The following is a 237651-nucleotide window of genomic DNA, read 5'->3' on the forward strand; positions in this document are numbered from 1 at the left end:
TTTTGAGAATAGTCTGGATTTTACAGGAAAAAGTCACAATTTTGCCTCGTAAAGTCAAAGTATATATTGAAAACAAAAGCTGTAATATTAGGAGTCAGTGACAGAATATCATGAGAATTGATGTAATTTTACCAAAAAAATGTATCTTACGGGAGGAGTTTTAATACGTTCACAAAGCTGTTACTTTTCACATAAATAAAGTTCAAATATTACAATAGTAAAGTTGGGATTTTACATGAGTAAAGTCATAAAATTACGAGAATAAGTAATAATGATAATAAATAATAATTTCAATAAAGTCAAAATAGAATGTGAATGGGAGAAATGTCAGGACTGCTGGCAGTCCAGTCTAGTACGCACGCTCTTTAACTTTGCTGTTGTAACTCGTGCAGAACGTGGCTTGGCGTTGTCTTGCTGAAATAAGCAGGGGCATCCCTGAAAAAGACGTTGCTTGGATGGCAGCATATGTGTCAGGGTTATTCTGTAAATCTAAAGATACTTGCACCACATAGAGACTGGACACAAAGGACACAACCTGAGTCAGGACTTATCTTTTGCAAAAGGGGGAAGCAGTCGGACTCTCAGCTCACCAAAGTTGCCCAACGTTTCCTTCCCCCGTTGCTCCTTTTATTACAGCTCGAGTAGGTGGTATCACATTCCATGACCTTTTATGGACTTGGTTGTTATCCAGATGTGGTCGTTGTCTGGATGTGTGGGGATGTGCATTGTAGTATTTTTCCAACTTACTCTTGTTTCCAGTGTACAAGGGTGCTGTCATCTTAATGCAGTTACAGTATACATTTTTTCCATCAATATGTTGCTCCAAGGCGGCACGGTGGCCGACTGATTAGAGCGTCAGCCTCACAGTTCTGAGGACCCGGGTTCAATCCCCGGCCCCGCCTGTGTGGAGTTTGCATGTACTCCCCGTGCCTGTGTGGGTTTTCTCTGGGCACTCCAGTTTCCTCCCACATCGCAAAAACATGCATTGATTGGAGACTGTAAATTGCCCGTAGGCGTGACTGTAAGTGCGAATGGTTGTTTGTTTGTATGTGCCCTGCGATTGGCTGGCAACCAGTTCAGGGTGTACCCCGCCTCCTGCCCGATGACAGCTGGGATAGGCTCCAGCAAGCCCGCGACCTTGTGAGGAGAAGCGGCTCAGAAAATGGATGGATTGATGGATGTTGCTCCAAAACCTGTATGTACCTTACAGCAGTGGTCCCCAACCACCAGTCCCTGGACCGGTACCAGGCCGTGAGGCATTTGTTATCAGGGCGCGGTGAAAGAATGACCAATATATATAATTTCTGTGGTATTGCAATTCGCATGTCCAAGTGTTTATTTTTGAAAATTGACCTGATCTTCTCCGCCGCAACAGATCCGCGTCTCAAATGAAACGTCGAGACTGCACAGAACGCTTCCGTTTCCGGTCCCAGCCGGCTCGAAACGCTTCCGTTTCCGGTCCGAGCGGGCTGGCTAACGGCTGCAGAGCTCAAAGAACGAAATCATTGCATAAACTAATTCAGCTCCTTACGTTTACTGAAAATATTTGTTCTTTTGAATGAAACGTTCGTGAACGAAACAACACTATATCAGGAGTCCTACTTAAAGTACGGGTTTATCGCAACAGTTAACTCTCACGCACCAAGTCCACGCAGATACAGTCGTAGGTGGCTGCTCGACACAGCCAGAACTACTTTTACGGAGTTAAAAGTCTACTCTCATTGAGGAGCTACGGAACTGCAGTCTGGTCTGGGAGTGCAGTCTGGTCTGGTCTGGGAGATGCCACCACAGCCGGGCCGTGAGAAAAATGCCGACTCCTAACTGGTCCGCGGTGCAAAGAAGGTTGGGGATCACTGCCTTACAGGATTAATGGTGCTTTCACAGATGTGCAATAATAATAATATCACTGGAAAGAAAGTGTAATTTTCAGAGTACAACATTGAGATATTCCACTAAAAAGTTGTAATTTTTTTATTTCATATTACAAGAATAAAAAATTGATATTTTACAAGGATTTATTCAAAATAACACTTTAATCTGTTTAATAATCTGTATATAAATGACATAAAATTACAAAAGTCCAAATATTACCAGGATTTTCTATTTAACTGATTTGACGAGATAAAATTTTCCTGTCGTAAAAATGAAGTTCTAATATTACTAGTATTAGAATCTTAATTCTTGGTGTAAAAAATTGGAATTTGTAATGCCCCCCTACTCATTGACCCCCTGCCCTGCATCGTGTGTGTGCGTTCGTGTGTTTGTGTGTGGCGTGAGCCGTAGGCGGAGCCGTGCATTCACCTGAAGAAAGGCGTCTTTGTCCGCCTCGACCTTATAAAGCAGCTCAGACTTGTCTTGCAAAAGTTACGTAAACATGCGGGCCCAGGTTCTTGTTCTTGTGGTGGCGGCGTGGGTGTACGCGTGCCACGCTCAAAGCAACAACAGCGTCAACGACGCCAACAAGCAGCAGCAGCGTAGCATCTGGGACGAGCCCATCCGCTTCAGCACCAAGAGCAAGGACGCGTGCACCATGGTGGTGTCGGGCGCCTCCGACTACACCCGGCTGCGCGTCTCCTGCAAGGGGACCGCGCTGCCGGGTCGCTCGTACCACTGCGACTTCCAGGGCAAGCCCAACCTGTGCCGGGCCTACAGCCTCAACCCACGGCACTACTTCACGCAGATCATGTGGGAGCTGCGCAAACTGAGCCACGCCTGCCAGGGCGCCAAGCTGTACCGGCCACCCATGTGCAAGAGGCACCCCGACGAGGTCCAGATGAGCCTCCTGTCCGCCTGGCCCCGAGCCGCCAAGCCCGCCGCCACTCAGAAGCCGCAGAAGCCTCAAACGCCCGCCAAGCCCCAGGCGGGAAAAGCCGTCCCGGCCCCGACTAGGAAGACCGCCCCCAAGCCGGGCAAGACCACCGTGCGGCCCCCGATGGAGCTCCCCGAGTCCAAAGCGGCCCGCATCGCCACCGAGTACTGCTGGAAGAGCTTCCACGGCATCTGCACGTACATCATCGGGTGGTTCAAGAACTGACACGGACGGGTGAGTGACAAACGCGTAACTTCGCATTTTTCTTTTACTGAGCCCTTGTTGCTAGGCAGAATTCACCGGGTTCATTTAGAACTTGCCCCTATGGCCAAGTCAAAAACACAAAACAAAACAAAACAAAAAACAGAGCCGCTGAATAGAATAAATTAAACAGAAACTAAGGGAATACCTTAACCAAAACTAATTATGTCCTTATTTGTATTACATATTTTATTATAAATAATTAGTTTTAATGATCATGTGTTTGTTTTACACAATAATTCAACATATAATTGTTTTAACCTTATAAAGCAGCTCAGACTTGTCTTGCAAAAGTTACGTAAACATGCGGGCCCAGGTTTATATTTTTAAAATTACTTATTTACATTATATTATTTAATCAGTAAAAAAAATGTCATTTGTTGCCTTTATTTTTTACACATAAATATTGCAAATCAAGCACTACATATTTAATATAATTTTATTATATATAAATTCATGTTTTTAATACTTATGTTTTATGTGTCTGTCTGTATGTATATATATATATATATATATATATATATACTTGTATTTTTAATATTTGTATTTTATATTTAAAAAATACACATTATTTAATCAAGGCATTTTTTTCATTTGTTTCATTTATTTTTTACACGAATATTGCAAATCAAGCACTACATATTTAATATAATTTTCTTATATATAAATTCATGTTTTTAATACTTATGTTTTATGTGTCAGTGTGTATGTGTATATGTATATATATATATATATATATATATATTTTTTTTTTTTTTTTTTTTTTTGGGGGGGTGATGCACAACAATATGAAAACATTTTTATTAATGGAAAGATTTTTATTTTAGTTATCTAACAGAAATTTCACCAGTGAATCACTGGTCTGTGTTAAATACTAGAGAAAAACAGCAGCGTTTGGAAGACTTAAAAACTCATCATCATCAATGGCTGAACAAAATACGAGTAAAATCATATATAGACATAAATCGAATGCAGTACTTATTGATACAAGAAAATTGTTAGTTGGAAAATGTAGAATTTATTTATCCCGCTGCTGTTGTTTCAGGTGGGAGACACCACTGATGGACTTGTCAGATGACATCATGATTCACAACTGAGCATCACTGTAGTGAGCGACCACAAAAAATGGAAGGAGAATAAAACCCAAGAGTGCTAAGTTTTCATCCAGCCATGTGCTGTTTTGCCTTCTTTTTCTTTTCTTTTTTTTTTTAAACCTTTCAAGCAGTTTCCAATCATGCACCGTGTTCAAAGAACTCCTTGTTCCCCACACGTCAACAACATGTCTGCTGACTGGGCCAGGAAGCTGTTAACATTCACACAGCGAAACTACTACACACTAGTCACTATTCAGCTGGAAACATGCACACACAGAGGTGGCCTGTGTGTTACACAGACTGGCCTACTGACCTGGAACCAATCTGTTATTGTTAGAACATGAGTAGAGATGTGAGGTACAGTGGATATAAGAAGTTTACACACCCCTGTCCAAATGCCAGGTTTTTGTGAATTTGAAAACCAAACAAAACGAGACCAAGGTGACTCATTTCAAACTTATTCCTCCGGTAATGTAGCTTTTAACCTGTACAACTCAATTGATGTTTTTTTTTTAATCTTTTCAAGAGTAGAAATAAAAATAAACAGGAAAATGAATGAATGAATGGAATCATGTGGTTGCACAAGTGTGTACACACTTATAACTGGGGACGTGACTGTGTTTAGAATCCAGCAATCACATCCAAACTCATATTAAATGGGAGCCAGCACACACCTGCCACCATTTCAAGTGCCTTTGATTAACCCCAAATAAAGTTCAGATGTTTTAGTAGGCTTGTACTGTCCTTGGACTGGTTTATATAGCACTTCTCCTCATTAGGGTTGCGGTATACTGGAGCCTATTAGCTAACTTCTCGCAAAAAAAGTGGTGTTCACCTTGGACCGGTCACCAGTCTATCATGTATAAATCTACTCCGATGCAATACAATACCATCCATCCATCGCAATTATCCTCAATAGGATCCCATCTTACTTAGAGAAGCAAGGTACACTGTGGACTGGTTGCCAGCCAATCACAGGGCACATACAGACAAAGACACTCACATTCACACCTATGGAAAATTTTGAGTCTTCAATGAGTCTTAATTGAACCTCAAATGCATGTTTTGGGGATGTGGGAGCTAGCCGGAGTACCTCAAGAATCAATCCCAGAACCTCTCGACTTTGAGGGAGAGGTGCTGACCACGAGGTCACCTTACTGTGACTCACCTTTTCATATCTGCTCCATATTTTGAGACATATCTGGACAAGTTTGAGCATATGTGACGAAACAGTTGGCACATGTAAGGGAGCAGCTTCCGGCCACTCAGGAGTCATAGTGGACATGTCTAAGAAGAGAAACAATTGTCATATTAGGCCCCGAGCGTGATGACTGATTTGCCTTCTGGGGGTCCTCAACATGCCTGAAAACTTGCCAATTGTTGCATAGTGTGTGTCTCCTGGTAAAAGTTTATGTATTTTAGCGGCCCCCAACTTGACCCCCAACAAAACTCACTCAGAGCGCCCCAACGTCAGTTTCACCCACCGTTCAACACAAAACTGAGTGTACAAGTCTATCATAACAGGACGCATTGCCAAAATTGAACAGCAAGTTGTCCTGTTTGGTCTGAAGCAGCCATTTCGCAGGTCAATTTCAGAAAAAGAAAGGGGGGAAAAAAAGACCAAATTTAACCAATCAACACGAAATTGGGTGGAGATGTCTATCATAACAGGCCACATAAAAAAGACTCAAGGACCCGTTGATGAAATTGAAGAGGAAGTTTTTGATTCTGGTCTGAAGCAGCAATTTTGTGGGCAAATAGCATCAAAAAAGAGCCTGGAAAGTCTGAAAAAAATAGTTCCCGACACCAGTTACACCGATCAACACGAAACTGGACAATATGTCTAAGCAGGGTTCCAACACAAGTATGGAAAGTATCGAAACGTATGGGATTTGATTTCATGAATTTCCAGGTCTGTAAGAGTATGGGAAATGGAAACTATTATATGGAAAAATATTCATTCTAAGACTGTTAGCACAGCTCAATATTTTTTTTCATTTGTTTAATTTATTTTTTGCACAAATATTGCAAATCAAGCACTACAGAGTTGACATAATTTTATTATATATAAATTCATGTTTTTAATACTTCAGTTGCGTGCGTGTGTGTATATATATATATATATATATATATATATATATATATATATATACACACACACACACACGCACACAGTGTATGTTGATTTCAAAACAGCGGTTAGGGTTTCAAAACAGGGTTAGGGTTTCAAATTAGGGTTTCATAACTGATTTAGGGTTTCAAAATAGGGTTAGGATTTCAAATTAGGGCTTCAAAACAGGGTTAGGCTTTCCAATTAGGGTTTCAAAACAGGGTTAGGGTTTCAAATTAGGGTTTCAAAACAGGGTTATAGTTTCAAATTAGAATTTCAAAACAGGGTTAGGGTTTCAAATCACGGTTTCAAAACAATTTAGGGTTTCAAATTAGGGTTTCAAAACAGGGTTAGGGTTTCAAATCAGGGTTTCAAAACAGGGTTAGGGTTTCACATTCGGGTTTCAAAACAGGGTTAGGGTTTCAAAGTAGAATTTCAAAACAGGGTTAGGGTTTCAAATCAGGGATTCGAAACAGTTTAGGATTTCAAATGAGGGTTTCAAAACAGGGTTAGGTTTTCAAATTAGAGTTTCAAAACGATTAAAGTTTCAAAGTAGGGTTTTAAAACAGGGTTACAACGAATCCTAACCAAATTATGGTTTCAAAACGATTAAGGTTTCAAAGTAGTGTTTTAAAACAGGGTTAGGGTTTCAAAGTCTGGTTTGAAAACAGGGTTAGGGTTTCAAATTTTGGTTTCAAAACAGGGTTAGGGTTTCAAATTGGGGTTTCAAAACAGGGTTAGGGTTTCAATGTAGAATTTCAGAACAGGGTTAGGGTTTCAAATGAGGGTTTCGAAATAGGGTTCGGGTTTGAAATGAGTGTTTCAAAACAGGGTTAGGGTTTCAAATCAGGGTTTCACAACAGGGTTAGGGTATCAAATTAGGGTTTCAAAACAGGGTTAGGGTTTCAAATCAGGTTTTGAAACAGGGATAGGGTTTCAAAGTGTGGTTTTAAAACAGGTTTAGGGTTTCAAATTAGGGTTTCAAAACAGGGTTAGTGTTTCAAATTGGGGTTTAAAGATCGTTTTAGAGTTTAAAATTTGGGTTTCAAAGCAGGGTTAGGGTTTCAAATTAGGGTTTCAAAACAGGGTTTGGGTTTCAAAGCAGAATTTCCGAACAGGTTTAGGGGTTCAAATTAGGGTGTCAAAACAGGGTTGGGGTTTCAAATTAGGGTTTTAAAAACAGGGTTAGGGTTTTCAATTAGGGTTAGTGTTTCAAAACAGGGCTACAATTTAAAAGTATGGTTTAAAAACAGGGTTAGGATTTCAAATCAATGTTTCGTAACAGGGTTAGGGTTTCAAATTAAGGTTTAGAGAGAGTTTTAGGATTTCAAATTAGGGTTTCAAAACTAGGTTAGGATTTCAAAGTAGAATTTCAAAACAGGGTTAGGGTTTCAAATCAGGATTTCGAAACACGGTAAGGGTTTCAAAGTCTGGTTTCAAAGCAAGGTTAGGGTTTCAAATTAGGGTTTCAAAGCAGGGTTATGGTTTCAAATCAGGGTTAGGGTTTCAAATTCGGGTTTCAAAACAGGGTTAGGGTTTCAAATTTGGGTTTCAAAACAGGGTTAGGGTTTCAAATCAGGATTTCAAAACAAGGTTAGGGTTTCAAAGTGTGGTTTCAAAATAGGGTTAGGCTTTCAAAGTAGGGTTTCATAATATGGTTAGAGTTTCAAATTAGGATTTTAAGAGAGATTAAGGTTTCAAATTATGCTTTCAAAACAGTGCTAGCGTTCCAAATTAGGGTTTCCATACAGGGTTAGGGTTTAAATCTGTCATAATAAACACTGATTCCATTGTTATCAATGTGGACAGGAAAATCTGTTTGCTGGAGTACTGAATGGCATTTTCATTCCCTCTGAAAGTTTTGTGATTGTAATGAGTTTTCATTGTCAAGCCCTCGGGATATTGTTTAAGTTTAACTTTCTATTTTGACTACAAAACATCCATCCATCCATTTTCTGAGCCGCTTCTCCTCACAAGGTCGCGGGCTTGCTGGAGCCTATCCCAGCTGTCATCGGGCAGGAGGCGGGGTACACCCTGAACTGGTTGCCAGCCAATCGCAGGGCACATACAAACAGACAACCATCCGCACTCACATTCACACCTACGGGCAATTTAGAGTCTTCAATCAACCTACCACGCATGTTTTTGGGATGTGGGAGGAAACCGGAGTGCCCGGAGAAAACCCACGCAGGCACGGGGAGAACATGCCAACTCCACACAGGCGGGGCCGGGGATTGAACCCGGGTCCTCAGAACTGTGAGGCTGACGCTCTAACCAGTCGTCCACCATGCCGCCGTATCAAGGACCTATGCCAAAAATTGAACAGGACGTCGATCATTTTGGGTCAATCCCAATTTTCATATATTGACGAACTCCTACTGTGGAATTTGCTCAAATGAGTCCCAATCACAAAGGCATCCTTCACAGATTGGTAACGCTAAACGCTTCTGCTTGTTGTTAGGCAGAATTCACTCGGAATTATCATTAGTGGCCTAATGGCTGATGGGAAAAGAAAAGAAAAAGGATGATGTGGTAGTTTGTGGGCTTCCTCAAATAGTAGATGAAGAATCATTGAATTAAATGTTCTACATAATGTTGAAGGGTCCTTTTATTTTATTTTAATCCAGTACAGTACATTTGCTTGGTACAGTTCAGTTGTATTTAACTTTAAGCACAACACATTTAATCTTTTAGAACTGTTCATTTTCAAACATTTATTTAGATACGCTTTTTATTTATGTGCAATACATTTTAATTCAATCCTTATTTAAGTGTAGTTTATTATTTTACTTTTTTCAAAAATGATCAATCTTCTAAGGGCTGTGTAAATGTTCAAACTGGTGATGGTAATTTTGTGTATAACATGTACACACATTTAGGAAAACACTGTGAAAACGTACACGGTTTGAAATTATTTATTGATACACTCATAATACATAATACAGAGTGATTTCACTCTGTATTAAGTATGAAATAGATATTGGACAGAAGAAAGAAACTAGAAACTCACTTTGCAGCACGGTCAGGAAGAAGGTGCACAGGCTGGCCCAGGAGCTGCTGCAGTACTTGTTCATGGTGCCCCTGTAAGGCAATTTACATCACCTTTGGCAAAACCACAGAAAAATATCTACTAAAGATTGGATTTGAAAAATTAACTTCCTCACCTTCGATGCTTCTGCGGGGCTTCGTGTCAACTATCAATTCGGGAAATGTCAGAAATATGTAATGCGTGTACTTACCGTGTATAAAACGAGGACATGTTTTACACCATCTGAAGCGATGTACACTTGGTACCCTTTTTTGTTTTGGGTGGGGGGCGGCTACCCCAAAAACGCTTATTGCCGATTCCTGGCTGCTTATTCCAGAATTTTCGGGGTTAAAAAATATGCATAATATAGATTTTGTGCACATTAAGCCTTTTCCTCATTAAGCAACGTTAAGCTTATCGTCTACAGTGAGCGCCTAAGGAGGGCACAAGGCTTAACGTGCGCAGCATCTGTAATATTGGAGTTATCGGATTGCTATTTTAAGAGGTTGAAGTGGAACTGTGTAGAGTTGTCCACATACTGTAAATTTAGGTTTTTATATCATAATTATTTAATTTTCTTGACATTTTTATTTATTAAATTTTATTTCATTTTATTTGCTCATACATGTTGTCATAAATATTACAATATGTACTTTTGCCAGTACTATTGTTCTATGGTAAGCAGTGAGCACCATTAAAAATGACCAAAAACAATCATATTTTTTGATTGCCCGTTTTTATTTTATATAACCGCCCCCTAAATGTTAGGAAAGTCCCAACAATGTCCATTTTCAAAACTCATCTTAAAACCCATTTTTATTCTTTCAACTCAGCATGAGGCTGCACTGTTTTAGTGTTTTTATTAACGTTATTATTAACATTGTTTTCATTTGCTCTAACTGTTTTTATATTTTTTTCTTATACAGTATAATGTACAGCACTTGGTGTGCAGCATTGGTTGTTTTAAACTACTCTATAGAAAAAGTTGAGTTATTAAAAAAAAAAAAAAAAAACATTTATGATTTTTTTTAAAACTTTTAACACATTTATCTTTATTGACTTTTTAATTTATTTGGTGGTGTATATTTATTTTATTTGCCCAAACCTTTACACATTGTTGCCCTTTTGTCAATACTATTGTTCCATACTTGATGTTCATATTGCCATCTAAAGACAAATCACCCAACAAGAAGGCCAACGCAAAATATTTAATTGTACTTCATCAATTGAAAAGTTTATTATTGAGTCATGTGTCAAACAAGTGCAAACACATAGAAATAGAATCATTCGTAAAATTAGCGGACCATTGTTAAAAAGCAGATTGAACGAGAAAGTGAAACGTTAGCTACCTTTCAAAGATCGGCTATTAAGAGTTTAAAAAGCACCCGACGGCTCGTCTGTCGGCAACGTTTATGCGGTGAGTAACTTCCAACGAGCTCGGTCGTCTCCCAAAACCACTGGAGGTAGGCGTCGGGTTAGCCACTGTTGCTGTGGTTACGCGTCATCCCCGCCGCAGAGAAGGAGTAAAGCCTTGCGGTAGTCGCCGCTAGTGTCGCTCTACAGAATCAAGAGAACAAACAAAAACACGCAAAGTTTGAGAACAATGTCAGCCTCCATTATTTCTCAAAAAGAATCACTTTACTAGTACTTTCGAGTTCAATTTTCAAGCTGTTGTTCATTTTATTAAGATAAATAAAATAAAAACATCAAATAATACTATTATTTATGTCAAATAATAATGACTATTCTCATGATCAAATTAAACTGTGTAGTATTTATTTCTCCCTTATTTCATTCATAATTGTGACTGGTATTTCCAAGAAGTTCTTTAAACATAGAATAAATGTATGCTATACAAATATGTTGTTATTATTATTATCAAACAGTCAAAGTATTCAAATATTAAAGTTGTAACATAACAGGAAAAAAAAAAAGTCTTATAGAAATGAACTTGCAATATTACAAGAATGAAGTCAAATATTAAAAGAGTGAATTCATAATTTTACAGGAAAAAAATAATTTATTTTACAAGAATGAAATCAGACGTTTACTAAAAAGGCAAAATATTTTTTAAAAACTCATAATTCTATGAGAAAAAAAGTTTTATATCCCAAGAATATAGTTGTAAGTTTAGATCGTTAGGGAGATAAGACAAAGTATTAAAGTAATATAATATAAATAATAATAATAATAATATAAAGAAAAAGTAAAAACATTTAAAGAATAAAACTTTTTTTTTTTTTTTAAGTGGTAATTTTTTTTTAACATAAAGTCAATATTAAAACAATTCAGTCCAAATATTAAAAGAATTGAAGTTAAAATCTTAGAAGAAAAAAAATTGTGGTATTAAAGAATATAATGGATATATTACATCAAGCCATGTCAAGAATTAAGTCATAATTTTACAAGAAAACAGTATAGTAGTATTAAACAATAAGATGGTGATATTACAAGAAGAAGAAGTGGCGTTAATGTGTGTACCATGATCATGGAATGGAGCGAGCAGGCAAACATCCTCCTCAACTCAGCTCGGATGTCCAACAAGTCCACCTCGCTGCGACTGGCCATCACACGGATCACAGTGTTGTCGTCAGTTCCAACACCCTGAAAAAAACAACAACATACAAACATTGTTCATATCTAAATCTTCTATTACTACATTCATCCACCCATCTGTCTATCCATCCGTTATCCATCGTTCATCGTACCTTCATTGCGTAGTACAGAGTCTCAGCAAAATAGGCCGGGACGCTCCTGGCACACTTCACTATTGAGGGAAAGACGGAGAAAACCGTTTAGATTTTACACTAATACATTCAGAATTGTATAAGAATAATATCAGAATTTTTACGTGAACAAATGGAGTTATTCTACAAGAAAAAGTCAGGAAAAAAAGTCTAAACACTGCAAGAGTAGTGTTAATTCTACTGCAATAAAATATTTACTAGAATAAAGTAATTTTTTTTTTTTTACAAGACTGTCACTACGGTAAATCAAAATACTCATAGTTTTACCCCCCCCCCCCAAAAAAAGCATAAATACTAAAGGATAAAAGCTGTGACTTCCAAAGAAAACAATTGTAAGTTTACAAGAATAAAGTCATATGAGAAAAATGTAGTAATATTACAAAATAAATTCAGAATTTTACAAAAAAAGTCAAATTATATTATTATAAATAACATATATCACTATATATTATGTATTATTATAATACTGTATATGCAAGGCAAAGTGGTAATTTTAGAAAATGTAATTTTATTACAAGGATAAAGTCATAATTTTAGAAGAAACACATTTTTTTTATTACAAGAAGAAAATTTTAATTTTACACAACTTTACAAACATTACAAAAAATATTTATTCTTTTGAGAAAAAAATAAAAATATTAAAAGGATCTTGGAGAAGTCCCTATTTTAGAAATAAAGTCAGACTTTTTTGGAAAAAAAGCCTAAAAATATTAGAATGACATCATTATTTTCCAAGGAAAAAGTGATAACTGTATGACGAAAAAAAGTCTAAATATTAAAAAAATGAAGTCCTATTTCTAAGGTTCCGAATTTTAGGATAAAATTAAAAACATTAGAATAATGAAGTCCTAATTCTACAAGAATAACATGAAACTATTGAAAGAATCAAGTCATAATTGTACAAGGGGAAGCAAAGAAAAAAAACTAATATTACAAGAAAAAAGTCATAATATCTCAAGAATAATCTCAAAATATTGAAAGGACAAAGTTGTAATTTTATGAGAAAAAAAGTGAAAACATTAAGAGAATGAAGTCATAATTTAATAATAATAATAATAATTGTTATAAACGAATGGTCATCATTTTAGAAGAAAAATCTAAATATGATAAAAATTGTCATAATTTTACAAGAAATAAGAAAAAGTAAAGTGTTGATCTTGTGTTTGCCCTTACCGACGGCGAGCAGAAGCTCTCTGAGGCTTCCGGATGTCTCCCTCCTGATGCTCTCCTCCATCTCGTAGCCCGACAGCTTCATGTAGGCGTCAAACACTGAAAAGCACAAAACCCAGAAAGTGAGCTGATCAATGTTGCGACTGCTCCTCATGTTGGTTCTCCCATGCACAAACCTTTCCTGAGGTGCTCGGCGCTGCGGTTTCCCAGGATGGTGACAAAGGTCTGCTCGTCGGTGCCGAACTTGTTCTCGCCGGCCTTGAAGAGGACCTACGACAACGATGACGACGAGCACTTGTCAGAGTACTTTACTTTAAATGTACCGTACTTTTTACTTTTACTTGAGTACTTATGTGAAGAAGGATCCATACTTTTACTCCGTTACAATGATCGACATGCCGTTCGCTACTTTTATTTATCCATTCTTGCGCGTGCGTGTCTATTTTTATAAATCATCTTCGACTTCCGCATATGATGCCCGTTGCACCAATCACTAATGTCATTTGACTCCAATGAATGCATGTTTTTTGGGATGCGGGAGGAAACCGGAGTGCCCGGAGAAAACCCACGCAGGCACGGGGAGAACATGCAAACTCCACACAGGCGGGGCCGGGGATTGAACCCCGGTCCTCAGAACTGTGAGGCAGACACTCTAACCAGTCGTCCACCGTGCCGCCCTCCCATATATTATCTGATTTTTTTAAAAATCAGAAGTTACTCACAAGTTACTCTTTACTTGAGTAGTTTTTTTCATTAAGAACTTTCTTACTCCATCCATCCTATCCATTTTCTGAGCCGCTTCTCCCTACTAAGGTCGCGGACGTGCTGGAGCCTATCCCAGCTGTCATCGGGCAGGAGGCGGGGTACACCCTGAACTGGTTGCCAGCCAATCGCAGGGCACATACAAACAAACAACAATTCACACTCACATTCACACCTATGGGCAATTTAGAGTCTCCAATGAATGCATGCTTTTTGGGATGTGGGAGGAAACCGGAGTGCCCGGAGAAAACCCACGCAGGCACGGGGAGAACATGCAAACTCCAAACAGGCGGGGCCGGGGATTGAACCCGGGTCGTGCCGCCACTTTCTTACTCTTACTCACGTAAATATTTAGATGACTACTTTTTACTTGTATAAGTACTCTTACTTGAGTACAATATTTGGCTACTCTACCCACCTCTGCAACTAACTAGCTAGCCAGCTAACTAACAGTAAATAGGTATCTAACTAACTAGCTAGCCAAATAACTTAAATGCTGCCACTGTGCTTTAGTTCTGTAGTTAGCTAGTTAGTTAGCAACCAATTTCTGACTGTTATAGTTTGTTTGCAGTTAGCAAGCAATAGTTCACTAGCTAGCTAGGTAACTAAACACAATTAAAGAGACTTTATTAGGTAGGTAATTCATGTTAGTCAGCTCGCTAACTAATTAGTTATCTAGTGGATTAGTTAGCAAACAGCCACTTATTTAGCAAACCGCTAGCTACTTTACTGACCACAATCCAAGTCTGCTAGTTAGCTGGCTAGCTAGTTAGTTAATTTGTGATTACTTGGAACTAACTAGAGGGGCTTAGTTGACCTGAATGCTCCTCTTGCTTTATCTAGGTGCCCAGACATGCCATTGCATGTCCAACCCTACATTTTGAAACCATTTCTTTCACTTTTTTGTCTTGGTTTAATCAAGGCAGTTCATGTTTGAATGTTTGTTTGGATCATTGCTTTAACAAATGATTGTATTAAAGATTTAATGATGACATTTTGTCATATTCTAAGGACTTACCCCAGCATCAGCCTGGATGTTTGCCTCCTGGATGCCAGTCTGCCTGTTGGCCTGTGTGGACAACATTCAGAGATGAGAATGTAAACCTGCACTATTCACTCCTTGAACAGCTGAATAATACATGAATACCAATACAGCACTACTAATGGAAGACCATTTCCATGGGTCAAAATTCAAATGGATCCCAGGAGATAAAACAGGTAGATAGTAGGAGATGTTGTTGACCTGGAGCAGGATGACCAGGAGCCGTTTGAAGTGACCTGAGGTGTCGCCTGACACGTCCTCCTCCAGGTCGTCATCGTACTCTGGGCAAAATATGAAAACATTTTTAAAATCCACAACTGTCATATTCCATTACAAGCAAAAACTATAATTCCACAGAGCGCTTTTTGTTTCTTTATTTTCCACTTTCATTTTTAGTTTCAAGGTTTTTTTTTTTCCACTTCTCTTTACTGCGGAGTTACTGTTGGCTCAGAACTTTGTGAGTCTGGAAAATAGTTTAGTCATTTACAAAAGAGTATTGGCACCACACCGTAATAAAGTCGTCATAAGAAAGAAAGAAAAAGACAAAAAAAGAAGAAGAGGAAGATTTTATGTGGAAAAAGTAATAATTTAAAAACAGTCATATTTTGCCTGTATTCTTGTGAGAGTCGTCATTTTACGAAAAGCGAAAATCTTCTCATAAAGTCCAAACCTTTTTTGCAAAAACGAGAGTCGCATTTTTTCTCAACATAGTCATATTATTACAAGCAAAAAACCTTCTTCCTCATAAAATCAGATCATTTTGTGGGGAAAAAAAGGACATTTGGAATCTTATCATACATTTCAAGAAAAAAAACAATAAAGTTACAGAAAGTGGCGGAGTGTTACAATAAAACATTTTATAAAAAAAAAAAAAAATGCAGCTTTGGTCACAATTTTGCATGTAAAAGTCAATTTTAAAGATGAAAAATCATATAATCTTTTGAGACTGATAATTTTACATAAACCGAGAAAAAAAATGATTTTTTTTTCATAAAGTCTGACTTTTCTACAAAAATAAAACTAACATTTGCATTTTTTTCATATTTTCAAGCAGAACTTTTTTAAATTGTGTAATTGAAGTTTTTGCAAAAAAAAGTCAGAATTTTTAGGAGCGTATTTTTTTGGGGGAAAAAAGTCATGATATATGAGAAAGTTATATTAGTTTGTTAAGAGAATAAAGTCTTACTATTATGAGAAAAAAAATCTCAAGAAAATAATGCAAATTTGCAATTTTACAAAAAAAAAAGGCAGACTTTAAGAAAATCACATTTCAAAGACAAAGTGGAATTTAAAAAAGAAATAGTCACATTCCAAAGTGCTTTCAACAAATTGGGATATATCCCTGCCGCGGATAACGATAAATCATATTGACGCACCCTTGAAAGAGATTAATAATTGCCTGGCGGCAAAACACTGATTATGTTAAACGAAGCGCTTCAACTCACTCTAACATAGTTCCTTGGCACCAAAATGCTACGAGATGAGCACAAAAACATGTGACGTCGGATTTCCGCGATAGACGAGAAGACAATTTCTAGCAAAAAAATAAATAAATCTGTGATCAAGTTTGGGAACAGTGCATGTGTTAAAAGAAGGGTTACCTTGTCGATAGGCAGCTACGATGTCCTTCACCTGATGAGCGGTCCTAGACGCTAGTATCTCCACCAGCACCTTCTCGTCGGTGCCTGCCCCCTAGTGATCAAAGAGCGAATTCTCACAATCGCACTCAAAATATTAGCTCGACTATTAAAAATTCTAACGTCATAAAGATGCCCAAAGGTAGGCGGTCATGACCTTCTCTCCTGGCCTAACCACTATCAGACACACTGACCCACATTTACAACCTAAATTCAAATATTTGTTCCATGAAATGTTAATAATTTATTCCCAACAGGTTATTCTTATTTTGTGTGTTGAATTGTCATTTGTCCAATTAGATTCCAGCCTCTGTGTGTTGCCATGTCACTCTAATCTGCCCAGGGCTTTCAGAATCAGTAGTGCTGGTCGATGTACAGTAATTAACTATATTAACAATGGGGCTGTTCTTTTAACCAAGCACATTTCAAATTCACCTCACACTAATGTCAGCATTTTTCCGTCCTCTGGTTGGTCAGAGCAAAACCGATTATAGCCAACTTCGACTAGCAAAACGACACACATTAATATATTCAAAAATCTGCATCTCTGGTGAGTATCACGTATTTTATCTAAATGTATGTTTTTCTTCTGTTATTACCTAAATATTGATTCCGAACTTCTCCAGATGATGTGCGTGGCACAGTTTTGCCCATCCGTGTAGCTAAACAAGATTATTATTACGAAACGTTCTCAGTATGACGCATCTCAGGTGTACACCACTGCAAACTGTGTTTGACTGTATATTAACTTACCTTGACGGCATTGCGGAGTGACATGACATCATAGGCAAGGGGCGGAGTCATCAGGGCCACGATGAGAGTCTCAAATTTACCCCCAAGCTCCCCCTTCAGGTCTTGTGTCAGATCCTGAAAAGGAGACGTATGATAGGTAAGTGACTTTTGCTTGTATACAAATTGTTGGCTCTCCTGAGTACCTGCCCAACAATTAAAGGTGCCGTATTTTACCAAACCAACTTTTTCTAGTATTTGGCATGTAATATTGGCTCTATGGTGCCTCAGTAAATGTGAAATATGATTTAAAATCGTCCATGCTTTCCTGAGTTCCAGACGTTTTTCTGCCAAGAGGCCTGAAATCAGGTCATTTGTATTTCTCGAGCTTATAAACGTCACCAGCGAAGATCTCCACCTACCTCTCCGCTCTGAGCCAGTGCTGTCAACATAACAAACACGTGTGCTCTCACAAGTGGGTCTTCTGCACAGAGGCAACCAATCAGAGGAAAGGCCAAATATGGACAAATTTGATACAAAACTGGGTCAAACTGAAGTAACTGTTAGCGGGGCCTTTTTCTGGACACTCGTATGACAAAAGTTTTTGAAATAAAATTAACACTTTTATACTAAGTCCATGTTAGAGAGTCACTCTATGGTGGTCTAGCCACAATATGGGACCTTTAAGTGTGAAATGGTTGATGAAATGATTTTTTTTTTTTAAATAAGAAAAAGTCACGATTTTACAACAATAATAGTTTAATCTAACAAGAACACTGTCACAATATTTAGAAAAAGGCACACATTTTAGTTATTCTTGATCATAAGGGTATTTTGACGAAAACATGTCACATAAATGTTACTAAAACACGTGGGAACTGTTTTCAATTGTCGACAAAATGCATAGCGTCTCCTTTAAAACCCCTCAAGCGGCGAGGTCCCGCGACGTCATCTCACCTTTCCGAAGAGAGTCTTGTAGACGGCGATGATCCGCTGACGCTGGGCATTGCTGCGGGATGTCAGCAGCTGCAAGATGGCTTCCTCGTCTGTGCCTGGGGGGACCACAAAGAACGCTTATGACACAACATCACATCTTTTAGAACGCATCAGAATGTATTCACATAATCTGTCGGCCTAACTCGTTGGCTGAATTCCAGCATGCTGTACAAATGTGGTTGTATGACTTTAATAATTTGCTTAATACTAAATTGAACTTATTTCTTGGTCTGATTATTGACTCCCCCCACAAAAGAACGGAAAATAACGGAAAAGCGTTTATGCGCATATTTGTTTGCTCATGTGTGATGTCGCTTCAGTTTGTCCTAGCGTGTTTTTTAGGCTACTATACCAGCTAACATTATTGATGAGCCTCATGTAAAGGTGGTTTGTTTGAGGTGAATAATTTAACTACTAAATACAGTCGTTCCCCGGTGTTTGCGATTCTCGAGAATTCACCTAAGTTTTTTTTTAACCTAATCTCCATTGTTTGCTGAAAAAACGTACCTATTCATTGTTTTTGTGCTCTTTCCAAAACACCCTAAATTGCCTTGTCTAATAGAAAAGTAGTACTTTGGTGCCATGTTGAGGCATCTTGGTGCCAAGGAATTGTGTTGAAGACAGGGGAGCAACTTCTATTCGACACGTCCTGAGTAACAGAAAAGTAGTGCTTTGGTGCATACGCTTCATCCTCTGCAAAAAAATTACTAATATTACTACAGCTTACTGAGTCACAATAGTTGTGAAATGATTCTTCGTTTGTCTGCATGACTGTACTATACTTCCCCCGGTGGCCAAGTCATGCACACTAGAATAAATTAATCATGATGCACAAACTGTTTCATTCGATTTTAATTACGGTGTGTTATTGTTATATGTTCTTATGAAGTAAACTATTAGAGTGTGCTATTTTCCCTTTTAAAAAACAAATTACAGAAATTGTTGTCGTCGTTTTGTGGGAGGCTTCATTTCAATGAAGAAAGATAAATTGAGATTCAAGTGTTTAGAGTTACGAGCGTGGTCACAGAATGAATTGAACTCGTATCTCAAGGCACCACTGTAGTTTCATGTTTATGTTGTTACACACCCTATGTGTTGTGTGTAGAATTTTGAGGGGGGGGGGAAATGAATGTATTCCATTTTGGAATACGGTTACTGTAAAATAAAATGCGGAAAAAGCGAAGCGCTGTGAATACTTTCCAGGTGCCCTTTATGGTATAACAACAGGCCTGTCCTGTCTCTTGCAGCCGCTCCTTATATTTACTGTATTATCTCAGACGTGTAATTACAGCACGTGTTTGCTGGTCTGCCTCTGAAGTTTCACTCGTGTTTGACTGTCTAGTGCAAACACCGCCGCAAGCACAGTTTGTGGTCAGGTGACGCGTCAGGGGGCATGTATGGAATAGGAATAGGAATATTCTTACCCAGGCCTTTCATGGCCTTGTACAGGACCTCGGCGTCGGCGTCGGCGTTGAAGTTGGCGCTGGCTTTGACGGTTCCTCTGCTGGCCTGCAACAACAACAACAGGATCAGCCTCCTACAAAGTAGGAAGTTGTAATATATGACTGTGTATACCCTGGAGAGGTGCATCATACTGAAAGCTGTTTCTAAAACGGTGGCTGGCTTATTGAGCAACAACTTCAAGTTATGGCTGCTGAGAAAATATTATAAATCAATTGTTTTGACTGTTACAGTAAATTTCACAAAAATGAGACTTCTTTTTCATCTCTTGATTTATTCTTGTGAAAAATGAAGGTAGACATTTTCATATATAGTTATGTTCTCTACATTTTCAATGACATTCTATAATAACACAAAACGTTTTAGTTCCTTTTAGTTAGTTACTGTAGTTTTCCATTAAAGAATCAGGGATCTGGGGAGGAACAATTTATTTTCTATATTAATTCAGATTATCATAAATATTTACTGTCTACTTTAAATAATTTTACATTTAAAAATTTGACTTAGTTTGTATTTTTTTTTTTACAATTGTAATAAATAAAAGATTATACTGTATGAATACTGTATTCTAAAATAGCTACAATTTGTTTTACATTACATTTATGTATATTTCATTTGTACTTAGTAATTTATGATACAATAGTTGTAATATTATTTTTTTAAAATTACCCTATTATACTTAGTGATTTTTTGCTGGCTTGCTTAATTTGAACAAAGAAAAAGAACACCAAAATGATATACAGTATAAAAAAAGAAAAAGGAAAAACACACTTATAAATACAAGTGTATACAGTATATATTCAGGCTCCTTGTTACATTCAGATATATATAGTATATTTTATATTTAGAGTCATAATATTTGTAATAAATACTCCACCAAAATATAAAAATATGATACTGTAGTATAATGGTGTATAATGCAATATTGCGCTACATTTGGTTTGTATTATTTATGTATAGTCAATATCATTATTTATTATTCAGTATATTTGTAACAGAGATTACAGAATCAGTCAATGAAATGAAAACACATCATCCGTGTACACATAATGACTCGCAGATGTGCGCCTCGCATTCCTCTGTTGGTCACTCGCTCAATAGTTTACACAAAACGGCTCTTGTTTGACGACGAAGTCACCGTTCTATCACTTGATTATGGCTAACTGGGTGTAAGAATGTGCAGGCGAAAGGCAAACTCATCAATACGCCGCGAGACAAAGCTGCTGCGATAAGAACAGAATGCCGGGGCTTGCGTTCACGCCCTCACATTGAATGATTAAACGGCCGCGTGGCTTCTCATTCCAAAGGGTGCGAGATGTTTGGGAAGTAAAACCGCAGGAATGGCACAGCAAAAACTGCCAAATCATGTGGAAGGCCAACGACAAAAAACAAGCGGCCGTTTTGTGTTTTCCAGCCAGGAGGAATTCCCAAAATGTTCATGTGCTTCTCTTGATAAACACGCTGAGTAGCAGCAGCACAAGTTGAAATCTAATCAACGTCTACGTGCCTCTCCGGACAAAGAACGCCGATATTTGGACAAGAACACATTGGACATCGATCTGGAATGTTTCAGCGAGTGAGTCACGGCATCAGCCTTTGCCAAACTTGAGGGGTTTTGACCGCGACAAGTTTTGATTGGCTCGCAAAAAAGATGATGCGCTCCACTCCGAAAGTATCGGAACAGTGCTTGCAATGGCAACAATTTTCTATCTTCTCTCAGTCTTGTCTGACTTGCACGACGGTCGGACTTCGAATAGATTTAAATGTAATCATTGCAGGCAAAAAGCCCCCAAAATCTGATTTCATTCTTTGAATAATCAATTTCGCCGCTCAGTCATGTGTGCTGATACTATCCCAGCTGACTTTTTGGCGAGAGAAGCGAGGTACCACCTGGACTGGACGCCAATCAATCACTTATAAAACTCCATTGCGATATGATACCATCCATCCGTCCATCTTCTATAGCACTTCGGGGGTCGTTGATGAGCTGGAGATTCTCCCATCTGATTTTGGGCGAGAGAAGCGGGCAACACGCGTGGCCTGATCGCAGGTCACACATAGCCAAACAAACATTTACATTCACATTCACACCTACTTTAAATTGTCCTTAGGTGTGAACGTGAGTGTGAATGTTTGTTTGTTACATAAGCACGGGGACTGGGAGAACATGAAGAAGCAAACCATGAACCTCAGAAATGTGAGGCAGATGTGCGCGCCACTCCTTTTATTTATACTCTATCCCGTTGCCTTGGATACAGTACAAGGGCTCGCCGCAGACAGCAACCGCTCCATTTGAAAGACGACATAACGGCTCCACCCTGACTTTGAGGGGCACTGATGATTATCCTTTAAGAGGGAGGGTGGCTGGTGTCCTCTGACTGAAAAAGGGTGTTTTAAAACAAACGTCCAGACCGACAGACCCCACCCAAATGAGAAAGAGCCGACTTGAGTCACACAAACCAAGCTCCTCCCAACAGAAAAAAAGAAGCTTATTTTATTGCCATACGTTACTTCATCAGCCTTGAACTAGTGACCTTTTCACCCCTTGATGCCAGAGTCAACTAAGGTGTCAAAGGTGGCCAGCCTTTTTCCTAACGGGGACCTCCGAGGACCAATTTGCTTCCAAATTTCAAACAAATGTTTATTTTGTAATTTTTAATGATATATTATGAGCATTTATGGATATGTGGGGGCTTTTTTTTTTTTTTTTTTTTTTTTTTTTAAGAATTGCAGTACATACAGGATTAAATGTCCTGGTGGGCCACGTGCACAGGTTATACTCATCCCTGCTTTTAAGGCAGGGATGAGTATGAATAATACTATAATTGAGCTACATAAATGCTCTTTTAGCTCCACTAATTTACAGTTACAGTAAACTGGTAAGTTGATGAGTGTCGAATGGGTGTTTATATAGTACTAAGTGTGACAGTAAAAAAGGGGGAAAAAAAAAAAGGCGCTCAAGTGTTATGTAATTCGGCTTAAAGTGGGCGTTGTTTTGGGAAGTCGATGGTTTTTTTCCTTCTTCTTACTATCATGAGTCCAACATTTGCATATATAACGGATCTCGCTCCTTTCACACTATGATGACCTATTTCCAAACTATACAGTGCTGAATTTAGTTTTTAATGTGAAGCGTTGAGAAAGAAAACGCAGGAAAGTGACTCACCATGTTGACAGGAGTTGGTTTCCTTTTTTTCCCCCTACAAGAATAAATTCTGTCAAAGGGACAAAAAAAAAATAAAAAATAAAATTAGAAAAAATTAGACCTAAGCAACCAACCCCCAAAGTTGAAGCCCGACCAGGTCACAGTGTCAACTTTCCGAGTGGTTCCCGTCGAACCGAAGATGAGTACCGACTTACCGCAGAGCTGCAGCTGTCCCACCCGGTGAGTGCACGGAGAGAAGCGGCGAGGCGAAGCAAGAGAGGACTAGAAGGACGGACAGCCTCAAGTCCGCTCGGAAAAACTCTTGTGGGCGTGTGAGTGTGTGGACGCGCCACACCCCGGTGAGCGCAAAGCACCATGGGAGATGTGGCTTTCCTCGAGCTTTTGCCCAGCAGTAGACGCCAATGAGGAAGCGAAACAACTGAAAATAAAGCAGCAATCTCTGCTTTTTGTTGTTGTTGTTGTTGCTGGTTTGGGATTGCTAACTTGTCTCCTTGAGTAGGGGAAGCCTACGTACCCACTGCAACAAAATGGCGACACTACTTGGTGGTGTTTTTAATGAAAACAATGGTAACACCTTCAGTCCAGCCACTTGCGCAAACTATAACTAATAAAACTATACTATTGTTGCTTACTGGTGTGAGAAATATTCTTAATTTCATTTTACTGCTACACAGTCAACTAGCACGTTATGAATACTAAAACCTGACAAATTAGTTCTCAAGATAGCAAATCAGTATAGTGAAATCGCTCGGATTCTACCCAAAAAAATTACTGGAGTAAAAAATGGAGTCCATGCCGCCGAGTGAAAAATCCACCATATAAAATTAGATATGTATGGTTTAAAAATGGCGGCACGGTGGACGACTGGTTAGAGCAGTCAGCCTCACAGTTCTGAGGACTTGGGTTCAATCCCCGGCCCCGCCTGTGTGGAGTTTGCATGTTCTCCCCGTGCCTGCGTGGGTTTTCTCCGGGCACTCCGGTTTCCTCCCACATCCCAAAAACATGCATTAATTGGAGACTCTAAATTGCCCGTAGGCGTGACTGTGAGTGCGAATGGTTGTCTGTTTGTATGTGCCATGCGATTGGCTGGCAACCAGTTCAGGGCTGTACCCCGCCTCCTGCCCGATGACAGCTGGGATAGGCTCCAGCACGCCCGCGACCCTCGTGAGGAGAAGCGGCTCAGAAAATGGATGGATGGATGGATGGTTTAAAAATCTGCAATACAGTGGAACTGCAGAAAGTTAATTGCGAGATGGCGAGGAACGACTATTATTATTTTAGTTTATTTTCTCACATTCACTTGTAACATGCAGTGAAATGCACCACGATTCACCTTTTTGTGTCTGTGCAATAGGAATGTGATTGCACTAGTGCCCTCTTACGCACTCTAGCTCTGCAACAGTTCAACAACCATAACCATAGATCATCATTTATTGAGCAGGCAGAATTAATGCAACATTTGTTCGGCTTCCTCGGCATACGGTGGAGTCCAATTCCACAGCCTCCTCGTTATCATTAATAACTAATGGAAGGAGGAGGATTTCCTTTCAGGTTTATTGTCTTGGCAGGGCTTGTACGGAAAGAGGAATTAGTCTGACATAACTGTCTCCTCTTGGGACAGCTGGCATATACAGGAAATGATTGATCTAAATTGTAATTCCATCTGAAATTGACGGAATGCCAAAGAAAGAAGTGAAGTTTGGTTAAAACATCAAAGCAATATATGTATTTACAGTCTTGTTCGATATTTTGCAAATAGCACGTCTACAAAACAACATCACAAAACTCTGCGTTGACACTTCTGTGTTAACCAGGCACACCTCATCCTATGGCTATGAGCAGTATAGCGTCCCATTATACCATGAAATTAGGAATGCAGTGCTTTTTTTCTCCGTTCATAAACTTGGACTACGAACGCCAAAGTTATACGAAGACAACGTGTAACCCAAAGGAACATGGAACGCCAAATGTTGAAAATAAGCATTCGAGACAAAAAAAGATGCAGTTGGATAAGACAGAAGATAGCTTCCATTTTCTTTCAAGCCATGTTGTGATTGCTTTTGATTGGTACGTTACACTTTTGGCATCTCACCATTTTACCCAAAATGGTATATTTCCCCACTTTCTTCTTTCTTCTTAACATCACATTAAATGAAATAAATTGTAAAGTTATCAAATCAATCAGTGACGGCCACTGTCGAGATAGGAACGGCCATTTGGGGTGAGCCCACCCCTCTGGAATTCTACCGAATGGTACAACCGCGTCTTATAAATACCACCGAATTTAGCGTGGCTGGAAAATATTAAAAGTCATCACGAGTAAAACGTCGATCAACATTACCAACATGGAGTGGACTCCGATGGAAATCAACCCTGAGGTGAATTAAAATAACCGCGACCACCATTAGTTGAGTCGTTCAAGGCGACGGTGGAATAATGTGGAGTTTTTGTGTCTTCTGCTTACAGGTGCTGAACAAGGTGGGTGGGTAAAGTTTAAAAAAAAAAAAAGCCTTTGATGCTGAGTCACTGTGTTTAAATATCCGGTAAGTTTTGCCAAGAGCGGTCAAGACGTCGTTCATCGATGGTACAATTCAAATACGCCACTTTTGTGGTGTGGAAATGGTTGAAAACGTCGTTTAAACAATAACATTTAAAAAGTCAGAATCTACAGCATCCTCGTGGCACCGTTAGCGTCTCGGCTAATGATGGGTGTGGTCTGTCTGGCCCTGCAGTAGCATCTCCCCACTAGCCAGCTAATCTCGCCTCTGCATGTTTATTCAACTTTATTTTTGTTCGTGCTTTTCAACAGTTGATGACTAAAGTCGGCGTGGGCGAGAGCTGGCATTTCGTGGACGTCCTCGGCTTCGAGGCCGAGCAGCTATCCGCCGTCCCGAAGCCGTGCTGTGCCCTGATGCTGCTCTTCCCCATCACACAAGAGGTAATTTAGGGACGCAATGACTGACTTTGGGGGAGGGGGAGTTTTTTTCTGTGGGGGGTGGGGATGGGGGGGGGGGGGGGGTTATGGTGATAACAATGTTTGGGTGTGGCAGTGATCCATCTAGTCCACATACCTCTGGGGTGTGGTGATGCTGAGTTTGCAGGGTTGGCGGATGCTGATTGTAACAGAGATGAGTCATCAGTTAATGTAGGGACCAAGCCTGGACAAGAATAATGGATCCCACCCCCCCTCCCCCCAATGTTTTGTTAATATACCCCAAAGTATTATCCCCGAAACACTTCATCAGCATTTCAAATACAACTACATTAAACCTCACCCAAGAGTGGCAATAAACGTATACATTTAAAAATTCTATCTGACACAAGCCACCATACGGGGCTCTCATCTCGAGTTTGCACTCGTAAGTCAAAACAAGAAAATCATCCAAATGACTGCTCGTATCTTGAAAACCTAATATGGTCACTCATCTCAAGGCACCACGATTTTATTTCTGAAAGGAAAATCGGCGCATGGGTATGAGCTTTGAATATTTAGAAAAAAATAGCATGCAGACATCATGCAGCCAGACTATTTGAGGCTTTAATTTTGGACTATTTATATTATGCTGCTGGCAATGCCTGTATCTGGAATACACACCTAATTTTGTCTGGCAAGAACTAATAAATTGACCCGCCGCTGGCAAAAAAAAGAAAAAATGGTAATATGTACATTAAAGTAAAGTTTGTCATGAAACTGTTACATTTAAAAACAGTGTATTGAAGTAATGTTTTTACAAAAAAAGTTAAGTGTATACTGTATATTTTTTTTTTTTTTTTTTTTTTTTTTTTTTGTGGTAAAATATTTTATAAAGGACAGTTGACAGAGGTATTAATTCAACAATACTGTATTATTATTGAGTTAGTAGACCTGCACTGAATGATAGTCATTCAAACCTGAGCACGTTTTATTTTATTGTTTTAACTCATTGGTTATAGATTTTGCATGTCATGTGCTGCGTGTGGATTTTTATTTATTTAACTAATAAAATTTTGTGTGCGTGTCTCAGCATGACTCTTTCAGACAACAGCAGGCAGATAAAGTGGTGCAGAGCTCGGACGCCTACTTCCTGAAGCAGACGGCGACCAATTCCTGCGGCACAATCGCTCTGCTGCACGCGCTGGCAAACAACCAAAGCAAACTGACCTTCGGTAACATGCTGTATTTAACGCTAACAAAAACTGATCAGGTTTACCATGTGTGTGACCCAATTGCTGACGAAAATGAGGCAACTGTTGTAAATCAGCAAACACTTAAATGATTGGAGTTTTTATTTTATTTTTTAAAAAGTGTTTTTGGTTTTAGAGAGTGCTTCTGTGTTGAAGAAGTTTCTGGATGAAACTGCCAAGATGTCTGCTGATGACCGTGCCAAACATCTGGACAAGAACCAGGTGATTATAGTATTGGAACGAAGCTTGTAGGTATGCATACGGCCAATTTCAACCTTTTTTTTATTTAAAAAAAAAATCAATTTCAGTAAGTTTTACTTTTCATGTGTAGTCCATTTTACAGTTGTACTGAATTTAAGTACAATAAATTCTCTTTAACTGGTTCTTAAAATTAAGTAAAAATATGTTCATGCACAATACATTTAAATGGAATCATTCTTTTTTCCAATTATATTTAAGTGCAGTGTTAATGTTTAAATTGTGCATGATGTAGTGGCTTACAATATTATTTAATACACTTTTTCGGAATAAAACATTCTGGTTTCTGATGAGCACTTGTGCCTACTACTACGTACTGTATTTTAATGTTGGTCATGATGGTGGTGGTGCTTGGAGAGCTAAATATTGTATGCACTTGGTATAAAAAGTTCAAATCTGTACATGATTGCACATGTACATGCGGTTAATGCCCACTTGGGGGTGCAACAGACCACACCGTTCCACCTTGTTTCCAGATTATTCTGGGGTCCAAACATTTTATTAATTTTAATATTGGCCTCAATTTGTGTAATTGTAAGCCGTTGTTTTTAATGGAAATATTCTTTGTTCAGGCAATCCATGAGGCTCACAATGAGGTTGCTGCACAGGGACAATGTAGGGTAAGTTGACTTTATCACAGTCCAAAGGGGTTATGTTTTTATTTTTTATCAGTTACAGAAATGTTAGATGAATGAGAATGAATGAATTTTCAAAATCCCTGCAGCCAGAAGCAGATAAGGTCAACTTCCACTTTATTGCCTTTGTCAACGTGAATGGACAGCTCCTTGAATTTGGTAAGGAAAATATGACTTTAAATGATTGTCAATGAAGTTTTGACTGTCTCATTTGCTATTAAGATGGGAAGATGAATGGCCCCCTAAACCATGGAACCACCAAAGATGAGACCCTCCTAACGGTATGTAAGTTCAATTTCTCCCAAAAGAACAATCATAAGGGGGAAAATGCAATAATTAAAACTGCACAATCATCACAGGTAAAACACAACAATGACCGGGAAGAGTAAGCCACAAGATAAAGGCCCAATGGCAAAAAAATTCAGTCAAACATCGTTGTCAGCAAGCTTAATGCAAAATGGAAAGTAAAAAGGTTTTAAGCTATTTACAAAAAAATCCAAATAGTCAAACGCCTCAGATTTTCAGTCAAATGTAAATACTTTGTGTTACCTTAGTCCGCCATAAAAGCAAACAAATTATATTTGTTTTAAGCAAAACAAGACATATTTTTTTCCCATTTTCTGACATGTTTCAGATCAAACACTATGCATGGAGTCATTCCCAAACTTTTGAGGGCTGTGGCCCAATTTGAAATCCTGAGGCCCACCAACAACCTTGAAACACGACTCTGATCAACATAATGCGATCAGGGTCATTAATTCCCAAATACTGTACAGTTTTCATAACCATGTTCCAGGAATAAGTGCAATACTATGTGCATTCTGTACAGTCCGTAGAAACATATGATGGTGTGCGCGCCATAGGTGATGCATTCAAGAGCAGCGTGGGAATGCATTAATGATGTGTGAAATAGGAATTTGTTTTAATGGCTGTAAAAGTTTGTGTATGAGAGATAAATTAGAGGGAGATATATTCTGGGTTGCAACTGCCTGATTTGCCTGCCCTGTTATGGCGCCTCTGACTCATTGCACAGCTCATATGCTGCCTGACCTGCTCTCATTCAAAAACTTGCTAAATCAAACTCATAACTTTGATTCCTTAACTAGGTTAATCCAAACTCATTTTTTTTGAAGGTCAGTTTTACATAACATTTTATCTTTTAAAGGCCACAGAAAGGCTTTCACACACAAGAACATGCAAAGAAATGAATACATTGACAAAAGGGCACATTGGGCATCAAGGGGAAAGGGGCAGGTGACTGTATCTCAAAACTAAGTCAGGTCACTTGTAGATGAGGTACCACTGTACTTCAATTCCCCTTAACATTAATAACCTCTTTGTTTTTCTCCCATCAATTCATGTCAAGGATGCTGCCAAAGTGTGCCGAGGATTTGTGGAGCGAGGACACGGCGAAGTACGCTTCTCCGCCGTGGCTCTGTGTCGTGCTTAAATTCCCTACCGGGACAAAATGTAGACAACAAAAAAACATTTATCTGCATTTTCCAGGCACTGTTAAGCAAGTATTGTTTTCACTAAACACACAAATGTAGGTTATACACCTCTTCTTGTGAACTATTAGCACAACTGTTGAAAATGTGCTGAAACTGTGTTCCCCTTAGATGTGAACAAACAAATCCCACTGCTGTTTTATTTTATTTTATTTTATTTTTTGCACAAGTGCTTTTTGGACTGTTTAGATGACTTGCTGCTAATTGGTTGAGATCTGATGTTCCTCACAGCCTAAATGTAGCTTTAAGAATGTTTGTTCACATGATGGACTCTATGACTCATTTGAAGAGTGCAATTGAGCTGATTAGTTTGCTTTACTTTGCACAGTTAGAATTGTGTGTGTGTGTTGCAGTGTTCTTCGCACTGTTGGTGTGGCTGTTACTGACACAAATAAAGTGCTTTTGATGTGATGGCGGTCCAAGTGATTACACAAATTAACACACACTGTTAAAATTGTATGAAACTGTATCTGTAGATCCTACATTTTCCAAAAATAAGGCATAAGGATTATCCATATAACGACACCTAATTCTTGAATCTGCTGTTAAAAGGTCTTAAGTCTACAGTACTATAATACATTCTTAGGTTATCACTAGGTTTGTTTTTGTGACCTCTTTTCACAGTTTTAAAAAAACAAAAACAAAATTCACCTAGTGTTATACAAATGTAATAAAGTTGTTTTTTAAAACTTGTACCACTGGAAACGTCCAACCTCTAAAATCATTTTGCTACCCGGTGTTCATCCTCCATTAACCAGGAAGTAGCCTGCTAGCTGACAAACCTGAAAGCGAAGCTCTATGAACTCTGTTCACTTTTGATAGTTCAGCCTTGGTGGAGGTCTGTGGTAGTGTGCGTTACTTGATGGCCTTCCGTTTACAAACGGTATTATCATTATGGCGTTGCTAAAACAATACCAATGGTGGTGTAAGACTTCCCCACAGTCCTGTACAAGATTGGGCTCGAAGGTGAGCGCCTGCTGGCCACGTTTGCACCCATGGGGCCTGGGCGGGCACAACCCGAAAGGGTAACATGGTTCCTCTTCCCATGGGCTCACCACCGGTGGGAGGGGCCATAGGGTTTGGGTGCAGTGCGAACTGGGCGGCGGCCGAAGGCAGGGATGTTGGCGGTCCGATCCAAGGCGACAGAAGATGGCTCTTGGGATGTTGAATGTCACCTTTCCGGCAGGGAAGGAGCCCGAGCTGGTGTGTGAGGTCAAGAAGTTCTGACTAGACATAGGCAGGCTTACCTCCAAAGACAGCTAGGGCTCTGGTGCCAGTCTTCTCAAGAGGGGTTGGACTTTCTTCCACTCTGGAGTTGCCCATGGCGAGAGGCGCCGAGCAGGTGTGGGTATACTTATTGCTCCCCGGCTCGGAGCCTTTACATTGGGGTTCACCCTGGTGAACGAGAGGGTAGCCTCCCTCATGTGGGGGGGGGGGTGGGTCCTGGCTGTTGTTTGTGCCTATGCACCAAACAGGAGTTCAGAATACCCACCCTTTTTGGAGTCCTTGGAGGGGGTGTTGGACAGCGCTCCCGCTGGGTACTCCATCGTTCTGCTGGGGGACATCAATGCTCACGTGGGCAATGACAGTAAAACCTGGAAGGGCGTGATTGGGAGGAACGGCCCTTCGGATCAGAACCTGAGCGGAGTTCTGTTATAGGACTTCTGTGCTCATCACAGATTGTCCGTAATGAACAGCATGTTCAAGCATTAGGGTGTGCACCAGGACAACCTAGGCCGCAGTTCGATGATTGACTTTGTGGTCGTGTCATCGGACTTGCGGCAGCATGTCTTGGACACTCTGGTGAAGAGGGGGCAGAGCTGTCAACTGATCACCACCTGGTGGTGTGTTGGCGCCGAAGGTGGGCAAAGATGCCGGTCCGACCTGGGAGGCCCAAATGTATTGTGAGGGTCTGCTGGTAACGTCTGACAGAATCCCCTGACAGAAGAAGTTTTAACTTCCACCTCCAACGGAACTGCTCACGTTCCGGGGGGAGGGGGAGAGCATTGAGTCCGAGTGGACCATGTTCCGCGCCTTCATTGCTGAGGTGGCCAAGCGGGGCTGTGGTCGTTGGGTGGTCGGTGAGTGTTGCTGCGGCAACCCCTGAACCTGTAGGTGGACACCAGCGGTGAGAGATGCCCTCAAGCTGAAGGAGTATTATCGGGCATTTTTGGCCTGTGGGACTCCTGATGCAGCTGATGAGTACCGGCTGGCCAAGCGGAATGCAGCTTTGGTGGTCGCTGAGGCGTGGGAGGAGTTTGGTGTGGCCATGGAGAACGACTTCCAGACATCTTTGAGGAAATTCTGGTCCAACATCCCGAGTCTTAGAAGAGGGAAGCAGTGCAACATCAACATTGTGTATAGTGGGGATGGGGTGCTGCTGACTGATACGCCTTCCCATGAGGAAGCAGAGTCTGGGATCTCTGAGGCGGTCTTGTGTCTTGGGGCGGTCTCTTGTGTCTTGGGTTGAGGTCACCAAGGTGGTTAAAAACCTCCTCGGTTGCAAGGCGGTGGCTGACATTTGCCCGAAGTTCCTAAATGCTCTGGATGGTTTGGGGACTGTCCTGGTTGACACACCTCTGCAAGATTGCGTGGACGTCGGGGACAGTGCCTCCATGCCGTTATTCAATCAGACACACTGAACATTTCCATTATCAAGAGTCTTGTATCGTGGCATTCACATTTTTTCATGATCACCAAATGCTTTTTATTGTAAATACAAAATATTTGTAAAAAAAAAAAAAAAAAAACCTAAAAACTACTGATATAGTAGACTTAACTTTGCATTTCCCCCCCTCCCAATTTGTTCATTACAATTTGAATAATTGTAAATGTATAGAAGGTGGATACATTTTATTTAGATTAATTGTAGATATGTAGAAGATGGATGATGTTTTCAAATTTAATTTTACACACATTTCAACTTTTCTTAACCTCAACTATGCAATTGACTTGGCCCGTCTGTCCTTTTTACACACACACACACGCACGCACACACACACTCATCGGGCAGATTCCTGCGTGCGCGTCCCCGCCTTCTCGAGCGCGCTCCCGCAGCCGTGTCGGCGGAGGACAGCGTCCACCACGCGCGCGCACGTCTTCTGCGTAGAACAAGCATTATTATTATTTTTTTTATTAGGGCGGCTTCGTGGTGGGTCGTTGCGGGAGACTACCGGTTACAGAGTACCGTCCACGCGTGGCGCAAAATAGCACTACCGGGAGCCGCATCACAACACTCGGCGAGTTCCCACCACCGAGGGTCCCACACACGGATAGGCCTATCCGGCGATGGCCAGCCCGCCTGCAGGTCGCGACGTCCGGTCGGCGGAGGCGAGCCGCCCGGAGCCCGCCTGCTTGGAGGCGCAGAAATGGATCGAGGTAAGCGGACTCGTGGCTGGGGGAGTGGATATAAATAAATACCCACTGTCACCTGTTCCGTGGGGAGGCTGAGTGTATGTGTCGGGTTTCGACACGAAAAGTTGTCCTCCTGTTACCTAGTGTGAACGACTCCCACGCGGATTAAACCGAGTCGTGTCGTTTTTTCTCTTTTTTTTTTTTCTCCAAAACTGCGTGTATATTCCACGCCAGGAGCAGAAACGCCCCCTTAGTCCACGGTGGTTGCCATGGTGATGAAACCGGGCCAACGTTCACGCACCAGCAGCATTCGATGATGATGAGATTATCATGTGCATCATCTGCTCTTATTCTTGGTACTGGAAATATTACTGGAAGTATTCTTGGTACTGGAAATATATATATATATATATATATATATATATATATATATATATATATATATAGTATTTATAATAAAGCTGAGTGCTGTATCATGATTGCAACAGCAGTTATATGACCTATAGATATGTTTGGACTATTATGTATGCTAGTCTCTCATGCTTTATCTATTGTCTTAATCTGTGATGTCTGGAAGATGCCAACACTGACAATCTCATCTAAATTTTGGATACATTTCTCTGGTGATACCGGTATGGAACCGTACTCAATGTGCAGGGTTTAAACATGCCAGAAAGTGCATTGTTTTGGTTTGAGCTGGAAAAGTTTGAAGAAAATTGAATACTGGTGGAGAGTGCACCTTGGCAAACTTGTTAGGGTATTTAGTGGTAGTGAGATGGCAAGAGCGCTGCAATCAACACATTGCTAGTTTGACCAGTGAACTCGTTGGACTTCCTAGACTGCAATGGATAAATGATATCACCACATGGGCTCAGGAACACTTCAGAAAACCATCCATTTTCTGAGCCGCTTCTCCTCATTAGGGTCGCGGGCGCGCTGGAGCCTATCCCAGCTGTCATCGGGCAGGAGGCGGGGTACACCCTGAACTGGTTGCCAGCCAATCTCAGGACACATAGAAACAAACAAGCATTTGCACTCACGTTCAGACCTACGGGCAATTTAGAGTCTTTAATTAACCTGCATGCATGTTTTGGGGATGTGGGAGGAAACCGGAGTGCCCGGAGAAAACCCACGCAGGCACGGGGAAAACATGCAAACTCCACACAGGCGGAAACCGGGGATTGAACCCCGGTCCTCAGAATTGTGAGGCAGAGGCTCAAACCAGTCGGTCACTGTGCCGCTTCAGAAAACCAATGTCAGTAATTACAGTTCGACGCTACATCCGTAAGTGCAACTTGAAACTCTACTATGCAAAGCAAAAGCCATTTATCAACAACACCCAGAAACGCAGCCGGCTTCTCTGGGCCCGAGCTCTTCTAAGATGGACTTATGCAAAGTGGTAAAGTGTTCTGTAGTCCGACAAGTCCCCATTTCAAATTGTTTTTGGAAATTGTCCTCCGGGCCAAAGAGGAAAAGATCCATCCGGACTGTTATGGATGCAAAGTTCAAAAGCCAGCATCTGTGATGGTATGGGGCTGTGTTAGTGCCAATGGCATGGTTAACTTACACATCTTTGAAGGCACCATTAATGCTGAAAGGTACATACAGGTTTTGAAGAAACATATGCCGCCATCCAAGCAACGTCTTTTACACGGACGCCCCTGCTTATTTCAGCAAGACAATGCCAATCCAAATCCTGCATGTGTTAAAACAGCGTGGCTTCGTCGTAAAAGAGTGCGGGTACTAGACTGGCCTGGCTGCAGTCCAGACCTGTCTCCCATTGAAAATGTGTGGTGCACATCAATTGATGTCAAAGGGGCAGGCTGGATTGTATGTTTGACACACTTGCTCTACAGGACTGTCGTCCGTTCTGAGTCAGCTCGCTGAAAATGGAAAGAACAGCAGACAACTGTGATGTGAAGAGTTCTCAAATGAACACTTTGACCATTCGACTTCCGAACTCAGCTAGGGCAACCATCTTGGTCAGGGATTTACTAATCTCTGCAGAATATTTTGGGGGTACGACAAAGAGCTAGACCCCTAAAACGTTGAATAATGGCTGAAAATGGTCATGGTCGAGTTCTGAAATGAACACATATCATTGGCAGTTAAACTGCAGCAACGTCGTACATTTTTGTCAGATATTCAGTCAAATTTGCATAATTGTTTTTTACTTTGATAAAGCGCTAGATCCTGGAGAATTTGAAGAACAGTAAAAAAAAATGACACAAGTAACATTCTGAAATTAATGTTAGTTGTTGGCTGTTTGATTTCTGAATTTGGCTTTGTCGGTCATCTTGGACATATATTCATTCAAATGTACAGGAACGTTCTTTGGTATGGAAAAGAGCTACAGATGATCCCAATAAATATGCAGAATAGCCACAACTGTGAAAGCTAGAGTGCCACGTGTTGTGGTATCTTAACCTCTGAACTCACCTACGTCGGCCAACTTGGTGAAGCATTCATTAGAATTTTAGATTTTGGTTTGTTCTGGTAAAGACATACTGTAGATCACAGAAGATTTGAGGAACAGCCAAAACTGTTACGCGTGAACTGCTGAAAGTGAATGCATGTTGGTGACGTTTAACCCTTAGAACGCGGCTACATCAGCCATCTTTGTCAGGTACTCTATTTCGCAAGCATGGTTACTGTACATTAGTGAAGAGGCGGTCCAGTGAAGTGAATGGGGTCCCGCTGTGGTCCTTTGTTGTCTTCTGCTGTGGAATTGTGCAGGTTTATTTTCAGCGCGGTCAGGCTGTTTCTATTTGCAGTGCTCCTGTTTTTTTACAGTCTCACAGGTGGCAGTGACTCAGTGTATGGGCCATGTAACGGTATTCTAAATTTGTGTGCGTGCGTGTGTGAGTGTGTATGTGCCTGCGTGTGTGTGTGTGTGACACACACTCCTTGGACAGGCCCACGTTGAGTGACAGCAGTCGGTATGGCAACAGGGTATGGGCAGACGCTCAGGTGTCACTCTTTTTTCCAAAAGGGACAGTGTGGCACCATGTGATTCACCCCCACCAGGAATTAGGCCCAACAATCCTAAACATAGCCATCGGATGCAGTTCCACTCCAGTCCTGTAGGTGGCGTTGAAGCATATTACAAAGTAAGTGATTAGGGCTACGCACCCTGAGTTTTTTCACCATGGCTCCATCTGCTGGATTTCTTGTGTCAATGGTTCCAATGTAAGTGGACCATTAGAGCGACCATTAAAATTAATTGATCTTTAACTTGAAATTGTGGTAATTGTCTAAATCACAAATTTTTGTCATGGGCCACATCGTAGTTACGACGTCCCCCGGAGGGCCACTACGACTGTGAACCCATGTAGGGCGGCTGTGGATCAGTTGGTAGAGCTGATTGTCCAGTGACCGAAGTGTCGCCTGTTTGAATCTCGGTGTCGACTGTCCGCATGTCGGACAGTATCTTGACTGAACCGTAATTTGCTCCTAGTGGGTCTCCCAGCGCCCATCGGTGTATGAATATGTGTGTGAATGGGTGAATGTGAGGCTTTGGGAAGTGTTTTGGGCACTGTGATGGTGTAGATAAAGTGCCTAAAGATGTGCAGACAATTTACCATATTAATTAATTTTCACCTCATATAATTACATGCAGTATCCACAGCAAATTGATGAATAACCAGTTTTAAAATCAGAAGCCTATAAACAAATTGTTTTAAACTATTACATTTCTTTTCAAAGCGGGATTGGTAACAAAAAAATGCTCGCAATATGTCAACATTATTACACTAGAACACAATTAGCAATTTTGATTTGCTTTCACAGGCCATATAAAATGATGTGGTGGGCTGCATCTGGCCCCCGGGCCACCAGTTTGACACCTGTGGTCTAAATTGTCCATCCGTATTAATGTAAGTGCGAATGTTTGTTTGTCTATACGTGCCCTGCGATTGGCTGCCGACCAGTCCAGGGTGTGTCCTGCGTCTCGCCAGAAGTCGGCTGGGATTGGCCTCTAATGAGGAAAAGCACTATAGAACATGGATAATATTTCTTGCCTAGGTTTTTGTGTATTTTGTCTATTTTTTCTTTAATCCGGTGGCATGGCTCAGTTGGTAGAGTGTGGATTTGATTCTCAGACCATGTTGAAGTGTCCTTGAGCAAAATACTGAACCCGCCACTTGCTCCTGATGCTGCGTCATCAGTAGGTGAATGAGGAGACAGTGTTAAAGCACTTTGAGTACCTTGAAGGTAAAAAAGCGCTATACCACCGATAGCCTATTGGCATTTAATCTAGCTACTGCAACTTGTTTTTTGAGGTATGTTTTGCATATTTTTTTTTCAAATGAACAAAAAAATTTTTTTGCATAGGATTATCTTTATTTACACTAAAACAAATCTTTGTATAGTATTTTGTGCAGTTATGTTTTTTTCAACTGAACAAATTAAAACGATTTTGTTTAATATTTTGTAGTTTTCTTTTACCAACTGGTATTTCATTTTGTGGATTTAAAATTGGCTCGCTAGTTTTTCTGTAGTGTTTTGAGTGGCTGTTTTTTTTTTAAAAACTAACTGAAGAACATTTCTGTTGTATTTTGCGTAATTTTGTGTGGTATTTTATGTAGTTGTTTTAAAATGAACTGCTGCTGTGTTGTGTGTTTTTGATTTTTTTTTAAATTTACAATAGCTAGTTATTATGTAGTGGTTTGTGTATTTTATAAATGTGTGTGGTATTTAGCATAGTTTTAACTAGTTTTCCATGTAGTAGAATTTCTTATGCAGTTTTGTAATTTCTTTTAAAGAAACTAATTTATGTAGTTCTATAAACTAGTCATTGCGTTTTGTATTATTATTATTTTTTAAAGTCTGGGTAGTATGTAGTCTTGCAGTTTTTAACTAATTGTTTATTGTGAAGTTTTGTAAAAAAAAAAATCAACTGAATATCGAGATTTTGTCTAGTATGTTGCGTAGTTTAAAAAAAGAACAATGTACTTTTTTCATATTTTGCTCAATTTTAGTAAACTAACTAGTCTTTGTGTGCTATTTTAGATTTATTGTCTTCAGGCTAACTAGTTAAGTTTTATTTTCTGTCATTTTATAGTTTAAAAAAAAAACAAAACTAGTTTTTGCATAGTGTTTGGTGTAGTTTTGCAGTTTTTTTTGTTGTTGTTACAGTATTTGCATAGTTTCATAAAGACACTCTCCTTTGACAGCGTAAACTCATTTGGAAAATGTTGACTGACTGACTGTGTGTATGGGGGGGCCCCTATAAATCCCTGTAATGCCACACACACAGACGCGGCAAACGTGTGCGCCAGATGTCGCGGCCGTCCTCGGCGGCAGATTAACCGAGTCCCAGACATAACGCGCCGTCTGCGCTCTCTCTGCATCCACACAACACATCACAACACAACACAGCAACGCACAGTGAGTGAATCTATGTGAAAGAAGCGTCACGTACTCACATTGGCCTGAGGCAAAGGCTTCTGAGGGGCTTTTAATGTCATGTTGACCTCACGTAGCGTTTGGCACGCGGTGTTACCCTGTCGTTTGATTTACGGAACCGCTACGGTCCAAGACCTTAGTTGAGTTCAAATGATGAAATTAATTTTTTTGGAGGGGACGGAGGGGGATTTTTTGTTACATTACATGAAGTGGTCGGAGTGGCAACGTAGTGAGTCTCCAGCGTCAACATACACAAGTTGCCACTTTTCAGCAAAACTAAAGTTAAACTATTTTTATGGTTTTGACAATTTACAGGGGGTAGCGACAGTTAGGAATGTTATCAAATGATTTATTATTATATTTAAAAAAAAAATAAAAGCTAAGACTAGCAACGTGACAAGTGGCTGCCATATTTGTGGAATTTTCTAAAAAACATGGAATGAACACTTCAAATGCCTCTAAAATCCTCTATGATAAATAAAGGGGGGAAAACTATTGATTAACAAAGAACATCACTTGTTTCAGTTCAGTTGAATTTTAATTATATAGCTATTCTACTACCCACACTGCTCTTCTCACGAATAATGTTCCATTTGCGCTTTTTAAGTGGAATTTTTAGTGCAAGTGACACTGTTTGAAACATCACGGTAATTTTGACGCGTCGTCTTGGTAAATATTTTTTACTGAGAACTTGTCAGCTAATCGGAGAAGGGGTTCCCTGAGTAGCAAATGAAACAAAAGGGTGATGTTTAGAAATAATGAAGTTAAACTGATTTCTTCTGATTTGAAGGTGTTTTTTCACCAAATTTTCTATAAACAATGTCACACAAAAACGTTGCCCAAAAAGGCAAATATCCCCCCCCCCCCCAAAAAAAATAAAAAATTTCTCTGGAACCTTTCCCTTCCCTGGAAATCTTGATGTGTTGCACTCATTCCAACAAACCTCAGCATTTTCACAGTCAGACATTTTTGGGTTATCTTATCATGTTGATATTATCCATCCATCCATTTTCTAAGCCGCTTATCCTCACAAGGGTCACGGGAGTGCTGGAGCCTATTGTCGATATTATATTTTAATAATTTGTGTTTTGTGCACCTATACCTAATTCATGACCACAATCAAACATTTATTTTATTTCTGTCAAACTCTGTGTAAAAGCTTTTCCCTTGTTTTTTTTTCTTTTCTCAATTTCATTGACATTGAGTCATGCCATTCACCAATCAATCAATCAAACAATAAATTAATCAATTAATCAATCATCTCCCCACTTTAGCTACCCTACTACTACCTTTTTTTGTGCTACCCTTGACCAAATTTCTTACAAAGGAATCTAAAGAAGTTGCGTACCACATTAAACTGAACCAGTGTTTGGTGCAAATGGGGACAGTGTGTATGTGTGTGTGTGTGTGTGTGTGTTCCCGCGTAATATAGCCGTCGAGTGAGCGTTCACGGAAAGCCACAAAAACCAAGCGAAAGGTCTCGAGGGTATTTCAGCTCCAGTCGCCGAAATCCGAGCCCCTGCGGTCCTCGTGGCGAATGACTTTGCTGTGACGTGGTGAGTGGCAGCAGCAGCTATCATTTAAACCCATGGCACGTGTGCGTGTGTGCGTGTGCGTGTGTGTAAAGGCTAATGTCAAAAGTAGGCCAAAGTAGCATTTACTTGTGTCTTGTGTGCCGCTGTAACGCACAAAGCGACAAACTGTGAAGCAGCAGATTATGTGTTATTGCGCTGTATTATTATTATCATCAATCCATCCCTCCATTTTCTATGGCGATTGGCCTCATTTGGGTTGAGGGTGAGCTGGAGTCTATCCCTTCTTATTTTGGGGCAAGAGAAGTGGGGTACACCCTGCACTGGTCGCCAGCCAATTGCAGGGCACAAAGACAAACAAGGTCACATTCACACCTATGGACAATTTTGTCTTCAATGAACCTAACATGCGTGTTTTGGGAATTTGGGAAGAAGCAGGATTACTCGGAGAAAACCAGATTCGAACCTAGAACCTCTCAACTGCGAGGCAGACTTGCGAACCACTATTTCACCGTGCTGCCTATGAGCGCCCGTTTCAGTCCTGGGAATTAAATGCACTGTCACGCTTGCCGGGTTGAAAATTTGTGCTGACGCAAGTGTTCCTGTGTTGAGTGAGGATTAGCTGCAGTTTTCTCATCAGCAATGACAACAAAGGGATTATTTCTCTCATCCAGATACAGTGTAGATTTGAGGTTTAAATCTCGCACGAAAGCTTCATTCATCAGAATGGACGGCTGCCGACAAATACATTTTTGAGCCGGCTCTCGGATGGGATCTCGTTGGATTTTTGTTCAGGTGTACCGCTCACTTCACAAAACAAGCATTGCGGAGGTGCCTCGAAGTACGAGTTTAATTTGTTCCTTGACCACGGTCGTAAGTCAAACCACTCGTATTTCAAATCATCTTTTCTCATTGAAATGAATGGAAATGCCATTAATCAGTTCCAGTTTAACCCCCCACCCAAAAAAACATTTTTATGTGGATTTTAATGTGGAAAAATAACACTCCATAATATTGTACTTTATAAAAACAAGCAGTAATGACATAATTCAATTTAAAACAAACTGTTTTTGTCAGATTGCATTAATTAAATGCTGCTCTTTCTGGTGTGCCCACTTTTGCCACCTGGGGTCAGACAGACAGATATACTGACATACTGTTCATTGAGGCGTTAGTATGAGTTCTAGGCAATCCGTGCCACTTTGCAGCAGCCAATCATATTGCAACGGGGTGTGTCCTGCCTAGAACCCAACTAGGATTCGGAATAACATCGCAACTCCTCTCCGATCTTATCAGTATGTCACTAATATGTCATTTTACACAGAGCATAAAGAGTATGTGACTGTGACTACTGTTATAATGTCTTTCTACAAGTTCTCGCTGAACTATTTGTATGAAATTCATTGCTTCAATGGTTAAAGCACCACAACATGGATGCTAATTAGTGTTAGCATTTAGCTCGTGGGGCCTTTCTTTAGGCAGTTTTGCGTTTTTACGTTTCCCGACTTTAACAGACGAATGTTGCTAACAGAGCACATCTTTTGAATTTTTCTTCCCCACCCCATGCCCTCACTTTGTTCCCCTGCATCCTACAAAACACAACACAACTAGACAAAAGTACACACCGAGTAGTTCGACTCTTGTCTTTTTTTTGGACGACTAAATAATGCATGAGCATGCTGTAAATGTTTCAAAAGCCCAGAGTCAAACCAACCCGAGCAGATGGGAGCGGGACAAGCGAGCAGAATCATGCCAGACAGGAAAAGAAGAGACGAGAATGGAGTTGCCAATGGGAAACATCTGGAAGTCTTATATAAGGGTGGAGGGGGGGGGACGACAATAGGTCATATTTTTATGATTTGGACACATACACTTACTGCTGTTTGACGCCGGTACACACATGCATCACGTTAAAAAGACGGGCTGAGAGTAATGTAATAAATCAACAAAGTGAGCAAGAATACTGAGGGGAAGGTGAAAGGATGCAGCACAGTTGAGATGATATGGAAAAAAGTATTGGTATGCGTGGTCACATGGGAAGTGAAAATGGAAGAAAATGACTGGTTGGTGACTCCGTTTGACTCTTTTTATATACAACCCCAATTCCAATGAAGTTGGGACGTTGTGTTAAACATAAATAAAAACAGAATACAATGATTTGCAAATCATGTTCAACCTATATTTAATTGACTACACTACAAAGACAAGATATTTAATGTTCAAACTCCATCCATCATTCCATTTGCTGAATCCTCACTTGGGTCGTGGGCGTGCTGGAGCCTATCCCAGCTATCATCGGGCAGGAGGCGGGGTACACCCTGAACTGGTTGCCAGCCAATCGCAGAATGTTCAAACTGATAAACTTTATTGTTTTTAGCAAATAATCATTAACTTAGAATTTTATGGCTGCAACACGTTCCAAAAAAGCTGGGACAGCGTCATGTTTACCACTATGTTACATCACCTTTTCTTTTAACAACATTCAATAAATGTTTGGGAACTGAAGACACTAATTGTTGAAGCTTTGTAGGTGGAATTCTTTCCCATTCTTGCTTGATGGACAGCTTCAACTGTTCAGCAGTCCGGGGTCTCCGTTGTCGTATTTTACGCTTCATAATGCGCCACACATTTTCAATGGCAGACATGCATGCAGGCCAGTCTAGTACCTGCACTCTTTTACTACGAAGCCACGCTGTTGTAACACGTCCAGAATGTGGTTAAGCATTGTCTTGCTGAAATAAGCTGAGGCGTCCATGAAAAAGACGTTGCTTGGATGGCAGCATATGTTTCTCCAAAACCTGTATGTACCTTTCAGCATTAATGGTGCCTTCACAGATGTGTAAGTTACCCATGCCATTGGCACTAACACAGCCCCATACCATCATAGATGCGGGCTTTTGAACGTTGCGTCCATAACACCCCGAATGGTTCTTTTCCTCTATGCACCGGAACACGACGTCCACAATTTCCAAAAACAATTTCAAATGTGGACTTGTCGGACCACAGAACACTTTACCACTCTGCATCACTCAATCTTAGAAGAGCTCGGGCCCAGAGAAGCCGGCGGCGTTTCTGGGTGTTGTTGATAAATGGCTTTTGCTTTGCATAGTAGAGTTTCAAGTTGCACTTACGGATGTAGCGCCGAACTGTATTTACTGACATTGGTTTTCTGAAGTGTACCTGAGCCCATGTGGTGATATCCTTTACACATTGATGTCGGTTTTTGATGCAGTGCCGCCTGAGGGATCGAAAGTCACGTGCATTCAATGTTGGTTTTCGGCCTTGCCGCTTAACATGCAGTGATTTCTCCAAATTCTCTGAACCTTATGATGATATTATTGACCGTAGATGATGAAATCCCTAAATTCCTTGCCATTGTACGTTGAGGAACATTGTCGTTAAACTGTTTGACTATTTTCTCACGCACTTGTTCACAAAGAGGTGAACCTCACCCCATCTTTACTTGTGAATGACTGAGCAATTCAGGGAACCTCCTTTTATACCCAATTGTGGCACCCACCTGTTCCCAATCAGCCTGTTCACCTGTGGGATGTTCCAAACAGGTGTTTGATGAGCATTCCTCAACTTTCTCAGTCTTTTTTGCCACATGTCCCATCTTTTTTGGAACGTGTTGCAGACATAAAACTCTTAAGTTAATGATTATTTGCTAAAACAATAAAGTTTATCTGTTTGAACATTAAATATCTTGTCTTTGTAGTGTATTCAATTAAATATAGATTGAACATGATTTGAAAATCATTGTATTCTGTTTTTATTGATGTTGAACACAAAGTCCCAACTTCATTGGAATTGGGGTTGTAAATAAGCGAGCTACCATGAGAAGTAAAACACATTAGGTAATATATATACAATTAAAGGTGTAATTTAAAAAAAGAGTATGTGTAATGAAAAAAGTCATTATACATACACACATGCACACACACACACACACACACACACACACACACACAAATGGGCCAAAGATAAATGAAAAGGAAAAGAGGTTTGACTGATTCCTGCTCACATGTGATAATCCAGATTAGAACAGATTACAGTTAGGATAGATATGAAAGTGCTGATTGTGTGGGTGTCTATGTAATGTGTTTGTGTGATGGTGATTTTTAACTGGCGCAGGAGAAGGAGAAAACGGTAAACACTGAAAAACGCATAATCGATAAAACACTCAACATTTGATAACAAGTGGCGATCGATTTATAGGTTGTTTTTTTAATGGGATTTTAATGGGATCGCTGAATCTCTGTGACTGTTCTGAACTCCTGTTTCCAGTCAGTATTGTACCCAAGGAGTTGTAATTCCACTCTATCAAACAAATTCTACAAAGTTGGACGTCTTATATCTTGTGAGATGAACTATTGGTATTGAAGGGATCTACAGTAGTCCCTAACCCTGATTGATTAATTCATTCAATGGTTAATTCATTGATATAGAGGTGTGTCTATCTACAGGATATCTACTTATAGATAATTAGGCTACAACAAGAACGAAATCTTAACATGAGGAGAATAACTGTGTAATATTAGGAGTAAAAAGATGGTAATGGTAAGTATATAAAGTTGTCATGTTACAAGAATATAATCATAACATTTTATATTTTGATGATTCGGCCAACATGAGAAAAAAATCTTAATAGGAGAAGACGTAATATTACAAGAAAAGAGTCGTTATATCACACGAATAAAGTAGTGGTGTTTTGAAATAAGTTGTAATGATAGAAGAAAATGTGAGAAGTCAGAATAGAGGAAAAAATATGTATTATTACAAGAAAAAAGTCAAAATTATATGAGGGAAAAAAAAAAAATATTGTAATTTAAATAAAAGGCGTAATTTCGTGAATACATTTTTATTTGCATAAGACTTGTAGAAAAATGTGAGAAAAAGTCGTTGCAATATGAAAATAAAGTTTTAACATACAAATAAAGTTGTAAAATTACATGAATAAACTCACAATGTTACGAGATAAAAGTGGCTAAAATTAATGACCGATATATATTTTTTTAATATATGATTTTTAGTGGAATGGGGCAATAGTACAATAGTGAATATTCTAAACTCCTTGTTCCATGAGTTGTGTCCCAATACTTTTGATCCACATTGCATATTCCCTGACCTTGCCAGGCGGTCACAGGGAAGAGCTTTGGAGACAAGGACTTCCGCAGTGCGTTGGAGAACGGCATCCTGTTATGCGAGTAAGACTGATGACATCACTCGGATGACACACGTGACACACATTCATCAACCCCCTTGGTAACGTCAGCTAAATCTGTGCCCCTCCCCCTTGTCCACCCAGGCTTCTGAGTACAATCAGACCAGGCCTGGTCAAGAAGATCAACAGACTGCCCACCCCCATCGCCGGCTTGGTAAAGAGACACCCTCAAGCGTTAGGCTACTCACTAATGAAGGCGATTATAAAAATAAATAAATAAATAAAAGACAAGAATGAATAAAACCACTTTCAGCTGTAGATATCCTACGCTGAATGTTTGGAATATTTCAAACTCCCCTGTTGCACAGCGAAACTGTTCCAGCACAAAAGGGATACAGATCCACCATTCTGCAAAGCCATGCAGCTGAACAGGACAGGTTAAAAAAAACAAAAACAAAGGAATATGATAAACAATAATAATAATAATTAAAAAAACTGTGTAACGTTATTGGTAAAACGTAATCAAGTTAAAGGAATAAAATATTATTACGTGAGAAAGTTAGAACGTTGTGAAAACATACATTGTAAAGTTGTGTCCTAAAATTGTGAGAATAAAGTTGGAAAGTTGCTGGAATTAAGTCATCATAATACCATCATCAAATGTGGTTATAAAAATGTTAACAAAGATTTAATATTATGTGAATAAACTCCGAATACAAAAAAATGGTAAAGTTACGAGAATATAGTTCCCAAATTATGAGGGAGGAAAGTCATAACGTTACAGAATATAACATAATTAAAATAGGAGAATAAATGTATAATCTTATGTGACTAAACTCCCAATACGAGAAAAAAGTCAGAACGTTACAAGAGCAAAAGTCATATTACGTTAAAAACGTTTAATATTGTTAGAAAAAAAATTACGAGAATAAAGTTGCCAAATGACAAAGCAGTCGTAATGTTACAAGAAATAGGCTCTCATGGTAAGAGAATAAAATTGTAATATTAACATAATGAGGGAAAAAGAAGTCTGAATATTATAAGAGTAGTCATGTTTATTGAGGAAAAAAAATTGCTGATAATAAAGTCGTAAAGTTGTGAAACTAAAGTTGTTAAATTGCGAGAATTTGTGACGTTGCCAGAATAAAGTCATAATGTTATCAGTAAAATGTCGGAACGTTACTGAATAATATGTTAAAAAATTTGAATATTGGAATATTTTAAGAATAAACTCCAAATACAAATGGTTTAAAATATTATTAGAAAAAAAGTTACAAGAATAAAGTTGCCATATGAGAAATAAGTCGTAATGTGACAATAAATAGGTTCTAATGGTAAGACAATAAAATCATCCATCCATTTTCTGAGCCGCTTCTCCTCACTAGGGTCACGGGCGCGCTGGAGCCTATCCCAGCTGTCATCGGGCAGGAGGCGGGGTACACCCTGAACTGGTTGCCAGCCAATCACAAACAAACAACCATTCGCACTCACAGTCATGCCTACGGGCAAATTAGAGTCTCCAATTAATGCATGTTTTGGGGATGTGGGAGGAAACCGGAGTGCCCGGAGAAAACCCACACAGGCACGGGGAGAACATGCAAACTCCACACAGGCGGGGCCGGGGATTGAACCCGGGTCCTCAGAACTGTGAGTTGTAGATAACAAAGTCATGAAGTTATAGGAATATATTTGTAATACTATAAGCCAAAAGTAAAGTTACGGAAGAAAAAAAATCATACTACAAGAAAATAAAGCCATAATGTTGTGAGTCTTTAAGTCACAAGAAAAACAGTAATGCAGTCATGTTACAAGAAGGAAAAGTCGTAATGTTATAAAGTTACAAGAAGAAAGTTCCCGAATGAGAAAAGTTGAAATGTTACAACATAAAATTGGGAATATTACAAGCAAGAAAAGTCAGAATATCGTGAGAAAAAAATCGTAGTGCCAACGTTGTAAAAAAAAAAATAATTAAATAAAATACAGTTGTAATACAGTATTACAAAAGCAAATAATATTACATGTCGTAAAGTTACGTGACACTTACAGTATACAGTATATTTTATGTTTTCTGTTTGACATCACAGCATGTGCTATCATCTGCTTTTGGAGACCTCCAAACCTTACCTCCACCCAGCGTAAAACTCTGAGGTTATATCTTGTTTGTTTTTTATGAAAAAAGCAACATGTTTGTCCTCCTCTAGGACAACCTGTCGGTCTTCCTGCGGGCCTGCGAGGAACTCGGCCTGAATGGCTCGCAGCTGTTTGACCCGGGAGACCTCCAGGACACCTCCATCCGAGCAAACCTCAAGTATTTACGCATTTATACTTATTAATCATATATACAGTACATAATAATCATGTACAACAATCTTCTCTCTCAATAGGGACTCTGACTGCAGCCGCAAACTAAAAAATGTGAGTTTTATTTTTTTTTTCCCTCACTGTAACCATTAAAGTAACTCCAATTCGAATCCCCGGGTTGCGTCTTACAGGTTCTGAACACCGTGTTCTGGCTAGGCAAAGCGGCCAGCGGTTGCACTTCCTACAGCGGACCCACACTCGACCTCAAGGAATTTGAGGGGCTGCTGGCAAACATGAAGGTGGTGAGTGGGGGATGGACTTGGTTTGATTGACAGAGAGTAGCGAGAGAAGGAGTGCGGGGGGTTGTTTTTGTTGTTGTCACACCAGGAAGATACTTCACTGATCTGATTCAACGGAACTTATACATTTTAATTTATACTTCATACTGAAAATACATTTTTGACCAGAAATCAAACTCAATTTGAATAAAATCGAGTTGTTTGACCGATTGATCATTTTAAAGTTGTAAAGTTGCCAGAATCTGGTGTTAAAGTTTCAAAAACAGTCTAAATTGTGGTGCCTTGTAATTTGTTTAGTACCACGCTCGTAACTCAAAGCACTTGTATCTCAAATCTTCTTTCCCCGTTGAATTGAATGGGAATACCATTTATCTGTTCCAACGGCACAATAACCACAAACAAAAGTTTTTGAAATGCTTTTTTAATCAGAAAAATAGCACTCGACATTATTGTACTTTATATAAAAAATATACAGTAATGACATAATTACAGTCATGCCACCCCAGAGATGGCAATATTTTTAGCCATGACGGTGTTTTTTTTATTATATATATAAAATTACAAGAATTGAGGTGTTCATGAAGTGGAAAAAAAATCATAAAGCTACAAGAATAAAATTGTAATGTCATGAGAAAAAAAGTTGTGAAGTTACAAGAATGATGGAATGTTCAGAGAACCACCAAGTCTTAAGAGTACTGGAATAAAGCTGAACTATTATGAGGAAAACACACACAAAAAACAAAAACTACAATTGAAAGTGCAACAAGAATTAAGTCGTGAAGTTACCGGAAAAGAATTCCCAAGTTTACAAGAAAAAGTTGTCAAGTTACGAGAATAAAATAAGTTCTCTGTTCTTGACTTTGGGCTTTCAGTTGTGCAAATCCTTAGCCTCATAACATATTTGCTAATATTTAAACCTAATGTATCAATATACTGTATAATAATAAAAAAAATACCACTGTGCTTGCTAAAAAAAATTTTTTTTTCTTGTTTTCCCAAAACTTTCAAATATGACCTAAACAGCTATGCTATTAACCTAACAAAATGAACAATTTGTTCCACACCATTTTTTCACTTTGGTTCATACAAATGGACAGACAGTGCTAAGCATACAATTGTTGAGGAAACAAATGCAAGGCTCCTTTTCTATACTTACTGCTTGCATTGTCTTTTGGCCTGTTCCTGCGTGTGTAGGACAGTGAGGAGGCGGCTGACGGCTCACAGAAGCGCAGAGTTCGAGACAGCGGCTACGATTGCTGGGATTCGGAGCGCAGCGACTCGCTCTCGCCACCCAGGCACACTCGAGACAACTCTTTAGACAGGTCAGACAACCGCTGTTGTGTGTGGACAATGTCATGATAACAATACAACAACCAAAGGAACTGGAAGCAGTAAAACAGTACTCCCCTGTGGCCAAACAATAAAATGCTCTTCTTTTTTTTTTGCAGCCATTTTTTATTTCCCAGTTTTATTGAACGCAACATTTTCAGTACGATACACTGTACGCTAGCCAGCTACCTAGTGTTCACTCATTAGCTACAATCAAAGTTAGTGAGTTAGTTAGGTAGGTGATCTGTTAGTTTGCCATTAGTGACCTAGTTAGCTAACCACAATCAACATTAGTTATGTTGGCATGTAGATTAACATTATTACTTAGTTAGCTGTCTAACTACTTAGTTTGTTAGTTGATGGACCCTAACTAACCAGCTTGGTAACTAGTCAGAGAGTTAAATGGTTAGTTTGTCACTTAGCATGCAAACACTAGCTAGGCAGTTAGCTAACTATCTGCAATCAAAGTCGGTCAGTCAGCCAGTTAGTTAGATAGATAGCTATATACTATTGACTAACTAACTAACTAACCATTATCAACGTCAGAGAGATGGTTGGTTAAGTTGCATTTGATAACATTTTTCATAGTGAGACATGCAAAACAGGTTGTAAACTATTCAATACAGATACAGTTAAATCTTCTTGTCAGGGGTCTTAAATGCAGCATGTAAGAAAACTGACTTTCGTCTCAAGCTAACTCACAAAGGGGGTCCTTCTTCTTCTTCTACACATTTGTAGCTTGATTGTGAAGTTCAACAGTATGACTGTAGTAACATTAAGAGCCATTCATTCATGTTGTTAATAGTGTTTTGTTTAATTGACAGTCTGGACTCGGTTGGCTCGCGTTCGCAGCACAGTCCTTCTCCCGATGTGGCCAACCAAGGCACCACGGAAGGTTTGTTCGCACTACAAATATTAAAATGAATCATAACATATGACTGCTGACGTGTCCATCATCTTCCATTATTAGATTAAAGCATGTTGAATGGGGGGTTTAACCTTGTTGTGTCATGTGGACAGTTGAGTGTGTGTGTGTGTGTGTGTGTGTTCAGGAAGGTGAGACAAACAGGATAAAAGTCTGACAGCTAGTTGGGTAGTCAGTTGGTTAGCAAACCTTTGCTAGTTATTTAGATAAATAACTGAAGTTCAACTCATTTAACTAGTTATTTACTTATCTAACAGGTTAGTTAGTGGACAGTAGTTAGCTAAGCTAAAATCATAGTTGGTTGGGTAGGTAGGTAGGTAGGTTGTTAGTTTTCTGTCATTGAGTTATTTGGTTATCTAGTTTGCTATTAGTCAGCTCTCTAGCTAACTTGTATCATAGTTTGTTAGTCAGTTATTTAGGTAGGTTAATGTAATTATGTCAGGTAGGTAGCCAGCCAGCCAGGTAGCTGGTTAGTTAATTAGATAGTCAGCTATCTAAGTGCAATACATTTAATTAGTGAGCTGGGAAGGTTCTTTGCCGTTAGCTGGCTTAGTTAGTTAGTTGGTTGGTTGGTTAATTAGGTAGTGAGTTAGTTAGTTAGTTAGTTTAGTTTGTTAATTTGTTGGTTAGTTATCAGTCCACCCTGAAATCAAAATGGCACATATGTCTATTCAGTAAGTGTCAGGTCTTCCTCTGTAAACCAGGAAGTAGTGAACCTGCTAGCTAACGAACAGCTGAACATTGTTGACTCTCTGTCCTTGAACGCTCTGATGGCCTTAACATCAGGAAGAGCTGGAGACCTGGTAGCGGACGGCAGCAGGAGCCTTGACGTGCAGAAGGACGACATGTCGGCCCGGCGTGCGGCCAGTGGCGAGGCGCGCACCCCTGTTGTCTTCAACCAGTTCCTGCCCAGTCGGAGCAACGCTGGCTCTTACGTTCTGAACACGAGGCGCAGACCTCATGCTGAGGACAGAGAGCAGCGCAGGTAATGACACTTTTTAAAAAATATATATTTACAAATCGACCAACCCTCCCTGACGTCACACCAAACAGTCCTGCCGAGGGCAAAAAGACCCCAAAGAGCGTCACTTGGGCGCCTGACCATCAGGGCGAAAGGGATATATGTGAGCAGACGAGGCTACAGAGGTTGGAGAAGGCGGGCATCAAAGTGCTGCCTGCTGCCCTTCGCTACGGAAGGTTAGCGGTTGAAGTGTTGTGCTGGGACCTTGTCCACTAACTTATGATTTGTTGTGCAACTCATGCTGCTGGTGCAGAAAGATTAGTTGATTTATCTGATTAGTTAATTGACGGGTGCTGTGTTGTTGTTGTTGGCCAACAACTAACTGCTTGAGAAGTGCTGACTTGTTGTTTGTGGTAGCGGTGGCCATTCATAAGAAATACTGCATCAATCATCCCAAGGATCAAAGACCACAATCAAACTCAGTTAATCAGTTTGTTAACTAACCATAATCAAATTCAGATAATCACTTAGTCACTTAGCTAACCACAATCTAATTCAGTTAACTGGTCAATTAGTTAACAAAACAATCTATGAATCAGTTAGTTAGTCAGTCAGTTAGTTGATTAGTTAGTTAGCTAATGTTTCCTTGCTAGTCAGCTCACCACAATCAAACTCAGTTAATCAGTTAACTAACCATAACCAAATTAAGTTGATCAGTTAATCACTCAGCTAACCGCAATCTAATTCAGTTAATTGGTTTGTTAGTTAACGAAAACATCTATTAATCAGTGAGTGAGTGAGTGAGTGAGTAAGTTTTCAAAATCTAATTCAGTCCATTGTTTAGGGGTTAGAATTAGGTAACTCAATCAAATATAGTTTAAAGCTTGCTTACTTTCTAGCTATTTAGCAACCACAATCAAATTAATTACTCAGTTTTTTAATCACAATTCCAATTCAGTTAATTAGTTAGTTAACTAACCACCGTAAAGTATAGTTAGTTAGTTTGCTGCCACATCAGTAAAATATTGTTACTTTGCTGTTGGTGAGCTAGTTAGTTGGTTAGTTCAGTCGGTAGACTGCCATTTCCTAATTAGATAACCACAACCATATGTTGTTAGTTAGTGTGTTCATTAACATATTATGTAGTTAGCTGGCTAGTTTATTCATGAACACTATCCAACTATCTAGTTAGCTAACTTACTACCTAACCTTAGTTGTCTGTTACTTTGTTGCTTAATGCTATTAGTTAGCTGGCTAATTTGTTAGTTAGCTAGTTAGTTACCTAGTTAGTGAACACTTGCTGGCTATCTAGCCAGCTAACTAGTATAAAATAATGTCAGTCAGTTAGTTCGTCTGATTTAGGTAGTATTCTAGTTTGTTAACATGATGAACAGCATTCATGTTTGGGAAAATGGATGGAGGTTTTTTGTTATCACCATCCATAATTTGAGATTAGGTTTCCTTGGAGGAGGTCTTCGTTTTGGTTTTCAAGTCATCTGGGTGGACTAATGGTTTTATGGGCCAGATTAAATCCATGCATGTCGCTAACGCTTGGCATTACGGAACGTCACTGCAGACCTATCTGCATTCCTGACATGACTTTTTGCCATCCCGTCTTCAACTCAGCCCTTCCTCCTCCTCCACCTCGCCCACCCCGGAGAGACCAGCTTCTCCCAATATCATCCTTCGACGCGACAATGACTTTTTTAACTCGCACAAATCCGCTTGGGACTCGTCCTCGGACGGTGAGGGTGAGGCGGAGGGCCAGAAGGTACCGGACGTTCGAAAAGATGACCTGGCCTCTCGACGGGCTCCTCGGGGCCCCGCGGTGCCCAGGATGCATCAGTTTGTCATGGCCACACCACTGCTCGAGTGCAGCAGCAAAGACCAGGAACGCTGGGAAGGCATCAGGCGAGCCTTGCATAAAACACTGAAGGGCAAGGACACCAGGTTAGACCGTCCACTCTGTGTGTTGTATGTGTGTGTGTGTGTGTGTGTGCACGTGTGCGTGCGTGTGTTTTTTCCCCACCACTGTTGCGCTCACTCTTCTGTCCCGACAATTGGACAGCCAGCTTGATCAAATCCCTGACATCATTACTCGCCAAAGAGAAGGCAAGGATGAGGAGGAGGACTGTGAGGAGCAATCCGAGGATGCGGGATCGGTTAAAGTGACACCCGACAAGCGGACGGACGACCTGGCTCTCAGACGAGCTCAGAGTAGGCCAAGCCCCCTCCTCCGGGACGGACCAATGAGCTTGTCGTCGGCCGCTATGAGTCAAGCCGATGTGCAGAAGTGGGAGAGGCTCAGGATGAGTGAACCCAGGTGCCCCCCGAACACACACACAGGGAATCATCAATATATGTGTGTGTGTGTTGGGATGGCAGGCAATGTTTTCGTCACAATTTTAAGTCATATGAGTGTAAAAATATGTTAACCACTTTTAATAGTTAAAAAGTAACACAGTCTGGACTTAAAGGCATAATGGGAAGTCTGTGAAGCTCTCTTTTATTTTAATATGAGTTATTATCACACGTATAAAAAGAAGTTAAACACTGTTAATGGTAAAAAATGTACCACCAAAAAAAAAAACATAATTTCTAAATCATTGTTCCGATAGGAAACAAGTGAAATAAATTACAGACAATGTTTTAAGTCACATTTTAGGATTTGCAACTGTAAATAAAACACGAGTAACAGTAAAGCTTTAAAGCAATAAAAAAATCTGTCTTAACTCAAAAGAGTTATTGTATGACATTTAATCGTGTCGTCTTATTTTTAACATTCTTACGAAGTGGATGAAGACGCTAACACCCATGTAAAAACAACAAAACAATCTAGCTTAACTTTGATAAGTGACAACGGATGCAAATCTTGCTGCTTTGATGTCCGAAGTTTGCACAACTTTAGAGGTTCCATTGTAGCCTTCTGTAGGTTTAATATATTGGAGTTTGCATGTTCTCCCCGTGCCTGCGTGGGTTTTCTCCGGGCACTCCGGTTTCCTCCCACATCCCAAAAACATGCATGGTAGGTGATTGGCTGGCAACCAGTTCAGGGTGTACCCCGCCTCCTGCCCGATGATAGCTGGGATAGGCTCCAGCACGCCCGCGACCCTAGTGACGAGAAGCGTCTCAGAAAATGGATGGATGAATAGTAAATAAGACAACTGCTACACTAAGGAGCCATAAATATAAATATTTAAAAGTACGCCCCCTAGTGGTTGATTGGTTCCCCTTGAAATCAGCTTTAAATCTCCTTTAGTTCCCACTCGCTTGGCTCCTTTTCACCACATTATTTATTCTCCTCATTATTGTGCACTTCATTGCCATCTGACAGGCTATGAAAGGGCAGGGAATGTGCCGACCCTTAGTGTGTCTATGTGTTTCATTGTGTGTGTGTGTGTGTCATTGTACGTGTGTCATTGTGTGTGTGTGTGCTATAGAGGAAAAAAGAGGTGATTGTTGGCTGTGTGCTGATGCTTTTGTTTTTTGTCATAGTGATGCTGATGTCATTAGATCGCACAAAGGAGGTTTTGTGCGCCTGAACATCACATGGAGAAAATGGCTGACATGCGAACATATAGCAAGATACCACATTTGTACTCAAGTTCTTAAACTCAATCAGGAATTTACCTCCTATTCTGTAATCCAGTAGACAGGTAGCTACTATTAAAAATTAGAATGGCAAAAATGCTAACATGCTAATCACTGCTATGCTAACATATAGCAAGAGGAACCTGAGTACAAAAAACACTAAAGTCTGCCGCACATGGAGCGACTTGGCCGAAACCAATTGAACTCATGCGCAGTGTGCATAGTTCAGCTAGTTTTCATGAGAATGACTAAAATGCTTACAGTTGTAATGCTAACTTGGCCTGCAACCTGAGTATTATAAGAAAGTATGATAGTGGATGGATAAGGATTTTAGATCCTGCCCTGTAGATGCATCGTAATACATTTGAGAGTGGCTAAAATACTAACATTTTAACAGTTGCTATGCTAATTTACAGCATGACAGCATCCTGAGTACAAAAAGTGCCATGACAGCTTGATTAGGATTTTTCATCCTGCCCTGTAGTTATCTGGGTACTATAATAAATTAAAATGGCTATAATGCTCTCAGTTGCTATACTAACATATAGCAAGCTAGCAATAGTACAAAAAGTGTTATGGTGGCCCGATTAGGATCTTACACCTGCTCTGTTGTCAGGTTCTATTACAGATGAAAATGGCTAACATGCATGCTAACAGTTGCTAAGCTAACACATCTCAAGATAGTGGCCTACTCTACTTTCTTTTGATTCATTTGGAGTTGCTCATTCACTTCTCCGCTATGTGTGCGTCTGTGTGTGTGTATTTATGTATGTATGTATGTATGTGTGCGTGCCTGTAGCGAGCCTGGACCCGTCCCCGTGTGTCAGGCTTGTCGGGAGAAAACGTACGCCAGTGGTGAACGGGGTCTCAGCAAATCGGTGAGGTTCGGGGGCGTGACCGAGATGGGGCAGCCAATGGGCGTGCCCGAGTCGGGGTTGCTAGGACGACTCGTCTCCCAGGCGACGGTCGCCGTGCCGACCATTGGCCTGGGCTCCCTGCTCTCAGAGCGGGAAGGCAGGTACAAACATGGCCGCTTGCACTGGTTTAGACTGGGGCCGATGACATAGTAGTTGTCTTATTAGAGTGCTCGTTAGCAGACTTTGTATTTGGCTTGTCAAGGATGCAACTATCTACATTTTTCCTGTTTGTTTTTTGCTTTGTAAGGGAGAAAAGCATGTTATGTCCCTCGTTTTTACAGCTGATATGATGAGAAAGTGGTAATATAATAATAATAATAATAATAATAATAATAATAATAATAACAATAGCTACAAATAAAAACATATTGGCAAAAATGAGAAATATTCCCATGGAAATATTTAATTTGCAAAAGATTTATTGGAAGTTGGGCTGGCCGATAGATCTGTTTCAACTTTGCCCTCCCTCCAAATTTGTTACAATGCTAAAACCTAGGTTGCTAATGTAGGCCTATAGGATGCTAACAATACGCGTGGACCCATAAGGTTATTTCTGGATTTAGGTCTTATGCCTATATGGACATGTGCTACAGTGCTGAAGCCTGCTGAGGTAGAATAGGACTGCTGACAATTGCTGTGCTAATGTGTAATAAGACAGCAACCTGATTACAAAAAGTGCTAAAGCAGATCAGTGATATTACATCGTACCTATGTGGTCTGATAATGAGTCAGATCATGAGAATGGCTAAAATGCTAATATGATAACACTCGCTATGCTAAAAGATACACAGTACTATTTCAAAAAATTTCAAATTACCAAACCACAAACATGTTAACAGCTGATATGCTAACATATCGCAAAAGAGCAACCCAAGTACAAAAAGCAGTCAGGTAGTTTGGTTAGGATTTTACATTGCGGCCTTCTGTTTCAAATGAAAATTGCTGAAATGCTAACATGCTAACTGTTCCAATGCTAACTTCTAGCAAGAGAATACAAATAGTGCTACGGCACATAAATAAGGATTTCACATTATGCACTGTAATTGGGTACTATTTAAAAGAAGAATGGGTGGAATGCTAACACGCTAACATTTGCTGTGCTAACATGTAGCAAGACAGCAACTTGAGTAGAAAAAGTGCTAAGATCGCAGTTTTTATAAGGTGCCCATTTGGTCATATTACTACAGTATTTTGAATATAATTGCCAAAATGCTAACAACGCCAGCATACAGTAAGATAGTAACCTGAATACAAAAGGTTCCAAGGCGGATCAATTTTCACATCCTGCCTGAAAGTCGCTTACTATTACAAATAAAAATTGCTAACATGCTAACAGTTGTGATGCTCATACTGTATATAGCAAGATGATAACCTGAATACAAAAACTGATAAAGCAAGCTGTAGTCGTGTAATATTAGCAATGAGAATGGCTAAAATGTTAACATGCTAACAGTTGCGTGCCTAACATATCGCATGATATTTGAACACAAACAAGCGCTAAGGCAGTTCTATTTGGATTTTAAATCCTACTTAGTACTTGGGTTTTATTAATCATGAGAACTGCTAAGATGTTAACATGGTAACAAGTGCAATGCTAACATATCGCATGATAGCAACCTTAGTACAAAAGAGCCCAAAGAGAATTTATTAACATGCTAACGGTTACAATGCTAACATATCGCAAGATATTACCTGAGTATAAAAATGCGCCGAGGCAGTTCTATTGGGAGTTTACATCCTGCTCTGTAGTCAGGAACGATTACTTATAAGAATTTCTCAAATGTAAACATGTTAACAGTTGCGATGCTAACATATAGATAAGATAGCAACCTGAAGACTGTGACTATTGCAATTGCATGCACAATTGTAACTATACGGCATCAGCACGAGCCAGTTTTTGAGCTTTATGTGATACCCTTACAGCCTCGCAGATGGAGGGCTACCCAATCAAGCTACCTCCAACGGCTCATGTGGCTCTCTGGAGGCTCCTCGCTCTCTGGCCAAGCTGGACGCTTGTCTGGCTCAGTGTGAGAGCAGTTTGAAGGAGGAGGAGAAAGAGGAGGAGAAGGAGGAGGAGGAAGAAGAGGGGAGGATACCAGACATTCGGAAAGATGACATGATGGCGAGGCGAACGGGAGCTTTCCAGAAGCAAAGCATTTCTTCGGGATCTTACAACCGCTTCTTGCCTTTGCCCACCTCAAAGTACAAGGTCCAGGTGACTGTTCCGAGCACCAAGGAAGTGGACAGGAACAAGAACATCAGGTGGGGATGTTCAGATGTGTCAACTAACCAGCCCCTCGGTGTGGAATTCAAACATCTCACTGGAGTTTTTGTCACAGAGCGGCAGAAGGGAAAGATCTCATTGAAAGTAACCCTCGCTCTCATATTGAGAGTGAACATGTTGATGATGATGATGATGTTGATGATGAGGTAGACGAACCTCTTCCCAACCCGGAGAAGGACGACATGATGGCTCGCAGGACGGGATGTCTCCAAAAATCTAGTGTGACCTTCAGGCAGTTTCTACCTGTGCCGGGTGTGCTTAAAAACAATAGCATCCAAAGTTGTGGAAACAAGCAGGCACCTAAGTGTGTGGAAAAGATGGCGAAGCGAAAGGTACCTTTTGGGGTTTGCTGTTGGAACTCGTGTCAGAGTGACTAACAAAGCATCAAGGAGATGACTTGGACTCTGTCTTATAAAATCTCCCTTTACAAAGAAAAAATGCTCACTTTTGATTTGAAGATGTTTCACAAAGGTTACAATGATGCGCAGCAAATTTTATTCCCACGAATTTGCAGATGATAGGGACCCCAAATTCCGAAAATCTGGAAATAATTGATGCTCATTATAATTGCCATGAAAAAACACACACAAAAAACGCCTAACTGCGAATACTCGGAGGTCTGCTCTATTTATTTTATTTTATTTTCCATCCATCCATTTTCTATGTGAATAGTTAGTTGTCTGTCTATATGTGCTCTGTGATTGACTGGCGACCAGACCAGGGTGTACCCCACCTCTCGCTCAAAGACAGGTGGGATTGGTTCCATCTTATTTATTAATATTCAGTAAAATAATATTAAAATGTTGAAAAATGTTTTGCTACGGTAGCATGATCCAGAATTGGTTAAAATTGTATTTTATTTTATTTGGTTAGACGTTAAGGGAATTTTCAGAAAATGTGGCGGTATGTTCTACAACCACATAATAGTTTTATTTACATGAATGAAAATTTGGGGAGAATTTTTTATAACATTAGCATGACCCGTCGCAACATTTAATTTAATTCCATATCATTTAAAACCAGTTGAATTTAAAGTTGATAATTTCAAACCAGGATGCAGTAATTCTAGGATAATTTTAGTGGACAAGCCTACTTTTTATAATATTCCAAATGCATCATTTTGTAAAAAAAAAAAAAAAAAAAAATATCTGTATATTGTTACATTTCATTAGATTTCACAACAGTGCACCCCTAAATATATGCGGGTTGGCATTCACAGATTCACCTATTCCCTAATTTTCTCGGAAACCCAAGCTTGTTTGCGGTATTTTGTTCTCAATGAGGTTTTTTTTTCACCCGATCCTCTGCTTATTTATGTTTTCTTAGGTGAAAAAATTGTGGGGAAAAAATAAATCATGGCAATTATAATGAGCGTCAGTTATTCACAGATTATCGCTAGGCCAGTGACCCACCAGATCCTTTAGGGGTGGATGTGTATGGCCTTGTGTGTCATAATTTGTCAATCAGCAAGTTAGTTAGTTGTGTGTGTAATAATTGTGTGTCTGATACATCTTTTGTACTGGATGTCATTGTATGGCTTAGGTGTACCTAATATTGTGCCCAGCAAATGCAGCGTCGCCGTGGTTTGGCACTAGCATGTTTGTCTGAGGTGTGATGTGCGTGCATTCACGTCGTTGGTGGACGCCCTAGCTTGGAGTTGATGCCTTTGTCTTGCTCGGTGATCAGCAGTGGCGTCCAATCTCCCGAAATCCCGCCCAGGAAGTGCGAAGGGCCAGAAGGGGAAGTGGACGTGCAAAAAGACAAGACAGCAGATGTGACAAATGTGACCCCTTCCCTACTCCGGCTGGATGATGTCGTCCCGCTGAGTTGGGAGGCAGGGTTAGGAAAGGCCAGTAAGAAAATGGAGAAAGCACCGAGGAAGAAAGCCTCCTGTGTGGCGGACGATGATCTGCCACCAGTGATGTGAGAGGGCCTCCCAATTTTTTTCTGCGCGTGTCTTTTTCTACCATTGAAGAAAGTGTTGAATTTCATTTTCGTGCCCGAAATGTTTGGCCTGGTCGGACCCTCATACTCCCGTCTTTTTCACTGTATTTTGTCCTTCCAGGATGAACCGCAGAGTCGCTTTTATGTCTGGGGACCCCGAGTAAGTTTGTCAACGCGGATCTGGACGACTTTATGCATGCTAACAATAACATCAGTACTTTTTCATACAGTTCAACCTCTGACGTCACTTTTTAAGAGTTTTCTTCCCCATTTGGACATCATGGAAATATTGTTGAAATAGTCAAACTGTCACACTTATAAAACCTTTATTAACCGAATTAGGCCGTTTTAAATCACATTTTAACAGTCATACAAGTGTAAAAGGAAGCTAACCATTGTTGACACTAGTGAAAAACACTAAAAATATTAACTTTAATTATGAATAATCATGGGATAGTGCTCAGGAGAGTCAGTGATGCCCTTAAATGTGTGAAAAGAAAAAAACAATGAAAGACTCAGTTTTAACTTAAATGACGAAAAACAAGCAAAACAAAAAACGATAAAACACTCACTTTTAACTTAAATGACAAAAAATGTAAAAGCGATAAAACGCTCAGTTTTAACTTTAATAATGTAAAACTTTTTAAAACACTAAAACACTCAGTTTTAACTTTAATGAAGAAAAATGTAAAGCAATGATAAAACACTCTGTTTTAACTTTAATAATACAAATTGGAAAAAAAAAACAATGATAGAAAACAAAATTATGGTGTTGCGCCCTAATTTATGGTGTTGCGCATAATTTTTTTTACATTGTTAAGTGTCACACAAAAGTAAAAATAAGAGGTAAAACACTCAGTTTTAACTTTAATGACAAAAAACGTAAAGAATGATAGAACACTTAATTTTAATGAAAAAATTAAAAGACACTCAATTTTACCTAATGACAAAAAAGGTAAAAAATGATAACGACATTGTTGCCCCCAACTAATCGCATTATTTTACTTTCTTAAGTTAACCACTGTAGGTAATAAAACGTAAATAAATATATACACCATTAAAAAAAAGTATCAACTTAAATGCTGAATAACGACTTGAGGTTTCACTGTATTATGGTCCCTTAAGCAAACATGCTTCCAACTGTTTGCTTTTTCCATTCATTGCTAACGTTTTTATAATTGTCATTTTTTTCTTTTTGTATTTAATACAAATTTTCTCATCGTGCTCCATTAATACACTCTTGATGTTTGCGGTTTTGTTGTTTCTTTTGCTCCACGATTCATTTATTGCTTGCCTTGTCTTAACACTTGTGTAGTGGTGGCCACTGGCCAGTACTAGGTGTTTTAAAAAAAAAAAGAGTGGGCTTTCCCGTTTAGGAGTGCAAGCATGAGCGACATGGTGGACCAGGACGAAGCTGGACACTTGCCGCCGCCGCTCAGCCTGTCACGTTACGAGCGGATGCACGAGCAGTACAACAACTTCCAAGATGAGGATGACCAGTGGCAAAGTGTAAGAGAACCGGTTTAATATTACACCTTTTATACATTTTTTTGAAAAACATACTGTTGAAAATCTTACTAGTTATTTAATTGTCATTTTTTTTTAAAAATCGAACTTTTTTTTCATAACTAGTTGTGGAAAAATAGCAGCCAAATGCCATCGAGATCAGATTTTTATTAATGCTATTTAAAAAGACATCTTGTGGCCCTGCAGACACTTACACATTTGTTTTGATAAACAAAACGATTTGATGAAATATTTGGACATTTTCACTCTTATTAGGAGTTTTTTTCATCACCCATCTAAAAAATTATCGAATGATATATTTATATATTTAGCCATGACTGTATAAAATAAACATACAGTAACACTATTTTTCCCGGACTGTCTCACAAAAAAATCAGACTAAACCTTTCTTGTTTTAGGTCAGTTAGGATTACCAAAATTATTTCTATTTGCTAAAGGCCAGAATAACAAAATAATGTTTTTTTTAGAGCAATATATACATACTGTACATATGTAATAGACAATACAGTCATGGCTAAAAACATTGACACCCCTGGGGTGCCAATGTTTTTGAGCATGGCTTTAATAAACATTTTTTTTTGGGTCATATCTTGACAACGCGGCGACACGGTGGACGACTGGTTAGAGCGTCTGCCTCACAGTTCTGATGACCAGGGTTCAATCCCCGGCCCCGCCTGTGTGGAGCTTGCATGTTCTCCCCGTGCCTGCATGGGTTTTCTATGGGTACTCCGGTTTCCTCCCACATCCCAAAAACATGCATGGTTGGTTAATTGAAGACTCTAAATTGCCCGTAGGTGTGAATGTGAGTGCGGATGGTTGTTTGTTTGTATGTGCCCTGCGACCAGTTCAGGGTGTACCCCGCCTCCTGCCCAATAATAGCTGGGTTAGGCTCCAGCACTCCTGCAACCCTAGTGAGGATAAGCGGCTCGGAAAATGGATGGATGGATGGATTTTGACAACGCATTCATGCTACAGGACTTGGCCCGTTGGAAGAACCGCCGCCGCTGTGCCTCACAGGAGCTGATCAAGAAGGAAGAGGAGAGGAAGAGGATGGAGAGGATGAATGGGGAGGGAGGAGACAAGAGGAAGAGCATCAAGACCTACAAGGAGATTGTGGAGGAAAAGTAAGCATTGCATCGGGGGGAAAGTTCTTACTTTTTTAGGCTCTCAGACTCCTTTTCCACCGCTAAGTGTGTTACTGTCCAATATTATACTCCATTGTCTCCTCTTTTCTGCGGCTGTGCCCTCAGTCTCCTCTCAGCTAAAACTAAAGAAGTAAACAGAAAAGTATTTACAATCTGTTTCTCAGATTGTAACATTTGAAGAGACACGACGCAAAATGACCAAATTAAATACGCATGCTAAATGTTACCTAACGCTGTTGCGGTATTAGACTCCACAGTGTCCACTTTGCTGTAGCGGTGCCCTCAGTCTCCTGTCAGATAAAGGCTATCACAATTTAGATTGTAACACTTGATGATACACAAATAAAAATTACCAAATTTGACACACACTCAATGTTGCCTAATCCTGTTGCTGTGCGATATTAGGCTCCACAGTCTCCACTTTTTTGTAGTGTGGCCTTTCGTCTCCTCTTGGATTAAACTAAATGAGTAAATACAGGATACTGTCACTATGAGATTGTAATATTTGAGGATAAGCGGGTAAAAATGAAAAAAAAAAAATAAACACACCAGATTCGACTCCATAGTCTCCACTTTGCCGCAGCGGTGTTGTCTCCTCACAGATAAAGCTTGTCTCTTAAAAGAAGTAAATAAGTAGTAAACACAGGAAAAAGGGTTTCCTGTATTTATTTTTGTATTTACTTCTTTTAAGGAGACATGCTTTCTTCATGAGAATGTCTCGTTCCCAGTGATGCGTTCAGTGCCGTCTGTTTTTTTGCAGATTCCTGTGGAATTGGTGAGTTCCTCAGTGGAAACTCTGAATGTTTTGAGCGTCTGAAATGAAAAACCCCTCAAAGAATTTGGACTTTTACGACTTGACGGCTCTGAAAACATACATCTTTTTGTTCCCAGGGAGCGGCGAGAGGCACAGCTGTGTGAGGCGTACCGTAATGCGGCGTCGCCAGAGGAAGCGGCCGGGGTTCTGCAACGTTACGCTCTCCGATTCACCATCAGCGATGCCACGCTGGACTTCTTAAAGTTACCCCGCTCCACCGCAAACCCCGACGCGACCCTAAACCAGGCCATCCACAAGCACAAAACCGTTCATGATGACTCTGAGCCAGAATCAACACAGCAGAAGACATGTGAAGACTTACACAGGGGGGTGAAAAAGTAGGTATACATGTTTTACTATGAAATAAACAACATATTTTTTTCACAATTAGAATAATATATAAAAAATATTCAGCAAAATCTCTTATGTGGTCAAATTGCCAGCCTTGAGCATTTACGCATTCCTGTACTGTAGTGTCTAAACTCAAGCCAATTTCAACACCAAGGTTTTTTTTTGTGTGCACAGACTTGAGGTATTGCCTTACCTGGTTAAATAAGGGTTAAATAAAAAAATAAAATAATAATAATAATACAAGTGCTATATGGTGGGAGGGAACTCGGTACACTAAAAAAAAGGAGCAAATACTGAGCAATTCATCAAAAAAGAGGCTTCAAGCTGTTTATTGCCACTCTCAGTTGAAGTTTATTGTCAAACCAAACATAAAACAAAGACAATTACTCATTGTGTATTTAAAACAGCCAAACAACTGTCTAAATGTTGCGTTATGGACAGAACACAAATAGGTTCATGAATGAACAAAGCCCCAGCAGTCTGAATTACACTGCACTCACGCCTGATCAGACAAAAAAACTTTAATACTTTGTAAAAGCAAAGAACTGAGGTTACTTCATCTTCTAAAACTTTTTCAAACCTCTTCAAGCCATGGGTAATGCAATAAATGAAACGATGAGCCGACTAAGCAGCGTAATATGTGGAAATTAATACGCACGCAAACGCACCTCTGTGGCAGACCAATTACTTCTGCACCAAAGCATTACAGTGATCTATTATTCACAAAACAGGCTTATTCAAATGTATCTATTTTTACTCATCATTGTGTAAAAAACATCCATTCACGCCACTCGCCTCCTCCAGAGATCCACTGGCTTCAGACAGCACACCTCCTCAATCTTCTAGTAAACCGGAACCAGCGACCAAAGTGGATGCAAAACCCCAACCTAAACCTCCAAAACCCAAACCTGCCCCGCCTCACTCAGCAAAGCCTGCACTCACGCTTCCCTCGCCGCCACCACCACATTCCCGACCCGTACCCCTGTTGGCTGCCAAGCCCTACTGCCAGCCACGCAGCTCACATGGAATCAAGGTGAGGAAATATCATGTTCTTGGGTCTCTTGAAAGGCACTGTACTGTATGTAAATTTAAGTTATATTGTTATTGTTATTGGCGGCACGGTGGAAGACTGGTTAGAGCGTCATCCCCGGTCCCGCCTGTGTGGAGTTTGCATGTTCTCCCCGTGCCTGCGTGGGTTTTTTCCGGGCACTCCGGTTTCCTCCCATATCCCAAAAACATGCATTAATTGGAGACTCTAAATTGCCCGTAGGTGTGAATGTGAGTGTGAATGGTTGTTTGTTTGTATGTGCCCTGCGATAGGCTGGAAACCAGTTTAGGGTGTACCCTGCCTCCTGCCCGTTGACAGCTGGCATAGGCTCCAGCACGCCTGCGACCCTAGTGAGGAGAAGCGGCTCAGAAAATGGATGGATGGATGTTATTATTATTATTATATATTACATCCCAAGAAAGCTATATTACTAATACACAAACGACATAACTCAGTCTTGATTTTTTATATATATTTTTTAATATAAAACTTATACAAACGTAAAGAATAAATACAACTAAAGAATGGATGAGTAAATAAATAAGCAACAGCAAGTTTATTTGTAGAGCTATGTAAATTTACAAGATAATTTACAGATAAAATAATTCCATAAAACATAAAAAAATAATCATTGTCCATAGGTGCGACCCTTGTGAGAATAAGCAGTTCGGTAAATGGATAAAACTGAAACTCAGCCTCACTGTGTGTAGTCCTAACTCTGTGCATCATAAGAAGACCACTACCTGTGGTTCTCAGAGTTCGAGAAGGTTCATATGGCTCTAACACAGGGGTGTCAAACTCATTTTTGTCGCGGGCCACATTGTAGATACGATTTTCCTTAGAGGGCCATAAAACCATATCAATGTTTAATCGCCTCATGATAATATTACACACAGACAACAAATTGATGGATAACTAGTTTTGAAATTAGAAGTCAAGGATAATGGTTTGTTCAACTATTTTTCAAGTAACTGTAAAAGGGGTTTGGAGGCAAAACATGCTTATAATAGTTCATTACTATTTATTACATATGAATATTATTCAAAAATTTTGAACAGATTTTGGCAAGAATCATGGAAGTTGACACACATGATTTGCTTTCGCAGGCCACAAAAAATGATGTGCCGGGCCGGATCTGGCCCCAGGCCTTGATTTTGACACCTGTTTTAGATGGTAAAATGCTATTGTTTTTATTTTTTAATGTGGCTGTTAAAATTCAGGTCTGAGTCCAATTGTACCGCTAGGTTTCTAACTTTGACCAGTGATACGTAGATCTGAGTGTCAGCTGCATAGGTGTGGTAAGACACGTTATAGCTGTGTATTAGCTGGCCTAATGGAAGAATGTACAGTTTGAACAATAGGGTTCCCAGGATTGACCCCTGGGGAGGTCCACAGGTCATAGCCATTTGGTCTGAGACACAATTAAGAAATTCAACAAATTTGTTAATTGTTAATCCTTTAGATAGGACTTGAACCAGTTTAGAGCAGTACCAGAGATTATCAACCAGTGTTCTAACCCTATGTAATAAATTCACACGGTCAACTGCATCAAAGGCAGCGCTTAGGTCCAGTAGAACTAAGACTGAGACTGTGTTCAGTCAGATATCATTTGTCACCTTGATCAAAGGTGCCTCAGTGTTGTGGTGTGGCCAAACATAGCCACTTCTCAGCCATGTTTGTGTGTGTATCACATTAAGATGGACGGTCTAGTGCGTGTGAATGGCGACACAGACAATTCGCCACTGCATTCGCCGTCAGAGAAAGACAACTTGGTCACACAGGCGGAGATGGAGGCCTCCTCTCTGCCAGAGATACGGGACTGGTCGCCTCCTCCCCATGCTGCGACGTCCTCCTCGTCTTCGTCATCCGTCTCGTCTTCCTCGTCATCCACCATCAGCTCGCTCTTCAGCGGGAGGAACTGTATCACCAAGACCACCATCGTCACTGAACTCACTCAGACGTTGGTGGAGCCACACGGCCTGGAGAACAACAGCCACAGCCAGGTAACAACACTTAATCATGGAAACCTCTGGAAGTTAGAGCTGGGCGATTATGGAAAAAGTGATGATCAGGATTATTTTGATTGATATTGAAATTACAAATTAATAAACATGATTATTCATTGATTTCAAAACTTAGTATTTATTTAACTACCAAAACACAACTTTAAATATAACTTAATAGAGAAAAAAGAAAATAAATTAGTAACAAATAAAATAATAATATATTATACAACCCTAATTCCAATAAAGTTGGGACTTTGTGTTCAAAATAAGTAAAAACAGAATACAATGATTTGCAAATCATGTTCAACCTATATTTAATTGAATACACTACAAAAACAAGATATTTAATGTTCAAACAAAAAATGGAGCAAATAATCATTAACTTAGAATTTTATGGCTGCAACACATTCCAAAAAAGCTGGGACAGGTGGTAAAAAAGACTGAGAAAGTTGAGGAATGCTCATCAAACACCTGTTTGGAACATCCCACAGGTGAACAGGCTAATTGGGAACAGGTGGGTGCCATGATTGGGTATAAAAGGAACTTCTCTGAATTGCTCAGTCATTCACAAGCAAAGATGGGGCGATGTTCACCTCTTTGTGAACAAGTACGTGAGAAAATAGTCAAACAGATTAAGTACAATGTCCCTCAACGTACAATTGCAAGGAATGTAGGGATTTCATCATCTACGGTCCATAATATCATCAAAAGGTTCAGAGAATCTGGAGAAATCACTGCATATAAGCGGCAAGGCCGAAAACCAACATTGAATGCACGTGACCTTTGATCCCTCAGGCGGCACTACATCAAAAACCGACATCAATGTGTAAAGGATAACACCACATGGGTTCAGGAACACTTCAGAAAACCAATGTCAGTAAAAACAGTTCGGCGCTACATCCGTAAGTACAACTTGAAACTCTACTATGCAAAGCAAAAGCCATTTATCAACAACACCCAGAAACGCCACCGGCTTATCTGGGCCCGAGCTCATCTAAGATGGACTGATGTAAAGTGGAAGAGTGTTCTGTGGTCCGATGAGTCCACATTTCAAATTGTTTTTGGAAATTGTGGACGTCGTGTCCTCCGGGCCAAGGAGGAAAAGAACCATCCGGACTGTTAGGGACGCAAATTTCAAAAGCCAGCATCTGTGATGGTATGGGGCTGGTGTTCGTGCCAATGGCATGGGTAACTTACACATCTGTGAAGGCACCATTAATGCTGAAACGTACATACAGGTTTTGGATAAACATATGCTGCCATCCAAGCAACGTCTTTTTCATGGACACCCCCGCTTATTTCAGCAAGACAATGCTTAACCACATTCTGCACGTGCTACAACAGCGTGGCTTCGTAGTAAAAGAGTCCGGGTACTAGACTGACCTGCCTGCAGTCCAGACCTGTCTCCCATTGAAAATGTGTGGCGCATTATGAAGCGTAAAATACGACAACGGAGACCCCGGACTGCTGAACAGCTGAAGCTGTACATCAAGCAAGAATGGGAAAGAATTCCACCTACAAAGCTTCAACAATTAGTGTCCTCAGTTCCCAAACGTTTATTGAACAAAAGGTGATGTAACACAGTGGTAAACATGACCCTGTCCCAGGTTTTTTCGAATGTGTTGCAGCCATAAAATTCTAATTATGTCAAATTGTAGATTTTTATGAAGTACAATATTATGGAGTGCTATTTTTCCTCATTAAAATACAGATTTCAACAATGTTTTTTTTTTTTGGGGGGGGGGGGGCTGGAACAGAATAATGCCATTTCCATTCATTTCAATGGGCAAAAAAATTATTTGAGTTTTTAATTACTAGTGAGGTTACGGAATAATTAAACTCGTATCTCAAGGAACCACTGCATACACATTGTGTATGTTCAATCACATACACACATAATGTTAGCATCCATCTGTCCATCCAAACACAGTATAAAGAACTTTTGACTTTCAGGTGAATGGAAGTACGTCTGTTGAGAAAGCAGCGGAGGAACAACAGTCTCAGCCAGCGTCATCATCGACCTCAATAACCAGCATACAAGAACATTGTCCCAGTGTCACAGGTACAACTCGGTAGTGTGAAATAATTCTGGGATTGAGGGGTTTTCCTTATCATTCATTCATTCCCAGATTTCAAGCTCACGTGTGTGTTTATCATCCACAGAATGCCAAGAGGAGAGCAGCATGAGCGTGAGTACTCTCATCAGCTTGTTTTCTTTCCTTCTGCTTTTCCTTCACCCTTCAATTGGACCTCATGTTTACCCCTCGTCTCCACTTGTCCTCTGACCTTTCCTCTTTTTCTGTCCTTTTGCTGTCTCGACATTGTGTGTGTGTGTGTGTATGTGTGTGTGGGGAATGGGGGTAGATTGAGACCCCCATGTTGAACTTGGCTAAGCGTGTTAATCACTGGGTCTGGGACCCAAATGAGGAGCGTAAGCGTGTGGAAAGGTGGCAACAGGAGCAGGAGCGCCTCCTACAGGTACACCGGTAGTAATGCTCGTGTGTGTGTGTTTTGTGTTTGTTGCCATGGTTACTACCTGATTGTTTACCATGATACAAGATTGTGTTTACACTCATGGTGTTACAAGTGTATGTTAAGTGGGTGAGAACCCAACACAGACAACACTAATTTCATATTTTTATTAACAAAAGGCGCACGTATGAACATGGAAAAAAGAGGAAAACGAAAGAACAACAAGGCAAACGTAAAATTACAATGGGCCAAGGGCGTCGTGTGATTAGCAAAAAATAAAACAAAAATAACTGAAAATCACTCTGGAGGCCGGACAATAACACAGAGGAGTACAATAAGAAAAACACGGAAATCAACAATAGACAGAATAGCGAAAGTACTTCCAAGCAGATGTGTTCACAACACAACAAAGTACTGGTTTTACTAATGGGCAGGAAAACACGGAGAGATGAAATACAGCGATGGCAGCAAGCAAAAGCAATAATCCGACGACTCCTTTCCAACACCGCAGGGTTTTTAACTGCCCTTGATTGACATTGCCTGCCGGTGCGTGACAGGAGGCCACACCCACCAGCGATCTCCTAGGCAACTGAAAAAAAACAATGCACCACTGAACAGGAACATAACACATGAGACACTTTATTAGGTACAGCTATCCATCCATTTTCTGTAGTGCTTGTGCTATCTCGGTGGCAGGTGAGCAGGAGCCTGTTACAGCGAAATGTTGGCAAGAGAAGCGGGGTACGCCCTGGACTGGTGGTCACCAATTGCATATAAAGCTACCATGATGCAATGTGATACCGGCCATCCCTTTTTTTTATATCGCTTGTCCTCAATAAAGTTGCAGCGAACTGGAGCCTATCCCAGCTTACTTTTGGCGACACAAATGGGGTACACCATGGTCTGGTTGCCAGCCAATAGCAGGGCACACACAGACAAGCAAGCATTCACACTCACATTCACACCTACGGAAAATGTAGGGTTTTTTTTGGAATGTACCGGAGTACCTGCAGAAAATCCACACAGGCATGTGATGAACGTGACGATTGAAACCCAGAACCTCTTAAATGTGAGGCACATTTGCAAACCACTACCTACCGTGATCCAAATCATGTGAAATGAATTCACAAAACCTTCACCAACATTAAACACGATTACACAAATATTTTTTCACAAGGCCGATTCAGACATTTCTGTATAAAAATCATTTAGCTTCTTTCTTATGTAATATTCATAAGATTGCACTATTCACGAAAATAGTCAAATAGCTTGCCTGTTTGAATTGAACTATTGAAATAAACTATTTTACCACATTCTAATTTATTCCCATGCACCTGTTACAGTATGTATTGTATGTATGTTTTTTTTTTCATTTGTTAGTTTTTTAGTGTGGTAACTGTGAAGTTTTGCTTCTTAAAGGAGCAGTACAATAAGGAACAGGAGAAGCTGAAGAAGGAGTGGGAGAAAGCTCAACTGGAGGTACAGGAGGAAGAACGCAAGCACAACGAAGAGGTACGCCCACGTGGAGAAAACCTCCCGACGACGTTAGGGTCCTCGTTATGGCAAGCCATTTGAGCAATCATTCCACAGCCTACTAGTGCACCGAATCGGTAGTGTACTCGTATGCTCTTTGTCCTCACTAGTAAGACAATTCGATGCGGTAATAGAACGACGAGGGCACACTCGTAGAATGACTCTCTTACTGCAATGTTTTTTTTCCAAAACTGCCTTCCACTACTGTATGACACATCTATGCACTAGTAGAATGAATAGGGTACACCTGTATAACGACTTTGTCTTAATATTAAAAAAAAATTCCACGACTGTATGACAAATCTGCGTACTAGTAGAATGACTAGGGCACACTTGTAGAACGACTTTTTCTTATTAGTGAAATTTTTCACACTACTGTATGACATTTCTGCATAGTAGTAGAATGACTAGAGCGCACTAGTGGAATGACTGTCTTACTAGGGAGATTTTTTTCCACCACTGCCTTCCGCTACTGTATGAAATTTCAGCGCATTAGTAGAACTAGGGCATACTAGTGAAATGAGTGTCTTACCAGTGACATTTATCCCACAACAGTATGAAATTTCTGCGCACTAGTAGAATGACTAGGGCACACTAGCAGAACGACTTTGTCTTACTAGTAAAAAAATTTCCACTAATGTTTGACATTTCCCAGATTAGCCCAGTAAGTCTCAAGACTTGTGAAATATAAATAAAATAAGAAAATAAGATACAATAAGACAAGTTAGAAAATATTTTTTTACAAAAAATTGCACTTATGAATGTGTGCAAAGTGCAAATGCAGCAGGGATTTGGATGCAGCAAATAATAATAATAATTTCAAAAAGAAACACCTACTAAGACATGTAGACCTCAGCGCACTAGTAGGATATCAAATAAATGCTCAAACATCTTTCTATACTTACAATTTTGTCTTTCTTCGCTCCTCAAGGAGAGGAAGATCTTGGAGGAGACTGTAGCGCCCCTCAAACCCTGCGTGGGGACCGCGTCGCCACCTCCTGGAGACAAAGAAACCGTCAGCCACCTTGTACCCTTGCAGCAGAATGGCCACAAAGACACTAGAGGAAGTGAAGAGCAGCATGCGTCCAAGCTGCACTTCTTCCAAGGTAAGAGACTTCAACACACCGATTGTTATGTTTACCAACAAGTTTCCCTAATTGCTGTAACATTCCTACGTCAAAAGAATAAAACATTTCCCTTTACACGTCTTGCTCTTTCTTTTGGAATAAAAATAATAATAATAAAAAAGGCCAAAGAAAAAACAAAACAATTTAATGACGGCTATATAGGTTGCGCTATAATTTGTGGCGCTTTCTTTTAGATGCCGTCTATGATACCGAGCCAGCTAAGAAGTCTGAATTGTGGAAGACGGCCTCTCTGGGCCGGAACACTCAACCGAACCAACCACATGGCGTCAAAAGGTATCTTTAAACTGTTTAGTACATACTTACACAATCATTAAAACTGATTATATGAGTTGAGAACCAGAGTGGGCTAACTCAATTTTTGTCATTTTGAAGTGCAGTAGTGAATAGAAAACAAACATACAGAATGTTTCACATGGATACTGGTCAAAATCAATGTTTAGTTCCAATTTTGACATGCAGCCTTGGTGCCTTGAGATACAAGTTTAATTTGATCCGTGATAAAATTTGTAACGCAAAACACTCATATCTCAAATCACCTTTTTCCATTGAAATGAACGGAAATGCCATTAATCCGTTCCAGCCTTCCCGACCCCAAAGAAATGTTGTAATGTGTGTGTCATCTTATGCAGAGAATAAAGAGTATATGGCTGTGAGTACTGTTATATTGTCTTTCTACATGTTGCTGTTGATTTGTGTTCAGTCTTTTGCTTAAATGGTTAAAGCACCGCAACATAGATGCTAATTACCATTAACATTAATCTTTTTTTAAGCAGTTGTTTGTCTGTTTTAAATACACAAAGTGTAATTCAGTATGTTTTATGTTTGGTTTGACACCAAACCTCAACTGAGAGTGGCATTAAGCAGCTTGAATTATTGATAGATTTGACGGCTGTTTGGATTTAGACCACTGTTGCATTAAACTTAAACTCAGTCTCCTGCAAAATGACAAAAATAGAGTTAGCACAATCTAGTTCTCAGTGGCTCATACTGTATTTGGGTTGGGGCAACAGGTGCGATTCCCATGATGGTATTGCCGGAACACAGCAGCCGTCCTCACCTTTGCCTCCGTCGCCCAGCAGGTAAGAAAACAAACGCATGTATAAAATGTGATATATTATCAGGTATATAAAGTACAAGGTAGGCCAAAAGTACACACTTTCAGTTTTTTTATTTGGTTACATTTACACGTATTTATTACAATTACATTTATTAAATGTGTTGCATAGGTGCATTAGCAGGAAGAGGCAATGCTCAGGTTGTTCTCAGCCTCTGGGAAAAGGAGCGGCAATGATCATCGAAACGCTCGGTCTGTTCTTCCACATGCAGTGTTTCAAGGTACGAAAAACAATATATACATATATATCATCACTTTCCTAAAAAAATTGGCCAAAGTAATTTTTTTGACAAAAGTGATTCTTTTTTGCCTAAATCATCTCTCCATGATGCTGCCCACCGCTGCTAAAATTGCCCACATGCTCAGTTGAACAGATCATGTAATTCTACCCCTGCAATGACATTACAGTGAACCCCTGCTATATTCGCGAGGGGAGCCGTACCGCGAATATTGAAAATCTGCAGATACAGTAATTGGTGCCCCTCAACCCCCGAAGGGGTTTGTATATATGTATAGATCTCACAAGAGGGCGGCACAGCACTTAAAACAGAGCACATCATAAAGCATCAACTCCATGCATGTACACAATCATGAACCCATGGTACAGAAACGACTGTATTCAGTAGTTAAATTATTCAACACAGCCAAACAACCTTCACATGAGGCTCATCAATAGTATTAGCTAGGATACTAACCTAGATACCATGCTAGCACAAACTAATGCGACATCACGCATGGGAAAACAAATATGCGCATTAGCACTTTACACAAACAGTACTAAGTCATTAAACTCGCCTTTTGGCATTTACACACAATAATAAATGTTAGCGAATACAGGCAAATTGTAACAACAAAGCACACTACACGGGTTATTAGTATACCTGCATTGGGAGAGTAGAAACATACTTTCGGTTTCACTTTCGACGTGGGCGAGGGGCATTTAAGGGCCGCCAGTAAAACAGAATATCTCCAACCCAGACGAAAAAACCCATCCATCCATTTTCTGAGCCGCTTATCCTCACTAGGGTCGCAGGCATGCTGGAGCCTATCCCAGCTGTCATCGGGCAGGAGGCGGGGTACACCCTGAACTGGTTGCCATCCAATCGCAGGGCACATTCAAACAGACAACCATTCGCACTCACACCTACGGGCAATTTAGAGTCTCCAATTTATGCATGTTTTTTGGGATGTGGGAGGAAACCGGAGTGCCCGGAGAAAACCCACGCAGGCACGGGGAGAACATGCAAACTCCACACAGGCGGGGCCGGGGATTGAACCCGGGTCCTCAGAACTGTGAGGCTGACGCTCTAACCAGTCGTCCATCGTCCCGCCCGAAAAAACCCAATCAATGAAATAAACATAACAACAAGTTTCCACTAAATAGGGCCAAAGTAATACTTTTATTGCTTTAGCCTGAACTCAAAACCAGCAAATGAGATTTTCAGCAAATAACGGAGGATAGGTTATTAAAAAATATGTGAATACACAAATCCATGTGGGTTCAATGTATTAATAAATATAATATATTCTGTATTTTGTTTATTTGTTTTGTTTTCTGAAAATAACCCCCCCCCCAAAAAAAATAATAACAACTTTGGCCATTATTTTAGAAAGGTGACAATACATACTGTATATAATATTCATGATATTTAACCGTTCAGTGAATGTGTGTTCAGTGTGGTCTGTGTGAGGGGCAGCTGGGCGACGCCACCACCGGAACGGATGTGAGGATCCGTAATGGACTGCTGAGCTGTCACCACTGCTACGTCGCATCTAGAAGTGAGAATGTTTACGAGACTTCACATCTGGCCACCATTACTTGTGAAAATGAAAGTATTGCAACCAGTTCAGGGTTCTACCCCACCTCTCGTAGTTTTTGAAAGTAAAAATCTAAAAATAAAAATTAAAAAAAACTTTAAATGGTACCACAGATCACACTATTTATCATTTTAAAATTTTGAATTTCAGAAGAAATCACACTTTAAAAAAAAAAAAAAAGAAGTCTGTCAAAAATGTTATTAATGGTACATGTTATGACACTATTTTTAAATTTATTAATATTTTGAAAAGTTAATGTCATTTTTTTTACATTTTACGATACTTTTTTAAAACTTTTACATTTTACTTCACATTTTATTATTATTATTATTGTTATTATTATTTTATAAAGAAAATAGAAAAGTTAGAAATGTCACACATTTAATTTTTTTAAATATTAAATATTTTTACAATTTTACAAGATATTGTATTACACTTCTTTAGTTTAAAAAAAATTAAGTAAAAAATGTTTAATGTTCCAAGCTATCAAAATGTTAAAAAAATGACACTGAAAATCACATTGAAAATGTTTCATTAAAATGTATCCATCCATCCATCCATCCATTTTCAACACCGCTTATCCTGGTTAGGGTCATGGGGCGCTGGAGCCTATCCCAGCTGACTTCGGGCAAAAGGCAGACTACACCCTGAACTGGTTGCCAGTCAGTCGCAGGGCACATATAGACACGGACAACAATTCACACTCACGTTCACATCGTCACTGAGTGGGAACTGAACCCGCGCTCCTCGCACCAAAGTCAGGCAACTGTACCACTACACCATCAGTGACCCATTCAAATGTAAAACGTGTTAAAAAGATATCACACTACTTTTTTAATTTTTAAAATCTTAAATTTTACAAAGATTATTATTAAATATACCAATGTTAAATGTTAAACTGTGACGTATAATGCAGTTTGTATATATACACTGTCAATAATAATTCATACATTTTTGGGCAATTTCACCACAGAAGGGCACCAGTGATAGCACTGGTACACAGAAAATTATTTTACTAAGCAGATGGTAACGTCTATATAGTATACTCTACAGTGGATATAAAAAGTCTCCAGACCCGTGTCCAAATGCCCGGCTTTTGTGACACATTTAAAAATGACACCAAGATAAAAAATTAAAGATAAATACAATTAATCCAGCTAATAATGTGACCTATATCCTGTACAGTTCAGTTTAAAAAAAGTACATACATTTTTCAGGAAGGGAAGTTTGGTTGCACAAGTGTACACACCCTCTTATAGCCGGGGATGTGGCTGCATTCAGAATTAACCAGTCAGATTCAAACTCTTGTGAAATGGGAGTCGATACACACTTGCCACCATTTAAAGTGCCTCTGATGAACCCCAAAAAAAGTTCAGATGTTCTAATGGGCTTAAAATATTGTCTGTACAGTTAATTAAGGTGCGTTCACAATTTGATGTAACTGCTGCTTTATGTTTTTGTTTGCAGGCCGAGGACAGCCCACCACATTATGATGATCTGAAAAACCCTCGACAACCAACCCTCATATAACTTTACTCAAATATCTAAATGGACCCCACGTGATCTAAACATACATACACAGTGTGTTTTTGTAAGCATGACCAGTGTATTTATGACTAGACAAGCACAATACATCAACTGGAATAATAATACAGTGAACCCCCGTTTATGCACAATAAATGACCCACAAATATGTCAAAATCTGCAATATAGCAAATCAGTTAAAAAAAAACAATTAAAAATACCTCTCTCACTTACTTTAAATAGATTTATTTTTAAAACACTCCAAACGGGCATATAAAACAAAAGATAAGTAATTAAATAATGCACCAATTTGGCAAGTCGTAAAGAATTCTTCACAAAACAGGCTCCAAGCTGCTTATTGCCGTTCCCATACTGTCAAACTAAATATTAAACAAAGAGAATTACACGTGTATTTTAAACAACAATATAGGTCTGCCTTATGAAAGTCTGCTTACTTTAAAGCTAACATATGAAAAAGGCTATTTTCATGTTAACGGTTAGGATCCATAGTTACTGTTAGAAACCTCTAAAAGATATTTGCAAACAAACAGTGGAAACTACACATTTACACAGATCATATAGAAATACTGACACGTATATATTCTTTGTCCTGAACAAAAAATAATATATTACAGCGTTTTACTGAGTCACTCGCAGCGGTAGTCGAAGATTCTTCTTCTTTGTTTGAGTTTGCATGACTGTATTATAAAGTACTGCCTCCTGGTGGCCAAGGCGGCCACACCACATTGATTTGGATTGCAGCATTAAATCACGATGCTAACGGTTTAATTAATTCATTACATTCTATTTAATTATGTCATTACTGCATGTTTTTATAAAGTACAAAATTATAGAGTACTATTTTCCTTAACAAAGTATCTCAAGGCACCACTGTAAAAAAAACCTATAAAACTTTTAAAATCTGACATATTGCGTTGGTGCGAAATATGAACCGCTATATAGCGGGGGTTCACGGTACATCAACTGAAGTAATATACAGTATATGCTACAAGACTATAACACTCCTCTCTTATACTGTAGGTATCGCGACCATTTTAATGCCTTACCTTCTCCTTTTTCTTCTTTGTTTTTACACTTTTGCATGAACATAAGTTATTGCAAGTATGAGTCTGACATGCAGTTCTCCAGCATTTAAGTTTGTTGTACATCTTTATCCACTTTGCATGTTGGCTTTGAACCTTTTGTTTCCCCTTTGAGCTATTTCAACCAGTGCCTTAATTCAGTGTGCGTGTGTGTGGGACTATTACACATGGACCTCTAAATGTGTGTGTGTGTGTGTGTGTCTTTGTGCGTTTGTATGAAGTGACATGAAGTACAATTCCATACCAGCAAGTAAAATGAGTGGATTAGCTTCTTCCGCATCCTTCTCTCTTATAGAGCTTAAACCAATGACACGTACGTAATAACTGCTGCTTCCCTCTTGATTATTTTTAGCGGCATTTCAAAACATCCCTTCAAGACAAGTGTTGCCTTTGTCCATCTCAGACTTCTCGTTTCTTCTGTAACGACGACTGCTCTCCTCGCTGTCTTTTATAGCCACTGTATGTTTGTCAATACAACTGTCTAAAATAGCTGGTGTCGTTTGTATTTGTTTTAATTTGTTTTTAAATGGATTTTATGGTTTTATTTCATTTTTTAAATCAATAATATAAACATGAATCAAATATAGTCCATACGCATTTAACAGATAACTATACAAGAAAACAAATTGGTATAAAAAAAACACACAAAAAAACTAATACAGAAAAATTACACAAAAATAATAACATTTTTGGACAAGGAACCATTATTTCATTTCACTGACATCAGGAAGAATCCTATCCCTTTTCAGGGAAAAACAAAACAAAACACCATGTTTTTTGAGACATTAACATTGCATTTTCAATGAGAGCAAGCCATTTTCAAATTTCAACACTAGCGATTGGTCAATATTTAAAAATAAATGACTCACATGGGGCCTGACCAATAGTATCGATTTGTGAAAAATATGAACTTGACCAGATGTAGATTGCAGTTTTCCACCCGACACCAACGATTCATTATATTTTATTCAAAGGTCACTTTAAACTGTATACAAATGATATAAAATATAATGTATATTTATATTAAATAATAGTAAAATAATGTACGCTTAAGTCATTTCAGAAAAATGTTTTATTAATAGAACGTGGAAAATAAAAAAAATAATAAAAAAAGTGAGCCCTTTAAAACCCATTTATAGGACAAGGAAACATTTCGTTACCAGTATTCACTTTAACCATTCGTATTGACAAAAATATGAATATATTTCAACCAGAATAATTGTATATAATTTATAATTATTAATAAATTATATATATATATATGTATACACACAGACTATATATATATACGTGTATGTGAATGTGAATGTGTATATGTGTATGTGTGCGTGTGTGTAATTTATGTGTCATGTGTTTTACCTTGGATGAACTAGTTCTGTTGACATTATGATGTACGAATTATAATTGAGTATTTAAATGTATTTTTAGATATACAGTATACGATTCTTCTGGAGAAATTACAAGGCTGAAGATGGATTTTGGCACGTAATTTTTGGTTAATGACACATATAGCGGAAGTGCTGTGACGTAATGAGTCACGTGACAAACACCGACAAGTCCCACATTTTGGTAGGTACCCGCAGTAACCCGAACCGTCGCAAATAATGTGTGTAATGTGTAATATGTGGCTAAATGCGGTTAATACCGACGGAGCAAGAATTCACGTTAGCGCACAATCATAACAATCGAATGCTAGTAGGCGGGTTGATTCATTTATTTTTCCGCCTTGTTGGTCACGTGGTCATGACGTACCCGAGTCGTCGTACTGGAGCCTGGAAGCACCAAAATAGCATAGCGTGCTTTTCACACCAATTGTTAAACATTTGTAATGTTTCGTCCCTCTTTCGAAAACAGCCAACATTTGACACGGAATGGAGTCAGAGGGAACCTATTATGCTGTACGTACCCGACATTTTAAAAAAATCAATTGGTCGTCTCTTTGTATGTAGTCGCGTATGGCCTTAGCCAAAGAAGCTAACATGGGCAAAAGCAGGTTGCAATATCTTATGTCTATAAACTGTTTCGTTTGAAATTATTATAATACTGCTGTAAATGACTGACACGTCACATTTCTACTTATTTATATTTAATGAGTCAAAAATGCTGCCTTTACAACGATATTACCACTCACTTTTGCTATTACAGAGGTATTTGACTGACAGTCTGCTAGTTATTGACTGCTAAATTAATAAACTACGCTTATAGACTAAAGTTGGTGTTTCAGCTACACAAAAGAAGCTAAATAAAAGTTGTGCACCATTGTAAACTACAGGCCCAAGGGAGTTTCAGACCCGCGGTCGCCACAGGCACGAAGGACCATGGAGGACACCAACAAACAAACAAATATACAAACAAATAAATAAATAAAATAAAACAAAACAACGTTGGATAAGAAAAGATATAATTTACGAAGTGACTGACATCAACAAAGCCTGCTTCAAGGTCAGATGACAAAGATGTTATGGGGTTAGTTAAAATTCATATTTGCATTGTTTATATGTTATGTAATACATGCACGTAACTTCCAGCAAGTTTCCAACCATAGTTTAGCTAAATATGAGGTTTTTATGACGCATATTGAGTCCTCCCTTAAATGAGACTTCAAGTAGGTGCCCCCATTTGACAGATTCCTGTATCCCCACGTGTTGTTGCAGGGGTTTCCAGCTGTGTCGTTGATCAGGACCTATAATCCGCAGACTGTCCCGTTGCGGCAGCTCTGCTACAACCTCAGTCATAAGCATATTCTTGAATTCATACCGCTAATACATCTCATGGTTTGTTCAGTGTATTAATACTGGTGGTAATGGTTGGTCTTTAGCTTTTGCCATATAACTTGTTGAAAAATAGTACAGTGAACCCCCACTATTTGTGGTAGATATGACCGAGCCCTACCTTGAAGAGCGAAAATTCACGAGCAATTGATGCCCCTCAAATTAAAAGGGTTTGTAATTGCCTATAGATGCCACAAGATGACGGCAAAGGGCAACTTTTTTTTAAAAATGAAGCTCATGACGCACTCCATACTTTCCCTGGCACCAAGGTGTCACCAGATGGTTTCAACGCAGTACTGTTTTATTATTACTGTGGACTCACAAAAAGATCAAATAGGTGAATTTTTCAGCTAATAACACAGAAAAATCAGCAAATTTGCAAATGCCAGACCACAAATATGAAGGGGTTTACTGTACATGAATCCTTCGCCTATTCGTGTTTCTCTATTTGTGAATACACCTATTTGTGGGTTTTTGGTGTTGAGCCTATTGCTGAAAAACTTACCTATTCTCATTTTTGTGCCCTTTCTTTGAGGTGCCATAAGATGGTACCAAAGCTCTGTCTAAATAGGAATTGGTCTTAAGGAAGTATGTTGAAGTGATATATCTTGACTGAGAGACAGTCAAGGACAGTGTCGCGGAGGAGCTGAGTTTAGCCTGTGTTGTTAGCGGATGTGTCTTCGCTGGATGTGCATGTATATGTGCACTTCCGGTGCATTTTTTTCAAAATCTTATCATCTGTTAGCCATTTATTTTAAGGACAATGTAAAAGGTGTTAGAAATGACATTTAAGTGTTTTAGGAACATACTTTGTGTTATATCCATCCATCCATCCATCCATTTTCTGAGCCGCTTCTCCTCACTAGGGTCGCAGGCGTGCTGGAGCCTATGCTTTTTACAAAATCCTTTTAGGGGTACTAAATTATTAACGTTTTTTTAATTATTTGTGTCAGGGCAAGGTTCCTATCCCCCATGGATAGGGTATTAACAGGACTGTAAACTGGCTTTAGGTATCAACACAGTTCACTGAAGTAATACTGTACGATATGAAATCAAGTGTTGTAGAAGTGAAGTAATTCTTGTCTGCTGTGTTTGTAGCAGGCAGGGTCTTCGGTGGACATGACGCGCAGCGAGGAGGAGTCCCTGGTGGACGGGCCGCTCATTTCAGCTGACGCCCTCCACGCCGCCATCAGGAGAGAGTTCCGCACCGTGCCCACCGCCTGCCACGCCGTTCTGCTGTCTCTGCTACATGTATGTACACGCACACACACTCGCGTCCCTGTAGCTATTTTTGCCAAGTCAAAATTTCATGTTCCATTGGCACAACATTTTGCTGAAACAAAGTAATAAATTCGTCATTTTATTGTTTTTTTCATCATTTTATACTGTGTACAATTGAGTGAAGGATTTTGAGGCAAGCTATTTTTGCCAAGTCAAACATTCCTGTACTATTGCCAGATAACTCTACACACACACAAATACTACAGTGTGTGTGTGTTTGTGTCTTTTGGCTTGATTAAAAATTAAGTTTTGCAAAAACAATTAATTTTCTTTATTCGCTTCTTATTATGCTTTATGTTTTTATACAATATGGTGGTATCTCAACTTACGAGTGACCCGACCTTACGAGTTTCCACAGATATGAACTGTTGCTCGGCTGATTTATTTATTTATTTTTCCCTTTGCTTCGTGAGCAAAAAATTTAGACACAAGTGCTAGACGGTGGCAGCGAACCTCATAAAAAGCAGCAGTTTGGCTGCCAGTGAACACATTTTCTGTAAAACTAATCACAGAGAATTACACATTGTGCATTTAACCAAACCATACAACTTTGGCCTAAAATCCACTAGCGTAATGCTAACACAATAAGGGAAACTGCCTTAGACGGGATAAAACTAAAATAGCATCAAAATCGTGGAAGTTATAAACCTTGAAACAACTTATACTTTTTTTAAACACAAGCAGTAACAACACATACAGACAGCGCATACAACAGTACTTACTGGTATATATTCTTTATCCACTGTGAAAAACGACTCATATTTTTGCCGCTTAGTTGCAACAGTAGTCTGTGTTTCATCATCAAATCAATACGTAGTATGTCTGCGTGCATTATACAGCCCCCCCCCAAGGCACACACACTAGACTTAATGCCTATGGAATTAAAGCTTGAAATCATGATGCACAAGCTGTTTAATAATTTTTAAAATAATGTATTTGTTTTTACTGTATGCTTTCAGAAAGTGCAATACTGTAGATTGATATTTATTTAAAAACATGTTACAAAAACTGCTGTAGTTTTTTTTGGGGGGGGGCTGGAACTTCTCAGTAGCATTTCAGCTCGTCTCCTCTGTCTTCCAGGTGGTTTACGTGGCCCTGTCTGTGTGCATGGCTGTGATGTGCGTGTTGAAGCTCGGCCAGGAGGAGGTATGTGCCAGCATCCTGGGCCCCGTGCGGGGTGACAGCGCGGTGGTCTTCGGCAAGGCGGTCCTGTGGGTTCTGGTTCTGGTGTTCACCTGCTGCGCACAGCACCACCACAGCCGGACCCGCAGCAGAGGCTACCTACGTTTCTACAGAAGGACCAGCAGACTCAAGCAGCTGCCTCTCGCGGTGCACTCCACAGGTAGAAAGAAGCCCGCGGTGTCACGTGGTAGACACTAGGTGGAGTTCATTATGTGCTAAGTGTAAAAAAAAAAAACATTTGCACGCAGGGAATGTGACGCTGTTGGTCGTCATGGCAGCACGACTATCAGCCACTCTGCACACCTACATACTGATCAGTGTCTTGGCCTTGGAGCTACTTGTGGCATTGCCCTGCCTCATCTGTTACACAGGTAATAAGGAGATTGCTTTAATGATCAAAACAACAAACAATTGAGGTACTTGATTTATTTAAAAAAAAAAAAATTGAGATCAACACTGTTTGTGCTGAAGAAAATCTAAATTCAGAGATACGTTTTTTGCAATAAAAAAAAAAAAATCAAACTGGAGTTACAGTGGTACTTGAGAATACGAGTGACTTGAATTACGGAGTTTTCGTAATATGAACAATCAGCCAGACGATTTTTGCTTTGACTCGTGAGAGCAAAATTGAGATACGAGTGCTATATGGTGGCAGTGAACTATTAAACGATTTATCAAAAAGCTTAAGATGTTTATTGCCACTCACAGTTTAAGTTTACTATCAAACTACACACACAAAAAAAGAATTACACGTGTATTTGAAATAGCCACATAGCTCTGCCTTCCGAGAGTCCGTTTAGCGTAATGCTAACATTGTGTATATGGAAAACCCATTTACATGCTAATGGCTACCATTGGTAGTTGCGGTTTTAGAAATCTTTAAGCGATGGATATTTGAACACAAACGGTGGAGGAACATATGTAGACAGAGTATATAACAATACTCACAAGCACATATTCTTTGTCCTATATAAAAAAAAATAATACTAATATTACATTTTGCTTACAATACAGTCATGTGTCTGCATGACTGTATTGTACTATACTATCTCCCGGTGGCAAAGGCGGGCACAACACATTGAATGGGATTGCCGCATTAAATCACAATCCACGAACCGTTTAATTCTTTACATTGTATTTAATTGTTATTACTCCATGTTTTTATAAAGTACAATATATAGATTATAGAATGTTATTTTTTCTTATTTAAAAACAAACATATTTTTTGTTTTTTTGGGTGGACCTGGAATAGATTATTGACATTGCCATTCATTTCAATGGGCAAAGATGATTTGAGATATGAGTATATGAGTGTTTTGAGTTACAACTGTGTTCACGGAACAAATTCAACTCTTATTTGAAGCCACCACTGGCAAACATTTCAAGATATGTCCTTAAAAAACAAAATGTATTGATACACACTTTTTGTGATTAAGATTTACATTTAGAATTGCATGCTTTCTTCGTGGTCAGAAAAACTATAATATATAAAAAAAATATATAAAATATTAATATTAAAAAATATATTTTTTTCGGATTAAAAAAACACACTCAAACTCATAATTTGGAGGTACATGCTTTTTGTGAGCTGGCATCTGCCTCACAGTTCTGAGGACAGGGGTTCAAATCCTGCCTGTGTGGAGTTTGCATGTTCTCCCTGTGCATGGGTGGGTTTTCTCCAGGCACTCCGGTTTCCTCCCACATCCCAAAAACATGCATAGTAGGTTAATTGACAACTCTAAATTACCCGTAGGTGTGAATGTGAGTGCGAATGCTTGTTTGTTTGTATTTGCCCTGCGATTGGCTGGCAACCATTTCAGGGTGTACCCCGCCTCCTGCCCGATGATAGCTGGGATAGGCTCCAGCACGCCCGCGACCCTAGTGAGGATAAGCGGCTCAGAAAATGGATGAATGGATGGTTTTTGTGATGAAGTTAGAGGCGCATGTGTTTTTGTAATTTAAAACATTTTTTAGAAGCAGTACATGCGTTTTGCTCTTTTAAAAATACAGATACCTGCTGTCTGATTTAAAAAAATAAATAAAATAAAAAATAAATTTAAAAAAAATCTAAATTTGGATATGCATGCTTTTTATGATTTAAAAAATGAAAAGGTTGGAGAAACATGCTTTTTATAATTCAAAAAAATTAAAAGGTTGGAGAAACATGCTTTTTATAACTAAAAAAATGAAAAGGTTGGAGAAAAATATGTTTTTCTTGTGGTACAAAAAAAACCCTTAAAACTTGGAGATGCTTGTGTCTCATGAAACCCCGCCTCAAATTTTAGACATACAGTGAACCCTCATAGTTGTAGTTTGGCTTTCACAAATGTACATATTCTCTGATTTATGGGCGAAAACTCTCTTCCGTTAACAATCAAACATTTGTGTTTACGATCTATGAGGTACGCTTGTGGTTTAAAATACTGTGGTTGTAATTTTTGGGCAAAATGATAGTATTTCATAAGCAGCACATGGAGAGACACCGTGTGTTAGATTTCATTGCTCACAAACACACACACACGCACACACACAACCCCCCACACTATGAGAGAGGGCATTGGCATGACAATAGTCGCCCTGCCCTTTTCAAACTCGACAGCATGACAATCAAGCATTCTGCTTCGTCTTCCGTCCATCCCGCCACTGAGCTGCTGATTTTTCACTTTGGATCACGCACGCACGCACGCACACCATGCTTGCCGTTATATGAGGTACGCGGAGTCATCCATCCCAACCATTGTCCCGTGCATGCACTTCCTTGGAAAAGCAACCCTCGTGTTTTCATCACTGTGTCTCTTCTCGGACAAAATTTTATTTTCAACTGTAATGACTCATGTATAATTATTACTTCCATTTTAAAAAGCAATTAAAACTGTCATATTTTCAGATGAAATAAGAAATAATGTCATATGTTTCCCAATGAGCTCTTTTTTAACCTGAAAATGCTCTAAAAATATTTGTTACTTCAATCTGGGAACCTTTTGAGCTTCCAACCATACAACAATTAATCAATCTGTGAGTCTAAATACTGCATTTCATATCCAGTGTTTTCTAAAGGCTTCGTGTGTGTGTGTGTGTGTGTGTGTGTGTGTGTGTGTGTGTGTGAAGGAAGACTGCAGTTACCAAGTGTCTGATAGGATATTGATCAGGTAGATTGTAAGAATGAAAGGAAATCCATATTAAAGGGGTGTTTGGGCCGCCACGGGGCAGAGATGGACAGATACCTCCACACAGAAACACACAGGTGCCGATAAGGAATTAGGGTTTAGCCTAGCCACAGGCTGGCTAGCCCTCGGCTGCTCCGCCCGCACACACAAACACACACACAGACACACACACACACACACACATTGTCCCAGTGTTTACAGTGTTTGTAGAGGAGGTCAATCTTTACCACATTCCAGCATGGATCAGTGTAGTCAGCCGTGACACAGAGCGAAGCGTGGGGGGGAATCACCAATCACACACTTATAGTCATGAAAAAAAAAATAATTAGACCAACCTTGTTTCTTCACTTTCTTTTTCATTTTAAATGTCTGGTACAACTACAGGTACATTGTTCGGACAACTATAATGATGACAACAAAAATAGCTCATAGTAGTTTAATTTAAGAGCTGATATCGAGCCATTTTCCATGTTTTTTTTTTTTTATAATAACAAAAGTCACTGGGAATACAATTAAGCTTAAGCATGTGAAATAGGACATGAGGTAAAATTGAATCAACAACATTTTTGTATTCATTGTATTCTTCAGGTATATACCTTTTAGTGGTACCAGTTGTTATTAAAATGAACAAGGGTGTTCTAATATTTTTTTTCCATGACTGTATACACACACATGCACAAATTGTATAAATGAATTGTATAACCTGTACAACTAACAATAATTTGAACGGACGATTAAATTGGTTGATTATTTTTCGATTAATTGATGAATTGAAAATTTAAAAAATATTAAATTTCCATCCCTTTATTGAAAAATCCAGTGCATGAACATCCCAGTGCTCTTAAAGGAATACATTATGATTATAAATACAAAATAAAAATGTTGAGGTCATGTAGCTTTAGAGTAGCCTTGGACCAGCACACAAAACATACAAGTGTATGCTATACAACAATATCTGCTAAAAATATTGTTTTTGTCATCCTCTGTCACTCTTTGGCTCCTCAGTCACAACAGCCACATCAAGATTTTGAGACATGCCTGTAACCTTACCACTATCTCTCCATGAAACTAGTAACAAAACAATCACATTTCTCACTCTTGACATCTTATGCATTCCATTTATATCTTAGTAATGATACATTAAATTGATGAAAGCATACTAAGTAGTAAAACCACTCGATTTCAAAATACACCTCGTATCTCATCATGCTCCTCTTTTTCTGAATTCAAGGAGTCAGTCAAGTTCAGATAACTCTTCATTATATCTATATAATATCTATATATATATAGATCTATATATCTATCTTTACCAAATATTCAAGGAAGTATTTGAGTTTATACACTCCAAAAACATATGTTCCAATTCTATAAAAAAATAAATCATCAATAAAAAAAATGGTGACATATAATACTTTACATATGAAAAATTTACACATTTTGTTGATTTATATATTGTACAGCACTACACTGCGTTTCCATGGATATCCATTTGGTGGCAAATTCCAATTCCCATAGGTTAAGTCAAGGAACCCCTGTATCTCTATTGCATCCTGCTGATGTCACTGATCCATTAACGGGGCTTTTCCACTGCAGGAACGTTTGAAGGAAATTCCCTAGCGACCCTGATAGGGAAAAACTACCAGGGTACGAAAGGTTCCCTCTGGATTATTTAGTTCCTCGCGGCGGTTAGGGTCTTCCTAGAGCGACCAGGAACTCTTTGAGAGGGCGGGCTGTGCTGACGAACGTTAATTGGTTGACAGACCGTTGTAGACGCCATTACTGGATGCAGCCTGACTCTGCAGTTTATCAATTGTCAGGTGTCGTCTTGGTCTTGTGATGTCAAAACGTAAGCCCCACTTAAATACCAATTCTAATTGAACCAGGAAATGTTATGGTCCATTCGTGAATCAGTGACATTAGCAGGTTGCAACAGAGATACAGAAAGATTTGAGGAGTCACAGAAAGGGATAGAAGTGGATGTCCTTGGAAATTTTCATGGATGAAACTCTCATTGAGAATTTAGCCATTGTTAGAACTTCAGCTTCTTTGCTAGAGAGGAACAAGTTGTGCAAAAAGTACTGAAACATCGAATGGTTGAACAAGTTTGGAAAAGGTCAAATAGGTTCACCAGTAAAGGTTATAGTGCATTTTTGCTTCATCTGGAAATTTCACACAAAAATACAATATCCCTAACCTTTTCTGTGAGTAGTGTACACAGCCACACACACATACATGGATGGTGAAGCTGATGTGGAGTTCATGGAGGGGGGGAAAGTTCTCTGAGGAGCCGAAGATAGGGAGAGCCTGCAGCCATGAAGTCCGTACTACAGGAAGGCCTCGTTCTACTTCGCTTTGAAGTGCGTGCTCGCCTGTGAGTGTGTGTTTGAGGTCTCTTCTCTACGTTTCTGGCCTCTCATTTGAACATGAATGCGGCCCACGCGCTCCACGCACATCAAAGCCACGCCTCGGCCTTCAAAGGCTCGATCGCTCATGCATCTGCGCTGCAAAAGCACTGCGGGGCGCGTGGTGGCTAGAGCATTTAACACAAACACGAGGGTGTACCTCTGCGTGCCAGTTGACGGCTAGCACAAGCTAGGCTAATGTAGCAGTCTACATCGTCGCTCCTTCTTGGTGAGAGGCACAAATTGCTAATGTTAGCTGCTAGCATTGGAGTTGGTGTGTTTGGTACGCAAATGCTAGCAGCTAATGTAGCCATCTACATCTTCACTCAGCACTGTCTGTCAAACAGTACAGATGATAACCAAAAGAAAAGACTAGAACTAACCGCGCCACGGGGAAGCGTTACACGTATCTCTACCCTGGCAGTCATTCAGCAGCTAGCTCAAAAACCTAATGTAGCAGCCTCTACATGTTTACTTAAATTTTTTTTGTGGATGAAAATGCGCAACAGCAGTTGGTCTGAAAGTCCAATCAAGCTGTGGAGTCTTTTGTGCTTACTTCTACCACCATCTACCACCATCCTTCCATCCGAAAAAGTTGACTGAAATGTTCTGCTAATCTCACTATTAGTATTTACACCGTTTGCGCCAAGATTGCGTTGTCATGCACAATGTTTACTCTTTCACATCGCGTTTGTTCACAATGTTTGTCCTAAGGACAGTGTTAATGTCCACAGTTAGGGATCCAACCCTCAGAACAAAATGGTATCACTATCCAAATGCTTCTGAAGTTGGACAATTTGAGCAAAATTTGCCTCTAAAGTCCCCTTAAATGTAAAGTGATTGTGACTTTGCGAGCATTTAAAGAATTAATTCCAAGTGTTTTGTTTTTCTTTGGCTTTTTTGCTGGTTTTTGAAAATTGTGATGATCAGTTCAATATAGCTAAAGCTGCACATAAAGTAAAAAAATAAGCACAGAATGTGGTTTTGTGAAGAGAGCAGAGAGATTACTACTGTCTTCACTCGTCATTATCAAAGTCAAGGTTAAGAACGTTTTGTTGTCTTGTGACGCTGAAATAACCACTTTCAACCAAAATGGCAGAGTCCTGTCTCTTTTCTGTGTTTTTTAAATACTTTTTGCAGGTATACTCAGGATAAACACCCCTACCCAGTTTTACGTCGCTCATTAAAACTGGCTTCGGGGCCTGAATTAAAAAAATAAAATAAAATAAACAATTCTGGCGGGGACGACTGAGCCACTTTAAACCAAAATGGCAAACTTGCTGTGTCTTTTCATACATGGTCTATTCATGATGGATGAAATCCAATTTTATGTTGCTCAGTAAAACTAGCTTAAGGGGCTGAATTTCTTTAAAATTTGGGAGTGCATAATGGAGCCGAAATGGCCACTTTAAACCAAAATTGTAGACTTTCTGTGTCTCTCCAGACATATGTTCTTGAGACTTTTGAGGAGCTAGTCACGATAGATGTGCCTACCAAGTTTCATGTTGTTACATAAAACATGACTTAAGGGACTAAATTCTATTCTAACTTTTTGAAGGCGCTAATGAGCCATATTTGCCACTTTAAACCAAATTGACAGACTTCCTGTGTCTTTCTTAACATGTGTTCTTGAGACTTTTTTGAGGAGCTAGTCACGATAGATGGCAGACTTATTTTGTCTTTTCGAGTATGGGTTCTTGAGACATTTTTGTTGGTCTCCTCATGATTTATATGGCTGGTAAATTTGATGTAGCTAAGTGAAACTGGTTTAAGCGGCTGAATTAAGAAAAAAAAAAAAAATCAAGTCATTTCAGTCGTTTGGTCAAGGGAGTTCAGTCTTGTATCGGACTTCTGCCCGGAAGTATCCAACGTATTGTCATGTCTCCTACGCTTTAAATATTTCTCGCGTGCTTTGATGGGTCACAGCCCCACGTCATCTGCGAACCCGCTTGCAGGGTGGGCCCGGCATTGAAGTGCCATTAGCCTTTAGCACCTCAGCTGCCTCGCCATAATCACCTGGAAATGTCCGCCCTTCTCCACGGCTGATTGCCGCTCCTCAGATCTCTGACCCAGGCCCGGTCTGAGCACTGTCTGTCTTGTCTGTGCACTCACTTGTGAGAGAGAGAGAGCGTGTGAGTGTGTGTGTGTGTGTGTGTGAGTGAGAGAGAGAGAGAGAGAGAGCCTCTGACAAGAATGTGTGAAATGCGGCACCCCACTTCCACTGCTCCTTCCCAGCCTTCCATCCATGCATCCATCCATCACCGTCATCATGACCGTTTCATCATTTAGTCAGGATGATGTCATCAAATTACCCAACTAAAAGACACTGCAGTCGGTATTTTAGCAAGTGAATGTGAACAGCAGAAAGAATAGTCAGCAGCATTATAAGTAGCAAAGAACTACCTGTATCAAATAATAGCGGTTAAGCGTGGCTGACAACGTGACATGAAACAGGGTAAACAATACTATGTGAACAAGAACACAAACAGCAAGAAATTTGGCAGCATTGAATGTAGAAAAAAAAACTTCATCTCAATAGCAGTTCAGAATTAAGTAAACAGCAGTGGATTACATGAATACATAATCTATGAACACTATACTCTGTGTACATTATAATATGTGCAGATGTGAATGTGAAAAAGCAAAAGTAGCAATAGTGGCATTGTATGTGATGACTATAAATGGATTAACAGTACTATTTCTGTACATACAGTTAGGAATGAAACCATCTGTAATATTGTTGATTGTATACAGTAGTTGCATACAATGTAGTTGTACTGCATTCTGCTACACATTACAGAACAGTACATTCATATTTGGGATATATTCATAAATCCAGAGTACAGAACAACAGTGTGGCATACTCCAAATATTACTCCTATCAGGATGCAGCAGCATTTATTGGCAAACCCCCCCCCCAATAAAATACAAAAATAAATTTGATAAAATTGTATTTATTTACTAGTCATTTTATTGAAGGTGCGTCATTCCACCAACAAATGGTCAGTAAATGCCTCAGCAGCATCAAACAAACTATTGTGTTGCGCTTTGTTAAATGGTTCTCACATACCGCTTGTATTTACACACACACACACACACACTCGTATTTAGGGCCTAATTATGCGGGAATGCTCAGTATTTCTTTGGCTTGTGTGTCGATGCTGCGATGGAGCAAAGCAAAGGTTGCGCTCTTTAGAATCTCCTTGACAATTTCCTCTGACTAATGATGCTCGAGCCTTATCAATACTGGGCCCGCTACCTCCTGATAACACTAGCACCATTCATTCTCATATTTAAAGACCCTGTTATTTGAATTCAAAGATGCATGTTTGAAGATGATTGCTGAAAAAGCGCAAAGACTGAGGACTATTTAGTATTCAGTTGTGGAGCTGCAGCGTTAAACTGTGTTTCACCATTACAGTTTTTATTAATTTTTTTGGCAGGGTGGGACTAAAACGGCACTCATTGACACAATTGGGCGACCGGCATGAGTCCCTCCTCACCCACTGTACAGTTTATTTTCTACCACGACAGCGTGTAGTTTAGAGGTGCAGCAAATAATTAATTAATTGACAACTAATTGACTATCAAATTAATTGACTATTTTATTAACCGATAAATCTTTGAGAGACATTGTAAGCTTAAAATTGTCCAACTCCTCGGATTTTCAGCCTCTCGACACTAAATAAAGCCCATAATGACCCAAAACCAATTTTTGACTTTGTCTGGTTGGGGTAATGCTAGCAGGTTTCACTAAACAGTACAGTTTGGTTCACCTACGTTCGGTACGATACTGTGAAAGAGAGAGGAATTTATGATGCTTTATGAAAAAACAAAGAAACAGGCTTCTGGAACTTTCAAATGCACAGTGTTCCTCCTAAAGTTCCTAATTCCTTGATAAAGACTACAGCCTTCCCCTTCTACATCGCAGTATATTGTTTATATTGTTGCACGTCTTTTGGAATTGGATCTAGTCATACGGTATGTCTGTAACCCAGAAACACGCCAGTCCAATTCTCTGCCTGCATTGCACCACAGCACCAGTAAACAACAGCGGCCAATTCTGGAACTAACAGACTTTGTCAACAGCATTTAAGTGGCAAATGGAAACTATTTTTGACACAATTTTCAGTCCCCACGGTCCGTTTTATCGATGCTCAACTGTACTTACATACTGTCATGCCCTGACATGTGGGAAAGGAGAGCCACAGTCGCAGAGTCACTTTTCAGCCATTTTTCGAATGCCGGGAGAACAGTGAAACACACTAACACAATGAGCACACACATTCAGGGCCTGCTGTTGGCCCTAGCGCATGGTCAGACACCCACAAGCAGACTCGCCCATGTCGCACGCAACCCCACCAGGCCCTGCCTCTTAAATGCACACACAGACAGTGCAATACAATACAATGCAGTATCTTCTATACTTTTGACTTTTTGTGTTCAAATACATTTACAATATGTTGGAAAGTTTTTTTAATAAGATAAAATGTGTTTAAAGTGTGAAGGAGGGGTAAAATATATGTTTGAAATTATATAATCTGGAGATTTTCACCTATTTCCACGTGGTTTACTGTAACCCAATTATTTGATTTTGTGACATACTCCCTTATATTCTGCCTCCTCCTGCGGCAACCACCCCTATGGTCCACCCCCCCGAGTAAAGGTGTATGTTTAGGGCGTGAGAGTTAGAGCTCTAAGTGCAGGATATGGCGGCCCATAAGAGCTAAGTGCGGGTTATAATGGCCTGTGTATTTGTGGTTAGACGGGGGCTAGGGAATGGAAGCCTGTGTTTAAAAAAATAATAATAATAATAAATAAATAAAAAACTGTGCTCGCTGTGCACTTTCCCACCTGCGTCGTTATGCCAGCTAGGAAACTCTCACTCTTTGGTTATGTCTCTGTGTCTCGTAGTGACAAAATGCAGACGACAATTTTAGGACTTGGGACTTTCTCAGCTAAAAAATGTAAGACTTGACTTGACTATGACTTGGTTTTCATGAGACACGACTCGATTTGGGACCCCATGACCTGTCAAGTGTTGCCTGTTTGAAACTCTTACAAGATAGCGATGAACTTCATCAATCACTATGAAAGCCACAAATACAGGTAAGATGCATCTAATTTAAAATTTAAGATTAATGCGGGTAAAGTAATAGACAATATGGAGATTGTTTTTTTGTTGATTAAAAATATGTTAGTATAATGCAAGTACAGATACTGAGTATAACTGGCTAATAAATACACAGTGGTGGCTAACAGTTAGCATCGATAGTCGCGGTATTAGAAGCAACGGATATTTGAACACAAACGGCGGAGCAACACGTGCACAGATAATAGAAAAATACTCACTAGCATATATTTTTTATTCTCTCCCAAAAATGGCTACTATTACTGCATCTTACTGAGTCACTTACAGTAGTAGTACTGTAGAAGAAGTCTGTTTTTCTTAGTGTCTGCATTACTGTACAGTACATGCTGCCTCCTGATGGCCAAGGCAGGCACACCAGAAGGAGCAGCACAATGAGTTGGATTGCAGCATTAAATCATGAAGCACAACTTTCTTAATTCTTTGCATTCTATTTAATTATATTATTACTCTGTTTTTAAAAAGTACATTATTAAAGAGTGGTATTTTTCCTTCTACATTTTTTGGGGGGGTTAAAACAGATTAATGACATTCCCATTCATTTCAATGGGGAAAGATTATTTGAGGTTTGAGTGTTTTGAGAAGCCTTGACTTGATTAACCCAAGCAATGATTTGACTTGACTTTCTTGATTTGTGCCACAGTAACTTGGGACTTACTTGAAACGTGAAGGCTAGGACTTGAGACTTCCTCGTGACTTACACATATGTGATTTACCCCCGCCAAAGACAAAATGGTTACAGTGACAAAATGAACTCCGCTTTCTCTTTCCACAGTCAAAGTGATGATCTTCAATGCGGAGCGAGCCCCGCCCGACGTCAGCCAGGAAGAACACTTGCACAACTTCAGTGTTGCGAGCCTGCCCATGGAGACGGGATTCAGGTAGGACACCCCCCCCCCCCTCCTCCCTCCACACACACACAAACACACTACATTATTGACGCTGTAAAAACACTCCCCGCCATGCTTGTTTAACGCAAAAGTTAACAGTGCCGCTAACAATGCTAAAAGCTTCCCCCCCCAAGCATGTGATTGCACACAGCAAAAAGAGACTAAAAGGTACTCGGTTCTTTTACTGCCGCAGTAGTCCTGCCGATAGCTGTAGCTATTGGTACTTGTAGCTCCTTAAACTAAAAGGTTCAAGTCTGATGTATATCCACTGTTCAATAACCACCTAAAGTTCCAGGAACTTTTAGTTCCTGGTACTTGTCATTACTGGAATGAAAAACATTCAAATCATATATGTACAGAGCTAGAGACCCCAACCCAAATATATCTGGACTGCCCTTCGGGAGGGTCTTCTGTCAGCACCGATAAATTACCCAAGAGCTACATTTCGATAATCGTTCTGTCATAGTTTAGTTAGTGTAGTTGCTGTCCTAACACACAACGGTCATTCAAAACATCTGTTCCTAATATGGAAATTCACTTTCATTTCCACCTAAAGGTCCAGGAACCTTTAGCTCTCACATACTTGGAACTGAAACGGTTCAAATCTGGTTTGTCCAGAGCTGTAAACCTGCCACTTCAAAAATCCCTGGACCTCTTTAAAGTACTACGCCCCAAGCACAGTTTCTTTCAGCCCTGATTATTTACACAAAACAAAATTTAAACAGTAGTTCCCTTAGTCTAAACAAACAATGGTCCTCCATAAGATCCAGCGCAAAGTTCCTGCAGTCGAAATACGAAAGGTGCATACACACCCAAAGTTCCAGGATCTTGGAATTTGTAGTTTCAGGAACTACAAATATCAATAACTAAAAGTTCCTGGAACCTTCGGTGGAAGGAAATGTGGCTACAGGGTGTCCAAATGTTTCTGGACCCCTTGAAAGTACTATCCACCTCGGTCCCAATAAATGACCCCAAAACTAAATTTAGACAATAGTTCCTACAGTTCAAACACACAACGGTGCAATTTAGTTTTTTGTTGTTGTTTTTTTTTTAACAACAATACTTAACTATATTTAGATTTTCATATCTACCTGTGGATGAAATAGTGATTTGTGCAGTCCCAAAATGCACGGCACCGATGTACATTGCATGACGAGTACAGTCAGTGAATGGGCGTGAGCCACCCTCTCAAAATATCCACACTCTCTTCTTTATATAAAGCAAATAGGACTAGTTAAGTTAGCTGGCTGTGAATGTGGCAAAGTACAGATTCAAACTCGGAGCTTGTTCAAGACATTCCTTACGGGAGGGATTGTTAATCTTAACAGGCACAAAACGTGCACAGTACGGTAAAATGGCTTGATCGATTTAAATAGATAAAACTCAAAATATTTCGAGTGAAAAGAAAAAAGTTTTGATTTCATCGTATTTATTTGTGAAATTTATACTGGCCCAAAGGCCAGCGTTTGTAAGGTATGTGGTGGCCCGACGCAGTGCCATAGTGGGCCAGGGCCATTGGGTACCGTTTATGTCGGACCCTGGGGCTGGGTTGGTACTTTCGAGTACTTTGGGTGGAGTTGCGACTAAAGGTCCTAGATCCGGGGTAAGGTTCCTGCCCTGTATGTGTTTCAGAGAGGTGTCCTACCTGGAGGAGGTGGTGGAGAAGCAGGCAGACCTGATCGAGTACCTGAAGCAGCACAACAGCTTACTGAGCAGGAGGCTGCTAAACCTCACCGCTCAACACTGAATACCATCATCACCATTCTAGACCCCCACTAAAACGATGTGGGGGTGGGGTGGGGGTGGTAGTTGCACTGAAAATGGCGGACATTTTAAGAGGCGTCGCGGCTCACAGATCACAGGTGAGGAGGGGGGACGTCAGGGGTAGTTTATCACCGAGCATCCCAAGAAAGCTCCTACTGCTGCCTTTTTTTAAGGAGCCTTTGAACAAAATGTAAATAACGGTGTCGTAGCCAAAGACCACTTTATTGTATATCAATGTGTGCTTAAAATGCTAATAAATGTTTACCCCTCTGTTTTTTTTTTTTTTTTTTTTTTTTTTTTTTTACTGCTTTAACCATGTGACCCTCAGCCCTGCAGGTGAAACGAATATTTTGGCCAGGGGTGTCCAAACACTTTCCTCTGAGAGCCGTATATATAGTGCTATTTTTTTATTTTTTATTTTTTTTAAAAGATCGAGCGCTGTTGGTGGCAGTGAACTCATCTCAACTCTCTTCACAATAAGTAGCAAATTTTTTGCAAATAGTGACGATTTCATCAAAAAAAGAGACTTCAAGCTGTTTAATGGCACTCTCAGTAGAAGTTGTCAAACTAAACATAAAACAAGGAACAACACCTTGTGTATTTAAAACAGCAAAATAAAGGCCCTGCTAGCTTGATGCTGATACTAATTAGCATCTATTTTGCAGTGCTTTAATGAATTGAGCACAAATCGTTCAACATTTACACAGACAATATAACAGAGCAATATTAGTGCCGTACTGAGGACAAGGAGAGTTGTGACAACTGCGTTCAGAAGCATTCACTCATTCCCCACTCCCTATTCACTATATATGGATTTTTAGTGATTAACTAGATGTTTAAAATAAATACATTTTAACAAACCTCAGGAAAAAAATATTCATCCAACCAGTGGAACTCAATCACAGTCAATGGCACTGAACATTGACAAAGACATAATGCCCAAGTTGCAAAAGCAGTTATTTAGCAACATGGTGAGAACCTTTGACCTGAGGTATGTGCTTTCAAGTTGAAAAGACCATAAGAGAAGTGTTTAAAAAGGGAAAATAATAAAGCAAATCCCAGAAGAGGTTCGGGTTTGGTTCCTCTCCCCCAAAAAATGTTTTTTTTTTTTAATCAGTGAATAGGTGAATCTGCGGGTGCCGTACTGCGAGTATGCAGGGGTCCACTGTATATATGCCTGCGTATTCGCAATTCACTGAATTTTGGGGGGGAACCTATCCCCTGTAATTCACAGTATCCCCCCCTACACACACACACACTTTTTTTATTCACATATTTATTTGGGAGGGGATTGAAAAAACATTTATTTTCAGTCAATTGTCCCCAGTTTTGCTATTGGTGGTCTGGCCCAGTCTCTATCCCCCGTGAATAGCAGTAGTCCACTGTATATTGTATATTAAATATTTATATCAGTTATGTTATCTGTTGGATTTGTAGTATTTTGCACCATAGCGTGCCAAGTTTGAATTTTTTATTTTGACCTCTGTACAAACATTTTCTTAAAATTACATATCTTTGTTTTTAACTGTTTTCCCCCTCAATCAACTAAGGGACTTTTTCCTCAATCCACAAAGGCACTGAATAACCCATTAAGAAATACTTATCTAACTTATTTTTATACTGTGATATATCCCATTCCTGTGAAGGGATTAACATCATACCGTGATATGAATTGTAGGCTATATCGCCCAGCCCTCGATGACGCACACAATGACAAATAAACAGAAAAAACACTTAAACATTTGTTTTAATTAAAAGGAATAAAATGTATTGAATAAACATTTGAAGTGCATACAATGCATAATACAGTATATATATGTACAGATTTGTCAGAAACATAGGTACAAGCCGCTCTTTGGTCCACAGCTTGTGAAGTCCAGCACCTTTTTCAAGCACTGCCTGCTCGGGTTTTTACTTTCTTACTGACTGTATTTTTGTTTTGCTCTTTGGCTTATTGATGACTCAAGGTGCTAGGAAATTTCAGAGATAGTCTTTTGCTGGCTATTATTATCATCATGAGTCTATGGTCCGCCATGTTGGGCCCACACATGCGAGGTAGCTGTACCGTATTCCTTTTCATCCCTGCGTGTCGAACCTGCAACGGAAAATAACAGTGGTTGGATTGTGAGCCCCAAGTGACAACAAGGGAGGTAAACTCTAGTTCAGGGTGTTCGACTGTGCCTGTCCCGACATAAACATGGGGCTCGGGCATTCCTGCACCGCTTTTAATCCTTCTTCCGCGTCGTTAGCCAGATTTATGGCGACCAGGAGTCCCGCGTACCTCTGCCACTAATCACACACACCTACTTAAGTGCCACCTGCAGCCTCTGGTACCCGCAAGAGGGGGCGGGGGGGGGGGGAACTACTTCAAGTTAAATGAAAGCGGAAAGCAGCAATGAAGGGGCCCTCACACCTCCTTTCTCAAGGCCAGCCCTCGAAATGATCATCAAACTTTGACACCGTGCTCTGCCCACGAAAGCATGGCAAGTTAGCGTGGCCCATCTGTCTCAGATAGCTGTTTACGATTGGGTTCATTTGAATTTCCTATTAAAAATGTGTCAATGTCCTGGAATTTGTCCAAAACTGGCAGCTTCAAATTACAATGGCTGACTTCCTGTTCAGTTGCAGGCATGAGTCCTTGAGACTTTTTCAAATGTCCTGTTATGATAGAGCTGCCCACCCAGTTTCAAGTCAGTTGGTTGTACTAGTGTCTGGGCTAATTTTGTATTTCTTTTTACTTTCCAGGGGTGCTAGACTATGACTACTACGACGACCCATGCCCAAAATTCAAAAGAAAGCCACATTATTTGGTTTGAAGGAGCCATTTTGAGGATGAATGCTACGAAAATGTGGCCTCGAAAGTTAGAAAAAATGAGCCCCCCGTCACCAGCTTCACCAATCGACACAAAATTGGGTGGACATGTCGATCATAACAGAATGCACAAAAAAAGTCCCAAAGACCAATGCCTAAAATTGAGCAGGAAGTTGGACATTTTGGTTTGAAGCAGCCAAAATAATCGGGAAGTCTAAAAAAAAAAATTCACCCCTGTCACCAGTTCCACCAATGGACCCGAAATTGGGGGATTACATCTATCATAATCGGACATATTAAAAGGTCTCAAGGACCCCTGCCCAAAACGGAATCAATCGGAAATGTTGATTTGAAGCAGCCAATCGGAGGGAGAATTATATGGAAAAAAAACTATCCCCCCCGTGACCAGTTTGACCGGTCGCATGAACTTGGGTGGACATGTCTGTCATAACAGGACACACAAAAAAGGACCCATGCCCCAGATTGAACAGGAAGTTGTCACTTTTGCTTTAAAGCAGCCATTTTGGGCAAATTCTTTCGCTCCAGCTAGGGGATTTAATTAAATGAGTAGTTTTGCCACCCATGGCCTCCTTAAAAACACCACAAGTCCTTACCGGTCTCCTCAGGGGAAGGGGACTCTGGAGTGCAGAGGCAGGCAGCGTCTGTACAGGCAAAAGTGTCTGTGGTACTTTTTCCTCAGATTTAGGAAATCTGCAAGAGAAAACAGTTGCTTTGGAGTTTTAAATGTTCTCTATTATTACTTTATGTATCGTATATGAGTCATTTTCATATAATTTGATCAATAACAGTAAAGACATACCCCACTGAATTTCATTTTGAAAAATCACTTAATTTTACTGATATGAGTACTGTGTTTATTATTGGCAGTTTTTAGAATTTGAAAGGTAATAATTGTCTCTAAGAAAACAATGTTCAAAAGTAAAAAAAAATTCACACTTTTTATGCCAAAATGTCTTTACCGTTATGTCTCTGAAATGAAATTTTCTGAAGCTGCTAATTACATTTTTCCAAACACATGATTTTTCTCATATTTTTTAATACTCCTTTTCAATGGAAACTAAGACAAATGGATCTCAGTGTCACAAGAGTGCCTTTTTTTTTTGTTTTTTGTTTTTTGGTTGGTTTACAAATGGTCCTGGACAGATCCGTCACTCAAGCTGTCTTTACCGTTAATGCCACTGAAGAGAGCCACATTATGCTGCTGCAATACACCAGAGGGATCTGTGACCAGAAGCGCCAGGAAGATGTCTTTACCGTTTTTACGATTGTATAAATACAAGAGCGTTATGGGTTTAATGAGTAGTTCGGAGCATTTATGCACTTTTATCCGCAGAGTTTGAAGGCCAACACATGACAATTTTGCAACTTGCTATGAATCCGTTTACGTCTTGACCGTTATCCAAGAAGTGCATTTCAGTGGGCTACCAGCATTTGCTCTGTCAATGGGTTCTCTCAACAAAGCAGTGGCAAAATTTAAGTTATCATTGTTTGTGATATTTTTTTTCTCTCCACCATACAAAGTCTAAGAAATCTTGTTGTTCGGATTACATTTGTGTTGGACTGCCATCAAATTAGTGCATGACACAAATAACCCCAGATGACTTCACCGTGGGCTTCAGTGTGTACAACTTCACCTCTCCCCTTATCGAATAATGTGGAACACAACCACCAAACGCGTGACTATTTCCGAACGTCCCTAATAAATTCACTGAGGTCCCGCCGTTCACAGGCTGCCGGACAAACCCAGGAAGAGCATAAAAAGTGCCAGATGACTTTATGACTCTCCCTTCCCTTACTCCCTTCCTCCCTACTCCTCCTCCTCCTCCTCCCCCTCCCCCATCCCCGGACAGAGGGAGAACCCCACGCCTCGAGGCATACGCATCTTTAGATTCCCCTCCCGTGTCAGTTTGTTTCATAAAAGATCGGGGGCGTATTTGCATAGCATTTTTAACGCCGGGATCAACAAAAGCGCCGGACAATGGCGGCCCGCCGAGTGTGTGATCCCCCGGCGGCGCTCAATCTGATGAGGATCATCAAGCCTCCAAGCTCCCACTATATGCAACTCACCTGTTGCGGTGCAGCTAAGTGTGTAATTAAAGCCAATCGTTAAAAAATAAACGACTGCAAAATGGCCACACACGCACAGTTTTTAGCTTCTCAAGCGGCGTAGTCTCCGATTTACGACGTTTTGTGGCGGAAGTTGAACGCATCGACCGGTTGAAGACGCTCGAAAACGACGTTCACTTTTATCGTCTATTTTTTTTTAGTTAATCACATTTACAAAACATTTACCCCTTAATCAATTCTGACATTTAAGATGCAACAAAAGTGCTCGTGGAGGATTGACGGTCTTTTTTTTAAAAAAACACCCAACCACTCCTAACAAAAAATATTGACATTTATGTATTATAATATAACACTTTTTGTATTTCAGATACATGAAAGTTACTTTACGTTTATCAGTTTAAGTTTTACCCACGCTTGACTTTCTTACTGACGACAAACGCGAATGCATCAAACGTCATTATCACAAATAACCATTTAAACCTACGTTGTTAATTATCTACCATTATTGTATTTGACTTCCATATTCATACTAATTCGAAGTATTATTTTTGAAAGACGTCCACCAATTTTTATTGTAACTCACAGTATTGCATTACTTACGACGTTGGCGGTAGAAAGCGAACGCAACAATCATCAGTTACGATTATAGGCCGTCACTACTTTTAACTGAAATACACACTTAACCAGCCAACAAAGTAGCTATTTAAAACTAAGTATCTCCCAGAATACATATTTGAAGTTGATATTTTTTATGATTAAGCTGCGTGATATCTGTTAAATACGTCCATCATATTCGTTGTATTAGTGGGTTGTATAATTTACAAAATTGGCGGTAAGCATTGAACGCATCAATCTTCAGTAGCGATGCTTGGCGGTGGTAACTCAAGATATACTCTTAAACGTCAAACAAATAACGATTTAAACATGCCTATCAACGATAATAGTAGCTTTAAATCTGTTTTGATATTTAACCATGTATTATTTATCATAATTTAGTTTTTTTCCTCTCTCTGAATGTTTATATTTACGACGTTGGTGGTAGGAACCTAACGCATCAAACATTTGGAGAAATTCAGCCAGGTTTCTCAAGGTAAAAGGACGGACTTTTAAATAATTAAAATTGGATTTACGCGTCATATTCCAACCGGGAGTTCATATTTTTAGCGATGGTATTAGTACCTGTTTTGGTCTGTTTTTTTTTTAACGTTAATTTTATTGTAAAATGTACTTTTAGCTAACGCCGGGCCCGGATATTTCCAGTTCAATCAGGATTCGGGGAGTTGTGTGGCTTCTTCTTCTTCTCCTTCTTACTTGGCCTGGCGATGGAGGCTGGCTCTACCACCGCCACTAGGGTGGCTAACAGGAGCAGTAGCAGCAACGTGAGCAGGTAGAGCAGGTTGAAGGTCCTCATCTTTGGGCTTGGAAGTCCTGGTTCCAACGCTTACTTGTTGTTTTCTGACCAGAAAGAGAAGACACTGCCGGGGTTGGCAATCCTGGAGAAGCCTCCTTAAAATGGAAGCTGTCCCTGGAGAGTGTCCACTGTGTTTTCCAGTGACTTGAGAGCTAAGTGACCAAGGTACTTCTCCCCCCAACCTCCTTTATACTGGCTTTCCAATAGCCCCCCCTCGACTTCAACTCCTACACGCACACACACACACACAAACGCTCACAAGCATGGCACATATTGACCCCACATGTAGAGGGTAATTCAAATGACAGGAAGCCCCCCACCCGACCCTGCAACTGTCCCCTTGAACACACACACACACACACTCACTCCATTTGTGTTGGGCGGATTGATCCAAATATCGATAATATCGATACCAAGTCAGGATTGGTATCGGATCGATACTCATGTGAAGCTATCGATAAAGTAGTTTTAGTTTCACTCGTGAAAGCAATACTTCGGTTTCATCAAACAGGCGACGCCGTACTCGCCGTTTCTGTCTCAGCATGGAGCAGGCGCAATTTGCTCCTTCTCCCCACATCTTGTGTTTCGATGTTGTGCCGGCTCATGAATTTTAAAGTGACGCTGTCCATTTCTTACTTTAACCAATTGAAAAAGTATAAATTATGATGCGAACTTGATGCAATACATTAATTCCATTGAAATATTCCATCCATTTTCTGAGCCGCTTCTCGTCACTAGGGTCGCGGGCGTGCTCATCGGGCAGGAGGCCGGCCGGGTACACCCCGAACTGGTTGCATTTAAATGTTATTTAAATTAATACATTAACTGAAATTTTTTAAGAAAAAAAAATCCAGACATGAAAATGAATGGGAAATTTTTTTTTGTTGCTGTTCTATTGTTTCAGATTATTATTATTTTTTTTTTATAATAAAGTATTTTTTCTTCATCTACCTTAATTATCGAAAAGTATCTGTACCAGTATCGGCGATACTGGCCCTGTATTTAGTTGGTATGGGATCGATATATAAATTTGCAGTATCGCACACCACTGGACTCCATGTGTGTGATTGATATACAGTACAGTGACTCCACACTAAAAATGTGCAAATGGAAACCCCTGACTAAAATGTGTATAATGGCCTATATTAGTAGTGTAATCTAGGGATGCACCAATCCCCAATTTATTTTCTGACCAATACCAGTAGTAGTATTCACTCCTGAGTACTCACTTATACCGATACAGACTACCAATACCACTAGTACTTTCGATGGATAGTTTCTATTAACACAATGGCAGATAATTGTAAACAGACCTTTCTTCCTTTCTGACCTACATGATGATTCGCCTATGTGTCAAGCCAACACAGTGTAGTGCCAACTATTGGCGAGGAGGACTTACTCAATGTCAGGTATTTATTTATTTATTTATTTTTGCCTGAAGAATTGGTGGCTGATATTGGCAGAACCTCCAGAGTATCTTGAAATAAGTACTGACACCTATACCTGGTATCAGTACTTGTCCATCCCTCCATTTGAGTAAATGCCGATTCCAAGTACCGATCTAGTGGTGCCTTGAGAGATAAATTTATTTCGTTCTGTGATCACGCTCATAACTCAAAACACCCGTGTTACAAATAATTTTCCCCTGTTGAAATGAATGGAAATGCCACTTATCCGTTCCAGCCTCCTGCCCCCCAAAAAACTAAAATTTGTGTTTTTGTATGAGGAAAAATAAACCTGTATTAATGTTGTACATTATTAAAAAAAACAAAAACACATTTAAATTGAATGCAGAGCATTAAACAGTTTTGTGCATCAGGATTTAATGCTACAATTCAATTAATTGTGCTGCTCCTTCTGGGCACCATGAGGCAGTATAACTGTACAGTCATGCAAACACAAACACAGAAGAACAGACATCTTCTACAGTACTACTACTGTCAGTGACTCAGTAAGCTGTTGTAATGTTAGTCATTTTTTTGAGAAAAGACTAATGCTTCTACCACTACTCAGTAATTTGTTGTAATATTGGTCATTTTTTGTAGATAATAAAGAACATATGCCTTTGAGTATTGTTCTATTGTCTGTCGTGTGGTTTCCATAATTTGTGTTCAAATATCTGTTGCCTAAAGGGTTGTAAAACAGTAACTATGGCATTTTCCATTTACTGTAATTTCCCGTGTATAATGCGCGCACCCCCCCCCCCCCCCCCAGAAAAAAAATAATGTGGTTTTCTATCATTTTTAGCCGAATATCTGTTGATTAAAGGGTTGTAAAACTGCATCTATCAATTCTAACCATTAGCATCTCAACGGGATTTTCCATTATATCTTAGCATTAAGCTATCGGGCCGGTCTTGATGCAACATAGTTTTGTTGTTTTAGATACACAGCATGTCATTTAGTTTGTTTTACATTTAGTTTAACAAAAAACTTCAACTGGGAGTGGCGTTCAACAGCTTGAAGCCTCTTTTGATGAATTGTTCAATATTTGCCAAACTGCTGCTTAGCGCTGCTACCATACAGCGTTCATATCTCAAGTCCGACTGACTGCTCGTTTCTCGAAAAACTCGTAAGACAGGTCACTCACTCGTATCTCAATTCAACACTATACCTTGTAGTCATTTTATTAAATTTTTGACTCAGTGTTACATATATATTAGGGTTGGGAATCTGTGGCATACGGACGATTCAATACATATCTAGATACACAGGTAGCGATTCGATTAAAAAACGATATTGTTACGGCCGGAACAATTCGATACGATTTGGTTCAGTATGGGAGCGATATGACTCTCGATTCGGTGCAGAAAAAAAACTGTTAACATTAGTACATGTGCTAATCATAAAGAACCTTGATTTGACTTAACCCAATTCTATAAAATGACATCCGTCTAGCCCTATTTTCAAACATGTATAAGACCACTTACCCCTGCGCATTGTTGCGTCATGACACTATTAAAAAAAAAAAGTGTATGTACTCTGTGCCATTCAAGCTGGGACCGCCACGGCGCACACACACACACTGCTTTATTTATTTTATAATTTATTTTGCTGCTTGCTGAGTGCTGACTGACTTTTTGAACTTTTAAGTTGTGATGACTACCTTAGTTCAACTGCCGATTGTTGTTTCAGCTTCGGGATATACCTGGCTGTGTGTCCTCTCGTTAGTTTCTTTTTTTTCTTTTTTGTGTCGCACAGTACAAACTCGAACGTATAAGTGGACCGCAAAGACTTGAGAAGAAGCATTAGTTTGCCGAGTTAGAGCCAAGGAAATTTCTGAGATGTACCTACCTTTGCCATATTGTCTGCATATTTACAATCTGCGGTGCACATTTCGCTGCCTGCCCCAATGTCGACAGCAGACTTGTGGTAAAGTACATAACGTGACATTGCATTCAGTGTTTACAACTCTTGGGGGAACACTACTTTGCCATCACTGTGACCACGAAACTAGCTTAGCTACTGAAAAGCTATTTGATGTTGAAGTAGTGACACTACGTAGAAATATAGTTAAACTAGTAGTGTCACAGGAGAAGCGGCTCAGAAAATGGATGGATGAATGGATAGTAGTGTCACTAATATCTACCACTGCTGTGTTTGGTTGTAAGCATAACGTTACCTGCGTAGCACAGCGCGAGACCTCTCGCACTTGTTTTACGAGATGAAAACCTTAAACCTTCAGGTAACCAATTCATAGCCTCGTGATATCCGGTCCACAGCCCTACAACCGATTTATCTAAGAATTCCTGGCGGATTTTGTATCGATAGTCTAGTCTGCTACCGATACAGTCGTCTCTCTCGCCTTTACGAACGGATATCCGGTCGCCTCAGTTTATCGTTACCAAACCTAATGGATATTCTCATTTTGTAAAAGTTTGGGGTCACATAGAAGTGTCCTTATTTGTTTTAAAGAAAATCAGTGTTTGTTTCATGACATAACATAAAGGTACTCAGAAATACAGTCTACACCTGTGTTTCCCAACCATTATTGAGCCAAGGCACATATTTTTTTGCCATCTAGTGGAAGAGCATTTAATTGATCTGTCACTAAACACCACTGGCATAAATAGATGAACAATGAGACATTATTTGTAGAAAATGTAGAATTTTTGGACCAGTTAACTGACACCTACCGAAACATTTGTGAGTTGGTGAGTGGATGGTGAATCTGTAAGATTTAACTGTAAAGTATTTAAAGAGCGGAAGAACTGTTGATTTATCGCATGCCGCCTTTTTTTTGTTAATGTGTGGCCTCTTTTAAAAGCTGATGGTTTCCCAGCCACCCCCACGCATGCGTTCACACACACACACACACACACACACACACACACACACACACACACACACACAAACATCTGTGGGGGTGGGCATATATCATCTGCTAGCAAACAGTGGTTGAATGAAGAGATGCACTGAGCCGCCTCCTTGTCTTATGTGTTCGTTTGCAGGATTGTAGTCTGTTTTTTGTTTGTGTCAAAAGTCTGAGTCTCTGTAAATGTGGACAAAATTATACACAAATCAATTCGAGGGTATTAGGGATGCAGCAAAGGTCTCTTTGTATGAAATACGGTCAAACGCTATCCATTCCGGGACGCTGCTCAACCTCCATTTTGTTGTTCCCGCGTAAGAAGTGATAGCAATAGGAATAATCTGTTCCAGAGTCAAACCATGACCTTTATAGAACCAACAGGCAATGTTTTAAGTAACGCTTTATCATTTGTGACAGTCATACAAGTGTAAAAGGTAACCAATGTCTCAAATAAAGCAGTGATTATCAAAGTGTGCATGGGCTCCTTTTAGCGGTACATGAAATTGTCAAACTGTGCTTTATTTTACAATGGCTTAAACTTGTACAGTACAAGTTTAAGCCATTGTAAAGTACAGTTTAGCTGTATTTAACTTTGAAGTTCAATACATTTGCTTCTAATCTTTTAGATGTCTTTTCAACCATTTATTTAGGTGTGATTTCTATTTATGTGCAATGCACAGTGTTAATGTTCAAACTGTGCCTAATAGTTACAGTATTTTAATACTAATTGTACTTTTTAGGAAGAAAACAGTTTCCTTTTTGATGAACACTTAAGCCTACCACGGTACTGTATTTTAATGTTGGTCATTATGGTGGTGGTTGAGGAACTAAGTTTTTTTTTTTAGGCAATAATTGGTGTGAACATTTCTGCCATGGATAGAAAACACAGAAATAAGCTCATGAAAAAATCAATAGAACATTGCGGCCAAAAATAGGTGTGAAAAGCTGCATCTCTTGTATTTTGACGCCTGATTAGTGCGTCTGCTTAATCAGTCGGCCGGCGTCTCCTCCACGGAGGTAGCGACTCCTCCAGTGAGCGACTCCTCTCCATTGAGCGTGCCGCTAATCAATTAGCACATTAAGATGAAATGTTGCCCATTACATGTGAATGAGGATTAAGGGAAGCAGCAGGACGCTAATGGAGCGCCAGGCCTGCAAAACACTTCCCGAGACTTTGAACAAGGATCTCCCTTGAGAAAAGCACAAAAGACAACACGAGTGTGTGTCTGTGTTAGTGTGTGTGTGTGTGTGTGTGTACGTGCGTGTGTGCGCCTTTATGACTTTATGGTATTTGCAAAAATGTCTCTGTGGACGTGGCCGAGATTCCTGCCGGATTTGTAAAACACTCTCCTTGCCTAGGTTTGTTTCTTGCCTTGCGCTTTGCATATCAGCGGCCATTGTCTTTTAAAAAACTTTTATTTTGCCTCATTTGAATATGCTGATGCACCTCCAATTGTCATTCACAGCCACCTGGTATCCAACTTACTGTGTGTATGTGTGTGTGTGTATAGCTCGTCCTCTAAAAAAAAAAATGTCTCCCGTCAGTTTTTTTAGTGTTGTAATATTTGCTCTTGTAGGAGGATTAAACACATTGACGGGGGAGTTCCCAACACACACACACAACAGAATTCAATCATTGTGTCGGAGTCCTAATTGTAGAACTTGTCAGGTTATTATTTTCATAATGGACCGTATGTAAGAAGCCCAGCTAATCACATTAGAAACAGTAGACTCCCTTTAGTCACAGTCTAGTAACGATCCAAAGGCCTTTCCATGCAAGGAGACCGCCGCAACGCACGCGAACAAGCATCCTCCAGTTGTCTGTGAAATTCCATGCATTGGATATAAAAACATCTACACACCTCTGTAGAAATGCCAGGTTTATATATACAGGACATGTGTGTAATATATACATAAACACACACACTATATACAATTAACTTCACAGTTCTCAGGACTCTGGTTCAAATCTGGCCTCCCAGTGTGGAGTTTGCATGTTCTGTGTGGGTTTTCTTCGGGTACCCCGGTTTCCTCCCACATCCTAAAAACATGCATGGTAGGTTAATTGAAGACTCTAAATTGCCCGTAGGTGTGAATGTGAGTGCGAGTGGTTGTTTGTTTATATGTGCCCTGCAATTGGCTGACGACCAGTTCAGGATGTACCCTGTCCCTCGCCCAGAGTTAGCTGGGATTGGCGCTAGCAAGCACACGACCCTAGTGAGGATGAGTTGTTCGGAAAATGGATGGATGGATTAATTTTTGTAAAAAAATTTTTAAAAAGTAGTACAACAGTAGAAGTAGTTATTTATCAGAAGATTAGTAGCTAAATCTCTGCTCTTCTCCGTTTTGTGAAGTAACACCAAAGCAGAAACGAACTGATGTTAGCCATGTTAGTTAGCTAGTTATTGGCCTTGGTATTGAGTCTATAGTGTTTATTTTACCAATTGTTGTGTAGATACAGTAACTCTCATAGCTGTTTGCAAAAGTTAATTTCGTATAGTAATATATTAACGTTATGCTGAATTTGTCGACGAGTAGTGGCTTGCACTCTTACAAATGTAGTGTTATATGGGAAGTATTGCCTCCGATAGCAGCCACTCTTTGGAAGCACATTTTGCATATTGCCGCTGTCGGGCAGAATCTTTCAGGAAATCTAAAAACCAAAATCTTGCTTGAGCTACTAAACACTGCTTTTATACCTGTATTTTGCATATAATATACTGTTGCGCGATAACATCAACATGACACCACCTTAAAGTAATCTTCAATCTCTAATTTATTACACTGTCATTGATTAAAATGGTAGATTACGTCATCATACCCATCAAAGTCTGTGCGAAGGCTGAGTCCCTGACCATACAAAAATCCTTTTAATACTTGACAAAATCAAACGACAGTGATACGTCATCTTTACAAACAATTTTTCAAAGGTCTTCGAGCCATGAGTAATGCAATAAATAAAACAATGAGCTGAGTGACCTGCGGGTATTAATCTGCACGAAAATTTACCTCCGTTGCAAACGGGCTTCCTTCTGTAACGAGGCATTACAGCGATTGGTTTTAACAAAACAGACCTGACCGAACAGACAAAAGTGAGGTAAGTCTAAGGTAACTATTTTCACCTGCTATTGTCTAAAAAAAAAAACATCCAGACTTTCAATCTTGGGGCAAAAATTATGCCGTAGAGCTTCACAGAGTGGGAGAAGAGGCAGAGTTTTACAACACTTCTGAGACAGTTGAGCTTTCAAGAGTGTTTATAGATTCTAAGTTCACAAGCTATTTTCAACACTTTAAATGGTTAATAATGTGTAAAAATAACAGACGACGTGGGGACAGACCATTATTATTGATTTGTGAAAAAAATATGAAATGGACCATATTTGGGCAGATGGGGTTTCTGCCTTACGGTGGCAATCGATAAGGGGAAAAGTCCTCGGGTTCACTGACTGCTTGCACCAACAACCCGAACGTGGGTTCGAGGGGTCATGTCAATTTCCAGCACTGATGACTCAAAAAAAAAAAAAAGTAGCTTCTATAGCAGATGGAAAGTTTTAGAAGTTTGAAACTGTGACTTTTTAAAACCATGATATACCTTGAAACCTGTAACCGGCCCATGCCTGAATCACAATCACATTGTCTCTTTTTGTTTTTAATTTTTGAGGAATATTTTTGTTGTGATGCCACCACGGAATGCTGCCAGTGATTGCAAAGAGGAAAAAGTGATGTGTTGGAATGGTCTCTGGTAGCTGTGATCTTTACAACCTCATAGACAGCGTGGATCTTCTCAACTTTCTTCCTCGTCCTCATCTCGTCAGTATCCGCAAGATAAGGAACTTCCTCTCTGATAAAACCAAGGAAGAACAGTGAGTCATAAAAGTTGTTCTGTTGTGGCCGACCTACGGCGCTCGCACAAATGTGCGCTTAAATGCTACTATACATACAGTATGTTTGGGAATGACCGGAAAATAAACTAAGACTGACACTAGTGCGCTTAATCTGACTCTAGCATTTCATTTAAGTCTTGTTAGTGTCAATTAAATCACATAGTAAGACTTACTTGTTTATACTTATGATTTATTTATTTGTTTTACATTTTTTATTTTATATATTGATTAAGTTCGATTTGATGAATTTTAGGGAATTTAATTTTATATTTGAATTCTTTTTTTGTTTTAGTGTGTTTGTGCACAGAAACGCCTGTACCACTTGTGGCTACTCTACCACTGTACCAATTTCTTTACCCTTCTTTCTCATCGCTGGTACCCTTCTATGGTGATGTCACAAAAACACGTTTTATTTATATTTTTATTTTAATCTGGTTTTTTTTTTCTTCGAATTTTATTAGTATATTTTATTTGTATGTCATTTGCATTTTATTTTACAATTTTTGTTTTTATTTTATTTGCTAATAATCTTCAAAATATAATATTCTGCTTTGTTGTACATGTATTTTTATTTTATAATTAGAAACATTTTTTAAAATTTCGATTCTGGTCAAAAAGAATATATTTTAAAATTGTGTACACTTAATTTTTCAAACGTTCTATTAATATATATTTTTTTAAATATTTAAAGTGTAAAAAACATTTTTGCCAAAAAATGCGATTTGATGCTGATCAATGTTACGCGACACTAATAAAAAAAAAAAGTAAAAAGTATTTATGATTTAGAAAAGAATATAATTTATGATAAAAAGTAATTAAAAAATCTACAATTAGATATTATTTTAAAAGGTGTCTGATTTGGTGGCAGTCGTAATTAACTTTGCTTGTTACGGTAGTTTCAATTTGAACTTAATTGTCATTTAATGAATCTGTCCTTCACACGGTACAAGTGTCGAGTAGAGATGTGTCCTAAATTCTGTGTGGATATTTTGAGGCATAGTCCTTTGTGTGTGTGTGTGTGTGTGTGTGTGTGTGTGTGTGTGTGTGTGTGTGTGTGCGCGCGCACGCGCGCGCGTGCGTGCGTGCGTGCGTGTGTGTTGATCGTGATATGCTGCGCGTGGTTGAAAGAGTGCTAGTGACGCTGTTGTCATCACATAAGGTCGTCGGTGCTAATGAGGCCCGTGGCTGGCCACTGCTTAATGACTCCTAAGACCCCCGTTATCTGCGATGGGACCATCCAAAAGCCTGATGGCGATAGATGCATATACACGTGAATATATATAAATATAAACACACACGTGCACACATAAGTCATCACAACACAAATTCAGCAAAGTAGAAGCAGATAGAATCTCGCGCTACTATCAAGCGGGCCATCTTTATTGCAGTTAGGTGGCTGACTGATGGAGGGTTCAGGGGTCAAGGGGCAAACTCAACAGGGAGCCCACCCCGCCATCCCTCCCGTCCCTCCCTCCTGGTCTTCCCCAGTAGAGATGTCACCTCACTGGGGCTTCAGAGGCCAAAAGTCAGCCAGTTTGTTCAAGCCTAAATCAGACACTGTAGCCATGGCGGACCCACAAGATCGTTTAAGTAATTTTGCTTTCACCAAACATACCGATTTACCATTCGGAGTGCTTTAAAGTTTCTCTACAAGAGGATGCAATAAAAAGCATCTATCTCCACTTAAATAATTAAAAAAAATTTATTCAAGAGATACAGAAACTTATCAAAACTCAACTCTACAAATATTCCAATATTCCATATCCAGTGTTTGAACTAGTTCAAGCCTTTTACTTTTTTCAGTTAATCAGAATTTTTAAATGAATATGCATTTAATGTAATTCCTCTAGACCACAAGTATCAAACTCAAGGCTTGGGGGCCACATCCGACCCGCCACATCAATTTATGTGGCCCGCGAAAGCAAGTCAAGTGCGTCGACTTCATGTTCCTTGCTAAAATAACAACATTGCTAATCGTCTTCCCTTTTATATAATGTTGATTGAAATTTTTTTTGTTACCAATCCCCCCATTTCAAAATAAACTGAATTAACAACTTTTTACTGGCTTCTGGTTTCAAATATAGTTATTCATCGATTTGTTTTGTGTGTATATGTAATAACATGAGGCAATTGTACTTTTACTGTATATATCTTCGCGCTCATGACGGCCCTTCGAGGGAAACCATAACTACGACAATGTGGCCCGCAGCAAAAATGAGTTTGACACCCGTGATCTAGACAGTAAAAGTCATGTATGTCCAAATTAGGTTTTTCACATTTAATTTGTATTTATTAAAAAAAAAAGTCTCAGAACACCACTATATTTACTTTATTTGGTATTTCATATTATTAAAACTGCAATCTTTTGTTTAACTTTGCATAAACTTAATTTTAATCACACAATGAAAAGCATGAACCACCATTTCTTTTTCCACTTTAAAAAGTAATAATAAAAGTACAGAAATTAATATTTTAAGGGATGAGAAAAAAGAAAAATATTTTTCCCAGCTTTTTTTATAATTGAGTTTTAAAGTCACTGGTTAGAGTTTACATAAAGAAATATTTGAAATAATTCAGGCCTATTGGTTTAGAACTGAGTACAATATTTAATTTGATATGCAAATTTGTATGGACAAAAAAAATAATATGTTCACATTTTTGCATTTAATTTTAATTTATTTAAAATAAAACAAATCTAGTGTCTCAAAACACCTTATTTAATGTGATATTTTTTAATATCTAGGACAATATTTAATTTTGCTCATTTAAATTTTAGTCCATTTTAATGTGTATATATAATTTAAAGTATGTATCTGCACTGTTTTTTTGTTTATTGAAAAAAAATACAAATAAATGTTGATTAAAAATATGTTAAATTTAAAAGATAATGTTTGTATCTCCAAATTCTTTTGGTGTGTTTTTTTATTATGTGGTCCCATGAAATATTGCCAAATTTTAACATGCTGTATTTTGTTGGGAGTCATTATCAAAAATTAAACAGACAAACAAGGATACATATTTTACTTTTAATGACTCAACAATGGAATAAATGTTCACTTACTTTCCCACTGTGCACATACCATTTTAAATTGACTTTTTTGGGTCTTGGGATTATTGAACATTATAAGTAGTTTATGTAGTGTAATCTTCTGGAAGAACAGTAGATGTTGCCAAAGAGTATTCATTGAATTGCTGGCTAAAAGACCGCATTTTTAACAGAACCATCTGTGAGTACAGTTGATCAATTTTTCAATCCATAATAGTTACTGTAGTTAGAATTCCTTCAAAAAGCCCACAAGACTGAAGTTTGTGTTGTTGCTTTGCCTTTATTGACAGTGTGCCTTTTCATGGTTCATTTACTGTGTTTGGCCTGCCTGCTGACCACTCTTTGCATCCCTCTCACAGCCTCGTAGACGCCTTCATCTGAAGAGCACCCACACCCACACATACTAAGGGTTACAAAAGGTATTTATCTCGTCTGTGCGTGTTATACAAAAGAGTGCGTTGTCTTTTCTTACCTGACTGCAGGCCTTCGTCTGGCCGGATGCAGACGGAAGCGATGCTGAAGAGCGAGAAGACGACGAAGGCGACCACGATGAAGGCCAGCTCAAATCCAGAGAAAGGCACTTCCATGGGCTCACAGTTGTTATGTAACCCAGCATGCAGTATGGAATATATCACACAATATGAAAGAAGCATTCATGTAATATGTATATTGTGCTTGTAGTTTTTCGGTGGTGTACAGCTATACTGTATCGCACTTTTCCTAGTATTTTGATTCTTTGGTTGAAATAAATATGGCGACCGCAAGAGTACAAACTGTGGGATGGGGAAAGGCATTTCAGAAGACTATTCAACAACACAGTCATGTTTTGAGATACGAGTGACCCGACTTACGGGTTTTTTTTAGATATGAGCTGTAATTTGGCTGATTTATTTTTTTGCTCTGACTTGCGAGAGCAAACTTGTGATACAAGCGCAATGTGGTGTCAGTAAAACCCATTAAACTCACTTCACAATAAGCAATAGTTTGGCAAATAGTGAACATTTCATCAAAAAAGAGGCTTCAAGCTATTTAATGCCACCACCAGTTGTAAAACGTTACACCCTGGTCCATGGTCTCTGTTCCAGGTTTGATATTACCTCCGAAGCCGGGTTGACTCTTCCGTTTTTATACAGAACAGCAACACGGGGGGGGCTTGGAAAATTCCCACTTTCCCAGGTAGTGTAAAAATGGCAAAGGTGGTTAAAATTCCAGATCTTGCATTATGGTTCCGATGCAGTAATTATGCGGGCTCTCTTTGTAAAAGACCCTAATATCTATACTCTGCTTGCACACACTCGATGAGAAGTGACCTATTTAACATATAACAAGCGATCTGAGCTAAGGAGATAGTTTGAGGTTTTTAAAAAGACTCACCATAAGAAAAAATATCAGCCTCAATGTGTAGAATTCACACATGCATGACCAGAAAACAGGCTTCAATCTCCATGACTTGTTCCAACACACAGGCAGAGTCCAGCATGGGTCCCGGAAGCGAATATGACCACATCCTAGCACAAGGTACACACTCTCTCACACGCGTATATGCACACTTCAAGAGGTAACCACCACGTGGACTTTGCTATGAATAAAATATACTCGGGATCCTCCCATGGCTTTGATGTGTTTTCCTCAGGCTCAAAAGAGGCAGAGGATGTTCAATATGTAGTCTTTTCTTCCTAGTCCTCAGACAATCAACTCTTCATTGCGCATGTAGATGCTCCTTCCTACATTAAAACAACAACAACCAAAAGTATTCACAGTCCTTCATGCACTTTTTCCGTATTATTTTACAGCCTTGTTCCAAAATGGAATAAATAGATTTTTTTCTCCTCAAAATTCTACACACAACAAACCATATTTATAATTGGGAAGTTTTCGCATTGCCAGTTCAGAATGTTAAAATGTTACTTGAAACTGATTACTTATATTTCCATTATTTCCTATGCGGGAAATATTTTACAGCGGTGCCTTGAGATAGAGTTTAATTTGTTCCGTGGGCCGTGGCCATGCTTGTAACTCTAAACACTCATACCTCAAATCAGCTTTCACCATTTAAATATCTGAAAATGCTAATAATCTGTTAATAACCTCCCCAAAAAACAGTAAAAATGTTTGAAATGTGTTTTTCAATAAGGATCATTGCACTCTTTAATATTGTACTAAAACTGAGTAATAACAAATAGAATGTAAAGAATTAAACAATTTGTGCTTCAATACTGCAACTCGATTCATTGTGCTGCTCCTTCTGGTGTGCCCGGCTTGACTAACGGGTGGGGTGGGGGTGGGGGACATATAATACAGTCATAGAGATAAATGAGAAAGAGTCACCATTATTCTCAGCAGGTCAATAAGCTGCAATAATATTAGTCGTTTTTTTCACAAAAAAATTAAAAAATATATGCCTGTGCGTATTGTGATATCGGTTTACTATATGTGTTGCGCCACTGTTTGCCTTCAAATATGCATTGCTTAGAGGGTTTTAACACTGCAACGATTGATGCTTATCTTTGACCCATCAATTGCGTTTCCCATTATATGTTAGCATTAAGCCAGCAGGGACGTTCGTAAGGCAAAGTTGTATGTCGGGTTCCTCGTATCTCAAGGTACCACTGTATTTGAAATCCAAATACATACACTTGTTTGACAGTTAAAAATGTGACATTGTTATCACCCCCCCCCCCCCCCCAACAAAAAACTATAAAATAAAATAAGTTTGCTTATTGGCGGCACGGTGGCCGACTGGTTAGAGCGTCAGCCTCACAGTTCCGAGGACCCGGGTTCAATCCCCGGCCCCACCTGTGTGGAGTTTGCATGTTCTCCCCGTGCCTGCGTGGGTTTTCTCCAGGCACTCCGGTTTCCTCCCACATCCCAAAAACATGCATTAATTGGAGATTCTAAAGTGCCCATAGGCATGACTGTGAGTGCGAATGGTTGTTTGTTTCTATGTGCCCTGCGATTGGCTGGCAACCAGTTCAGGGTGTACCCCGCCTCCTGCCCGAAGATAGCTGGGATAGGCTCCAGCACGCCTGCGACCCTAGTGAGGAGAAGCGGCTCAGAAAATGGATGGATGGATGGAAGATGGAAGTTTGCTTATTGTTAACAAGTTGCCACAATTTGACACAGGAACATACTCTTTCCATAATTTTTTTTTACAGGAGGAAAACTGTCTCAAAAAGGAGTCCAAAAACATACACTTGCTTAAAAAAACAACAACAACAAAAGAACGTGTATAGTTACTACATTTTGGTAAGGACACAATTTGACCCTGGAACATACAGTATCTTATTTCCGTTATTTCCTGTGGGTGAAAATGTTTGCAAATCCCCAAATAGTTAATGTTTTGAATGTTACTTTAAAACATTGCAAGTACAGTTTATATATTTTTCTGTACAATGCCCACAGTTTGAAACTTTAACAGACTACAGTATTTCTATTTCCAGTGGGGGAAATATTTTGAAATGCATGTTCTAATACCATTATTATTATGATACATACTCATGTGCTTCATCTTGTCATTCACTTTCACATATTAATCAGTGAGAAGATAATAAAACTCATACCAATACGACGACCACGTTCTTCATGGATCATTCCGGCCAGGGTAAATAGGCCGAAAACCAGGAGGGAAAAGACGACGGTCAGCGCCTCCAGGTCTCCCAACACGGACGCCATCGTCATCCAACACGGGTAACCAAGCACACGGGAGCTACATTAGCATTAGTGCTTACACTCACACACAGACATGTAGATTGGTGAAGAGCATGCTTACACCTCTCAAGTTTAAGTCAGATCATGTTAACCCTAATTATTGATGAATGGCCTTTGTGCCTTTGTGTTTGCATGTGTGTTTTTACAGTGCTGTCTACTCAGTGGGCTCTGCTGGCCATTTGTGTCCACGTCGCTTCCTTTTTTTTTTTTAAAACCATTTTAGGCGTGTTCAAGCATTCATACATCATCCATTTTCTGAAAGGTGGGGATTTTTCCATGATTTTGTCATTTCCAACTTCCATCCATCCATTTTCTGAGCCGCTTCTCCTGCGTGTTTGATGGCTCGCTGTGAGTTGTGGTCATCAGCAGTTCATTTATGAATGTGCTTATAATGTGTTTGTTTTCTCACTTTTTGTTCACTTAAAGCGATTGAAAGTGCACTGGCGGTTGTGTGTATCCTTGACCACTTGCGGGGGCAGTACAATACGTTTTAATTAGCAATCGTAGGCTAAAAAAGCTGGTTCATTTCTAGATCACCAGCGCAGTCACCTTCAGAGCCTTAATTTCACCCTTACTCAGGTGAACACACCTTTGTATTAAATTAGATAACATTGAATTGTGGTACACATTGCATTTAATCTTCTTTGTTATGTGTGAAATTATTCCAAACTTTAAACAATCCCTGTCTTTTACGGACTCTATCCTGCTGGCTCACTGCCTTTGCGCCACCTTATGTCTACATGGTGTGGTGCGTGCGATTGCAGTAACATTAGTCTGTGTGGAAGAATTAAGGCTACGAAGCTTTGAAGCACATAAAAAGTGAGGGCACATACAGTGCCGTGAAGAAGTAATGGGCCCTCTTCTCAAATTCTTATGTTTGCATAGTTTCCTCACTTTAAAGTTTAAGCTCATCAAAAAATTTTCATACCAGACGAATATAATCCAAGTGAACTGAAAATGCTGTTTTTAAATGATTTCATTTATCATACATGCAAATCAGTCGCCATTTGGCGAAATTCGCTGTTTTGAATTCTAAATATGCCATTTACGTGAATCGTATAGATCCTATGAGTGTTCCATAATTTTTTCTATTTGAGAATAATAATAATTGCGAACGTTTGTCGTGGTACACAGGCTTCCGCTGATGGTATGGGAGGGAAAAAAATGCTGAATTAAATTGTGCATAATGTTGCAGTGGCTTAAGCCTTTTTTTCCCCCTTAAATCTAGTACAGCACATTTGTTAGGTAAAGTTCAGTTGGAGTTGCCTTTTTTTGAGAACTTTTATTTAACTTTTGACTGGAATACATTTGAATATTTTTTCTATAGTATTTTTTTAAGTATTTAAAACATTTATTTATGTAATGTATATTTCAGTTACAGTATGTGCAACACATTTTAGTTTATTTTCTATTTTTGTTCGTGCTCCTAATGTGCATAATGTTACAGTGTCTTTCAATAGTATTATTGGCACGGTGGACGACTGGTTAGCACATCTGCCTCTGCATGTTCTCCCCATGCCTGAGTGGGTATACTCTGAGTTCCTCCCACATATCCAAATAATGGAATATAATGGAAAATGCCATTGACTGGTTAATGATAGTGGAGGTGTTAGAAGACTTTAAGCAACATATATTTTATCAAAAACGGTGGAGCAACACATGTAGTCACATTTTCTGTATCCACTGAGAAAAAAAACTCACATTTTCTGTATCCACTGTGAAAAAACGACTACTATTAGAGCATTTTTTTGAGGGAACAAATTAAACTCATATCTCAAGGCACCACCGTATTTGGTTTAAAACATTTGAGAACCACTGGTATAGTGATTTTGAGGACTTAGAGTATGCCTCCTTGTTAAATTGAGGACACACACGTTAGTATTTTCAAGTCAAGTAAGTATCTATCTTGAGGAAACAACAACGTGTTTAATTTGTTGTGTGTGTGTTTTTAGCATCCACGCACACGTTGTGTAATCCCATTAGTTCTGAGATGGGGACGGGGGTGGATTGAGGTTAGTCTAAGCCTTAATCCCCTCGCGGAGCGTATGCTTATTATTACCCCGCATGCATGGCAAAATCCCCCACACCAACACACACCTTTTTGTTCACAGGCTCTCTCGCTTTCTCAGCAGGGGGGACCACGAGGAGAAGCACGGCCATGAGGGAGTGCGGGACGGAGCTGCTGAGTAGTTTCCCAGTCGCCATGACAACCTCACACTCTGCCATCTCCACCGCCGTCTTCATGATCTAATTCAACCATCCGGATCGGGAAGCGCAAGGAGTAGCCAGACCTGCCGGTTCTCCTTCGTCGGGATGGCTGCCCATCGGCGGACGGGAAGGCACGGTGGTGCCATGGAAGTAACGCCAACATCCGTGTGTGTTTGAGAGTGTCTGTGTGTGTGTGTGTGCCTGTGTGTGTTGCCTGGAAACCGCCACCATGCCAGTACACCAGATCACGGTGGTCCCAGCTAGGGAGAACGGCAAGCGCGCCCTTCGGCCTAAAGACAGGAACGAGGTAAGGTCCTGGCCCATTTCTTAGGGCATGGAGAAGCATCTTATGAACAACAGATACAGTTCTTAATACAGAGGTACCGCCAAAGTCAAGCAATTTGGATTTAAACCAAAACCTTCTGGGAAAAGTATGCAAACAAAACTACTTGGAGTTCAAACTATCATGTCAGCAAATCTGGTGAGATTTCAGATCAGTGAGCATCGAAAGCAGGGGTGGGCAAAATATGGCCCACTCCAATTTTGAATCTGACCCACCGAAAATTTACATAATCAATTACACTGTAAGTTTTGTTGTATTAATTTCGCTTTTTTTTTTTTTTACCTAAGATTGGTGCATTAAGATATTTTCAATTGTTTTTCATTCTTATTCCTATTAAATCATTAGTTAATGTATGTAAATAATAAAATAAAAATATTACTAAAATAAAATATTCCATATTGCTAGCCTATTAGCTTATTGATGTCTAAATCATTCTTAACTTACATTACCAAATCAATACAAAAATACTAATATGCTTGCTAAAAATTTTATTTGTTTTCCAAAAACGTTCAAATATGACTTAGACAACTGTGCTATTTAAGTATGTTAATGATATACAGTACATTTGACATTTCCGTGTATTTATTTGATCAAATACAGTCGACTCCCACTAATTTGCAATTCGTCATTCGCAAATTCACCCATTAGCGGAGTTTTTGGGAACATCCCCCCACTTTTTTTGTTTTTGTTTTTTTGTTTTACAGAGCCCTCAGCTAATTTTTATCCATCCCTTCCATCCATTTTCTGAGCCGCTTCTCCTCACTAGGGTCGCAGGTGTGCTGGAGCCTATCCCAGCTGTCATCGGGCAGGAGGTCGGGTACACCCTGAAATGGTTGCCAGCCAATTGCAGGGCACATACAAACAAACAACCATTCGCACTCACAGTCACACCTACGGGCAATTTAGAGTCTCCAATTCATGCATGTTTTTGGGATGTGTTAGGAAACCGGAGTGCCCGGAGAAAACCCACGCAGGCATGGGGGGAACATGCAAACTCCACACAGGCGGGACCGGGGATTGAACCCCGCTCCTCAGAACTGTGAGGCTGACCCTCTAACCAGTCGTTCACCGTGCCTCCTAATTTTTATTTTTCTAAATTTATTTTTCCCCACTTATTTGTTTATTTTTCAGTATTTACTTATTTATTTTTAATTTTTTACATAATGAGCCTCAATTATTTGCGGACATTTACTCTTCGCGAGTAGCAGGAGTCTACTGTAATTGGTTAATTAGTTAATTATAAGATGGAGAACCACAGTTGCTAACGCACTTTCAGCCATTTATTAAACGGCACAAAATGTCAAACACACAAATACAAAATGAGAAAACTCGCAAGGAACATGGAGAAGATGCTGAGACTGAACTAAATGCGTGGTAAACAGCCAACCAGAGCTGGAGTCAGAGCTCCTGATGTCATTTACTAGGCCACACCCCTTAAAGGCACAAGTCAACACACGAATGCTACAATGTGCGCGTGTGCGTCCATTTCCATCAATTGACAGTCTTTTCCCACTCACACACAATGAGCTTTTATCATTCTTTGCGGACTTTGTTTTTATTTATTTATTTTATTTTGTTTTTTTTATAAAGTGTGACATGACAACCGTTGAGCGTCTCACGTCGCATGGTTACGTCACAGACACACGCAAACACAGTAAATGTGTGTTTTCCTAGACAGTGAGAAGGGAACAGCCAGATTTAGACATGAACTGTGATTTGAACTCTGTGCTAAAGAGTTGACGGATTACAGTATCATTACTCAACTTTTTATACAGACCTACAGAACTGCCCCTGTCCACAACATTAGACACATTAGCAAAAAGTCTGTTCAGACATTCTGCCTTTACAAATATGATCAAGCATACTTTGCAGAGGTATTCATTGAACAATATGTTTTAGTTTGCTTGTACAGTGGTCCCTTTAAGTACCGTTCAAGTTGAATTTGTTCCGTGATGTCATGCTCGTTAATTTAAATCACTAGTATCTCAAATTATCTTTCCACATTGAAATGAAAGGAAATGCCATTAATCTATTCCAGCTCCCTCCCCCCAAAAAAAACATTTTGTAGCGTTTTTAATGCAAAAATATTACTCTTTAATATTGTACTTTAAACTGTACTGTAAACATACTGTTTCATATTTAGTTTGACAGTCAATTTCAACTGGTATTGGTGCTAAATAGATTAAAGCCTCTTTTCTGAAGAATATTTACGAATTCTATGTGCCAAACTGCCACTTGATGTGAAGTGAGTTGAGTTTACTTCACTGCCATCATACGGTGCTCGTATCTCAAGTTTCCGCTGACTAGACAAAGCAAAAAAATCAGCTGAATGACAGCTCATATCTCGAAAAACTAAGTCAAGTCACTCATATCTCATGGTACCTCTGTAGTTTGCAGAATTGTGCAATATGAGCGATTCTTAATAGTCTTGAACCGCATTATGTAGCTAAATAAGATGACGAGAAATATTAGAAACAGGTTTCAGTATGATCCAAAATATTAATCCTGTGAGGGAAATTAAGGTGTCTCAGCAGAAATATTTAAACATGGTTATAATATTTGTCATTATTATTATCCGTGTGGAACAATAAATACTACACAATCCTGTTATATAGCGAATAATCCACAATATAAATGCAATTAAAAAATCTGCAATGCATTGAAGTTGTAAAAAGGAAACTGAACTCATAAATGTATGATCGCCTCATGTTATTACATATAGACAAAACATGGATATGTAGTTTTGTATCATTGAGTACTCAAATTTAAGTACTTGTATTCGGTTAAAAAAAGTGGTATCGGTGAATCCCTATTACAGTGGTGCATCGTTCCGTGACGATGCTCGTAACTCAAAACCTCTTGTATCTCCAATCATCTTTCCTCATTGAAATGAATGGAAATGTAATTAATCTGTTCCAGCCTCTGCCTAAAAACCCACATTTTTGTTTGTTTGTGATTTTTAATAAGCAAAAATAGCACTCTATAATATTGTGCTTTATTTTTAAAAACATACAGTAATAACATCATTAAGTAGAATGTTAAGGATTAAACAATTGCATCATGATTTAATGCTGTAATTCAATTCATTATGCTGGTGTGCCCGCCTTGGCCATCAGTAGACAGTATGATGCTGTTCAGTTATGCAGACACAAACGAAGAAGAATAGACATTTACTTCTACTACTACTACTACTATTGTAAGTGACTCAGTAAGATGCTGTAATATGTCATTTTCCGTAGAGGATTATAAATATATGGCTTTCAGTATTGTTATATTATCTGTCTAAATGTATTGCTTCACTGTTTGTGTATACAAATGCGTTTCTTCTACAATCGTGACTATCTGACTATCTAGTTTGACAGTAAACTTCAACTTGGCGTGGCATTTAACAGCTTGAAGCCTCTTTTTAAAAAAAAAAAAAATTTTCACCATTTGCCAAAATGCTGCTTAATGTGGAGTTGAATTGAGTTCACTGCCACCATACAGCACTTGTATCTCAAGTTTGCAGTAAGCAAAAAAAAAAAAAATCATCCGAATGACGTTCGTATCTCAAGGCAGTAGTCTGTAGTAGTATATATTTAAATATATAGCTCTCACGCCCAACCATTTAATCCCTCCAGCACATCCTACACAAGTAGCATGCACATGTTCCACTCACCTGTCTTCAACCTGCATCACAGCCAAGAGGGAGTCGGCACAAAGGCAGGTAGGCCATAGCTGCGTGGCTAATTGCTAATTTTCATCACAATTAGGCTGCAATTCATTTGGAATAGCTTGATCGTGTTGACAAGGGGAAGCAAGCAATATATGGATGACGTCGCTTTAGCACTTCACCAAATAGCTCTAGTTCATGTTCGTAGCATATCGTAAACTGAAAGGGAATGAGCATGTTAAAGAGCTGTTTTAAAGTAGAGACAAATAGATCTAGAATTTAGACATCACGTTGACTCTCTTATAAGTCTATTCTTACTTAAATTAGGTCTTATTTCTAAATATAGGTATTTAACACTCATTCATTTGGTCTGAAAGGCTCTTTTTTACATTTTCAAATGATAAATATACTGAATGTTTAAAATAAAAATTTTCTACATATAAAAACAGGGATTTCTTTTTATTTTATTTTTTTACTCAACCGTATAGTATTAGGTACCTGTAGGGCGTAGGCCTATAGGCTGAATTTGTAAACAAAAAGATTATTTTTACATTGGTCAATGCATCAAAAAGGTCAACACACCCCTTTTCAAACACCAGGGTTTTGTGATATAAAAGTGAGACCTAGATAAATGAAAAGTTTTTTCACTATCAATGTTATTTGACCTATAACCTCGACAAGACTATTGGAAAACAAAAGAAATGAAAGACCTACTTGAACAGCTGAACTTTACCTCTGGTTAATCAAACACACTTTAATGATGGTAGGTGTGTGCTCTCATTTAACATTAGTTTCAATGTGATTGGTCAATTCACAGCCACGTCCCTAGTTATGAGGGTGTGTACACTTGTGCAACTACATTGTCTCTGTCGTTTATTTTTACTTACTTACTATTTTTATTTTTTTTACAATTTGAACTTGGGTTGTAGACTTTATATTACTGTATTTTTATATTTTTAATAATAAAAAGGGACTAAATATTCTTATTTGTTTAACTCAAGGTCACTGATGGTGTAGCGGTACACTCGCCTGACTTTGGTGCGGGCAGCGTGGGTTCAGTTCCCACTCAGTGACGGTGTGAATGTGAGTGCGAATGGTTGTCCGTGTCTATATGTGCCCTGCGATTGACTGGCGACCAGTTCAGGGTTTAGTCCGCCTTTCGCCCGAAGTCAGCTGGGATAGGCTCCAGCGCCCTGTGACTCTAACCAGGATACGCGGTGTTGAAAATGGATGGATGGATGCATGGATGGATGTTTAACTCTAAAGCAGAGTGTACCAGGCATCTATTTGGGTTAGGTGTTTTTTAAGAGGGTGTTTGTGCACGTTTGTAGATGTTTATTTAGGGGTAGGCTCCTATCTGGAGAAATCTTTTTGATTTAGGTAAAACGGAATTAAAATAGTCCTTTTTTTCTTACTCAACTATAGGCAGTACAGGGCATTTATTAGTGAATGAATGATCATGCTTTTCTGTTAGTTTAAGTGGCAGAATTCCTTTGCTAACAAATCCAGATTGAAGAATGTAGACTGCATAAATAAATGAGCTAAAAGCTAACCGCCAAAGTTGAGGTTTCCTTAGTTTTCCCAAGTAATGACAAATGTGCATTTTCCGCCCTTCGCCTGTCGTCAATTGATAATTTGTTTTATGTTTCAAAAAAGTGGTTGACCAGAAACAAGTTATGAGCAACTGAACCATAAATTCGACAACAATTAGCGTCTTTTAATAACATTTCCAGACTCATGGTGATGATTCTACACACACACACACACACACACACACACGCACACACACGCACACGCGTGAGCGCAAGCACAGCCGCTAATAGCAAATCAGGCTAGCAGCAAATCCCTTGATCAGCTTAAATGAGACACTCTTGTCTTTTTGCAGAGGTGGCTCTTTTCTTTATGCTTTTTCCCCCCACAGCTGTGTCTCTTTTCTTTATGCTTTTTTGTTCTCTGTTCTCAAGTGTCTTAGTAACATGTCAATGGGATGCTTTTGTTAAGATACCCCAATTGTAGAAATGATTTATAAAAAACAGTCCAATTATTGAATAAAACAAAACAAAATCGAATAAAATGTGAAAAAGATCCCATTCTCTTTCTCGTTATAAGAGTTCATAAAAAACATTTTTTTTAATGAGAATAATTTTTGACAAATTACAAAATATTTTTTTTTAAATGTAATGAAATACATCAAGGAATTTTGAATATTTTCTCATTATAAAAGAGTTTATTTTATTTTTAAAAATGACCAAAAATCATTGTCAAGTCATAGAATACATATTTTAAAATCCAGTCAGATTTTCTAATACAATTTAAAAAATGACAAAAATTATTGTCAAATTAACAAATTAATACAAACAAAATGTGATAACATAAAAATGTTTTCTCATTAAAAGAGTTGATTTTGAACAAGAGGGAAAAAAAATCATTGTCAAATTACAGAATAAATGTGTTAGAATTTGGATTTATTCCTCATTATCAATTAGTTAAATTACCAAATAAAATAATCTACTTTTTTCCTTATTGTAAGATTTAATTTAAAATGAGAATATCATTCAAGTTACCCAACAAATTGAATATTAATTATCTAATCAAATAAAAAATAAAAATAAAAATTTGTTTCCTCATCATTAGAGTTAGTTTCATTTAAAAAATCATCATAAAATTACAGAATAAATAAAAAACCCTTAATACTTTTTCCTTTCAGTTTTAAAAATTCCCGGTTTCTTAGTAATGTCTTTGATCAAGCATTTCTTTTTTTTGTATAATGCGCTCTATTGACTTTTTTATTTTTTGGCAAATACACGAGAAATTACAGGAAATGGAAAATGCCATAGTCATTGTTTTACAACCCTTTGGGCAACAGATATTTGAACACAAATTATGGAAACCACACATGACAAATAATATAATACTCACTGGCATATATTCTATATCCTCTACGAAAATTTACTAATATTACAGCAACTCACTGAGTAGTAGAAGAAGTGTTTGTGTCTGCATGACTGTATTATACAGTAGTGAAGCCCCGTGGCCAAGGCGAGCACACCAGAAGGAGCAGCACACTGAATTGGATTGCCGCATTAAATCATGTTGCACAAACTGTTAAATGCTTTAAATTCTATTTAAGTATGTTATTACTCTGTTGTTAAAAAGTACAATATTATATAGTGCTTTTTTTTTCTAATTAACAAACAAAAACAGAATTTTTTTTTTTGGGGGGGTGGCTGGACAAATTAATAATAGCATTTTCATTCAATTCAAAAGGGAAAGATGATTTGAGATACAAGTATTTTGAGTTACAAGCGTAGTCACGGAGCGAATTAAACTCGTATCTCAAGCCACCACTGCAGTCTGCTTACCTTTAAATATAAGACATGCATTTAGCTCGTTAGCTCGATCATACTGATTGTTTTTCAGGACTGTTTGAGGTGTTGTCACAGTTGGAACATTGGAGATTGCGCAGGTTGATCACGTGCCGTTTTAAATAAAAGCATCATTCCGCCATAATGCTTTTCTGTCATCTCCTTTTCACTCTTTACGCTTCAGGGCCCTCAAGCCAAGACCCCCGGTCGCTCAGGGAGTCGATCCAGCAACATCTCCAAGGTAATCAACCGCACAGGGTTTTGACCTCCTGGAGTGTTTTGCTTATCAAAAAAAACAACATTCGATTGCACCATAGGAAATAAATTGACTTTTGAAGTCACCACACTGTTTCATGCGATCACTTCCAGGCGAGCAACTCGACAGCGGGACAAACCAGCGCATCCAAGACGTCAGTCACTCCGTCTTCTCAGGATATTTGCAGGTAAAGCGTTTACCGTCTTTTTAAGAATTGCCCAACATATCGTAACAACCCGCACAGGAATATATGAAACTGAAGAACTCCCCCGATGGGCTCAGGTGTGTGACTGTGAAAGTGTGTGTATGTGTGTGCATGCGTGTGTGTGTGTGTGTTTCTGTGTGTGCGTGTGCGCGTGCGTACATGCCCTCATGTTTCGATGAAGGGCCATTAGGTACATTATTCAGGCTTACATACTTCACACATTAAGGAAAAGCTCTAATAGAAACAAGTGAGACTCTCTTAAATACACGATTTAAAAGCTCTCATACACAATCTGAAATGCATAGTTCAGTACAGTGGTGCCTTGAGATACGACTGACTCGACTCATTACTTTTTCGAGTTACGCTCCGTCGTTCATCTGATTTTAAAATTGTTTTATTTATTTTTTATTTGTATTTATTTATTTTTGCTTCGACTTGAAAGTGCAAACTTGAGATACGAGTGCTGCATGGTGGCAGTGAACTCAGTTCAACTCATTTCACAGGTCACAGTAAGAGGTTTCAAGTTGTTTAATGCTCTCTCAATTTAAATTTACATCACATAAAACTAGGATAATTATACTTTGTGTATTTAAAACAACATAGCTTTGACTTTTAAAAAGGTTTGCTTAGCTTAATGCTAACAAACAATGCAAAACATCATTGACATACTAATGGTTAGCAACGATAGTCACGGTTTTAGAAGAAATTGGTATTTGAACACAAACGGTGGAGCAACACATTTAGGCAGGTAATATAACAAAACTTACAGGCATATATTCTTTATCCTCTACGAGGAATTACTAATATTAAGGCATCTCATTTAGTCACTTGTATTAATAGAAGAAGAAGTCTATTCATTGTTTGTGTCTACATGACTGTACATTATTATACTGCTTCCTGGTGGTCAGGCAAGCATGGTCTTCAGAACGCATGAAACTCGTATCTCAAGACACCACTTTATTATATGAGCGCATTTCAGTATGATGTGTGAAAGGATTTCAGGAGTGTGTGTGAGAGCATTTCAGTAGTGTCTATAAGAGCCTTTCACAAGAGTGTGTAAGAGGTAATCCTAAATTATGTTCCTGATAGCCCCTCACATGTCACCCCACTGTGTTCATGCCATTGCCATCTCCCTTTCATATGTCGTAAATATTGTGTATACATGTGTAAATAACTAGATATAAGCGTCTGAACACATTTAATCGTGTTTTACGTGCTAAATTTTAGCTGTAGGTGGGTTCAGATTCAGATGAAACATACAGGATAAATATGGAGTACATGGATGTAACAAATTGTGTCTAACATAATTTTATTTGAAGAATGCATTGTCCAATTGTCATGTAAATACATAAAATTGAATAAAATTAGAACAATGATAATTTAAAAATTAGATTTTTTTAAAAATAAAATTAAAAAAATGTGTCAAGAATATAATAATTTCTCATTCTCAAAGAGTTCATTTTATTCTTTTAAAATGACCAAAAATTCATTGCCAAGTTACAGAATAAAAATCAAGTTACAAAATGAAATCTAATTTAATTTTTGTATTTAATTTTAAAAAATTTCAGTCATTCTCAATTAACAAACAAAAAAAATCTAATTCCTCATAAGAGTTCATTCAATTTTCAAAATGACAAAAAATCATTATTACAAACAATCTAATGTGGATTTTTTCCCCCTCATTAACAATTAGTTAATTTGATTTAATTTAAATTTACCACATAAGAAGAAGAATAATCTCATCAAATTTTCTTTCCTATTTTAAAACTGCAAATTACATTTTTTAAATGAGAGAAATATACAAATGACTCAACATTTTCTCATTCTAAGTGTAATTTTTATTATACATTGTTCTCATTAGTAATGATTTAATTTAATTTATTTTGAATTTACCAAATGAATGGAAGAAGAGATCTAATAACGATCTGATTCTTTTATTATAAAAAAAAAGTTCATTTAATATAAAAATGAGGGAAAATAGTGATATTACGGAACAAATTGAATCTTAATCTTAGTAATTTTTTCTCATCATAAAAGTTCATTTAATTTTTAAAATGAGAATAATTGTTATGAAATAACAGAATAAATACCAAAATAATCATCAATAAGAAAATGTTTTTTCCAGTTAATAGAAAAGTTCGATGGATTTTTCATTTTTTACATTTAATTAAAAAAATTTATTTTGCTACCTCATTGAGAACACCGTCATCTCATCTCAGCATCCATGTGTATGTATGTGTGTTTGTTTGTGTGTGTTTGTGCGCACATGTTCAGTGTTGTCCAGCTGACCCGCATTGAGGAGGATGCGTCCGAATTGCCCAACCCCAGCAACAGCAAGAGCCCGCGCCCCGCCACCATGACAATCCCCAGCGCCACCCGGGGTTCCTCAGCTCCGGCCCCTAAGAAGCGGGTGAAGCGTCGCCACCGGCGGAAGAGGAACAGCTTCGGCCCATTGGACTGCGTGGAGGCCAAAGACCCGGACCGCAGCTCTGACCGCAGCGAGCAGGGCGAGGCGCGGTCAGAGCGTCCCTCGCGGGCACACCGGGAGCCCCCGCTGCGCATCTGCTGCTTGGACTCAACCTCTGAGGATGAGAAGCCGGTGACCCGAAGCTGGAGTAAGGAGAAGTCGAGGCGGGCTCGGCACCGCAGCCAGAGCAAAGGCGGTGAGGACGTGACAGAAGTGATGGAGTTGCAGTCGGTGGGCTCCGACGAGGGGAAGGAGAACCAACCCCTGGTGGTGGATGATGGTGTGAAAAAACGACTCATTAGCGGTAGCAGTGGGCACAGCTCGCTGAGGGAAAGCTTGCCCAGTATGGACAAGGAGCCTAGTCCGGCTAACAGTTCCTCGGAGGATGGTGAGGAGGAGCTGATCACAAAAAAGTATCAGGAGAAAGGGGCGGGGCACGGAGACATGGCAGTGCCCGTGGTGGTGCCCACGCCTCAGAAGGGCTGCGGTGTCAATGGCGCCCTGCCTCGCGCCTGCTCCGATGACTCTGAGATGGAGGTGTGCAGGTCAGTCGGCGTGTGTACAGGGACACGCTGCCTGTAGGACATTCCTAACAGGGTCAACAATACTGTTACAGGTTTAACTCTGAGCTGAAAAAAAAGACATAGGTACTGTTTTAAATAATGAGATCAATGCTAGCTTCTATTGTGTTTGTGGCTGCTACTTTAAATTAAAAATGAGAAAAATCATTGGCAAATTACCAAATAAATAATAATTAAAAAGAATAATATTTTGCAAAGATGATGGTTATGATTTTTTTCTTCATTATAAAAGAGTTAATTTAATTTTAAACATGAAAAAAGATAATCATTTTCAAATGAAAAAAATATATATATTTTTTTAATAATTCTTTTTGCATTATAACATTTTAAACATGACTAAAAGGTGGTCAAATTATTTGATGAATTAAATTCATTGTCAGATTACTACACTAATGAAATGAATTGTATTGAAAGATTCTTATCATTCGTTTAATCCTTAAAATGACAAGCTCCTTGTCAAATCAGTAGATATCGGTTGAATAAGAAAAGTAATAAATCATTTCTGTATATACATCTTTTAATATTTTGTTCTCATAAAGGGTTAATGTTTAAAATGAGAAACTTTTGTCAAAGATCTGGTCTACCTTGTTATTTGTGGTTAAATTGTCATTGCAACAAATACTGTAAGTAAAATGTGCTATAATTCTTACATTTTGGGGTATTTTGATGAAAAGCATTTCACAGACATTAAGACACTTAGCAAGTCTTCAAAATTGTGGGAGAAAATTAATCGCTCCTTAAAGCAGTTCGTCTGCTGGGATTGAGTGACAAGCGTGGCTGCCGCAGTTTTGTTTCTTTGTCATACAGAGAAACCTTCCCTGGCACCGCTTTTCTCCAGCTGCGAGAACCGTTGGTAATTTTGGATTTTGTCACCAGCTTAGTGTGAAAGAGACACATGTACACAAAGGGGATTTTTTAATAATAGGAGCGCTTATATGTTTACGTGTTGCAGGATCTGCCACTGTGAGGGTGATGAGGAGTGCCCCCTGATCATGCCGTGTCACTGTACAGGCAGCCTGAGCTTTGTGCACCACGCGTGTCTCTACCAGTGGATCAAATCCTCAGACACGCGCTGTTGCGAGCTCTGCAAGTTTGATTTCATCATGGAGACCAAACTCAAACCTCTGCGCAAGGTACACACACTAAATACCAGAGGTGGCAAAAGTACTCACACTTTTTACTTAAGCAGGTTGTACTTATACTTCTGCAAAAAAAAAAAATGGTAAAAGTAGAAGTGTTGAATGATAAATCCTGGTCAAAGGGTTCCTCACTGTGCCGCTTGGTGTGAGCGCAAAGGAGTCTAAAGCAGCTACAGTATATCACTAGAAACTTTGCCTCTGACGTTGTGCGAACCAAAGATTACCTCAGTTTTATCAGAGTAGGAAATTATCGGTCAGCCAACACTTGATTTCTTGAAGATTTGTGGTTAGTATCCTCAGGTTTCACAGATAGAGAAGGTAGGGGTTGCGTGTCATCGCCATAGCAGTGAATGTTGAAAGAGTGTTTTTTTTAATAATACTACCCAACGGAAGCATGTAGAGACTTAAGAGTATACTAGTCCGAATACGGACCTCTGCGGGACACCACGACTAAGTCTTATTATACACCACAGGTGTCAAACTGCTGGCCCAGGGGCCAGATCCGGCCCGCCACATCATTTTATGTGGCCTGCGAAAGCAAATCAAAATTGCTCATTGTGTTCTGGTGTAATACCGTTGAGATATTTGCAAGCATTTTTTTGTTACCAATCCCACTTTGAAAAGAAATGTAATAGTCAAAAAACTTGTTTTTATTGGCTTCTGATTTCAAAACTGGTTATTCATCAATGTGTTGTGTATACTGTATGTAACTACAGTATATGAGGTAATCTTTCATTTATATGGGTTCACAGTTGTAGCTGCCCTGCGAGGGAGGTCATAAATACGATATATAAGCCCGTGACAAAAAGGAGTTTGACACCCCTGTTATACACATTGAATCTTTATTACCAATATTTCTGAACCGTTGGCAAACTGACGTTGTAATTCGTTAATGCTAACATTAACTGGAAAACGCATTAATGGACTAAGAAATAGGATCGATAGTTGCAGTGTTAGAACCCTTTAAGCAACAGATATTCAAACACACGTAGACAGACAGTATCACAGTACTCACAGGCATATATTCTTTAGTCACTGCGGAAAAAAATGACTCACCTTATTGAAACATATTGAGTCACTGGGAATTATTGTGTCTCGCCTTCATTTGTCTGCATGGCTGTATTATACTGCCCCCAAGGCAGGCACGCAAGAAGGTGCAGCACAAGGAATTAAATTGCAGCATTAAATCGTGATGCACAAACTGTTTCATTCTTTACGTTCTATTTAATTATGTTATTACTCTGTTTTTATAAAGTCCATTTTTATAGAGTGCTATTTCTCATTAAAAAACACATAGTTTTTTGTTAGTTTTTTTGGGGAGGCTGTAATGTATTAATGACATTTCCATTCATTTCAATGGGGAAAGATGATATGAGATACAAGTGTTTTGAATTACGAGCGTGGTCACAGAACAAATTAAAGTTGTGTCTGCTTGCCACCAATGCTAAATACACATTCATTGAGATCAAATGTTTGTCAAATTTTCTTCGCTAGTGGGAGAAGTTGCACATGTCCAAGAGCGAGAGGAGGAAGATCTACTGCTCAGTGTTGTTCCACCTCATAGCAATAGTGTGCATGCTGTGGTCTGTCTACATCCTCATCAAGAGGACCACAGAGGAGATCAAACTGGGCAAGAATGGTCAGTACCCCTTGTGTGTCGTCGTTACACCCCCCCACACACAAAAAAGGATTGAAAACACATTTGGTTATCTTTGGGCTTAAAGTAACAAACCCTTACATACTGTTTGGATCAAATATTGACGGCACTAAAAATATTAATTAACAGGCCATCCTAAAAGGGGTTTGTAATGGGTATACAGTAGATGCCACGAGATGGTGGCAAAGCACTTAAAATGGAGAGGACCACAGAGCACCAACACCATGCATCGAGAGTGTGCATAGAAAATCAACAGTAAGTAAGGGTTACGAAAGTAAAATACGGGTAACTTAATTTTCATAGTATAGGCAATCTAAATACTGAACACAAAGCATTTCATTGCCCTCCAGAAGTCCACATGGTTCTTCTGTAGGGTTGGGCATCGTTTGAATTTCGACAATTCTGGTTCCCTGTTTCAATTGTGGTTCGAAATGATTCTCAATTCTTTTAGGGGGCAGGGTCAAAAATGTTTGTATGGTTTAAATCAGGGGTGTCCAAACTACAGTATGGTGATCCATTTTTTAGCGGCCCACAGTGTAAACTAAAATGAACATTTGACAGGGCCTGTGTCGTTTGACTTTTTTCTCGTAACCTTACATTCAAATGTAAATACTGTTGTTTCTTTTCCTTCTGTGTCATGGTGTGTCGTGCAGTGCTGTGCTGTGCGTAGTATAGTGCAGATGTGTCAAATTTAAATGTCACTCCGTAGAAATTAATTCATATATAAACATTTTAGCAAGAATAGTAGCAAGTCATTTGTTTTTGGTGATTGTATCCATGAAGTCAATCATGTGATAGTCACTGCTACTAAATAGTCAATACAACACAATATGTGTATCACGGCCACATGCCAGCTCAATGTGAAATACAGTAGTATATCAACACTTTATCTAGCTGCTTAGGCTTTACACATATATTCCGCAAGATGGCACCAAATCACTACTTTTATATTAGGCTTGCGCTTAAAAAAAGTATGGACAAAAACAGCAATTTTTTCAGCGATTAACAGTGCCTATGTTCCCAAAAATAACTGCAGCTAGGTCAATTAATGTGTCGCGAGTATGCAGAGGATCACTCTGTTGTTATTGCAACATTTTTCTCCTCCTCTCACGCCATTATTTTTGTAACTTTATGACATTATTGCAACTTTATGACTGTATTCTGGAAAGATTATAACATTACTATGGATCATCGATTCTCAAAGTATGGCACGGTACACAAAAGAATCACTGCCAAAATACAGTTCGGTTGTATTTAACTGTTAAGTTCAGTACATTTGAGTTTAATCTTTTTGTTTTTAAACATTTATTCAAGTACAAATTTTATTTAACTTTTCTGTGTGATACATTGCAATTGAATCATTAAGTACCAGAGTATTTTTTACTTTCCTATATTTGAGCAGAGTGTGATGTTCAAATTGTGCATAATATTACAGTGGCTTAGCATAATATTAGATATACTGGACTTTTGAATACATAGGCCTACTAGACTGCTGTATTTTGATATTGGTCATGATGATGTTACTGAAAGTACGTTGTTAGATGGTATTTGATGTCAAAAGTTGGAACCACTGCTCTGGGTTGTCTTTTGAGACACCACATAGATCAGGGGTGTCAAACTCATTTTTGTCTCGGGCCGCATTGTAGTTATGATTTCCCTCAGAGGGCCATTAGAACAGTGAAACCATATAAATGTTTAATCACCAAATCATATTATTACCATTATACAACAAATTGAGGAATAACTGGTTTTGAAATCAGAAGACAAGGATAATATATTGTTCAAGTATTAAGTTACTGTAGAAGAAGGGTTTGGTAACAGAACAATGCAATATCAATAATGTTGTTTATTATTATAAACATTTGGAATTTGGGTACAGATTTTAGCAAAAATCACAGAAGTTGACGAGCATGATTTGCTTTCGCGGGCCACATAAAATGATGTGGCGGTCTGCATCTGGCCCCCGGGCCTTGAGTTTGACACCTATGACATGATAGATGCCAGGTTTAAACCAATCAGGATCCAGGAGGCATGGCCATGATACATGCTAATACAAATAGCAGTCTGTAGAAGTCATTTGTGTAAAAGAAAGCGTGGAAAAAAAGAAATTAACACTATTGATTGCAGAAGAATTTTGGCGGATTTCTCTCCTGAAGTACTACCGGTATACCCCCCAGGGTAAGCACAGCACTGCATCATGACCTACGACTGTGACCAATCGCGGTGCCCCCTGCAGACTGACTAACTACTATGCCTTGTCATTACCCAGGCGTACTGGAGTGGCCCTTCTGGACCAAGCTGATTGTGGTGGCCATCGGCTTCACAGGGGGCCTCATCTTCATGTACATCCAGGGCAAGGTGTACCTGCAGTTGTGGTGCCGCCTCAAGGCCTTCAACCGCATCATCACCGTGCAGAACTGCCCCGACAAGAACCGGCTCGCCAACGGAAAGCGCCAGGCGGCCGTGGAGATCCCTGTGGGGTCCACCCCACCAGACTCGGACGCCTCCCTGGGGGCGACGGTGGCGCCCAGGCACAATCCAGTTTGAAGGTGCCAACATTTTGCGTCAAGCTGGACTGGACTCAAGTATGTAATAAGATTCGTGCAGTTTTCTTAGTAGTAATTATTTACCGTTCTTTGAATACATACAGTAGCTAACAAACGTGAGGTCAGTGCTGCCTTGAGATAAGAGTGTAATTTATTTGGTGACCATGCTCTTAACTCAAATCGTTTGTATCTCAAATCATCTTTTCCCATTGAAATTAATGGAAATGCCGATAATCCTTTCCAGCCTCTCCAAAAAAGACAACAGAAAACTGTTTTGTTTTCTTTACAAAAATGCCATTCTACTTCATAAAAATGTACAGTAATTACATCATTAAATAGAATTCAATGCACATCTTTAAGTTTGAGCTCGCAAGTCAAAGCAAAAAAATTAAAAATCGGCCAAACGACGGCTCATATCTTGGAAAGACTCTTAAATTGCGTCACGTGTATCTCAAGGCACCACTGTACATCCCTTTACATTTAAAACAAATATTGTATCTTTCTATGGGACAACACTGAAGAAATTTGCCACTCCCGTATGATCAGATACTCAGAGTTCTTTGTCATGCTGTACCATATTGAACATACAGTATTCAACTTCCAGTGACCAGTATGAGTGTGAGCGATAACACCAAATTCAACACACCTGCTCCCATTCACACCTGGGACCTTACACAAGGAGTTACACAAGGAGTCAAATGAAATGGGGAGGCAAAATGCCCAATTTGGACATTTTCACATATTGTAGGGGTGTACTTAGTTTTGTTGCCAGTGGTTTAGATATTAAGGGCTGATAAATTACTTTTTGGCAACAGTATATTTACTGTTATACTTCAAATTGTAGCACTGTCATTTCTTTCACATTGTCCCATGAAAAGATGCAATCAAATATTTACAAAAATGTGAAGGTGTTCTCACGTTTATGATACTGTACAAAAGTTTTCATTTACCTGACATGTTTCAGCAAACTCCATGTTTTTTTTCTGCGAAACAAACAATACACTTCATGTGTGTTTGTGTCTCTCAAGGTGAACACAAGCAGGCAGAGGACCGCTGTGACCACAAAGAGTGAGGATGAGGTCTCAGCACCAGAAAGGCTTGCTAATGCTCACTAATTATTGTATGTCATAAATTTTTGACACTTTCATTCCTCTTATGCACTTTGTCAAACAGCACTAAATACCCTCAATACATTCAGTTGAGCCAGGGGTGGGCAAAGTATGGCCCTCGGGCCACATGCGGCCCGATCTCTTCTTTAAATGAAATTAAAAGTGACTGAATTATTATTTTCATTGCTGAACAAATTAATGTATTTTACAACCACATTCTAACTTTTTTTGACCTCCTCTACGGATGACCTGGCTCATCTGTCAGTCTTAAAAATCATGTGGCCCTTGAGCGATGGAAAATGTGCCCACCCCTGTAGTTTAGTTTAGTTTAGTCACTAACCACTTTAGGGGTTCGATTACATTTGTATCATGTCAACTTTTGACAATGTCGGGTGTAAATTCAGAATTTAGCATTATGTTCTGTGATTAGGATTATTTTGCTTTTGCTGATTGGCCGGGTTCTAGAAGTCCGATGGTTTCTACTGCCTCATAGTGAGGCGACCATTTTGAACACCCTCGAGTGTACAATTACGTGATGCTGTAGCTGGTCAACATGATAACAAATAAACTGTTAAATACAGGTGCATCTCAATAAATGAGAATATTGTGAAAAAGTTCCTTTTTCTCAGTAGTTCAATTAAAAAACGTCAAACTCGTACAGTATAGCTGGACTCCATAGTGAAGTTAGAAACAGAATAGAAACAATGAAAACTATTTTTAATTAGATAATGATCTTAAATTGAAAAAATCATTTCCAAATACTATTTTCCTTTGTATAATGACTCTTCTGTTTCACTTTTTCAATTGATCTACTGAAATAAATGACATTTTCTTTCATATTCAAATATATTGACACGCTCCTGAAATTACAAAAAAAATCTGAATTATTTGGCTCAGTCATTTTATTTTTTTTGACAGTTTTTGCCACTTGGACAATCAGCTCTCCCTAGTAAACATTCTTAGGATGTATAGGTTAAAGAAAATATTTTTTTTTGGGTGTGTATGAAGTTTTAATCATCACATTGAAGTCTTTCACTGTGGCGCTACGTCGAACAAAAACCCTTTAAATTTAAATTTACTTTGTTACAATATGTTCACTTTTCTACCAGAGATGCCACAAAAAAAGTAAAAACCATAACAACTCCACTCTTTCTTGTCTTTGATTGGATAAAAAAAAGTCACATTTAGCTTAGCCACCACACTTGTTTGTGCAATAAAGAGAGTGTAGCAAACTGTCGACCTTGTTGTTTGTTGTTAGAAAGTCTTTGACAAGGCTCATGAAAGACAACATAAGTGTCTTAGTTGGAATCGGACATAAGTGTGTTTTCGTCCAACTCCTCCTCCTCATCATCCAACTCTTCTTCTTGTTGGTCGTTCTTTTGCTCTTCTTTATCCTTGACTTCCACGCCCATGCTGGAAACCTTTCTCAGTTTAATGTTAGGAAGTTTCTTTAGATCTCCCGTCCATTCCCTGCAGTAAAGAAACATTGCTTTACCTAGTTAATATTTACTGCCAAAGTCTACCTTGGCCATTTTGTTCTGTATTTTGTCCACAAAGTCTTGGCCACTACAGCAGGTGTCCCCAACCACAGGGCCATGGTGTAAGAGCTCTGTAAGTTCCGAATAGGTGTGTGAATGTAATTGGATGGGGGAGTGTGGCAGAAGAGAGGGGAGCGCGTGTGTGAAGGCGGAAGGGAAACGGGTGAAAAGACAACTAGTTTGTTTTTTGGGAGGCGTGGTTACATGTGATAGTAACCGTTCATTGACTCAATAAAGAGGTTGTTGATTGACCACCGCTCGTCTTCTTTCTTTTCAGAACCTTTTAGAGTCTGAAAGAAGCATTAGTTTGAAAATCATTCGTCGCTGCCTGTGCTCCTGTCAGAAATTTCATCTCATTCATGCAATACGGGAAAAAAATAATCAAGCTCACAAGCTAGCAAAAATGTGCTTTGAGAGCTTCAAAAAGGTGAACAGGCCAAATAATGCACAAGCTTCTGGTTGTTAACTGTTTTACTGTTCATCATTAGCTTAAGTCAATGAATAGTGTACTTCCTTACAAAATAGAATAACAGGATCTTTCTCTGCAGATCAAATTTGGAGGTGGGCACCTCTGCCTAATTTTGGGCCTTTTGTTTCTGACATAAAAAAAAAAACTGACCAGTGTTGTAGTTGTTGTATTGGAAACAGTTGGAAGTGGTTTCTAAAACCATGGGGAAAAAGGAGATGCGAATGACAGATTTTCTTTCCTGCTGCAAATGTGTTGGATAGTTACGTGGTTTTTTTTAATCAAGCACATCTGATATGTAAGGGGTAAAAAAAGTATCTTAAACGTGGGTTACATGCCGTTTTTGGCTTTTCGGAGCTGATGAAATCGGCAAAAGTATTTTTCAAGGTGAGTCGTTGTTTTAAGATCAAGAAAATGTTAAGGAACAATAAAATACATGTTAATAATTCAAAGAATGTGCTTGTTTGATTGATCACAAGTGTACCCCCTCTTTCTCAATTTGAGCCAGGAAAACCCCTGATACCTTGCATAATTATTAATGTCTCGTTGAACTGTAGCAAGTGGTCATGAATATAAAGCTTTATTACTATCAATTTATGGCTCCCCTAATTGATGTTTTGATAAACGTAAAGACACTTTTGGTGAGCAACAAAAAATGTCACTAATCATTTAATCATGTCGCTCCCTTGAGCGTATCGCTCACCTGAATGTTTTCAGATGTTTTGTGTTAATGAAGTCTGGGATCTCTGTGAAAACAAGACGCACATTTATATCAATATTTATGATTATAAATGTGTATAGACATACAGTACATTAGCGACCACGGACCAAACCCGGCACCACAGTAGAGCGCCCGCTCGCGCTCGATGGTCTGCTTGATGACGTCCTCCCTGGAGCCGTGGAGACGCCCCTGACGCCCCTTGATGCCGTTCATCAGCTCGATCTGCTCCAGTTCGCCGTCATACCGCTGCAGGTACCTACAACACACACACCCACACAAAAACATTCAGTGGTACCATCACTTACAAATGACGCAACTTACAAGTTTTTCAAGCTACGGATGTTTCTTGTGTGTGTGTGTGTGTGTGTGTGTCTTGAGTTGAGACAGAAATATGAGATACAAGCACTAGATGGTGGAACGTCACAACAAGCTGCAGTTTGGCAGACGGTGGACAATTCGTCAAAAAAAAAAAAGGCAAAGTGCTTGCTTCAAGCTGTTTATTACTACCCCGAGCTTAAGTTTTGTGTAAAACTGAACATAATTAACTACACATAGCGTATTTAAACCACACAACTCTTAGTTTGCTAGCTTAATACTAACACACAATACAAAATTAAAAATGAAAGCATAACAAATATTATATGCATTACATAAATATTTTCTCAGAGTATGCTAAAAGAGGTGCCCGCACATTGGGAAAGGCCATAGACGGGCTAACGAAATTAACATCGATGTAGTTATAACCCTTGAAGCAACGGATATTTGAACATAAACGCAATACATGCGTTTATGTTCAAACTAACAATATTCACAGGTGTATATTCTTAATCCTTAATCATTCTTAAAGCCTCATGTAGGTACGTATGCATCATACGGCCCCGTGGTGGTCAAGGCCCCACCAGAGACCACCACAATGCCCATTGAATTATCATGATGCCCCAATTGTTGAATTCTTTATATTTATGTTATTACTCTGTTTTTATCAAGTAATATTTGTCTTATTAGAAACATGTTACAAAAATGTGTTTTTTTGGGGGTGTTGAATCGGATGAATGGCATTTCCTTTCATTTCAATGAAGAGCAATGGTTTTATGTTTTGAGTTGTGAGCCCAGTCACGGAAAAAAATTAACTGGTAAGTCAAGGCACTATTGTATAGTATAAGACATGAATCAAATAAGATCATATTGAGATGCCTGCCGACCTTTCAATGATGTCACATGCATCCTTTTTGGTGTATGTTGTCTTTTCCGGGTCCAACTGGCTCTGAAACCATAACAGCTTCTCACCTGTGTATGGAAAATGTTACCCTAAATTAAACATTAAAATAACGATTAAAATAATAATAAGTAGCTTACCAATGTTGTTGAGACGTGCAGCTTTGTCAACTTTATGTCTGCAGAAACAAAATACAGTACAGTAAGGTTGTGCTCGTTTTACGACATAGTTCCGTTCCTGCGGCAGCGAATTTGTACGTAAGACGGAACGCGTCTGTCGGTAATTTGGGATATTTCAAAAGTGAAGTCATAATTCCAGTAAATATTTTTATGAAACACACTTGTCAGCTATAAATATAAAACAGACAATCCAATCAAAACCAGTAAGTACGGCATATGTTGGAACTATCGTAAAATAAACCGACCGTTCTTTTTTCTTGAGTCGGATTTCCTCCCGGGCCATGTACGCTGCTTTCCGACTGTACGGATGCACAACCTTATCCGGGGCTTTACCCTTCTTCTGTGTCTTCGGCTAAGTAAAAAAAATACAATCATATAAAAGGATGGACAGTCGTACATTACATATTGAAATTATGACCGCTTGGTTTGGTTGTTTACGCAGAGGGTCGGTCTTACCATTAGCTCTGCTTTGGAAACTCGTGGCTTGGTTTGTTGACAGCTCGACCGGAAGCGGACTGTGTTAAGTTCCGTCTGCAGAAAGGGTCCGGGTAAACGAAAGATGGGAGCTTCCACCCCCCCCCCCCTCTATACTTATGCTAGTTATGACCCCAAATAGTAGTCTATTGTACTGTATTAGAATGTAATTTTTAAAAAAGTATTTTTAAGATAAGTTTGCATTGGGTATTTAAAACCAATAACAGCTAAAAAAAAAAAAAAAAAAAAAGGTTAACAGCAAAGTTATATGTGCCAGGCGGATCGTCGGTTTAAAACGGAGTTCAAATCGGACGGCGGCGACGTAACCCAAATCTGTTCGTAGTCCATCACTAACCTAAATTGAGCAGAAGTAAAGTCAATTTGTCCTAAATATTTGTATGAGCAATACATCGACAGGTCAGTGTAAAACAGTCACATGAAAAACGGAAGTAGCCCTAACTGCGTGCCGATTTAAATGACATAAAATGTTACACTATGCAGCAGTAATAATAATGAAATTATTAAAGAATCAGCAACAAAATATATGAAGTAGTCTTTTTAAACTTTATATTTAAAACTAATGAACGTGTGACAGTACAGTGCTGAAAACAGTATATTATATATAACAGTAACAGAACAGTATATATAGTATATATATCAAGTGACACAAAAAGGATACCAAATATCCAAATTGTACTTAATTACACCAATTCTGTAGATACTGTAACTTTATATATTATAATAGCTATAATATCTTGCTTAATCCTCCTTGTCATCGTGTTTCTTCTGAGAATTATGAATCACATTTTCACAGAATGCTTGACCCTGTCATAATTGTAACACAGCCAGCATAAACAGCTGTGATACCATGACAGATGTTATTCACGTTAGTCTCCGTATTTCAAACTCCAACTAATAAAAAGCTGAGCTATTATTACTATCCTTAAAGTGGGCAAATTTAATCCACCGGTATTAAAACTTTATACAGTGTTTATGTACCTGAACGTCAACTCTGCTTAAGTGTACTTAATAAAATGTACTATTTTCTTTTATTGGCCAAGTCACCCAATCTGAATCTGTATCAGGGGCCTGTGCCCCACCAGCTCTAGCACATGATGCTGTTTTTCTTTTTCTCCAGTACGTATTTTCAAAATAATTTCTTTGACATAAGAAATAATGGAAGATATAAATAATCATGTGAATTTTGCCTCACAGCAGGCAGGCCGAACATTTTCATTGGTTGTGAAACACAAAGGATTGTCCCCTGCAAATTCCGCCCAGCAACATGTGGTCAGGTAATGGAACTCTGGTATGTCGCCTATACCTAAGCCTAGCCTAAGTGCCGGTTGATTGTTTTATATTTAACACAGACTTTTCCAGTTTTCTCCCAGTATTTTCATTGGATCATTCTTTCTGCCGACTAAATGATACCGGAATATCTTCAATCGATTGTCGGGCACAACTGATTTGAGCAATGTGAATTCTGCTTAGCAACAAGCACCCAGAGTCTTTTTATTGGTTTATGGGGCACATTGAATTGAGACCTGTGAATTCTGAATGTTTTCATTGGCTTATTGATTCAAGTGAATTGTGCCTAGCAACAAGTAGTCGTCATATTCTAATTGACTTTTGGGACACAGCTGATTTCAACCCTGTGAATTCTGCCAAGCAACAAGTTGTCGGGTCCTGGAATTCCGGTATGTAGCCGACCATAGCCTAGTCTAAGTAGTAGTAGCTTAATTTTTTTCTATTTAATACATATTCTTCTTGTCAACTCTGTATTTTCATTGGCTTATTATTTCTGTTGATAACACAAGGCCGGAATATTTTCATTGGCTTATGGAGCATGTTTAACTGAGCCCTTTGAATTCTGCCTAGCAACAAGGTATAAGGTCTTGGAAGTGTGTTTTTTCTCACACTAAACATTCAACACGCAGGTACAGGAACAGCCTGGGTGAAATGAAGCTCCCTGCAGTGACCAGTAAGTTCATTGAAAGGGTTTGACACTAGAGCAGGTTGCTGCTCCTGCATACCTAACAGCCTGCAGCAGGAATGCAAGTGTGCGGCGGCAAACTTGCGGCGACAAGCACAAAAAAAGTTGCGTCACACCCGAGTGACTGGTCTGGGTGGGCGTGCCGTTTTTCTTCTTTCTCTCCCATCCACGTAAGTCAGACTGTCAGGAAGTTGCGATGCTGTGACACACAACACAACACAACAGGATGGCAACATGTCCGCCCCTCGGCCTTCTTGTAGCAGCATGAGAGGCCACCATGGGAATACCCCACTCTTCCTGCTCCTGTTGTGGCTCCTCACGGGCACCTGGACCGGAAAAGGTAAGGACGCTGGACGTTTTTTCTTCTTCTGTGTGTTAGCAAATTCACACAATTCCAGTCTCATGCCGAGTCCCTGAATACAGGTGCACTTTGTGTATGTTTATTCCTGATCCTGCTGACTGTAATACTTTCATAGTCCGAACAACATCACCCCGGAATTGTTTCCCCGCATTGGAGCATTTTTACGATATATGATAAAGCCTGGATGAAACAAAGTGTTCATCGTGGTAACAAAACCTCTACTTGTGCTTTTGCAACACTTTAGATTTTTGTGGCAAGTGCGAAACAGGAAGTGGTAAGGTCCTGTATGTTGCGTTTCTAAGTACTGCGATACAGCATGGTATAGCTCCCATACCATGTTAATTCAAGACCAGTATCGCCAATACCAGAGGTGGCAAAAGTACTCACACTGAGGTAAAAGTTAAAAAAAAAAGTACTCAGTCTGAAATGTATTTTGTACTACTACTATGATTTTTTTTAAATTTAATTTAATTTAATTTTTTTTAGACTTACGAACCTATGATTTTGATTTTTGTCATCTGTATGGTTTATTAAAGTGTCACAAGCGTTGTTCTTGTTATTGTTTTTAGTGTCAAGCCAAGATGAGGGAACCGAAGAAGAAAGCAGAACAGTGGAAGAAGTGACAGTAGACCAAGAACAAGCTGAGGAGGACAAGAAAACCTCAGGTCAAACTTAAGAACATAAATCATTATATATTATTATCTAAAATATCATGGCGGCACAGGGGACGACTGGTTAGCACATCTTCCTCACAATTCTGAGGACCGGGATTCAAATCCCGGCCCCGCCTGTGTGGAGTTTGCATGTTCTCCAGTGCCTGTGTGGGTTTTCTCCAGGTACTCCGGCTTCCTCCCACATCCCAAAAACATGGATGGTAGGTTGATGGAAGAATCTAAATTTCCCATAGGTGTGAATGTAAGTACGAATGGTTGTGTATGTGTGCCCTGTTATTGGCTGGCGATCAGGGTGTACCTCGCCTCGCGCCCGAAGATAGCTGGGATCGGCTCCAGCACGCCCGCGACCCTAGTGACGATAAGTGTTGAAGAAAATGGATGGATGGATGGATAAAATATCATGCTAAGATATGAAACATTATTAGGAAGTACTTGAAAGGGACGATTAGCGAGCAATAGACTGTAGGGGATAAACTTACGAGTTTAATTTGGTCAGTGACCCCCCTCGTACCTCAAAAACACTCCTATCTCAAATCATCTATCCCCATTGAAATGAATGGAAATGCCATTAATCACTTCCAGCTCCCCAAAAAACACCCCAAAAAAAATTTGCAACCTTTTTAATGAGAAAAATTAGCGTTCTACTGTATTTATAAAAACATACACTAAAAGTATAATTTAATAAAATGTAAACATTTAAAGCGTTTGTGGATCATGATTTCATGCTTTAATTCAACAGACTTTTTGCCGCTCCTTCTGGTGGGTGTACCTTGGCCACCGGGAGGCAGTATAGTACAGGTACATAGGTGCCTTCAGACAGAAGTGATCCGATTTACGAGTTTTTCGAGATACGCGTCGTCGTTTGGCTGATTTTTAGCTTTGCCTTGCGAGCGCAAACTTGAGATATGAACGCTGTGTATGTGAGATAGAATTATTAACTTTTTTTTTTTTTAAAGACTTGAAGCTGTTTATTGCCACTGTCACCTGGAGTTTACCGACAAACGAAACACAAAACAAAGACAAATACACATTGTGTATTTAAAACAACAACATAACTTATCCTTTAGTCTGTTAGTTGAAGGCTAATATAAACATCGGTAAATGATTAGCATCTATGTGTCATAACCCTTTCACCAATATATATTTGAGCACAAATGGTGCAGCAACACAAATAGACAGACAATATAACAGTACTCACAGTAATATACTGTATTCTTTATCCTCCACAAAGAATGACTGTAGGAATCCCACTTGAGTTCCAGGCAGAACACATCTTGCTGGAATATGATTGGTTGCTGGATCCAATCAGGAAAGGAAGTGTAAAGTAAGCATGAAGTGGCCTTTATTCTGCCCCAGGTGGCCAAGGCACACATACCAGAAAGAGCTGCTCAATGTGCATTGAATTAAAAAAGAAAGTGTGACCAAATCTGTTTAATTCTTTTTAATTATATTTATTGACATTACTGTATGTTTTTATGAAGTAGCGATACAAGTGTTTTGAGTTAAGAATGTGGTCAAGGAACGAATTAAACTCATATCTCAAAGAACCACTGTACAACCCCAATTCCAATGAAGTTGGCACGTTGTGTTAAACATAAATAAAAACAGAATACAATGATTTGCAGATCATGTTCAACCTATATTTAATTGAATACACTACAAAGACAAGATATTTAATGTTCAAACTGATAAACTTGATTGTTTTTACCAAATAATCATTAACTTAGAATTTTATGGCTGCAACACGTTAAAAAAAAGCTGGGACAGGGTCATGTTTACCACTGTGTTACTTCACCTTTTCTTTTAACAACATTGAATAAACGTTTGGGAACTGAGGACACTAATTGTTGAAGCTTTTTAGGTGGAATTCTTTCCCATTCTTGCATTTTAGAGTTTCAAGTTGCACGTACGGATGTAGCGCCGAACTGTATTCACTGACATTGGTTTTCTATAGTGTTCCTTGAGCCCATGTGGTGATATCCTTTACACATTGATGTCGGTTTTTGATGCCTGAGGAATCGAAGGTCACGGGCATTCAGTGTTGGTTTTCGGCCTTGCCGCTTACATGCAGTGATTTCTCCAGATTCTCTGAACCTTTTGATGATATTATGGACCGTAGATGATGACATCCCTAAATTCCTTGCAATTGTATATTGAGGAACATTGTCCTTAAACTGTTCGACTATTTGCTCACGCAGTTGCTCACAAAGAGGTGAACCTCGCCCCATCTTTGCTTGTGAATGAGTGAGCGATTCAGGGAAGCTCCTTTTATACCCAATCATGGCACCCACCTGTTCCCAATTAGCCCGTTCACCTGTGGGATGTTCCGAACGGGTGTTTGATGAGTATTCCTCAACTTTCTCAGTCTTTTTTGCCACTTGTCGCAGCTTTTTTGAAACGTGTTACAGCCATAAAATTCTAAGTTAATGATTGTTTGCTAAAAACAATCAAGTTTATCAGTTTGAACATTAAATATCTTGTCTTTGTAGTGTAATCAATTAAATATAAGTTGAACATGATTTGCAAATCATTGTATTCTGTTTTTATTTGTTTAACACAACGTCCCAACTTCATTGGAATTGGGGTTGTATAATAAATACACAAAGAAGACGGTCAGAACTAAACTCAGTCAGTTGCAGTAATATTAATCACTTTATGCAGATAAAGAACATGTGCCTGTGAGTATTGTTATATTGTCTGTCTATATGTGTTGCTGCAGTTTGTGTTCAAATACCCACTACTTCAAGTTTAAAAATGTTTTTTTTTTTTTTTTTTTTCCTGTTACTACAGCTATGTTAGGTTTGTTAGTCTGTCCGTCTATCGCACAGTTCTGAGGACCCGGGGATTGATCCCGGGTCCTCAGAACTGTGAGGCTGATGCTCTAACCAGTCGTCCATCGTTCTGCCACTTTTGAGACATAAAAAGATAAAAACACAGTACAGAGAGTCACTGAGCTATGAAAGGTTACCGGTAATGTGGTAATGCTTTTTTTGACAATTGTGCAAATGAGTCAGAGTCCTCAAGCAAATTACAGCAGTTTGAAATGACTAATAGAGCAATAGTCTGGTACAGTGACAATTGTTCAAATGGCGCAGAGACTTCAATAAATTTAAGCAGTTTAAAGTGACTAATAGTGCGATAATATGGAACAGTGTCACTTGTGCAAATGATGCAGATACTTCTCAAACACATGAGTGGGCAATATTGGTCAATAACAGGTATGCAAATTGTGCAGAGTGGCGAGACTACTACAGTGTGTGCACGAGTAATGTATCATTGGCCTGACAAAGATGTGATGACAATCTCAAGACAAAATTGACAGCATGTTACAATGGAATTATAAGTTCACTGTTTAACTCATTCACTGCCAGGCTTCCCAGTTAACATGGATATTTGACTTCTAAAGCCGTCAATGGCAGTGAATGTGTTTAAGAAGTTAATGGCAAGAGGGAAGAAGCTGTTGGAACGTCTGTAGGCAAACTTCAGGGAGTCCAGCAGGGATTTGTGATGCTCTTGAGGTGGTCCAGCATGACCACACATGGGGGGTTGGGTTAAAAAAGTTTGCATGGTTTAAATAAGGGGTGTCCAAATTATGAACAACCATTTTCTTAGCAGCCCCCAGCATAGACTAAAATGAACATCTGACTTGGTGTTCAATATCAGACCTATGAACTAAAAGGCAATGTGCGTGTAACTAACCCAATTGAGTTAATATTCATTCATTAATGTTTCAGCTAAAAGTTAAATATAACATTGTTCAAATAGTTATTTGTGACTGTTGTATCACGTGGAAGGTTTTATATGTGTAAGTTTTAACTTGAATTCCTGTTTTAAGCATGTAGCCTTTTGTAGCACCGGAAGTCAACCTTTTGGCACGAAAGGTAACTTCACATGACACCGGTGAAAACAAAAGTAAACAGAGATAGCGTGGAAAAGAGGAATGAATGGAACCAAATGCTCTGTAAAACGATTCCTTTACCTACCCACCGATGAGGGACAAGATTAGTGTAAAACAAGGTGAACCATTGTAATACAATTCAACAGTCTACGTTAACTTTGATAACTAGAGACTTGTGGCTGCAAAACAACTTGTTTTTGTTCTTGTTTGTAGAGCCCACATTATCTCCCCCGGACGCCCCCACAACATTAGAGCCCTCAACCACCCAGGAGGCGAACTCGGACTCGGGTATGATCACCCAAGACAACTATACTAGTCCTCGTACACAACACAAAGTAGCTCATGACATCAGAGTATTCTGATATTTACTTCTGATCCCAAATTGTACGACCTCACTTTAGAGGTTTCACTCAATGTCATTTATGTTTAGTTCAAAGTAGGGAAGTTACACTTTTAATTTAAAAAATCTCGTTATTTTCAGAGGTTGCAACAGAAGATAAAACAGAAGATCTGGGCTCAAGATTGTACAGTCCAGGTACAACATATACAGTACATGTGATTGTATTATGATTAGTGGTAGCAGTAGTGGTAACAGTACAGTGGCAGTAGCAATAGTAGTAGTGGTATCATCATATTCATCATTAATAATTAATAATAATATATAATATAATATATATCCTAATAACATCACTAATAATAATTTTAATTTATATAGGACCTTTCAAAAGACCCAAAGATGCTTATTCTGATTTGTATATTGTTTTATTTGTATATAATGTATTACAGTATATACACGTATGTATCTATAGTACTTTGTTTTATATTTTTATTTGTATATTATATAGATATATAGCTATTTGTATTATTTAATTTTAGTTTTCACAGTTTCAAGGGATCCAATGTTTTTGTATCTTTTTAGATTTATATATAAAATATATATCTTTATATTTGTTTTAAATACTGTACATATTTAATTATATTTTTACTTGCAGTTTATTTTTTACATTATTTATTTATTTAGTTAGTTAGTTACTTACTTACTTGCGGCGCGGTGGGCGACTGGTTAGAGCGTCAGCCTCACAGTTCTGAGGACCAGGGTTCAATCCCCGCCCCCGCCTGTGTGGTGTTTGCATGCTCTCCCCGTGCCTGCGTGGGTTTTCTCCGGCCACTCCGGTTTCTTCCCACATCCCAAAAACATGCACGGTAGGTTAACTGACAACTCTAAATTCCCCGTAGGTTTGAATGTGAGTGCGAATGGTTGTTTGTTTGTATGTGCCCTGCGATTGGCTGGCAACCGGTTCAGGGTGTACCCCGCCTCCTTCCTGATGATAGCTGGGATAGGCTCCAGCACGCCCGCGACCCTAGTGAGGAGAAGCGGCTCAGAAAATGGATGGATTGATGGACTTACTTACTTACTTATTGGTAGTCAAAGTAATTCTTGTCTAATTTTCTGATGATTGTTTTCTTGGAAGGGAGCACAGACAAGCCCGGGTGGTTGAACTCGACGTTGACCCCCCAGAGGGCCGAGGGTCTGAGCATCACAGTCATCCTCATCCCGGTGGCCCTGGTGGTCTTCATCATCGTCATTATCATGTTCGCCCTCTTCCTCAAGCGCAGATTCAATATTGAGGCTGCCGTTCAAGGTGAAAAGTGCTTTTTTAAGTACAAATACTGTGAGATCTGTAATAATACACTAAGTCATATGTTTTTTGTTTTTGTTTTGTTTTTAGATTCCAGAAAGGATGATCCATATCTGGATGGGTCCAGCACAGAAAAAGTACCAATGTACGTACTTCACAAAAATATATTGCATATCAGTAAGATCTTGATATTTTAATGCGGCATTTATAAGTTAACAGCAAAGTGGCTAAAATCAGGCGGCCTCATTTAGCAACTTTAATAATAAATCCTTTGTTAAGACATTTATAATTAAGTTAGGGTAAACAAAACTGCTGTTTTGTATGTCCAGGCCCATGTTTGAAGAAGACGTTCCTTCAGTGTTGGAGCTGGAGATGGAAGAACTGGACCAGTGGATGATCAAAGACGGTACCGTTTTAGCAATGTAGCACAATGTATGAAAATTGTATGTAATGTATGAATGGAAAAAAAAAGGATGACAATATATATAATATACACAGACTTTATCACACCACTGTGTATATATAATTAAATATATATAAATTATAAAATAGGTATATCAATATCAAATAATAATACATAAAATAAATCAAATACAAATTTATAAAAAAATATGAAAAATAAAAATATACACAATATATATAAACAGATACAATTTATACAATAAAAATATATTTTAAAATGAATGTAGAAATATTTATCAAAACAAACAAAAACCTAAGTCTGAAAAAAATTAAGGATCTATGTTTCAAAAATATGAAAATAAATAGTTAAATAAAGGACATAACATAAAGCTTTTCTCAGTCTTGGCCCAACATTGAAGGGGGCGTGTTGAGTAGTTGCTCAAAAAGTGTGCTATATTGTCGATCCTTGGGTTATTTTGACCACAGATGTCACATACATGTTACTTACAGTATGTAAATACATTAGTCCTATTTATGTTCCGGATGTTTCCATCCGGTGACTGACGGATTGCGACACACACAAACGTGTCAGCCGTTACAACATAACGGGCCCGTGTGGTGGAACATGGGCGACCGCCTTTGTTCCTCAGCTGAGAAGGCCGAGGTCCACTTACTCGACGTCGCTGAGGCTCCACGTGGCCCTTTCTGTATTGATTTCCACATAATCCGAAGGCACATTCAGTGCAGTAGGAAACTGTACGTGTACACAAACGATTATACAACACACAGAAAAAAAAGTCAAAGGTCAGTTGTATGACCCAACAGAAGCAGAATGTCACTATAGTGCAGTTCAGACTAGAGGCTGACATTTCTTCAGAATTCCCGCTGGGCCTGTGAGTCATGCGGGATGGGAGTGAATTTAACTATGACTCACGGATTGGGCAGGCGCAGGAACCGTGACGGGAGTCTCAACCCCGGTGACTTTCAAAATATTCATAAAAATGGAGCAGGATCACCTGGGAGTAAAAACAAAAAATGTGGAGAAAATGATGGGAGTGGAATTCCGTAAAATTTTGGTTTGGAAATGTGAGGCAGGGGATGAATTTCTCTGTGGGAGTCGGGTGGAGCGGGAGTCAAAATCCACTCCAGGAGGAGTATCAGGAGTGTGTAATCAAATGCTGGCAATGACCAAAGTGAGGCAGCAGATGGCAGAGAATAGCCTTCATTAATAGAAAATACACTTATGTTGAAAATAATTAAAAAAAAAAAAGTTGTTTAATGTGATAACAGAATAATGTACTAATATAGAACTATATATATGTTTTTGTGTGTGTGTGTGTGTGTGTGTGTATACATCCATCCATCCATTTTCTACCGCTTATCCGGGTCGGGTCGCGGGGGCAGTAGCTTTAGCAGGGACGCCCAGACTTCCCTCTCCCCAGCCACTTCATCCAGCTCTTCCGGAGGGATCCCGAGGCGTTCCCAGGCCAGCTGAAGGACGTAGTCTCTCCAGCGTGTCCTGGGTCGTCCCCGGGGTCTCCTCTCGGTGGGACGTGCCCGGAACACCTCACCAGGGAGGCGTCCGGGAGGCATCCGAATCAGATGCCCCAGCCACCTCATCTGGCTCCTCTCAATGCGGAGGAGCAGCGGCTCTACTCTGAGATCCTCCCGGATGACCGAGCTTCTCACCCTATCTCTAAGGGAGAGCCCGGACACCCTGCGCAGGAAACTAATTTCGGCCGCTTGTATCCGGGATCCACAGCTCATGACCATAGGTGAGGGTAGGAACGAAGATCGACCGGTAAATTGAGAGCTTCGCCTTTCGGCTTAGCTCCTTCTTTACCGCAACGGACCGATACAAAGTCCGCATCACTGCAGACGCTGCACCGATCCGTCTGTCGATCTCCCGTTCCATTCTTCCCTCACTCGTGAATAAGACCCCAAGATACTTGAACTCCTCCACTTGGGGCAGGATCTCATCCCCGACCTGGAGAGGACATGCCACCCTTTTCCGACTGAGGACCATGGTCTCAGATTTGGAGGTGCTGATTCTCATCCCAGCCGCTTCACACTCGGCTGCGAACCGCTCCAGTGAGAGTTGGAGCTCACGGCTCGATGAAGCCAACAGAACCACATCATCAGCAAAAAGCAGAGATGCAATACTGAGGCCACCAAACCGGGACTCCCCGAGGGACACTACGCCTTGGCTGCTCCTAGAAATTCTGTCCATAAAAGTTATGAAGTTATGAACAGAATCGGCGACAAAGGGCAGCCTTGGCGGAGTCCAACCCTCACCGGGAACGAGTCCGACTTACTGCCGGATATGCGGACCAAACTCTGACTCTGGTCGTACAGGGACCGAACAGCCCGTATCAGGGGGTTCGGTACCCCATACTCCTGAAGCACCCTCCACAGGACTCCCCGAGGGACACGGTCGAACGCCTTCTCCAAGTCCACAAAACACATGTAGACTGGTTGGGCGAACTCCCATGCACCCTCGAGGACCCTGCCGAGGGTGTAGAGCTGGTCCACTGTTCCACGGCCAGGACGAAAACCACACTGCTCCTTCTGAATCTGAGATTCAACTTCCCGACGGACCCTCCTCTCCAGCACCCCTGAATAGACCTTACCAGGGAGGCTGAGCAGTGTGATCCCCCTGTAGTTGGAACACACCCTCCGGTCCCCCTTCTTAAAAAGGGGGACCACCACCCCAGTCTGCCAATCCAGAGGCACTGTACCCGATGTCCACGCGATGTTGCAGAGGCGTGTCAACCAGGACAGCCCCACAACATCCAGAGCCTATAGGAACTCCGGGCGAATCTCATCCACCCCGGGGCCCTGCCACCGAGGAGCTTTTTAACTACCTCGGTGACCTCAAACCCAGAGATAGGAGAGCCCGCCTCAGAGAACCCAGACTCTGCTCCCTCATGGGAAGGCGTGTCGGTGGAATAGAGAAGGTCTTCGAAGTATTCTCCCCACCGACTCACAACGTCCCGAGTCGAGGTCAGCAGCGCCCCATCCCCACTATACACAGTGTTGGTGGTGCACTGCTTTCCTCTCCTGAGACGTCGGATGGTGGACCAGAATTTCCTCGAAGCCGTCCGGAAGTCTTTCTCCATGGCCTCACCGAAATCCTCCCATACCCGAGTTTTTGCTTCAGCGACCACCAGAGCTGCATTCCGCTTGGCCAGCCGGTACCCATCAGCTGCCTCAGGAGTCCCACAGGCAAAAAGGCCCAATAGGACTCCTTCTTCAGCTTGACGGAATCCCTCACCGTTGGTGTCCACCAACGGGTTCGGGGATTGCCGCCATGACAGGCACCGACCACCTTACGGCCACAGCTCCGGTCGGCTGCCTCAGCAATGGAGGCGTGGAACATGGTCCACTCGGACTCGATGTCCCCAGCCTCCCCCGGAACATGAGCAAAGTTCTGTCGGAGGTGGGAGTTGAAACTCCTTCTGACAGGGGATTCTGCCAGACGTTCCCAGCAGACCCTCACAATACGTTTGGGCCTGCCACGTCGGACCGGCATCTTCCCCCACCATCGGAGCCAACTCACCACCAGGTGGTGATCAGTTGACAGCTCCGCCCCTCTCTTCACCCGAGTGCCCAAGACATGTGGCCGCAAGTCCGATGACACGACCACAAAGTCGATCATCGAACTGCGACCTAGGGTGTCCTGGTGCCAAGTGCACGTGTGGACACCCTTATGCTTGAACATGGTGTTCGTTATGGACAATCCATGACGAGCACAGAAGTCCAATAACAGAACACCGCTCGGGTTCTGATCGGGGGGGCCGTTCCTCCCAATCACGCCCTTCCAGGTCTCACTGTCATTGCCCACGTGAGCATTGAAGTCCCCCAACAGAACAATGGTGTCCCCAGCGGGAGCGCTCTCCACCACCCCCTCCAAGGACTCCAAAAAGGGTGGGTAATCTGAACTGCTGTTTGGTGCATAGGCACAAACAACAGTCAGGACCCGTCCCCCCACCCGAAGGCGGAGGGAGGCTACCCTCTCGTCCACCGTGGTGAACCCCAACGTACAGGTGCCGAGCTGGGGGGCAATAAGTATACCCACACCTGCTCGGCGCCTCTCACCGTGGGCAACTCCAGAGTGGAAGAGAGTCCAACCCCTCTCGAGAGGACTGGTACCAGAGCCCAAGCTGTATGTGGAGGCGAGTCCGACTATATCTAGTCGGAACTTCTCGACCTCACACACCAGCTCGGGCTCCTTCCCTGCCAGAGAGGTGACATTCCACGTCCCTAGAGCCAGCTTCTGTAGCCGGGGATCGGATCGCCAAGGTCCCCGCTTTCGGCCACCGCCCAGCTCACACTGCACCCGAGCCCCTATGGCCCCTCCCACAGGTGGTGAGCCCATGGGAAGGGGGACCCACGTTACCCTTTCGGGCTGTGCCCGGCCGGGCCCATGGGTGCAGGCCCGGCCACCAGGCGCTCGCCTTCGAGCCCCACCACCAGGCCTGGCTCCAGTGGGGGGCCCCGGTGACCCGCGTCCGGGCAAGGGAAAACGAAGTCCATTGTTTGTCGTCATCATTAGGGGTCTTTGAGACGTGCTTTGTCTGGTCCCTCACCTAGGACCTGTTTGTCATGGGTGACCCTGCCAGGGGCATAAAGCCCCAGACAACTTAGCTCCTAGGATGACTGGGACACACAAACCCCTCCACCACGACAAGGTGACGGCTCAAGGAGGGGTGTGTGTATACACTGTATATATATATATATATATATATATATATATATATATATATATATATATAAATGTATATATACATGTAAATTATTTAAAAAGTATGTAAAAATATAGAAAAACAGAAAAATTCACATACAAAAATATAATACAGAGTAATACAGAGTTGTAACGATATTGCAAAAATATATGTCTTAGTTTTTCGCAGAGGATAAATAATATAGACCTATGAGTATTGTCAACATGTGTTTCTACCACTTGAGTTCAAAAAGCTTGTTTAAAGTTTTCGCACTACCGCCACATCTATGTGGTTTTGAAGCGTTATTAGGATTCCCACATGATTTCCAGGCAGGACACGTCCCGCTGGAACATGATTGGCTTCTGGGTCGCGGGAAAGGCAGGCCATGCAGATGTAATGAGATGACCATAGCACATGTATCACATTTGTACGAAATTAAAAGAAAGAAGTTAATGTTATGTTTAGGTTTAGGGCAACGGTTGGGGCTTAAGGCGGTTTAGGATGGGTTAAACGGGGAAAGTGGGACAGCATATTAACGCTGACACACTTTTAACATCTTTTCCAGTCTGAAAGCAGTAGCACTATGATTGGTACAGCAGCCAATCATAGTGCAGCAGCGCGTGTCCTGGAGCCAGTCATATTGGAGCAGGGCGTTTCTTGCCTGGAAACTACGTGGGAATCCTAATAATGCAGTTTTGAATTGTGCGTTAGCATTAAGATAGCGGACATTCAAAATGCAGTTAATGTTCTTTGGTTAAATACACAACGTGTAAATCTCTTTGTTTTATGGTTTGTTTTTAGTTAACTTAAAATAAAAAGTGAGTAGCAAAAAACCAACAACAAAAAAACTCAACACAAAATCTAAAAAAAACTCAAGTTGAGTCATTCGTTAGTGAAGGTACCGCTGTATGTGTATGCAATAAATATTGATAATTATAACTCTATAATAATAACTTCCCGATGTTGCAAAGTTCCATTTCCTGTTCTATGGTTGTCATCACACATGGCCTCACCCTTTGATTGTTTGGCTGCAGGTTAACAGCGCGGAAAAACAACCACGTTTCCAAAATGATCGTTTTTCTGCGGGTCTACTCGTCCGAGTTGACGCCCTGGATATGCAATCAACGGTAAATTTCATCCTGAAAACCTTCAATGGACAGCAGCACTGGAGCAAGGCCGGATTCATGCGCAGGCTGTACGGTAACAAGCTAAAAAAAAATCCATCAAAACGCACATGCACAAAAATACAAATGGAAAAAAATCAATCCAACAACATACTTGACTCGTATATCAGATTGAAGGTTTTGATAAGGGCTTTCCAGATTTGTTTTTATTTTGTCATTATGACTTCATAGGACGACAAAATGACCAAAAACACATTTTCTTTACTTTAAAATGGGAAAAATCATCCCCTATTAAACTCACACAGGTGAAACTTAAATATTTGCGACAAAACAATGAGCCAGATTCCGTATTAAAGGTCTTCACTGGGACTCTCCAGATCTGTAAAAACAAATCTTTTTTTTTTCAAATTCCTTGTTGCAGTTGTTTGTGGCACTGATCTCGGTTTGAATGCAGTTTGTATTTTGTTGTGTGTTCTATTGTTGTCAATGCACCAAAGGCATCACAGCCAAAGATGTTACTTTCACTTTGTGCTTTTTGTGAATATGAAATGTCTTCTCTTGATATTTACAATATGTAATGTTCAACAAAATAAAATGTATTCCACTTTTATCCTGTAAAATAATGATTTTATTCTTGTAAAATTGCAACTTCTTTTTTTTTTTTTTTTTTTTTTTTTTTCACACAGACATTATAACTTGTTTTTTGTAAAATCATAACTTTAGCCTCGTAAAATCATAACTGTTCTCAAAGAATTGCAACTTATTTTTATTAAATTTGGCTTTTTTACGATAATTTCCTTGAAACATTCTGACGTTCAGTAAAAAAAATATTCTTTGAAAAGGATGGCAATATATATTTACAACTATTTTGTATCTTTGTATAATTTGGCGTAATTTTTGTGATAGTACTACTTATTTTTCATAAAATTATACTTTATTCACATAGAATGATTACTTTATTGGTGTTACATTACAACTTGTTTCTTGTATAATTTGTAAATTTAATTCTTGTAAAATTACAATGTTATCCCCTTAAAACTACCTTTTTTAAATCTGAGTCCATTGTCTGAATTCTTGTAAGATTACGGTTTATCTCTTGTCAAGTTAAAAACTTTATTCTTGTAAAATTATGATTGTATTTTCATAAAAGTATAACTTCTAATCAGGTGATACGTTGTTAGTACTAAGTTTCTTACCTATTTTCATACAATTTGTAAGCTTTATTCTTGTTACATTACAACGCTCCTTTCGTAAAATTACGATTTTCTTCCAGTACAGTGAATTTGGTTTAGCGTTTTTACTATATATTTGTTTCATTCTTAAATTATTCAGGATACGAATAAAATTATACTCACATAAAATTACTTTTCTTCTTAGTACTATGATGATCTCTTAGCATTTCGTCTTATTTCCTATAAAAAAAAAATATATATATAATAATAATAATATTAAAAAATCCTATAAAATATTTAGAATTATGTATTGATACATAAGATTTATTATGTATTATACTTTATACATTCGAAAATATTGTAATTCTAGAGTTGAATTCTTATACACTTGGAATATTGGGTTTTTTCCCCCCCGTTCTAGTACTTCTTGAATATTCTTGTAGATTTATGCAACTTTGTTCTTGTATTGTGAGTATTTGTTAATGCAACTTTATTGTGGGACATTTTTTTTCTTGGAATCCCCCCCAATTTGTTTTCATCTACAGCCGGCCCGTTTCATAGAATGGTAATAAGAAAATGGTTGTTTAGTTGACTATCTTTGACTCACTTTGCCATATTTAGTATTTGATGCTAATCAGCAAGCACCCATATGCTAATCTCGGTCAAAACATATTAGCTTTCCCCTCCTGGCAGCTTTCTGCTTCTATATTTGAGAAAATTCTAATCCATTTGAATTTGGTCAAAACGGTTCAATAACATCTTCTACAGCACTTGTGTATCCCCATGTCAAACATATTTAGAGATGAAAGTTGTTCTCGCTAATCGATTCTACGTGATGTGATGGCGATTTATTTGACAGGAAGTAGCACAGACCAGTAGACGGAGTCATGTGGAACATTTCTTTTGGACTCTTGTCAATAACAACTGGAGCAGGAAATGCACCACTTTGTTTCTCAGTAAACATGCAAAATAAAAATGACATATCAGCACATATACAGGATGTATTTAGATATATTTTTAAAATGAAAACACCTAAAAATATATCCATCCATCCATTTTCTGAGCCGCTTATCCTCACTAGGGTCGCGGGCGTGCTGGAGCCTATCCCAGCTGTCATCGGGCAGGAGGCGGGGTACACCCTGAACTGGTTGCCAGCCAATCGCAGGGCACATACAAACAGACAACCATTCGCACTCACAGTCACACTTACGGGCAATTTAGAGTCTCCAATTTATGCATGTTTTTGGGATGTGGGAGGAAAACGGAGTGCCCGGAGAAAACCCACGCAGGCACGGGGAGAACATGCAAACTCCACACAGTCGGGGCCGGGGATTGAACTCCGGTCCTCAGAACTGTGAGGCTGACGCTCTAACAGTGCCATATATATATATATATATATATATATATATATATATATATATAATATATATATTAGGGAATAGTTCCAATCAGAGCAAAGCTCATTTACTTGTCGCATAATAATGAGATTTCTGACTAGAATAGCTTGAAAAATTATGTTTGGGGCATTACCAACCAAAATTATCATGCAAACCATGACAAAAGGACATCAAAGATTAACACAAATTTTAAAACGTTATTGGAGGGGGACCTTTAAATATACAATGGACTTAATTAAATGTTTGAAAACAAACAGCTCTAAAGGATTAAATGTAAATGTATATGCAGTAAAATATGAACTGTGCTTAAAAAAAATGTAGTGATTGTTGAACATTGAATCCAGTGATTCTCTCATGTCCCACTAGTGGTACGACACTTGAAGAACCAGTCTTCTGGACTTCAAAGGTACAACAAAGGACACACGCATATTCACAGTTTCAGCTTTCTCAAATTCACCTATTCGAAGATTTCTTTTTTTCAACCTAGCCCCTGTTTTCGCAGAAACCCCGTTTTACACGATCCCCGCTCTTTCACCTTTGTTTTTGTTTTTTTCCCCCAGAATTTTTATTTTTCATGGAAAATAGGATGAGTTTCAGTTATTCATGGGTTTTCGCTATTCGTGGTCAGGCCTGGTCCCCCGCAAATAGTGGGGGTCCACTGTATATTTACAAGAGAAGTCTTAACCTTTAATATAAAAATGGTCACCCAAAAAACTGTCTGTAAAAAGTATTCTTTCTTAAAGACTGTACATATAAAACGAAAATAGAATACTTAAAATAATGAAAAATAATATTAATAACTATATGTGTAAAAATATATTGTAGACATTTTTTTCAGTATTAAAAAAACTTACATACTTATAAAAAGTCACAAACATTTTCAATTTATATCTTATTCAGCACCTCAACTTCCACAAAATAGATGAATTTTGACTCTGATAATTGTTGTTGACCTCAAAATCAAATCAATGCAACACAAAAATTCACGAGACCTCAGCTCTTGTGGATAATTCAATGTGTGTTTGTTTTGGCTTTTGTTGAGTTGGCCAAGAGGGAAACTTTGACGATGACCACAGAAGCAAAAAAAAAAAAAAATCAAATTTATTGCCACATAGGGAGATGGTGTCTCTGACCTGGCTGCTCAGTAGCAACAAGCAGTGGACAGCAATGACAAACGAAGAGCAGTAAGTAGTACGCCACAAAGTCTTCATGTGAAGGGACCTGCCTCCTGGGCATACAAACTATTCCTCCCATTTGTGAACTTCTTTTAAAATCCTCTGTGACAGTTAATAATGTTGATGTGGCTTTAAAACATTACCTGTACAGTCGACAAAGAATTATTTATGATGATTATTATGATAAATGCTTATATTTTGTGCGTTTCTTACAAACATAACAAATGGAAAAAACCCAGACAAGATTGACCGGATTTTAATGGATCACTTAATGACAATAATTTGCAGTTCATGGAAATATTTACTCATCAAAGTGTGGAATTGCACAGCTTCCCTTTTCCTGGCACTAGTGTGCTTTTCAGCATCCCTTTGACCGGACGCTAGGCTCGATTCCACACGGCTCACGATCACATGCTCGGTCCTCGGCGATATCTCCCACATTCAGATGCTCCTTGGAGGATTCCGACACAAGGCGTGGAAATGACGAATAACAGCAGCAGCAGCCACTGGATGTATGGCGTAAACGGCGCCACTCAATATGCTGGAAAGAATTAGGTTAGTAGTTGGAAATAGAAAGAAAGAAAACAGTTGTATTAGTAAAAAAAAGAATAAAATGTTATAATCTACGCAATAGGAAAAAATAAAAATATTGTTTTAATAGTTTAAATGACATTTGATTTGTTTAAAAAATGAACAACTGTGTACAAAAAGGGAAAAAAAACGTAATTATACTAGTAAGACTTTTTTATTTTATAATAAAAAGGAATACGTGTCATTTTAAAAGTTAAAAAAGAAAATAAAACATTTCAATACATAAATTGGCATGTTAATAGTTGAGAAAAATTTATGTTAATAGTAAAAACATAAACAACAGAATTTTAATATTTAATAAAAATGGTTTTAATAGGTAAATCGTTTTAAAAGAAAACACGTAATTAAAAAAAGAAGAAAACTCAACTTTGCGTCGTTGTTTTAATACTTAAAAAAAGAAAAAAATGTCCTTTTCACAGTTAAAAAACATCTTGATAGTAAAAATGGCAATTCATTTTAATAGCAAAAAATAAAAGAATTTTAATAGTAAAAAAACAAAAAAGGCATTTTAATATCAAGAAAGGAAAAAATAATTGTAAAAAAAGAAAAAAAGGCATTTAAATAGTGAAAAACAAAAAGGCATTGAAAGATCAAAAGATAATATTAAAATAAGGAATAACTGGCACTTAAATAGCACAAACCAAAAAGATGTCATAATGGCAAAAATATATTTTAATTGTGAAAAAAAATCGGTATTTTAATAGTTAAAAGGGCATTTGAATAGCAATGTGTTTGTATGATAATACCAAAAAAGACCAAAAAAGTTTCAATAGCAACTAGTTTGTGATTAGGGAAAAAGTCATTAATTTTAATATTAACACCCCCCCCCCCGCTATTTTAATACTAAAAAGGTTTTTATAGTTTAAATGTCATTTTAATATTAAATAATGAAAAAGATCATTTCAAAAGTAAAGAAAAAAACCCTCACTTTATCATTTTAACTCAGTTTAATAGCCAAGAAAATGTTGCAATTAAAAGAATAAAACGTAATTTCAGCAGTTTAAAAAAGCTGTTTTAAAACTTATTTTGGATTTAAAATGTTTCTCATGAGTTCCCTCACGCATTGTGTTGTTGTTGTTTTTTTATCACTTGTTTAAAAATATATATATACATCATTTTTCTTAACTTCTTTGCGCCGCCACACTAGCGTACTGCGTCATTTCCGAGCGCCTGGTTAAAACCAAATCAACGTCATATCCGTGCGACGGCCATCAGTCAAGCGAGAGGAGCCGACAGCTAGCGTTAGCCGTACGATATCTACAGCGGGAGCGCTTAGCGACACTCAAAACCAAATTACTCCCGTTTGACAAGCCGTTTGCTTCCGCCAAGACGCGGCCCTTCCCCGTCACAAACACACGCCGTGACGGAGTCGAAGCAACCGCCCGAGCCGCACTATTCCTCCCGACTCCTCTGAGCCAAGCGGCGTTTTTTCACCAGCACCTCCGCGCGGACTGATGCTAAGTTAGCCGGTGCCGCTAACGTGGTCGCCCGCTGCCGTACCAGTGCGCTACACACTGGATAGGGAAGACACGAAAGCAGGACATCGACCCAGCGGAGGCTCCGGCGTTTGCTCCCTGTGGCCCATGAGGATACCTCACTCCGAATACACCGCCGCGAGGAGTTACCGGAGAGGCCCGCCGTCCTCGCACTTGTGAGGTAAACACAGTTGGGCATTTTCCACACACACGAGCCGGGGAGCGAGGCACCACTTCTCGGGCCTAGCATCTTAGCATTAGCGTGTTACCCTGCTAACTCTAGTCCGCCTAACGTGATTGTTCTCCCTAAAAGATTCGGCCTTTTATTTGCATTTCTTTCCGCAAAGCTCAACCAACTGAGTTGCGTCCAATGTGTTTACGTGGTTGGCGTAGATGCTTATGAGAAGCTGCTAAGGCTTAACTCAAAGAAGCGAGTTCACTCCTCATTCCAACTCGTTGACAAACTTTGTTCAGAGTCCATTTAAAGAAGTTTAACTTTATCCCCACACTCCCACATATTCTCCGGGCACTTTGACTAAAAATGGAACTCTTTGATCCATGACTCTTTCAAGCTTTAACATTTGTTTCTTATTTCAAGATAGTAAGCTTGCTGAATTATTACAACAGGAGCTAACCAGCGTGCTTTGAAGTCCCAAAATTGACCAATGTAATAGATCACACTACAGTAAACCCTTGGCCACCACTTGATAGTCGACTTGTTTGTCAGCGAATAGCAGCGTGATGCAAGATCCGGTAGAGGTCCGACAAGCAGGCGAGGCTCCTAGGAGAAAGCAGGGTGGTAAACCTCTCATGATGATGCAGAGAAAGGTCTGGATCGCTATTAGCAGTGGTCGAAGGTAACAGCTGATCAGCTGCTAACAGCTAGCTGCGCATCGTTAGCAACAGTAAGTACTAAGTAGATAGTTGTTTACAGTGCCTTAGTGCCTTGAGTTTCAAGTGAGTCAACTGAAGAGTTCTTCAAGATACGAGCCGTCGTCTGGCCGATTTTCTTGTTTTTTGCTTTGACTTTCTAGTGCATAAACTACGAGTGCTGTCTGCTGGCAGTGAACTCACAAAGTAGCACTTTTGCAAATAGTATTTTTTTTTTTTGAAAAAAAAAGAAGAGGTTTCAAGCTGTTTATTGCCACTCACAGTTGAAGTTTACTCTCACATGAAACATAAAATGAGAATTACACCTTGTGTATTTACATCAACTAAATAGCTTAGCCGTCCAGTCCGCTAACTTAATGCTCATTAGCATTTATGTTGCAGTGGCATATCCCTTGAATGGGTCACAGAGAAACAGTGTAGCAATGCATGTGAACAGACAATATAACATTAGTCAGTCGTATATTCTTTTGCTTTACTGATGAGCTGAGGCGGCTCAGTGAATAGTATGCATGTATGTATGTATATGTGTATGTATATATATATATATCTCAAGGCACCACTGCGTAAGTATTTAAAAATTGAGACTATGTACCACTGAGTCCAAAACATAATAAAATAGGAAAGTCGTAATTGGTGTTTTTACGGGTTGCGAAGTGGGGACATGCACACCAGCGTCCTCACGCTTCCATGATATTTTTCTCGAAAGCAAATTATGTGCTGTAAAATGAATTTGAAATGATATCAAAGGTTTTGGGGGTTAACATTTGGGGACTACTTATGGTATAAAATATGGATATAAGCAATCACTGACATTTTTGGAGGTGCTGCCTACTATTCTCAAATTTTTACTTTTGGCTGCGGCTCTTGGTCCGTAACCTTGGCGAATAGCGATGGTTCACTGTATAAGAGAAGAGACAGTCACATGTTGCCAGATTAGGACACTCTGGTTTAACCTAGTCCAACACACAGCTCAGAGTTCCTCCACTGCTTATAGATCTGTGTACATTTAAAGGAGACATGCATCATTTTTTATTTTTTGGTAACCATGCTAAACGTGTTCTGGCAGCAAACCGGACTCGTGGTTAGAATGTCTGTCTCACACGCCTGAGGTTTGGGGTTTGAATCTCACCTCTTGTGTGGAGTTTGCATGTTCACTTTATGCTTGCATAAATTTTCACCGGGTACTCAGTCTTCCTCCCGCATTCCAAAAACATGCACGTTAGGTTCATTGAAGACTAAATCGTCCGTTGGTGTTAACTGTGAGTGCGAATATTTGTCCATATGTGCTTTGCGATTAGCTGGTGACCGGGTTCAGTCCGAACCAGACCAGTCCCCATCTCTCACCCAATGTCAGCTGGGATTAGGGATGAGTACATTTCACATTTGATCCGGTGCCCAGGTACTGGGAATAGGTACCGGTACTCAACGATACCAATTATTGGTACTTTTGTGTGTGCGTTTGTAGTATCCATCCAGCCATCGTGCGCTTATCCGGGTTAGGGTGCTGGAGCCTATCCCATCTGACTTTGGGGCGAAAACCGGACTACACCCTGAACTGGTCGCCAGTCAGTCGCAGGGCACATATAGACACGGACAACCATTCACACTCACATTGAGTGAGAACTGATCCCACAGAGCCCGCACCAAATTCAGGCGAGTGTACCACGACACCATCAGTGGTGTTTGTAGTCATAAATGGTAATTTATTTAATAGTAAAAAATATTTTGTAATATATAAACTTTGACAAATATAACATTCTAAGTTGAACAAGATGATCACAAGAGGATAGAGTAAAAATAAATAAAGGTGTAATATTGTGCAAATAATAAAGTAATAAGTGATACAAAGTATTGCAAAATTGTGTGACACATCTGCCTTCTGACGGGGAAAGGCTGCATCCTTGCCTTTTGTAAATGGAGTCACCGTGGCAGGCCTCACTTTAATTTTAGGGCGCGTTGACGGGTCAGATGGACCCGTAAATTAAAACAATCATTTACATTAATGTTCGAAGTAGGAAGTACCAAGCTTATCATGATTACTAATCCAAGTTTAAAAAGCCATGGTAACTATATTTTAAACATTAGGCTTAATTACCTGGGACTGATGAAGCCTACCCCCGTCTTTTGTGTCAGCTACTTAGCAATCTCCCTAAAACACACAAGGAATTTGTCTACGGTAGTTGCAGCTACTCTAGTACTACAGCAAACAAGCCAAAATATACATTTAGGACATAAACACTAAAGTATAGCAGGTCATTGTTAAGCAAAAAGTATCCAGTAGTGTGGTAATACTGATATAACGACAGTTGTGCAAAAGACATTTTGCAATATAAAGTGTTGATAGTCAACAGTAAAACCTAATGACAAAACCCCAAACGTCTCAACCATGTTTGTTTTTTACAGAAATGTAAAAAGTTAACCGCCATAAAAGCAATAAAATACGACAAGCTTAACCTGGATAAGTGACAAAATGTATGGTGACACTGTGTATGTCCTCCTATTAACTATCATGATATGGGGGTGTTTAATACTTTAAAAAATAATGAAACAATTGTCTACCATTAAAAAATATATTTAAAAAAATGGAATTTTAGGTGTTGCAAAAAAGCCAAAAGAAATTCCACAAACAAGGTTAAAGTTGATTTCATGGGCGTCATAAGTTGGTCAGAAGACACGCGTCTTTGCATTTGTCTTGTAAAAGACATTACAGAGCATGCAGTCATCAGAACTTAATCAATTTTTTTTATTTAAAGCCATAATATTTTTTTTCATTAAAGGCCAAGAATTGCTTTGCATCCCCATGATCTGCCTATCAGGATTGATAACGCTTTGAAATATTGCATATAGAGAACAAAAGAGTTTCTGCGTAAATATCTTGTCTTTGGTTGATCAAAGACGCTGTCTGCATCCGTGGAAACGTTTATCAGATGTTTATCATATGTTCTCCCTGCTCTCTTAATCACTGGAGCTTTTGTAGACCAACAACTGGCTCCTGAAAATAACTGTTGGCAGGCATCTTAAAAAAATAATTAGGCTAGCCTGTTGTTGAAAACAAAAGCAGGTGACGATGGATGCGAGTCTTACTGATTTTGAAATCTGCTTCAGAAGACTTGACTTCTGGTTATATTCTTCTTTTGTCGAGGCTGTGCCTTCTTTTGGAAATAAGTGATATGCTAGTAATAATAACAACAACAATACAGTGGTGCCTTGACTTACAGATTTTATTTGCTACCTGACCATGTTCATAACTCTAAACATTTGTAGCTTAAATCATCTTTCCCCAATGAAGTGAATGGATATGCCATGAATCTGTTCTAGCTTACCGTAAAACACCAACAAAAAATTTAGAAACTTAAACTAAGCAGTTTCATGATTTCATGCTCTCGGTGTGAGTCGCCATCTAGTGTATGTGCCGTGATGACTCGGGGGCAGTATAATACCTACCTACATACATACATGAAGACGGAAACAACTGCTCAGTAAGCTTCAGTGCTATTAGTCTTTTTTTTTGCAGAGGATAAAGAATATAAGACTGAGTGCTGTTGTATTGTCTGTTGACACATTTGTACGTTCAAAGGTCCATAACCCTGCGATGCTAGTTTCGTTAGCCTGTGTGCTGATGCCATCTAGCGCGCATATCTCAAATTTTGCTTACAACGCAAGATAAAAAAAATTGTCTGACTCTAAATCTATAATAATAAATGTAAATATTTTTTGCTTTCCTGATAGTGTTGGTGAAAATCTTTTTTTTTTTTTTTTTTTTTTTCCCCCCTCTCGAAATGTATCTAAACAGGATCCTTAACATATCCTTTTAAATGTTCAACAATTTAACATAAAATGAATCGTCCAATTGCATAGCTTGGGTGGTCCATATGTAATATTTGTCGCTTGGAAGCACATACCTCAGGTCAAACGTTTCCAATGTGTGTGGGTGATTCACTGCTCTTGCAACATATAAATGGGCACCATGTCCCTTGCAGTGTTCAACACGATTGACTCAGTGATTGCCTTCCACTGGGCTTCTTTGTTTTATGCGAAGCAGTTAGAAAATGGTTCGCTAATTAAACTCACTAGTCGTTTTTTTGAAAAATAGCTGCTAGAAGGGTCAGTAAAGTTGCTAAGCATAGCGTCCAAATCACTAAGTAGGCAACACTGACTGCTGTTGCACGAGTGCACGTCAACGGGAAGGCGCTTTCAACTATGAAAGCCGCTAAAGAAATAATCAATTAAAAAGAATCACCTTGACAAATAGTCTAATGAATCACTCAGCCCTAGCCTTTGATGCTGGTATTTTTTATTGTTTAATATATATTGACAGACTAAGTTACTGTACTGTAATGTACTCAATCATGAGTCATCGTGAGTTTTGAAACGTCTTTAAAACACATATCCCCGAACCACATTTTCAGAATAGCGGACGACTGACGACTGTGCTTAAAACAGACCCTCAGACCTCTTGACTTGTAAATAAATAAAAGAGCGTAACTCGTGAGAGTCTCACAGGTGGCGACACATTCCTGAAGCATGAGAAGCTTCAGTAGTTGGAATGCCTTATCGCCTCTGTGTTTGTTTAAGATTAAAGGCTTGTTTTGCGAGAGCAGGGCACGAATAACATCACGTCATGGACATCAGGAGGAAAGGGCGGAAGTGCGGAACAAGAAGTGCATCAGGCCTTCAACGTGGTGTTTGGGCAGTGTGAGATTTAGGAAAGAGGAAATTAAAGGGCTTTTCGGTCTTTTCCTGCTAACGCATGTTAGCATGGCTCTGATTCAACGTGTGCGGCCATCAAGTGCGAGCGCTATTATTTCATGCTTTACCTTGTCATCATTTGCTTTCATACTTTGGTACTTAACAACCACTCAACCGATCACCTGTCAATCACAGCACTGATACGTGGCGTTTACATGAGGGTTTACACAACCACGGTTTTTGGGGCCTATCACCGATCAGCGAGTTTAAAAAACAATCACCGATCCCATCACAGCAATGTGTCTATTTTAATGACTTGTTCATTTACTGTATACGCTTGTGTACTGAGTAGCTTCAAAAATATCTTGTCAGATCATGTATTCTAATCAGGCAGCTCAAACCAACATTACAACATGACAGAAATAATGGGTGCTAACTTCCTGTAATTAAATTACTTTATTGTAATTAAATTACTTCACACACACACCGAAACTTTAGCGCATGATTAGACATACGTGAACATACCTCAAGCAGTCCTTGAATTAAAGTCCTTTCCCAAGCACCGGTGACCACCAGCACACGTTTTCCCCAATTTTGTTCTTATTATACACACAATGCAATCCATTGTTGTCGTCATCGCCGTAATAAGTGTATCCGGTCGCGTTAGAGTTAACAGGATAAAGCCCAGTGATCCTAAAAGACGGGATGCGGTGGTATCGGAATACAAGATTTTATTGCAGTAGTCTGACATAGTGCAATCGCGAAAGACCAAATTTGTCTTGTAGTCTGATCCAGGCAATACGTGTTGTCTGTCCCACACTGCTGACATTTTTTATTGTTTTTTTAAAGATAACTTTTGACTGTCAGATATTTACAGTACTACGTCAAAAGACACGCGACAAGGCTAAAAATAAACCAGTTTTTGGATTAAAATTTACTGTACACGATGGTGACACGAAGTAAACTTTGCGGAGTGAACGGATTGACGAATACTACATTAAAGCCAATCAGCCGATCAGCATAAAATGCTAATTATCGGCCGATACCGATCAAGCCGATCAGATCGGTGTAAAGTCTAGTTTACATTTACACCAGGACTATAATTTCCAGTATAATCCAAAGTGCCGTTAGGTCTTTTTAAGAGATGTTAAATGTCTGGTTTTGTCTTCTTCGGTGTTCAAAGCGTAGCAAGCAGCATATCATGCACTGAAGGAGCATATTTTTGTGACAACCACATCAAAGTCGATGTCGTCTTTTTTTCAATGAGTTTGGCAAGGGTCCCTCAAGCAGCGTTTCATGCACTGTCTTGATATTCTTTGAAATTTTGGTCCAAAAGAACTTCCATTTTTTTCTTTTTTAAATACAAACAAGATAACACGACACAAAGATAGTTACGATCATGTGAGTGTAGCAATGCTCTTTGTCCAGACTTTTTTCAATCCAATGCCACCTTTTTATTCTTCCTTTGTTCAGCCATATTTTAGCAAATCAGCGTATCGTGTACTAGCTTGACTAATGAACTATGTTTTTGTGACATCATCATCAAAGTATGACCAGCTGCCTCTATTTGTTCCCAAATTTTCCCAAATCCTTGGTCTGGCGTTTTATTCCTTTGTCGAGCGAGCCTCAGGAAAAAGCACATCATGCACTGTCTTGATATTTTTGGACATTATGGCTCACAATAAAGCCCGTTTTTATATTTGTTTTAAAAAAAACCTAAGCTACATATTGCAGCGTAAACCTAATGATATGTTGCCAACATAGCAATGATATCTTCCTGCGGATTGATGCCAATATTTCTTTCTCTTCCCAAATTCGGTCAGGCTCATCAAGCAGTTTATCATTCATTAGCTTGACTAAAATTTATTGCCCATCTTTATTTTTCCTAAGATTAGCCCAAATCTATGCTTAAATGTTGCCTTTTTTTAAGTTTAGTGAGGCTAAGCAACCATCATATCATGCACTGTCTTAACAAAAAAAACGTATCACTCCCACTCCTTGTCCGTGGATTCTCGCAAATTTTCGTTTGGATATGGCTCGTTTCTTCTTCCTGAGTGCAGCGGCGCTCAACAGCGAGCATGACATTACTGTCTTGACTTAAGAAGCTGAGTACTGCCTCTGTTTGCCCACAGATTGCCCGGAGTGCAAATATTTACACGGTCTTGATATTTTTGCACATTTCTGGTTGTGTGATTCCAACGTAAAGACACTTTGTCCAGAGATTTTAAAAAAAATAACTCAATCTGATGTCGCCCTTTTGTACCCCAGAGTTCAGCGGCGCTCGGAAATCAGCATACCACGCACCCCCCCCCCCTCTCCTGACTAAAGTGTGTTATTGTGTTGACATCAAAATACAACCATCCGCCTCCATTTGCCTGAAGATATACCCAAATTTTCGGCCTGACATCTTTTTCTTAATCCTGAAATCAGAGAGGCTTGACAAACATCATATCATGCACTGCTTTGACTAAAGAAACTTATTTGTCATCTGGTATTGGCATACGGCACTGTTTTTTTCCTTCTTCTTGAGTTTGGCAAAGCTTAGCAGCAAGCAGCATATCATGCTGTTTTGACTAAAGATGTTCATTCCTGTGCCTACGACATCAGAGTATGCCTATCCACATGCCAAACAAGGTATACAGAGCTGTGAACTCATCGCACAATTAATGCAGACCATTGTAAAGAACGCCAACACTCATTGTATACTTCAACTAGCATGATGCTAAACCTGCAGTGCAGTTCTTCATGATGTGGGCTTAAGGTCTGCTTACTTGGAAATGTATGCAGATGAGCTCTCTGACCCACATTCCTTCTCACTCTGTGGATGAATTATTTACTGTAGATCAAAACTGAGGTAAGGCGCATGCTGCTGCTCCTAAATATTGACACCAGTATTGGGATGTCTCTGTGTATTTGTGGGATTTTCTCTGTTCAGACGGGTTAGAACAGTCTCAAGCCACTTTGTAGTTCACTCCAATGGTGTTTGTGTATCTTGGGGTCTTGGGGTTCACGAGTGAGGGAAGAATAGAACCTGAGATCGACAGGCGGATCGGTGCTGCGTCTGCAGTGATGCGGACTTTGTATCGGTCCGTTGTGGTGAAGAAGGAGCTAAGCCGAAAGGCGAAGTCCTCTATTTACCGGTCGATCTACGTTGCTACCCTCACCTATGGTCACGAGCTGTGGGTCGTCACCGAAAGAACCAGATCCCGGATACAGGCGGCCGAAATGAGTTTCCTCCGCAGGGTGTCCAGGCTCTCCCTTGGAGACAGTGTGAGAAGCTCGGTCATCTGGGAGGGGCTCAGAGTAGAGCCACTGCTGCTCCGCATGTAGAGGAGCCATATGAGGTGGCTCGGGCATCTGTTTAGGATGCCATGGATGTTCATGAAAATAAAAGGTGATTCTTCTTCTTCTCCTGGACGCCCCCCTGATGAGGTGTTCCTGGCACGTCCCACCGGGAGGAGACCCTGGGGACGACCCAGGATACGATGGAGAGACTACGTCTCTCGGCTTGCCTGGGAACACCTCGGGATCCCCTCGGAAGGGCTGGAGGAAGTGGCTGCGGAGAGGGGAAGTCTGGGCTTCCCTACTGAAGCTACTGCCCCCGCGACCCGACCTCGGATAAGTAGAAGACAATGGATGGGTGTTTGGGGGGTTTCCGACCTTGCTTTGTGTACTTAAAACATAAAAGGGTCTTCCCCAAAGTGTTTCCAAAAAGTTGGAAGCATCTGCTTATCCAAAATGTCTTGACTAATGCCCCTTTTTGCTACATGTACTCTACTTGCTATTGCTGCTTTTCCATTGGCAAAAGCTGGTTCTACGAGATACTGTAGTACCTAGTCTACTCAAGTCAGGCTGATTCATCGTTGTTCTAACAGGACACATGGCTAGATAACGACCAGTAATAAACATGCGCTAACATTAGCTCCCTCCAGACGGATTTAGCTCCACAGCCACCACTTTGCTGCTGCCGTACCCTCAGTCTCCTCTCGGACAAAATGAGTCCGTGTGACAGACGCTTGTTCTCCATTGTTGGTGTTTGTCTCCTTCCGACTGACTGTTTTTTGTAGTTATTTCTGTGACTGTTTTTTGTAGTTATTTCTGCTGTTAAGATTGCACTAAGTGGGAAAACGATTGCCCAAACGGACCCATAAGGGTTCTAGTTCTAACTAGTGAAAATTTGAAGCTGTCTCTAATCTGGGTGTTAAAATGCATCTAGAATTCTGTAAATCAATCCATATTTTGCATTTGAGGCACTTTTGGTATGTGTGTAGGATGTGTTTCCTGGTTTCTGACCTGGATCGGAAGGCTTCCCTGTGGCAACGCAGACAGCTGGGAGATCAGTTAAAGTGCCTTTAAGTTTATTAAGAGGGGATTATCCCTTTGTACAGTCGAAGTGAACTAAGCGGTGCAGGAAAACAAGTCTGTTACTTTCTTCAGTTTTTGCTATCCGATTATGTCCCTACGCCCCATCCATGTTGAAACGGCAACAAATGGACGTCCATCCCAACCATTTGGTTTCCAAGACACAATTTACACCAGACACTGGCTTTGCAGTTAATAAAAAGGCCCAACACATTTTTTTTGGTGCCTCTCCCACCAGCCATCCAGACCGGCAGCATTGCAATTTCAAGGTCAGGAAATTACCGCTGCATGGTCCTGCCAGGCCATTTGGCTTATGGGAGTTTCCATGGCAGCAGCATGTTGCAGGCAGCACAGGTCTGCCGCTGCGCTTCCTTTCCCTCGAGGGTAAAAACCAACCTCCACCCCTCCGCCCTCTCATTTAGCACGTCTTCAAGACAGCATTTGTGGCTAGTCTGGTGATGCAAGACCACCACGCGAGCAGCTTGTCAGTACAGTTATGAAATCCAAACAGCTTGATGAACAGCTTCAGTCTGGACAGTTCTCTCTCGTGTGTGTTGTTTTTCGTGCATACAAGTGGATTCACATGATGCACAGTGAAACCCCGTTTATTGTGGGGGGAATGTTCCTGACCCAATCCATAATAGGTGAAAAAAACGCAAAATTGTGAGATCCTAGTATCCATCCAACCATCTATCCCCTCCACCCCCACCCTTCCTCCCAGCTGCCGTTGGGCGAGAGGTGGTATTAACCCTGGACTCGTCGCCAGCCATTCAGAGACCATAGTATTATTGCTAACCATAAAAGTGCTTATATTTTATTTTGTTTAAAAGGGGAACATTTTTAATAAAATTTTAAAGTAGACATACTGCTTTTTTTTCTTCAAAATTTGAAAACAATACTTGTGTCGTAACAGGTCTGTGACAACCTTTTGTTAAAATACCCCAAAGGGTCAAGAATTAGAGTAAACCTGACATTACACACCCTATTTCTTCTCTCTGAAAATAGGTTGTTTGGGGGCAGGGGTATTAATCCTGCCCTATTTACTCCTTACTGGACCAATGGAGAGATTCTGATTCTGATTCTGGAGAGTCCGGCTTTCGTTACAATGATAGGGCAGATCAAGGGCGTTGTGACTAGGCGAGCAGCTTCTAATTGCGGAAGCAGAGCCTAGAGTGTGGGGAAAAAGTGAGCGCCCGTAAAGACAATAAAAATGTTCCCTTTTGCAGGAAGCACTTTATACCTGATACGTCATACACAATTAATCTGTGCAGCCGTCAAAACTCACTGTAGAATGCCCTTACACTCAGGTGACTTTTCCATTGTCTAAAAGTAGGTCCTTCACTTTATTGCAAATAAAGTTGAAATACTTCAGATTTCTCACCGCCCTAACCCCCCTTTCGCCCTTGTGTCCCACAGTTATCAAGTGTCGCACCACAGCTGGATTGGCTGTATGCACATCTGTTCTTTTCCCAGACCTCGATGTCCAAAATCCACTTTTTGTTGACGTCAACTCTGAAATAGCCTGCGCTCAATACAAAAAGCCACTTTTTTTGGGCTTTGTATTGTTGTCGGACAGCTGCTCCATTCTTCACGTGGAAAAGACTGGCTGAGGAATTGCAATGGAACCTCGAAAAGTGGACCAGACATTGGTGGACTTCCATGCTGATCAAAATAAATCAATGTTGCCTTTAATTGAGCAGTCAAGGAAAAGTTAACCACCGCACTGTAAAGCTAAATAAAACTAAGATACAGTGGGACCTTGAGATAAGAGTGACTCGATTTTCCGAAATGCGGACAATTTTTTTCTTCTTGGACTTGCGAGTGAAAACTTGAGATACAAGCGCTGTAAGCTTTTTTCCCCCATAGGATAAAGAATATAACGTTGTTTCGCATATGTGTTAGCATTAAGCTAGTGGGCTTTCACAAGACAAAATCATTAGGTGATTTGGTTGAATACACACGTAATTCTCTTTATTTTGTTTAGTTTTACAGTAAATGTCACCTGGGAGTGACAACAGCTTGAAGCAAGAACCTGGCCTCTTTTTTAAAAAATGGTTCACTATATGCTGGTTGCTGTGAAGTTTGCTGACACCATAGCTAGTGCTTATATGGCACATTTTTGCTCATAACCCAAAACAAAACATCGACTGAGCGAGGTCACTGGTAAGTCGAGGCACCACTGTACTGTACTGAAGAAATATCAACGATGTCAACATCAACTCTACTTTTATCACATTAGTGTCGACTTGGAAAAAAAAATCTGAAGTCCTGCAACCCATAGCGCTGACACGGCCGGCCGGATCTGCCCCCCGGCCGGGTCTTGAGTTTGACACATGATCTAGAACGATTAGATTCAAAATGATTCCGGGGCTTGAAATCGTTATATTGGACAGTGCAGGTTAAATTTCCTAAATCCCATTTGTTCCTTGTAAGGGTATCAGGTTAAATTAATTATTGATATAATAAACAAACATAAACAACCATTAACGACAAATGCATTTAAATTTTATTTTAATAAAGCGCAACTAACGCTGCTTCAGGTTGGATTAACAGTAGGTTTACCTGCCACTTCTGATGCAGATTTTTAACATAGAAATAATAAAAATATTAAGATTCAACACACTAACTGTAATTGAACACAAGATGCGTCATGCTCAAATGTTTTAATCGTATATATTACTACTTACACACCTGTCATAATGTGGGCCTTAGTGGTTACGTAGCTCTTAGTTGCTTGGGGCTCCAACTATCTGTTGTGAGTGAGACACTGTGCCTGCTCGATGCTCTCTTTCACTTTGGTCTTTCTCTTCGTAAAGTGTTGGTGTTAACGTTTTGCTGAAGTATGTCCGTGTTGGAATTTTGTGCCTTGGCTCAAGTGTGTTCACCAACCTTTTAGCCTGGTTGAAATGTCTCACAAATTGTTTGGCCTCGCTTGCTTATTGGTTCCGGGTGATTTGTTCATTAACTGGCTTCTCGTATTACTTCTATTCCTTCACTTTTAGACGACCACAGTCAGCAAACATTTATTTTTTATTTTTTTCCCTCCCCGTCATGTTTTCTTCTCGATACAGAATGAAAAGCCGACAAAAGACAGGACACTAGCTGTAAGAAAGATAAGCAAAACAAATCATATGCATTAAACAATATCACATTTGATTTGAGTGTTGTAACTATTGTACTGTAGTGCTACACCCTGTGAGGGAAGCACAGGACAGGGACAGGAGGGGGAGCGAGCAGCACGTGTAGTGGACCCGGCTGTTTGTTTATATGTATAAATATATTTACTATGTAGGCTTTTGCTAGAAAGCAAAATATCAGGAAAAGCCTACAAGAACATCAACATTTTATTTCGTGCTAATCAGCGGCAGGTGTGTGCTGACTCCCACATAAAATTTTAATGTTATTGGTTAATTCTGAACTGCAACCCAATTTAGTCAAACAATTTTTAGTCAAACAATTTTTAGTCCCCTAACTAATGAAAAATCATTAATGGAGGAAAAAGTTTTGAAATGGTCTTGGCTTATTTTGTTCATATCACAAAAACGTGGCATTTTTTTTTAGATCCACAGCATATTTTTATTGGTATGCAAGGGCTCCTCTGTTTATGTTGGTCCCGACATTTGTGGTACGAACGGTGTACAATGAACAAGTTTGTTGGGCCGTGTGATATGTGATCAAGTGGTGTACACGGAAACACGCTCAAGTACCGCGGTACATACTGTTTTTTTACACATTTTTTATATTTATGGCCTGTAGTATATTGTGATATGCAACGCTTGGTCAGTTGTTTCGCAGTCTATAAGGCAGTGAGTGCCACCCAAAAAGCCGTGTGTGTGTCAGAGTGAGCGTTGAATAATTCATCCCAGCATGCACCGCTGGTGTGGAGGTAAAGTGATAGCATCGTCTCGCTGCATATCTTGCCCTTAAAAGGTGTTGATGGCTTAATCCTGGTGGACCAGACACCACGTATTTGATTAAGAGGGCTGTCATGCCTTTGTAAAAAACACTTCTTGCGTGTCATCAGGTGTCCTGGAAGGGTGAGTGGTTTTACTTTATTTTAGTTATATTTCATTTCATTGTACAGTGGTTAACTTCTGTTTACAACTGTATGAAGTAAATCAAATAAAATGTAAACCAATTCTGAAGTTATGTATATCAAATGTGAACTAAATTGAAAACAAATGTACAAATATTTAAATATGTAAGAATTAATGTTTAACAATATGAGGCTATAAAAGTAAATATTAAATATACTAATAAAAAATTCTAAAATATAAAATGTAAAAAAATTAATATATCTAAAATGTAAAAATACAAGTCAAAATATAAAAATAAAATTGAAACATATCTAAATATGGTGGTGCCTTGAGATATGAGTTTAATTTGTTCCGTGATGACTGACCACACTCGTAACCCAAAACACTTTCCCCACTGAAATGAAAGGAAATGACATTAGTCCATTGCAGCACCCCCCAATAAAAAAAATGTTAATGGAAAAATAGCACTCTATAATATTGTACTTAAAACAGAGTAATAACATAATAATAACCGAGGAGCTGTATAATAGTCATGCAGACACAATGAAAAAGAATAGTACTTCTACTGTAAGTGACTCAGTAAGATGCTGTAATATTAGTAATTTTTCCTAGAGGATGGAGAATATATGCCTGTGAGTATTGTTTTAGCTGCATTACGTGTTTGTGTTCCGATATCCCTTGCCTCTAAAGCTGCGACTATCGATGCTACCATGTAGCTGAAGCATCTCAATGCCGTTTTGCATTGGTTGTTAGCGTGAAACTAAGCGGACATTTTCATAAAAGAAGCTGTTTTAAATGCACGTCTAATTCTCTGTTATATGTTTAGTGTGACAGTAAACTTCAACTGAGAGTGGCATTAAACAGTGTGAAGCTTTTTTTTTTTTTTTTTTAAATTCGTTTTCATTATGTGCCAAACTCCTGCAGAGCCGCTTATTGAGAAGTGAGTTTAATTGAGTTCACTTATTTAACGTCACCATATAGTGCTCGTATTACAAGTTTGCGCTCACAAGTCAAAACGAAAAATTGTCCAAATGATGGCTTGTATTGCGTAAGTCGGGTCACTCGTATCTCACACCACTGTATCATAAATCCATTTAATAATATAAACAAAAATGGAAAAAAATGCATGATGATGTATATAAAAAAATTATATACAAAAGTAAATGTCGAAAAATAAGTTACTCATTGTTCAAGTATCTGTCCACGTTGTAGTTGCTACACGCCCACTCATCTCAGGAAAAATGGCAGTCACAAGGCGGCTACGTCATGTTGCAAAGCTTTGCGTTTACCTGCCAAACACAGACAAGTTGAGGAATAAATGGCATAATTCATATTTGGGGAAATTCCCAAGTATTTTGGAACCAGAATTAAGATGTGTTTGGGCCCATTTCGTGGAAGATGGCTTCAGAAACATAAGCTTTCACACACTGCTGGAAGTGTATTACTTGGGTTTGGAATGAGAGAGCCTTCTGGGCAGCCGCCACCAAGCCATGCAAATACAGTATATAAAACCATACGTCTTGTTTTACAACAATACTTACACTTAACTATATTTATAATGTAATTGTGGATTTAACAGTGAAGCTTGCAGTCACTGTCGCTAAAATGTGCGCGAGAGAAAAACGCCTTGAGCCGGTTATGTTGTAGTGATCGAATGGGACCTGCGGTGCGCCTATCAAAATATCCCCCTCTTTTATTTCACCAATGTCCACTCCTCTGTGGTGTTGTGAGTCGTGGGCGAACAATCCATCGCTTGGTGAATTCTGCTTCCAAATGATGTTAAGATCGAATGATCCAAACACAAGGTCGCTTTAAACAAGAGTGTGATATATAGCGAAGCTGTTTTACATGTTTACATTGATAAGAACAATCCAATCAGAGCAAACATTATTTACATGTTGCATATTAATGAGAAATCCGCCCGTCTCAACTGCCAGGTGAAAAAGAGCAACTTTTGAAACTTGAAAAAGGACTTTCTTGGCATTTTCAACCAAAATTATCTTGAAAACCTGATAAAAGGACATCAAAGTTTGTTTAAAAAAATGATTGGAGGGGACCTTTAATTGAGTGTCATGAGAAAGTCAACCACTGTCCAATGAAACTAAAGTAAAACTGCCCACACTTTAAAGATGCGCGACAAGTACTGATATGTCAATATAGTGAATTGTCAAGGACGGTACGTTTCCGTTGTTCTGCTTGACCATTGGTGAGTCGTGCACTGTCACAAACTGCAAAGAACTCAGCAGTTATGATTTCCCTCTCTATTTACTCACGGCATTTGTCTTACCGTAACACGCCGCCTCTCCGCCAACGTGCTGAGAGGTCCAATTTCAAAATAAAAGCTTAATATATTACTGCATTGGACCTCAATGCCATTTTAGGATTTTATTTTGACGCTGGCACCGGAGCGCAGTGCCGGAGCTTAATGAAGCCTTAACCATAGGTTTGCCCCCTGGTGGCTGGCTGACTAGGTTGCAGGCACTGCTACAAATGAAGCACTTTTCACATGCAGCAGCGCTCACATTTTAAATGTAAAAGATCGCCGACGATCAGGGTCATTTAATCATGGCAACCAAAATCGCGTACACAATTAAAATTTGATTAACTGTGCAGCTTTAATGTGAAGCAACAGAAAGACATCAGTCCGTGGCTTATTTCTACACGACGACGCGTGTGGACTCTGGCGTTTGACACTTCGTCACTCATGCTTTTGGAGACCCTTCCGAAAACAGGAAATCCCCAACAAACATGCTGGGGCAGGAAGTTGCCACTGCAAGATGAGAGAGAGGTCAAGTCTGCTTTTGTCATGATCCAGGCTCACTGAGCATAAAAATTTAATGAGATACTGTAGCAAAAATTGTGCCCTTACAAAGTTAATGCATTTTAATGCTCACTTTTGTCAAAGTGGTACTCATTTAACAATGTGTTTTATTGTGGTGGTACTTAGCAGTAGTGTACTACCCATGTGTAGCTAAATAAGGTCACCCAAATATTAGAAACGGCAAACCACATTTTGACTAATTTGCATAATACTGCCTCCGCACTGAGTTTCTCCACCAATGACTTGGAGACAAGGCAGGGCGTATATCTGCCACTCTCAAGCGACGACCAGACTACACTGTCTGAAATACTATCATGAAAGCCAAGAATTTTGTTGGATTCACAAATTAGTGTAAAGCAGGGTAGAGTGAACCCCACTATTTGCGGCGGATAGGGACCTTGCAAAAACGGAGATGATCATGACGCACCAATACAATGCATCTAGAATGTACACAATCATGAGCCCATGTTACATAAATGGGGGCCTCCTTTAAAAAAATTTGGGACCTCCTTTAAAAAAAAAAAAAAAAAAAAAAAAAAAAAAGTCTCTTTTATGGCATTGGAGACTCTTGGAAGCTCTTATTTTGGTTCTCCGTATACTCTAAAATGTCCTGGCCGCCACAGGTATCTTCTCATGTTGAGCAAATGTGACTTTTTAGTGACAAAGTCATCACGCAGCAGGGGGCGTTTTTAACAAGTGCTGACTCTGATGCCACCTGCAGAAACACCAAATTAATGATGGCACTTTACCACATTTGGTAGAGTGCAGCCAACCCAGAGGAAGAAGTAGTCTGCAGTTGATTTAAAATTTCATCACCTGTAATGAGAAATAATTAAGATGATTTGAAAAGATAGGCTTCAAATGTCTGCCGGAGTGAAAACGTTATGATGACTCATGTGTTTGAGAGCCTGTTGTCGTGGCCTCTTCGATTCAGTGACCACTCTGCTGTATGGATCAATATGCGGAGGCAGTGAGCTGACACTGTGAAAAGACATATTCATAAATAATGAACCCTTTTTTACTGTATTTGCTAGGAAAAGACCGTAAGGGTAAATAGGATTTTTTCCCCCCTTCCCCCACTCAGAGATGACACTCAAACTGGACTCGTTCAGCTTCGTCTTTAAGACGCGCTGTTATTGTCAAAGCAAAAAAAGAGGCAGTGTGTGAGCAGCTTTTCGTGTGAGTGTTTGTACATGCAGCTGACAGTGACATCTGTGCATTGACTATTGTCTTTTGGTCAACACATACCCGAAAAGACACTTCCCTCGTATCTTCTTACCTTGTTGTTTAGCTGAGGTGACAGCCTTTAGTTGGCCTTCTTGAGTCTCCTTTATGACAGTAACAGTGCCATTAAAGGATCATTTTAAGAAAAAAGTGACTTTTTAATAGCTTGTGTTTGTGTACAAATAGTCTCTGCAGTGCCTGCCCCCCCCATCAAGTGTGACATTGCACAACCACGTAATCTTTTGTGAGCTGCCTGTCATAAAATGTGTCTATGAACAAGCTGTTGAGATTGTAATGTCACTATTGCGCTCCTTTACGTCAACCCGCCTCCACACAGTTTATCTGCCCATGACTTGGAAGCTAGAATGGGCGAAGAGCTGCCGTTTCTTTGATTGCCAAGATACTGCACTTAACCTGTCAGAGCCAACAACGAAGCCGCACGCGGTGTTGTTGGATGCTGCGATTACCGTTATCTTCTGATATGGACACATACCAAGTTCTCGGCAGGGGAAAAAAGTATTTTTGTTTCGCAAAGTGTCCCCTGTATGCAGCACATGAAGAATTGTCAATTTCTTTGAGCCACTGAGAACTAGAGTGGGCTAATTAAATGTTTGGTCTTTTTGCAGCAAAGTGATTTAACGTTTTGTCTGCAATAAACTACATTTATTTATATTTTGGCAATTTGTCCCTCAAATCAATCTATATTTCATGAAAGTTGAAAAATAATATTCACTCATACTAATATGCTGACGCACTAGCACCCAAGCATGCTTAGTTTGTAACTCTTCTATCTATCTCTGAACCTCACTTTCTTGGATGTTTTTGCAGGAAGTTTCATGGGTGCAGTCATGTTGGCAATGGAAGTTGTCCCAGTATTGCACCGATGAATCAGGAAAAGTGCTTAGTGCAATCATCGACTGCTCCCTATATGTCAAAATTGCACAGTAGGGTACAGGCATGACCAATTGACCCACGCTTAATCAAACTGTTACACAAGTAGTGTTCTTTGTTTATGTATTAATTTAGCCATTATTTTATAATACTGTATTGTCATACATGCATAATCAGTTCAGTAGTCAAGGAATAAAAGGCAGTGTACTATTCAAAAGAGTTGTTTGATTCACAGTGAACTTGAAATATGTTATTCAGTACAGTACAAAATGCAGTTTTTGCTGACAAGTGAAATAGAGGTAATTTTGAGAGAGGGAAAAAAAGTTGCTCTTTTTATGCACAAAACACATCTTGAAACCGCACCGACCTTACCATGGGTTACCTGTACCGTGCCACCCTAAGCATCATACAACCATGGGATCCGCAAATACAAAAATAAGCTGCTGGTGGATGAGAATAGCGGTTACCCTCACTCATGTCAGCTATTCTGACTGCTCCTGGTCTTCAAAATATTCACACCAGAGCGACCATGGGACGAGTCGCGAGGAATGAGGGCAGCAGCGTAACCTGCCATTTTGCCGGAAATGTTTTATGACTAATAATGTGTGGCAAACACTTGTGTGATAATAGGAACTTCATGTCTTTGTATTACAACACGCAACACCACCACCACACTTGTCACTTTACGGCACTGCGGTAACACTTGTCGCAGTACAGCACATGGTCATACTATGCTACAAGCATGTGGAAATACTTTACCAAAAATAAGACTGGTACCACAGTCACTTGCAAAATATGCAATTCTATTCTCAAATACATATGAAAGCCCAAGTTAAATGTTTTTGGAGGCTGGCTGTGATGTGGCGTCTTACAGCACACTATGCCATGACACACGAGACGTGACTTAGTCAGCCACCAATTCTGCAAGTTCTCCCGCTTAAGATAAGAGAGGGCCTGTCATTTTCATCATATGTATACCTCACCTATGAGAGACAAAATGAGAAAAAAAATCCAGGAAATCAGAGTCTGATTTTTAAAGAATTTATTAGCAAATTATGGTGGAAAATAAATATTTGGTCAATAACAAAAGTTAATCTCAATACTTTGTTATATACCCTTTGTTGGCAATGACAGGGGTCAAACGTTTTCTGTAAGTCTTGACAAGGTTTTCACACACTGTTGCTGGTATTTTGGCCCATTCCTCCATCCAGATCTCCTCTAGAGCAGTGATGTTTTGGGGCTGTCGCTGGGCAACACAGACTTAAAACTCCCTCCAAAGATTTTATGTGGGGTTGAGATCTTGAGACTGGCTAGGCCACTCCAGGACCCTTACGAAGCAACTCCTTAGTTGCCCGGTTGGTGTATTTGGGATCATTGTCATGCTGAAAGACACAGCCACGTTTCACCTTCAATGCCCTTGGTGTGATGCAGGGAGGTTTTCAATCAAAATCTCACGATACATGGCCCCATTCATTCTTTCCTTTACACGGATCAGTGGTCTTGGTCCCTTTGCATTAAAAACAACCCCAAAGCATGATGTTTCCACCCCCATGCTTCATAGTAGGCATGGTGTACTTTGGATGCAACTCCACATTCTTTCTCCTCCAAACACAACAAGTTGAGTTTTTACCAAAAAGTTCTATTTTAGTTTCATCTGACCACATGACATTGTCCCAATCCTCTTCTGGATCATCCAAATGTTCTCTCGCGAATTTCAGATTGGCCTGGACCTGTGCTGGCTTAAGCAGGGGGACACCTCGGGCACTGCAAGATTTGAGTCCCTGGCGGCGTAGGGTGTTACTGCTGGTAGCCTTTGTTACTTTGGTCCCAGCTCTCTGCAGGTCATTCACTAGGTCCCCCCGTGTGGTTCTGGGATTTTTGCTCACTGTTCTTGTGATCATTTTGACCCCACGAGGTGAGAGCTTGCGTGGATCCCCAGATCGAGGGAGATTATCAATAATAATTTGCTAATAAATTCCTTAAAAATCAGACCCCTCCTGCCCCAGGTTTGTTTTTCTTCTCATTTTGTCTCTCATAGGTGAGGTATACCTATGTTCAAAATAACAGGCCACTCTCATCTTAAGTGGGAGAACTTGCAGAATTGGTTGCTGATGAAATAGTTTTTGCCCCACTGTATATCAGAGTGGGGAAAAGAAGCCTTTCTGCTAATCACGTTTGTGCTTATGCGCTTTCATTGTTTTAGGGCCCATCAGTATTTAGGTCAAACAGCTTTTGAGTTTATTTTAGAGGACTGCTCTTGCCAGATGTACATTTAATCAACTTTGCACGCTGTGTAATGTTGGTATTTTCTGTCCCGTCCCCGTCCCCCGGTACACACAATATTTCTACAGATTATCATCATCATTTGGTTCTGTTGACTAAATATGCCAAGCATCACCTTGTCTGACTCATTGCATTCATTTGTGTGGGGTCTAATCGAAAAACATAATCTCGTTCTCGTGGGTTGTTTCATTACTTGCCGTGCCTTTCTCCTGACACAATGGTGGCAATAGGGAGGACAGGGAATCGATCAACGTAATGCTTGAGCTATTAATATCACACTGATGCTGCGCATCCTTTTCATAGAGAGTCAACCTATCTCCCCCATACCCCACCACCCCAACCTTCAATGGCATCCGGTTACTATCAGGGTCTCGTCATCGGCCAGTGTCGCAAAGGCAGGAGGAAGCAGTATTAATACTTGTGTATTATTGCGTTGCTGCCAAGACAACTTTGTTTTCATAACACTTTTAAAAACGGCTATCAAAATTATAAAATTTGGCTGACTTTTGAATGTTTGTGTCCGAACGAGTGAGTCAATTTAACTACCCCGTTTTGACGAGCATGTATCAATCAAACTGAAAATATGCTTTTATTGTCAGTCTGCTCAAAGCATTGCTTAAATTGTCCTTTGTTGCTGTCACTTGGTTTGTTAAAACAAAGTGCAGACCATTGACTCTTGTCTTGACCAGAATGTTTCACGCCCCCCCCCCCAAAATTAAAGTATGAGTCATACCTCAAACCATTACGTACATTATCCAAGGCTGTTGTCACTTGGTTTATTAAAACCAAGTAACAACCATCAATTCCTGCCCTGACTGTGTTTAGTCTTCACTTGTATTCAAAGTAAACAGAAAAGGCAAGTGTTGGTCTGATCCAGAAGTACATCTTATTTTGTTTTTCTAAAAACACTTTTATGACACTATCCAAGGTGTCGTCACATGGTTTGTTAAAACGAAGTAATTGCAATCAACTAATGTCCTGGCCACCTCGTCATGCAAACAGCGTGAATGGGGGAGGTTTGATCTGAAGCAAAAGTACGTCTTATTTCACATTTCTGTTTTAAAAAATATAAATTAAGTGCTGTTTTAGCATATACATTATCTAATCGCGTCATCATTTGGTTTATTAGAAGACTGATAGTGGTTTGTCCAAGCTCGTCTTCAAAACTAAGTTATTTGGGGAGATTTTGTCTGAAGTGGAAGTATGTGCTTGTCTGTCACACTGTTTTTAACAATATGAATACACTTGTCTTTGGGTGGAGGAGAACAAAGTGACAACAATCAACCGTTCGCAGGATCTCCTTTTGCCACTGATAAATGAACCCTGAATGAGAGTTAGACGAGTTCCCGAGATCCAACCACTCAATGGGTCTCTTCCCTCCATATTTTGTAGGCTCTCTGTGTGAAATGGTTATAACCTCCAGTGAGCACATTTCTACATTTTCACAGCCATCCTCCCTTTTCATACAAATTAAAGCGGTCATCTGCTGCATTGTGACAGATAACCAGGGTAATCTCATGTGCCCTGTTGTCTTCGGCTTCCTAACTACTTTACCCCCGCACCACCCTCCTCCTCCACAAGCGTACCACCGCATGCAAAGTGGCTTTGGATTTCTCATATGATTCTCCCAGCCCGCCTGCCCACACGCCCGATTAAAGGAAGCGTCTGGAGCTCAAATGTCATTCGGATGAAAGCACTTTTATCGGCAACTTGGAGAAGCTCAGTCTGAGTGTAGCAGGTTGGGGTGGTAGGGTGTGTGTGTGTATACAGTGGTGGACGAGGATCGCATTCTCAGTGCACGGCGACCGTAGTCGGGAGAGGAGCCAGACATCTTCTTTTGTTGTCTTTGCAACATCAGGTGAAGGTGTTTTGTGGATGAAAGTGGATTCGATGGGGAAACAATCACAAGGGATTTGCAGCAAGAAACTACTTCTAATGTTAGTGTGCGGATATAAGTGGAAATCTGTGACTGGGGGAGAACCTAATCAATGCCACGGAGTACCCAAGAAACCTGCGCCATGCGGAATACAATGGAGAAAAGGAGTCGGAAGTGAGGACAACTAAAGTGGTTACTCAAACGACAGGAAGAGGTGGTCTTTTTTCTTTTTTTTTTAGCTCCCCTAATGAGCAGGTGGATGTGCGGCTGTGGTTGCAGCATCATCTCCTCTCTGATGAAGAGGCTGGGCCGCACGGCGTGCTGCTCGGACCGCCTCTCCTGCAGCCACACTTCAGAGCAGCTGCAGCAGCTTGCAACCGGTGGCCGGCCCAAATGCAAGGTAACGGCGCTCACATTTGCGTCTTGCCCGTGAGTAGTCAAAAAGTCTTAAGTGGCATACACACATACTTAGGTATATGTTGAACAGATGCATCTCGACTGTTCTAAGCTCTTTGTATGGCTGGGAGGAGCTAATTTTGCTGAGGTTGTTAGTGGAAGAAGCGATTACAGTCTTCGCCACTCGTTTATGTTTTTCTCTGCTGAGTGGCTATTAAAATCGAAATTTGAATCACTTAAGATAACCTTTATTAAGTATAATGTTGCAAGATAAGTTTAAAGTTTCTTTTGTGGAGCCTCAATTGCACACTCTTCGTTGGCCACAGTATGGCTCTGTCCCTATCCCCTACGAGCAGTAGAGGGTTTTCTGTACTCCAAATGACCAACACAGCCCACCACACAACGTTATATCAAAAATTGCAATTCTTCACCCCAAAGCAGATGTCGGTCATGGTACCAAGACTTCCCTCTGGGAGGCAGTGTGGTGCCACAGGGCATCCAGATTCCATAACTTTCGCTAACACCGTGGGCGAGACTTAGCTCTTCCTCGACATACAAGGATGAACAGGCGAGATGTATCAGTTCAACATACTTCTTGACACCAAGTACTACTTAACTATTAGTTTTTTTTAACGTACTGCTGTTTTTCTGAACAACTGTACATGTCATTTGCGATCTTGTATCAGTATATGGCGTAGCCCTTCCAGGACTTGACTGCAAATTGCACAAAGCACAGTGGCCTTGTGCATCTGCTTCGGTGCTTTGAAACAATTCTTCCACTCAAGCAAGTGTTGCATCAGCGAGCAGGACAGTAATTGATTATTTAATGGAAGCGGCAGCCTTGACAACAGTGGGCTAGAACTCAGTCTTTTAAAATGGATTACTTCAGACTTCCAGCAGTGATTGCTGCTCCTCCTAAAGTGGGCAAACTAATTCTTTTTTCCCCGAAAGGAACAAGTAACGGGCAAAACAAGATTGCATGTTTGCGTAGCTGTGGACGTAGTTTCTTGTATTTCCTCTATCTGTCCAACAGGTTGGGAGGTCCCCAAAAGCTCATTTCGCGTCAGACAGATTGCTTCAGGGTAAAGGCCTCTTTCACAATAGAAGTTACAAATTCTCAGAGTTTCGAAGGCAATTTATGCTCTCACAATTAACAATAGAAATACACAAAGGAAAATTGGCATACCACGATTGCATTGGTTTCTATGTAAATGTGAAGAGAGAACACTAAATTATTTTGAGGACATCGCACTTGTTTTTGAAAGACATTTGCAATTTTTTTTCACAATTTAAGAGCATTCCCATGCGTCTTTATAACGTGCGTGACATGAGTTTGTCAAAATACCCCAAGCATCCATAATTATATTACACTTTACACACCCGAGCATTTGTGTGTTTGCTGAAATTAGCCTGTTTCGTTCTCGTTTCATGCAGGTGAGCAACTGTATACGCCACCCTATGTACTCCTTGGCCAATGGTGTGTCCAGCCTTTGTTACCATGATGACCGAGGGCAGGGCTATGGCATTGAGATTTGAGTGGCTTCTTGCCAAAGCAAAGTGTGGAGGGGAAAAATAGCAAGCACTTCATGCACTAAACTTTGTGTATGTAGCACATGGACACTTTTTTGGTGCATCCTGTTTTGCCTTTTTTTTTTTTCTATATAAATATTTAAAAGCAAACAGGTCTTAAAGATTAAATGTAAATGTTTTGAACTTAGTAGTTAAATACAACTGAACTGGACTTGGCCAGAGATTTTTTTCCCCCCCACGTACCACTGGAGGGAGCCCGCGTACCACACTTTGAGAATCACTGGTCAAAAGCCTCCTCACTGTTTATTTAACTAGTTTGCATTTTGTCAAGTGGACACAGCATCGTTACTGGCTATGAGTACTTGTGTGCCTTTGTGGAAAGTCAATCTTTTCTATTCTCTTCCGCTGTGCTCTGAAGGACACACACTTGTACCATTTCGTGCCTAACGTCCCACACATTTCATCCATTTCTTTTAAGTTTCAACATATAGTTGTTTTTAAGATTATTGTGGCCATTTTCCCACAATAAAATTTGTCAGTAACATCTATGATTTGAAGATTTTTTAAAAAAAATTTAACCGCGCAGACTTCATTCATTGGTCAATAAACACGTCAAGTATGGTACCCTTTGTATTTTATTTGTCTTCATTAGCAACACTCAAGGCTGCATTTACACATTTCAAACACCTGTAAGGGAGGAAAAATGCCAGCTTCCCCCACTTGCCGCATTTGCCGTTAGGTTAATTGTGCGGAAAGCGCTAACGTGAGCGCTAATGGTCGCTAGACCGTCTCTAAAAGCCCTGTGATTGAACGTCGACCAGAATTACTTCCAGGTCCTTGATCAAACTCTACAGAATAAATCTTGGTTGGGGGTGCATCATGATGAAACATTTAGACAAGGAGTCATTAAATTCTTCTGGGGGGGGCATTGTTCTTTGCTGACTTGAAGGTTCTTTTACTGTATTCTTTCATCAGTATTTATCGCATCTTAACTTATCCTGCGTTTATATTTTATTATATACAATTTTAGGTTTCATTCATATATTTTAGTAATATTTTTCCAGTGTTTCCTCACAGGGAGCCCTCTGCACTGGGAGCTGTGATGGGTCGTGGTCCTACCTCTTGGGGTCCCCAGTTGCCATGTATGCAGGCTCTTGCTTCACGGGTGCACCGGGGGCTCCATCCTGGTGGCCTGTGGCCGCGGCCTACGATCCAGTCCTCGTGTAGACGGCTCCCTGAGATGGTGTTTCCTCAATTGGATGCTTTGTACTCAGCCTCAGGTTATTAGGGCATTACAGTTTCATGTTTAATCTGTCTGTGTGTGTGTCTGTCTCCCTGTGGACAAGTGGCGGGTGGGTATGATTTATTTAATTTAAATTTATGAAAAGCGTTTACAAGTAAAGTTTGTTTGATTTGATTAGGGAGGGTCCTTGTCCAAATCAAGCCAGCATGCTGCCGCCCAAGTGCACCATTATCTGTCTGTGCACAAAACCCAAGTCATGGCGTGTGTAACAGCTCTGGCCTGTTGTGTATCAAGTCACTTTGCACCAGGAGTTACCTGTACAGTAATCCCTCACCTACTATTCGGATTTTTTGGGAGGAACCTATTCTCACTTGCAGACTCACACTCGTGCACTATGCAGTTCTATCCTTAAATACAGTAAATAAATTAATATATATTTTTACATTTTTCTCATTTTTCTATTTCTGTATTTCACACATACACAAGGCGCACCGTATTATTGTGCGCAGGCACGGTAAAACATACGCTAGCTTAAAACATACGGTAGCATGCATGCACGCTAAAACAATGTTTTTAAAATGGCAGCGGGAGCAAAACTGAGTTCAGTTGTACTTTATTGAAGTATTTAACAATGTACTCACGTTATTTTTTGATCAATCCTCATCCAAAAATCCATCAAAGTCCTCATGTTCTGTATCCGAAATGAACAGCTGGGCAAGTTCTCCATCAAACACGCCAGGTTCGGGTCAGTCTTGTTGCCGTGCGGCTCCTCAGAAATGATGCCCGCTTTTACGAAAGCTCGAACAACAGTGCAAGCCAGACACGTTAGCCCAAGCATCCACAATCCATTCACAAATTGTGGCGTAACTCGCCCGGCGCTGCCTCCTAGTCTTAGTAAAGCTGTGTTCGGCATCTGTCATCCATCGCTCCCACGCCGCTCGCAACTTCAGTTTGAACGCCCTGTTTACACCGATGTCCAGCGGTTGGAGTTTGTCAAGCCTCCCGGAATGATGGCAAGCTCAGAGTTATTGCACTCAGTCGAATGGTGACTTTAGATACGCTTCTCCCGGCTGTTCTTCGCTCATTAATCCCTTGCTCGAGTTGGTCTTCCAACTCGGGCCACCTCGCCTTGTTTCTGCGGAAACTCAGCTTCGTCTTCGTGACTTGGCGAAACTCGTTTTCCTGCTTCCTACACTTGCAAACCATGGATTCGTTGATCTTGAATTGTCTCGCGGCTGCTCGATTCCCATGTTCCTCCGAGTAATTTATACCTTGCAGTTTAAACTGTGCTTTGTAAGCGTATCTCTTCGTAGGTGCAGTTTTTGGGGTTCCTTAGCCAAACCGAGGTTGTTTTGCACAATGCACATACTCTATATATCTACTGGGCGCGTGCCTTTAGCCTCCTCCTTCACGGGCACCCTTCCCCCTTTAACGTCCGCATGCTGTCCTCAGTCACGTCCGCCTTTCTTCTATATAAGCAGCCTGTCGGCAGGAAATTCTCCCAGTCAGTCAAGCGGAGCGTTCATCAAAGTCACACAACAACATTTACAGATTTTGGAACTCGGTGCACACATAAGGCGCACGCATTATAAGGCGCCCTGTCTATTTTGGAGAAAATGTAAGACTTTTAAGTGTGCCTTATGGTCGTGGAAATACGGTATTTGGATAAACTATATTTATGCTTGGTTAAAGGGCAGTTATGAATACACACACCAAATAAATCCCCTTTACTCAATAATGAAAAACCAATCGGTTTCCCTTTTCAAGTTTTTTTTATTTATTAAATTCACATTGTTCATAGCAGCACACTGTATTTTCTTGTGTAAAAAATATTTTCAGTTTGGAAATTTCAAACACAAAAATTAATAAAACATACTTTTTAGTTTAAATTTAGGATTTCTTGTAAGTATAAAAGACATAAGGTATTCATTAAAAAAAGGCATAACCAGCCTTTACGTTGTGCAGCTTGACTTGAGCAGCTTACATTTTAATATGCGCCGTGTCGGACTCTAAGTCGAACAGCCAGGCCCCACCTCAAATGGTCAGGACCCCTTGACAGCATCACGATTGTACCCCCTTTTCAACGCCCCTGTTCACCATCGTAATAAACTAGCCACAAAGTCGGAAGTAGTCATAATTAACAAACCTACCCGTCCGCAGGGTTAATGTTATCTTAGTAAGGTACATAAAAGTTAATCTCACTGATTTGCACCACGTCAATTTTACCTAGTCTTCTGGCAGCAGTTTTATCTTTGGCCAAAATTCTGCAAGATTGACTTGCTTGAGAGACGTTACGATTGTAATATGCAAGGTCTGTGTTACGATTACGCATCACCGGTGTTTGCCTTGCTGCTCATTCTGAAATGCTCCCATACTTTCAGCGTTTTCTTTTTTCTCACATTTGTCTTCTCCTACATCATCGCCATCTCCCTGCTCCTTGAATCAAATACTGCAGGTGCGAAGTGCGCTTCTGCCTCCTTCTCTCGTAGATCACAATGAAATAAGCGGTTCCCTGAAGCAGAGAAAATTCCTCAATCATTTTTTGTGTTTGAGGTACTCGAAAAACGCATACTCGTTTCACCCCTAAACAGGACCACCCTTCTCATACAGGCTCATTTCTGCACGACAAAAATGTTCCGACATCTGGGAACCGTTTTAAAGTGTGAAAATGAAAATGCATGCGATCTCCTTCAAGTTACGGCTTAGCTCTACATTCTTGACTACTGGTGAGTTGGATAAGATTGTGTGTTCAAGTATGTGTCACTTCCTGTCCGGCTCACTCGTGCACCCCATTTTGTAAGCCACGTGTCCACTGGTAAACAATAGGTTGAATGGCAACAGCAGCAGAAGCAACAAACACATTTCACCACCAAATTGCATGAACTTACAAAATTTTAACTATTCATAGCCCTTCCTCCTTAGCGCTCCCGGTCATGGAACAGGGCTCCCAAGAGGGCCGTGCAATCTGAGATCTATCTAATGTTTCCCACCGCAGCGCCGAGACCATGTGCGCAAAAAGAGACTGGTGACATTGTCCGCTAAGTCAAAGGAGTGGTCTTTCTAAAGCACATGAAAAAAGTGTGCCAGCTTCCCAGAAATATTTTCTCATATCTTACGACTTGAGAGAATTTTGGAAGTGTGTCTTTGTCTCGGCAAACTTTTGGCTCCAATGAAAATGAGCTTAAAGACCCGATGTGGACATTAAAATACTTTTTACAACCTGAATGTCTATTTATTTTTGTAAACCAACCAATTCAAGTTCTCTATATGAAAGGCTATTTTTTGACTCTGTTCATTTTTACTCAGTTGAAACAAAGACTTTGACGTTCTTCAGTGGTTATTTTCCACATCTAGTCTGAACAAACACATTGGTTTTGTAACCCAAATTTGTTCGCGCCAAAATCTATCACTAACTGACACCAATGCACTAGTGAAGTCATAATTACAGTAAATATTTGGATGAGAGAGAGTTTTTTTCTTTTGTGGCACAATATAAGGCACCGACTCTAAATAGAAAAATCAATTAATAGCTTCTGTGTGGAATTGGAGAGCCTAAGGAAACAAATACAGATGGACTGTATTCAAGGTATGAATAGAGGAAAACACTTGCATTTCATCCTTTAAAATCATTAAAATTGTCTGAAGCAGTGGATCTCAAACCTTTTATACCAAGTACCACCTTAAAAAAAAATATACTAATCGCTCCAAGTACCACCCTCATGACCAACATTAAAATTCAGTACTCTAGTAGGCTTAAGTGTTAATCAAAAACGGATTTATTTTTATGAAGTACATTTAATATACTGTGGTGGTCTTATTTGTTTTACCTTGATTTTACAGTTTGTTTGTGCATTGCAAATGCATTATTATCATTGTAAGCATTAACACTAGGGTTAAATATAAAAACAAAAACAAAAAAAACTTAAATAATGATTCAATTCATTTAACAGCCAGCACACTCTCCACTTCTTCTTGTCCTCTTCTTCGCTGATATCAATGTCACTCACCAGGCCAGGCCCCACCTTTTAAAGCCATACACATGCACAGATACTACAGTAGAACATGAGGATGTGAACCCAAGTGGACATATGGAATAACTGCACCTCACATGCACATTATGTTTAACAGTACAAAATAAATTTTTATCCGATTACTCAATTAATGGAAGGGATAATTGGTAGAAAGCTCGATTCTTGAAAAAAAAGAAAAAAGTATTCGATAGCTGCGGCCCTAGTAGCAATTCAATGATTTCATAAGTGCAACACACTATAGGCTAATATATATATATATATATATATATATACACACACACACACAGACAGAGAGAGAGAGAGATCATGCACATTTTAAAACATAGTCCTGTATGCAACTTAAATTTAGATGTCAAAAGGTTTTTGTGTGACTACTGTTGTTGTTTTTTGATATTTTTTACTGTGGGAAATGGGTCCAAATGGCTCTTAGAGTATTTTTGGTTGCTGACCCCTAGTCTGGAAGAATTCTGGACATGCTTCACGTGATATTTCGAAATATCTTAATCCAACTGCGTGAGCCGCATGTCCAATCAATGGATTTCTTGTAAATGCTTGAAAACACCGTGGAGACTGTGACAGAGACAAATAATGTGCCCTTGTATTTTTATTTATTAATTTAGTTTTTCACAAACGCATCCAGACTGCATGAATCTCAAGACTAGTTGATTCCTGTTTTTTTGTGTGTGCCGGGTATTTGTGTTACTGGATGTTAGAAGCATGCTGTTGCTCAAGGTGACTCTTTCAAACCTCCTGTGAGTAGCGTGCCTCCAATGCTGTGTGATCCCACGTCAAAACCACATACTGCTCCTCTTTCCACTGTCTGCTGCTGCATGACATTAATTCTTATCTGAATTATTCTTGTCCCTTTCAAGAGTGTTTATTGGGGGGGCTGTAATGGTGCACTAAAAAAAGTGAGTGTTGGGTACATACATTGGTTTTAAGGTGACAATTTGGTTATCATTTTCTCAATAAGGTACAAAAATGAATACCAGAAACCGCTTATCATTTTGGGAAACTCCAAACCGGTGGTGGTAAATTAATATCAAATATTAAACCTGTCTCAATTATGTTATAAATACTCAATCTGAAGAGCCCGGTTGAGGTTATTTAAATGTTGCTAGTTTTCTAACATATCAAACCATCCTTATAACATCATTACATTTTCTAAATACATATAAACAATATACAATAAAAACAAATACAACCCCAATTCCAATGAAGTTGGGAAGTTGTGTTAAACATAAATAAATACAGAATACAATGATTTGAAAATCATGTTCAACCTATGTTTAATTGAATACACTACAAACACAATATATTTTATGTTCACACTGATAAACTTTATTGTTTTTAGCAAATAATCATTAACTTAGAATTTTATGGATGCAACACGTTCCAAAAAAGTTGTCGACATCCTTGCAAACTTTAATAATCAAATATTGGTTGCCAGCCAAAAGCTGCTTTGATTGTGATCTTATGTGGAGACTGCGTCTTTTGTGGAAATCGTTTAATTGTGTGCTCCGTGTTGTTGTGTCCATGTTTATGTGCCAGGTAGCTACACAATTTATGAGCTTATCTTATTCAAATTATGACTTTATTGTCACTTTTTTTTGTTGTCTCCTGCAGCATGTCAAGACCTTCTCCTCAGACAGCTTAGCGAAGGTGCAGGAGGTAGCAAGCTGGCTTTTGGAAATGAACCAGGATCTGCTGTCGGGGGGCAGCAGCAGCAGGCGGAGTCGAGGGTCCGGGGGTCCGGCGGCGAGAGGTAACGCCTCCTCCTCTGCCGTCCGGACACCCCAGCAGCCGGCCGAGGAGGGTGACGAGGATGAGCACATGAACCGGGTGCTCGAGGACGAGGAGCGGCCACAGCAACAGGTGAGGATGACGACATTTTTACATTCTTATGTGATACAAACTTTTAACAATAACACATAACACACACACATACACCAAACACACTACCTTTTGATCAGAGGTGATAAGCATCTGGCAGCTAGCCAGTCGGTGGCTAGCTAACGGATAACAGCGCAGTCGCATTCTTGCCAAATGGGCTCATATCTTAGCAACTAAGGCCTGGTACACACAAGGATTTTTCACATCTTAAAAGATTTTTTAAATTTGTTTTTTTATAAACTGTGGTGGGCCCCACACACACAGATAAAAAAAAAAATCAATCAGTTTAACACTTTTGATCGTACTGTGTGTAATGTGTTCCGATAATCTTAACACAGAACACCAAACACACAAAGATTTAGTTCCGTTGCCGATCTAAATATCTCAGATGATTACACACTTGGTTTCACAAAATCAAAGACACACTTGTGGATATGTGTGAATCTTTGTCGAGTGTTTCCTAAGGTTGCCGGAGCCGGGAATCTTGTAAAATGGCGATAGGTATCCAAGAAAAGCTATTTACTTTGGAAAATACTTCTTGCCTTTTAAGGAACACACTTTTATGCAAAAAAAAAAAAAAAAACATTAGCTAAGACGTGCTTGTTTTCATTTATGGCTGCGGCGTTTTTGCTGAGTAAGCGCAGTTTTATGACATTCCGTTTCACAAGTCGGCTTTCTCCGCGACTAGTTTTGGTCGTAAATATTGAACGTGTTCATTGTTTAAGATTGTCTGCCCCGACTTGTTTCAGAGCCTAAAATCAGGACAAATCCACTCTTAACACACCTCAGACCTAAGAATAATCTTATCGGATACACGGGAAATAACAAATTTCACAATAATAACCTCTTTGTGCATATGGAGTCCAAATGTAAAAAACCTGACAGTTCTGTATGAACACAAAAAAATTAAAAGTGCATGTGAAGTAATACTAAAATAATTTAACTTTCCTCCTGGAAGTTGTGAAAATAAGAAATCTGCCTCGCACAGCTTACACAAGACCTTACTTTTCTCTATTTCTTGTGTTCCGGATTTACAAGGGAATCCAAAATTCCCTCAAGTGTCAGATTTCAAACTTGAAGGCACTAGTATCACGCTTCTGTTGCTTGCTTCAAAATCAGAATCATCTTTATTTGCCAAGTATGTCCAAAACACACAAGGAATTTGTCTCCGGTAGTTGGAGCCGCTCTAGTACAACAGACTGTCAATTTACAGAACACTTTGGAGACATAAAGACATTGACAAAAAATAATTGTGCAAAAAGATGCAGAGTCCTCTAGCACTGTGACTAATATTGCAATAGTCCGGTGCAATGACCATTGTACAAAGGGCGCCGAGACTTCAAGGAGTGTATGCGGTTTAAAGTGACGAGTAGTGCGATCATCTGGGACAATGTTGGTTGTGCAAATGTTACAGATACTCCTCAATCAGTGTGCAAATGGAGCAGATGCTACTCTGGCATGAGTGGCCAGTATATGCAAATAGTGCAGCATGGCGAGACCACTACAGTGAGTGCACGAGTAATACATAATTGGCCCCACAGAAATGTGACAACGAACTCAAGTCAAAAAATTGCCAGCTGGTTGTAATGGAATTATAGGTTAGGTGTTTAAGAAGTTGATCGCGAGAGTGAAGAAGCTGTTGGAATGTCTACTAGTTCTAGTTTGCATTGATCGGTAGCGCCGACCTGAGGGAAGGAGCTGGAAGAGCTGGTGACCGGGGTGCGGAGGGTCCGAGAGGATTTTGCACGCCCCTTTGGTCGCCATATTGTTGTTATTGGTCAAGTGTGGCTTACGTGCATCCTGTGTGCATTCAACGTAAATCATATGCAAAGCCACTGGCCAGGAGGTAATTGATTCAGAGGATTTGCTGAATCGATATTGAATTGGGGTATATATGGGAATGCTTTAGTTAAAACACTTGTACGATCACACTGATAATACGGATTGTATTTTGTTTTGTATTATAAGAATAGATAAATTATTTTGTCAATATAGTCAGCCAAAGCTGCAAGGAATGTAAAGTTATCAGTCATTTCACCATCGTTCCTGTCATACTTTGTTGCGTCTTTTTGTTTGCACATTTAGGGCAAAAGTCCTGTTTTTGTTTTATTTCCTCATTTTAAAAGTTTTTCCTCGTGTTTTTGAGATTGCAGGGTGAAAGCTGCAGCTGGCTACTAGTGTGGACTGAAGGCGTGGCAACAATGGGGGAATGAAATGCCAGTATTTTGAGGGTAATAAGCCCTGAGAACGCATTGAGAAAATAAAAAAAGAACTTCGAACTCGTTTTTTTTTTTTTTTGACTGGTAAATTTAGTTCAATATTCTGAATTATGAACTGAACTATAGTTCATTTTTGGAATGATGATTTGAAGTTTGATTTAGTTCACGTAGAAAAGGAACTTTCCCAACACTGAACCTGTATTATTTCACATTGCTATATGTGTGTGTGTGTGTGTGTGTGTGTGTGTGTGTGTGTGTGTGTATATATATATATATATATATATATATATATATATATATATATATATATATAGTTTGAAAAAAAAAAAAAGGCAATTCCATTTATTTATTTATTTATTTTATTTTATTTTTGCCAAAAATCGCTCAGCCCTACTCTCAATGCTTCTAGTCAAGTGTCACAAAGAGAGAAACTAAAATGTTACCGGCTAACAAAGGAAAGTCTACATCTTTGCTCGGCGTTCCTTCTTGTCAAACAGATTACAATGCTAGCAGTTAACGTAGCAGTCTATAGCGTCACTCTGTGGACCTTCTTGTCAAATGCTTGGCTTTAAAAAGGCTTGAAACCACCTTTTTAGAAATGCCTTTAGTTGGAATTCTTTCTTGTGGAAATAGTTTTTTTTAGCTTTGTTTCGTTTAATGTTGCCCAGTTGCCGTTAGATGTACATTAGTCTTATGTCAATGTTGGACTGTTGCACTTGAGATAGTTTGTTTGATGTAAAGTGTGTTATAAATAAAATGTATGAATGCTTGTGGCTAACGTAGCAGCCTGCATCTTTATTTGCTCAAACTCTGAGGTGCCAGTTTTTTATTTATTTTTTTCCCCCCGCATGTTTAAATAGGTAAAAATGTTATTACTTTGTATGACTCTCCAGCCCGAGGCCTCACATGTGGACGTGGACAGAGGACCACCATGGGCACCTGGCGACCCTGCGCCAAGCAACGGCCCCCGGGGGGACAATGGGGGAAGGCGAGGAGGGTCCCCCCAGCAAGGTGAACCGGGGCGAGAAAGGACCCCGCTGGACGTGGAGGGCCGAGCAGAGGGAGCGGACGCAGGAGGACGACGAGGAGGAGGACGACGAGGAGGAGGAAGAGGAGGAAGAGGAGGAGACCAACAACAACAGCAGCAGTCACCAGGAAGAGGAGGAGGAGAGGACAGAGGGAGGGCAGGAACAGAGGAGGACGAGGGACGAGGAAGAGGGGGATGAGGAGGAGGAGATGGACCAGGACAGCTGACGACTTTGAGCACTCGGCGGAGAGCGGGCGCGAAGAGGAAGAGGAGGATGAGGAAGCAGAGGAAGGGTTGATGTCTCCCTCCATCAGGAACAATGTGACGGTCGCCAGCAACAACGTGGGCTCGCACCAAAGCTCCTCCAACAAGAAGGTAAACTTCACTCTCCTTGCATCTGGGCGAGTTTTCTTCACATAACCCAGCTGCATCTTATTTTCTGAAAACTTTGGCGCCCTCTTTAGACCACAGTGTGTTGCTGCACCTGTGGCTTTTGATTGGCTCCTTAAAAATGTAAACCTTTTTTTAATAAGACAGATATCAGAGTACCGTATTGTACCACATATAAACACTATTCCAAAAATCTGATATATTTTTCACCACACTTTCCTCATTTTTCAGCATTTTCTCCATCTTTTCATAGGCAGAAGGTCTGCAGCTTATGAATTATTTTGCCCTCAAACGCCAGGATAGCCTTTCGACTCCTTTTGCATCAGTATAGTACATATCGTAGAAGTACTACATTCGTACTGTTACGCCAAGTCAACTACATTCATGTTTTTGTATGATGTCAAGCGTTTATTCAATGGACATGATCCGCTTCTTCTCAGCACTTACTTTCCTAGGACCCAGTGTTAGAAAATAGAAATTTCGCAAAATACCGGCACAAAAAACATAAAACATACTGTACTCCTCCACTTTCACTGCAAGGTAACCCTGTCAACTAATCCTGGCTTGTAAAGTTTGTTGCCACCATCTACTGGCAGAGTGCCTGAGGCTCACTTGTAAGACAAATTTTTGCTAGCAAGCACAAAGCAAAATATCGACCAAGCGTCAGCTCGTGAGTCGAAAACGCTCTTAATTTATGGTACTCTGTCATGTTGCCACTGTAATTATTGTACAGCAGAGGTGGGGGACTCAGACTTAAGTCATCAGTTTTCGGACTTTGGACTTGTTTGGCTTAAACTTATTAAAGACTCGACATAGACTTGAACTACATGACATGACAATTCTTGCCTGTTTACATTTCAAAATACGTATTTTCAAGATAGTGTGACATTTGTTTTTTGTTTTTGAAAGAAGTTTTTTTTTGTGTAGCATGCACAAATCTGGCAACCTAACAGTCTGCAATGATTCAGAGTGCAAGGGTTACCTCATGAAGCAAGTATCATGGAGGGAGCGCCCAAGATTATTAAATATGAATTCAAGGCTCGTATTTTATTAAATCAGGAAAATAGAATGACAACGTGCAAGATTTGCAACTCAAGACACATGAAAATTACGATGTCTTAACTTCATCTGTTACTATAAAACCCACAAAGGCAGGTAGCTATGTTAACTGGTCAAACATGAACTCAGCAACATGTTAGTTATGCATTTAATTGAGAAGTAAAAGTTATAGACTATACAGAGACTGGTTTTGGACCATTAAAAGTCCCGTATTTTGAGTATTTAGACCTCCATAGAATGACTCTCTAAGGTGAACCTCGTATAAAAGTGACAATTTCACTAAAAAAAAAGAAACACATCGGTTTTTGTCAAACGAGGGTCCAGAAAAGGGCCCTCGGACAGCTACTTCTGTTTGACCCAGTTTTGTATCAGCTTTGTCCATATTTGGCTAAGACCCCCCCCCCTTTCTTCTGATTTGTTGCCTCCGTGTAGAAGACCCACTTGTGAGAGCACACGCATTTATGTTGACAGTGCTAGCTCGGGAGCTGAAACGGAAGGCGGAGAGCTTCCCTAGTAACGTAGATAAGATCGAGAAATTCAAATGACCTGATTTCAGGCCTCCAGGCAGAAAAGAGTCTGGAACTCAGGAATGCGTGTAAGAATTGTATTCATATTTCACGTTTCCTGAGGTACCCTTGCGACAATATTACATCCCAAATACTAGAAAAAGTTGGTTTGGCAAAGCTGTGATTGTGTTAGTCCAGTGGTCCCTCATCATATTGTGGTTCACGTTTCGCAGCATTACTGTATCACAGATTTTTAAATCCTACATATCAAATTTGCTATCAAAGATTTTTCGCCATGTCGCAGAATCTTGCAGTGGTAATTTTTCAACATGGACTAATAATGCTAAAAGAAGAGACTAAAATAATGTTACTGCAGACCTGCGTAGCAATAAAATCGAACCAGGAGAAAAGAGAATATCCAAAGTTTGGGATCATTTCACACACAGCCACCGGTGCACTTCCAATTGCTTTATTGAACAAACAGTAACAAAATAAACGCGTAACAAGCACATTCATACACTTCCAGCACGGCCAAAACTGACGCCCAGGGGCATTCAACGTGTAGACATGCTAATGGCTAATTAAGGACCAACCGATATTCTGAGCCAACAACAGCCAGCCCTCCACTCTCATTCGCTGACTACCACATCACTCAACAGGCCAGACCCCACCTTTTTTTTTTTTTTTGGGAATTATGCAAAATAAAAAAAATTTGCGATTACTTCACTAATCGATGGAATGGTCGGTGGGATAATCGAATTGCTCGCCCCATCTCTAGCAAACTTACATCAGTTGTTGTTTGTGACTCGGCTTGTCCCAGCGTACAGTAACTAAAATTCATAAATTTATTCTTATACTTTTTTTTAAAATAAATTAAAAACGTAACAAAAAATGTTGGTCTTTATTTTGTGGCTGAAACATACTGATGGTATTTTAATGGATTTAATTGGGGCATTGATTGATTTGATAAAATGAGTTAGGAGCTTGGTGACGTGGGGGAATATTGATTCGATATGAGTCACGGAATGAATTAATCCCATAAACCAAGGTGACACTATTCAGGCTAGAAATCTCTTAATATTGAAAACTGCATGTCTGGTATGCGAAGTGTGTTTTAGAGGACTTGCATCTAAACCATCTGGGTACTTATGTAGATGGTTTGCTTCTACTTTACATGTTAAATATCAGCCAAATGGCCTAAATGCTGCTCCAACACACATCGAATGAACACTTGCCACTCATCGCTCAAGGTTGAAATTACACGGACGCTCATTCCATTTAGAGTCTTGACATTGGCGTCTTGAATAGAGAAATATGCAACGTGCACTGAAATGGCCACTTAATTGTTCCTCAGCAATATATAATTGTAATGAATAATTTTTTTCTTTTCCGGCGGGGCGGGGGGGGGCAAATGAAAAGGTTGTTGTCGTAGGTGGCAGCTTTTGCGCGTCAGCCTTGTCAGCTACAAAGGAGAAGTGTCGTCATCCTCCGCTCTGATCAAAATCTGTTTTTGTTATAGTTTGAGTCTCATTTTGCACTCAATCCAGTGGACCATTGACACGGTCATTTCCCAGCACAGCAGCCTTCCTTTCTTATGTATTATATGGTTTCTCAAGGGTGATTTACACTGAAATAGTCATTAGAACACCTCAGTGGTGGTAAAATTTGGAGTTCCACCAACATTTTTAGAGCGTTTTAAACATTATCACACGTTTATTTTTGTCTTTGGCTTTTTTGGTGTTTGTTTTGGTGACATCAGCACAAAACGGTGATGGTACTGTGTAATGATAAGACCAGGAAATGTAACTTTGGAAAGGGCCTTGTTTCTCAGTGCAATTTGAGCAGTACTACGGTGTGGTACCTTGGTTGACTTACTAGTGACCTGTCTTACGAGTCAAGATACGAGCCGTTGCTCAGATTGTTTGTTTGTGTGTTTTTTTTTTTTGCTTTGACTTAAGAGCAAAATTTAATTATGCGCGCTAGATGGTGTCGCTGTGTCGGTCAACCATGTACCTTTACAGACGCTGGGCTGACCAGGCCAATACAAATTTCAGAAATAAATACGATGAAATCAACACAAATCTGATCACTTATGTCACAATTAATAATCAAATCACTGGGTTTCGATCCTCCATTCTGCGAGTTTTACAGTATTAGTGGCTGGAATGTCAAATGTTACATATGCAATGAGATTGTATACTGCCCGAAAAAACATTTACATGCAAAACAAGTAACCACAGAAATGTTTTCTTAGTTTTAAATAATACATTATAAATATACTAGGTATGAAATCATTAAACTTATATCATGAATATACGGGATCAGTACCGGTTCTGACAGGGCCAAAATAACTTGGCTCATGGTGGACTCATTGGGCCACCACTCAAAAAGTCATGTCTGACCTTAACAAACTTCACAACAAGCAACAGTTTGGCAGCATAGTGAAATATTCTTCAAAAAGAGGCTTTAAGGTGTTTATTGCCACACCCAGTTGAAGGTCACTGTCAAAACTTAGCGGCGACCACAATCAGGACACGGGCTATCTATGCAACAAAATGGATGCATGATGTTACTTGCACAATGCCACTGCTTTCCAACAGGGGGAGGCATTTATCCAAAAGCGAACCAATATTTGCTTAGGTTAAAAGTAACCCACTGCTTTACTACCGCCTCGGTGAGCTGTTACCCGTTTTGGGTCAGACACACCGCAGCGGTTATTTTCCGGGCCATTTGTGCATTTCTATTCTAAGAGTTATGCCTCCGGTGTTTGGCTGGGTTTCCAGCTTCCCTGTTAGGCTTGGGTACATACGCTTCTTTTTCTGTGCAATGCTCATTTGAAGGCCATAAAAGAGCGAGCGGCGAGGAAATGGGCAATTTGTCGGTGCAAATGACAAGCCGCGCTCGCAGTAAAGCATCTCTCGCTTTGCGTTATGTTGGCTATTTAGTAGGCATAATATTCTGGACAAGATACACAGCATCATCATCCTTTAGCCTGAGTTAATAGAGTGAGCCAAGGCTGTTATGAGGACACTGTATCTGTTAATGAATTACTGCTGTATGTTTTACAAAATGCTAGTTAGGGGTAGGGTTGGGCATCGTTTGAATTTGAGCGATTCCGATTCCTCCGATTCTTTTAGTGGGCTGGGTCAAAAAAGTTTGCATGGTTTAAATAAAGGGTGTCCAAATTATGAACATCCATTTTCTTAGCAGCCCGCAGCATAGACAAAAATGAACATTTGCCTCTGGGTTCTTTATAACCAGTATCACTGTCAAACCTATGAACTAAAAGGCAGTGTGTGTGGAACTAACCCAATTGACTTGAATGTGTCAGCTAAAAGTTAAATATAGCATTGTTATAATAGAAAAGAATTTCCACATAACGTTCATACTGAAATTCCTCTGAGAGACTTTACGTTCCGTCGTAGGGGCTCCTGTTTTGGTGAGCAACAGATGACTATAATGGGCTCACCAGTTACCTCCTTAATGTCCACATATGAGCAATTTGAACTGTGAGATGACAACATCCACCAATTGTGCTGAACATACTTTTACAAATTGACTGTGGGGGGTTGAGCTGCAGGGGTGTCCAATGGCGCGAGCTAATGCGTCGTGCCTGTATGGTCGGCTCCGATACGTTTTGGTGCGCTAATCCTCCTCAAACAATGATGGCTGTGAGAACAGAAGAGAGGTTAGGCCAGCTAATTCTTTCTCTGATCACTGCATGTTAGAGGTTTAAATGCACACAGGGAAAGTCTGTTGAGGTTTGACCCCGCCCCAGTTGTTATCGCACAGCCACCATTTTGATGTAATGTACAGGTATATCTCAATTAATAAGAATAGTCTCAAAAGCTTAATTTAGTTGGGTAGTTCAATTCAAAAAGTGGATAGAGACCATCTCTATAAGGACCATCAGAGAGAGATTTCATGATTTTTTAAAAAATTAATATATATGTACTATATTTCATTAGGGCTGCACGATATTGGAGAAAAAATTACATTACAATGTTTTTAACCCTGCGATATAGACAGTGCCCAGTACAGTGCAAAGTTTCCGACTTTAAAAATTCTTGGAATTTTGCAACTCTATCAACTGTGGGGTTAATCAATTTGTGATAATTATTTTTTAAAATACTTGTTATATGTTATGAGAAAATCTCATGTGTTCTGAGCTCCTGTTTCCACCCCAGTTTTGCAATAGTGGAGCACTACATTGGCTGTATCTAAACTTTCCATTGCAGACATCATGTTGTCTTCTTAAGACCGCAAACGAGTTGATACAGAAATGAGTTGAGACTACCTGGTTGTGGTGAAGCCACATTTAAAGGGACAATACATTTTCTTGGCATCAGTCACCAAAAGAACTGCTCAATGATAGGTTAGGCTCATTTACAAATTATTACCAAAGTTAAAGCATTTCATTTACTGTTATGTCCTGAATTAGTCAGTCCCCTAATGATCATGTTAACTATTGTATGTCTGAATTTCCACTACTACTATTTTTGAATCAATGTACCTGTTAAATCGTAAATTACGCCCGGCATTGGGTCTGCCTTTCAAGTAGTTTACCTCATGTAACATCTTTTTGACTGACACTTCACACATTCAAACTATAGCAGTAGAAAAGCCTAAAATCATCATTCAAGCTATTTACCCTTTTTTCTCAATCACTCTGCCTTAGTCAAATGACAGGTAAGGGATTCTTTACTAGTGGTGCCATTGGAGAAATTTCAGCCTTTCCACCCGGAAGAACGCAACATCATAGACCAATACAAGCAATTAAAAAGCAAATTTCATAATATATATAAGATGATTCAACAGAATTTTTCCACATCCCTAGTACAACACTAGCCTGTAGGTTGTTTCCTTTATCAATTTCTGTCCATCCCAATTTCCAACCGTATTTTTATTATTTCAAATGTTAACCTTTGACTACTATGTAATGATGTCCTCAGCCTCTTTGCTGACTCACATGTATTGATATTCCTGGAATGACCGTTGCCGTTAAGTTGTAAGGTCCCCAAGAAGGGGGGTGGGGGCGGGGGTCCGATGAGGAAGTTCCTCGGACACGTGTGCTGTGGTGGGACACATTCCGCAGCCAGAGGGTCACGGGAGCAGATTCCACAACCCCCCTGGGTGGGCGGGGTTGGCGGAGGCCATGCGTCCGAACGGCAGCTGCTCAGCAGTGACATCGCAGGCCAGACACTTTTAAAGGGTGCCCGTCAGCAGGGGAGTTTGGACTCGACTGGTGCGAGGTGTTCGTGCCGCTTGTTCAAGCCATTTGAAGTTCTTGCTGACTTCTTCCTGGAACATGACTTGTTAGTTTCGGTTTCCCCTGTTATTGCAATGCTGCGGCATTGCCCTATCCCCCGTTTCTCGTCCGGCGGAGCCCGGAGAAAGACTGCAAATAATGGGAAAGACAGGACTTCCACCAAAGCTCCACCGGAAAGCAAAACCCTCAATGTTGCCGATCCGAAGGACGCCGTTGCCGACCCTGTACCCCCTCAGAAAATCCTCAGAATATTTAGTATTAACATCATCGCTCAGGGTTTGCCCTTCTGCCGCCGACGGGTGAGTGTTTAATGTTTTATGATTCTGGCAAATGTTGTACGAGCTCCCAAAAACCCAATGAAAAATGACATATCTTGGACGTTTTATTTTTATAACGAACATCAAAATTAACAACTCTTTAGCAGCTTTTAGTTTCAACAATTTCTGAGATCTTTTTGAGCAAATTTATTGAGCTGGTCAATGTTGCCTATGCTGCGACAAATTCCAAAGGGTGGAGACAGTAATTTATACAATGACAATCATTGACGATATTATGATAAAGTGGTATTAAGTGAATATTGGCACTGTTTGGCCATTTTTCCGCTGTAGCTCCACCCATAGAAAAGTGACACCTGACAATGCAACATATGGCCTTAAAAAGTCTGTCAGCGATGAGCCTAATTTTAGGTTTGATGTTAAAATGTTGCAGGAGAAATTATGCGTCATATTTAAAATGGGAATCTACAATGTACCAGATCTGCCAGAATCATATGCTATATTTGCACTGGTGTGGACCAACGTTGTTTGATTTATATCAAACCAGTAAAAATAATGATCTGAATCAAGCCACAATAAGATAATCCACTTAAAAGCTCCCAGTTCAGAGAAATTGTATTTAAATGTTTTTTCAAGTAAATATAGTACTTGTCTAATAATTACGCTGTCATTACATTTTAGTGTGCTCTGCACCAGGCATGGCCTCATAATTATTTGAAATTATAATAGTACCCAGGGCTGGCACTGGGTCATGAAACGTCTTGGCCAATGTGGCTAAACAGTATAAAAATCTCCTAGCCACACTTGTGTGCCGTTAGCCGCAATGTCGTATGTTTATGTTTCGAAACCTTTTGCCACACTTAGCCAGTCCTCGTCACTGGGAAGCTGATAAGCTTTAATGATGTGGGCTCAATTAAAACTACCTAGACATCAATCAAAAGTAGAGCTGAACAATATGCGAAAATAATTGTGAGGCTTTTTGTGTGTTTCTTTTAAACAAATCTTGTGATTGTTATTTAGCATACGATTTTTGGGGAGGAACTTTATCTTCGGTATTATTCACTAATCACAAGAAATAAATGATTTTATAGTATGACCGGCAGAACATCGGATATAGCAAACAAATAAACAACTATTTCCTGTAGGCCAAGCCTACATGTTATGGATATGAAGAAGAAAACATCTTATTTTACTATTGAATTGTAAAAAGAAAAACCCTCAATCACAGTAGAGTATTGACTAATTGATTTAACTTCATGCCTTGTAAAAATGGAATACTGTATGATGTTGCTCTTGTCAGTAGCAGTAGCACTTCTGTCAGTGTCAGTCGAGTATAGAGTTAAAGGGGAGAGTGATGCTTTTCATCATATAAAAGCGGTTCAAATGGTAAACTATATTAAATGTTGATTATGAATTACAGTAAGAGTGTTACATTGATTCACTTATTTGATAAAAATGATCTTAAGGAGTTTATAGAATTTTCTCAAATTCAAACTTTTTAGTTAAAGCTAAACAATATTGTAAAACTTTGGTAAATATTAGTTGGCTAAATTGTCAGGTAATTGATTTCAAAAGCAGAACAACGTGGTCTAAATGACATGGGGGAGGGGAGAGAGACTGTTTGCCTTGGAGAGAGAGAGAGAGAGAGAGAGAGAGAGAGAGAGAGAGAGAGCGCGAGCCTTGGAGAGTTTGCCCCCAAATGACTAGGTAGTTAAACCCTGGTTCGAGCCAGCTCCGCCGCACGGTATGACAACCAAAGTGGGATTAGAGGCTCTTGGACTGATGAAGCAGGCAGCTACTAGCTGTGAGAACTCATGTGAATTGAAGGACACATTGACCATGGGCAATATGGGCTTCACCACATCCTCTTTCAGTTAGCCATTGGCGAGGTGGCGAATGGATAGCGGGAACCCTGTGTACAAAGATTAACTAACCATCTTTATGTGGAATTCTTGTTTTAACGTATTCTGGGATTTTAGCTTTAAAAAAAAAAAAAAGTGTTCCATTTGACAATTCACGTTAAAAATACCATTACAGGTGATAATATAGCTAAAACATTATCCAGTCCTCATAATACCTAACAAAAATATTTAAGTAGTATCACATGTATTGCTTGCTATAAATTGTACTATAATGTATGTGAACTAGATTAAATTACTGTTTAAATATACATTTTAATGAAAATTAAATGGATTAAAATAAGTCAGTTCATTTAAAAAAATATTTTTTTATCAGCCCTAGTGTGCACACAACTGATGGTCTTTAAATACAACAAAGGTCATGCACAAAATAGTCATGTTCTGTGAACTCGCTTTCATTAGTGCACATTATTAATATCTGAATAATTCACAAAAGCCTCATTAACAATCTGCATTGTGCTCTAGGCATGAATCCAACTATTTGCCTTGAATTACCAACAATACAAATCCAATTAGGTTGTAATTCATAACATCATTAATTTTCACTTAGTAATTGGCCTGCACATTATTTCCCAAATGATCACATCTAATAACACCATTTAATCGGTCTAGATTAATTTGACAAGTCATTTGTTGATTATAGAAATGGAAATTGGAACGGTTGACTTTAGTTAAAAAAATAAGGATTTTAATGACGTGATGGAACTCGATGAGGAAAAACAAAAAACACTCTCCTGTTAATTACTCCTCGTCTTCCCTTCATGATAACGATACTTCTCAGAAGTGTAGCTTATTCGCGGCCATGGAGGCGATGATTAGTGACTTGAAAACGGACGCGAAACGAACGTTCGCCTCCGTGGCTCGGCATCCTATTTAGCAAGGTTAGCTGTAGCTTGTAGGTAGCTCAGGCGGCGCATAATAGCTTTCAATGAGCATTCGTCAGTTGTACCCGAACAGCAGAAAGCAGCGGGGATGGCTGACTTTTCTTTTCCATTTATTTTCCAAGAGTGTACACGACCACGTGCTGGCTGCAGTTTTTGCTTCCGTCATAACAACGTCCTGTTGCGGCGTTTTTATTTCTGTTACAAACGTCTTTCAGCCTCAAACCAAAAATGCACTTTTGGGCCATTTTCAGCCAAAACATTTCGGTGGTTGAATTTTGGGGTGCATCAAGTAAAATACACAGATTGAAAATGTTCCAGTGAGAAGTTGACCCGTTTCTTCCAAACAGGAAATCCGGTCATTAGCCATTGAAGATGCTCTTTTTCTGAGGGGTTGGCTTTAGGCTTCAGTAACCTTCATATACAATTTACATAGAAGGGTTCTTTCCTGACACAAAATCTGAGGCGTTTTTCATGACAGGACAGGGGGAAAATTAATTAAGAACCTACTCCCTGAAAGGCTTAGCTAGTAGGCTGTCTTGGGTTGAAGCTGCCGTTTTGTGGGGAATTTTTGGTACGAGGTTTCAGTACAGTGAATCCCTGCCTATTTGCAGATTTCGGGGATTTGGGGGCGTTCCACCATTATTTGCTGAAATATCACCTATTTGCTGTTTTATGATCAGGCCAAAGCCATGTCTAATACAGTGTTGCTTTGAGATGCAAGTTTAATTCGTTCCTTGACCACGCTCGTAACTCACTTATCTCAAATCACCTTTCCCCATTGAAATGAATGGAAATGCCATTCATCACAAACAAAATTTGCAATGTTTTTAATGTGAATAACCACTCTAAATTATTAAAAAACATTCAGTAATGGCATTGGTTAATAATATTGACTTGATAAGCATTATACAGTTTTTGTTACACTTCAATACACATTGTGCTGCTCCTACTGCCTTCATCACCTGGGGGCAGTATAAGACAGACATACGGATACTGTACTGGAAAATCGGATCCTATTGACTTCTCAGTACAGCAGTAATATTAGTTATTCGTCGCAGAGGATAAAGAATCATTCATCGTTTAGTGAGGCCAGGGCCTTGTCTAATAGGCAAAAAAAATGCTTTGACACCCCCTTTGTACATTTGTACGAAATCTTCCCCCTCCGACATGGGTCTTCCTCGTGACAGGACTCAGAAAAATTAACAATCCTACGTTGTGAAACACACAGGTAGTCGGCCATTTTGCTTTGAATGTGGATTTTTTTCCGGTATCTTACCACCAGGTTTCTGTACTTTAGTATGAATGAATACCTAATTAAAAGGTCATCAGAGAGTCCTTCCTTCCCTTTGTACACACATGAATAGGCATCCATCTGTAGCAGTAAAAGTATAAATATACAAAATGATAAAGTAATCAGTACTATTACTTTTTCCTCACCCAGCCCCACGCCTTGAACTGCTGGCGTGCACTGTAAGGTGATCTTGATATTCCCACAGCAGCTACGGCCACGTCAACAACACCAGGAGTGTGGGCTGAAGTGCTAAGAGTGCTTTGTTTATTACTAAAGACCCTGTTTTTTAACTTTTTGCTTGGGCTGTTCACGAATCGGTGGTGACATGAATTGTGATTTGAGGGGACCAGTCTTAGAATATCATACTACTTTATTCTAACAAGAATGACGGCAGAATGAATAGGAGAAAGTTGAGCAGCATCCAACACACTGTGGCAGATAAGAGCGAGACTGATAGCCAGCCAGCGAGGTAGCGAGAAAGGAGGCAGCTGGTCCCGCCCGCCCAACGATGACTGCAAAACCAACCCGGGTTCTACCTTTGGCCACAGTATGGCGAGAGATCCTGGTTAAAGTAAGCCATTTTAAACTAAAAAGAAAAACTTTTCCAGAGGTAGAAGTGGCAGCAGTATTCTATTCAGTTTAATTGATAGCTTTCAAATAATCAAATTCGATTTTTTATTTGTTGGACTATGATTTCTTTATTTCGGAGTAGTACAAGGAGTAATGATCCAATTCTGATTCAGAGGTCATTCGTTACTGTCAACACGAATAACGAATCAGGATTTAGAGGGCGAGTCTGAGCCCTAGTTTCTAATTTTATATACCTCTCAGAAATGACCAAAAGTGACATGATACCACTCTTATGAGCTTTTCTCACCTTATCCAATCCATGATGAAAGTCTTTGTGCACTATTAGATTTCGATTGGCCAGTTCAAACTATTTCTTTCTCTCTTTTGTAGAAAAAAATTGCTTTTCTTGGCAATAGTAAACGTAATTCCAATGTAGCCCTGCTTAATGTAATTATCAATGCTTGTATGTGGCCTACCATTTGTTGTAAGCAATCAAAAAATGTAGTTTATACATAAATGCAAATACATGAATACAATGTCGTACGTTTAAACTTTCATTTACCCAACGATGTTATTTGTCATGTAAATATGCACGCTGCAAGCAAAAATGAGTTTTCCCGAGGTGGAAATGCATTTCTATCGAGGTAAGCGAGTAAGGGAGAGTGCAGCGGAATACTGCAGGAGGTTGAATTCTATCGCCCCTGGGCTTCAAATAACACAAGAGGGGACCGTTGAGGGGCATCGGCCATTGGCTATTCTGAGAAGCACACCCCATTCCTGGGCATATGGAGCCGGTCGGTCAGCTAACCAATGCTTCTCGCTGCGAAGTAGCTCACTTAGTGTTTCCCCCAAATTTAGACGAAAGAAAAACACTACGCATGACACTACTGTATTGTGAGTTAAGACTGTTGTCTTAATGCAGTTAGTAAAATGTTTTTGCTTGGCTGTAGGTAGTTGTTTTTCTATTTTATTTTTTATTTTTTGGTCAAGTCTGAAAAGTAGTTTTTGTGGCGAAAAAATCCTTTCTAACCCAGCCAGTCCCAATGATGTCCCAATTTTTTTCCAATTTAGTCCTTGTAAAGCTGTGTATCTCCACATTTTAGGAGTTTTAAAAACTAGGCATAATCCTCAATTTTTTCATTTATTCATTGATTGCTCAGAATTCTGTCACATGGAATTGATTGTTGATAAAGCTTAAGTTTTGAACAATTGAAGGGAGTGCAACACTCCTACAGAGTCAAAGGTTTGAGCCACAAAAATTGGTTTGCCAGAGTCCCGGGGAGTATTTAAAAATATATATATTATTCTGCCCCAAAAGCCAGTTTCATTTAGCGACGTAAAAGTTGGTTCATGTGTCTGTCATGAGTAGACCCACAAAAATCTTTGTCTGAAAATACACAGGAAGTCTGTCATTTCGGTTTAAATCGACCATTTTATAGTAATTTTAACCATTTGCAGGGTTATTCGAAGAATTGGAATCAAAATTGGCTTTATTGGCCAAGCCACACTTGTCCAAGAGATTATGTCCAATTGTTAGCAAATTTGAACGTTCCTCAGTAGACAGGCAGGCAACTTTGAAATTTCTAGAACCTCGAGCTTTCATCATTGTGTGTAGGTGTGATGATTCATTGTAAACTCTGAAATTCTAAAAAGTCAACTCCACAAGGTCAGAGCTTTACTAAGCATCTTTCTTGTGATAAAGGTCCTACCCTGAAGAAATCCATAGGCGCTCCTTACAGGGATACAGTTACTCCCCTCGACGCAATTTCCAGACTTTCCAGGATATGTATCCCCCCATATGGCGCAACTCAGATTGGCTGTGGCTTCGAGGGTTTGTTCATCTTCCTTTAATCAGTTTTGTTAACATATTACACCTTCAGCAATGTTTAAGTTTCATCTTCTGCAAGTTTGGTCTTCTCGCAGACACTTGAGCTGAGACTCGGCGTGCCTGACCGCTTCATCCAGTCTCTGTGTCGTTTTCCCATTTATGGCCTTCAGCAAGGTGGTCTTATGCACGCTGTACTCTGGTCATCAGCAAAGATGGCCTCTGAATGTATCTTTAATAGGCTGTTACCAATATAGTTTGCCTGATGGGGTGGCTATGAACCCTGCTGACTGCACTCCTGATGAACTGCACTGCGGTTTGGACATTTGCTGCAGTCCTTGACCTCTCAGGATGTTATTCCGCCCTACCCCTTTTGTCTCCTCTGCTGCGAGATATCTTGTTTAGCATCTTTTCTACAATCAAAACCACCTCCCCCCTCTCGTTTGATATCACAAAGAGCAGCGTGAGGGCTTTCCTCTCTGTTCAAACCGCACATCCTGTGGAGGCTGAAGAAGAAGAAAAACAAGCTCGAGTCATGCCTCTTCGCGGTATTCGTATTCAGCCGGTGCAGTATCAAGTGCGTCTATATTTAACAGCAGTAAGGGAACGGTGTTGTAGGTGTGTGTTTGTGTGTGTGTATGTAGATATGCATACCTCAGCGGGTGTGCCAGATGGCGAGGCGGATATTAAAAAAAAAAAAAAAAAAAAAATTTGTAACAAAAGGATTCTTCGATTTAAAATAAATAAACAAATTTTACTAAATAAATAAGTAAAAAACTTTAGTTTATATAGACCTTTCATATACCGTAATCCCTTGTTTACGCACATTGAATAAGTTTGGGCAACTGAATCGTGTGAAACATCAAAAGCATTACTGTAGTGATAAGGAAGAGTTTGGGGGCAAGTAACGCAACACATTTTTGCATAGTTTTGGTATGTAAACACCGCCATATACCTAAAGATTGGCGCGCACTTTACGCTGTTAATCCTATGCAACGTAAATTAAACGCTAATGTCTCCTACGTTCTACTCATTGAGACACTAGCATAGAAAGAGGAGTCCAGAACATTTGGATGTTCACACATCACTCAATGCCAAACCGATATACCCATGCAAAGTAACTAATAGAATTGTATGAAGGCAAGCAAAATTAGCACATGACTTTTCTCCCCAGGCTAGTGAATTTGGGGAATCTTGCCAGTTTTTGGACACGTCAGAAATTCATCTGATTGTTGAAGTTGTGTGAATAACAATCTTGCTTTATTTCATATTATATTTCACCAGATTTTACAGCATGAGGTATAGTTCAAATATACTGCAGATATACTACTTCACTGGAATTTATACCTTGGATGACATTGGTAACAATTACTGCCAAGTGAGCAAGTGATGATATTTAGTGTACATGAGATACGTGCCTCTTCATCTGACTCCGGATTGAAGCATGTACAGTATGTGCTCTATAGTGATGTGAGTCCTTGTGTTTGGTAGGATACACAGAAGGTTGCCAAGTTCCTGCCGTTGTAATCTGTATTCTTTACTTGCTCCATTTTATTACTTTGTCAGATTTGAAAATGCCAGTTTAAAATGTCAACATGAAATGCAGTAGCTATGTCTACCATCAGTAGACTCAAAAAAGTCTCAAGAACCTAGGCCTTCAAATACACAATTCTGCCATTTTGGCTTAAAGAGGCAATTGTACAGTCATTTTGGTCATTTCCTGGTGTCCTTGAAAGACTAACTTGTCTTGTAGGTTTTTTTCTCATTATTACTAAATTTGAACTCGGTAAACAAGACTGATAGACGACGCTAAAATGCAAAATGAGTTTTCATCATTGCATGTTGGTTAATTCAATTAACTCATTAAGTCAACTCCACAAATTCAGAACTTGTTTTACTCTTTACCCACAATGGGACCATTCACCAATAGTTGCCTAGAAATGTTTTTACTCTGTGCACAAGTTGACAGTATACACAAAATTATCATTAGTTTCATGGTACGTGCGTACTGGCCAATTTTCTCTGCACCACTGTGCGTACGTTTGTGAATCAGAATTCATTCTAAATGACAAGCCCTGCCCTCGAGCTGGAATCTCCATGAACCGTGCCACCATTTCCCTATAAAAGGGTCTGACGCATCTCACCAATGCCAGTTTTAAAGTCACAAGAGACTGCTCCAAAACGTTAGCATTCTTAGTCTTTATCCTATTTTTAAAAGGTTGGCATCATCGTACGGCTTGTCAAACACAGAAACCACCAAAAACATATAATCATATTAATCATTTTTAATTAATTCCGACATTAAATTAGAGAATGTGGCCCAAAACATACATAGAAAAATAATTTAAGAGCCGAGAATGAACAAAACACTGTGTGCATTGTTCAAATACATAAGGAATAAATATAACACAGCAAAGAGGCATTTATCATACATGCAAATCAGTCGCCTTTCGGCAAAATTTGTCGTTTTTCCTGGGGAGGGGGTCACCGACGTCGCTGACGTCATAGGCTGTTTCGTACCCCTTGAACACTGGCTGCTAGATGCATTCCACACATCCACCATCCACACACAGAGGTAATTGTGAATATTACTCCAGGGCGGACTAATATGGGAGCGCATTGGCCTGAGGTTCCGCCTGTCACAGAAGTTGACGAGACCAGAAAAAACACTTCTGTCGCTTCTGCTGTTAAGAAGTAACGGTACTTTTACTCCGTTACAATGATCTAAATGTCACTTGTTACATTTATTTATCAACTATTGCTTATCAACCATCTCGTGCGTGAGACTACGACTTCAGTTTGCGCCAATCCAGTTTAAGTGCTAGTGACGTTTAAGTCTAGTTCACTAATCAAACAACACAAGAAAGTCAGTCTAGTTCACCAATCAAACAACACAAGAAAGTCACATGACCTCACTCAATGACTTCTATTGGGCTTCCCAGACATAGGTATTAACACTAGATTCGCCAATCCGGCTGACTGTCGTGCCAACGTCGCGGACTATTTGGGAAGGTCGTCGACACCGCGAAGGCAACGGCGCGCTACTCTTCTTTACATTTAGACGAACAAAAACAACCGCTTTCATGGATTGTAGTATTTGTCTGGCACTGTCTGCCCAAACGTGGATATTTCAGCTCACTTATAACTGTAGAAAACACCGTGCAGTAGATTTCAGATGGTTTGACACACACACTGCAACAACAGAATTTGCACATTAACATTTTATTTTGTAACATATATTTTGTTTATGTTCATGCTGTGGTTAAAAAAAAAAAAATCTGAAGTTACTTAGTACTTGAGTAATTATTTCTACTTTTTACCCTTAAGTAATTTTTTTGGAGGACTACTTTTACTTGAGTCACATTGTCAAGTAACAGTACTCATACTTGAGTACAAGAGTTGGCTACTCTACCTACCTCTGGAGTGGACATCCTCTATTGTTACTCTTACGTTTAAGCAACATTTTTGCTCATCAGATCAGCCCGTGTCGTATTTGTTGCAGTGGTCTTTTGTATTTTCATGTTGAGGTGCTGCGGGTCGTGGCCTTTATTGCGGTCCCAGCGGAACCGCGAAGCACACGTAACATCGGCGACAAGAGTTGATCCACTAGTACATCTTGTATTAATTAGGAGACGCGCCTACAGTTATCTAATCAGTTCACAGATGTTAAATGTATTAAACAACAGAGCGATGTTAGGGACTATGTCACAACATAGAATGAACTAACTTCAAATTCAGAATTGGACAATAAAAACTGAAAAATATTGTACTTATTAATATTTTCTTGGAGGATGCATTTGAGATTAGCCTTTGCAGTTGGTAATAGTGAAAAATAAAGTGAAACAAACAATGATTTTAGTTAATTCTTTTCCAGAATGAGTGTGCTTAAAGAGGCGGATGCTATTCATGTGGCACAGCTCGAAGCGGGCATCAGGTGTAGGTGGAGATGGGCCTGGTTCAAGTTGGAGGCCAAAACGAAAAATGGGGGAAAAAAAAGAGGCAAATTTAATTTGAATCTTAAATTTGTACATCAACGTGCTTGAGCGGTGAAAATGAGTTTTTCTGCGTGAAGCCTTTTTTGTTTTTATTTTATATTTTGGCCTTACTGCACTCTTCAGTCTTCCTGATTGCTTAATTTATGTTAAAATAAAAAAAACCTTCCCTGCAAGGGCCCGGGGGATTGTGGAAGGGTCTTACCTGGTCCTGCTGTACCACAGGAGGGTACCTTGGTTTTTAAGGTCATCGTTAGGTTCGTGCTTGGTACAGTAAGGGAATTGTTTAGTCTTTTTTTTCTCCGTGCCATGATGCCAAAAGCTAGCAAAGACTTCTGATAGCCAGAGGCTTAGCTGCACTGTGTTTGTTTATAGTGTGTGGCTAGAGCCTGAGGCATTTCCACTTTCTGTCTCTTACCCAATACTGTATGTTCTGTGTGGGAAGTTGGTCCACTTCTGAAAAATGGGGATACATGTACTGTTACACCCCTGCTGTCCAACAAAGTTATCAAACCAGAACCTATGCAATGACAATTTGCGTTTGAGCTAAAAGCAATAAGGCAAGAAGTGAGAAAGAGTCAAAGGACACATAGTTTGCATTTCTTTTCCACACTATAAAGCAGTTCCTGTGTCCTAGCATAAGGTTTGATTTTGTTCTGTCAAAATACACACAGAATAAAGAATGATACCACACTCATCTGCTTGTCACACTGGTTGGAATCGCTCTTTTATAGGGGGGGGGGTCTCAGGCAAATGCAGAATAAATCTTCCGTTACCGTGACAACCTGGGGCATGCGACAAAGCAAGTGACTACTCAGTGTTGATAACTTTTTGCAACCTCATTAGCAATGTATTTATTTATTTATTTTTTTAGGCGATGTACAACAAATCTAGTCACTTTTTGTGGCGTTATTGGATTTGAAGACTACAAATGAAAGGCGCTTGCATCAAGGCCATTGCTGTCTAATTTAACCACGTCTGAATAGTGGCAGTTAATATGTAGATTGCAATTGCAACGCCACAATTGAGCAAAATTCAGAAGGGTTCCCTCACCGACACATTGTGGCTAATAGGAAGATAACAAAAGATTAGAAAAAATTAAATTATAAATGCAACGCTTGTTTATTGCTTCCATTTTTCATTAGCTGAACTCAAAGATTGATGACTTTTTCTCTGTACAAGAAAGGCTTATTTGTCTCAAATAGTTTTCACAAATCCATCAATCTGTGTTGTTGAGCACTTATCCTTTGCCGAGAAAATCCGTGCACCTCCCAAGTGTGGCCTATCAAGATGCTTATGAGACAGCATGATTATTGCACAGGTGTGTCTTTGGCTGCACAGCCCACAATAAAAGGCCACTCTAAACTGTGCATCGGTGTTCAAGAAAACAAGTCAGTTTTGGGTGCGATCACCATTTGCCTCATACAGTGCAACACATCTTCGCAGAGTTGATCAGGATGTTGATTGGCCTATATAATGTCGGTCCACTCCTCTTCAAAGGCTTTGTGAATTTGTTGGATATTTGCAGGAAGTGGAACACCCCGTCGGAATACGCCGATCCTGAGCATCCGAGCAAATAACCTTTTGTTTGTGTTTTTGTTTTGAATCTTTCAGTTCAGATCATGAAAATTGGGAGCAAAAACAAATGTTTATATTTTTGTTGAATGTATATTGTCTATTCACTTTGTAAGACATGTAGGGGCCACTTGAATATTTTGCATTTTGAACCTCCTAAACGCAGACTAAAGTCTCTTTTCAGTTGAACTTCTCTTCTGCTCCTAAAGCCAAAACACTGAAATTGCTCTAAAATTGCAGTAAAAGCCCTCATCGGATACATTCCAGCGGATACCAATCTCAACCTGAAATCGATTTCTGTGAGCCAAAAGAGAGTTGGCCTCACAAACATCACATCACACGGGCCACAATAAATACCTTCATTACACCTCTTCTGCCCTACAGTCACACAAAGGTCCTTTTAATAGAATCATTAAATCACCCAAGTAGCTCCGTAACGTAGCCCAATCAACAGTTTCATGTTGTTGGTACACATATTTTCTCTTTTCTTCTACCTGCAGGCCAGTGAGAGAGTGCTTTTGCGCTATGCGTCAAATTTGATAAGATCACACTTTTTATTCTCCGCCAATGGCTTTTCTTCCATTGGTGTGACTTGCAAACTTCGGAAAAGGTAAACGCTGTAAGAACTGCACCAATTTGGAGATGGGACCACAAACACTAAATTCCATTATGACCTCATGGAACGCCTGTTTGTTTTTCATTTTCCGCCCATCTTTGAAGGCAGGAGTTCATCCCGGCCCACCCGAATCTCACTTTGATTGAATACCAAGGGGCTCTGCTGGTGTTGTTTTTTTGTAATGACAAAGGCATGCGGTTCTGGTTATAGCACCGCACATAACTTTGAACCTTATGCTTCAAAAGAGTCGAGCTTTTCTACCTTCTCTGATGAGGGAATGCGATCCATTTTGCAGGTGACGGACTGTTTTTGCTCATTGTCTGATGCTGCAAACCAGACCCAATTCCAAATGACTGACAAAACTGACTCTTTAGTAAACCAGCGCCTCTCTGTATGCCACCATGTCAGTGTAACATATCATTAAAAGGGTACGAAAAGCCCCTAAGGGAAAATCATACCACCGATTTTTGCAAAAACAACAATTACAGTAATCCCTCGTGACTGCTGACAAAATCAACGAGGAAGTGTTTCAGGTAATATTTTCTGCTCATATTTAGCCAAATGCTTCAGAATTCATTGTTTGGTGCTTCACAGTACAGATGGACAATGACCCGAAGCATACTGCGAAAACATTATCAAACAGTTTTTAAGGCAAAGAAGTGGAATGCTATGCAACGGCCAAATCAATCATCTGACCTGAAGCCAATTGAGCATTTCACTTGCTGCAGGCAAAATTGAAGGGAAAATGCCTCAACAAGACAGAACCAGGGATGAAATCCCAACGCCTGGTTATCTATGCATTCAAGGCTTCAGGCTGTAATTGACTTAAACTTTGATTTGCAACCAAGTGTTAAAAAGTAAAGTTTTATTTAGAAGTGTTAAATTGTTCCATTACATTTAGTCCCTTTAAAAAGAGAGTTAATTTTTATATCGGTCAACAGATTTGGATGTAAATTCCCTCAAAATAAATCTTAAAGTCTGCAGCTAAAGTATAGCTTCTTTGTTTCATTTAAAATCCATTGTGGTGGAGTTTAGAGTCAAAAAGATACAAATTGTGTTGATGTCCCAATATTTATGGACATGACTGTACATTTACCAGCTTGACATTGCCGCCTTATGCCGCAAGCCCCTCACTAACAAGAAATCTGTTCCCTTTTCTCCTCGGTTGTCCTGCCACCACCCTTCTGCTGTGAAACCACATGAACACACAGGTAAGCAAAACTTGACTTTTCCCCATGTGCATATATGAAGAAAAAAAATTGTCTTTTGGCATGAAGTTTTGATTTACGATCACAGATTCCGCAGGTATTCTGGTTCATAGGACTCTAAATGTTTGATTGTCGCCTCCAGGGGGCAGCATGGCCTCAAAATTCGAGTGCTCTGTTCTTGTCCGTCATGTTTCAAGAGGGGAATCTTCACTGTCAAATGTTGGCTGTGCTTATCGACTTGAATGGTCTTCCCACCTATGTAGCTAATTTGTGAAATTGCAGCCACTTAACACACACTCCTCAAACCAGTCTCCTATATTTGAGTATGCGTAAGTAACATTTGTGCTGATTAGATGCGCCAAGCACAGTCTCTCTCCTCTTTTCCCCCCCGCATGCAGATCCTCCCGGCTAAAAGCTTGGGTAAATATTCCGCTTGTACTGTGAGTGCACTCGCAGTAGCAACATTGCATTAATAAGTGAGTTTGAAGGAGTCCTTCGCATGTTAAAATGAAGCTGCCAACAACCTTGGATGACACGTCACAAGGGCGTTGTTGATCAATCAAAGGAAATGGTTTAAAAGTTTGACATGTGGAGGAAAAATATTCTTCACTGATGCTCTGACCAAAACTCATACTTGCGTAATAAAAGTTTTCTGATTTGATTAGAGAGACGTATCCGAAAGCAGTGGCATGTTTTTGCAAGTTAACGTCGTCGCTACCAGAGGACAACCTCGTCCACTTCATGAAGAGTTTGACTTTTAGCATAATAAGATTCTCCGTTGTCGTCCACTTTTGTAGCAAAACAACCAATGAAAACATGTCTTATAAGGCCGTTATTACAACAAGTACAGTAATAATCAGTAATCAGTACAGTAATCCTTATTCACTAATTAATTTTTCTGTGGAACCTTTCCCCAGCTATTTGCTAAAAACTCAACAAATTGTGGCTTTTGTGCTCATTTTGAAACCTCCATAGGATGCTGCCAAAGCCCTCATAAAATGCTGACTTTTCCAGCAGCATACATTGCTGTTGCTACTTTGTTTCAATAAACCTACACCCTTTGATGATGCGTTGAACAGATGAACAAATGTATCTTTTAGGGTTTGCTGTTCCTGCGTTTGCACTTTCACACAGCCACATGGCGTCCCAGAGTCACATAATTATATATACATCAGTCAGATGGCGTCAGTGTCTGGTTGTGTGTCGGATAAAATCGGACAGTTGCTTTTGAAACACAAAGGGTGGGAGAAAATAGCGGTTAATTACACTCACTCACTCGGAAATGCCTCTCTCGGACCTTCTGTCCCGATCTGTTGCGTCCTGGCCGAGATGTTCTTATTGGAATTCCTTTGTTTTTTTGTTGTTATATTATTTATTTATACATTTATTTATTGGGGGGGGGGGGGGGGGGGTAAAATTGTTCCGTTATTAGCTTCGCTTGTGCCAGAGTTTTAGCGGGTTTGCCTTGAGAGTCCGGCAGTGTCTTAACTGGATGAAGTCGTGTGGGGAATAATCAAGGAGCTGGCATAAGCTTGTGTCAAAAAGCTTGTTTTCTCCATGCAGCAGTACCTTGACTTAGGAGTGCCCCAATTTACGTCTTTCATAACGAGCGAGCTTCAAATATGCCAATGCTCAAGTGAATTGGTAAAAAAAAAAAAAACGGAGCAATTGAGGTTCTGTAATGCCTAATGCTTATTCTCCCTGGGGCGCGCGAGGCTGTGCTGGCACCTATCTCAGCAGACTTTGGGTGGGAGGTGGGGTACACTCTAAACTGGTCGCAGAGCACATATGGACAAGCAACCATTCACACCTACGTACAATTTAATCTTCAGTTAACCTACCATGCATGTTTTTGAAATGTGGGAGGAAACCGGAGTACCCAGAGAAAACCCACACAGGCAAGGCCGGATTTGAAACTGGGTCCTCAAAACTGTGAGGCAGATGTGCTAACCTGTCAGCGCTTTTTATACATATAAAATAAAACTAAGAAGAAGAAAAGACTCCCATTTTATTGTCATGAACATGCATGCATGCACAAGAAATTTGTTCTCTGTATTTTACCCATCACAGTGAACACATACACATGTTAGTAGAACACACTGGAGCAGGGGGCAGCTGAAGCGCCCGGGGAGCATTTCGGGGTATCAGTGTCTTGCTCAAGGACACCGCAGCCGTGAGTCTGGGGGAAGTTGGCGGACGGTCCAGTCGGGGTCTAGAACGTAGGTCCCCCACGGTGGCAGGCGATGATCTTAACCATTGGGCCACAGCTGGCCCTAACAGTGTTATACAGTGAGCTTGAGATGTGACGTATAATTTACTTTATTGTGCAATCAACATAACTTTTTTTTTTTCCTTTTCTAACTTTCATAATACACTTGTTCAAACATTCGAAGGAGGGCTGTTGTGTGTTGATGATATTAGTTCTATTAGTAGATTATCTCATTTAGTGTCCATTCAGCAAACACTGGAGAGGAAGATGAATAGGAACGGCGATGTGTGTTGAGTTACATTTTAGCTTAGTTGTTAGTCCGCCCAGACAACCGCATTGAAACTGATAAAGCCTCCGCTTGCTCCTCTGTCGGCTTATGCTGGTACACGAGTTCGCTGCTTCGTAGGCCGCCGGGTCTTGCTGAGAGCTCCGCTCCAAAGCCCATAAATGTGCAAGCAAAACGAGCAAACTCAGAGTGACTGGATCATCGTAATTTCAGCAATTGCTGGCGGCCATACGCTAATGTACTTATATTGACTATTTTGGGTTTCATAGGTCCGCCCCGACAACAGCATTTCCACGTCCGATTAAGCCGACTACGCTTGCTCCTCTGTTGGCTTGAGCTGGTACGAGAGTCCGCTGCTTTGTAGGACTCTGGGTCTTGCCGAGCGCTGCGCACCACCTGGTCGCAAGCGGTGTAGTTACGATCTAAAAAAAAATATTTTTAGCTAATGCAGGCGTTCATATGCTAAATTACTTTGGATATTGACTACGTTTGGTGTTGTGGGCAAATAATTTTGATGAAAATATTCATGCCTCTCACAAGCTAATGTAACAACAGTTGCTGTCTTTTATCAGTACAGTTTTTTCTGTATCGGACCAATGAGCGGGACGTCATTCCCCCCCGCCCCCCGCCTGAATATCGGCAAACTGCCACTTGTTGTCAAGTGAGTTGAGTCACCTGCCACTGTACAGCGGTCGTATCTCAAGTCAAAGCATCTTACGATCGACTCTTATCTCGAAAAACTCGTAAGTCAGGTCACTGATATCTCAAGGCAACACTGTAAAAGTACATTGAGTTAAGAACTTGGTCACGGAAAGAATTAAACACAAGTCAAGGCGCCATTGTATCAGTAGGTCATAAGGCTATGAAAAAGAAGACTCCATTCTACATAGTTCATACTTTACTATTTTGTCAATGAGAAATAGCAAACGGCTCGTTACCCCTGTTGTAAATTGTTTTAATATGGCGACGACAGCTTAACAGTCCCAGCTTTTATGATGTTATACTGGGCCTCGTTATTCCTGATGTTTAGTTAGGAAGAAAAAAAAAAAAACATTGTTGGAGAAAGAGGGTGCAAATGGATAGTCGGTAGTGTGGAAAAAAGGGCGGGATGCTCTCTGAATGTCGTCGGTTTCATTCAAGAAGCATCCCTAATCACCCTCCGCTTTGCTGTGTGCATTAGCCTCCAGTGGCAGCCCCCCACCCTGCCAGCTCTTTATCTCTATATTTAGTAGTATGACTCAGGCCAGTTTTCACCTCCTGCTGAATGCACGTATTTGTCCTCAAAGAAATATTGCTTCATGGGTTTTCCCAGCCTAGAGTAGAATTCACAGAAACCTTATCTTGCTTTAGGTATAATAGCTGGCCAAAGGGCTCAAAATGTACAGGGGTCCGTAGTCTATCACTAAAAACTATGCTAACGCTGTAGTAGAGTCATAATTACAGGAAATATCAGTGAAAAACACTTCGAGGGCTGCCCTTGTAATCTGAGGAACCCTCTGTATAGTACAGAAATCCCCCACATATTCATGGTTCGGGATTCACAAATTACCATATTTGCGGATTTTCTCTTGGAATTTATCCTCATTTTTCTCTCTGAAAAACTTGTCTATTTGCTGTCAATTACTCTAGACAATGCTCTGTCCCTATCCTATGTTAATAGCCAGTGATTACTGTGAATTGTCTCTTAAAGCTGGGGATGGCATTTTGCAGCATTTTTCTATAATCTACTTTTGGCATAGTTTTAGACTTAAGTTTTACTGGTAAGATAATATTATTTAATAGTCAGGAAATGTATTTGAAATACAGCCTCCCCCCCTTCACCGTACACATCTCCCACCGATCTGCAGTTGAGTAAATATATCTCACCAACCAGTGTAAGTAGCCATGCCCAAAAAATTTGGTCTCTTTTTGTGTTCAACTCTCACTTTAAATTCAAAATTGTAACTTTTAAAAGAAGAGACATGTATTACATTCTTAGAATTAGGATATCTGCGTGCACTTGATGACTGTCAGTGTCAGTTTTATCACTTGTCTAAAAGTTGACGAGGGTTAAAAAAACATCTTGCTTTGACAGGATTACAAATGAAAACGAATTATACCAGGTCATCACTTCTGACTCAGCCTTTAGTTTTGTTAATTTGCACTCCACACAGCTAGTAGAAGTTGCAAATTGATCCAATAGTAGAATGTGGGGATTCATTAGCGAACCGTGGCATCCTTAATGCCAGTCTGCTTTGTTTAATGCTAACAACCAATGCAAAACACCATTGACATGCTAACGGTTAGCATAGATAGTTGCAGTTTTAAAAGCAACGCATATTTGAACACAGATGGTGGAGAAGCACATTTAGACAGATAATTTTACAATACTTACACGGATATAGTCCTCTTTAACCTCTATGAAAAATGACTAATATTCCAGTATCTTAGTCACTTAGAGTAGTAGTAGAAGTCTATTCTTTGTATGTGTCACTCTGCATGACTGTACTGTATTACACTACCACCTGGTGGCCAAGGTGGGTATACAAGAAGACGCGGCACAATGAATTAAATTGCAGCATTAAATCATGATGCACATACTATTTCATTCTTTAAATTCTATGCAATTATTACCTTTTTTATATATAAAGTACAATATAAACAAACATTTTGTATTTGTCGGGATGGTGGGACGGATCGATGATATTTCCATTAATTTGACTGGGGAAAGATGATTGAGATGTTTTGACTTACGAGCATGGTCACATAATGAGTTAAACTCGTATCTCAAGGCACCACTGTCGTCAGCTGGGATAGGTAGCAGCCCACTTGTCCTTATGAGGACACGCACCATAGATAGTGAATGGATGGTATTTATGCATAATACAATCATCGTTGAGATAACGATACGCTACATGGTGATATCAGCCCAAGTGAGTGTACCAACACAGCTGATAAAGCTTTTTCCAATCGCTTGTTACCAAAGGCCGTGTTGTGTTGTACTGCATAACAATCAAGTAGTTTTGCCATTTGATTCGCAGGCAGATGCGTTGGCCAATACTCTAAAGACACCTTTGCTGTTTCCTTCAAAGATTGTTTCCACTCTGCTAGGGCATGAAATATCCACGTGAGATCTTATCTTTGTTTCTGTGGAAGGTGGGGATTGGCATCATCCCCATGAAATTGAATCCTTAATCAGCACGATCTGCTGAACGTCTTCACTAAATTGCCAGCCGCGCGCGCCTCGCCATAAACAGCAAGCCGGAGCGTTATCCCCGGACGAGGCCAGAGGCGCTCACTGCAGCCTGGAGGCCAACATGGAGAGAATCCTGTTGCCAGGCAACAAGTTTACGGATGAAGGGGTAGGGGGGGTATGTGGCTAGTAGCAGAGTCCTCCTCTGTTGCCTACGCCCCTGCCTGTCCTCTGTCATCCGGACTTCGTGATTGGATCTGCAGCTCGCCTGGCCTGTTCATGTATTGATTTGATTTGAGTCTGCTTGGTGCTTCCAGCCAGCGCGTCCTTCCATCCTCAAATGTCTGACATCAGTCAGGCTGACTGCTCTCGGACTGCCAGAGGGAAATAAAAGCAGCGCGGCTGCAGTAGTTGTCACGTACAAAAAAAAATATTCCAGTTAGGCAAAAACTAACAGACGCCAGAGAAGAGACTGCAGTGCAACTTGGTTCTCATGAGGTGAACTGACATCCGGCACAATATGATGGCATCTCGTGACATAGTGCATGATGGTTTTGCATCATTTGGAATAAATCTCCCATGAACAAAAAGAAAGCAAAAGAAAAAGGTCCACTCAAACTTGTTTGATGCCTGCTGAACTGAGCTCTCATGGGGTAGAGTGATGTCTGGCACGATATGCTGACGTCACGTATGATACGGGTGCATCTTTTGGAATGGGTGTTGCAAAGAAATGCACAAATCCTAATCTCTCATGAGGTCTGCTGAAGTCAGTTGGGTACGACGTCATGACGCGATGACTATGCATCTTTTCGTAGGAGTGGCGTAACAAAAGTCAAAGAAAAATCAAACTATTGGCATAATATGCTATTGTCTAGTGAAATCATGCACGATGGCTGGTTATATTTTGGAATAAGAATCGCAAAAAAAGCCAAAGTAAAAGAAAAACACGGAGCTCATTCTTAAGAACTCACTAAACTGAGCTCTTGTGGGGTGTACCCACATTTGGCACAATATGATGATCTGCTGGCATAATGGTGGTGCATTTTTTCAAATGAGTGTTGCAATAAAAAAAAAAATTAAAAAGTGCCCAGCAGACCCTGAGGTACTTTTAGAGTATTCTTTCCTCGCCGAAGTGTCTTCTCGTGAGGTGTTCTGGCCGTCTGGCACGATATGAGGTGTGACGTCGTGCATCTTTTGGAATGGCAGTGTTGCAAAAGTAGACACAAATAGCCAAAGAAAAAGTGAAACACACACCATCAGCCTTTGATTGTTGCTGAACTGACCTCGAGTGAGGTGTGCCAAAGTCTGGCACGATATGCTTTTCTGGAAAGCGTCTCAGAAAAGCCACAAAAAAAAAAAAACCCAAAGAAAAAGCAAAATATACCCAGTGTTTTGATATGCCAGCCCTGCTGACATGACGATTGTACATATTTTGGGATGTGCGTTGCAAAAAAAAAAAAAAAAAAAAGCCAAAGAAAAAGCACCCGACTGTTTAAAACAGCGCGCGTCTTTCTGTACTCATCATTTGATAGTTTCTCTGCCTGACGACTGCGTCTTTGTGGAGTTTTGCACATCTACGGTGTCTGCTGCCTTTTATTTGTTTCCTGAATGTGTAATCTGCCAAGTCGCCCCGCTGTGAAGGGGGCCCCTTGTTCGGGTCGTCTGCCCGCCAATCCTTTGGCCTCTCGTGCACATTACCATACAGCTGTCCTGCCGGATGTGGTTTGAGACGTAGCCACAGCAGATGGAGCGGCCCAGATTAAAAGCACCATGCACATGGTCACTATTACGGGTCACCTTTTGTCAAAAGCCGCAGGTCATTTATAGTGTCGTGGCTTGGATTGGTGTAAATGGGCCACACCTCCCTTCTGTGTGAATTCAATGGACAACCCTTAGACTAATGATAATTTTTGTGCTTGTCAGAGGGGTATAGTCATTTAAAGCAGGGCAAATAAACCCATTAAATTTCTATTTAGATGGCTTTCCCCATACTAAAAAAAATTGCATTCCTTAGGGGATGAAACCCAAAATTCAGCCCTCGAAAGCAGTTTCACTAAGGAACACAAATTTTGGTAGGTTTGTATATCATGAGTCGAGCCACAAAAAAAGTCTAAAGAACCCAAACAAACCCAAGAAGTCAACCATTTTGGTTTAAAGTGGCAATCTTAGGGTCAGGTGGGCCACCTCCTGGGGTCCTTCAAAGATGAACTTGTCCTAGACATTTTGTCTGGAAGCTACCAAATTTGAACCACGTTCTACAGGACAAATGGGTAACGCTAAATTACGGAAAATTATAGTTTTTGTAGTTTTGACGTTACTCGCCATAGCGTTGAAAATTTTAGTCTGAAAAGCCATGCTTGTAAAGACACAGGAAGTCTGCAATTTTGGTTCAAAGCGGCCATTTTAGGGTCATTTCCAGGGGTCCTTCAGAGGTGAACTGGTCCTAAAGATTTTTTTATCCGATAGCTACCAAATTTGAACCACATTTACAAGACACTGTGTGACGCTAAATTCCAGAAATGTCTTGTTTTGGTCAACACGAAAGTCTTAATCTCAAAAGATCTATCTGAAAAGACACAGGAAGTCCACCATTTTATGTTGAAATAGCCATTTTAGGCTCATGTTGGCAAGGGTCCTTCAAAGATAAACGCAGTTTATCGCTGTTCATAACTGCATCAAAGGCCGGAGGCTGCCCATCCCTGATTTAAAGGCACAGTGAATGCTTTGTGTCTGCATCATTCAAATAGAAGGGCATGTTTCCCTTTTTCCATGCCATCTGCTGCCTCAGTGTTGTAGACACTCCATAAATCCTGCTTAGCTCGCCTTAGCCCAGGGATTCCCAAACTGCGGTTCGCCGAGATTAAGTGTCATGGCGGTCTGGTATAATAACTACACGTTTACATTGGGTGTTTTTCCCCCTTTGAGTGTGACCACGCTTTGTTTTTATTCTGGCCATAACTAAAATAATAGTCGTGAACAAAAGGCCATTAAAAATCAACCCATGCCTGGGAGTTGGTGGTGCATTATTAAACAGTGCATTCATTCTTCTATTGTTTGTGGTCTCTGAGCAAACAATTCAATGAACAGCACCTCCTACAAGCCTTTTTCAAAATGGCCCACAAGAGTTTTGACCTCACTTTTGTTTTCTATACGAGGTAGAGGACGTTGCTTTATGTGTACTCTTAGTGTGTAGGCGTACACTACTGTAGGAACACTGTTTGCGTCACACACACAAAACCTATTGAGAAATGGAAAGACTGCAGAAAAGCCTGACACAAAGCGCCGCATCCAGCCGTTTCCTCCTTTTTTTTTTTTTTGCAGTGTAAGCTCACTCACCGCTATCGCAAATGCAAGCTAAACAATTGGCGTTCGTTTATGTAATCAGTGTCTGTCCTGTGGTAATATAACATGTTTGCACCCTCGTTTTGACGAGCTTGTTGCACATGACAAACGTGTGTTACAAAACTGTATTATGAGCAAATATTTCATTTCATTTTCTGTAAACAGTGGTGCCTTGAGATAGTGACACGACTTTTTATTTATTTATTTTAATCTCGGGTTTTGGGAGATATGAACTGTCATTCACCTTTTTTTTTTTTTTTTTGCTTTGACTTGCGAGCACAAACCTGAGATACAAGCACTGTATGGTGGCAGTAAACTCATTTAAACTCACTTCACAATAAACAGCACTTTGGCAAATAATGACCGCAAAAAAGAGGTTTCAAGCTGTTTAATGCCACTCCCAGTTGAAGTTTACTGTCAAAAAAAGATAAATGAAAGATAATTACATGTATATTTAACACAATCAAACTATGTTGCCTTAAGAATGGCCCTCTAGCTTAATGCTAACATCCTTTCCACTTATCCTCACTATGATCGTGACGCCTATCTCAGATGACTTCGGGTGACAGGCGGAGTACACCCTAAACTGGTCGCCAGCCAATCGCAGGGCACATATAGAGGTTCAGGGTGTACCCCGCCTCTTGCCTGAAGTCAGCTGGGATAGGTGCCAGCATACCCGCGACCCAAGTGAGGATGAGCGGTTCAGAAATGCGAACATATAATGGTAAATTGCCCTTACGTGGTAACGGTAAGTATAAATAGTTGCAGTTTTACAACCCTTTTAAGAAACTGATATTTGAACACAAATGGTGGAACAACACTATAACAATACTCACAGGCATATATTCTTAATCATCTATGAAAAATTACTAATTCACTCATTTTCCGTACCGCAAGCACGGAGAGACCATGCAAAATCCACACAGGCGAAGCCGGATTTGAACCTGGGTCCTCAGAACTGTGATGTGGACGTGCTAACCAGTCGCCCACCGTGCCACCAAAATGACTAATAAAGAAATGGAACAAGTCTATTCTTTGTTTGTGTCTGCATGACTCTACAGTATTAGGGCAGACACATCAGAAGGCCCGCACACAGAATTGGATTGCAGCATACAGTACAGTATTATAGAGTGCTATTTTTTCATCTTTTTAAAAACAAAAACAAATTAGTTTTTTTTTTGGGTGGGGGGGGCGAGGTCATTCATTTCAGTGGGGAATGATGATTTGAGATTTTTGTTTTGCGTTATTACCGTGGTCTCCGAACAAATTAAACTTGTATCTCAAGGCACGACTGTGAACAAGGCTTTCTATAGACATTAGGGGTCTAGGCCTAGGGGTCGAACAGTATGCAAAAAAATCCCGTTTTGGTACATACCTTGGTTTTAAAGTCATGGTTTTTTTCACACTCAGTTACTGAGGTCTAAGAGTGCCAAATTTAAATAAATACATAATTAAATTAAACGTAACATTAATGCTTTGTCTATTTTTGTAGGAAAATGCTCTATATACATTGAGATGCAACGTCGGGCAAATGTAGAGGTGGCAATGGCCAAACAAGAGGCATATGATGACATGTATGCCAGGTTGGACACTAAAGAAGGAGAAAAGGATCTATACAGGTTAGGCCAGACAGGGATATAGATGGGAAGGATGTGGAGCAGGTTAGGGTGATTAAGGATAGAGAGAAATGTTTTGACTGGTGCCAGTAGTGTGCTGGATAGATGGAAACAATACTTTGAGGAGTTGTTGAATGAGGAAAATGAGAGAGAAGGAAGAGTAGAAGAGTAAAGTGTGGTGGACCAGGAAGTGGCAATGATTAGTCAGGGGGATGTTAGAAAGGCATTAAAGAGGACGAAAAAATGGAAATGCAGTTGGTCCTGTGGAGGAGCCACACAATGAAGTTATGGGAAAGAGTAGTGGAGGCTAGACTCAGAACTGAAATGAGTATTTGGAAGCAACAGTATGGTTTCATGCCTAGAAAGAGTACCAGAGATGCATTATTTGCCTTGAGGATGTTGATGGAAAAGTACAGAGAAGGTCAGAAGGATCTACATTGTGTCTTTGTGGAGCTAGAGAAAGCCTATGACAGAGTTCCCAGATAGGAACTGTGGTACTGCATGTGGAGGTCTGAAGTGGCAGAGACGTATGTTAGAATAATCCAGCACATGTATGAGGGCAGCAGAACAGTGGTGAAGTGTGCTGTAGGTGTGACAGAGGAGTTTAAAGTGGAGGTGGGACTGCATCGAGGATCAGCCCTGAGCCCCTTCCTGTTTGCAGTGGTGATGGATAGGCTGACAGATGAGGTTAGACTGGGATCTCCGTGAACCATGATATTTGCAGATGACCTTGTGATCTGCAATGAAAGCAGGGAGCAGGTAAAGGAACAGTTAAAAAGATGGAGGCATGCACTGAAAAGGAGCGGAATGAAGATTAGCCAAAGCAAGACAGAATATATGTGCCTGAATGAGAGGGGGAAAGAGTGAGGCCACAGAGAGAAGAGATAGGAAGGATGGAGGACTTTAAATACTTGGGGTCAACAGTCCAGAGCAATGGTGAGTGTGGTAAGGAAGTGAAGATATGGGTCCAAGCAGGTTGGAGGAACGTGTCAGGTGTGTTATGTGACAGAAGAGTCTCTGCTTGGATGAAGGGCAAATATTATAAAACAGTGGTGAGGCCAGCCATGATGTACGGATTAGAGACAGTGCCACTGAAGAGACAACAGGAAGCATAGCTGGAGGTGGTGGAAGTGAAGATGTTGAGGTTCACTCTAGGAGTGACCAGATTGTATAAAATTAGAAATGAGCTCATCAGAGGGACAGCCAAGGTTAGATGTTTTGGAGACGGTTAGAGAGAGCAGACTTCGATGGTTTGGACACGTCCAGAGGAGAGCGAGTAAGTTCATTGGTAGAAGGATGATAAGGATGGAGCTGCCAGGCAAGAGAGATAGAGGAAGACCAAAGAGAAGGTTGATAGATGTACTGAGGGAAGACATGAGGGCAGTTGGTGTTAGAGAGGAGGATGCAGGAGATTACAGGCTTACATGGAAAACGATGACGCTCTGTGGCGACCCCTAAAGGGACAAGCCGAAAGGAAAATAAATAGTTTGTCTTCTTTCTAGGAAACAAAGCGCAACAGTCTGAGCAGTCTGAATTGTTGTGCTGGTTTGTTTTTTTGCTGCATATGATATTCACGTTAAATGAGTTCACAAGTTTGTAGTTCCAAAAATGTATTGCTAGCCATGACATCTGCTAGCTCAAGGCTGAGCTGCGCCGTTTGTTTACAGACCAGACGTGTGGCTCTAGCGTGAGCCAGTCACACTTCCTGTCTTTTAGTATGTTAAAAATAGAGTGGAAATAAGCAGTTTCTCATCAGACAGCCACAATTACCAACACAATAGTGTAATCATTTCCGTGTATTCTCCAAACGTGTCTGTTGGTCTTGCATCATTCCATTTATCGTCTCTGTGATACTTGCGGCAAGTTACATCATTCTCATTCAACCCCAAAAAGATATTCTCGTTTTCCCAAGCTTCATCTTGCTTGAATCACTGTCCACAGTTCACCTGTGCAGTCTCTGGTGGCCAAATTGTGTCATTTCCAGTCCAGTCAGGCCATGCTGGCAATCAGGCACTCTGCTGGTGGCCCATCAGAGATAGCGCGAATCTCAAACGGGACACTTTAGACAAGAACCTTTGCTCTGCAAGCATGCTGGGTGGGCACATCTAAACGAGATCAAACGCACCCTTCAATGACTGCAATTGGATTGTAAATCAGAATGGGGCGCCCGTCCCCTTCACTCTGATACATTTGTGCCGTTGCGCTGTCAAACGTGGCCGCAAATACCTGCTCTTTACATTTAGCAAACCTTGCTAAATATACTATTTCCTTACACACCTTAGTTTCACAAACACACAGGGCCCTCATCCATTTTTATTTTATTTTTTCCTAACACTGAGAGGCCCCTTTTTCTTGAAATTTGCTGCTCAAATGGCCACTTTCAAACAAAATTAGACTTTCTGATCAATTTTTTGCATCGATTCTTGACTTTTTTGTGCATCCTGTTATGATAGACTTGTCTACCCAGTTTTTGAAACGGGTTTGGGTTGGGGCAGTTTTTTTTTTCTTGCTTATCAGGCCCCTTTTTGCTGTAATTCACCTTCCAAACGGATGTTTCAAATCTTCCTGTTAAACTTTTGGCATGGCTCCATGAGACTTTTTCATGTTATTCACGCCCACCCAGTTTTGTAGTGATCGGTGAAACTGTTGTCAGGGGATTTTTATTTATTTATTTTTTCTCCTAGCTTTCTAAGGGGCTTTACTAGTGGGCTTTGGGTTGGTCGTGTTGGAGACCCCTAAAATACATGAAAAGATACACCTGAAAAATTACATCTTCTGTCGTACTTTACAATACATTCCTCTGGCGTTGAGACTCATAACAGGGATAAACTACCTTTTGTTATCTTAGTTACGTGTCACCTCACATCAAAGGGTACTGGAGGCGTTTCCAAATTTCACTGTAAGGTGCAATAAAAATGATTACAGTTGTGTGGATGAGATAAGTGAAACTCTTCAAAGCTAGCAAGATGAAGTTGAGGTCAAGGCACGACTGTGTCAGAACGTCCCTAAATGGATTTTCTCAAATGTTTTTGGTTCCTCATTTTGAGAGTCAACACCCAGCAGGCGCGACAAAGTGTGTAATTTGTGATGATTAAAGAGGTTTATGCATGCGTGTGTACAGTATATGTTGATGGCGCAGACAGGAATCACCTGGCGTGTCACAGACACATTTCCATAACTCCCCCTCTCTTAAATACCACAATGGGCTATGAACAGATCAGACTGTATCCACACGCAAAAGCCTCTCATCATTACAGGATTAATTAAACTTGGAGGAACATTTATTATTATTTTTTTTTTAGTACCTGGACTTAAGAGTGCCCCACCAACTTAAGGGTTTTTCGAGTTATGAACCGTTGCTTGGTCGATCTCCTTTTTTTTTGGGCTCTGTGTTTCAAAGTGGGAAAAAATTGGGAAATGAAAGTACTGTCATGCCCTCACATGTGGCGGTGGGCAAGGAGAGCCACAGTCACCAATGCACTTTAGCAGTTTGTTAAACAGGCCACACACACACAAAATGAAAACACTTGCAACACACACAAATACAACATGAGAGCACTTGCAAGGAGATGTTGTAAGCCACAACTCACACCCAGATGGGCACACACAAACTAACTGGCCAGCTCGACTCCAGCTCCTGACGTAACTCAATCGGCCACTCCCCTTAAAGGCACACATCCAGCGTGTGAATACGCCAGTGCAGTAATTTAACTTTATAAAATGAATAATGTAAAAATGGCCCCATGTCTGGGCGTTCTACGACTATTACTCATAGAAATCCACATGTTGTGTCATAAACTAATTCTATAATAAACTGTTAATTTATCATAATTGATATTTGAGGCTGAGGGACAGACGAGTGGTTAACGCTTGCCTTAACAGTTGTGAGTTCGGGGGTTTGAATCTCAGCTCCATTCTTCCTGTATGCAGTTTGCATGTTGTCCCTGTGCTTGCATAGGGTTTCTCCAGGTACTCTGGCTTTCTCCCACGTTCCAAAAACATGCATGTTAGGTTCGTTGAAGACTCTAAATTGTCCTTCGGTGTGAGTGTCTTGGGACACTAGCAACCAGCCTGTGTTGTACCCTGCCTCTCAGAGTCACCTGGGATAGGCTCCAGCTCATCCGTGTCTCTAATGAGGATAAGTGGAATATAAAATGGATGTATTTTAGGCTGAAGGTATTTTAAACAATTCACTATTTTAAACGGGAAATAAAAATCCTATTACAGCAATTTTTGGGAAGGTGAAATTTTTGTGTCATTCAGGACAAATAAGCGAGTATATTTTCCTTAAAATATATTTAGAGGACCTCTCAAGGTTTAAGAAAATGTGATTTATTCCAATAACACGAACACTATACTTTTGGGAGTATCTAATATCAGAGGATTAGCTGCAGGCTGTGTGTGTTAAAGCTAAAACGTTAGCATTTGTAATTTCCCTGAAGCCGTCAGGCTGCACTACAGTGTTAATTAGCGTTTTCACATAACCTCTGCTGCATAAAATAATTTCCTTATTTCCTTCCCTAACAAAACCAACTTGCTCTATTTGAGTTTTTGTAGGTGTGACCTGAGCGATTTAGGTTTTGATGAGCAGTAGGTCAGTATCGGGGGTGTGTTGATGGAGGGGGTGGTTAAGGCTTCACAAAAGGGCCAGAAGGAGAGCGACAAAGGAGAGGCCGACCCATTGAAAGGCCACAGCGCGGCCTCTCCTGCATGCCAGGCATTCCAATGCACTGTGTAAAGGTTGGGTGACGAGATGGCCTTTTCGCACCGCGGTCTTGTCTGATACACCCGGCGCTTTCAAAGCCATTCTGTGCACACCTGAATTGCTCCAACGATTTGGACAGTTTGTGGGTCACTTACCTTGCAAAAATGTTGCTGAAAAAGAGAGAAATATCGTGTTAGAATACAGCCTAAGAATATACACAATATATGATCATGTGGAACAAGAATCCAGTTAACGCCGTACATACTCTTGTCCATTTGATTGTTTTATATTTTTTGCCTACAAATGGTTTTAATGCAAATATTTACTGTAATTGTGACTTAACTATTACGTTAGTGCAGTTTAGTGATATTATGGCAAATTCCAACTTGGGTACAAATTTGGGTTACGTAGCTGCCATAGGAACTGAACTGAAGGATCCATCCAAACCGGAGACCCCCTGTAAAAGGTGTGAAATTTTGCTGCATGCTTTTTATGGGATAGAGTAGCACTACCGAAATAGTTCTTTTAAATCAGTGGTTCCCAGCCACTGTGCTGCGGCACATTAGTTTGTCATGAGAAGTCATCCCATTTCACTGAAAATTATTTAGGACAAATCATGTATCTTCTCTCTCTGCCTGTGACATATAGTTAAAGACAGAACAATTAAATGTTTTTCCACTAGATGGCAGAAGGTACATAACTCCCATTTGTGAGTACATTAAGAAAAGATCATAATATTTTAGTATACATATTTATCGTGACATTAGTGTTTGGTGGTCTGCTGTGAGATTTTTGAAATGTGCCTTGGCTCAATAAAGGTTGGGAAATGCTGCTTTAACTACAGTAATCCCTCACTATATCACATTTCACGCCTTGGGGTCCCACTATATTGTTACTTTTTTATACTGTTTGTGCAATATTTTTGTGTGATCCCTTGCTCTTGCAATATATTGTTTAAATGTTTGTGTTTTTAACATGCTATAAAACATACCAAGGGTGTATTAAAAAGGTATTTCTATATCGAGGATTTCACTTATTGCAGAGGTGGTCTTGAATGTAACCCCCACAATGGAGGGGGGAAATACGGTATTCGCATTCGTCCCTAATAATAAAAAGTAAAAAAATTTGCTTTAGAAATTATACACCCTTTTCTTTTTACATACACAGTTATCAGACTGTGTAGTAGTGACACACACTTATCATTTAAGAAGCAAGGCATTCTGCATGCTTTGAATTTAAAGTAAAAAATAGTCCACAGTATCATTGTAATATCGTATGTCTTATTCTGTCTGCGGGCTGCTTAAAATAAAATTGAAGAATACTCTTTTAGCTATACTTGCTTTTTTCATTTGTTTCATATTTATGGCCTGTAAGTGTTTTTCATACAAATATGTAGCATAGCGTAGGATAGTCTTAATCTGTTGTAAACCGCGAACCGCCTGCAAAAGATTTTGCTAAATGCTTTGAATAAGGAGGGGGGAATACTCTTTCACCTCTTGACGCAGGAAGTGAATGATATTCCGAAACAGCTGTCGAGCAAGAGACTGCAGCAGTTCCTGCCGTCCCAAATCCTGCTGGTGGGAATCCTTCCAACTCGGGGAGAAGAATGGGCCTTTCTCCAGCTAATGTTTAATGCCAGGCGGTGAACTTGAGGCCGGAATACCTCTCAGGCAGCGATGCGTCACTAAACGTGGAGTGCATCATTGTGCAATTGTCCTCTTTCGGGGGGTTAGTATAGAATTTTGAATAGGTCCCCAATAAAAAAGCTGAAGTGTGAGCCTCATTCCAGGCATGACAGATGCAAGGCGTGAGGGGGGGTTGAAGAATAAGGAAATGATGAATCATGGCAACGGGCGAAGGATAATGGAGCATCGTATGCGTGGAATCGAATTAACATCTCCTACAGCCACCCACGCGACTGCAACGTTCACGTTTGAAGGGGTTGGGTCAAAAAGTAAATGAAGGCAAGAAAACCACCGCTATCTCCCGTGTGACATCAGTGGGCTGCGGAGAAAATAAATAGGCGTCCAGAGGTCAGCGTTTGCAATTATCGGCAGTCATTTGGACGCTTGAGTTTGGAGCAAATGCAGCCATTTCGTATCTAGTAGAGTCGAGGGACCAAAGTCGTACAGTTTGCTACCACAGATGCATTACTTACGTCAGAACTTGAGGTGCAAAAATTCATTGATTAATCGACAACTAATCGATTATCAAATTAATCGTCAACCATTGTGATAATTGATTAATATTTTAGAGACATTAATTTTAAATGGTCAAAATCTTTGGAATGCCAGCCTGTCAACAGAAACTAATCTAAAATGTATGTAGTCCTCCATGAAAGCAGATATCTTTGTTTCATCAAAATACGATGTTTTCGAACATCTGCTTTTACTTTGGAAAAAAATGATCAGCATTTTTTTATTTTCTGATGTTACATACAGACCTAACCATTACCTTTTCTGCACTGTCAATTTGAAGTAATATCCTGTTTTTGAATAAAGGGATGGAAATTCAAAATGTTGTTTTTTTTATCTGATTCATTGAGTAATTGAAAAGTAAATGTTAATCAATTATTAAAATAATAATTAGTTGCAGCCCTCGTCAGAACCTATACATATGTAAGAAGACATGTGATTCTGTACATACTGAGAAATAAAATGGTAGGAAAATTTTTACTATCACAATCATAGTGACCGAAATAATCATAGCAACATTAAATCAACACCGTAGGAATGGAACATCACAAAAGTGAAATTTTGCTGCATGTTTTGAACAGGGAAATGGTAGCACCATCTTACGTAAGATGTCGTTTAAATATCCGAATGACAAGAAAAATGTCCATATTTTTGTCTGAGAAAAAAGTAAACTTATCAATGTTGGACCTCAATACTGTTTAAATGGAGATGCTTTGACAGCCTTTAGTAACACAAAGAAAATATCTTACATAAATGCACCTTTGTCCAGAAGTATTATCTATTTGCCTGAAGAAATTTTAGATTTTGATTTGATTGTTTTTCATTTTCATTTCTTTGATTTCAATGAGTTTGAGATGTCTTAGAAAAAAAATGTAGCCTTTTTTTCCCAAAATTTTTTTTTTTATCTCAGGCCTACGAATATCACAACTTTATTCTCGTATTATCATTATTCCAGGTTCCCCCCCCCCCCAGATAAACAACTGTGGACCTTACTGCACTTTCAATGGAGACATTTTGACAGCCTTGTCATCTGTATGTGAACATTTCAATAACACAAATTAAAATTGCGACATAAACACACCCTTACACCACTGCTGTGCTGATAGATTATGATACAGAGGTTGGCCGCTTTCTGTCATTGGATCTGCTGCTGGAGCTCTTTTCTGTGGCGTTTAATGGAACCATCTGATGCATTATGGAAGTTTGCACACTGTTGACTCTTCTTGGTGGACAAACATCTTATTCAAATGTTAAGAGATACAGTCTTGAGCAAATATTGGCGTTGCAATGCACTTAAGTACAAGTACTCGTGATGACTGCCTGTAAAAAGGTACTTTTTTTTTTTTTTTTTTTTTTTTTCTGTCTCTTTTGGACAAATTACAGAAAAGGTAGTAAGAGTTTTGGCAATTTTTAGCCCTCTGATTGGTATCAGCTGCCGCAATTCTCCCATGGTGTTTTTGCTCTTTTCAATTGTATTTTATGTTTAATACATAGCTGGATTTCAATTACAAAATTAACTTGTACATAGTCTGA

At 39.9% G+C, this 237651-nt stretch overlaps 9 protein-coding genes and 2 long non-coding RNA genes across 24 annotated transcripts; 9 read left to right on the forward strand and 2 right to left on the reverse strand.

Moving 5' to 3' along the window:
• Positions 1-2374: 2374 nt before the first annotated feature.
• fgfbp2b (fibroblast growth factor binding protein 2b) lies at positions 2375-4218 on the forward strand. The gene is made up of 2 exons (XM_061680050.1): positions 2375-3043; positions 4116-4218. The coding sequence occupies exon 1, from the start codon at positions 2375-2377 to the stop codon at positions 3032-3034; it is 660 nt and encodes a 219-aa protein (XP_061536034.1). The 3' UTR covers positions 3035-3043; positions 4116-4218.
• A 6288-nt stretch (positions 4219-10506) lies between these two features.
• anxa5b (annexin A5b) lies at positions 10507-23489 on the reverse strand. Its single transcript, XM_061678974.1, has 13 exons — positions 23207-23489; positions 23013-23061; positions 19810-19894; positions 18347-18441; positions 17414-17527; positions 16625-16715; positions 15225-15304; positions 15000-15050; positions 13396-13489; positions 13223-13318; positions 12011-12069; positions 11784-11906; positions 10507-10859 (listed from the first exon to the last, which is right to left on the reverse strand). Exons 2-13 carry the CDS (start codon positions 23013-23015, stop codon positions 10797-10799), a joined length of 954 nt encoding a protein of 317 aa, XP_061534958.1. The 5' UTR covers positions 23016-23061; positions 23207-23489; the 3' UTR covers positions 10507-10796.
• Positions 23490-25247: 1758 nt separating this feature from the next.
• On the forward strand, positions 25248-29982 carry uchl1 (ubiquitin carboxyl-terminal esterase L1 (ubiquitin thiolesterase)). Its single transcript, XM_061679575.1, has 9 exons — positions 25248-25390; positions 25479-25490; positions 25822-25950; positions 27017-27158; positions 27313-27398; positions 28007-28054; positions 28159-28228; positions 28292-28350; positions 29436-29982. The coding sequence occupies exons 1-9, from the start codon at positions 25358-25360 to the stop codon at positions 29517-29519; spliced, it is 663 nt and encodes a 220-aa protein (XP_061535559.1). The 5' UTR covers positions 25248-25357; the 3' UTR covers positions 29520-29982.
• A 2655-nt stretch (positions 29983-32637) lies between these two features.
• Positions 32638-77664, forward strand: limch1a (LIM and calponin homology domains 1a). 6 transcript variants are annotated; one of them, XM_061679654.1, is made up of 25 exons: positions 32638-32955; positions 45006-45076; positions 45178-45247; positions 47235-47341; positions 47418-47448; positions 47526-47636; positions 48828-48955; positions 49787-49857; positions 50674-50872; positions 59706-59744; positions 60961-61093; positions 62087-62235; positions 63148-63408; positions 64226-64454; positions 66167-66472; positions 68429-68537; positions 68639-68664; positions 68840-68953; positions 70367-70459; positions 71412-71586; positions 71802-71901; positions 72639-72707; positions 72855-72963; positions 74419-74521; positions 76028-77664. In XM_061679654.1, the coding sequence occupies exons 1-25, from the start codon at positions 32866-32868 to the stop codon at positions 76051-76053; spliced, it is 2919 nt and encodes a 972-aa protein (XP_061535638.1). In that variant the 5' UTR covers positions 32638-32865; the 3' UTR covers positions 76054-77664. The 6 variants fall into 6 exon arrangements, with proteins under 6 accessions (XP_061535638.1, XP_061535639.1, XP_061535641.1 ...); XM_061679655.1 differs by having other exon boundaries at positions 47526-47633; XM_061679657.1 differs by lacking the exon at positions 68840-68953.
• Positions 77665-78681: 1017 nt separating this feature from the next.
• On the forward strand, positions 78682-99520 carry tmem192 (transmembrane protein 192). Of its 5 annotated transcripts, XR_009768793.1 has the most exons (7): positions 78682-78756; positions 81057-81209; positions 82320-82581; positions 82670-82792; positions 93915-94020; positions 95662-95891; positions 98539-99520. XR_009768793.1 is itself a non-coding variant. In XM_061679891.1 (6 exons), the coding sequence occupies exons 1-6, from the start codon at positions 78718-78720 to the stop codon at positions 95774-95776; spliced, it is 798 nt and encodes a 265-aa protein (XP_061535875.1). In that variant the 5' UTR covers positions 78682-78717; the 3' UTR covers positions 95777-96055. The 5 variants fall into 5 exon arrangements, 4 of the variants coding, with proteins under 4 accessions (XP_061535875.1, XP_061535879.1, XP_061535876.1 ...); XM_061679891.1 differs by lacking the exon at positions 98539-99520 and having other exon boundaries at positions 95662-96055; XM_061679892.1 differs by lacking the exons at positions 78682-78756; positions 98539-99520 and adding an exon at positions 78950-79085 and having other exon boundaries at positions 95662-96055.
• A 758-nt stretch (positions 99521-100278) lies between these two features.
• Positions 100279-114512, forward strand: LOC133404307 (uncharacterized). Its single transcript, XR_009768802.1, has 5 exons — positions 100279-100711; positions 101928-102080; positions 102157-102269; positions 110077-110278; positions 113705-114512. It is a non-coding gene; the product is annotated as an uncharacterized LOC133404307 (long non-coding RNA).
• Positions 114513-114552: 40 nt separating this feature from the next.
• On the forward strand, positions 114553-117289 carry LOC133404308 (uncharacterized). The gene is made up of 3 exons (XR_009768803.1): positions 114553-114863; positions 116883-117032; positions 117202-117289. It is a non-coding gene; the product is annotated as an uncharacterized LOC133404308 (long non-coding RNA).
• A 1805-nt stretch (positions 117290-119094) lies between these two features.
• marchf1 (membrane-associated ring finger (C3HC4) 1) lies at positions 119095-136592 on the forward strand. Of its 2 annotated transcripts, XM_061678669.1 has the most exons (9): positions 119095-119568; positions 126806-126862; positions 126991-127064; positions 129357-130094; positions 131083-131263; positions 132764-132908; positions 135054-135104; positions 135196-135511; positions 136501-136592. In XM_061678669.1, the coding sequence occupies exons 1-8, from the start codon at positions 119491-119493 to the stop codon at positions 135471-135473; spliced, it is 1602 nt and encodes a 533-aa protein (XP_061534653.1). In that variant the 5' UTR covers positions 119095-119490; the 3' UTR covers positions 135474-135511; positions 136501-136592. The 2 variants fall into 2 exon arrangements, with proteins under 2 accessions (XP_061534653.1, XP_061534654.1); XM_061678670.1 differs by lacking the exon at positions 135054-135104 and having other exon boundaries at positions 119096-119568.
• On the forward strand, positions 136510-156894 carry tmem154 (transmembrane protein 154). Of its 4 annotated transcripts, XM_061678672.1 has the most exons (11): positions 136510-136592; positions 139387-142872; positions 143113-143156; positions 143344-143508; positions 144099-144194; positions 148315-148389; positions 148583-148636; positions 149574-149744; positions 149832-149886; positions 150071-150147; positions 155902-156891. In XM_061678672.1, exons 3-11 carry the CDS (start codon positions 143135-143137, stop codon positions 155904-155906), a joined length of 720 nt encoding a protein of 239 aa, XP_061534656.1. In that variant the 5' UTR covers positions 136510-136592; positions 139387-142872; positions 143113-143134; the 3' UTR covers positions 155907-156891. The 4 variants fall into 4 exon arrangements, with proteins under 4 accessions (XP_061534656.1, XP_061534655.1, XP_061534657.1 ...); XM_061678671.1 differs by having other exon boundaries at positions 139387-143156; XM_061678673.1 differs by lacking the exon at positions 148583-148636 and having other exon boundaries at positions 139387-143156.
• Positions 137466-141280, reverse strand: tma16 (translation machinery associated 16 homolog). Its single transcript, XM_061678675.1, has 7 exons — positions 141158-141280; positions 140947-141053; positions 140663-140700; positions 140509-140593; positions 139414-139562; positions 139289-139331; positions 137466-138051 (listed from the first exon to the last, which is right to left on the reverse strand). The coding sequence occupies exons 1-7, from the start codon at positions 141158-141160 to the stop codon at positions 137880-137882; spliced, it is 597 nt and encodes a 198-aa protein (XP_061534659.1). The 5' UTR covers positions 141161-141280; the 3' UTR covers positions 137466-137879.
• Positions 156895-197086: 40192 nt separating the features above from the next.
• LOC133403735 (ribosomal biogenesis protein LAS1L-like) lies at positions 197087-197441 on the forward strand. The gene has a single exon (XM_061678926.1). The coding sequence runs from the start codon at positions 197094-197096 to the stop codon at positions 197439-197441; it is 348 nt and encodes a 115-aa protein (XP_061534910.1). The 5' UTR covers positions 197087-197093.
• The last annotated feature ends 40210 nt before the right edge of the window (positions 197442-237651 follow it).

Source organism: Phycodurus eques, chromosome 6 (assembly GCF_024500275.1).
Source record: "Phycodurus eques isolate BA_2022a chromosome 6, UOR_Pequ_1.1, whole genome shotgun sequence".
Taxonomy (NCBI): Eukaryota; Metazoa; Chordata; class Actinopteri; order Syngnathiformes; family Syngnathidae; genus Phycodurus; species Phycodurus eques.

What these genes read in the sequence shown, in the direction of transcription:
- fgfbp2b (XM_061680050.1), top strand. Translation starts at nt 2,375, where the DNA reads ATGCGGGCCCAGGTTCTTGTTCTTGTGGTGGCGGCGTGGGTGTACGCG.
- anxa5b (XM_061678974.1), bottom strand. An exon ending in CACTCCGCAATGCCGTCAAG is followed by an intron (nt 16,716 to 17,413) that starts GTAAGTTAATAT and finishes TTTGATCACTAG; the next exon opens with GGGGCAGGCACCGACGAGAA. An exon ending in TCCTGGTCATCCTGCTCCAG is followed by an intron (nt 15,051 to 15,224) that starts GTCAACAACATC and finishes TTGTCCACACAG; the next exon opens with GCCAACAGGCAGACTGGCAT.
- uchl1 (XM_061679575.1), top strand. Translation starts at nt 25,358, where the DNA reads ATGGAGTGGACTCCGATGGAAATCAACCCTGAG. An exon ending in TCTTCCCCATCACACAAGAG is followed by an intron (nt 25,951 to 27,016) that starts GTAATTTAGGGA and finishes TGCGTGTCTCAG; the next exon opens with CATGACTCTTTCAGACAACA. An exon ending in AAGATGAGACCCTCCTAACG is followed by an intron (nt 28,351 to 29,435) that starts GTATGTAAGTTC and finishes ATTCATGTCAAG; the next exon opens with GATGCTGCCAAAGTGTGCCG.
- limch1a (XM_061679654.1), top strand. Translation starts at nt 32,866, where the DNA reads ATGGCCAGCCCGCCTGCAGGTCGCGACGTCCGGTCGGCGGAGGCGAGC. An exon ending in AGGCGCAGAAATGGATCGAG is followed by an intron (nt 32,956 to 45,005) that starts GTAAGCGGACTC and finishes TGACCTTGCCAG; the next exon opens with GCGGTCACAGGGAAGAGCTT. An exon ending in TTGCCTCCGTCGCCCAGCAG is followed by an intron (nt 72,708 to 72,854) that starts GTAAGAAAACAA and finishes TGTGTTGCATAG; the next exon opens with GTGCATTAGCAGGAAGAGGC.
- tmem192 (XM_061679891.1), top strand. Translation starts at nt 78,718, where the DNA reads ATGAGTCACGTGACAAACACCGACAAGTCCCACATTTTG. An exon ending in CCGACAAGTCCCACATTTTG is followed by an intron (nt 78,757 to 81,056) that starts GTAGGTACCCGC and finishes CTGTGTTTGTAG; the next exon opens with CAGGCAGGGTCTTCGGTGGA. An exon ending in TCTCGCGGTGCACTCCACAG is followed by an intron (nt 82,582 to 82,669) that starts GTAGAAAGAAGC and finishes ATTTGCACGCAG; the next exon opens with GGAATGTGACGCTGTTGGTC.
- marchf1 (XM_061678669.1), top strand. Translation starts at nt 119,491, where the DNA reads ATGCCAGTACACCAGATCACGGTGGTCCCAGCTAGGGAGAACGGCAAG. An exon ending in GATCCAGCAACATCTCCAAG is followed by an intron (nt 126,863 to 126,990) that starts GTAATCAACCGC and finishes GATCACTTCCAG; the next exon opens with GCGAGCAACTCGACAGCGGG. An exon ending in AACTCAAACCTCTGCGCAAG is followed by an intron (nt 131,264 to 132,763) that starts GTACACACACTA and finishes TTTCTTCGCTAG; the next exon opens with TGGGAGAAGTTGCACATGTC.
- tma16 (XM_061678675.1), bottom strand. An exon ending in CGACTCAAGAAAAAAGAACG is followed by an intron (nt 140,701 to 140,946) that starts GTCGGTTTATTT and finishes TTGTTTCTGCAG; the next exon opens with ACATAAAGTTGACAAAGCTG. An exon ending in CTACTGTGGTGCCGGGTTTG is followed by an intron (nt 139,332 to 139,413) that starts GTCCGTGGTCGC and finishes TTGTTTTCACAG; the next exon opens with AGATCCCAGACTTCATTAAC.
- tmem154 (XM_061678671.1), top strand. Translation starts at nt 143,135, where the DNA reads ATGAAGCTCCCTGCAGTGACCA. An exon ending in GGAGGCGAACTCGGACTCGG is followed by an intron (nt 148,390 to 148,582) that starts GTATGATCACCC and finishes CGTTATTTTCAG; the next exon opens with AGGTTGCAACAGAAGATAAA. An exon ending in CTCAAGATTGTACAGTCCAG is followed by an intron (nt 148,637 to 149,573) that starts GTACAACATATA and finishes TTTTCTTGGAAG; the next exon opens with GGAGCACAGACAAGCCCGGG.
- LOC133403735 (XM_061678926.1), top strand. Translation starts at nt 197,094, where the DNA reads ATGTGGACGTGGACAGAGGACCACCATGGGCACCTGGCGACCCTGCGC.